The 276,533-nt window shown below is 57.9% G+C and overlaps 7 protein-coding genes across 18 annotated transcripts; 4 read left to right on the forward strand and 3 right to left on the reverse strand.

Moving 5' to 3' along the window:
• The first annotated feature begins 8,144 nt into the window (after positions 1 to 8,144).
• SEMA4G (semaphorin 4G) lies at positions 8,145 to 111,559 on the forward strand. 11 transcript variants are annotated; one of them, XM_074959451.1, is made up of 17 exons: positions 8,145 to 8,258; positions 54,495 to 54,738; positions 83,995 to 84,143; positions 91,069 to 91,131; positions 91,231 to 91,329; positions 92,723 to 92,816; positions 93,347 to 93,460; positions 94,758 to 94,921; positions 97,040 to 97,209; positions 101,248 to 101,392; positions 102,511 to 102,733; positions 103,052 to 103,167; positions 105,352 to 105,506; positions 106,267 to 106,328; positions 106,820 to 107,990; positions 109,506 to 109,575; positions 111,233 to 111,559. In XM_074959451.1, exons 2-15 carry the CDS (start codon positions 54,618 to 54,620, stop codon positions 107,659 to 107,661), a joined length of 2,517 nt encoding a protein of 838 aa, XP_074815552.1. In that variant the 5' UTR covers positions 8,145 to 8,258; positions 54,495 to 54,617; the 3' UTR covers positions 107,662 to 107,990; positions 109,506 to 109,575; positions 111,233 to 111,559. The 11 variants fall into 11 exon arrangements, with proteins under 11 accessions (XP_074815552.1, XP_074815556.1, XP_074815559.1 ...); XM_074959455.1 differs by lacking the exon at positions 8,145 to 8,258 and adding an exon at positions 10,493 to 10,678 and having other exon boundaries at positions 109,316 to 109,575; XM_074959458.1 differs by lacking the exon at positions 8,145 to 8,258 and adding an exon at positions 10,493 to 10,678 and having other exon boundaries at positions 109,316 to 109,575; positions 111,236 to 111,559.
• Positions 111,560 to 122,099: 10,540 nt separating this feature from the next.
• On the reverse strand, positions 122,100 to 128,058 carry MRPL43 (mitochondrial ribosomal protein L43). The gene is made up of 3 exons (XM_074959464.1): positions 127,877 to 128,058; positions 126,894 to 127,000; positions 122,100 to 122,337 (listed from the first exon to the last, which is right to left on the reverse strand). Exons 1-3 carry the CDS (start codon positions 128,005 to 128,007, stop codon positions 122,108 to 122,110), a joined length of 468 nt encoding a protein of 155 aa, XP_074815565.1. The 5' UTR covers positions 128,008 to 128,058; the 3' UTR covers positions 122,100 to 122,107.
• A 537-nt stretch (positions 128,059 to 128,595) lies between these two features.
• TWNK (twinkle mtDNA helicase) lies at positions 128,596 to 140,606 on the forward strand. The gene is made up of 5 exons (XM_074960071.1): positions 128,596 to 129,910; positions 130,845 to 131,085; positions 131,869 to 131,976; positions 136,763 to 136,904; positions 139,381 to 140,606. The coding sequence occupies exons 1-5, from the start codon at positions 128,662 to 128,664 to the stop codon at positions 139,636 to 139,638; spliced, it is 1,998 nt and encodes a 665-aa protein (XP_074816172.1). The 5' UTR covers positions 128,596 to 128,661; the 3' UTR covers positions 139,639 to 140,606.
• A 54,085-nt stretch (positions 140,607 to 194,691) lies between these two features.
• Positions 194,692 to 211,687, forward strand: LZTS2 (leucine zipper tumor suppressor 2). The gene is made up of 5 exons (XM_074960072.1): positions 194,692 to 194,762; positions 202,583 to 203,035; positions 206,032 to 206,622; positions 208,104 to 208,373; positions 209,564 to 211,687. Exons 2-5 carry the CDS (start codon positions 202,622 to 202,624, stop codon positions 210,227 to 210,229), a joined length of 1,941 nt encoding a protein of 646 aa, XP_074816173.1. The 5' UTR covers positions 194,692 to 194,762; positions 202,583 to 202,621; the 3' UTR covers positions 210,230 to 211,687.
• Positions 211,688 to 213,347: 1,660 nt separating this feature from the next.
• PDZD7 (PDZ domain containing 7) lies at positions 213,348 to 239,116 on the reverse strand. Its single transcript, XM_074960073.1, has 15 exons — positions 238,924 to 239,116; positions 237,502 to 237,642; positions 234,358 to 234,532; positions 232,375 to 232,551; positions 230,760 to 230,907; positions 230,253 to 230,313; positions 229,121 to 229,579; positions 227,481 to 227,669; positions 225,518 to 225,672; positions 223,569 to 223,660; positions 218,338 to 218,429; positions 217,604 to 217,675; positions 216,513 to 217,061; positions 215,661 to 215,761; positions 213,348 to 213,562 (listed from the first exon to the last, which is right to left on the reverse strand). Exons 1-15 carry the CDS (start codon positions 239,114 to 239,116, stop codon positions 213,422 to 213,424), a joined length of 2,745 nt encoding a protein of 914 aa, XP_074816174.1. The 3' UTR covers positions 213,348 to 213,421.
• A 5,855-nt stretch (positions 239,117 to 244,971) lies between these two features.
• LOC141991740 (proton channel OTOP2-like) lies at positions 244,972 to 254,203 on the reverse strand. Its single transcript, XM_074960074.1, has 7 exons — positions 254,110 to 254,203; positions 252,432 to 252,809; positions 251,828 to 251,964; positions 251,325 to 251,383; positions 251,082 to 251,209; positions 249,700 to 250,670; positions 244,972 to 246,218 (listed from the first exon to the last, which is right to left on the reverse strand). The coding sequence occupies exons 2-7, from the start codon at positions 252,805 to 252,807 to the stop codon at positions 246,045 to 246,047; spliced, it is 1,845 nt and encodes a 614-aa protein (XP_074816175.1). The 5' UTR covers positions 252,808 to 252,809; positions 254,110 to 254,203; the 3' UTR covers positions 244,972 to 246,044.
• Positions 254,204 to 255,486: 1,283 nt separating this feature from the next.
• SFXN3 (sideroflexin 3) lies at positions 255,487 to 273,737 on the forward strand. Of its 2 annotated transcripts, none has more exons than XM_074959466.1 (11): positions 255,487 to 255,559; positions 261,528 to 261,694; positions 261,976 to 262,146; positions 262,866 to 262,964; positions 263,406 to 263,481; positions 264,256 to 264,341; positions 264,957 to 265,084; positions 265,232 to 265,281; positions 266,369 to 266,418; positions 267,368 to 267,415; positions 268,771 to 273,737. In XM_074959466.1, the coding sequence occupies exons 2-11, from the start codon at positions 261,531 to 261,533 to the stop codon at positions 268,865 to 268,867; spliced, it is 969 nt and encodes a 322-aa protein (XP_074815567.1). In that variant the 5' UTR covers positions 255,487 to 255,559; positions 261,528 to 261,530; the 3' UTR covers positions 268,868 to 273,737. The 2 variants fall into 2 exon arrangements, with proteins under 2 accessions (XP_074815567.1, XP_074815566.1); XM_074959465.1 differs by lacking the exon at positions 255,487 to 255,559 and adding an exon at positions 258,934 to 258,960.
• The last annotated feature ends 2,796 nt before the right edge of the window (positions 273,738 to 276,533 follow it).

Below are 276,533 nucleotides of genomic sequence, written 5' to 3' on the forward strand. Positions count from 1 at the left end.
AGAATAGCTTGGAGGGTCAGGACCTGAAGTTGGTATTGTTTGGGGGTGGAGAAGGATGGAAATAAAGAGGGGGAGATAGATGTATCCCTGTAAATTCTGCAATATAAATAAGTAATAATGATGATTAATGAAAATGAACTGGCTACTGTGTGTACACTTCTTGTAGCTAGAATCAGTGCCACTTTGCTGTGTGTCATGGGGCCTATACTGCTAACAGCTAAAGGAGATTCCCCAGTAGCTCAAGTGGGTGGCCATGTGTTTTTGGAGTACGAGGATAGAGTTTTCTCCATGAAGCCACTGTCTAGACATGACATAATCTGGTCATTCCATCAAGGGAGGAGTGTAGGATGAGATCTCCTTTATGAAACAAGCAAAGGGATTGGCCTTTGAAATACCCAAACTTTCCTCAGCAGCCTTTGCAATCCAAACACAATTGGTTAGTCTAAGGCAGGAGAACCAGAAAGTGAAACTGACCAGAGACAGAGCCTGAAACTGACCAGTCTAGTGTCACATTACTCAATGGCTTTATCTCCATGGCCAGGGGCTGATAAATGATGCAGTGGAACAGAGAATTGCAGTTACCTCTCAACAAGATGGAAGAACAGTTTGGATGATGCGTGAGCCTGGAAAAAGAAACTGCTAAAGTGAGGGATAAATCCAGGGCTTTGACAGAGAGCAGGCTCTACATGTGGGCAGGAGTTAACCGTGCCCTCTGTTCTCCTGGGTACCCCCTTGGCACAATCACGCTGGGTTGCTGAATTAATCTGCACTGCCCAGGCCAGCCACAGCCGAATGCCGACCTTGGAATATAACCACGAGTTAGTCACCTGATTTCTTTTTTCTTTTTGCATGGTCTGACTACTGGCTGCATTGTGGGGGGAACTCTCTTATCAAAAGAATGAAGATCCTGGCAGTTGTGTGTTGACAAATAACAGGCTGTAGGATGATGAAAAGGCAGCACTGGTGCGGGGTTGATTCCTGGCTATGGGAGGTAGGGGATCTGGGCCATAATGCACTGCAAAGAGGTGAAAGCAAGGAAATTTGGGGTTAAAGCCTCACCTTGGGGGAATTAAAGGGTAAACCGCCATTCCTGGCGATCAAACCTAGGAGTCTAGTGGGCTGAGGTAGTGCAGCTGAGTTCACCCTAGATCAGCTGAGCTCTTCCTAGTACTCAGAAATGCTGTACACACAAACTGCGCATGAAAAGAGTCTCAGTGGGCTACTGCATCTGTTTTGTAATGGACATTGAGCAGGTTCACCGCTGCCCTCTACTGGCTAGATTCAGAACTGCTCATCTGTGTGTCACAAGCCCTAGACTGCTAACCCTTTGGCTTCAGGGGGCCTTTCAGAGAAGAGGAAAAGGGCTCCAAAGGCTGGGGAACTTACAAAGCTGTAGATTAAACTCATGTGAATGGTTTATTTCAGCGTAATGGCATTGTTACAGCATAGCTAGTCTCCTGCCCTGCCTTTCCTACCTGGTCAGACCTGACCTGTGCTTCCTTTGCTGCACCACTCAGTACTCGGGTTACGAGCCCAGCTACATCTTTGTCTCTTCTACAGCGTGATGGCTGGAAAAGTGATCAGGGGATCAGGGGCTGAGTGCAATTGGCCCCCATTACTGTCACTGTGTGCTCAGCGCCTGGCGGGACCTGGGGTTTGCTCACCTGTCACTGTCTGTGCGGCAGAGTGTCTTATGAGAATGCCGTTTCCTTTGGAGACTGTGTCAGAGAGAAGCCCTGGTTTCGTGGAACATGGATCAAGCATCTCGTGTAACAAGCCAGGATGCCCCGGCGCCTGTTATGCAATGCGTGCTTGGCCCATTTTCTGGTTGCAACACGCTTTCCTTGAACTCTGCTCATCCAATAAGGTGATTCAATGGGGGTGTTGAACTGCCACCTGTCTGACAGAGGAGGTTGCAATCTCTAGTGTGTTTACCTTTCCCTTGAGCTAGTCACATGGCTGGGTCACTGTGTAATCTGCGGATGAGGAGGAGAGGTCAGCCACGTGGTAATAGGGGGGAGGAATTGCACAAAACTTCTTCGTCATTAAACTGAATAACCTTGGTAGAAAAGGCATAGCAGCTCCCCCACCTTGCTGGGGATGGTGTATGCTACCAGCTGAATCGGCACAACTTGCAAAAGCAAAGGAAATCTGCACACTCCAGGGAAATGACCCGAGTCGCGTTGGACTCCCTCCCCAGCCCTGGAGCCGTCACCAGGGCTGTTCCCAATTGCCAGGCGAAGGCTCTGATGAGGCACTGTGAATCTGGGCCAAGTGCTAAGCTGCTGCAGTGCGGAGGATGCCTGGCATGGATACCCATCCGGCTGGCATGAGCCAAGCAGCATCAGCCTACGTGGCACAATGGGGTTCAAGCCATGGACTGGGAGCTGAGCTAAAGAGAACAGATGTGGATCTAGAGCCAGAAGCTTCACCACTGAAGATCAAGGAGAGTCCCTGGTGGCTCAGTGGCCGCTCCAAACTGAGATCCCCTTCCAGATCCATACTGCCTGGGGGTCCTCCTGGAGCATCTATTATCCCAAAGCGCTGTACAAATTCTCCCATTACTAAAATGCAGCCACCGCTGGGGTAGGAAATTGCACTCGGCTTTAAACAGCTGCCTAGAACAAATGACGGTTGAGGTTAAGTCCAAATTTCTGTGCTAACTTCCCCACTAGCCAGACACAGGCATTCTTAGCCCAGAAAAGTGTCTCATGTAGTCAAGATATAAAAAAAAAGAAAAGTATTTCTTATTTCACTGAAGGTGTCCTAGCATGCATCGCCTGGTGACATTGCAAATGCAGTGAAATGCAACACCGCTTCTGGTGACTGACGTCCCATTCTAGGATATTTACAGTGAGCTAGGAAATGCCAAAGGAGGATTTCACAGAGAGGGAGAGGAATTTTATAAAAGAAGGGCTACTGCACTTCTGGGTCAGCTACCTCTCCCTCACCATGGCCTGGCTAATGGGGATATTCAGCCCAGGAATCTATACACTTGCCAGCTCCTCTTTCTACCTGGCTCACTGCAATGCTATGTTTCAGGGAGTAAAGAGTATCCTAGCCATCTGAAACAATAGCATTGATAGGTCAGATATGAGGCAAGTTATACCAGCCAGACGGAAAGACGATTTTTTAGGCCAGAAGGGATCATTATGATAATCTATTCTGACCTAGTGCATAGCACAGGCCAGAGACTAACAGCCATGACTTGGTCATTCCAGTTTGACCCTGTTCATGTTTGATTCTTTAGCAGAATCTCTAAGCCCTTGCATCAGCCTGTAGTGTGTAGGTGTGTACTTCCTGGCTTCCAGTGGAGTGGGAGGGAAGGCAGGTACACTCAGTCTAGCACAACAGGAAATGCTAATCTGCCCTTGAAATGGAGGGGAATTTCGGGAGCCAGAACGCAGCCACCCAGGAGAAAAGGACTAACAAACATCCTTACTCTCCTGAAAAATACTGCGGGCTCTCCAATGATCACGTGGCTGGAGGATCTTCGATACTTTCCACAGTATGCATCCGATGAAGTGAGCTGTAGCTCACGAAAGCTTATCCTCAAATAAATTGGTTAGTCTCTAAGGTGCCACAAGTCCTCCTTTTCTTTTTGCGAATACAGACTAACACGGCTGTTACTCTGAAACCTTAGATCTATGGCACCTCCAGCAGCAGGGGGCACCCTGGCACCGAGCTCGGGGATTGGCTCAGGAATCCATCCGGGGGACGCTAACCAGTTGCAAGAACTGGTGAAAGAGCAAATCTCGTTTACGTGAGGCCAAAAGCGCCTGGCGCGAGGATCTGAGAACTTGGTGTGATGGAGACACTGCTGCTGGCTAGGCCCTGTGGAATGGACCAGCCTTGCTACGAGGTCGCTGGCAAAGAACGGTTGCTTTGCAGGGTCTGGAGGGCAGCAGGATGTGTGACGCCTTCCTGCAGTTGAACAGCCCCATAACAATTGAGCGTCGGTGGGTCTCCCTCGCTCGTGGTGATGGCTGGATTCTAGGGTCTTAAACACCACAGGTGGTTCCAGTGAAGAGCAGTCAGGACTCTGCGTCTAGAACCGAATCAGAGAAATAACCAATCTGTCTAGAGTCCAGAAGAGGGTTCCTGATTCTAATTGCAACGGCGGCAGCAGGCTGGAGAGGCAGAACTGCAATTCTCCTGCAGCCACAGCAGCTCCACCTGCAGAATTTCGAAATGTGGGCGTCGGCCAAGCGTGACATCACAAATGCCAACTCTGCCCATCCCCTGAGGACAGGGCACCGCTGCTAGCTGCCTGGCGCTTGCAGGAGGTGCAGAAAGCTCCAGCTAAGGAACAGCTGCGGTCGCATTGTTTAGAACTAGGAAGAGTCCCATGCTGAAGGGCCATCCCAGTGCTCCTGTAATGCATACGTCGTAAATACACCACAGCCGGGCTGCTCCCAGAGACCGAACTCCCATCACCTGTAAACCAATGGGGGAAGTATCCAGAAGGGTCCAGGAAGGAACCGCAGGGTTTTATAAAGAAGAGCAGCCTTTATAGCAGTTGTCAGTTGCCAGCCCAACCTGGCCATTCCCTCTGATAGGATTCACAAGACTGTTAGCTGAGGGGGAAGCAGGCGATCTGAGGCTAGTTAAGCACTGGAATAGGGAGGTTGTGGAACCCCCATTCTTGGAGAACAGGTTCAACAAATGCCTGCCAGGATGGTCTAGGTCTAGGTCTAGGATAGGCAGCAAGGGATGGATTAGATGGTCTCTTGAGGGCCCTACATTTCTATGATCCCATGGCATACTGTATCTGATCTTAGTAAAGCACTTGATACAGTATCTCAGGCTTACACATGAGATTAATTCAACTGAACTTGGCTACGAGCATGGTCATCAAACAGAGCCTTGGTTTATGATCTGTGGGTTGACTTCCAGTGCCTGGAACAAAGGGCGGGATCTAGGTGCAGCAGGGATCTGGGCTGGGTTGGATTTGATTAAATAATTGGGTTGAGGAAGTAAACCTAGGAATGAAACTAGCAACTGATACTAAACTGGGAGGAGCTGCAAATGCCACTGAGGCAAAGATAGGCTACTAAGACCTCTAGAGAGACTGGAAACATGGCCAGGTAATGAAAGAAACAAAATTCCCCCTAGAATCATAGAGAAGTAGGACTGGAAGGTACCTCTACAGGTCATCTAGTCCAACCGCTTCGGGGTAAATGCAAAAGAATCTGACATTCAGCTATTTAGAAGGCAGGTAAAGTGGGAAGCAGAGATCTGAAAGAGACCTAGGGGTGGTAGCAGACAGCAAATTGGACACACATTTTCAACGTGATATGGCAGCAAGAAGGGACCAGTACAACTGGGTCTGGGGGGGAGTCTACGGAGAGGCATTGCAGGATGGGGAATTAATAGATCCATCTCTATGGATACGGCTACAAGCCCGCGGCATCCAGGCTATGTCGACACCAGCATGGAGCGGCTACGTGAGAGAGCTTCCAGCTGCAGAGACACAGCTGAGCCGCTGCAAGCTGTCTAGTGTAGACATGGCCCGAGTCTCAGAGCCCAGGTCAACTGACTCGGGCTTGCAGGGCTAAGAATAGCAGTGCAGATGCACGTCTCCCCTGCTATTTTAGAGCCCCGCAAGCCCGCGTCAGGTGACCCGAGCTAGTCGTGGCCATGCTGCAGGTCTTGTAGTGCAGTGTAGTGCATAACTTGTATGGCTCTGGTACAACTGCACCTGGACTAGGCTGGTCAGTGCAGGCCCTCGGTTACCGGAAGTGCACGGACAAACTGGAGGGAATTCAGAGCAGATGAACAAAAATGGCCAAGAGGGCTGTGGGACTGGTCTACCAGGGATGATTGAGAGGGAACAGGAGGCGAATCAATTCAACACCTGGCTTTCTAGCTGGAAACTTAGACTCATAGACTATCAGAGTTGGAAGGGACCTCAGGAGATCATCTAGTCCAACCCCCTGCTCAAAGCAGGCACAATCCCCAATTTTTTTTGCCCCAGATCCCTAAATGGCCCCCTCAGGGATTGAACTCACAACCCTGGGTTTAGTAGGCCAATGCTCGAACCACTGAGTTATCCCTCCCCCCTAAACTTCCTCTCTCTCTTTATAGTTGCAAGTGAGGATGGCCACTAAACCCACAAAAACAAGCACAAATGTACCCTTGTTCGCCAAGACCTGGATGGGCCATACAGTCTGAACCCCCCTTTCACCCCTCTACCTGGCCTGTGCAGGCACATGCTGGCTGGGGCTTGCACTGCTGGCATTGGGGGACATTCTCTGGCCTGTGTTATGCAGGAGGCCAGACTAAATGATCATGACGGTTCCTTCTGGCCATAGATCTCCGGACTGCACCTGTTCCAGGGATAACTGGGGGGTAGGACTCTGTAGCGGGCTCCTTCTCCCCAAACATTAGAGCGGGGTGAAATGTTTTGCCCAAAACTCCTTTCAGTGAAAAACGCAGATTCGATAACACCAAAACATTCACCACGTCGGTCACTGGGAAGGGAAAATCAAAGTTTTGCTTTGCCAGCTTGACGTGACATTTTATCTTGAAATTTCCTTTACTTTTATTTTTTTAAAAATCCCCAAGTGGTCATAAAACAATGCTTTCTGTTTTGGCTGAAAGTGTGACAGGGGAATTCCTGTCACCACAATAAACCCATTTGCCCAGTCTGCAGGGGAAGGGGGACCTTGGTGTGGATGCATTGCACGCCCATGGCCTGATGGTCCTGCCCCATCATCAGCCTCCAGGCAGGGGCACAACCCCCATTCCCATCCCCCCAGCTACCCCAGTGCTCCAGCATCTGTGGGAATCCCAGCCCCCCCCGCAGTGAGAGCTCTGACTCCCCTCCTTGCTCACTCCAACCCCATCAGGGAGCCCCATAGCCAGAAGAACCTCAGCCTCCCAGCGTCAGGGGTCCCCCTCCTTAGTTCCCCAGGGCCAGATCCACCTGTGGGCATCCCCCTGATCCCACAGCCAGGGGCCATGGGGCCCAAGGACCCCCAATCTCAATAGCCAGGAACCCTTGGGCCCCCAACCCCCCATAGGTCCCCTACTCCTCCACTGCCAGGACCACCGGGGCCCCCACATCATCAGCCCCCCCAAACCCCATAACCAGCCCCACCACGGGGCCTCTACCCCCCACTTCCAGGAGCCCATCATCCCCCCCCAACCCCACAGCCAACCCCCCACGGAGCCTCCACTCCCACACTGCCAGGAGCCCATCAGCCCCCCCGAACCCCTCATCCAGCCTCCCATGGGGCCCCCACCCCCACACTGCCAGGAGCCCAGCAGCCCCCCCCGAACCCCTCATCCAGCCCCCCATGGGGCCTCCACCCCCACGCTGCCAGGAGCCCAGCAGCCCCCCCGAACCCCTCATCCAGCCCCCCATGGGGCCTCCACCCCCACACTGCCAGGAGCCCATCAGCCCCCCCGAACCCCTCATCCAGCCCCCCACGGGGCCTCCACCCCCACACTGCCAGGAGCCCAGCAGCCCCCCCGAACCCCTCATCCAGCCCCCCACGGGGCCTCCACCCCCACACTGCCAGGAGCCCAGCAGCCCCCCCGAACCCCTCATCCAGCCTCCCATGGGCCCCCACCCCCACACTGCCAGGAGCCCAGCAGCCCCCCCCCGAACCCCTCATCCAGCCTCCCATGGGGCCCCCACCCCCACACTGCCAGGAGCCCAGCAGCCCCCCCCCCCCGAACCCCTCATCCAGCCCCCCACGGGGCCTCCACCCCCACACTGCCAGGAGCCCATCAGCCCCCCCCCCGAACCCCTCATCCAGCCCCCCACGGGGCCTCCACCCCCACACTGCCAGGAGCCCAGCAGCCCCCCCGAACCCCTCATCCAGCCTCCCACGGGGCCTCCGCCCCCACACTGCCAGGAGCCCATCAGCCCCCCCGAACCCCTCATCCAGCCCCCCATGGGGCCTCCACCCCCACACTGCCAGGAGCCCATCAGCCCCCCCGAACCCCTCATCCAGCCTCCCATGGGCCCCCACCCCCACACTGCCAGGAACCCATCAACCCCCCCCCCCGAACCCCTCATCCAGCCCCCCATGCCCGGAGGCCCCCGGGGCTCCCCGCCCGCAGCCCGTGCCCGGCAGCGGCCGCTAGGTGGCGGCGCGGTGCCCGCCGGTACCCGGCTCCGCGGCGCTCGGCAGCGGCTGCCGCTCACTCGGCTCGGGCAGAGGGAACCTGCGCCGGCCCCGCCGCCCGGCCCCGGTGCGCAGCGAGCCCCCGCCAGCCCCGAGCCGGGACCGCGGGCAGAGCCCCAGGCAAGTGCGGCAGAGACGGGGCGGAGAGGGGGGCAGCATCGGGGGCGGGGGAGGCGCTGGCGGGTTGGGGGGCAGGATTGCGGGGGGTGGGGCATGGGGGAGGATTTGGGGGCCATGGGGGTTGGGGGGCAGGATCGAGGGGTGGGGTATGGCCCAGGATCTGGGGAGCTATGGGGGCTGTGGGGCAGGATTAGGCGGTGGGATATAGGGGGAGGATTTGGAGGGCTGCGGGGCTGGGGGCAGGATTGGGGGCTGGGGGTATGGGCAAGGATCTGGGAGGCAGGAGTGGGGGGCAGGGTATAGGGAAGATCTGTGGGGCTTCGGGCCATGTGGCCTGGGGGGCAGGCTCAGTGGCCAGGGGAAGGATCTGGGGAGCTATGGAGGCCTGGGGGGGGGGTAGGATTAGGGGATGGGGTATTGGGGGAGGATCTGGAGGGCTATGGGGCCATGCAGGTTTGGGGGGGCTATAGGGGACGATGTGGGGAACAGAATTGGAGAGTGGGGGTGTGGGCGAGGATCTGGGAGGCTACAGGACCCTGGAGGCTGGGGGGCAGGATTGGGGGGTGTGGTATAGGGAGAATCTGGGGGACTACAGGGGTTGGGGGGCAGGATCAGTGGCCAGAGAATAGGGGAAGGATCTGGGGAGTTGTGGGAGTCTGGAGGGCAGGATTGGAGTGTGAGGGTATTCAGGGCGGATCTGTGGGGTTATGGGACAGAGGTAACATCCATGGGGGGCAGGATCTGGGCGCAGGGATATAGGGGAGGATGGGGGTATGAGGCAGGAGTAACATCCATGGGGAGCTGGGAGACAGGAGCGGGGGGGTATAGTGGGAGGATCCAGGGCTGTACAGGGCAGAGGTAATATCCTTGGGGTGAGAGGTATAAAGGGGTGTCTGGGGGGACTTTGGTGGGCAGGGGTCTGGAAGAGTGACATACTGGGGGCTGTGAGTGGGGCTGGATTTAGGGGAACAGGGGTAACGTGCTGGAGGCTAGGATCTTGGGGGGGGTGATGTGGGGGTGGATTTAGAGGAGCAGATTCTGGGGTGCATGGGTGTGGGAGACATACTGTAAAGTGTGAGATGCCAGTGTGTGGTCCTGGGGGCATGGTGGGGTGGGGAGTGACTTGGGCTGCGATGTGTCTATGTTGGGAGCTATGGGTCAGGGAGTGTGGTGGATGGGTGGGCTGGGAGGCAGGGGTTATGTATGGGGGTGGCCAGGTTTTGGTAGTGGCCAGGTTTTGGTCGGTAGTGCAGGGAACATTCACTGCGTGGGCGATATAGCACAGAAATCCAATGGGATATTGATGCCTTCTTCGCCCCCCCCCTCCCCACGAGTGCCCTCATGGATGGGGGGCGGGGAGGGCGGCGGGTGGTATGGGGAGTTACCTGGATTGAAGATTGGGGCCCCTTGAGGGGGCTGGCTGTGAGGCTTGGGGATTTCAGATTCATACCAAATTGCAGGCCAGTGACACTTGGGCTGGGGGCTGGAGGGGGATGCAGCAGACTGGGATTGTGGTGCTGGAATGCAGTTGTTTTTCTCAGCCAGCTGGGCACTTTCCCTTCTCCCCCTTCCCTGAGTGCGGTGCTGTGTGTGATGCAGGGATCTTTCACACACTCCGGACAAGCTTCCTTCGCTGGCCCCCTTCTCGTCCCCAGTGAGCCCTGCGCCTCGGGGTGGCCTTTCAGAACGCCGGCTTGAAAGCAGGGTAACCAGGAGATGCTTCTTCTGCTGCTGACAAAAATAGTCTTGCAAGACAAAGAAACTGTCCAACATGGATGAGGAGCGCAGGTCCCCCCAGAGGCAGGGAAATTATTATGAACAACGATGCCATTTTCCTGTGCTCATTGGAAAGTGGCAACCCTCCCAGACAGGCTCCTTTATGTCCCCCCCTTCCCCCTCCCTTTAACAGGAGCTTAAGCGTTGCCCGGAATAAAGGCCCAACTCTTAGTGACTTCGGTAGGACTTAAACTTGAGCCTGGACTTAAGTGCTTTGCTGAATTGGGGCTGGGGGGGGGGCAGGGGTGTCTATTGTGGCCACATTTCCCTCTGGTTTGTTATGGAGCCATGCTCAACACAGCGGATCTCTGCTCATCTTGGCATGGTTGCTCTGGGGAGGGCAGAAAACCAGTGTTTGTGGTGGTCCTGAATTTCGGTTTGGGCTCTGGAAAACGTGTTGATAGCCCACTGAGGGGTTTTTAAAGTCCGTTCGAATCTTTCCCTTCCCTTCCCTTTAGGGATGTAGTGTGTTCTCGTAGCTGTGAGATTTATTCAGCGATTGTGGCAGATTGAATGGAAGAAAAAACAACCAGGAGCACTTGGAATAATTGATGTCTAGTCTGTGCTCTGGAGCGGAGTAGCTGCTTTTAGGTGCATTACCTTACTTCATCACTATGCATGGAGCGTCTGTATTAGCAGCTCAGGTAAGGATCCGAGCAGGGAGCTGGTATTAAGGTAATTTCAGAGGTGAATGGGATGGGATGTGTGAGGGGTGGGGAGGGAGAAGCTCTCCCCTGGGTTTCTGTTGTTTACCTGGGAGGCTGAAATTGACAGTTGGATGCAACTTAAGGTACAGGGAAGACCAGTTTATCACTAAAGCTTTGTGAAGCTGTTTGAGCTGATGGAGTGAAAGCTGCTGTAGAATTCAAAAAGGAGAGGTCTGGTGAGAGTCCCCCAAAGACTTGGTATCTGCTTAAGCAATCAGAGAGTGTGTGTTTGTATCCACCTGCCCTGGATAAAATAGTGCAGGGAGAAAGCTGAGTTTGGCTTCCAATCTGCTTTGCTGCCCTTCCTCTGGTGTTGAAAACCCTGTGTACAATATTAGGGGTGGGTGTGTATTTGGCTTGAAGGTAGGGTGAAGCTCGCTGGCTCCTCTCTGCCCTGTTACTTGCTTTGGAAATCGGTGTGATTAGAATTTCTATTTTTGTTGCTCTTGCTGCTTTGCGACCCCTTGTCATATTTTGTCAGTGCTAGGGCTCTGCTTTCATAAGGTCATGGCGAAACCATCTCCATGTGAATTTTCTGAATAAACTCTCTCTCCTCTCTTTCCCCCACCCCGTGGACCTCCCAGTCCCAACCCTGCAGCTAACCTGAAAATAAAACCTTCAAGCTGAGCGTTCCGGCAGCCTTGTAATAAGATGATGCCCTGAACAGACATCAGCTATTAGACTTAGGCTTTGCTCTAGTTTGTGACTTAAAAGAGAGAGAGAGAGAGGACTTCAGCAGAATTAAAATACCCGATGTTCTGCCTAGTGGGACTTCTGGGGGGCAAGCAGGACTTTGCTTTTAATGGAGATCCTACACAAAGCTGTGTACGTGCAAATAACCTCGGCTGGGACAAAGTGCTGTGCAGCTATAGTAAGCTTTTGTCCAAGGTAGAAGTAATTTTCTTCTAATATTCATCTTGAAAGCTGAGTTAAAGGGGACATCAACTTACAGTTAAGCTACGGGGAAAAAACAAACAAGGTTTTATTCAACTTGAAGCCAATAAAAATGCTTCTATTCAATGTTTTCATGGGATTTTTGAAAGAAAATGTATCTTTGAATAAATAAAGGGGAGGTGATTCAGTCTTGGGGTTAAAGCACTGGACTGAGGCAGTTTGGTTCAATTCCCGGCCCTGCCACAAGCTTTCTGTGGGACCTTTAGCGAGTCACTTAGCCTTTTTGAGCCTCAGTTTCCCATCTGTAAAATGGAGCAAGTACATCCTACCTCACAGTGCTGTTGCGAGGATCAGTCCACTCCGGTTTGTGAGGTGCTCTGGTACTGTAGTGATGGTGGGGTAGGCAGGTTGCCAGTAAGGGGTTTTGAAACCCAAACCTTGTGGCACAAAGAAACTAGAAGTAAAACTGGCACTAAGCGCACATGAAACTGACTTAAATGGTCTTTCATTGTTCGAGCCCAGTGAAATGCAAACTGTCACAAAGAGCACGGCCAGGGACAAGCAGATTGGATCTATAAATAGTGGGAAACTCTTGAAGCCGGAGGTATTGCTAACAACAGCAGGGAAACTTGTCAACGTAAATAACGTGTCAAGAGTCTTTTTACATTTGGGGCCCCATTTTCTTCTCAGCGTAACTCTAAAATTACGCTTCCGCTTCTAACCTGAAAATAAAGCCCTGGCACCATGAAGCCTGTGAAGGGTTAACTGGAGGTCGCATCCAGCATGTTATGATGAATGGCACAGCTTTGTCTGAAAGAAAAGACAAATGCGTGCTGCTGGGAACCTTTGCCGTAGCACTGTCAGCCTGGAGTTAGCTCCTGCGCAGCTCGGATGCGGCGCTGCTGGGGAAGTGATCATTTCCCAGCCCTGTGCATCATCTTTCCAAACGTACTTACCATTTGAGGGTTTGGTTGTTTTCTTTCCTTCTGGATTTTATCTCCAATCGCCTTGTGCTGGCTTTAAAGAGAGAGCATGCCCCTCTGAGCAGGAGGTGGATGGGCTGCCTTGGTGTGCTGGAGTCTGACTCAGTCTGGGGGGGATTGTTGGTATATTTATGCCCTGTTCCTAGTCTCTAAGGTAATGGAGCCACGGAAGAACTTGGTGCGAGTGGGAGCAAATCCGGCTAAGCTCAGTGGGAATTGTGCTCACTAAGGTCACAGCTGGACTGGTCTATTGTGCTGAACTCTAGTTTGAGTTTGTTACTGGGATTCCCTCTTGCTTGGACAGATAGTCCAAGGTAGCAGAGACGTAGGGTTGCTTGGGGAAATTGACCTATGCTATGGGTCTGTCTGGGGGGAGGGATAGCTCAGTGTTTTGAGCATTGGCCTGCTAAACCCAGGGTCGTGAGTTCAATCCTTGAGGAGGCCATTTAGGGATCTGGGGCAAAAATTGGGGATTGGTCCTGCTTTGAGCAGGGGGTTGGACTAGATAACCTCCCAAGGTCTCTTCCAACCCTGATATCCTATGATTCGCTGCCAAGTTCACTCGGGCTTTTTGGTTGTTGCCCCTCAGCCCTCTCCAGTCCATATGCAAAACTTGCACCCGAGATTGGTGATTTAAACCCCGGCTAACTGGAGGAGCGGGGTTAGAGCCCGGGTTCCACTTTCAGTGGGGCTGGTTATCTGCCCACTTTGCAGCGAACACACAGGCTAAACCATTCCCATGCTGCTAGTCCTCCAGCGCCTGCCCACAATTCCCGCCATGTGCCCGGGAGGTCAGACAAGTTCTCCCACGATTTGGTGGGAAGGAATCAGAGCGGCTCAGCTCACCGCAGCTCAGAGCACCCTGGGATGTGCCCCCAGAAGTCCTAGCGATACACACCGGGGAGCGCAGCGCAAGTGAGGACACGGTCACATGTGCTGGCTTTGCCACGTGGCTTCTTGCAGGCTCAACTTGGCTGGTTGGCACCTGTGCCTAACTCTTGCAGCGAAGACATCCCCTGTGTGTACATTGCAACATAAGGAAAATAACCAGCCGTAGCATTTGGGGGGAAAACTGGGGAGCAGTATGGGCAGAATATCCCTCCTGTGAAGGAAAGCTCTCACGATAAAAATTGCATTTCTCTGGGTTACCCAGAACCTTGGATTATGAAAACTGAGCTCTGAATCGCCTCTCACATAAGCTCTTGAAGCTGGATGATATCCCCAGGCGTGAGGTCTGAATCAAGCCCTCTGCTTCGCCAGTTTCACTTTCAGGTTCTCATATGCCCTAGCACTGCTCTCCTTTTGTCCTTTCTGGTAAAAGGTCCTTCCCCCACCCCCAGCCGTCTGGCGTGTCACTGTGCAGACCCAAGCTAGGAAGGCACCGCAGATCGCTGGTGGTCCTCAGACCACAGAACTAACACAGGGCTGCTTTGTTTGGGTTTCTGATTAGTAAATAAAAGAGACGATTCGTGGAAATTGCTTGCACATGCCCTTTCATGGGAGCGTCTTGCAAAGCTAAACGGCTTCCAGCAAACCCTCCGCTGTGCGGATAAATGACGCAAATTGTCCTGGTAAGGGATAGGGGTTTTTTACCCTGGAGTTGAGGGACAGGAGCCAGGTAAACTTGGCTTCTGGCTTCCCCTGCTGAATGAATGAGATCCTGCCTGTCTCTCCCCACAAGTTCTGAAAGACGGACCACTCCCCACCCACCTCCCTGAGTCCTTCAGGATGGCGCTGCTTTCCGGTTGTAGCGCAGGAAATCCCACGTGCTCACCGCCTCTGTTCTGAGCTAGCTCCCTGCTGCGACCTCCCAGGGAGAGGCGGGGGCCAGTTACCCCGCACAGGCTGGTGGAGAGACTCCTGGACAGAGGCCTGGTGTATCAATACTGGCTTCTTCCACAGCACCCGGCCCTCCTGCCTCTCCTTGTGCCCCCTTCTGTCAAGCCCAGAGCCCCCTTGAGGTTTGCCCTGAAGGAGTCAAAATTAAATCCCTAACACCAGAGGAGTGAGGGGGCAGAAGTTTGGGGAGGGGGAGGGGGGTTCGTGTCCTGTACCGGTGTTCTGGGAACACCAACCCCAGGCTTGCTGTCACTCGTTGTGCATCTGCATTCAAGCCCTGGGCTGGACATGTTCCTCTTTCTAGCGTGTCCCATCAGCTGTTGCTCTGTAGTGCTCTGAGGTGGGGCTGGCTCTGGAGTGGGGATCCGTTTGCTGGCAGGAAGGAGTCTGTGGGCCCCGTTGTCTGGGGGCGGGTGCGGTGTTTCAGGTTGGTTGCTAGTTATTGGAGTGATGGAGCGAGAGCTGCTGGAAACTGAAGACAGCTGAACAAACAGAACCAGCGGACCCATGCGGCTCTTCTTCCGCTCCGTAGCAGTCGGAGAGGAGCTCCAGCCAGAGGGTCTGAGCGTGTCAAATCCTGAAGTGTGGGGCGGAAACAGGGATACACTAAAAGCCAGTTCATAGCCTGGAGTGCACATAATGCTGTCCCCAGCTCCCATTAACGTCCCTGGACAATTCTCAGCCATGGGCCTAGGAATACTCTTGGAGCTGCTGAAGGCAGATAACGAGAAGCTCCGGAGACTGGCCTCTGAGTATGACTCTGTACATTTCACTTTCTGAGCCTGATGCGTTGCCATGAGATCTTCTTCCTGATCCTAGCAATTCACTAATTTATTCCCTCTCCGGATTAGGGAGGTAACGAGCTAGATCAGCTTTTGGCTCTAAACCTAGCAGATACTTCAGCCCCATTCGCCAGACAAATAGCATCTGTTTGACTAATCCCCAGTGCTGAAGAGTACCAGTGTTCCAGAGAGGAGTGGAGATGCCGATCTTTGGGTCTGTGGCACAGTGAACCTGGTTGCCCATTAGGAGGTGGCTGACCATTTGAAAAGGAGTGTGTGTGTGTAGGGGAAATCGAATGTCTGGGAGGGCTGAAAATCAGCTGGTGTGAACTACCAAGAATACGGAGGGAGCTGATCTAATGTGATCCCTTCTGACCTTAAATGCTGTGAAACTGTGACCAGTGTGCAAGGCACAGATGTAATCAATTATGATAACCTAATGCAGAGTAACCCTCCCCTTTTAACTTCTGCGACACATACCTAAAACTCAGGAAATTCACTTGAGAACCAAGCTGTCTCCACTACTGACTGATGGCCGGTGGCTAATGTAGTTACCAGCCATAAGCCAGAGACCAGTGCTCTGGGGAGAAAGTCCCAGCGGACCAAGTGTCTCTAAATGGATGAAGAGTGCTCGTCTGAAGTTCACCGCTAGTCAGCATCTCTCTCTGGAGAAGCCTTGAGACACTAAGGCATTGCCATTACACAGCCAATGGAGAATATGTCCAGGGTGGATTTCTACTCGCCAAGAGCTTGCTATTAAAACTGTCTAAAAGTGGAATGGAATCTGATCTAGTTCTACTGTCCAAACTGAGAAAAAAGAAAAGGAGGACTTGTGGCACCTTAGAGACTAACAAATTTATTTGAGCATAAGCTTTCGTGGGCTACAGCTCACTTCATCAGATGCATTCGGGGGGGGGGGGGAGACACACCTTTTGTAGTGATAATCAAGGTGGGCCATTTCCAGCAGTTGACAAGAACGTCTGAGGAACAGCGGGTGGGCCGGGGGGGGGCACACTCTCACAGATCTTGGGAGACAGGCCAGTCCTTGCTTACAGACAATTCCCCAACCTGAAGCAAACACTCACCAGCAACCACACAACAGAACCACTAACCCAGGAACCTATCCTTGGAACAAAGCCCGTTGCCAACTGTGCCCACATATCTATTCAGGGGACACCATCATAGGGCCTAATCACATCAGCCACACTATCAGAGGCTCGTTCACCTGCACATCTACCAATGTGATATATGCCATCATGTGCCAGCAATGCCCCTCTGCCAGGTACATTGGTCAAATTGGACAGTCTCTACGTAAAAGAATAAATGGACACAAATCAGACGTCAAGAATTATAACATTCATAAACCAGTCGGAGAACACTTCAATCTCTTTGGTCACTCGATTACAGACCTAAAAGTGGCAATTCTTCAGCAAAAAAACTTCAAAAACAGACTCCAACGAGAGACTGCTGAATTGGAATTAATTTGCAAACTGGATACAATTAACTTAGGCTTGAATAGAGACTGGGAGCGGATCGGTCATTACACAAAGTAAAACTATTTCCCCATGTTTATTCCCCTCCCTGCCCGCTGCCCCCCCTCCCCCCGCTGTTCATCAGATGTTCTTGTCAACTGCTGGAAATGGCCCACCTTGATTATCGCTACAAAAGGTCACACATTCTTGCTTTCCTCTGCAACCATGAGGGCTAGAAAAAACATATGTTTTTAAAATGAAAGCAGCGATTCTCATGGAATAATGTGACTCCAGCAGCTGGGGATTCAAAAAACATATTGTGAGATTGCTAATCAAACCACAAGAGTTGACAGTGCTGAGTAACAAAGGCAAGGAAGAGTTTTATTGGTCGACAGTGTCCCTTTGTTGTTACCATTTCTGAGTGTGATCCTTCAGCTAGAAATCATACGGATTTACTTCTCCTTTTTTGGACCCAGTACATCGTAATCCATCTCTCGGTTCTTGTTGGCTTTTGTGAAGAGGGAATGCTGAGAGCTCTGTTTCGAAGTACTGAGTGCGTGTGCTGTCATCCATCACTTTGTTTTTCTGCTTCCCAGTAAGTTCACCTCCCTCCCCCTTCTTCTCTCCTGACATGTGCAGGATCAGAACATGAGATGCTGTTTGCACTCCAGCCCTGCTTCTGAGGGGGCAGGTTAAAGGGGCACTGTGCAAATATACAACACGGATTAGATTTTGAATTTCTTCCCCATTCTTAGCAATCAAAGAGGGTGTTATGTGGGCAACTCCTGGTTTTAAAGCTTTCAAGCTCCTGGCAGCAGCCAGGTCTCGGCTTGGGTGCTGATTTTGCTCCGTTGGATGCAGTAGACTGCTCTGGCCTGTTCCTGCTGTACCGTCTCCCTGGTTAACTGCAGGGCTGATGTGTTCCTGTCTCTCTCGGGTCACTTCTTCCAGGTTTTGTGCTGGGAAGTGGGGCTCTGATTTATTGGAAGACATTCCGCATGTCTCTTTATCTTCTCCTATTTGGTCATCCCTTCCTGAGGTTTTTTTGCATGGCACATTCCAAGCCATTGTCCAGTTAAGAATGGGGGGGGAAAGTGTTTTCCCCTCAACCCCAGATGGCTCCCATTGGTGCTTTAATACGTGTGCTGCCCGCTCCTCCCAGTCACCCACAGACCAGCAACGGTCGGTTGTGGGAGGGTGTGCGTTCGCGAGGCTCTGATTGCTTCCAGAGGAAACCAGCACAGCAAAACTCCCACTGGCTCTGCACAAGGGAGGTGTCCTGGGCTCATTCACTCGACATACTCCCTAGGCGCCATTGAGGTCCTGGCGTTCGAACTGGGCAGAAAACCATTTTTTCGTCCTGGCAAATTTTTCAGTATTTTGAACACTTTTTTTGGCCTGAATTAGTCAAAATCTTGCACCTTTTCACAAACTGCAACCCCCCCCCCCCCCCAGTATTTTGCGTTGGGTCAATGAAAACGTTTTGATTTCAACCTTGTTTTAACTTCTTTTGGGGGGGTTTTTTCTATACATTATCTGAAATTTCCAAAGGGAAAGTCGTATTGAACCGAAAAGAACATTTCTTTTGGAAAAATGCCCAAACAGGATGCGCTGGCAATTTTGAAGCTCCCCTCCCCGGCTCCCAAAACAGGGACGTCACCAGACCGGGCCCTTTCCCATAAAACAACCCCTTTGTTTTTGACAAATCAGCACTTTCCAGTGAAAAAACTTTTCATTGATGAATTCCCAGTGAGCTCACCTGACAGCGCCAGCTTCGTCTGTGCCCATCCGCCAGAGGCTGAGGAAGATCACGGTACGCTCACTGCCCTAGGATGTGCCATACCCCATAGTAAGCAGCAGGCCTCCTTCTCCCTCCTCCACCCGTCTTCCTTAATATAGTTCCCCCATCTCTTCTCTTAGGCTGGGATGTGCCATTGGATCCTCAAGCCACCACGTTCCCCCTCTTTTCTTCCTGCTGCTCTCTCCCAAAAACCAGGCTTTGTGTACCTGCTACACGTTCGCCTTGAGATGAATGAATTGTAGGCCACACACTGTAGGGCAGGGGTTCTCAAACTGGGGGTCGGAACCCCTCAGGGGGTCACGAGGTTATTACATGGGAGGTCGTGAGCTGTCAACCTCCACCCCGAACCCCACTTTGCCTCCAGCATTTATAATGGTGTTAAATATATAAAAAAGTTTTCTTAATTTATAAGGGGGGTCACACTCAGAGGCTTGGTATGTGAAAGGGGTCACCAGTACAAAAGTTTGAGAGCCACTGCTGTATAGGAAGGCTGCAGTTATACAGGGTTAATCATATGGTCCGTGACTGGGGCTTCTAGGTGCTGAGATAATACAGATGACGATATAAGCAGACTTTAGTTTCTCTTACAGAGGTTTATAAGCCACCTGGAGCAGGTGATTAATAGAAGGCCTATAAATGGGTTAACTTTGTATAAACTATTCAGAAGAACGTTCAGGCTGCAAAGTCAGGAGGTGGCAGGTTTAAGATGGCCCCATGCAACCCTAATTCAGCCCCCTCGGGGACATATGCATTATGGCATTAAAGACGGTTGAATACTATTCCCGCTGCCCCTTTCGTGCAGATCTGCTCTAGGGATGAACCAGGGTTGGGCAGTGAAGGAGGCTACCTATGCAGGACCTGTGCCTCATTTGCATAAGGCCCCATGGGTCGAGAACCTAGGCCTGAATCGGTGCTAGCTTCATGCTGCCACCCAGCACCAGCTGTAACCTGCTTACGCTCCACACAGACCATGGGATGTTCCGCCTCAAGAGTTTGACAGACAGCAGCTTCGTGGCTCCTGTTTGGCTCCATGCCCTATGTAAACCCACGGGGCGTTCCATGAAGTGTCCTGCCACTGGTGTGGATCTCCTGTTGGTGCCATGATTAGTCCTGCTCCCGAACTCCTGGCTTTGACCTTGGCTTGATATGGACTTTGCCTCCTGACCTGGACCCTGAAATGTAACTCAGAGTCTGACCCTTGGTATCTACCCTGGCCTGGAACCTGACTATGAACTCCTCTGCTACTTGCAGACCCAGGTTTGCCCCTGCTCTGACCCTTGGTCCTGACCGCCCGTGGCAGGATCCTGGCAGTTTGTTGCAGAAGTTGGAAGGTGTATAATGAATGAAGATGGTCTCTTGGGTAAGGCAGCGAAATGCTGCCCTGGACAATTGGATTGTTTTCCTGCCTCTGCCACCGAGTTCTTATGTGACCCTGGGCAAGTCACACAAACCCAGCTTTTCCCAGGTGGCCACTAGCTGTGTGTTCCTCATTTTCTGGGTGCTCAGCACGAAACACCTGGGGCTGGATTTGCAGAAGTGCTGAGCGCTCACAGCCGCAGTGGAAGTAGAGGGAGCTGTCCTTTGAACACATGTGCTATGACGATGCTAAGGACTCTGGAAAACAATGGCCTTGTTGTCCCAGATGAAGCACCGAAAATTAGTGGATGCTTGGCCTTAATCTCTGTGCTTCAGTTCCCCATCTTTAACAGAGGGTAAGAATCCCATCTACTCTCGGGTGTGCGATGAAAATGAATTCCTGTTTGTAAAGCACTCGGATGCCATGGTGAGAGAGCATCATAGAAATGCCCCAGCAGGAAGTTAATAACTTTGTGCTCATTGCAGGCTTTAGAAGAGCTGTGCTTAAAACAGGCCTCGGGCCACACACTGAACAAGGAAGAGAGAGAAAAAATAGTGAATAACTCTTCAGTTACTGAATGAGGCAGGGTCCTGTTGGGGGGGTAATTGTCTGTGGTTGTGTAATTAAAGACTGTGTCGTAACGCATATGCCCAAGGGGGCCGAATCAACCTTAGTACCGGCATTTCTTAACTTTGGAATGCTGGAACGTTAAGACAGCGTAACTCTGTTAATTCAGGTTTCTTTGTGATTTTCCTAAGTTTTATTTTTAAAAGCCCCAGATTCATCTGGAACCATATTGACCCCAGCTTGGTCAAGAGCAGGCTGTGGACCTTCTGATCCACAGCACAGACGTCTGCCACTTGAGCTAACGGAATAATAAGAGCAGTAATAGGCTGTCATCCTCTATGCGGAGTTGCCAGTAGAGGGGAATGAGGCACGCACTTTGCCAGTGGGCTTCACAGATGTTTGCTGACAGCAGAGGAATGGAGAGATTCAGGACTCTGGGTACAGTTCTAGATTTTGGAGGGGGAATGTGCTCTTGTGGTTACGCTTCCACCCCAAACTCTGTGTCTGTCCCCCAGCTCTCTCTCCTCCTCCCCACTCCCACCCATCCTGGCTCCTGCTCTCCGTCTTCTAGCTCCTGCAAACCCTTCCTCCCACTTCTTCATCCTCTGCGTTTGAATCAGGTGCTTCCTCTGTTTCCTCCTGGTTGCCTGGATGCCAGAAGGGGAAGCAGGAGAGTAGACAGTCTCCCTGATCTCAGTTCTGGTGCCCAGTGCCACAGTGGCCACCGACAGCGAGAGGAGCAATTGCAGGGAAAGTCCTGCTCAGCCCCTGCGGCCCTGGGATGAAGCATGCTCAGTTGCTCTGTGGGGATGGCGTATGTGCAGTCCAGTTGCATGTCGAAGCTGTGAGGGGCTAGAGCATGCTCAGTGCAGATGGCCTCTCGGGAGAATTTAGCTGCCAAACTTTAACAAGCCTGTCCTAGTGTGTGTGAACTGAGAGTGCACCTGTGGCTCCTCCCCCCCCCACCCGGCTTATAATTTGGCCAGATGTGGGTGAATTTTCACAGGAATGGCAAAAGACATGTCCCTGGCGCCAGGGTGACACCTCCCCTCCCCTGCCACGTTTCAAGGCCCTGCTCCAAAGCAGAAGCACCAGAGCTTCTCAAGAAAACACGGGGAAGAATTTTTTTTAGCATGGGCAAAATGTATTTAGCTGCAGCTTTCACAGAATAATTCCGCCTGAGGAGCGGACGTAGGACGCAGCCTGGAAGCGACCCCTGGGGTCATCAAGACCTCTGCCGTCGCAGGGGCCCGGGACATAGCAGCCCGAAGGATTTAAGTTTAGCAAAGTTGTAAACAGTGGAAAACTGGGTCTTATTGTGCAAAGTGTTGGACAGCTTTGACTATAGGTGGCACTACCAGCTGTGCATATGACACCCTTCGTATGAAGTGTGACCAGATTTATGAGAGTGATGCAGTGAAAGAAGACGGGACTTGGTTGGCGTACATTTAGTTTTAGCCATATTAGCATGCAAGTGTTTTTGAGCACTTGTGTGTTGCCGTCTTTGAATGTACTATCTTGTAGTCTCCTGCTATTCCGATTTGTATTTTGTTAGCGCTTTCACAACTCTTACTACAGAAGAGATGAGCGCATAATTCCAATTTATTTGCTTGCATGTACTGAAGGATAAAGAGCATTCATCTGTTGACACAGGGAGAGCCGCGCGAGATAAGGCAGAAGGCGCGGCCGTGTTTCAAGGGAGTATAATTGCATTTGATTAGTGCAGAGAGCATGGCAGAGCGGATCTTCTGAGACTTCACCCTGGCGCTGATCTTTCAGAGTCAGAGATCAGGGACACGAGGGAACATCAGAGGCCCTACTCTGCAAATCTTTGTACAGTTCTCCAATGCAAGTATCGTTCCCTGAAATGCTGGGACAACTCATTAACTTGCCGCTCTCACTACAGCTGCTGTGTCTAGCATTCGTTGGGTTTGTTGAGGAGGAGCGGAAGGCGCAGAGAGGCACCTCGCTGTCCTTCCACGTCTTGTGTACTTAAAAAAAGCATTTAGCCTGTTTTACTTAACTTAGAAGATGCTGCTCATAGAAGGTCCCTGAAGAATGGATTGAGCTGCTATGTAACACAGAGAATAGAAGATGGGACCTGACGTTTCCCTCTGGACTATCCTCTTTTTTTTTTTTTTTAAATTAATGCTAAAAAAGGGGAGCTGGCTCTGGTTTCAAATAAGCCTCCAAGCTGGTTTTGAGAAGCCCTTAAGCTAATTCTCGGGTGCATGTTGGCTGACTTGATATCAGGGCTCCTGGCCTCTGAACGTGGGCAGGTTTGGGTGTTGCAGTTCCATAATCCAGTGCCGCCCTCCAAATAAAAAACCGCTTTTACTGGAAAAACGAAGTGAGCTGTGCAAGATGGGTCCCAGTGACATCACAGGTAGATGCGAGGTGATTGGCATCCCTGAACTAGAGCCACGTGTGGTGATGAGTCATTTCTGTGCTAGGCTCCGGAGCCAACCCGCAAGCCAGGAGTGGGTCTGGTGACTCTCAGGGCAGGTATATAAGCCTTGCAGGAGCCATAGCAGCTCAGTCTGCCGAGTGTCACTTCCTGGCTTGGACCTGTCCCCTGCCTGATAGTGGTGACAGACTCTGCATGCCTTTGCCTGCTCCAGCCCTACATGTGCCTTGTTCCGACCCCACTCTTGACTCCTGGCTCCAGCTCTGACCTCTGGTTCCTGGCCTGGCTGCTACCACACTGACCACTGGGCCGGACTGCCGCTGCTCCAACCGCTCGGCCTGACCCTCCGTGTCTCAGTTTCTGGCAGTAGGGTCGTCTCTAGTTAAGCAATACTACACACAGAATTACCCATGGTTCCAAGTAACTAGGGGTGTGGGGAAGGCCAATGAGGAGCGCTAAATCTACTAGGAATCACTGCAGGTCCAAGGGTAGCCTGGTGATTAAGGCACTGGAGTGGGATTTAGGAGATTGGGATTCACTTCCATAGGTCACCTAATCCTACACCTCCATTTCCCATCTGTAAATGAGATTGTATTCCCTCTGGCCGTCTGGACTGCAAGCAAGGACTGTCTCCCACTCTGTATCTACACAGTGCCTAGCCCAATGTCTGAGGCATTTGGGTGCAACTAGAATATTAATTCTGGTCCCAGCGATAAGATGTAGGTCCTCAAGTGTGAATCTAACCTAAACAGCAACTCCAAGGGAAGGCAGTAACTCACTGGCTTGCTAACGTAGAGGAATGTCCTACCGCCCGCTGATCACTGCGTTACAGATCTGCCATTTTAAAGTGATCTGTGACCGTTAGCATTTTCGGGAGTTCTGGGGGATGGAAAAGCTGCTTGGGGCAAGTCTTGGGGCAATTTAGAGTTAATGGGAAACTAAGCTGGGTAGCCTTTGGAATGTAATTCACAGCTCCTTATAGGGCACCTGTCTGCAGGTAGGTCTTTTTGCACTGACTGTGGGAGAGAACAATACAAAGAGATCCCATTGTGGGCGGAGGCTGTGCATGGGCGGATTGTGTTTGAGTCAATGTCGCATATGCTAATAACACTGGTGTGGGAGGCTGTTTTCCAATGGGGAGCATTCGCTCTGACTGTACGAGCTTGTATATATACTTATGAATAAAGCTGCGTAGTTGGCTGGCCTTGCGAGGCTTTACACTCGGCTTGATGGCATTTCTCTGCTTGTTTTTCTAAAAGATCTGCTCTAGGGATTATTTTGGGGGCAGTTCTCTGGCCTTTGCCATAAAGGGAGTCAGACTAGATAATCACACTGGTCTCTTCTGGCCTTGGCATGTATGAGAATAAGAATAGTGGTGGGAAGGGGGCTCACAGATCCCCTGGCATGAGGCAGAGAGTCCCTAAAATAGACGGGGATGGGAGGATGGCAATAGGGAACCTGTGGGGGCAGGGGGAATGGAGAGATGGAAGGAGCCCAGATGGGCTTCTAATGGAACAGGTGACAAATCTGGGTTCTCTTAAAAGCTTCTTCCATTCCATCGCTCTTAGTGTTCTGAATAAGAAAGCTGGGTCTAGCGGTTTCTGGGGTATCCTTGCCTGTCCTGAGGCAATACTCTTGTGATAGTGCCTAGAATCCTCAACCGGACTGGTCTCTGTTCAAGCCAAGGTACAAGCATGGCAAATGGCCTTCCCTGTCCTAAAGCGCTTACAATCCTAGAGTAACACAGAAAGCTAAGGTCGGTTAAAAACATTCCTATCCAGTTGGTTGTTCCAGCTAAAGTTGTGGTGTGGTGGGAACCATTCCCAAAACTGAATGCAGGTTTGCTGGGTGAGGGGTAACAAAATACATGAGAAAAATGGAGGGCCCCCTGCCCTTTTGTTTTACAATCACGGAGCAATTTTTAGTTTGATTTCTGACCTCTAAGAACAAAGGAATAGGGCTTGATTTCAATTTGGACTCTTTAAAAAGCTGCGACATTTACGATGTATTTTGTCTCTGGCTTGATACCTTTACCTGCTGGTATGGTGGCCTATAATATGGGGAGAGAAATCTGTTGACTATGATTTGATTGTGCTTTTCTTAACGACGGCTTGCAGGTTAAGGTAGAATATTTTCAGTAGAAGGCAGAATATGTATCCCTAAGTATCTGAGAGTTTATGAATGAGAGAGCAGGATTGTTCACAGTGAATTTTAGCCTATTGGATTTAATAAATGTATATCCCCAAAACGGTGGCGTGGGGGATTTCTGTTGTCCTCCGTGACAGGAAGAGATTTCAGCTTTTGACACAAGTGCTTTGTTTGACATGCTCAGTCGAAAACTCTTGGGAGCACTGAGTATATTGCTGGCACAAAAGCTTGTTTGGGAAAGCTTTTGATCTGTGTAAATGCCTTGGAACTCTTTCAAGCCACACAATTTAATAGCCAACAGCAAGCACAAGGGTAAAAACTAGGAGTGGGAGGTGGGGCAGCCTAGGTGATAACTACAATGCAGTGGTGACAGGGGCTGTTTCTACTCCAAGCTGGAGTCTAGCTTTCAGAGCGCTAGGTAGCAGTTTCATTTAAGATGTTCCTACACCAGTCCAAGAACAGCTTTTTGCCGGCAGGCCCACTCGACGGGATCACAGGCTTTTTCCCCATGCAGTCTGGTGATCATTAGGCCGGAAGGAACTCAAATGAGGCTTCCTTGCCCATTAAAATCGATTCTTTTAAGTGTAATAAGGCTTTGGACAGTTGGCAGGTGGGACTGTGGCTTCTTGAACAGAGTACTGCGCTTTAAATGTAACAGCTGGGCATTGGGCACTGACTTTCCGGTTTGATGCCCCCGGATTTGAACGGACACTAAAAACAACACAACTTACTCTGATCTGGAGTGGCGCAGGAGTGTCTTGACTGGCGGAATAGCATGCAGCCCATGTGGGCTTGTGCTATGTCTGAGCCACCCTCTCCATTCCCTTTGTGTGCAAAGTTCATCACTTTATGAGAAGTATTTAGATGAGCTCAGTGTTACGAAACTGTGGTCTCATGGGGTAAAATCCGTTCATGAAAATCGGACACAGCAATGGCCAAAGTGCAGACCTATGACTGTTAATTTTTAAATGAAGTGAACTGAGATGAATATGAACCGTGTCCTCAAGCTGCAGCTAATCTTCCTGATTCACCCTTGTAACTGAATTCGCACCACTCAGCTTCATGTTTTGCGTGGCCCATGGGGACTGTTTTCCCCCCTAGGAACAGAGACACTGTCATGGCTGGAACAGATCAATGGCCAACTCTAGCCTTGTGTCTTTTCTATTCCTGTGATCCCCCCAAAAGTATAGCCAGGCTGGAAAGGAGAAGGTGGTGTGAACAATGGTGGCAGGAGAACACAGTCGGACACGTCTCATGGTTGGGGGCTGGGTGCACAGCCCTGTATCGCACTGTATGGCAAACCTGAGCTGCTATCACTCATTAATATCAATATTAACTGCTTGGATGATAGGGATCAGGGAACAGGTTTTAAAAGTAACAGATGCTTCGTTTTCCAGCAGAACAATTAAGCGAGGGTTACATCAGGGTAAGAATCAAGTAACAGCTCCACCGAAGTGAACAGACGCTTGCGTAAGCAAGATCAGAATCAGGCCCCAAGGAGAAGGTAAAGGTGCACTTCCTGCCTGCTACCCCAGGGGCTCTTTCACGCTGTGATAAGGAAATACCTCACATGTGGGAAAACACCTCAAGTGAGCACTGAAGGGACAGCAGTGAAAAGTGGGGGCCCACAAGGAGCCAACAGGTCCGCACTGACTATGGATTTGTTTCTTTGCTCAACACTGGCTCCCTTGCCTTTGAGCGGGACCTTTCTGTTTTGACAAACGGACGGGGCAGGCTAGAATCACTGCAACTTTTGTAAGACCCTCTTGCAGTGCTATGTGGTATCTTCTTTGGGTCTGTCTACACTGCAGTTAAAAACCCGCAGCAGGCCCGTGCCAGCTGATGTGGGCTTGCAAGGCTTGGGCTGCATGGCTGTTTAATTGCAGTGTAGACTTCCAGGCTCGGGCTGGAGCCCGGGCTCTAGTACCTTGCGAGGTGGGAGGGTCCCAGACCTCAGGCTGCAGCCCCAGCCTCAACGTCTACACCACAATTAAACAGCCCCGCAGCTGGAGCCCCTCGAGCCTTGGGCCAGCCATGGGTCTCTACTGTAAGGATATGTCTACACTGCAGTTAAAGTACTCAGTAACAGCTGGTGGATACCGCATGCATGCCACAACTGGGTTCTTGGGAACACTCCTTTTCCTTCTCAACTCCCAGAAGTCTGACACAGGTTTCAGAGCCCTCTGTGAAGACATCAAGAGGCCCCACTGTGTAAGTGCAGGATCAGAAGACAGATAGGATTCAGCTCCTGAGTATTGTAAGTCATTCCATTTTCTTAAAAGGAAGCTTTTAAATTAGAAGCAGAAAAATGTAATTAGGATCAGAAACTAAGGAAGGAGCTTGCCCCAGGAAAAACAGGCTGGCAAGAGACATAAGCTGTGCTTTAGCCAGGAGTCCTATGCAGCCAGCTTAAAAATATCAGCTTAAAAAAATAATAGCCAAAACACATGCTGCTGCTGAGTGTGTTTTCAGACACTGAGCTATTGGTTATTGTGTGAAGGTCCGGGTAACGGCAGCACATGGAAATGTAATCCCTCTGCACGGGCCCTGGCCGGGAGATTTTCAAAAGTCTGTTAGACGCTAACCTATTTCCCTGCACTATTTTATCTGGAGCGGCCATAATAAGTAGAAAATTGCTATATTAACGTAGCAATGCAATTACACCCGCTAGAGTAAAAGTTAAAGGGGTACCTATTGTCATGCTTCAGGGCACAACCTAGACTTGCGGAGTAGGGTCAGGAAGAAAGTCACCACATATACAGCCACATCATGGTATAGTCCAGTTCAACATTGACTTTTGAAGTGGAACTTTCCCACTTGATGATCCCGCTCTCAGTTGGCAGCGAACTTGATGTGGCTTTGGCAAAGCCCATTTCACAACAAAGCATTGCCCCGTTTCTCCAGGAATGCTGCAAAACTCCCCCTAAAAAGGGTCCTGTCAAGATAAAAAATCAAATAGGTTCATGCCACTTGTGTACGGGACTTTGTTAACACCCCTGCGTGTTGGAATGAGAGTTACAATGCCCTCGTTTATCTTGTGCTGGCTGTTGACATCTGGGCTCCATGTGGTTAGCGTGATGGTTCTGGAGACGGGTTAGTTTTGCTCTCCAGTTCTCACGTGTTAGAACAAGACTCTCTGGGTTACCAGCTTGGCAGGGGAATGCTGGAATGTAAATAAACTGTGTAGAATTTTTTTTTTTAGTTGAGTAGTTTAAATACCAGGGGCTTAGTCTCCTGAGAGCTATTATACTTTGGTCTAATCGTGAACGCTGTGGAGAAAGTGAATAAGGATGTGTCATTTACCCCTTCCCATAACACAAGAACCAGGGGTCACCAAATGAAATGAATAGGCAGCAGGTTTAAAATGAACAGAAGGAAGTATTTCTTCACACAACGTACAGTCAGCCTGTGGGACTCATTGCCAGGGGATGCTGTGAAGGCCAAAACTATAATGGGATTCAAAAAAGAACTAGATAAGTTCATGGAGGATAGGTCCATCAATGGCTATTAGCCAGGATGGGCAGTGATGTAACCCCATGCTCTGGGTGTCCCTAAATCTCTGATGGCTAGAAGCTGGGACTGGACAACAGGGCATGGGACACTTGATAATTGCCCTGTCCATTCCCTCTGAAGCATCTGGTACCGGCTGCTGTTGGAAGACAGGATACTGGGCTAGATGGCCCATTGGTCTGACCAACCCTGGCCATTCTTATGTCTTAATTCTCGTCTGTGATATGCAGGAGGGCAGATTAGATGTACTGGTGAATCTTTCTGGCCTTAAACTCTGTGGCTCTGGAGAACCTGGGCAGGCCAGCGAGTGCCAAGGTGGCTTTGGGCCTCCCTAATTTTGACCTTCTCCAGGAACCTGCGCAGCCCCTCCAAGTGAATTGGATCCAGCTGCCAGTCGGCTGCTCTCCCTCCCATCCCTACCCCTACGTCAGGTGGGCTGTGTTGGGCTGCTTATGTTGGCCTACACTGGGGAAAATCTCCAAAGGGCTGTTCCCCCCACCGGGACCTTCTTGCTGAACAGAATTGGATCGATGTTCAGGGTGGCAAGGACTGTCTTGTCTGGCTTAGACCATCTGCTTGCGGCTGCCCAGTGCACAATAGCTTGCATTGTTGTGGCAATGGATAACTGGTTTCTTTCATCCTGTAGCTTTTCCCCTCCTGAGCTGCGGCATGCGTGGATGCTGGTGTTAGAATGTAGGCTGGCATGTTCTGTGGCAGACCGGCCTGAATATACCTCTAGGCTGGCTTAGGCCTGAGTGTGACCCGCAGAGCTGAGATGCATCTGTCCGGTCAGATCTTGCAGTTCTGTTCGTTTCTCTCTCCCATCATCCCTTTCTGGGATGAAGGGGGATCAGTCAAGATAGGAACGGAGGTGGGGGCAGTCATGTACTGGCTCAGGGAGGAAGTGCTTGGGGCCTGCCTGGGTATCAAACTTCCAAAAACAAATGAGCTCTGAGGCTGGGACAGAATCTTGCCTTCCCTCCCCATCGCTGATTTCCCCCGGGGAAAGCCATGCACCTGGAGAACCTGCAGAACCAACCCAGCTTCCTGTGGGCGTGAAATGCCAGCCAGCCTGTCCGCCCGATCCGTGTGGGCACTTCCTTGTCACTGCACTGCGACGTTTGTATTGCCCCAGCTTGAACTCACTCTGCTGTGTGACTCTCTGATCCTTTGCTGAGGAACAGGGTCTGGTTTCTCTCCGCCTTCCCCATGCCAAGGGAAGGTCTCTGAGCACTCGGGTTTGCCAGTCGAACATGGCCAAGGATGAGTTAACATCCCCTGCTTGCAAAAAATAAATAAAAATAAAATTTAAACCCCAGCAGTTCCTCCTTCTATATCCACTGGGTAAAAAATTAACCAGCTTTTACAGCTAATTGGATGATTGTCCTTCAAGACAAAAAGCTACCCATTGATCGCAGACAAAGGAGCGCTGGGAAGGAGGTGTAATTTCTGCTCTGCAAAAACACCAAAAAGCTGACTTCATAACCCCTACATTGGGAAGACGCGCACACCCAAGAATCCGGGTCTGCCATTAGCATTTGCTTTGCCCTATCTGGTTACGTTTTAAACTGCTGTTTGAGCAGAGTTTGCTTTGTGATAAAGAAAGGCCCAGCAATCTTTCCTGAGGCCGGGTTTGGCCGGCGGTCTGCCAGCTTTCTAGGGGAGGAGATGGCAAGGAAACAAAGTTCAGGGCTTATTTATTTTTGGAAGACAAACTGTGCACGCCTGTCTGTAGCCAGGCAAGTGGCATGATTTTTATTGATCTGTTTTTCATCTGGTGCATGGAAGACAAGTAGCCCTAACATTTACCAGCCCAGATGTACAATTTACTTGCATGCGTTTTTTGGGGCGGGGAGCGATCCGCTGGCTTCGGACAAACGATTTCATGTTCTCGCTTCTGCTTGATGCAGCATGGTCAAAGCGGTGCGCAGGGCTGTGTGTAGGAGTCCCAGGGATCTGTTGCTTGGGTGCCCGAAGCCGGCTTGCATGAAAGCACTTTGGTGTCGCAGCCCCCCGGCGGCGTGTGGCACACCGTGCGCCCGCATATGCCAGTGCATCCAACGGTACTCAGACAAATGCCACCCTGGTGCTTGCCCTTGGTCTGTGCGGAACTGGGTGTTGTGTCTTCCCTCGCTGGCACAGCGACTGCTCAGATAGGGGCTGTGCCTGTCCAGTTGGTCCCCCCAGTGAAATTCCCCGCATCCTGCCCACCCGTCAGGGACTGCCGAGCCCCTCGCTGGCTCGCTATATGCAGGCCAGAGAACGGTCCTGCTCTGGACTTGGTTTGTCCATCGTTCAAAGCAGCGAAGAGACATCAGTACAATGAAAACTTCCAGTGCATGTGCAGAAACTCTGTGCATCCCCCTAGGGTTCCTTGCAGCATTGTTCTGGGAAGGCCTCCATTTGGATCCATCCCAGCTTTAGCCCCTCCAGGAAAACTCAAGAGAAGGAAACTGTTAGCGAAGATCCAAACCCAGGAATATCCTAGCAACATAGATTTCAAGGCCAGCAGGGGCCATTGTGATCATGTTGTCTGCCTGCCTGTACAGCACAGATCAGAGTACTGCCCCCCAATAATTCCGAGAGCAGAGCTTTCAGAGAAAGATCCCATCGTGGTTTTAAAAATGGTCAGCGATGGAGAATCCACCATGACCCTTGGTAAATTGTTCCAAGGATGAATTATTCTCACCATTAAAAATGTACGCCCAATATCCAGTCTCTGGTGATGAGCCAGGGTGTGCCAACTGCCTGCAGATCTGGTCGCCCCATCTCAAAAATGACATATTGGATTTGGAAAAGGTACAGAGAAGAGCAACCAAAATGATCAGGGGGATGGAGCAGCTTCCACAGGAGAGATTAAGAAGACAGACTGTTCAGCTTGGAAAAGAGACGACTAAGGGGCGATATGATCGAGGTCTGTGAAATCATGACAGGCGTGGAGAAAGTCAATAAGGAAGTGTTATTTACTCTTTCCCATAACACAAGAACCAGGGGTCACCCAATGACATTAACAGGCAGCAGGTTTAAAACAAACACAAGGAAGTACGTCTTCACACAACGCACAGTCAGTCTGTGGAACTCCTTGCCAGAGGATGTCGTGAAGGCCAAGACTATAACAGGGTTCAAAAAAGAACTAGATAAATTCCTGGAGGACAGGTCCATCAATGGCTATTAGCCAGGATGGGCAGGGATGGTGTCCCTAGCCTCTGTTTGCCAGAAGCTGGGAGTGAGCGACAGGGGAGGGATCACTTGATGATTCTCTGTTCTGTTCATTCCCTCTGGGGCACCTGGCATTGGCCACTGTCGGAAGACAGGATGCTGGGCTGGGTGGACCTTTGGTCTGACTCTGGATGGCCGCTCTTATGAAGTAGCCCTGCAGAGGGCGCTGACTTACGTACTGATTGATCGCCATGTACGCTGTTGGCTTTGGCTCAGTAGCAAAGTTCAGAACTGTGGGTCTCTGGATCACCTTAATCTTGCAGTGATGTGTTTCCAAATCTAGACTTTGGAGGGTCTCTAACTCCAGCCCCAGGCCCACCTTTTGGTGGTCTGTATAGAGCAAGGGAAATAAGACATAAATGGGCGTGAGCCATTCTGAGACTCAGCACTGGATTTGCGTTGCATAGGCTGCCATACAGCAGTCGGCTGGCTTGGACCACTAATCAGCTGGGCTGATTTAAAATCAGTGACTGAGGGCGGAGGCTCTGTGTGCTTTTTTATCAGTCTCCCACGCCAGCCGGTTCTCCCTTTCCTGTGCTGCACCCAGAACTTGCACCGCTCTGGTGAGCTTTTAACAGAATGCACAAACGTACTATTGTAAAAACGAAGGGCAGCGTGTCTGGGGGGGAATGGCCACTGTGTGTGTTTCAGGCAGGCTGGGAAGCGAACTGGCGTCTCTAAATAGATGTGAGAAAGTTACAAGCCATTAATAAGCGGAGCCGAGATGGGAACGGATCCCATGGGGGCATCTAAGCAAGGCCACTTTCTGTGCATGCCTCGCAAATGAAAACAAGATCATCCATTTCTCGGTGGGCCGCGGCGGTTTTAGAAGTGCTTTGTGGGAAAAGGAATCCAGAGGGGAATATTCGGGCGACTTGTTGTTGCAGGAGGGGAACAGTGACAGCTGCATTCAATATCCGCACGCAGAGCTAATGAGGAGCTTTTTAACGGCCGCTGGTGTACAAAGGAATGGGAGAAAGTGGCAGGCCCCAATGTTCTGTCGGCAGCTACTGCCAGGTGGGAATGGATTGCTACGGGGGAGGAGGGTCAGCGTGTTACAGCTCCCCCTTGATTCTTTCGAGGCCCTGAATGCCAGCATCAGACCCCAGCAGGAGGAGCAAGAACTCAGCACCTCTCGCAATCTCAGGCCAGAGGCTTTTGACCCCTGATCCAGCAAAGCACTTTTAAGCACGTGAGTACTCCCGTTGGCTGCTCATAGAGCCCTGGGACTTGAAACAAAGCACGGGCTCTGCCGGGCTGGGTCTGCAGAGCCGACGAAAATGGCTGCGCTGATGTAATCGCCATCCCGGAGCAATGGGCAGCGACACAGGACGGTGGTTTAGTTTTTCCTATATGGCCATGAAAATTAAAATGGCTCCCACTGTTAGCTCTGCAAAGGAGGACAGTGCTGGGGACGGACGTGGGGCGAGCGGCCGTCTGGCTGGTGAGGGCTTCCTCCTGGGAAGCAGATTGGCCTGTGTAATGGGGAAAAGAACATCCCGTCAGGATCCTGAGCTTGTCAGAGCTGTCACTGCTAAATTCCCTGCTCTTTTGACTAGGCTAGTGGAAAAGAGCGGAGCCCAGACCCCATGCTGGGGGGAGGGAAGGCATGCACGGCCAGTCTCTGCTCTGATTACTGTTCAATAAACACTTGAATCAACCAGTAATTTAAAAATGCCTTGCCACTCTGGAGTAAACGGAGAGCTTAGATTCTTCAGTGTCTTACCCGGCCCTGTCGGGCTGTCAGCTACAGTAGGGGCTTCTGGTTCAGTCTTTCATCTTGGTGTTGGATTGGAGAACAGGGTTGTTTCCAGTTACCGAGTCTCCTCCTAACGCAGCTGCTATAATACTGTGCCTTCCTGCTTTACGTGGGCGGTTCCCACCAGTTGCCCGATCCCGAGGGTTTGTACCCCTCACTCCTCTTGGAGGCTTCGCTTGGGTGTCTCAAGGCAGTCCAGTGTTTGCAGAATTGGACCCTTTCCGTACCCAGCCCTCCTGAAGGGCTGCGTGCATTGGGCCTGGTTCTCCATTGCCCAGGCCAAGTGGCCATGTGGATGATGAGTAGCATTTGCCGCTCGCTTTGCGTGGGTGTTTATGATGAGAAAAGGCTCACAGCGGGGGACAGTCTGGCTCAGTACATCCTGCTGAACTGGAAGCCGGAGTCCAGCTTTCTGACAGCTGGGCAGTGAGGCGTGGGATGGTGGATGGGCCGTTTCTCCTGGAGAGACGGGAGGACAAGCCAAGGTGAAGGATAGTGTTAACCTGCTCTGGAGAAGCTAACGTGGCCGTCGTAAAAGAAGTGATGAAGTTGGGGCTGAATCTGCAACAGAGCGGAGAGTAAAAGGATGTGGGGGAGACAGCTACAGGCAGATGCTATAAACTGGGAGGACCAGCAAGGAGTCTCTGGCCGTGCTGTACTCTGCCCAGCGCTGCTGAGCTGGAGGTTGGGACGATGGCAACGCACCTCTAATCTGGGTACCTACGTGGCCTCCAACACTTTGTCCTGCGGCATTCGGAGCAGGAAGCACAAATGACCATTTCCACGGTCTCCTAGGTGGGAGGGTTGTAGGTATGTTCCCTTGGGAGCTGGTTGAAACATTTTCAGTAAAGTTAGGGCTGTGTGGGTGTGGGTGTTTAAATGAAAAGTGGCTTCTTTTTCCTGACCAAAATATAAATATTTGCAGAAAAAATTAATTTTGGTCAAAACACTGTTTTTTTAAGTCTTGAAACACAACTTTTTGTCTTTGTTGGTGGAAATTCTCACTTGATCTTTTACCCCCCCCCTCGCCCCAATCCCCTCTTTTCCAGCTGGGATGGGGGAAGAGTAAAAGAGCAAGTGGGTTTTTCCCCCAACAAAATCATATTGTTGGGTTTTTTCACCAACAAAATTTATTTGACACTTTCATGGGCCGATGGAATTTCAAACAAAACAAAAACACCTTAGTTCCTTGCAAAATATTTTGCGAAATATACTCCCCCTCCTTCTCCTCCCAGCTCTGGTTTGCTTCCTCAGAAGCATATTGCATTGGTCCCAGAAAGACACCGGTCTAGAGACGCTGCTGGGCTGAAATAGCTCAGTGATCGTGAGGTAGAGCAGCGCTGCCCATGGTGGAGAGCAGAGATCTCTCTTCTTTGTGTAAGTTTAAAACAAAAAAGCCACGCAAAGATTTTGCTCCACACACTTAAAATCCAAACTGCCCCTTTTCGCTCCCAACTGCAGGGGGCAGTCGGTGGCCCAGCGACTCCAGAAGCCTGATCTCAGAGGTTCCAGTTACTGGAGTTAGAGATGAGTTACCCCTTTGTGCTCCGCGCAGAAATGCGCAAGCTCACTCTCGCCCGTCATTTCTCTCCTTGACCCGCGTCTGAGTCAGCCAGGCTCCTGCGCGCCCCTCTGTAACGTGGGAGGATGCTTGGGGGAAGACTGCGATCTCGTCTGTGCTTGGGGGGAGGGGACGGAACAGGCTTCATTAGCAAAATGATGGTGCCACCCCCAAGAGGTGGCTTAATGTGACCCTATTTTGGGGATGGGGGAGTAATAAAATTGTATAGAAATATTATACCAAGAGAGAGAATTATAGAGAGAATCCACTTAGTGCTATCAGGGATTGAAATCATAGGTATGCACAGAACAGGTCCAGCACAGGCTAGCTCCTTCCTTCCTCTCCTATCCCCCTCTGCCCCCATTCACACCTGCCTTGGTAGTGTGCTCCAGCTCGTGTCCCAATAAACTGCACCTCTTGGGATAATTGAACAGCCTCCATGGCTCTCACGGGACTGCCAAGGAAAAGAGAGATGACCGTGGCAGCTCTAATGGCAGGTGTCACCAGGTGGCGTTGTCCTAGTCATCCACGTTCTTAGCATGTGAGCAAGTTTTGACTCTTGGGGAGACATGCTGCCATGTTGAGTTTTGTGTTATGGGAGGTTTCTGCATAGAGGCAGCCTGAGGAGAGAGGTTGCTATGCAAGCAGGAGAGTTTGCTCTCTGCCTTGGTCTCCAATGCCTCAAGGAGGAACAGGGCGCTGCTATTGGGCTGAGATTCCTGGAAGAAGGGATGGCTTTGCATGCTCTTTTGACCACCTCTGTTCCAGGACTGGTGTGTGTGTAAAATCAAGGAGTTACCCTTGGAGTGTACCCGAATTCTTTGACTTTAATTTCTCCTCTGCTGGGAAGCTGACCAGCAAGACTCCAGACATCAGCGACTGCTCAGCAGAAATGTTTTAATGGGACACTGGTGTCAGAAGAAGGGGGCAACACAGCCATCCTATGGGACTGGCTTTTGATCTTGCCTGGAAAATTCACCCCTCCAGCTTTTCTCTCCAGGCCTAGAATCTCGTTTAGCCTTTTTAGAATTTGTTTGTTCTCTGTTTCAGATCTGATGAAATATTTGCTCTTGGGAAAACATCTGCAGCAAGCATGTTTGAACAGTGTTCTGGAGGGCTAGGTAGTTGGTGTGTGTGTGTGTATATATATATATATAAACAATATACATATAAAGAAAATCTTAAGCAAACCAATCCATATGAGTTGCTTTATCAAGAGGTCTTCTATTCAGAGTTCTTGGCCCATCTCTCCTGTTCTCATTAGTTCCTTTTAAAATTAGCAGTCAGCTTCTGCTGGAATGGCTATTCCTGCGATGGGATTGGAACTGAACAGCTTAGAGGAGATGAAGATTTTGTTCATTAGAGCCCAAATGAGAGGCAGAAACGCAAAAGCGGGCAATAAAGAGACATCAGCTTCAAGGTTTGGTTAATGGCCTTTAAAACCCACCTCTCCAGAGTCTGGCCTGTGCTGTTTTAAAACAGGAACTAGCAGGCCCCAGGGCAACGTCAAGGATTTTTTGGTAAATTACAAAACTCTCGATACGGATTAGCTTTTGCCACTCGATATTCTGACTTCCCCTGCTTGAGACCGGCAAGCGCTTTGAGAAGTAGCTCGAAAGCTTATCCCAGGGCTGCTACTGCTTCTGTGAACGCCTCTCTATCCTCCCCATGAAACCGAAGAGTGGAACGAAGGCCGGGGGGGGGAGAGGAGGGAGTGGGAGACGCTCCGGGAGGGTGTTTAAAGCTGCTCGCTGTAAGTGCAGAAGCAACGGAATGAAACTGTGCAAAGAATGACTGACTCGTTACCTAGGTGGGCATGGGGAGACCTTTCCGTTGTTCGCTGCTGATCAAAACATGCTGCTGGAAATAGCTTCTTTGCTCATGACTCGTAATCAGGCACCACTCTAATGTTTTGGTTTTTGTGCAGGGGGAGAGAGGGCTTGGTTTCCATTGCTGGGCTCCCCCTGGTTTGGAAATGTGCTGATGTTTGCTAGCACAGAGGTGTCTTTAAAGGTGACGGCGTGGGGTTGGAGGCAGAGTTGTAGCTGTCTGACGTTCGCCCTCTCTGATGCTTTTCCGGTTGTGCTTTACTGGAGCCTGTCTTGTCTCCCGAGTGGCAATGAGAGGCCAGTTCTGCTATTGGTTACCTGTGTGCAACGGGGTCAGGACTTGCCTGAGTCTCATTCTCACCCCCATGGCCAAAGAACCACTGCAAATCGTTAATCCTAAATCTGTGTTCCTAATGAGCCGGCCCACATAAGTGGATCTAAATCGTGATGAGTTCACTAGGGTCGGGCATTTCCTCCCTCGCTGGCTATTGCGGGAGATGCTGCATAAGGGGCACCTGACTGCTGGGACAGCCAGGGTTCCCCCTTCTCCAGTGCACGTGAGGCCTGATCCTCTGAAGTGAGCATGTATGAGACTAGATGTTATCAGTACGCGCGGCTGTGTCTCGCTGAGCGGCTGCTTCTCCAGCAGTAGCACTGCCAGCTTTGCTGCTCAGACCTGCATCCACATACTCAGTGCAAGGCCTTTCCCACCCTCCGCTTTTTGCTCTGGTATCAGCCAGCCGAGGGTGAGACAAGCTGGTGGGTCCCGGTCGGGTTTCTAATACAGCAGCTCCACTAGCCCTCTCGATAGGGGGACCAGGACTGGATGGGCACGAAGGGCGAGTCCGTGGAGGTGGTCTCGTAACAAGGTTGAGGTTGTTGGTGGGGTGGGGAGGGATAGGCCGGCCCTGGTGCTGGACCTGCCCTGAGATGGCTGGTCTCTGAACCTGGCCCCGGGTGCATAGAGTCCAGGGCCAGATGTCCAACCCCCTGGAGAATAGGAGCCCTGCATGAATCGTTCGGCACTACCAGGGGTCTTACCCTGGGTGTTTCCACAAATGCATCCTCCATTGGCTTATGATCAAGGACCCGTGTGAGCACGGAGCATTGTGCTGGCAGAGAATAGAGAAGGGCCTGGGAAACCAATTCAGTCAGTCTTGCTCCCCCTCCCCCCCCCCAAGTCTCCAAAGCCCAGCGGCAGTGGGAAGCTGAGCCAGCTGGCAACGTGCCGCTGTGAAATGCTCTTTGCTGGAAATGTCTCTGCTGCGTTCCCGAGAGCCGATGGCTGCAACCCAGTGCTGGGCTTGGCGAATGAGGCCGGGGCTGCAGGTAACTCCTCAGAGGAGACTGTCTGGGTCGCACCAGGGATGTGGTGCCAGCACAGGCTGGTGAAAGACGTTCCTGAGAAAGCAGGGGCGACCAAGGGGCTGGAGAGCGCAGGGGACTCTCCCACCCATCTCTCCCTTTCTGGCCAGGTGGGGGCGCTCTGGGTGGCAGACCCAGGGTTCCACTGTGCGACGCCTGACACCGTGCAGTGCCTGTGAACCTGAGGAGTAAAGCATAAGACAATATCCAGTCAAAGCTCCGGGGGGAAGGTCAGGATGCTCCACGGCCCCTCGTCTTGCAAAAAGTGCCCTCCAATCTTCCAGGACCACGAGTGTTTGGAGTCTGTTTCGCACCCCCGGCAGGATGGCCCAGCCCGATGCAGTGATTCGTGGCTCCCTCTAAGAGGGGAGGAAAGCCACCATCTGTCCTACCGTCCCCACTGCCTGCCGCCTTCTGGCTTCTCCTGGGAGGTCTCTCTCAAACGCTGCCCGGACCTGACCCAGCGTCATTTGGGAGAGCTGCCGAGGTCACAGCCTGCGGGGCTCGCGCCACCTCAGCTGGGCGTGGGGTTAGACTCGCTCTCATTTATCAGCAGTGTGGTGCTTGCAGGTTCTCCGAAGCCCTCGGTGTCGGGTTCTGGGGCCCTTTTGTTCTCCCTCCCCAGTGCCCTGCTGGAAGAGCTGGCCCCCAGTCCTTGCAGAAGCCGCCAGCACAGCTCCCAGTTCAGCCAGAGGGGTCAGTATAGAGCAGGATGTGGGGACACAGCTCTGAGCCCCAATTCTCATCGCCTGATGCCCTCTAGTGTTGGGGGGCCTGTCATGCTCCCAAACGTGTGTGTTAGGGGGCTTACTCCTTCACCCACTCACTTCCCTGGTCCTTCTTGCATGCACAGAGAGCAACAATACCCGAAGTCCAAAGGTGCAAACAATTTGATGTTTATTGGGGTGAACTTCCAGCAAGCATGATTCCAGTTTCCTTCCTTAGAGTCCCCCTTCCCAGCTCTGACACCACAGAGCCTTACCTGTGTCCCTGTTCCTGTTCCCCCCTTAGCAAAACATGATTCCAGTTTCCCCACCCCCATTCCCTCCTTCCCATTTTCCCCCCCCTTACTTCCCGATTGACTGCAGACTATATAGTAAAACTTGAGTACTGCTTAGCTATACCTTAAACAATCATTTTACTGAAATTTAACTAACTAATCCTAACATATTGTAACATGGTTATGTAACCAATTATATCCCACCACCTTAATTAGTTTACACCCAGCAAAATTAATTATACAGCAGACAGAAACAATCACAGAACCAGGCAGAGATTATACAGATAAACAATAGCAAAGTGGGAACTATAATGACAAAACAATACAGAAGTGAGGATTTCACATCCCAGCTATTGATAAGTGAGTTCTTGCCAGACAGGATGCTCTCAAACTAAGTTTCCTTTTACATCTTCTGGGCACTTCCCTTTCTCTGGAGGCGATAGGCACTATCAGGACAGGATTGTATCCTAACAGCCCACTAGCACCTTCTTTCAGTGTGACTCGTTTGGAATGTGAGGATCTGACCATTCGCTTCCCAGCTTACGGCTGCCTCTGCTGCTTAGCCAAAGGCCTTAGCCTAAGAACAGGGCCTCAGACTGTCACAGTGAGAGAAGGCCCTATACAGTCAGACAGTGATTTTGATTCTCTCTTTTATGCCTCTGTAACTAGCTAAGTGATAAGAATACACCTAAATTCTTAGAGTACAGGCCTTTACAGACAGGCCTGAATAGCTATAGCCTAACAGTGTGGCTTTCCTGCGGGCACATGGTGAGCCTTCAGCCGGGAGGACTCAAGCTCCAGGGTTGAGTGGAACAAACGTGTTCCCGTCACTCTGCACGTGAAGAGGCCACGTGTCTTTTCCATAGCGCTGGCAGGCGGGGCAGGGCTCATGGGCGTCCAGGCTTCCAAAGCTAACCGCAGCTACTGGGGCAGTAATGGGAGCTGATCCTCCGGGCAGTCGCCTGCCCTGGGCATGGCTGCGTTGGGCATATTAGCAAGAGTCTGATTTTCAATCTCTCTATAAACGATGGGTGCATAGCAGCAATTCTGCAAGGGAGGGAAACCCTGGGCAAAAGCAGACACCGCAGAGATGACCCGAGAACGCAGCCAGGTGACTTCCTTGGGTGCGCTTTGCTTGGAGGCATCTGAAATGTTCCAGCTCCCTGAAAGGAGCAGTGCCGAGAGAGATAGCCCTGTGGAGAACTCTCCACCTGGGAGGCCGGGCACTGCAGTGACAGCTTACCTCGCCGGCCATCTCTCTGAAAAGCTTCTTGCTCCATCTGCATTGGGAGCAAAGGAAGTCAGTCATGCCCACAGGCACAGGGAGGGAGTGCTGCTGAGTGGTTAGAGCTGGGCGCTGAGCTGGGTGGCTGGGTCCATTCCTGGTTCTGGCAGACTCTCCATATAACCTTGTTCAAGCCACTCTAAACTGGGTCGAATGGCCACCTCACCGGTGTGTGACGCTTGTGCCATGTTTGTGACGCACCTCGGGCCCCCTGGCTGCAAGAAGCTGTTAAAACGAGGGTCCGTTTAAAAGGCTGGGGGCTCCCTGCCTGTATGATGCGGGGTCAGACACAGGACAGGGCTGAGTCTCTGTTGTTTTCGCGCGGATGGTGTCTTTTCCCATCAGTCACATTGGCCAGTATTTTCCAAAGTGCCCGACTGGGCTTCCAGACGCACCCGGCCGGTAGGGTTCTGAGCTCTCGAAGCTCCAGCCCGTTATTAGATATTTCCTGGCATTCCCCTCCCCACTGGCCGTGCCCCCAGCGGATATTTAAAGGCATATTTATATAGTGGAGCCAATTTTCTGCTTAACAGGCCCCAGGGATGAAACCAGAAGCTGTTGGTTTATGATGCAGCAGGGAAAACATCGTGTAAGTTCTAGGCACAATCCTAGCCATTCAGCTGATGGAACGAGCTGAGGTTTTGGGGATCGTCTTGACCAGGGATAATCAGGGTTAGACTTTGCACCCGTCTATGATGGGAGGGTCGGGAAGGTTGGAACTGGTTGTGTCACAGCTTGTGTGCGAGGACTGATGATTCACTAGAGGCCCCTTAGAACATAACATAAGAGCGGCCAGACTGGGTCAGACCAAAGGTCTATCTAGCCCAGTATCCTGTCTTCTGACAGTGGCCAGTGCCAGGTGCCTCAGAGGGAATGAACAGAACAGGGAATCCTCAAGTGATCCGTTCCCTGTCGCTCATTCCAAGCTTCGGGCAAACAGAGGCGAGGGACACCATCCTTCACTCCACATGAGTCTCCGTTAGCACCTTGATCCCCCAGTAACTTGAGTCATCCTGTCTTGGTGAAAGAACTTAATTGTCAGACTCTGGGTCAGACCCAGACCTTGCCCTTTGCTCCTCTGCCAGGAAAGGAACTAACGGCTGGCACAATTGTCTGAGATAGCAAATAGAAGGGTGCGCAGAAGAGCCCCCTAACCTCCAGTCGTGTGGGGTTGGGGGGACCCTGTTACCTCACACTGAGCTTCCTATAACCAGAGAAGAGTTGGAGATTCAATGAGGTTTGTTGGGCACCTCAATATGGCAATCTACTTTAAGCTGGGAAGTGATCAGACGCTGTGGGTGGGCAGCTGGTGTGCTGAGACCCCTGCCTGTTCTGCTGTGTGCTGACCACTATCACCTGATTGTTTCCTTCTGCTTCCCCTCTTGGAGCAGGGACTGTCTTTGTTCTGTGTTTGTACAGCGCCTAGCGCCTTGTTGCCCTGCTCCACAACCACAATACGTATACTGACTGTGGTGATGGCAGCTATTGCACTCCCCCTAAGGCAGTGGTCCCCACATCCCCAGCCTTGCTCTGTCCCCAGCCCCGCTCCACCCCCAGCCTCGCTCCTTCCCCAGTCCTGCTCGGCGTCCAGGCCCAGGCCAGCCCCATGGGGGACAGGGAGGGAGCGCTATGCTTCCAGGCCAGCTCCACCCCTGGCCCAGCTCCGCCCTCCGGCCCAGTTCTACTCTGCCCCTGCCCCGCCTCCAGGCCAGATCCGCCCCCAGCCCCAGTTCCGCTTTGCCCCCAACCGAGCTCCGCCTCCAGGCCCAGCTCCGCCCCCAACCCCAGTTCCACTCTGCCCCGGCTGGGGGAGGTTGCAGACAGATTCTGTTAATGGTAAGGTTGGGCACAACTGGAAAAGTGTGTGCCCCACTGGCCCAAGGCTTGCAGGTGGCAGCCCCGCTAGGCTTGCTTAGCCTTGAAGCGTCCCAGACAGGGCTTTGGAGCAGAGCCCCGAGCTGGAGCGCGGCGCAGTGGAGCTGCAGGTTTTTGCCTGGAGCTGGAGCGGAGCCGGAGAACAGCTCCAAAGCCCTGGTCCCACAGGAATAATTATCTAGCTGGGAACCTCAAGGGCATGTCATATGCGTCAGGCCCTGCTTTATTACCCTGACGTTTAGTGTGAAAACAAGGGATCGTGTGGTGAAACACCAGCATCATAGACTTGGGTTGCACAATGTTACGGTGCTGCGTCCTGCCTCGACCCCTTTCCTTGCACACTGTGCTGTGTTCCCCACCCCGGCGGCCGGCTGTGTAAGGTCTTCGGGGCAAGCACTTGTGTTTGTAATGTATCTCGTGCCCTGAGCACTCTGGGCACCTAATCTCATCACCCTAGTTACCACTAAACTGGCTGGAGTTAGCTGCTGCAGAAGGCCAGCAAGTTAAATCTTGTGTGGCTGGATTGGTTTAATCCTCCCACCTTCTTTGTGGACAGCAGGAAGTGGGCTTTTCCCTACACACCGCATTAATTGGCTCCCTCCATTACAGTTTTACACCTTCCTCTGAAATGCCCGGCTGGATTAGACGGGTTTACACGACCGGATCAGGTTACTGGCATGTTGCGTGGGGTTTTGGCCGGAATTTCCTCCCTGCTGGAACGGAATCCAAGGCAGATGCTGAATTTCCAGGCAACTTTTTAAGGAGAAGCTGAAATCTAGTGGAATAATGGTGGGAAACCCGCTCACCCTAGAAACAACTCGGCTAAGGTGCCAAATTGCCCCTGTATTCTCCCACTGCTCCTTTTCGTTTTTGGTCACTGCCTGAAATGTCTTCACCTGAAGGCCCCGTCCGCTCAAGTCTCCCCGCTGTGACTTGCAACTTCAGAGACGCCTTCCCCGTCCCGTCTCAGCGCCCGTCCTTCATCTGAAGGCATAGGACACGGCTGCGTCAAAGCTGAAAAAATCTTGTTATGAGGCTCCACGTGTTAATTGCAAAGAGAATGGGCCAGTAAAGGATATCGCCTCCCCTTACCTTGTCTCTCTCAATTGCCAAAAGAGGCATGAATCCAGCTGTACAGGAAAGGGCTGCCTTTGAGAACAGATGTTGCCTCATGAAAGGAGGCTTCCAGCTCCCTCGGGCTGCAGGAGGAGGTAGGGAAATTGAAAACATCTGGATCTTTTCAATCTCTTCCCCACATGGTCAGGTTTGTTCCTGGCTAGCTTTTCTCTTCTGAAAAGGCTGGCCCAGGCTTTGGTTTTTAAATGTACAATGCAGGGAACTACACTCCTGTTGACTTAGTTGTCCACTTGCATCACATCCAATAAACTTTTCAACTGAAGGGGAAAGCGCCCTTCTGGTTTTGGGTTTCAAAGTGATAGCCGTGTTAGTCTGTATCAGCAAAAACAAGGAGGAGTCCTTGTGGCACCTTAGAGACTAACACATTTATTTGGGCATAAGCTTTCGTGGGCTAAAACCCACTTCATCAGATGGAACGCTTGCCGTGTTCTTTGTCCCTGTCTGGAGAGGCGTCTTAGCAGGGCAGGTCTTCACGACAGAATTATTTCGGTGTAACTGCATTGCCCCAGGGTGTGAAAAATCCACATGCCTGAGTGACTTAGTTACACCGACCTAAACGCCAATGTAGACAGTGCCGACATAGCTACTGCCTCTCGGTAGGATTAATTACACCGACGGGAGAGCTCTCTCCCGTCGACGGAGAGCATCTTCATTGAAGCACTGCAGCTGTGCCGATACAGTGTTTTAAGTGTAGACATGCCCTTAGAGTCTGTCAACACTGCAGTCAGGAGGTGTGATTGCTGCACATGTAGACATAACCGAGCTACCTTTGAGCCCCGTAAGCTGATGAAAGTGGAGCCCTAACTCTAAGGAAAAATTGCAGAATGAGCCGTATAGGACGAGCGGCTGCCCCCTTCTGTCTCTCTCCACCGTACCCCGCTTCCTTTGCCATAGCATGAGGGTTCTCGCTACTTCTCCCTTGTGCCATCTTCTATTCAGCAGGGACCGGCAGAGAGAGATTGGTCCTTCCTGGGTGATGGGTGTGCTGCCTCTCAGTGGAAAGGGCCGAAGCGTTGTCCTGGGGAGGAGTGGGCGCAGCGCTGGCTGTCCCTGGGGGCGTCTGAGCCGGGCAGTAAGAGAGCTTGGGTCGTGCAGCCCTGGAGCTAATTGTGCCAGCAGGAGCCCTAGGAGCTGCAGAGCTGGTGGAGGCGTCTCAGCTCCGCACCTGGCTGGCTTAGGATCCCCAGCTGTTGTCTGGTTCCTCCTGTCCCCCGCCCCCACCTCCAAAACTGCCATTAGCTGGCCAAAAGCCGTGGGTCCCCTTAGCCCTGGTGGCCTGAGCTTCCTCTGCCACCGGCGAAATGGGTCCTGCCCGTGGCTGCATTTCGTGGGGCATCACTAGAGTTATTTGGGTAAAATGAAAAGCTCCCCCCATCCCTCCGTTCTGTTACTGCGACCCTCCGCCCTGCTCTGCTGCTGACACAGAGCGTGCCACGCAGTGCAGGGGAGTGCCTGGGCTGGGGCCTAGAACTAGGGGTTGTGGAGGTGACCTGGTGCGTGTGAAGCACGCGTGCTGTGTTAAACCGGGCCTGCTTGTGTTCCTCGTGCCACTGGAAATGGATCCTCCGTGCCGTAAGGGACGTGGACTGTGGCTCTTCTCCTGTCCCAGGGCAGACAGGGAGCAGGGGAGGCCTCCTGTCTAAATGCACCTTCCGTCAGGCTGGACAACCTTAATGCGGCTCTTCCCAGGAAAACCCTCCTCTCTGATCCAGTTCAGCCACCTGCCTTCCCAGGCCCCAGCAGGATGTGAGAGCGGAGTGGAAAGTGACTAACCGAGCAGGCAGAGATGCACCCAGATTAAAGCTCACATCTCTGTCAGAGATTAGTTCCGTGTGTGTGTGTGTGTATCTGTCTGTCTGTCTGTAGCTCTCTCGCCTCTGGAAGTGCTGATCTCCGCGCCGAGCTGGTGAGCAAATCAGCAGAAATCCCTTCACGTGAGCCGACACCGTTGGCAGTTCAGACACCCTCACAGTATCTGTGTCAGCCTAGGCCAGCCAACCATGGCGGACCCGCTCTCCCACTTGCTTCTTCCTCAGGCCAACCACGGCAGGGAGTGGTCTTTGCTAAGGTTCTCCTAGAACGGCCTGTTGGGTTTTTTTTATCTTTTCATTGGTTTCATTTTCAGAGCCAGCAATTCCCTCCTTTCCCCCTCCAGCTCTGCCGTGTGACCAAGATCAATTGTTTCTCCTTCCATATTACTCTTCACGCAGGTCAGCAGTGCAAAAAATGGCCTGAAGGCGAAGGAAGGAAAAGTTTAGGCCAGACTTTAAAGAAGATAATTCTCAGCCTCAAGAGCCATCAGGCCAGAATGCCTAGGGAAGCTGGCAGAGGTACTGTTGCTGCAGATCTAAGTACGTTGGTTTGAAGTTATGGGCAATGATGTCACAAAAGGCGGATGAGCCGAGGTCTGGCAAGCCCCTTCTGCCCTTGTGCACAGCCTGTCACCCCCTCAACTCCCACGGTGCGCGTGGGGCGCCCAAGGAATGTCGGATCAGATGCTACGCTCCCTTGAGTCAGGAAGCAGAGAGAGCAGCCAAAGTTCCTCCAGCCACCCGGCCACGAAATAAGCTCTACTTTCCTGAAACATTGCCAGGTGCAACCTTGGGTCATGGGCGATAACGAATTTGGTGGCTTCTCCCCACTTCTGTGCACATGTGCCTCCTGTCTGATGCAGGGTTTCTGGGTGGCCTAGATCTGGACTAGCGGAGAGGGGCCCATGGCTCAGAGTGGAAGTGAATTGTCTTCACCATGCCTGAGCCCTGGGACGGGAATAACACAAGGAATACTCTGGACCAGGGCTGGATGGGAGGGTCATCCGGGACCTCCCTACCTGGCATGTAATTCAAGCTCCCCGTTAGGTCTGGTACAATGTACTTAACTCTGCACACGTTGAGAACAGCCCATTGAAAACGCAGCTCGCTGCTGGTTTAACTTCCGGCTGAGCCAAGTGCGTGCTGCTCCAGCTGATCTCCAGTTAGATGCCCCGACGGAGACCAGCCTCCCCGTTACCCCAGGCACGGAGGCGTTCTTGCTGTGAAAGTCAGGCCTCTGCAGCGCGGCCCGGAGCTGCTTGTTGCATAAACACGGACGTTTGTGTTGGTACAGCCTGGCTGCAATGAGCTACCGTCTGCAAATATCCTCCCTCGAACGCTGATTGCTGGGTGGTCTCCAGCATGCACTGGCAGCATGGGGGGTCTGCTAGCGAGACCAGTGCCAACTGGTGAGTGAGCGGTGGCAGCTGGTCTCCTCCAAAGGAAAGCCGCTCTGTGCATCTGGGAGAGAGCGAGCACCGAGTGGTTGCTATTCCAGACAGATATCCACGCTTTCCCCTCTCAGTGAATCCCTTCCAGCAGCCCAGGCTTGAGTGGGCCGCAGTCAGAACCATGCTCCATAGACCCGTAGGGTTAGAAGGGCCCGTGAGCGTCGGCTAGTCTAACCCCTTGCCAAGATGACTTAGTACTTTCCAGCGGTCGCTCTCGAAGCCGTGGGTCTGTAACCCAACTTTGGGAAGCAGGGAAAAGCCTACCTGCCTTCCCTGGCCTCCCGTGGTGAGTCAGCGGTGGAATGGGGAGTAAACCCAGCGGCCTCCATGAAGCCATTGGCTAGCACGCTTACAGGCTGGCAGGCAAAGCCTCAGGCTTGCTACCTGCCGTAGGGCTGAAGTCAGAATTCCCGTGTACGATGCCGCGGGTACACCTGGCCCCTTGGAACAGGGTTGTTACCGTAACCCGCCATGCAAAGGCCAGGTGCCAGCGCCCACAACCGCTGCCCATGCTGACCGGTTGTTTCCCTGTGCTTCTGCTGGCTGTCACTTGTCTCTGACTCAGGTTGTAAGCTGTTTGCGGCAGGGAAGGTCATTTCACGGTGTGTGTGTGTAGGGTGTACAGTGCCTAGCGCAGCAGAGCCTCGATCCAGGATCGGGTCCCTCGGTGCTAGCGTAATAGAGATTATCACGTCACCTTCCCACAGCACAGGGGTTCCCAAACTTTTTGCCAGCACAACCCCATTGTAATGAATTATTTCCTCTGTGGCCCCAGACAGCATGGAGGGCGCCATAGTGAAGAGCAGTGGGGCGTGCGAGGTCACGCTGAGTGGAGCAAATGGCATCTGCCCTGCACTAGGGATTGCGGCAATCCCAACTGCTGATGGGGTGATGTCATTTGGGTGCATGGCCCATGGTTTGGGAACTGCCGCTGTAGTACCAGTCATCGGAGGGTCTTGCAAAGCAGTAAGTCTCCCAGTGCACTGGGCCATGGGCATTGTCCCTGCTTTACCTAGGCTAATTGACGTGCCCAAGGGCAGTTAGTGGCAAAGCTGAGGGTAGGTCCCAGGAGTTCAACTCCAAATACCTCCCCTGCTCTGACCACTGAGCCGCCCTTCCCGGGCAGGAGTGGCACCGGGACAGTGACATCACGGCCTGCCATGAAAGGAACCTTGTTGGTTTGATTTCCAGGGAGCCTGCTTCAGGGGCAGCTTGGAGCAAGGCACTGCGCCAAGGCACAGAGTTTATGGCCGGAAGGGACCACAAACCCAAGAGGAAAGCCATACCTTGTGGGGATCAGTCATGGGGAGGGACTGGAGGGACTTGAAAGCCAAGCCTCTCCTGCTTCCCATTCTGAAGCAGATGGATTCCCAGCCAGTAATGGGAACCAACCCCTCCTGTCCCATGGGCTCCCCTCTGCTCCAGAGGCTGGTGGCAGGCTGAGAAATCTTTCTCCATAACACTTCTTGCAGGAGATGGAGGTCTCTAACCTACGCCTAAAATCTCTAGAAACTGTAGGGGCTGGCCGTGCTGCCCTGGCTTGGAAGCAAAAGCAGGGTCCGACCAAGAGAGAGCCAGCCTGCTGGCAGCGGGTGACTGTAGATGGGGACAGAAGACTGGACGACTGAACATTGAACTAGGAGCGAGGAGCACCTGCCCTGCCTCCCCCCATGGCTTTGGGAGATTGCTGAATCTCTCTGTCACAGCTTCTCTATCTGCGAAACGGGGACAGACCCTCCCAGAGGCATGGAGGATCCAGGGCTGAACTGCTCTGAAAGGGGGAAAGCCCTGTACCCGGGCCAGTGGTGCCCTGATGCCCCAGCATGCTGCCCCAGGGCGCTAGGCTGCAGGTGCCATCTGCTGGGCAAAACTTAAACCCAAGGCTCTAACCACGTGCAGCCATGATATATCCCAGTGTTTTTCAACCAGGGCTCCGGGGGCCGCAAGCAGGTGTCAAGGGGTCCACCAAGCAGGGCCAGGATTAGACTCGCTGAGACACAGGGCAGAAAGCCGAAGCCCCACCGCATGGGGCTGAAGCCCAGGTCCCTGACCCCTGTCACCTGGGGCTGAAGCGGAAGCCTGAGCTTCTTAGCTTTGTGGGGGTCCCCATGGCATGGGGCCCTGGGGAATTGCCCTGCTTAACGCCGGCCCTGGCTTTTATATGCAGAAAACCAGGCGTTGTGGCACAGGTGGGTCGTGGAGTTTTTATAGCATGTTGGGGGGGGCCTCCGAAAGAAAAAAAGTTGAGACCCCCTGCTGTATCCCCCGGGGCCACTCAGGGGTCAGGAGTGGTCTGTCCTTGTGTCCTGCCAACATTTCACTGCCTGTCCTCCCTGCAGCTGACACAGCTGCTGCATTGTCAGTGGTAGGTGTGAATCACACACACACACACACACACACACACACACACACACACACACACACACACACACACACACACACACACACACACACACACACACACACACACACACACACACGTTTGGATTTTGAAAGGTGCTCGTGAGAGATTAACCTGTATAACAGTGCTGTCGAACCACATAAGCGGAGAGTAAAATTGCCTGGCTCCGAGCCAGCCTACCAGGCCTGTGATGGTACGGGGTACCGCTAACGTGCGCTTCCCTCGCTTTGAATCATTAAAGTGACCGAGTTCCTGCTGTGACCGGTGGCTCGCAGAGACGCTAAATGATAGCTCCGGCTCTTTGTGATCCTTTGGGACGAGTCGGCGTTGCTCAGAACGCCTGCAGAAAAGCTGCCACGATAGAAGCTTGGAGAGTCTCGCTGACTTACGCGCAGTGCTGGAGAGCACTGAAACGCTGGCAGGGATCAGAGGTGACGGCTTTTATTGGAGTCTGAACAGCTCGGAAGCTGTGAAATGAAGAGAACAGAGTCTGGCTGCCTGACTCGGCTACTGTTCCTCTCTGTGCCCACCCCCCTGGTTGGGAAAGAACCTGAAATGTATGCAATCGCTCGCTGCCTCCTGCAGTATCTCGGCCTCCCTCCGAGCTCTGCGGCTTCCCGTAAGCGGGTTCAGGGCTGGTCAGAGAGACCTGTAGGGGTAGACGGGGGAGAGCTGCAGGAGGTGCCAGTCAACAGGCCGCAGCCTTCCCTCTGGGCTGGTAGTGGGCGTATTCCTGCAGCGTGGCAGTAAGGGGCGCTGTCTTTCAGGTGAGACTTAACCCACAGCCCTGGTATCATGGGATTGTCTTCCATGGGGGGCTCACAGCTGCCACGTTCCCCCGCTGCCCTCTGCTCCCGATTTAGCTAAAGCTTAAAGCTGGAGCAAACGGTCGGCCCTGCCAAGTCTCTCCTCCCTCCTGCACGTGTAAGTGGCTTTGCTGTCCCTTGGGACGGCCGGGTAAGTTTCTGGATGATAAGGAAACCACAGTGCTATATCCTTCCTTTCACGCGGCCGGAGCAGAGTGACTGTTCAAGCCAGAGGCATTGGGCAGAGCTGCTCCCTTTGGTGTCGCTGGCTGTCTGCCGGCCCTTGCTCCCCACACTCCTTCAGCCTGGGCAGGTGCGCCGGAGGGCCCTGTTTCTTGCCACAATATTCTGAATTGGAAGAAGACCAGCTGCAGCAAAACTCAAAGGGATCAGGAAGCTGGCGCGCCATGCTCACTCTCTGCTTTGGTGTGAGGAGGAATTCACACCTCTCCCTAGACTTGCTAGAAAACGACTCGGCACTTGGGGGGGGGGGGGGGGCGGGAAGATTTTTGCTGATGGTTTCCACCTCTGGCTTACGGTTTAGCAAGTTGCTGCAACTGGTTTGGCTTAACGATTGCAGAGTGTTCAGTTAACGACGGCTGCGTTGCATGTCATGAATCAGGGGCATTGCGCCTTCAACGCAATGGTGTGGCTGTGATCACAACTTGCTGTCTTGGAAATGAGCTAAAATTGTCCAAGGGGCTTTCCCTGGTGACCCTGCCTCACCGTGCACAGACGCAGCTGGGGGCTGGTGCAGGAGTCTGGGACCACCTGGGTTCTCTTGCAGTGACCTCCCCAGAACCTTAGGCAAGTAGCTCTGCCTCTAATGATACATATATATACTGTAGATAGATAATAAGACAGAAAATAGCATATTGCCTCCATAAAAATCCCTGGTGTGCCCAGATCTTGGATACTGCATGCAGATCTGGTCGCCACATCTCGAAAAAGGTATTTTAGAATTTGAAAAGTTACAGAGAAAGGCAACAAATATGGTTAGGGGAATGGAAGAGCTTCCACTGGGACTGTTCAGCAGGGCCGGCTCCAGGCACCAGCAAAGGAAGCAGGTGTCTGAGACGGCCAATAGAAAGGGGCGCACTCCTTGCGTTATTGGGGTGGCACATCCGGGTCTTCCATTCCCTCTCTTCCTCTTCAGTGGCAATTCGGCATCAGCTCAATCGGGTTTTTCTTTTTTCTTTTTTTCTTCGCCACTTGGGGCGGCAAAAAAGCTGGAGCCGGCCCTGCTGTTCAGCTTGGAAAAGAGACGACTTATGGGGGATATGACAGAGGTCTATAAAATCATGACTGGCGTGGAGAAAGTGAATTGGGAAGTGTTATTTACTCTTTCCCATAATATACAAACCAATAAAACTAACAGGCAACAGGTTTAAAACAAACACAAGGAAGTATTTCTTCACACAAGGCACAGTCAACCTGTGGAACTCTTTGCCGGAGGATGTTGTGAAGGCCAAAAATATAACAGGGTTCAAAAAAGAACTAGATAAGTTCACGGAGGATAGGTCCATCAATGGCTATTAGCCAGGATGGGCAGGGATGGTGTCCCTAGCCTCTGTTTGCCAGAAGCTGGGAGTGGGCGACAGGGGATGGATCACTTGAAGTTGCCCTGTCCTGTTCATTCCCTCTGGGGCCCCTGGCATTGGCCACTGTTGGAAGACAGGATACTGGGCTAGATGGATCTTTGGTCTGACCCAGTCTGGCCGTTCTTATGTTCTTACGTAATTCTTTCTTGCCCCCATTTGTAATCGGTTATTAGTGTGATCCGTTACCCATCTCCATAGTGTCTGAGTGCCTCCTGAGCAGTTAAAAAGAGACAGCACCCAAACTCTGTCTCTTCCTTCCCTGCCTGTAGAAGCAGTTTGGTCGGTTCCCAGGGTCTCCTGTCTGGGGTGAGCGGGTGGGTGGCATATGGAAAACACTTTCAGGGACAGTTAACTCTGAGAAGCGGGCGAGGTTTTTAGTCCGGGAGGTCTCTTGCAAGGGCGGATGAAAGCACTGAAATTGTCCAGTCCCGGGGACCGTTCTCCCTGCTGCCCTTCCCCCCCCCGCCCCCCGCTGGCGTTGTCTTTGTTCCTGTAGCTCAGAGCTGACCTGGGAGATTGTAGTGGCAGAGGGTGTGCCGATCTCCCTGGGAACCGGGGCCAGCTGCATGGAGGGATAGATAGACCGTGAACTGGAATCTATTGGGGGCGCAAATTGGTAATTGCAGTACACTGGAGGGGTGACTCCACCTAGGTTGCTGTCTGAAGCATGAATTCTCTAATGCTCCTCAGCTTAGATAGGTCCAAGGGTTGGTAATAAATGCATTGCATCTTCTAAAAACCCAGACCCGGGATCAGGCTTCATGACATCATGCAGCAGGGAGTTCCGCAGGCTGCCCGCTCCCTCAAGTGTTTCCTCTTGGATTTTTTTGGCTTTAATTTGGTCCTAGATTAGCTTGTTCTTTCAGGTGGGGCAGGTTAGTACAGTAGGAAAACAAAAAACTAGCCGAAACGAGACTGAAATATTGGCCCTAAATGCCCAATGCATTCCATAGGACTCTGTGCTGGACGCAGAGTGCAAATAGGGACTCTGGTACCACAAGGATGGCTGGAAGTCCCACTTCTTCTTTTTAATTATATTTATTACCTTGATTATTTCAAATGAAGTGCTCGGATTGCAAGGTGTAATAAAACACGAAGGATCCTCTCCTTCTCAAATTCATTGCAGTGTTAAATGTGACGTGTTTGTGCATCTTAGCATCTTGCATACAAAAATCTGGGGGAGCAGGGATAAATCAGTTTATTCCCACGCCACCTCTTCCGGAAATGGCTGCACCCAAGCCTTTCAGACGCTGTAGTTATGATGCAGATAGAATGAGTAACTGAGCCGTTACCCAGCTGCACGGCATCTTCCGATTTCTGTAATACGTGGGCCACCGTTTGCCTGTGGGAGAATGTAGCGATGTAGATCTTTTTGCGTTTGGATTTAATGAGGATAGCAGGCTTCTGGGGTTTGGTAAGGTGCCATTTCTATTTGAATGTCTTTCCCACAGGCTGTGCATGTTTATTAAATGTAGCAAATTAATACCGTTGAAAGAGGAGAACCTATCAGAACAGAATCCCTAGCCAGAGGGAGTGATGTGTAGTGGCTAGTGCAGGCGACGCTCAGAACTCCTGGGTTTCTATACTTACCTCTGCCACTGACTCATTCTGTGTCTTGGAGTAAATTGCGTCCCCTCTCTTTGCCTCAGTTTCCCCATCTATCAGCAGGGGATAATACTTCTCATAAACAAACTAGGGAAATGCAACCTAGATGGAGCTACTATAAGGTGGGTGCAGAACTGGTTGGAAAACTGTTCCCAGAGAGTAGTTATCAGTGGTTCACCGTCATACTGGAAGGGCATAACGAGTGGGGTCCCACACGGATCAGTTCTGTGTCCGGCTCAGTTCAATAGCTTCATCAGTGACTTAGATAATGGCGTAGAGAGTACACTTATAAAGTTTGCAGATGATACCAAGCTGGAGGGGGTTGCAAGTGCTTTGGAGGACAGGATTAAAATTCAAAATGATCTGGACAAACTGGAGAAATGGTCTGAAGTAAATAGGATGAAAATTCAATAAGGACAAATGCAAAGTACTGCACTTAGGAAGGAACAATCAGTTGCACACATACAAAATGGGAAATGACTGCCTAGGAAGGAGTGCTGCGGAAAGGGATCTGGAGGGTCATAGTGGATCACAAGCTAAATATGAGTCAACAGTGTAGCACTGTTGCAAAAAAAGTGAACATCATTCTGGGCTGTATTACCAGGAGCACTGTAAGCAAGACATGAGAAGTAATTCTTCTGCTCTACTCCGTGCTGATTAGGCCTCATCTGGAGTATTGTGTCCAGCTCTGGGCGCCACATGGCAGGAAAGATGTGGACAAATTGGAGAAAGCCCAGAGAAGAGCAACACAAATGATTAAAAGTCTAGAAAACATGACCTATGAGGGAAGATTGAAAAAGCTGGGTTAGTTTAGTCTGGAGAAGAGATGACTGAGAGGGGACACGAGAACAGTTTTCAAGCACATAAAAGGTTGTTACAAGGAGGAGGGAGAAAAATTGTTCTCATTAACCTCTGAGGCTAGGACAAGAAGCAATGGGCTTAAATTGCAGTGAAGGTGGTTTAGGTTGGTCATTAGGAAAAACTTCCTAACTGTCAGGGGGGTGAAGGACTGGAATAAATTGCCCAGGGAGTTTGTGGAATCTTCATCATTGGAGATTTTTAAGAGCAGGTTGGACAAACATCTGCCAAGGATGGTCTAGATAATAGCCTACCGAGTCCTGCCATGAGTGCAGGGGCTGGACTAGGTGACCTCTCAAGGTCCCTTCCGGTTCTATGATTTCCTGTCTCATGGGGCTGTTGTGAAGCGTAATGTTTGGGGAAGTGCTTTGAGATCCTCAGGTGAAAGGACCGGCGTCTTCCACTCCTCAGCTTCTCCTCTGTATTTCAGGAGCACGATCGTGGTTTGCCGTGAGACACGCAGGAGCTGGCGGGGCGATCTCTGTGAGCTTGGCCCCCATCCACTGGCAAAGAGTTTGTGTCGGCAGAGCAGCAACCTCGGTCACCTGGGAAGATGAGAAGCCGTATGGCCTGTTACCTCTTGGTCCTGTTGGCGGCCGCGACAACGGGCTACCCCTCTCGACGATCCGCCGTGGATTTGGACGCCACCCCAAGGATGACGATCGCCGATAACGGTAAAGAAGCTCGGTTTGACTCCTGCCCCGGGAGTGGTAGGCCTTGTTGGGGCTTGCGGTGGGGGGAGCCTGCTTGGAGAGCCATCAGCCTGCCCTGCATGCTGTCTGGGGGCTGCTGCCGATTGCTACATGCCAGATCGGAGCTGTCAGCACGGCAGCATCTGCCTGGCCAATGACATCAGCATCTCCGATTTCCCAGGCTGCCGTGGCACAAGGACATATGGCCGCAGCCCCTCGAGCATGGAGGCTCTTTGGCGAGGCCGCCTGTTCCTGGCTGCCTCTGCTCAGCCCCTGGCTGCTAGAGCTTCCCCGAGCAATTGCGTTAGACTGACCTTCCCTATGACATCCCCACCTGCTTCCTTCCCGGGGGCTTGAAGGGAGGATTTTGTCTCCTCTGCAGAAGGGCTGGCCTGGGGTCCACCCACCATCCCACGTAAACCCCAGCTCAGCTCATAAGGTGGAGCGTGAACCTTGTCCTGGCCCCTCTGCCTAGGGGTGAATTCCGCCTGTGGTGAGCTGGAGGGTGGTCAGATAGGTTGTCGCAGGCGCACCATGGCATGGCTTTCTTGGCAGGACTGGTGTATCCAGCCTCCTGCATCATCTGCCCCCAGCCCATGGACTGACTCCTGGTTGCACGGTCGGAAAGGAGTGGGAGTCTTGCAGTTGTCTTGGATAGACAGACGAAGGCTTGGCCTTTGCCCTGCGGGCTGGCTTGGTGACATCTCATCTGAGATGCTGCTAAATACTTCACGACAGTTTGGAAGTGAAGCTGAGGCAAGAGTCTCTACCTTACAGGGATGATGTGAGGGCTGATTAATTAGCTAACATTTGCACAGCGTTAATTTAAAGGCTAATGGAGCAAGGAGAATTCAATTCTCATGGAAAAATAAAACCTTCAATTAACTGCAGCAATTTCTTTGCAACGCAAAAGGGTTGACTGAAATATCCCTGCAGAATGCTCAGGAGAAGCTGAGAACTTGGTTAAAAGTTCATGCTTGAGATGAGTAGGAGGTGTCCCATGAGTGCCGTGTGGGCTAGCGGGTTTAGCTCAGGGCTCGGAGCCAAGAGGTTGGTCCCAGCTTTTTCACACAACTACCGCTGAGGGTGTAACTGCTTTGAAAACCAGAGAGATGTTTATAAACCCTTAGCCACGAAACAGTTCGGTGTCATTGTTCCATTTTACATAAGAACGGCACCACTGGGTCAGGCCAATGGTCCGTCTAGCCCAGTACATGAGAACAACCAGACTGGGTCAGACCAAAGGTCCATCCAGCCCAGCACCCTGTCCTCCGACCGTGGCCAGTGCCAGGTGCCCCAGAGGGAACTAACAGAGTCGGCAATCATCATGGGATCTATCCCCCTTTGCCCATTCCCAGCTTCTGGCAAACAGAGGCTAGGGACACCATCCCCGCCCATTCTGGCTAATAGCCATTGATGGACCTATCCTCCATGAACTTAGCTCGGTATTTTTTGAACCCAGTTATGGTTTTGGCCTTACAACATCCCCTGGCAAGGAGTTCCACAGGTTGACTGGACATTGTGTGAAGAAATACTTCCTTTGTTTGTTTTAAACTTGCCTATTAGTTTTATTGGGTGACCCCTGGTTCTTGTGTTATGTGAAGGGGTAAATAACACTTCCCCATATGCTTTCTCCACACCCGGCATGATTTTACAGACCTCTCTCATATCCCCCCTCAGTGGTCTCTTTTCCAAGCTGAAAAGTTGCAGTCTTATTAATCTCTCCTAATATAGAAGCTGTTCCATCCCCCTAATCATTTTTGTTGCCCTTCTCTGTACTTTTTCCAATTCTCACATACCTTTCTTGAGAGGGGGTGACCAGATCTGCACACAGTATTCAAGATGTGGGTGTACCATGGATTTATATAGTGGCAATTTGATATTTTTCTTTTTTATTCTCTATCCCTTTTCTAATGGTTCCCAACATTCTGGTCGCTTTTTTGACTGCCGCTGCACATTGAGTGGATGTTTTCAGAGGACTCTCCACAATGACTCCAAGGTCTCTTTCTTGAGTGGTAACAGCTATTTTAGATCCCATCATTTTATATGTGTAGTTGGGATTATGTTTTCCAACGTGCATTACTTTGCATTTATCAACATTGAATTTCATCTGCCATTTTGTTGCCCAGTTTTGTGAGTTCCTTTTGTAACTCTTCCCAGTCAACTTCGGACTTAACTATTTTGAGTAATTTTGTATTGTCTGCAAACTTTGCCACTTCACGGTTTACCGCTTGTTCCAGATCATTTATGAACGTGGTGAACAGTGCTGGTCCCAGTAAAGGTCCCTGGCGGGCCTTGCTATTTACCTCTCTCCATTCTGAAAAGTGACCATTTATTCTTACCCTGTGTCTCCTGTCTTTTAACTAGTTACTGATCCATGAGAGGACCTTCCTTTTTATCCCATGACTGCTTACTTTGCTTAAAAGCCTTTGGTGAGGGACCTTGCCAAAAGCTTTCTGAAAGTCCAGGTACACTATATCCATTGGATCCCCCTTGTCCACATGCTTGTCGACCCCCTCAAAGAATTCTAGTGGATTGGTGAGGCGTAAGTTCCCTTTACAAAAGCCATGTTGGCTCTTCCCCAGCATATTGTGTTCATCTGTGTGTGTGAGAATTCTGTTCTTTATTATAGTTTCAACCAACTTGCCTGATACTGAAGTTAGGCTCACTGGCCTGTAATTGCCAGGATCGCCTCTGGAGCCTTTTTAAAAAATCAGTGTTACATTAAAAAGAACAGAGGACTTGTGACATCTTAGAGACTAACAAATTTATTAGAGCATAAGCTTTCGTGGGCTACAGCTTACTTCATCGGATGCATAGAATGGAACATATAGTAAGAAGATATATATATATATACACATACAGGTTTCAGAGTAGCAGCCGTGTTAGTCTGTATTCGCAAAAAGAAAAGGAGGACTTGTGGCACCTTAGAGACTAACCAATTTCTTTGAGCATAAGCTTTCGTGAGCTACAGCTCACTTCATCGGATGCATTCAGTGGAAAATACAGTGAGGAGATTTATATACACACAGAACATGAAACAATGGGTGTTACCAGACACACTGTAAGGAGAGTGATCACTTAAGATGAGCTATTACCAGCAGGAGAGCGGGGGCGGGGGGGAAAACCTTTTGTAGTGATAATCAAGGTGGGCCATTTCCAGCAGTTAACTGGAACGTCATCCCCCCCCCCCCCCCCGTCCGTCCCCCCCGCGCGCACACACACACACTGCTCCTCCAACGTTCCTGTTAACTGCTGGAAATGGCCCACCTTGATTATCACTACAAAAGGTTTTCTCCCCCCTCCCCCCGGCTCTCCTGCTGGTATTAGCTCATCTTAAGTGATCACTCTCCTTACAGTGTGTAGGGTAACACCCATTTTTTCATGTTCTGTGTGTATATAAATCTCTCCACTGTATTTTCCACAGTATGCATCCGATGAAGTGAGCTGTAGCTCACGAAAGCTTATGCTCAAATAAATTGGTTAGTCTCTAAGGTGCCACTAGTCCTCCTTTTCTATATACATACAGAGAACATGAAAAGGTGGATAAGAGGCAAATTAATTAAGATGAGCTATTATCAGGAGGAGAAAAAAACTTTTGTAGTGCTAATCAAGATGGCCCATTTAGACAGTTGACAAGAAGGTGTGAGGATACTTAACACGAAGAAATAGATTCAATATGTGTAATGACCCAGCCACTCAAAGTCTCTATTCAAACCCAGGTTAATGGTATCTAGTTTGCATATTAATTCAAGCTCAGCAGTTTCTTGTTGGAGTCTGTTTTTGAAGCTTTTCTGTTGCAAAATTGTCACCCTTAAGTCTTTTACTGAGTGGCCAGAGAGGTTGAAGTGTTCTCCTACCGGTTTTTGAATGTTATGATTCCTGATGTCAGATTTGTGTCCATTTATTCTTTTACGCAGAGACTGTCCGGTTTGGTCAACGTACATGGCAGAGGGGCATTGCTGGCACATGATGGCAGATATCACATTGGTAGATGTGCAGGTGAATGAGCCCCTGATGGCGTGGCTAATGTGATTAGGTCCTATGATTGTGTCACTTGAATAAATATGTGGACAGAGTTGGCATCGGGCTTTGTTGCAAGGATAGGTTTGTAGGTTAGTGTTTTTGTTGTGTGGTGTGTGGTTGCTGGTGAGTATTTGCTTCAGGTTGGGGGGCTGTCTGTAAGCGAGGACTGGTCTGTCTCCCAAGATCTGTGAGAGTGAGGGATCATTTTTCAGGATAGGTTGTAGATCTCTGATGATGCGCTGGAGAGGTTTTAGTTGGGGGCTGAAGGTGACGGCTAGTGGCGTTCTGTTATTTTCTTTGTTGGGCCTGTCCTGTAGTAGGCGACTTCTGGGTACTCTTCTGGCTCTGTCAATCTGTTTTTTCACTTCAGCAGGTGGGTACTGTAGTTTTAAGAATGCTTGATAGAGATCTTTTAGGTGTTTGTCTGAGGGATTGGAGCAAATGCGGTTGTATCTTAGAGCTTGGCTGTAGACGATGGATCCTGTGTCCTGGATGGAAGCTGGAGGCATGTAGGTAAGTATAGCAGTCAGCAGGTTTCTGGTATAGGGTGGTGTTTATGTGACCATCGCTTATTAGCACAGTAGTGTCCAGGAAATGGACCGCTTGTGTGGATTGGTCTAGGCTGAGGTTGATGGTGGGATAGAAATTGTTGAAATCATGGTGGAATTCCTCAAGGGCTTCTTTTCCATGGGTCCAGACGATGAAGATGTCATCAATATAGCGCAAGTAGAGTAGGGGCGTTAGGGGACGAGAGCTGAGGAAGCGTTGTTCTAAGTCAGCCATAAAAATGTTGGCATACTGTGGGGCCATGCGGGTACCCATAGCAGTGCGGTTGACTTGAAGGTATAAGTTGTCTCCAAATGTGAAATAGTTGTGGGTGAGGACAAAGTCACAAAGTTCAGCCACCAGGTTAGCCGTGACATTATCGGGGATAGTGTTCTTGACGGCTCGTAGTCCATCTTCGTGTGGAATGTTGGTATAGAGGGCTTCTACATCCATAGTGGCCAGGATGGTGTTATCAGGAAGATCACCGATGGATTGTAGTTTCCTCAGGAAGTCAGCGGTGTCTCGAAGACAGCTAGGAGTGCTTGTAGCCTAGGGCCTGAGGAGGGAGTCTACATTGCCAGACAATCCTGCCAATTCCTGAGATGATGGGGCGTCCAGGATTTCCAGGTTTATGGGTCTTGGGTAGCAAATAGAATACCCCTGCTCGGGGTTCTAGGCATGTGTCTACACAGATCTGTTCCTGTGCTTTTTCAGGGAGTTTCTTGAGCAGATGGTGTAGTTTCTTTTGGTAACCCTCAGTGAGATCAGAGGATAATGGCCTGTAGAATGTGAATTTCGAGAGCTGCCTAGCAGCCTCTTGTTCATATTCCGACCTATTCATGATGACGACAGCACCTCCTTTGTCAGCCTTTGTGATTATGATGTCAGAATTGTTTCTGAGGCTGTGGATGGCGTTGTGTTCAGCACGGCTGAGGTTATGGGGCAAGTGATTCTGCTTTTCCACAATTTCAGCCCATGCATGTCGACGGAAGCACTCTATGCAGAAGTCCAGTCTGTTGTTTCAACCTTCAGGAGGAGTCTAAATGGGCCATCTTGATTATCACTACAAAAGTTTTTTTTTCTCCTGCTGATAATAGCTCATCTTAATTAATTAGCCTCTTACTCCACCTTTTCATGTTCTCTGTCTGTATATATATATCTTCTTACTATATGTTCCATTCTATGCATCTCATGAAGTGGGCTGTAGCTCACGAAAGCTTATGCTCAAATAAATTTGTTCGTCTCTACGGTGCCACAAGTCCTCCTGTTCTTTTTGCAGATACAGACTAACACGGCGGCTACTCTGAAACCAGTGTTACATTAGCTACCCTCCAGTTATCTGATATAGAGGCTGATTTAAGCAATAGGTTACATACCCCTGTTAGTAGTTCTGCAATTTCATATTAGAGTTCCTTCCAACCTTGGCGGTGAATCCCATCTGGTCGGGGTGTCTTAAATTACACGGTAATTCCAGTTTGTTCCAAAATCTCCTCTGTTGACACCTCAATCTGGGACAGTTGTTCCGATTTGTCACCAAAAAAGGACTCAGGTACGGGAATCTCCCTCCTCTCCTCAGCCGTCAAGAACGATGCAGAGAATTCATTTAGCTTCTCTGCGACGGCCTTGTCTTCCCCGAGTGCTTTTTGGCACCCCAGCTGTGCAGTGGGCCTAATGACTGTTTGGCAGGCTTCTTGCTTCAGATGTACTTTAAAAAATCTGCTCTTAGTTGTGTTCGTTGCTCTTCTATTCTTTTTGGGCCTGCCGAATTATACTTTTACACTTGACTTGCCAGAGTTTAGGGTCCTTTCTGTTTTCCTCAGTAGGATTTTGACTTCCCGTTTTGAAAGGATGTCTTTTTGCCTCTTTTACTCTGTTTTGCTAGGGGGGGCGGTTTTTTGGCCCTCTCACCGTTTTTTGTTTTTCTTCGGGGGAGCCTCTGTTATCGTGGTGTTTTAAAAGTTTCCAAAAATGTATTGATGGGGCACAGAGAGGGGAAAGGAGTAGCCCAAGATCACCCCCAAGAGCCTGAGCCACTACACACTAAAATCCTTCACCTCTTCCTGCAGGAGGGGAAGTTGCGGGTCGGGGGAGGGCTCCCTTCTTGTGCTGCTTTTTTGAAAAGAAAATCCGAATGCGTTATTTCTTAACAAGGCTTCAGCCAAAGTGGGCTGGGCCCTGCCCTCCAGGAGCACATGGTTTGCTAGATGATGGCGGGGCGCGAGAACGTGCAGGGGTGAAGAATAATTTCTGTGCATGCTCAGTGGGTATCAGTGGAGCTTTTGAGCAGAGCCTGGACGAGCTCCCTCCCCCTTCGATCATCTGTGCGCTTTGCCTGCCTGGGTTGAGCTGCTGCTGGGACACCTGGCGCGATTCGGGGCGATAACTCTTACTGCTCCACGCAGAAGAGTCCTTCCTGGCCAGAGCCCAGGACATCCAGGAGAGCTGACGAAAAGCCCATGCACCCCAAAGAGCAAGAAATCCTGGGGTTACCTGCAGTCCTACCTTTGAAAAGAAATCCTAGGAAATGAAATGCCAAAAACTTTGCTAAGGTGGCCCTGGTAGGGTTGCCGGGTGACCGATTTTCGACTGGAAAGCCTGGTCGAAAAGGGGACCTGACAATGTCCGGTCAGATCTGCTGACCGGGCACCCAAAGTCTGCTTACTTTGGCCCCGTTGCGCACGCTAGCAGTGTAATGTTTTTCCTCCACCAGCCGAGGGCACGTCTACGCTGTGGTTCCCAGCCCGGGCAGACAGACTTGCGCCAGCTCCGCTCTGCTCAAAATAGCCGGGGCACCGTTGCAGCCGGGGGGCCGGCTCAGGCTAGCTACCCAAGCTCGGGCTGATTGGAACTTGGGTGGCCATCCCAAGCCGCAGCCCGTGCTGCAACATCCACGCTGCTGGTTTTGAGCGCGCTGGCTCGGGCCGAGCGCGTGCGAGGAATTGCGGCCCCCATAGAGGCCCTGAGCTGACAGGCCTGTGTCCCTTGCACCTGGCAGTCGAGGCTCATGCTTTGACGCGTGGAATCAGCTGGCGACATCGTTAAAAGTGGTGGCCCAGGGTCGCCTGTGTGTTGTTTCTTTCCAGCTAGCTGGGCTTTAGCATGTTCCTCACTCATCTAGCCTGCTGATTTGATTGCAACCTCCCCCCCGCCCCCCTCCGAGGTTCAGGGAGCTGGGCTGATGTAGGAACCATAATGCTTTTGCAGGCTGCCGCTTAGCTCTGCAGCCGTGGTGTCGCGTGCCCTGGATCACCCAGCGTGGGTTTGCAAAGGAAGATGCAGCTACAGACCTAGCGGAGCAGGGAGGCCTGGGGCAGGAGGAGAGAAACGAGCCGGTTTGCGTTTTCACTTGATGATGACTGTCAGCTTGTGTGGGATCCGCCTGGCGGGTCCCAGATGAGGAAGTTAAGTGGCTGTGGCTGGTGTCTGAATGACGGGCTCTAGCAGCTGGGCGAGCGTCCCGCCATGGCACGGAGACAGCGTGGGCACGTCACACGCATTAAGAGAGATTGGCAATTAATAGTGTTTGAATGGTGCTCTGGAGGCTTTTCAAATAAGCCCAACACACCAGGTGATTAAAATCCACTTAGCGCGGGCCTGTCCGCCCAGCAGAGCCCGTATTGTGCTTTCATGATCTGGGTGCAAGCTTGCAGCCATGGGCGGTGCTTGGGATTCGCCGTGGCTCTTTGGAGCTTTGGCGGGTGTTCCTGCCTGTGTGTGTTGTGTTCACAGGTATCGTTGGGCAGTATAGCCTAGTGGGAAGGGCACTGGGACTCAGGAGACCTGAGTACTATTCCTGGCTCTGCCATTGGCCTGTTGGGTAATCGCGGGCAAGTCACTGTACCTCTCTGTGCCTCAGTTTCCCCATCTGTGAAATGGGGATAATGCCCCCAACCTCCTTTGTAAAGCGCTTTGAGATCTGACGAGAGACAGCTCTATAAGAGCTAGGAATTCTTCTTATTAGACAGTCACCTCCATCGCCTAGGCTTGGAGCAGACAGGCGGGTGTGGGCATGAATTAGCGAGCGGATTCTGGGGTGCTCGCCTCACGTCTGAAAGATTGTTCCAAGCGTCCCCACTCTGTTTGGATTGTTCGTGTCTGTACGTGGCTCTCAATCCACCCCACCCTCCCAGTGAGGTTTGGGAAACCGGAACGCACTTGTTTTTCTTCGCTGAGTCAGATTGTCTTAGGGTGACCAGATGTCCCGATTTTATAGGGATGGCCCAGATATTCTGGGCTTTTTCTTATATAGGTGCCTATTACCCCACCCCATCCCGATTTTTCTCACTTTCTATCCGGTCACCCTAAGCTGTCTAGAGATCTCTGTACCTGCCACAACCCCGAGCAATTGACAAAATAAGGACGTTTCCTTCCCAGGGAAGTGCGTGGGGGGGCGTGTGTTTTGGGGTCACTTTTTATTGGAGTAGCATCTAGAGGCCCCACTGGAGTGTACAGACCAGAACCCGGATATTCCTGCAGCCCCTTTGCCAGTTGGCTGTAAGACAAGGGGAGGGGATGTGACTTGTCCACTCAGGATCACCCAGCAGGTCAGTAGCAAAGCTGGGACTGGAATTCAGGTCTGGGTCCAGTGACCTAGCCACTAGGCTACGCTGCCTCTCGCTGCACAGCGCGGCCCTTCAGTTTTCGGCTGTATTTGGCACTCCATGAAATGCAGAACCGGTGGGAGTGGCTGGAGCTAATCCTAGCGCAAGCTGCCCTCTTGTCGCTCTGGCCAAGCACCGCCGGCGTGATCAGCAGCCCGCCCTGCGATTCCAGGCCTGTTGAACACGGCCCGTGCTGCCCACTGCCGTTCGCCCGTTTCGTTTGAAAAGGCTTTGCCCTGGGCCAGCGTGTCACGGCGCAGGTGACTGCTCTCCCCCCGCAAGGGATGGGAGCAGATAGCTGCGTGGAATCTCTTTCCTCCGAGGTCACTGTGTCCCCAGAATGTCACGTCTTAGTGTGAAGCATTTAGCACGTCTCTGGGTTTCCCCAGACTGCTGTGAGCCAGGGGACAAAGGGCTCTGGCTGCACACAGGAGCCACGCGGGGTGGGGGAGGAAGGTGGTGGCTTGTTCCCGCACCATGAGATGGTGCGCCTAGATCTTCCTGGCCCGGCCATTCGCGGCCTCCCCTGCACGCTCTAAGCAGCGGTGAAACCGAGCCGGGGAACAACCTCCAGTAACTCTGGCATGGGGGGGCTGTGCGCCGACACCCCGTCTCGCTGCACCAGCCGGTGCTGCACACTCCAGCAGGGGTCCCTGCGTCCCTTCCCCTTTTGAAGGCTTTTTTGCGCGTGTGACCTGCGGGCTGGAGACAAGACATTAACTTCTAAAATAAAGGCCTGGCTTGGTGAACCACTGAGGACGGAGCCAGTCCAGCCCCTAGACATATGCATGCACACAACACATGTGTGTGTGTGTGTGTGACTCCTCCCATACACCCCCAGTGTGCGCCTGGCATGCACGCTCTGGGGGGAGAGACCACGGGAGGTGCTAAGATATTCTTCACACTTCGACAGAACAGCGTCTTAAGATGCAAATCTGCAAACCACGGGTGTGTGTCCCTGTGTCAATCTGAGGCCTGTGAATAGCGGTGCTTGTACAGAACACTTACGTGCAGAGTATAAACAGTTGGAGATCACACGTTCCCGGGAACCTGCTTGTGTTGGGGTGTTTTGAGCTCCCTGGCTCTGCCCTCTCCTGACAGCTGCAGGGGCCACACCGAGAGGGGAACAGTGCAGGGCAGGGCTGAAGCCACCTCATCTTACCTGATTTGGTTCCATCCCTGGTGATCGTTGGAATCCTAGAACCACTCCCCGAATCGGAGCACAAAAGTGAAATGGCTCCACACTGGCTTGGTGGCGTTTCATGGCGGGCAGCTTTGTACCAGGGTGGCTCCTTACGCCCATACTGGGGCCTGGCTAGAAGTTGGAATAGCCCATAACTGTGGATTTGTGAGTTCATGGCCTCTTGGCCACCCAGACATGTTCAGACCCTGTGGAATCCACAGAATCTCTCTTGAAACAGAAGTTCTGGGGATCAGGGACGTGGTCACTGGGGAGGAGAGAAATCCAGACCCGTATTGGTCCCTGTCTGGGGTTTTTCTCCGTAGTGCGTGTGGAGTGAGTGCTTCTTTCCCTGCCCTCTGGGTGCGGGGAGCCCGAGATCTGGGCAGAGGGGATGGCTCCTGAAGGAGCTGGGTGGTGAGGACAGAAGGGTAGTGTGGACATCAGCCACCAAAATAATTACTGCAGTGGCTGTTAATCGACCTAACAAAGCTTGAATTAAGCTTGTAGTGTAGATGTGCTCTGTGAAGCATAAGGAGTTGCACGGGTTGCAAGAGACTATTCAGAGTGAAGTGGGCGGTTAACCCTCCTGCTGCCCTGGGACAAAGGAGAGTTAGTGTGATTCAGATTGTTGTGATGAGCTGGTAAACCAGCGTCGCAACTGAGTCCATGGCTTTTGGGGCCTGGCAGTTATGAATTTACGGGCTGGTCTACCCTAGAAAATTCCATCGACCCAGCCATGGTGCTCAGGGGTGTGAAAATCCATACCCCTGAGCGAAGCAGATAAGCAGACCTAATTCCCAGCGCGGACAGCACTAGGTCGACACAAGAATTCTTCCGTCATCCTGGCTCCCTCCTCTCGGGGAGGTGGATTGCCCAGGCTGCTGGGCGACCTTCCCCGAAACCCCCTTGGCGTAGGGAGCATCTACACTAAGCACCGCAGCTGGGCCGCTGTCGCGTTTGAAGTGTGGATGAGGCCTGAGCCCCCGGGCTGGTCTTTTGAAGGTGCTGCCCAGGTTTCCTTTGAGGAGGAGGATGGAGAGGTTGGGGAGAGAGTGTGAAAAGTTACAGTCGCCCTTGTTCAGGTAAAAAACAGTCTATGTGTTTCTTGACGGTCAGGGGCCGCTGCACCCCACCCCCCTTCCTGCCTCCCTGAAGGTCTTGCCCCACTTCCTCCCTCTGAGGACAGCTCCATCTTGTAGCCACCAGCTTTCGACCCAGCTCTTCAGAGCTGCCCCTCAATGCTCACCAGCATCATCTGAAGCCCCCGTGCTGAGGGCCGAACGTGACAGTCTCTAAAAACAGCCCCTTGCAGCACCACAGCTCCTCACCTGGGTTGGCCCCCGTCACCTCTGCTCGCTAGAGCTGCTGAAAGGGCTCGTTTCAGGCGGGAAGCCCAAGGGGAGGTTTGCAGCTGCAGCCGGAGGGGAAGAGGCTTTCCAGCCCTGTGTTCGGCCAGGAGTCCTCCTGTGACGCATCTAAATGTGTTAACAAGCCATGACCCCATCAGGCAGCCTCCCCTGGGGATCAGGAAATACTGGTCTAGACTGAACATCTGGACGCTGTGGCTTATGCTGCAGATGTGACCCTCTTTACGGAATGTATCCCGTGTTAAATGCAGAGGGGGTCGATTCATAAATTCTGGTCCGGGAGACTCTGGGATAAATTCAGAGTAAATTCATTGAAGTCCAAATTGAGCGATGCTGTGGGAAATTTGTAACAGATCAGAATCTGGGTTGTGGGGGGCCCTGCGTGTGCCTCAGGCACTGGAAATATAGCTGCCCTAACATGGATTCAGGGAAGAGGGAGCGAGAGAAGAGAATGCACCATTTGAGGAATAATAATCCTGGACTTCCCTGTAGGGTCAGTCTATACGTGCTTCCCTGCCGTGGGCCCCACAGCTGTTTCTGACTTTTGCCATGGAGTTCAGCTGTGCTGGGCAGAAGGATGGGTGGAAAGCAGGGCCCTTTCTATGAACGAGGGACCAGCGCAATCTGAGGTTCTGTAAACAAGAGGCATTGGACCTGCAAGGGATAGCTAGATGGCCAGCAAGGTAGAGGTGGGACAAAGTTGAGTCTTATTGACTAGTGATGGTGAAGTGGTTGAGATGAACTTCTATGCCCCAGAAAGTACCAGGTGGGCCGGTGCGGAATGGGTACCAAGTACCAGCTGGGCCAGTGTGGAATGGGTACCAAGTACCAGCTGGGCTGGTGCGGAATGGGTACCGGTCCAAGTACCAGGTGGGCCGGTGCGGAATGGCTGACCTACCCAGCAGGGTAAGGTGGAGTATGTGACCCTCAACTTCCTTTCTCATTGATTCTTGAATCCGTGTGCTGAAGCGTTAGCTTCCTGCCGTGCCGACTTGGGATGCAGTTGACTGCAGGTGCAAACAGAGGCCCATTTTGGAACAGATGGAGGCTTCAGGCGTGGAGCACAATTCTGGATTTTTTCCCAGCTGGTTTCTCGCTGTCTTAGCTCCCAGTTCAATCTGACACACTGCTGTGTTTGGAGGGGGCCTTTCCTGACCTCTGCAGGGAAATACATTTTAAAACTCCCTGATGGAAGACCATTTTCCAATTATTCTACAATCTTCCTGCGGCCAGGTGGAAGCTGTGAGACAGCAAGAGGGGCGCAGGGCGGGTTTGCTTTTAGGCCCACAATGTTTTGGAGTGGTTCCATCTAACTTTCCCAGGCCTGTGAAATTGCCTCTCGCACTGTAGGCTGCATCCCTGTAAGGTGAGCAGAGGGAAGGAAGGGTAAAGCTAATCTCTGACGCTTGGGGCTCCAATATACATGTGCCACAATTGTGGCAAACAGGAAAGCTTTCAGCTCTTCTTGCAGTGAGCTTAGCTGCCTGAAATACGGCAGCTCAGCAGTGCCCTGGGTTATCAAAGTTAGAGGGGGCTTAATGGGCTGCCTAGGCTTTCGGAGATTTCCTTTGGACTCAGACAGCTGCCAGAACTAGCTACTCTCTGAAGCAGCTGAGTGCAGTTCTGGTCGTCCCGTCTTGACAAAGATATATTACAATAGGAAAAGATGCAGAGAAGGGCAACAAAAATGATCTGGGGGATGGAACAGCTTCTGTATGAGGAAAGTTTTGAAAGACTGGGACTGTTCACCTTGGAAAAGAGACGACGAAGGGGGGATATGATAGAGGTCTATACAATCATGACAGGTGTGGAGGAAGTGAATAGGGAAGTGTTATTTACCCCTTCACATACCACAAGAACCAGGGGTCACCCAGTGAATAGGCAACAGGGTTTAAAACAAACAGTACTTTTTCACACAACGCACAGTCAACCTGTGGAACTCATTGCCAGGGGATGTTATGAAGGCCTAAAATGTAACTGGGTTCAAAAAAGAATTAGAAAGTTCATGGAGGCTAGATCGGTCAATGGCTATTAGCCACGATGGTCAGGGATGTAACCCTGTGCTTTGGGTGTTCCTAAACCTCTGACTTCCAGATGCTGGGACAGAATGACAGGGAATGGATCACTTGATAATTGCCCCGGTTCTGGTCATTCCTTCTGAAGCGTCTGGCATTGGCCACCATTGGAAGGCAGGATACTGGGCTAGACAGATGATTGATCTGACCCAGGATGGCTGTTCTTATGAAGATCATAGGGACCGTGGGCCCGATCCCGCTGGTGAACCTCATCCCAGATCCATTGCAGCTGGGCCCTCTTCACCAGCTGTGGTGTCTGAGCCCCTTGGGCAACAACTTGAGGATGTAGGTGACCACATCCCAAGTCACAAAGAGCCTGAATTTTTCCCCCAGAGGTTCTGAGCACCCTCCAGGGGAAAATCTGGTTTCAGAGGCCAGTGTTGAACTCAGATCTCAGGTAGCCTGGGGAATAGTCTCTCCCAAGGGAGTAGGGGATGTGCCATCTACGGGGATACTTATCCGGAGAGTGGAGGAGAATGCTGCTGGTCTCTGTACCACACCCTGGGACCTCCCAGATGTAGCTCCTCCTTCCTTTGGATGCAGTATGGGAGCCCTGTAGGAGCTGGGCCCACTGCTGTGTGCTCTGGGCAGGGGGATAATTGCTGTGGACCTGTCTCCTCCTGCCAGTGCTCCTGGAGCACGGGTGGGAGTGCTGGGGGCAGGCGCACGGGCGCACTGTGTCGCTGTAGTCCGCACCGCTGCATCGGCGCCACTCTCCCGGCCGGGTAAGGCGGGAGTGCTGGGAAGGTGGTCGGGGGCCCGAATAGAGCCCTCTCTGTCAAAGAGCTGCAGAAGGAAGCTGGGGTGTGTCCTGTCTGTGCCGGGGATGCTGAATCAGGAGTGGGGACTGCTGGAGGAAAAGCAGGCACCGAGCACTGCAAAGTCCGGGTGACGGGGAGCCCGGATCTGGGCAGCGGCCCGGTGAATGAAGGTGGCAAAGCAAGCTGGGCTGGAATCGGCGTGCCCACTGGGCTCTGATGTGGGGTGATCGGAAGGAGCGTGAAGTCCAGCAAGGGGCTCAGAATAGACTGACCGTTCAGGGCACTGACTCTGCATGTCCCCGCGCCACGGCTGTTCTCTGCCTTCTGCAGGGCGGGCACAGCGGGAAAGGGAACTTAGCACTTTGATAAAAGCCTGGCTCCGCTTCAACCCTTGCGTTGCCCTGAAATCCCACCCCCTGGCTGCTGCCTCTGTGCCAGGGACGCCGCAGGTGGGTCCTCTGCCGCTGGGCCTGGCTGGGAAGGGCGTGGAGGACGCCGGTCCCTGGAGTTCTACACGCACAGCCCAGGTGACCGACTCTCTCGCGCCTCGGGGAAGAAGCTGATGGGGGCAGGGAGAAACTGCTTTCCACTCGCGTCCGCCTCCCCTCCATGAGCTCCAGGTGCACTCTGGGGCCTTCTGGCTCACTCCTGTCACTGCCAGAGCCCGGCTGGGTGTGCCGTAGCCGACCACTGCTCGCCTGGGCCCCTGCTGAGATGTGAACCGGCCACTGTCAGGCCTCGGCCCCGTTCCTCCACAGAAGAATTCAGGGTTCCGGGGAGTAAACCAGCTTCTCCCTCTCCCTGGCTGGAGCACGCCGAAGCAGGGCTTGGCGCAGGGTCACCACGCAGCCCCGCTGTGGCGGTCCGTCCTGCATCCGTGGCTTGCGGGACCAGCGAAGCCGCCTGCGATGTATGTTTTGGGCCCCCTGCGCCATCGTGGAAGTGTGTCACCCAACGCTGCAGCCCATCTGCCACGTCACCCCCAAGTGCATTGCAGCCATCATCTGGCCAGGCCAGCTCTGCCCCTCCTCGAGCTCCGCGCTGCCCCTCCTCCCCCAAAGCATTGCTTCGCCCGATGCTTTTCCCCTCTCTAAGGACCGGCGTCTTCCCGACACGTCGCCCGTCGCTAAGGCCTGACTCTGGCAGAGCCCCTTAGTGTAGATGAACCGTAAGGCAGCTGCTGGCAGAGCTGCCCCACCTCCCCAAACCCGATGTCAGGCCGCTGCTAGAAGTGCTCTTCTGCTGGCATAGTTCCGTCTCCACTGGGGATTTAGCCAGCAGTTATGGCGGTTCGGGGTGTCATTTTTTCACACCCCTGGCCAGCAGAGCTCTGCCAGCCTAACTCTGTAGCACACACCCGGCCCCAGGTGTGTGACCAGCTACCAGCTGTCCTGTGCAGGGAGGGGCGCTGCTCGGCTGTTTTCCAGGACAATAACACTCGAAGTCCCCGTTAACCCTTTGGAGGAAGGCTCAGCAAACCTGTGGGCTGGGCTGGGCCGGGCCAGCTGTGTCTCTTGCCCTTGCAGTGATGAGCTTATTGCCCACCGAGAAGGGGAGCGAGCGTCCCTTGGGGTTGGGACATTGCTGTGTGTTTTACGCCGGGTCAGTCGCTTTTGGGGGGGATCCAAGAGCTCGCTCTAAAAACAGAAATGCTCCTCTGGCTCTGTGCGAGCGTGGTGGTGAGCCCAGGCCGGGATCCACTCACAGCAGCCTGGGCTTCCCTTCCTCTAAAGTGACTGTGAAGGGCACTATCATCCAGCCCACCTGTGTACTGGGAGTGCAACACAGCCCTCCCTTCCTCTGATCAGCCGAGCTCTCTCCTCGGCTCGGTCGCTGCAGCAGGGCAGAGAGGGGGAAGAGGTGGAACGGGGACCCAGGGAGAGCTCCTGCGTGTGGGATCTGTGCTAAGGGAGCCAGCTTCTCCGCTCTCTCGGGGCGGCACCGTCATTTGACTCCATCGGCAACTGCGTAAAAATCCTTATCAAGGCCACATGCAGAATCAGACCGTGCCTGGATCCTGCACGCAGCCGTTCCCGAGACCTCGTTTCACTGCAGAAGGCAAAACTGGGTTAGGCTGGAAGCTGCTGGGGAAAAGGGTCCTTGCAGATTCCTCCCTCTTCTCCATTGCTGGAGTGAAAACCTGCTCCTCTGCCCTCCCCTGGGACAGGTACAGCACAGACCCCGCCCCCCACAAGCTTTCCTCCCTCCCCCATGTCCTGGCACTGTGCTTTACCCCGTCCCAGGGCCCAGTCTGCTGCTGGTAAGGGGGGACGGTGGGCTCCAGGCCTTCGTAGCCAGGGCCTCTCTGGGGATCAGTCATGATGGAGCCTTTTGTGCTATGGTCACCCAACCCCCTGGACCCATCATCAACCGGTTTTATCCCCGGGCCACGGAGCATGGCCAACCTGGGGCGGACCCCAGCATCCAAGCCAAAGGCTCCATTGTCCAGCTCTGGTCTCTGGACCCACTGGGTGTGTTATCAGCAGGCAGACAGGTCCCAGGGATGACAGCTCCTTCCTGGGGCAACTGCCTTGGTACCAGGCCAATGGGGCTGTTAAAAGGCTCACTCAGATCCGCCAGCAGAGACCGTCATCCACATTGGTGGAGCTGACTGGGGCTCTGTAGCTCCGGGCCTCGTTAGATCCTGATTAAGCAAGGCACCGTGTGGAATCTCTGGATCTTTCAGCCTCCTGCTTGTTTGCCTTCTGCTAGTTTTATTTCTCTTGCGCCCTAGACGCCGATCAGACCAAGATTGCTTCTCCGCCTTTAGGAAACACCCAGATCTGCCAGTCAGTGTCGGCTGCTGCTCTGAGCAAAGGATTGGGGAGGAAGCAGAATTTGAATCCTGGCTGTGCCATTGCCTGTCCATGGAGACTCCGGCCCAGCCCTCTGCATAGGTGTTGAGTGAATGCGCCAGCCTGTCACCTGGCCTGCATTCCCATCCCTCTACCATGGGCCAACCCCCATTGGGCCAAATGTTGCTCCTGGTTACACTGGTGCAAACCCGCAGTCTTCCCTAGAGGTTGGATTTGGCCCTGTCTGGCCAGCCGCAGCACATAGGAGTAGCTCATTTCTCCCACCGTTCCTACGTTGTCGTCCCCCCCGCCCCCCAGGGCTGCCCCTTCTTCCAGGTGCTGAGGGGGAGATCAGCTGCCAGCTGGTTTAGGGGAGGCTTGGGTCCGGAACATGCTTGTGACCCCCTTAAGACTTCTGTAAGGCATTTGACTTGGTACCACCTGACACGGTGATTAAAAAAACAGAAAGCTATCAAATTAACATGGCCCACGTTAAGTGGATTAACGGCTGGCTAGCTGAGAGGTCTCAAAAGGGAATGGTCAATGGGGCAGCGGCACCCAACGGGGGTGTTTCCAGGAGGGTCCTGTTCTTGGCCCTCCATTATTTAACATTTGTATTAACGACCTGGAAGGAAACATGAAATCATCACTGGTAACGTTTGCAGATGACACAAGAATTGGGGGGGTCTGTGTAGAATGAAGCGCAGAGGTCACTGATTGAGTGATCTGGATCCCTTGGTAAACTGGGCACAAGCAACCAATGTGTTTTCATATGGCTAAATGTAAATGTATCCGTCTGGGAAGGAAGAATGCCACCGTGCTTACAGGACGGGTGAGGCTAGCTTGGGAAGCAGCAACTTGTAGATTTGGAGGTTGAGGTAGAGAATCAGGGGACCCTGAGGTCTCAGCGCAGTGCTGTGGCCAGACATACGTAAACAGGGGACTGTCCAGTAGGAGCAGAGAGATTATGTTCCCTCTGGATTTGGCGCTGGTGCGACCGCTGCTGGGATCCTGTGTCCAGGTCTGGTGCCCACCATTCAAGAAGGATGTCGATGAATTGGAGAGGGGTCAGAGAAAAGCCACAAGACTGATTAAAGGGTTAGAAAACTTGCCTTGTAGCAAGGTGATCCATCTATTTTAGTTTAACAAAGAAAAGCTTAAGGGGTGACTTGATCACAGTCTGCAAATATCTGCATGGGGAATAAATCTTGAATAACGGGCTGCTCAGCCTAGCAGACAAACGTCTAACACCATCCGATGGCTGGAAGCTGAAGCTAGACAAATTCAGACTAGAAATAAGGTGTCAGTGTTTAATAGTCAGTCATTAACCATTGGAGCAATTTACCAAGAGCTGGAGCGGATTCTCCATGGCTGGCAATTTTAAAATCAGGCCTGGCTGGTTGTAGAACATAAGAGTTTCTAAGAGATCTGCCCTAGGGATTATTCTGGGGCAGGTCTCTGGCCTGTGCTAGACAGGAGGTCAGACAAGATGATCACACTGGTCCCCTCTGGCCTTGGGAGCTGTGAGTCTCTTCCAGCAGTGCCGTGGCAGGGGGAGGAGGGGTGAGGGCTGCCGTTGGGGTGGCCCATGGCCAGATGAGCCCGTGGCTTTGGTTCTGTACGCGCTCTGGCTGCTAGGGCGATGGCAGGCTAGCTCCATTGCCTCGGTAGCCCTTACCATCTGCATGGCTCTCTTCCACCTCGCTGCCCTGCCCCTGGTCCCCATCTGGTGCTGCGGGGAGGAGAGGGGGGGGCCTCGGGTGCAAGCCACACGGCTTCCTGCAGTGCAGGAGTCTCCGTCAGCTGCCCATGCTGGCCCCCACGCAGCGACCCTGCAGTATCCAGTCGTAACCCTACAGCCTGATAACACGCGTAGCTTGTCTCGGTCCTTAGCAGGGATCTCAGCACATCCCAGGGCACCATATGAACCAGAGGGGCTGCAATGCCGCTGCGGGGCAAGCAGTGGAGCACAGAAATGGGGCATGGTCGGGTTTATGTGGCTCTGGGATATTACCCGGGCTGAGCTCCACCCCAGACCTGTACTTCCCCCCAGGCAGCACCTGCCCATCCTGCCCTGTCCGCTCCCCTCCCTCCACATCCATCTTCCCAGCTCCCAAGGCTGGGGGAGGGAGGGAGCTGGTGAGTAGGAGGTGAAAAGCTTCAAGGAAACTCGGAGGATCTCACAGAGATCGAAACCTGGGCCCCAGGCAGCTGGCGCCCCAGCAAAGGGATGGCTGCTGGGGGATTTATGATGCGAGCGATTTCTGCTCTCCACGCCCACGTGCAAACGGCATCTCTCCGCCGGTTCCCAGGCCTTTGTGCCAGCGCATGTATCCTGCTGTCCCAACCCAGAATCTTACACTGCAGGGCCCCGGGCAGGGAGGACAGAATCAGTGAGCAGAGGGGGCTCGTCCAGCTCTGATTCCTTGGAGCAGAGTGGGCTGTGGGACTGAAGTAACACAAATCAGATGGGTGTCGCGGCTTGGGCGCGGGGTGAGGCGAGGGACCCGCAGGTGGGAGTTCCGGGCTCCAGCCTTCCCATAGGCTTGGGCCCCCTTAGCTTGGGGAGGACAGTGAGCTGAAAAGTCGGCATCCTCCCCAAGGGCCTTTCCCCCTCTTCCCCCCCCGGCTCCTGTGACTAGCCAAGGGAAGATTTGCATGGTCCCAGCCTCCAGGCAAATCCAGCCAACCCAACCCAGGCCGCGAGCGCAGGAAGCGTGTGGGAAGCGCGAGCAAGGCGAGGTCTCAATCCGGAGCGGCCCTATGCTGCCAGCAGCTGGTGTCCTTCCTTCATGCTGGATGGGTGGGTCAGGCTGGCTGGGGACGCTCTGCGTTAGAAGAGAATAATCACTCCAGGTGAACGCGGTAATGTGACAGTTTCTAAGTGTAAGCGGGGGAACAGTCCTGCTATTGTGGGGAACTTTCCTGGCTTCTGCACTACCCCGGTGAAGTGGGCTAGCGAAAGGATCTGAGTCCTCGCTCCCACTTCCTTTACCCAGTGACCTCCCTGCCCTTGAGGACTCCCCTTCCACTCTCCTGTCTGGCAGAGTCCTCGTAACCCCAACAAGGCTGGGCCCAGGATTCCTGGGGGGCTCGACCCCCAACCCTGCTGTGGTCACCTAGGACAGGGGCTAGGGTGTCCCCACTCCGGGGTGCTCGCTCTGCTCTGGGCACTTCTCTGACCCACTGACCATTACATACAGGTTAAAGCAAATGCAAGTTATTTAATCAACAATTAATTTTAAAAAGAATAAGGGAAAATGGGAAAGGTTAAAGGAAACACATCACCCCGCTCGGTGGCAGGGAACATCACGAACAGTGTCTCTGGAACGTCCGAGTAGTTCACAGTCTGTTCCTTGTAAGTCCCAGGCCTCCTGCTCAGGCCGTGGCTGTGCTGCAGGGATGCTGTGGGTTGGACACTTGCTCTGGTGGTGGCCACATGCTCTCAGGTTCTAGGTGGCAGAGCCCTTCTTCCCAGTGTCGCCCCCGCCCTGTCAGGGTTACATATCCCCCTTCGAGTCTGGCCTGCAGCCTCCTGGCTGAGGCGTCTCCCTGTGCTGGGCCCGCTGCCCAGGGTCCCCCTCGCTCTCCCCAGCTGCTCACGGCACCCAGCTCCAGACTGCTCCAGCCCCAGCTCCACCACTCGGTCTCAGCACGGCTGCTTCTCTGGCCCCTCTGGCTCTGGGTGCTGCAGCTCTGCTCCCAGGACAGGGTCTGCTCTCTCTGGGCTGTGCCTTTGGCCCCTCTGGATCTGGCCCAGCTCTGCTCCCCAGCTCAGCTCAGGCCCCTGCTTTCTCCTTAGCTTGGCCCAGCTCTGTCTGACCCAGGCGGACCTCCCTGGCCTCCTGACTCCCTGATTAGTCTGCCCGCCCTGTCATTCAGGCTGACCTGGAGCATTGGCCTCTCCCCATTATTCCTAGGGACTGTCAGTCTCAGGGTCCTGATTCCCCAGTGACCCTTCTCCCTTTTAGTACTGGGAGTTAGCCAACCAAAACACCCCCACTGAATGTCAGTAAGGGGTCAACAATCCCCTTACATAAGGCATCGGCAGCAGGCCCTCCTGCCCTGTTCCTCTGGCCGTACTCTGGCAGAACTCCCGGTGCTTTACCTGGGAGGCTGCCGGAGAGGAGAGCTCCGGCTTTGGGCCGTTGTCACGACCCACTGGGTGGGAAGCTACGTAGAACGGGGTTCCCTCCCCAGTCATTCCCTCAGAGCAGAAGCACACTCCGGAGCGCCTTGGAAAGGCAATCAAAGGACGCCCCAAAAAGCAGGACAAGTGGCTGCCAGCCCTCCCCGCCACGTGGCCTTTTGGGTCTCTTCCCTGTGCCACGCAAGCCTGACGGTCTCAGATCCGGGCAGGAACGGTCAGCCACCGGCTCTCCAGGGAAGCAGCGGTTGCCGGGGTGCCATGGCTTTTGCACTGTCTAGCGCTCCAGGGACCTTTGGGGAGAGCATGCCGTTGCCTGGCGCCGCGTGAGGTCACTGACTCCGAAAACCAGCGGGGAACGCGCATGCGGCAACTGCTGGCAAGTGCCTGATTTCCCACGTCGCAGCAGATGGCAGCCGGGGTCCTGTCGGTGGGGAAGTCACCTGGTTAATTGCAGCTCTTGGCCTCAGTTGCCTTCCCTCCCCGCGGCCGGAGCCTAGAAAGTCGTGTTTGTTTCCTGGCCGCTTTGGAGAGTCGCTCTGCAAGGCAGGTGCCTGCCATCTGTTCCCACCCCCCTCAGCCAGGGTTCCAGCAGCCTGGAGGTCAAGATCAGATGGTTTGTGCTTTGCTCGGGCTGGGGGGGATCCTTTATTTACTCTGCACAGGCCTGTTTGTTTATAAAAGTTTAACGATGCAAATACCTTGCCTGTCTGAATTCCAGGTTGTTTGGGCGGGCGATCGTGCACCTCAGTTGTACGCACCGTCACAGTGATGGCGTGTGCAGTCAGAAAGGCCAGTCATTTAGTGGACTGGAAGCTCCACTTGGGGAAGGGACTGTGTCTACCTCATTGTATGTACAGCATCGTGCACAGTGGGCCCCCAATCCTGAGTGGGGCCGCTGGGCAGGACTTTACAATCAATATTACATGTGCAAAAGAATAATACCTGGTGTTTCTAGCAGTCTTCAGCAGCAGATCTCAACATGCTTTACAAAGGAGGGCGGTATTATTATCCCGATTTTACAGATGGGGAAACTGAGGCAAGGTCACCCAGCAGCCCAGTGACAGAGCTGGGAGTAGAATTTAGGTCTCCTGAATCCCACTCCAGTGCGTTATCCACTAGGCCATGCTGCATCCAATTGTGTGCCTGAACTTTGTGAAGAACTGGCCAATAGCAAAGATCTCAAACCCCCTCACAGCCATTGCTGGCTTTTCATGTAGGATGGAGATGGACGGATGGACAGACACACACTCACTCACTCTCTCTGTCTCTGTCTCGCATTATCTGCATTATGCCAGCAAAACTGACGCACAGAGAGGTTAAGTGACCTGTCTAAAGTCACACAGTGATTCCGAGGCAGCGCTGGGGACAGATCCTTGTTCCTCGCTCTGCTGTTTGTTTAATGCATTGTTATTAGGGAGCAGGACCCTGTGGTGCTAGGCGCTGTATATACACAGCCTGAAAAGACAGCCCCCGAGCTTACAAGAGATGTGACGTGCTCTAACCACTCCTCCGTGCTCGAACAACCAGCTCTTGAGTGTTCCTGCCGAGCAGGGAACGGGGAGAGAATATGCTGGCCATCTCTTTGCTCCTTCTCCCTGGCACCCGTTGAATTCAGCCCTGGTGCCACCTTCCTCCACCCGTCCCTTTCCCCTGCTGGGCGGGTTTGAGTTGGTGCAGGCCAGCTGCCAGGCTCTTGCTTTGTGAGAGCTGATGAATTGCTGCCAGGTGGCCAAACTCCCCAGCCCCACCCTCTCTCCGTCCAAGTGAAATTGGGGTGAACTGGCTGCTTCTAACCGTTGTCTAATGTCAGTGCTTTGGAGAGTGAATCCTGGGAGCCCAGCTCTCGGCCCTGGTTGGCTGGTTACATTCATGGGCGTGGGGCTGGAGCCCAGAGTGCCCCACGCTAGCCTCACCCATTCTGTTTCACGAATAACTTTAGTTTCTGCAGCGCCCTCCAGCCCAAGGATCCCAACGTGGTTTCCAAACTTCAACTGATCTGCAGGGCCCGCTTCCACCGGCCTCTGAAATGCAGCCACCTCTGGGGCGAAACCTGGCAGCTATCTAATGGCCCCGCGCAACGGTACATAACAGTTCCATCCTCTGCTAGTCCTGGACTGCTTCCTTGAGGCCAGACAAGATGATTTAATGGTCCCTTCTGGCCTGAAAAGCTGACACAGGAATTCCACCTCCCTGGCTCTTTTCCTGCACTTTCAGTTGGATGCGGAAATGTGGCAGAGAGAAATCTGCTCTATGGCCGATGACCAGCCTGTTAAGACCTCAGTTTTGTGCCTCCTCTGGAGGCCCCTTCGCGTCGCTGACTCAGTGCTGGGTCAGAGGGAAGCGTTTTTCCTCTTTGCAGTCCGCAGTGGCACTTCTGCGCCAGCCAGGTGACCCTCGGAGGTTTCCCCCTCCTGGGATCCCAGCACCGAGGGCGGAGTCCCTGGGCCAGGTTACAATCTCTCCCTCCCCATTGCTGGGGGACGGATTCCTCGCAGAGCGGAGCTGGCTGCCTCACAGCCATTTGGGGATCGCCTGTGGAGCCATGAGGGGCGTCGTGCCAGCCACGAGCTCCTCTCCCTTGAGCTTTGGCCTTCAATAACACCTGGCGTGCCTGAGAGCTGCATGGGTGGTCTGAGTGGTGTCCGTCCACTCCCGAGTCCCTGCTGTCAGCTCTGGTTCTCGATATCTCCTGTCTCGAGCGCAGCCTCCCAGAGGGGAACCTGGGGCACGGAGAGAGGCAGCGATGTGCTGACGTCCGCTCAGCGGCGGAGCCAAGAATCAAACCCCGGTGGCCTGATTCCCCCGCCGGTGCCTTAGCCGCGGGTCTGGGCCTTGGGGGCAGGCTCAGCAGAGGGGCCAAGGGCCCTGACACAGGCTGGAGTGAAGCCCAGCGCCGCGCTGAGCCGTCTCAGGGAAAAGCTCCTTCACTTCTCCTACCCAGCCGGCGACCACAGCCGGCCACTCAGCCTCCGAAGTACCCCTGGGGGAAAGATGCGGGCAGCCGATGATGCCACTTGTGGAAACGTGGGTCCAGTGGGGACTACGTGGGCCATTGTATAGGCCCTGACTTTATTTTTCCCAGTGGGTCTCCACCCACAGAGTTGGTGCCTATGGGCCAATGGATAAGGCACCGGCTTGCAAGCTTGGATTCTGCTCCCAGCTCTGCTGCAGGCCAGGGCGACCCTGTGCGCGGGGGTGAAAGCTGCATTCCCTGTTCTGTACTAAGCTTTGAGCTCTAAAGGCTGCAAAGGGCTCTGGGAGGGCTCAGGGTTGAGTGGTGCGTGTATGTGGCTGCGATGGGCCCATTGCACCTGCTCTCCAGAGAGTTATGAGCCAGCCAGCGGGGGCAGCAAGGTCCCCCATGCTTCCTGCACCTAAACGGGCTTCGATCTCCTAGCACCGGGCTGGCTCGGCCCGCCGGGCTGGGGCCTGAAAGGCTCTCTCAGCGGCGCAAAAGGGGGTGGGGGGTGAAGCCACAGACAGACTCTGCCATTGTGGGGAGCTCATCTCCTGAGCTGCTTCACCCTTCAGCACCTCCAAAGCCCAGCTGGCAGGAGCCCCCGCCTGGGGCTTTTGGTTAGTTACCTTCTTTCTGCAGGCCCCTCAGGATTGGGCCCAGACGCTGTTCCCGCGCAATGGCTCCTCGGCGGCCTGTGTGAAATTAGCGGCAGGAAGCACCCCGCCCTCCCCCTCACTGTTGGGCTCGATTGTGCCCCTGGTGAGCAGCTGCAGCAGGGGGACGATGAGCTGGGTGGGCCACAGAGGCTGAGCCCCTCTTTTCCCCTAGCAACTTACTAAACCCTTGGAAAGCTCCCTCTGGCGTGGACCTGGGCCCCCGGAGCACCTCATCCTTTGTCCCTCCAGTTTCGAATCGCAGCTCCTGTGCGCATTAGACCCAGGAACAAGACACAAACCTCAGACAGCTGCCTCTGGGCACCTGTAGGGAGATGGCACTGCTGGTGCTTTAAGGAGTGGGTGGAAAGGTTTGGCTCTTTTCCCTACAGCCGCAGTCAGGTTTCCGTGCGTCTTCCTTTTGTGCCTGGCTCTATAACTCCTAGACAACACTATTCCTTGATGAATTCCAGCCGGACTCTGTACACAGCCCTCAGCCGGGCTCTCCAGGGACGTGTTTTCTTCTCCTTCCAGCCGTGGAAAGACACCAGTGCCATAAACGGTGTGATTTGTTGTAGCAGGACCCAGACACTAATGGCTCCTGAATCTAAAGAGGGATTTTAATTAGTGAAGAAAACTTTCCAACACGAGACTGAAAGCAATTAGGGCCGTTTGCTTTCCACAAGACCTTCCTCCTCATTTATTTCTTTTGTCCTCTTCGCTCGTTAGCCAAGCTGGTTAAATAATAATACTCGATGTGCACGTTCAAAGTGCTTTACAAACGTTGGTTAATCCTCACCCCTGGGGCTGCTTTCCGTTTCTTCAGATGAAAAGGTCTTTTTTTGGATGGAAAAAAACCAACACTTTTTAAAAAGAAAGGTGCGTCCCATTTGTGTGGCAGTGTTTTGTTTCCCCACAGCCAGGGGTTTGGGCAATGGAAATGGAATGTTTGGGAGAATGTTTTCAGGAATTTGGGGGGCGCGAAGTGCATACATTTCACCCACAAAACTTAAAATGTGCTCGTTCGAACACTTCCGAATGAAGGCAGTTTTTAAGTTGTTCACTAAACAGGTTTCCAGCCGGCTCTGCCCCAGTCCCTTCCCTGGGCTGGGTAAGGACCCCACGGTTCTGCTTCTTAAACCAGGGCAAAGAGAAGGTGACTTGGTGAAGGCCTCAGAAGGAAGCAGTGGCAGATCCAAGATAAGGAGCTGGGGGTTCCTGGCAGTTAGTCCTTCGCCACTACACTAAATCCCTTCCTAGGCCACTGGCTTTTGTTTTCATTTTTCCCGCCATGCTGTGAGCCCAGTGATCGCGCGGGTGTGAAATGCCACAGGGAAACATTCTCTGCTTTGCCCAGCGGCGTGTGCGTCCTGCGTCGCGCTCCGCTGTGAAATGTGACAGATCGGCCCGTCTCGCGGCAGCAAGGCCTGGGGATTCCCGAGCCACCGTCTGGCTGGAAACGGGCCCCTCTTCGTGGCCCACCAGGCCCAGTCTCCTGGCTTAAAACCCGCACGATATGGCGGACTCCGCTCGTGAAGGGAAATCCCACTGAGGCCTCGTCGCCGGGCAGAAGAGGCACCAGTTTAACTAACGGACACAAACGCTCATATTGCTGGCCTGGGTGGAGACCGTTTCAGCCGGGTCAGAGGGGCTTCGCCGAACTCAGGGAACGTACATGCGACAGGCCCAGCACCAGCACTGCATCGGGCTGCCTGCCGTGGGACTCCCCAGCTTTAAAGTCTAGTTAAACCAGGGCCGTTTTACCGGGGAAAAGGTGCCACCCACAGGCCTAGCTTATCCCCCCTTCCTGCGTGGGCAGGGCGATAGCGCAGCCGGTAAAGCACTCCGGCTGCAGCTGCCCCGGCGGTTACAGCCGTAAGGCTCCTGTGGCTGCTTCCCCTGCTGCCGGGTGGGGCTTTCTCACTTCTGCTTACGAAGCCCCAGCCGGCCTTGGCCCCCCCAAGGGAAGCAGCAAGCCGCCAGCCAGCCCCCACTTCCCGTCTCTCCCTGCCCCTGGGCGTGAGCCAGGCTGGCAGCTCTAAGGGGAACTGAACGGGCCACGGCCACAGTCATGGGCAGCCCTGCCAGCTGCTGCCGCTTGGAAAGGTGCCTTCTCCCAGCCGAGATCCCCTCTCCCATGTGGGCCCTTGATGCAAGCCGATGTGGGGAGGTCCTATAATGCACTAAAGCCAGGGGGCAGGGGAGACACTCTGAGCAGGGACTCACTTGGGCTGGCTTTGGGCCCATCTGCTGCCTCAGTTTCCCTCTAGGCTCCAAAGTCTCCGTGTTCATTTTTCAGGGCTTCCCCTGGCTTACAGCCTGGCCTGCAGCTTGCCTTGCCTTCCCTCCAGCCACACGACTCCTTGGTGGTCCTCTGAGCGGGGGCTTTTCACCCTGCATGGCTCTCCCTCTCTCCCTGACCTCAGGCTGCCCTTCTCTTCCCCCTCAGGCCTGGTTTCTAGCCCCCTGCTGCGTCCTGTAAGCCCCACACCCATTTCGTCCACCTGGAGAGGTGGCTACCCCTGGCCTGATCCCCCAAGCCCCTCAGACAGCCAGCTCAGCTTGTGAGAAGCTCCCTTTGCCAAGTGGGAATTGAGAGGGTATAACAGTCCGGGGATGGGCTCCTGGGAGTCCCTGTTTCCTCGAATCCCTTCCCCAGCTTCCTTCTGCATTAAGCTCTGGTTGTTCACCCTCCCTGCATGTCTCTGCTCCTGTTCCCTCCTGCTCTCTCTCTCCGCTCCCCTCCGTCCTCCCTCCCACTTTCCGCTTTGCCCCTTCACGCTGCCCCCTGTGCCCATGTGCCTTCCAGCGGGATGCCCTCCCTAAACCAGTCTCCCTCCTGAAACCTCTCTCCTGCCAGGACGCCCCGGGCCCAGCATGCAGTGCTGTTGTTGCATGCTGGGACCCGCTTCTCCACGGACCCCCACCTCCGGGATAGAGGAGCAGCAGCTCTGTGTCACCACGCAATCCTTTGGGCAAAGTCGGGGGGGGGGGGGGGCTGCGTCTCCCACACCAGCACCTTCCCCACCCAACTCCACAGCTGCAGGAGTTTGCTGTTCCCGTCTGACTGTAAAGCACAGATTCATGTTTCTTATGGATGCTCTTGAGTCAACGCAAAGGTCCAGATACGAGCATGAAATAAACCCAGCTGTGCAGCAGCAGCCCGGGGGAGTGACAGCCGAGTGCCTGGTAGATGCAGCACTTAAACACAGGTTGGTGAGAGAGAGGGGTTCCCTGGAGCTGGGGGACCTGATACAGCAGCCCAACAAAGAGCAAGCTCTGAATCAAAGTGACCAGGACTCAGCATCGACAGCTGGTGTGTGGCTCGCGGGCACCTCCAGAGATGAGTCACGCTGGCTCCGGGGAAGCAGCCTTGTCCTTCAGCTCCTAATAGATGCAGCTCAGAAGCAGCGATCACATCTGCCTGCATGTGCCCTGGTGCGTCTGCAGAAGGGCATCGGTTCCTCTGCTCAGACTCATCCAGATGCTTGGTTTCCTTTTCCCACCCCGTGTAGATCAGCTGGGTGATCTCTCAGGGTCCCTTCCAGCCCCACATTTGTGTGAGTCCGGGAGATTGCTCCAAAACCCACATTGCTGCCTACGCATCCCCCGACGCTGAGTGCTGTCCACAGGTCCTGCTTCGCTTTGCCTGTCTACGGGAGTGACAATTCCGCTGCAGTTTAGTTCTGCCCGGCCGCTCGGCGCGCACACGGCCAACAGACCCCAGGTCTGTCCTCTTCTGGAGGTGCAAACGGTTTCCCCGCTGTGCACAGCCAAATCCTGAATCCTTCTCCCCCCTTTGAAATCTCACAATAGCACCCAGGAACCTCCGGCCCGGGCCTGGGAAAACGTACGTTCATATAGATCTGCAGATACCAGAGAAGTGGATTTCCCTTCTAATGCCAGTGAAGTTATCCCCACTCCTGTCTCATGCAGGTACATTAGAGGTGCAATTCACCCCTGTTTGGTGGGCTAGGACAAAGGGCTAGTCCCAGAGACCTAGATCTCTCTGGGCTGGATGGGACCTGGGCCTTCTTGTAGGGGCAAATTTCACCCTAGATGACCTGAGCCAGCTAGCCACGTGTCCTGTTCTAACACTGCCCTGTGCTTCTCCCCCCGCAGAGTTGTCCGACGTCCGGCGCTTCAGCAGCCACGCCCTGAACTACACCACCCTGCTGCTGGAGGACGAGAAGGGGATCCTCTACGTGGGAGCACGAGGGGCCATATTCGCCTTAAACTCCAGCAACATTGCCGATGGCTCCCAGAGGGAGGTGAGCAATATCCCGCCTGGTCTTGGCTCCCTTTGCAGCAGCTTTGGCTGAGGTTCCTGAATGGCCAGTGGATTTGTTTTGGGTGCGGCAACGATGCTGCCTGTAGGAGCCAGCTGAGGTCACTCAATTAGGGTGAACTGCAAACAGAACGGGGCAGACAAACCCCTGGTGGATATTCCAATATGTAGATTTACCAGAACAGCCTCTGTCTTACCTCACTGGTTACTCAGAAGTCCAAACAACGCCGTTCCCTTAAAGTGCCCAGCCTCCGGCCTTCCTCCAGACACACGTCAGATATGATGATGATTACTGAAAGTGTTATCTCATCATATAAAAGACAAGGGTCTTCCAATCCCAAAGAATCAGCCACACACCCAGGTCCAATGATAACTTAGATCTTACCCAAAATTCACGCTGACAGCCAATGCTTGTTAACGAAACTAAAATTTGTTAAAAAAGGAAAGAGAGAGAGAGTTGGTTGAAAGATCAATATACAGACAGACTTGAGTTCAATTTCTTGAGGTCCTGATACCTAGCAGAGATGGTGAGTTTGTAGTTGCCAAAAGTCCTTTTAGAAATAGTCCACAGGTTACAGTCCAATGTCCATATTCAGGGTGACTCCAGTCAGTGGCTGGGGATCTCAATCCTTATGGCTCAGGGTTTCCCCTTCTTGAAACCCAAAGCAGATCTGAGATGAAGAAGGATCGTGTCCCAGGGTTTTTATGCATTTCCAGAAGCCTTTTGACCTGAGAAGACAATTGGCTTAACTTTCCTTCTCCCAAACATCCTGGCAATTAGCACAGGGTCATTTATCCATTAAACAGGTTACCACAACCTTCAAAGAGACATCTAGACAACAGTGCTATTTCACTCAAGTGTCTTCCTGAATATTAATACTCCTTTTTTTTGATCTTTGAATCAAAGCCATAGTAATGGACAAGACTTGTTTGCTGACATCACAAGCCCTGAGCACACAGCTCCTCTTCTCTCTCTAACAATGAGGCTGCATTTCAAAGCTCTGTTCATTTCCATCTCTTCCGAACCAGTCTTTAAAGTTCGCCCCTGGGTCAGGTCAGTCTGGGAGTTCATTAACTCTTTCTGGCCCTGTGTCACCTTTCAATGAGATATTAGATTACACTCCAAACGTCACAGATGCTGAGTATCAGGCATCTGCAGCTGGGCAAAACCAAGTCACTCGTCACTTGAAATCTTCTCCTTGGCTCCTAGCTGCTTTTTTTTTTTTTTTTTTGAATGACATATAGGGGTCAGATTGGTGTGGGGGGAGGGTAAGGTGGTGGTATTTGTCTAAGCTCCACCCACAAATATAAGCCCCACCCACAAAAATATGCTCTGCCCGTGTGTCCCCAAAACGAGGCCTGGCTCCCAGGAGAATGTGTGGATCGGTGACCTTCCCTCTGCTTCCTCACACCAGCAGTGACAGAGTGAACAAGGCTGATGTCTGAATTGGCGTCCCTGGGTGTCTGAGCTAACCCCTGGCAGAGCTGAATGAGGCGGTTTTCACTTCCTCTAGCGATTGCCCCAGGCTCTCTGCCTCAGTGACACTTGTCACGTTTTCAAGATTGTCTTCCTAAGGAGGACAGCTGCAGACTTTTTATTTTGTTCTACAAGCTGAGATTCTGGAGAGCAATTAACAGCTCCGGTTGGATGCTCGTTAGGGCTGAGTGAGACACGGTTTTCTAATCCCAGGAGAATTTTCAACAGTCTGAAAAATGTTCCTGTCCCAAATTGTGGAAAAAAGTCAAAATGTCAAAAATGTTCAAGATCCAAAGATCCACCATCCAGGTCAGTCCAAACGTAACGTTTTGACCTTTTTAGCCTCCCCCCCCCTTTTTTTTAGTGTAAATTTACATACATTTCTTAACTACAAGTAATTTTGACAACAAACTGAAACGTTCCGGTTCGCCTGTCTCTGGTCTCTTTGACCAAGGGTTTCCAAGTCTGGTGTTCCGTTGATCCTGACCGAGTTTCGTGAATAGTTTGGGTTTCGATAAATTGGCTTTTTGGGGGGGGGGGGGGGAACACCTGTTCATCAGAGAGTTCCCAACCTGGTGGCGCAGGGAATGGGGCATGTGCTGGCTGTTTCTGAAGCTTGGACTTAAAGGGCAGAAATGGGCCGGGTTCCCCTAGCCGTTCCCAAAGCCCCCTGTGTTGTTGTCCAGTTGACTGGGGTGACGACCATTGTTCACCGCACCTGCCCTCTCTCTGGGGCAGGAACAAGAGCTTTGCATGCTAGTGGACGACTCTAGGCTGACAGCCCCAGAGGGGACGCCTTTTACAGGTGCAGCAGCCGCAGTGCAAGCAGCTCCACTCCCGCCCACAGGACCAGGAGGCCGAAGGAGGGTGTTCCTTGGCAGAGCAGGCAAAATTGACTCTCAAGTCCATGAGAGAGGGAGGGTGGGCATGTGGCTAACGCACAGGACTGGGACCCAGGAGATCAAGGTTCTTTTCCCAGCTTTGCCTCAGGATCCCCATGTGATCTTGGGCAAGTCACTTCTGTGCCTCAGTTTCCCATCTGCAAAACAGGGCTAGTAATCTTTCCCTTGTTTGCCTGGCTGTGTCTATGGTGAACTCTTCAGGGCAGGGACCTTCTCTCATTATGCACAGCGCCTAGCAGCAGGGGGCCCGGATCTCGGCTGGTGCTACCATGATTCCAGTCATTAGTAACAATGACCAGGCTCCGTCATCTCTCCGTTGACTTAGCTGAGCTAGTTCTTGGTACAAAGTGAGTTTGCTCCCAGCAACCCCCTCTGCCTGACCAGGGTGCAGATTGCTGCTCCTGTCCTTCCCCGGGGTCTCTGTCCCCACCTGGGGCCGGGCCATCACCCCGCGGGCGTACAGGTCCATTTCAGTGACTTGCCACCACTCCTGCATATTGGGGTTGGTCCATCTGTCCTCCCAGCTGATGCCCTCAAGTGCTTCTCCCTCAAAAGCTCAGCTGCTTTACCTCCTTCTTTTGGGGTACATGCCAAGCCCCCCGGCAATGCCGGCTGTTGTCCGCTGAGCAAGGTGGGCTGGGGAGAACAACAAATTCCTCCCTGGGCCCTGGCACCCAGCAGCTGAAACCCAACCCAACCCAACCCATGGTGCTATAAAGCACCCGGTCTGGGGTCACAGGCGTTCAGGCCAGACGGGGCCCCCCGGTAGCCTAGCCAGACCTGCTGTAGAGCACAAGCTGTTCACCCACACCCGGCAGGGAGCCTAGGAATCTGGAGCAGGCCAAAGTCCAGGCTGTTTGCCCCAGGCAGAGCGTGGCAGGGGATTGGGGTGCAGGAGGGGGCTGGAGGGAGCCGGGGGCAGCGTGTCCTCAGCAGTCAGCCCTCCCTCGTGGACTCTGCTGGTCCCCAGCACGAGCGCGGCCTCTTGGAGGAAGCGCTGCAAGCCGCACTGCTGTGGCCAGGCTCTCCGCTAGCCCCGCTGTCCAGCCTCCCCTGGCAGCTTCTTACGGCTGAGGCGGGCGGGGATTGTGGAGCCCTGGTTCCCTGTGCCGCGGAAGAGCCCTTTGCTTTCATCTAAAGCCGCGGGCGGTGCATCCAGCCAGGACGGCGACGGGCACCAGGCAGCATCCGTGCCCATCTCGCAGAGCCCCTTACCCCCAAACCCCACGTGGTCAAACACATCTGGCACCCAGCTCCTCCCCAGATGTGTCCCCAAGTGACCTTTAACCCCCGGACCCACTGGCCCCCCCACATGCCATGCTCCTGGGCTGCCATTGCAACACGGTCCACTGAAGTCCATGCAGCCTCCACGCCAGGCCTCGCAGGGCGTCTGGCCGCCCGGCAGCTGGGCCGTGCCGCGACTGAAGGAGCCGTCAGCAGCGAGTCCCCTTTGCAGGCCTGTGGGTTTACCCCTGCCCTGCAGCTGCCTGCTATGGCTTTGTCTTCGTTTCCTTTTCCATCTGCTGTGGAAATGGCCCGGAGCAGCACGGCGAGAGATGGCGAGCCACCTGCGAGCTCTGCACGGTCGAGCGGCTCGCCTGCTCTCTGGCCGGGAGCGGGGCGCGGCGGAGACTCCAGAGATGGTGCTGGGGGACGCTGGCAGACGGGCGGGCGAGGGTGAGCTGTCCTCTGGTGGAGGGGTGGTTTGGTCCGAGCTCGGGCTAGCTGCCCGGCTGCTGTGGCAGCTTTTGCTCGTCTGTGGCCGGCCGGGGGCGTGCCAACGTCTCTCTGGGAGCCTTGCGACTGTCCTCCGTGAATTGCCTGGCAGCCTGAGTGCGCCGCACTGGGCTAGGCCAGAGCCACCCAGCAGGTGCCAAAGGCAGCCGCTCACTTGCGAATCTGTCCACTCCTCCTCCCCAAACTCATGGCGTAGGCAGCACCCCCACCCCGGGCTTTCCCAGCTCTGAATCCTGTAGGCCCACACCTTTCTGCCCAGCCCAGCTCCTGGGAGCTCCGGAGGGGGCAGGCCTGGGGTGATGCGGGGGGAGAGGCATAGCCTGAAGGCAGTGGGGCAGCCCTGCGGCCAGTTCAATGTCTCCCCAAAGCTGGACACCTCGCCCCATCCTGGATCCTTCTCCGCCTGTCTGGCTCACGCCCCTCGGTCCAGTGTCCCCTTCCTTGCAGCCCCAAGCCCCAGCACCCTCCCCCAAGCCGTGACCTCTGTAACCCGCTCGCGGGTGCTCCTGCTGCTCCCCTCCCCCAACAGCCCATCCCGAATGCTGCCGCTAAAGTCCTTCCCTCCCCCCCGCCCATACTGGGACACCCCCCTCTCCGGATCCCCTGGCCACCCCCTCCTGAAGGAACTTGGCACCTGCCGAGCGCCCCTGTCTCCCTCCCCTCCAACTCTGCAGCTGCTGCTGGGTGCCTGGGACAATGGGACCCCCCCGCTCCCCCAGGGTGCTGGCTCGATGGGATGAACTGGGCTGGCACATCCTACCCCAGCACTCTCTGCCCAGGGTCTCCTGCAGTGCCAGCCCAGACGCCCCGATGAGGGACGCTGTCAGAATGGGCCTGCAGGACTGGTGGTAGCCGACAGCTAAGGATACGTGCCCACAGGTGGTTGGGAGGTCAGACCATTGCAGGATAGAGTTAAGGCTTTCCAGCCATTAAGTCCTTCCAGATCCTGTTGTCCTGGACACACACACAGTCTTTTGTGTCCCAATTTTAAGACATCCGCCCCCCGCTGACGGGAGCAGCGGATGCGATTTCGCAACCTGACAAATAGGCGGGTGATGAATGTTGTCTCTGTGCCAGCCTCAGCGGAGCTGCCCTCCCCCGCGAGGCGCCAGTCCGTCCGGAGGTCTTACCGACAGCCACGCCGTCTCTCTGCCAGCCCCGCTGCATTGGCAGGACGGTGTCGCTGGGCGGTGGAGGGGCATTTTTGCTTCCCGTCTCTGTCTCTCCGAGCCTTTCCCACGAGGGGCCCCTGGGCTTTTGTCACGACGGCAGCAGTGTCCCAGTTGCACGATCGTTTTATTATGCATATTATGTATTTATTATGTATATTATGGTGGCACCCTCTCTGGCCCGTGCCTCCTCTGGCCCAGGACGTGGTGGGTTTGGGCACTAGAGTTTCACACTGGTGGGCAGTGCCCCCTCCTGGGGTGGATTCTCCAGGGCATAAGCTGGGTGGTTTAAGCTCCTTCCGGTTCTGTTCAATATCTTCATCCTTGATTTAGATGACGGCATAGAGTGTCCACTCATTCAGTGTGCGGACGATATCAAGCTGGGAGGGGGTTTGGCTTTGGAGACAGGATTAAAATTCAAAATGATCTGGACAAACTGGAGAAATGGTCTGAAGTAAACAGGATGAAATTCAATCAGGACAAATGCAAAGTACTCCACGTAGGAAGGATCAATCAGTTGCACACATACAAAATGGGAAATGACCACCTAGGAAGGAGTGCTGCGGAAAGGGGTCTGGGGGTCAGAGTGGATCAGAAGCTAAATATGAGTCAGCAGTGTAGCGCTGTTGCAAAGGCAAACATCATGCTGGGCTGTATTAGCAGGAGCGTTGTAAGCAAGACACGAGAAGTAATTCTGCTCTGCTCTGCTCTGCTCTGCTCCGCGCTGATTAGGCCTCAACTGGAGTATTGTGTCCAGTTCTGGGCGCCATATGGCAGGAAAGATGTGGACAAATTGGAGAAAGTCCAGAGAAGAGCAACACAAATGACTAAAGGTCTAGAAAACATGACCTGTGAGGGAAGATTGAAAAAACTGGGTTTGTTTAGGCTGGAGAATAGACGACTGAGAGGGGACATGATCACAGTTTTCAAGTACATAAAAGGTTGTTACAAGGAGGAGAGAGAAAAATTGTTCTTCTTAACCGCTGAGGCTAGGACAAGATGCAATGGGCTTAAATTGCAGCAAGGGAGGGTTAGGTTGGACATTAGGAAAAACTTCCTAACTGTCAGGGGGGTGAAGCACTGGAATAAATTGCCCAGGGAGGTGGTGGAATCTCCATCATTGGATATTTTTAAGAGCAGGTTGGACAAACACCTGCCAGGGCTGGTCTAGATAATACTTAGTCCTGCCTCAGTGCAGGGGCCTGGACTAGATGACCTCTCAAGGTCCCTTCCAGTCGTATGATTCCATAAGTGGGACAAAGTGAACTCGTCAGTCCGGACAGTCTGCCCCTTTGCTTTGCGCGGGGAAGGCAGGGGAACTCAAAGCACTAAAACCCCAGTCTGTGAAAGGCATTTTCCAGGTGAGTTGGGTGCTTCTGCTGCTCAGCGGGCCCCCGGCCTGGGATTAATAGCAACCAGGTCTTTATATTAGTCAAGAAGCGCAGAAAATAAATGGACCCAGGCATGGGGCTGTTCCTGGCACTGGTCAACCTGCCATTAGCGTTTACCAGCCTCGTCGGCTCTTTAGGGGCTTCGGTGACATCACTCCAGGGCGTTGCGGGGCAGCTATCGTCTCCACAGCCAGGAGGCGCCGGTGAGTAACGACCCCTTTTCCCTTCACAGATCCGGTGGGAGGCGTCTCCGGAGAAGCAAACCGACTGCCTCCAGAAGGGCAAGAACAACAAGGTATTTGCGGCGGGGTCTCTGCACGTGTGGGGGGGGCGCGGGCGGCCTGCAGGCACGGGAGTCGGGCCCCCGCGTGATACTCTTTCTTCCTCTCTGCAGACCGAGTGCTTCAACCACATCCGGCTCGTGCAGAGGCTGAACGACACTCACCTGTACGCCTGCGGGACCTACGCCTTCCACCCGCTGTGCGCGGCCATCGTGAGTGCAAGCACGGCGGGGGGGGGGAGGGAATTCACGAGGAGGGAAACCCTGGCTGGGTGTGGGGTGCTCCCTCCATCTTTGTTCATCGCTCCGTGCTTCCGGCCCCGTCACAGGCTTCTGTCGCTCTTCGGTGCTGTCCCTCCCGGCCGGCAATATCTTCCTGGCAACAAGTTGCCGCCAGCCCTCGTGGTTGATCCATGGACCCGTTCAACGCAGGGAGCGGGGCATTGTTAGCCAGCAGGGGGCGCTCCAGCCAGCCCTTCTTTGGAAGGGTTATGGGCCTGTCACTTTATGGGAAGGAGAAAAACCCCTAGGGTTGAGTTTTTCTTCTCGGGGGAGCTGGTTGGATTGGTTCAAGGCCCCGGCTTGTGGCTGTTTTAGAAACGTGAAGATGGGCAGAACCGTTTTCAGGAAACGTAAAGGGGAAAAACGAAATCCAGGGACATCAGTGTCTTTATTTGAGCATTCCCCTCGCAGCGTCTGCAACCCGAAACCCCCTGCCCAGGCCCTCCCGCGTGACAGTCACAAATTAAATGTGGCTCACAAGGAACATGGCTGGATCTTGGCCTCCACCTCACGCTGCCTCACCCAGCGCAGGGAGTAAAAGAGTCCATTCTGGGCTTTCTGTTCTTCACCTCCGGTCTTTGATAAACAGGAGAGGGCACATTTTAAACCAGTGTTTGCGCTTTCATCTGAAGGTCCCTTCGCTGATGTCAGACGTTGTGGACACGGGCATGGATAGGGGTATCAAATTTATAAAAATAGTCAGGGCTGGTGGAAGGTTGCATGACACTTCCCATTATAAGACCCTGTTTTCAGTTGCTTATGACCGTGTCTGTCTGGTAGCCGCTTGCTCCGTTAGTTAGTCTAGGCATCTGGTTGGAAGAGCCAAGCCCTGGTAGCCGCCAGATTCCACCGTGCTCCCCAGCCCACCGGTAACGATGGCGCGTCCCGGTGGACTGGCTTCCAGGGGTGACAGCATGGCACGCCCTGAGACTGGCAGGGTGGGTGGGGATGGTGGCTCTAGTGCGTGGCCTGGGGGGAGGCTAATGAGCGCTGGAGCTCTGCATCCCCAGGCTGCCAGCTCCCGCCCGGCCCGAGTTGGGCGGTGGCTGACGGTCGTAGCCATTTGGGGGCTCTGTGATTTGCATTGGTGGGGGGCAGTCTCTGCCCACTTGCCTGGTCGGGAAGTGCCCACATCGCAGGACGTTGCTGTGGTTGTCTGCCCCTGGAGGGGGGTCCTGCCAGCTCACGGCCTGGGGAACATGGGGGAACCTCACCTGTCCCTGATCCGTGGCTGCATGAAGGCCCCTGGAACTGTGGGTGCTGCTTTCATGCCGTCCTGCCCAGCCCAGCGGCTCCTCACCCCCTCGCTTCCCTCTCTCTGCAGGATGCTGACAGGTTCACGCTGCCATCCCACTTGGAGGAGGGCAAGGAGAAGTGCCCGTACGACCCCGCCCGCGGCTACACCGGCCTCATCGTAGGTAGGTGGGGCCGCTCGCCTGGGGTTCCCCGGGGAGGTCGCAGCTTGATCTGGCTCTGGGCTGTCGCTGAGCGAGTTGGAGCAGCCAGGAAGGTTTTCCCCCTGCCCCCGCCCAAATCTCTGTGCACCCCTCAGGGGCTGGAGCCAGCCTCTCCTCGCCTCTCCTTTCACAGCCAGCCACCTCCCCACAACGCCCACCTGCCCCATGGCATGCCAGTTCCCTTCTGGCCCGAACCCTGCCCGAGCCCTAACGAAGGAGAAATTCTCCTCCCCTCTCTCCCCCCCGACAGGGTCTCTGCGAGGGTCTAGCCAGGACCCGATGCGATCAGGGCTGGGGAGCAGTGTCCATGGGCACCACCAGCTCCATGTTACGTAGGAGTCCCCGAAGTGGGTCCAGCCTGGCCATGCGGCTTCCCCTTCCTCCACCCTCCTCCCCCAGCCCCGGGGCTAAGTGACTGGGATGCGGGTTGGGCCACACGTGGCTAAACAGCTGGGGGACCCTGACTCATCCTTCCCCACCCCCAATCTCAGATGGCGGGTTGTACACGGCCACGCGGTACGAGTTCCGTAGCCTGCCGGACATCAGGCGCAACCTGCACCAGCGGCCCCTGAAGACGGAAGAGTCCCCCGTGCACTGGCTAAACGGTAAGATCCAGCCCCCAGGAGAGACCTGACCCTCCCCCTCCGTTGCCGGCTCTGAGCCCCCCTTCACCACCAATGGCACTGCTGCCCCCTCCGGGCCAAACCCTGCCGTCCTCGGGCAGAGTGACGCCCAGGGGACATTTAAACAGGCAGAATAGACTCGTCTGAGTCAGCCCCGCGTCACCCGGGGCCTGAAGGGCGTCCTGGGGTCTGAATCTCGGCTGTGCGTTTGATCCGCAGCCCAGCACCTCCTCGCTGCCCATCTGGCGTGTGGCACAATGCGGTGCGCTCGGGGGGGGGGGGGGAGGGTTACACTGCCCTCCGACGCACCCAGGCTGGGCCGAGGGCGTCAGCCGGACTCACGAGGGCGGGTCGTTCCTGTGTGCTTCCGCAACGCCTCGCCCACCTCCAGATCGGCAGACGGGCGGCTCTCGGCGGGCCCGGCAGTGGGGCAAAGATGCACGTGGCTCGGTGGGGCTGCACATAGTCACACAAATGTGGGGGCGTCTCTGCTCCTTATGCCTGCCTTCCCCAGAGCGCCAAACGGGCCTGAGCCATGGAGAGGGCAGAAGCCGGGGCCTTCTCCGTTAGCGGAGAGCAGGGCAGAGGGGGCATCTATCGCATGATGTGCCAGGGTCGCTGGAGCCTAGGGCCGTCCTCGGAGCCTTGGCACTGATCCTACCAAGCCGCCTCTGTGCTCACTCCCCGGGAGGGCGCGGCGCTGGCCGCGGAGTGGGCGGCTCTGCTTTGTCCATACGGCTGAGTTCCTTCCTCCTTCTCTTGTTTGTCCCTTCAGTCTTTGCCCTCCGCCTCTTTTTGGGGGGTGTCTTGGCGGTGATCACTCTCCAAACCTTTTCACACCCTTGCCCCATGTTGAGTGGCAGCCCGTCCCGCTGCCAACCCTGGCAAGAACCTACCCCTGGGAATCTGGGTCACTCCGGTGACAGGGCACCCTGAACCTCTTGCCATGTCTGGGCGGGCGGGGTGCCCGAGATCACTAAGAGTTGGGGGGTTCGCTAAGCAGACCAGCATGGGCACAGAGGCCAGCTGGAGTGCTCAGAGCTGGGTAGGGAGGGGATGAGACACAGAGTTGACTAAAGTGCGGATCTCAAAGCTCTTGTCAGGCCCTGCAATAACCCTGCAGGCAGAGGGGTGGGCGGTATTATCCGTCCTTATTTAGAGTGAAGGAAGCTGAGACATCCAGAGGGAAAGGGACTCAGGCAGTGGCAGAGCTAGGTACCAATCAGATCCACCACCCGCCCGGTGGCGGGGCGCGTCTGACGCTGGGTGCTGTTTGCAGATGCAGAGTTCGTGGCCTCTGTGCTGGTCCAGGAGAGCGTGCGCAGCCCAGTGGGGGACGATGACAAGATCTACTACTTCTTCATGGAGCGGGCGGCCGAGGAGAGTGCCTCCTTCGACAAGAGCCAGGTGGCCAGGGTGGCCAGAGTGGCCCGGGTGTGCAAGGTGAAGAGACGCTGCCGGAGCTGGGGCACGCAGCGAGGGCTGAGAGCTGGGCAAAGCTTCCCAGGGAAACCTGGAGGCTGGTGGAATGATGGGCCCTGGGCATGGCCGTTAGGCCAGGAGGGATTTCATCCTCGCAAGGGGAAGCACCCTGAGTGCTGGTGAATTCACAGCCACCCTTGGCACCTTTGCCAGACCAGCATTGGACCCTGGCACCTCCTCCCCAGGTGCATACAGTTGGGGCTGCCCCTCGCTGCTGTTATCACTGATGACGGCTTTTGTGGCCCTCCCTCCTGCCCTGTCCACCAACCCCCCTCTGCGTCTATTTCACGCCATGCCCCTTGCAAGCATTCGCCCAGGGGTCCCGGTGCCGCTCCGGAGGGTCTCTGCAGGGCCCACATCTCTGGAGAGGAGTCCTCCAGCGACAGCTACGAACGGGCCGCCCGAGATCAGTTAGTTAAGCACGGGTGTTGGCGCAAGAACAAATGGCTATAAACTGGCCATCAGTAAGTTTAGGCTTGACATTAGGCGAAGGTTTGTAACCATCAGAGGAGTGAAGTTCTGGAACAGCCTCCCAAGGGGAGCAGTGGGGGCAAAAACCTCACTGGCTTCCAGACTGACCTCGATACGTTTATGCAGGGGATGTTCTGATGAGATTGTCTACAGTGGCACGTGGCCCATCTGCGACTGTTAGCAGCAGGGATCTCCGATGGCCAGTGATGGGACACCAGATGGGGAGGGCTCTGAGTTGCGACAGAGAATTCTTTCCCATGTGTCTGGCTGGTGGGTCTTGTCCACATGTTCAGGGTCTATCTGATTGCCATATTTGGGATTGGGAAGGAATTTTCCCTCTGGTCAGATTGGCAGAGACCCTAGGGGTTATTCTCCTTCCTCTGTAGCATGGGACGGGTCAATTGCAGGTTTAAACTAGAGTAAATGGTGGATTCTCTGTAACTTGAAGTCTTTAAATCGTGATTTGAGGATGTCAGTAACTCAGCCAGAGCTCAGGGGTCTATGACAGGAGTGGGTGGGTGAGGTTCTGTGGCCTGCGACATGCAGGAGGTCAGACAAGCTGATCACAATGGTCCCTTCTGGCCTTGAAGTCTATGAGGCCCCAGCCCTTGGCATCGGCACCCCGCTCCCACCACCAGACTGGCATGAACCGGGCCTTGGGCATGACTGCCTCTGGGGGACGTGAGGAGTTTTAGCCTCCCGCAGCTGCACCCGGCACAAAGGCCGATGAGACGCGAGGATGGGAGCTGGCCGAGTTCTCTCTGGTCAGGGCAGGCAGGAGCGGGCATGATGCGGCGGCTTGAAGCAGGAGACAGAAGAGGCTGGCGTGATGGGCACTTCAGACAGGAGCTAAATACACCAGGGTGAGGCAGGTTGTGGGGACGACACAGCCTGTCCTCAGTCCCGACATCCATCGGGGCAGGAAGGCGAGCGGCTGGGTGTCCGATGACTGCTCCTCAGAAATCTCGATACTCGGTCCGCTCCCTCCGCATGAGAGCTCACACCAGCGCCCGACGCTCTCACTGCGCCTGCCCGCGGGCAGGCTCTGCAACGGGGTAATGCCCCCGCGGAGCTAGCAGTCGCCTGCAGGGTGTGTGGGGGCTTGGATTGTCCGATTGCTGGGGCAGGCGCAGAAGGGGCTCCTCAGAGAGCTGCCCGGGTCTGTGCCAGGAGTGACGGCTGCTGCACGGTGGTGCGAACGCGAGCCGGATTCAACTCACAGCCAGCCCAGAGCCAAGTCAGGTGGCTGGCCAGCCGGCAATGCAGAGTCGCCCCGCCCGTGTACATGCAGATGAGGATTGGTCTTGTGGCTATCCTGGGATCCTGAGGCACGAGCCAGGACCCCGTGGTGCTAGGAGCTGTACAGACACAGAACAGAAGGACAAGCCCTGCCTCAACAGCTTGCAATTGAAATGCCGGCTGCACCAGGGTTCCTCCCGCTTTCCATCTGGGGAGCCCCTTTCCCTGGCCTGTCTGGGGCCCTGAGCAGCTGCAGGGAGAGGGGGGGTTGGGAGCACCCCAGTCCCGCGGGGCTCAGAGGCTGTGATGGGGTCAGCCCAGGTGACAGCCTCGCCCTCTCCCAGCGCTTCCCTTCCCTTCCCTTCGCAGAGCGACCTGGGTGGGAAGAAGATCCTGCAGCGGAAATGGACGTCCTTCATGAAGGCCCGGCTGGTCTGCTATATCCCCTACTACGAAGTGCTCAAGGCCGTGCACACCGTGGACGGGGGCAGCTGGCCCAGCACCGTCTTCTACGCCACGTTCACCTTGTCGGCTCAGTGGTGAGTAGGGTCCTGCTTTCCCCGCGGGGCCCACAGGCTCGTCCCCAGAGCAGGGTGATGGAGCCACTGGGGGGACGCGGGCTGGAGCAGTTCAGCAGGGTCGCCTTGTCCCTTGCGGGCGACCCCGAGATCTGATGGAACGGCTGATCCCCTGCCCCGGGCCGCACGGGCGCCTGCCCCGGTCGGAATAGCTGGTTCTGGCCATTCCCCTCATGGACACGTCATAGCTCCTCCCCCTTTGCAGTCCCCAAACAGGTCCTCTTCCACTGCGGGTTCTTCCAGAAACTGGCCCTCAGCAGTGGGCTCTGTGCTTTGTCCACTGCCAGCATCTGACCCGTTCCCCCATCACAACCCTGCTTGGCCAGCCAGGCTGCCGGGCCGGGTCCATGTGCTTTCAGCTCCCTGATCTGTGCCGAGCCAGGCCCTGCCTCTGGCTCTCTCGGCGCACTCTGGGCGGGCAGATCCTCCTCCTAGCGCCCGCTTCTGAGAGCTGTGCACAGGCCGTGCAAACAGTGTTCCCAAACCAGTCCCTCTTTCCTATAGACAGCCTGGGATATACGCAGCTCCAGACAGCCTACTAAACCACCCGTACGCCATCCCCTGCCTCAGTTTCCTCCCCACTCTGCAGGATTTGCAGCGTCCTTGCAAGGGTCCTGGACCGCCCTTCCCCTCTCCGTCACTCTGTGTGGGTTTAAAGATTCGTATTGACTCCGGGCCTGTGTTTCCCCTTCGTGGGGAAATTCCACTGCTCCAAATCCTCCTCCTGGCCAACCACCTGGATAGCTCTGGTTCCCCCAGCTCAGGCAGGCTCTTCAGCATAACCCTTGTCCTGCCAGAGCGCAGACGGTAAGGTTAACAACTTCCTTTGTTCAGTCTGCCACTTCTTCCAGACCAAGGGGTGGTGATAGAGACAGGGGGCCCCATGGCTGACTCACGCCTAGGGTAACCAGATAGCAACTGTGAAAAAACGAGACGGGGGATGGGGGTAATAGGCGCCTGTATAAGAAAAAGTCCCAAAAACAGGGACTGTCCGTATAAAAACGGGACATCTGGTCACCCTACTCGTGCCCCATTGAGGCATTCACTGATACAGGATTCACCCAATGAACCAGACTACCTGAGCTGTACATAGCCAAATCCCGCAAAGCGTGTCCCCCCGCCACCCCAAAGTGATGATCCACCTTAGTGTGCGCAGATCTGGCCACACTCCGCAGCATGGGAACGTACGTGTAGGGACCGTGAGAAAAGCCGAGCCCGTCGTGTGGCTTCGAACAAGCTCTTCGTCGCAGAGCGACGCGCGTCCGCACCGTCGCATGGGGCGGCTCGGGGCTGGTGATGGCACTGGCGTCACAGCTGACGTGTTCCTGCGAATGGTGCAAACAAGACGCAGTGTATAAACGTGTCACTGGGAAAGAGCAAGGCCTGGGAAAACCCAGTGCCCGGAGCTCAGGAGGACACTGGGACGGCAGAGAGAGAGGTGGTGTTTTCCCGAATTTGCTGGATTATTTCCCAAGCGCGGCACTCCTGCTCCACCGGGGGCTTTCTGCTCTCACCGTCCATTCCAAACACATCAGGCGTTGCAAACGTTTGGGCCCCAGTTTGCAAAGCTTCATTTGTGTGCAGAGGGCAAACATGGGGAGCAGGGGATCGACGGGGCACAGAGAACCCATCCGGAGCCCGAAGGGTTGCCGCAGCGCGGTTAATCGCTGCTGTGTGCGTTACATCGCGGGTGGCAGGGGAGGGAGTTGAACCATTCTGGCAGGCTTCCTATCTCCGCCTTATCTGGTGGAAACGCAGCCCAGTTAAACAGGAGGTTTAGCAGGAACGGGAGCTATTGAGGAGCCGGGGTGGATTTCACTTGGGCATATCCGCGCTCCAACGGCCGTTTTAATGGAAAAGGGCATTTCCTGTTGGTTATTGACGTCGACATGAATTCTGATGAATCGCTGCCTGGCTAATTAGTTGGGCCTGCCTCTAGAAGCCTGACACTGACCGTGGCTATTTATAGCACAATGGGACAGGGAGAGCAACTGGGCGGTGGGGAGGGAATGGTTTCTATAGAGAAATTCATTAATGATCACTCAGGCGGCTCGTTAACCCCCCAGGAGTGGGTCTGCCGGGGGAGTGTGCAGGTAGCCAGGAAGAATCCAGGTGGGAGAGGGTTAAATTAAAAGGAAAGCAGCCGTGGCACCTAGCCTAGTAGGGGTCCTGCTCCACTCTCCAGGGAGGCAGCAGGGTGAAGATCAGCGGGTCCTTTGCGGGGAGGGGAGGAAGCATCTCGAGGCAGCAGCAAGCAGTAATCCATCCCACTCCTGCTGACCAGGGACCTGGAAACCACCTCCTGAGCTGGGTCTCCCCCAGGTCCCCCCCCCGTCCCCAGTGCCAGCTTCTCGCACTGAGCACACTGGGCGAGGAAGGGGAGCGGCCCAGGGCAAGCGTCTCTGGGGATCACAGGGCCACCCTGCTACCAAGCCTGGAGCTGGGCGGTCACTGTCCCAGCTGTACCGTAAGCTGGGCAGAGGGCGCTGGGCCGGGGCTCAGACCTCCTCTGCGACCTTGGTGAGATCAGCAACTGGGAGGTGGGAATGGGGCCAGGCCAGCAGTGAGGAAGAAGCCCCCTCTCACTCCACCCAACTGTGGGGGTGGATGCCAGGCTGTCTGGGGTTGGGAAGGAATTTCCTCTGGAGGCACAGGGGCTGTAGGAGCCAGCGGGGCCGTGAGAGCCAGCAGGGGTCCCCCAAGCCATGTGCAGAGGACTGACCGCTCTCGGCTCTATGTGACGGCCGCTAAACAGAGGATCTCCAAGGGTAGGTTTAACAGAGTGGGGAAACTGAGGCACACATTGTGGCTGGGGCTCGTCCTGACTCCTGGAGTCCTTGAATGGCTGCTTCTCTCCACCTCCCGTCCTGCTGACGTGCCAGCTTGCCAGGCCCGGCTGGGCAGCATTCCTCTCTGGTGAGGGCATGCCCTGCGGGCTGCGGGCCTGCCGCGCTCAGCACCTCCAGCAGGCCGGGTCTGGGGCACCCTTGGGATCTCCCTGGAGAGCCCTGCACTTGGGAAATCGCCAGCCCTAAAGCTCCCAAACTTGGGGGCTCTTCCCCGACCTGCAGGGGCTCTGCCTGGCACTCCCCCACCCCCCGCTGAGGCAGGAGACGTACGGCAGGTGACCCTGCTATTGCCGTGTACCTGTTAGCATCTCCGTTCCCTCCGAGCCCATCTCCGGTGCCTTTGGGGCTGATCTGCCCAGGCTGCTGCGGGCAGGGGGTGGCAAACAGTGCGGGGATGCGGCGACCTCACTGCCGGAGCGAGGCAGCTGCTGGGAGCAGAACCGGAACCACCTGGGCTTTTGCTGGTTCCTTTTGCGGAGCAGCCCACCTGGGAGACCAGGACCAGAACAGCACGGGGGCTGCAGGTCAGGATTGAGGGGCGTTGGCAGAGCTGTGTGCTGCCCGGATTGGTGAGGTCGCCCATCTGCTCCCTATGCTGGGGTTGGACAGCGGCTCTGTGTCGTTTGTGGACGCACTGTCCATTCCCCCGTCCCTCCTAGGGCCTGCTGCGCCCATGTCCCATCCTGCCACAGCTCTGCCAATGCCAGCAGCCGCTCTGGCGTTTGTCAGCCAGTGCCTGATGGAGCAATGGGGGGGCTCTCCGTTTTCCATTCCCTTTCCCTGGAGAGACAGTTCTGGGCCTCAGGAAACTGGGGTTCTCTGCCACTGCCTTGCCGTGTGACTCTGGGCAAGCCCCTTCCCCCTCTGGGCCTTGGGTTCCCATCTGTAAAATGGGCATTATGCAACAGATCCACTTTGAGGTCTCCAGCTGCAGGTCCGTGGGGTCCTGTTGTCATTTCAGAGAGGGCAGCAGCTCCTTGTCCCCCTCCAGGAAAGCCTGGGTGTTTGTAGCCGTTTCTGTAGGCCCCAGCTCTCAGTGAGGGAGCGGGCGGCGTGGTCAGTGGCTGGGGCGTCTGGCAGACGGAGCAGGGAGGTGTGTGTAGCCCGTGGGGCGGCCATGGGTTGCTGATCCTGTCACTGTCTCTCCTAGGAGGAGCATGGAGGCATCCGCCGTCTGCCAGTACAACATCTCTGAGCTGCAGAGGGCTTTCGAGGGCCCCTATATGCAATACCAGGACACCACCCGCAAATGGACCCGCTACGACGGGGAGGTGCCAGACCCACGGCCGGGCTCTGTGAGTGACCTGGAGACGCCAGTGCCCCCTGTTGGGCTGCAAACATGCCCTCGGGCTTCATCCCCAGGAGGGATTGGTGAGGGGCCACAAAGGCCTCGATGCTGGTCCCAGCTCAGCTGCTGACTCCCGGCCAGGCCCACCGGTTCCAGCATGCATGGCTCCCTCCTTGGGGCGTGGGGGGCAGGGGTTGGTGCTCGCGCCCCAGCAACTTCCTGAGTTTTGGGAGGCTGGGGGGGAAGGGCGGGAATCAGCTGAACATGAGCTCCCAGAGCGATGCTGGGGCCAAAAGGGCTAATGCAATCTGGGGCTGTATAAACGGGAATCTCGAGGAGAAGAGAGGTTATTTTAGCTCTGTATTTGGCCTTGGTGCGACCGCTCCCGGGGTCCTGTGTCCTGGTCTGGTGCCCGCAGTTCAGGAAGGATGTTGATCAACTGGAGGGGCTCAGAGAAGAGCCGTAGAATGGTTAAAGGGTTAGAAAACCTGCCTTGTAGTGATAGACTCAAGGAGCTCCGTCTGGCTCGCTGTACACAGAGCAGGTGAAGGGGGGACTGATCACAATCTGTCAGCACCTAGGTGGGGAATAAATATTGGTTAATGGGCTCCGCAGTCTGGCAGAGGAAGGTTTAACACCATCTGAAGCTAGAGAAGTTCCGACCGGAAACAAGGGGTAAATGTGAACAGTGAGAGTAACTAACCACTGGAGCAATGTACCAAGCGCCTGGTGGATTCCCCGTCACTGGCGGTTTGGAAATCCAGCCTGAGCGCTTGTCTGAACGCTGTTCGAGGAGGGATTTGGGGGCAGGTCTCTGGCATGTGCTCTGCAGGGGGTCAGGCTTCTGGCCCTGGTGTCGAGGAAAGCCCTGGAGTCTGAGGCCGGAAGGAATCATTAGATCATTTAGTTTGACCTCCCGCAAAGCACAAACCAGGTGTTTCACCCCGTGCTGAGGCCAGGTACAGTCGGACTGAAAAGAACAGCAGCGCCCAAGGTGCCACCGAGACCCGTGCAATGGCCGGGCACTGATTAGGTGAGACATGCCCAGGTGATCCCAGAGGTGGCCGCCTTGCCCCAGCGGGCAGGCTGCTACCCGTCCCTAGCCACCTCTCCTCCCCGCTGCAGTGCATCACCGACCACTCCCATGAGGGCAGCTACCGCTCCTCCCAGGACCTGCCCAACCGCGTGCTGGACTTCATCAAGCTACACCCGCTCATGTTCGAGGAGGTGAAGCCGGCGCGGGGGGAGCCCCTGCTGGTGAAGAAGAATGTGCTCTACACGGCCCTGGCGGTGGACAGGGCGCCGGCCCTGGACGGCCAGCAGTACGACGTGCTCTTCATGGGGACGGGTGCGTCGGCGCCACCCCTCCCCCATGCCAGGGGCTGGGGGGGCAGTGTCATCTGGGGGCCCTGTGTCACTCGCCCAGGCTGAGCGGGACGGGGGACCCCAGTGTGGCTGGGGTGCCCGGGCGAAAGCTGCCACCGGAGACGGGACCCACAGAAGAAGGGGGGTAGCAGAGAGCCCCATCCCCCCATCGGGGCAGCAGCCAGGGGCCCAGGCCAGGGGGGAAATTAGCAGTGCGGTTGCCCGGCCCCAGCCCTGGCCTATGGGCACAGCACTCTCCCACCCAGTGCCGCCCTGACCATGCCCCTCTGCCTTTGCCCAGGTGACGGCTGGCTGCACAAGGGGGTGGTGATCGGCTCCGCTGTACATATCGTGGAGGAGCTGCAGGTCTTCGGGACCCCCCAGCCCGTGGAAAGCCTGGTGATCTCCAAAGGCCAGGTGAGATGCTGCTCCGGGCTGCACCCCGACTCTGCTGTGGGGGACAGAGTAGAACTGGCTCCCCGAGGGGGAGGCACCGTGGACACGCTGCCCCTCCAGGGGCCCTCTCGCTTGTAGAGGGCAGAACAAAATGGGCGTGTTGAAATCCGCGGCTGCCGCACCCCGCAGCCAGGCCCGTTGAAATCTAGTGGCGCATTGGGGCACCCCCTGAGGGGGGATCGGAGCGGGCGAGACGGGCAAGGAAGGAGGGGCAGGGAGTTCTGCCGGCTGGAGCACGGGGCCGGGCGCCAGGACACCTGAGTTCTATTCCAGAGTCTGCCACTGACTCCCACCCAGCCGCTGCCCCTCTGTACAGTTGCCCAGGCGGGGGCAGGAGAAACAGCTGCCTTTGCATGGTTAGCTGGGCTGCCAGGCCCTGGCGCTGCAGGGCGGCAGTGAATGGGGCCCCCGCGGCCTTTCCTGGAGCCCGTCTCCCACCCAGCCACGCTTTAAACTCCTTCTGGGGCAGTTGGCCAAGCAGAGAGGCCTGGCGGTGGGTGCCCGGCGCTCCCTGGGGCCCGTCTCGCCCAGAGAGCTGCCAGCACCGCAGGGTAGCTCTGATTAGCTAGCCTGGCCCCCTGCCCACAGCGGAGGCGCGGCCTCACTTCTGCCTGGCACTGGCTGACCCCAGCTTGGAATGCCAGAGCTTATCGGAGCCTGGGTGCCCTCGGCTGCCTGCCAGCCTGCCCGCCCCAGGGAAAGGGCTCAGAGCTGTGCTGTGGGGCAGGGCACCTCCCCACACCTCAACGTTAACCCCTCCTCGGTGAGGCATTGGCTGACCCACGTGGGGCAGGGGGCTCTGCTGAATGAGAGGGGCGTCCCTGGGGCCCCTCCCTGCCCTCGGGGTCTCAGCCCCCCTCTCTCCATCCCTGCTGTCCTTATCCGAGGCCCTGGGGAGGCCCCCCCGTGCCCCCGCTGGCTTTCCAAGCGCAGGCCTCAGCAAGCCAGAGGAGGCAGCAACGGCAGAGCCAGGCCCTGCCACCAGCCCAGTGGGGCAGGGCCTGGGGCTGTTCCCCCAGGGCCATTGTTACTGGGGTCTCTGCATGGGGGAAGAGAAACCCCCCTCTTCGTAGCACCTCCATCCCATCCCCTCAGTCCTGGGGTGCAGCCCGGATCCTAGGAACCAGGCATCCAGGAACCGTACTGATCCCTTTGGTGCCACCCAACCCCAGGCCCCCATCGCTTCCCCAACACCACGGGAGCGCGTCGTTTGGGGGGTGAGCCCCGTCCCAAGGACACACATAGGTCAGTGACACAGCTGGGAGGAGAACCCAGGATTCCGGGCCCCCAGCCTCCAGCAGGGTAGTTTGTGTAGCGAGGCTGGGCGGCTGCATGGGGGGATAGGGAGGGGTGGGGGCTCTGTGGCTTCGCTCAGGCCAGGGCTGGCTCCGTGCTCTGCTCCGGGTTTCCAGGTGGCTTTAATGGGGCCGTGGGAGTCTGTCCTTCTGTCTGAGCTCCCACCCAGGCCTTGCCATGGCGTGGCCTGGGGCGGGACCCAGGGGGCGAGAGCAGCGCCCTGTCTCCCTTCGGCCCCTAGAGGTCGCCGACCAGGGGCGATTGTGGTGCTGGCTTTGTCCTGAGACCCCAGCTCACCTCGGCCCCCTCCCAGCCATGCTGCCACCCAGCCTGCCTGATGGGGCACCGGGGCACGCCAAGCCGGCGTGGCCCCTTCTCAGCCCGAGCGGCTGGTCAAAGCGCAGGCTCTGGGGACATCCCAGCTGGCGGCATCGTTTGCTGCACTCCTGTATATTTACAAGGAGGGTCACGCGTCCTGCCGTGCCGCACGCGGGCGGAACCGGGAATGAAGGGGCATTTCCCAGCTTCCAGCCTCTGTAGCCAACAGACCCCAAAACTCTCCGGAGCTTTCCCAGGGTCCCGCTGTGCCCAAAGGCAGCCACTGGGCTTCCTCACGGCTTGTCTCTGCCTCTCTCTGTGCCGCCTGTTCCCGGCCTGGATGTCTTCTCGCACCCTACACAGTGCCCAGTGGAGCCGCTGCCCGGCTGGGGCTCGTTTCTGGGCAGATCCTCTTAGGCCTCGGTTCAGGTGTGTGTCTTACGATGCCCTGAGGGACGGCGCGTTCCCACCTTAGTGTGATCGAGTTTCCGCCGGTGCGTAACACCGGGGTCTCCGCTCTTTGCCTGGCAGAGAAGCGTGTACGTCGGGGCTGGCAGCGGAGTCCTGCAGCTCCCCCTGTCCAGCTGCGCCAGGTACGGCTCCTGCTACGACTGCATCCTGGCCCGGGACCCCTACTGCACCTGGGACGGCGAGGGCTGCCGGGAGCTGGCCGGCGCTGCGGACAGGTACGGATCCGCTGAGCTGCCCCAGGCCTCCCAGTGGGGAGGTCCTGGCCCCTGCGCGGCCTGCCCCACCGAGCTCCTGCTGCCCGGGTGAGACACGGCCATGGGGTCAGAGAGGCTGCTGGCCCAGCCATCGTCCCTGCTCCAGCCCGGGCTGGAGTGATGCTGGGTCCCCTCCCAGCCGGACTCGGAACTGGATCGCTGCCATGTGCAAACGCTGCCCAGAGCCGAGTGCGGATGGGGCACCGCAGCCTCGCCCGACGCCGCCCGGCAGGATGGCTCACCCTGTCAGGGTGAACCCCCATCCTGGTGTCTCTTGCTAGGGGCGCGTGCCGAAACATTGGGACTTCCCTATGCCCCGGCCCACCAAGCAAACCACCCCCCTGCCAGCTCCATCTCCCGGAGGTTCTGCGGTGCCATCTTAGCCCCTCGTTGGCACTGGTGGCCCCTTCCCAGAGCTGGCCCTGGTGCTCAGGAAGCCCCGACTTCTCACCCCGGCTCTCTTGCTGCCCCCGGGCGCTTCCTTCACCCAGAATGGCACCGTTAACCGGGCTCTGATCAGAGCTGGGCTGCTGGGGACCAGCTAGTCTGTGTTCATGTGTGTGTGTGTGTGTGTGTGTACCTGTCTGTGGGCGGGGCTGCGGGCAGGGCTGATGTGCGTGTGCGTGTCTGCAGGCGGGGCTGCGTGTACACGCGTGTGCGTGTCTCTTGGGGCCTTTGGCCACCGACCCCCTGCTGACACAGCCCGTCTTGCTCCTCACAGGACCCAGCTGACCCAGGACGTGCAGCACGGCAGGGAGGGCTGCAGGAACGGCTCTGCTCAGGGTGAGGCTCCGCCCCGCGCCTGTGTGCTCATGCTGGGACCATCCAGCCTCCCCCCCTAGGAGGCACAGGGGCCATCTGGGCCCTGGCGCCTTGGGGCTGTGGGCAGCACCAGCTGCTCTGGCACTGCCCAGGAGAGAAGGGGAAGCGTCCCGCTGGCCCCCTCACCACCCCCACCTTCACCCCCATTTCCCCGGGAGGGAGGTGTCCTCTGCCTTGCCCAGTCACTGCGCTGGGGGGGGCTGCAGTCCAATGGCATTCTGGGAACTCTCACGGCTCAGCCATTGCCTTACCATGGCAGTCACTGGGGGAAGGGGGGGCAGTCCCAAGGCATTCTGGGGGTGCTCTCTGGGCTCAGCCATTGCCTTACCATGGCAGTCACTGGGGTGGGGAGGGGCAGTCCCAAGGCATTCTGGGAGCGCTCTCCGGGCTCAGCCCGCGGCGCAGGCCGTACGGCGCAGGCTGAGCTCCGCCCCTCCCGTCTCTCCCCCCAGCGCCCCCCGTGCAGAAGAACCGGACGGTGCTGCGGGGCGACGACGTGCTGCTGCCGTGCGAGCAGCGCTCCAACCTGGCGCAGGCCACGTGGCTGGTGAACGGCACGGCGGGGCTGGCGGCCGGGCGGGGCCACTTCCGGCTGGGGGCGGACGGGCTGCTGGTGACGGACGCCCTGCCGGAGCACAGCGGGGAGTACAGCTGCTACGGGGAGGAGAATGGCCTGCTCTCCCCGCTGGCCGCCTACGCCCTGACAGTGCTGCCAGAGCCGCCCCAGGAGCCGGCGGCGCCCACGGCCCCCCCGCCCCCCCGCACCGCCCGCCAGGCCTCCCCCGACATGAAGTTCGTCTACATCGCGGTCATCACGGTGCTGGGCGGGCTGTGCCTGGTGCTGAGCACGGTGCTGCTCCACGTCTCCTGCCTGCAGCGCCGCAAGGGCAGGTACGTGCTGGGCGCCCCCCGCGCCCCCTCCGTGGAGCTGCAGACGGTCTCGGCCAGCTGCCTGGGCAGGGCCCGGGAGGCCGCGGAGGAGGAGCTGGGCCAGGAGGCCGGCTGCCTGCAGATCGTCCCGGGCGAGGCCCCCCCGGCGGCCTCCCCGGCCAGGGAGACGCCCCCGGCGCCCCCCCCGCCGCCCCCGCCCCTCCCGGCCGAGTTCACCAACGGCATCGCCGCCCTGCCCAACGTGCTGCGCAAGATGAACGGCAACAGCTACATGCTGCTGCAGCAGGAGGAGCCCAGCCCCTCGCCCCTGTACACCACCTCCTTCGCCGAGGAGCTGAGCAAGATCCTGGAGAAGCGGAAACACACGCAGCTGGTGGACAAGCTGGACGAGAGCTCCGTGTAGGGGCCCCCGGACGCCGGTCGGATTCAGTCCCCTGTCCCCGTCCCCCCCCCACCAACCAGTGTTACACAAACCCACGGGAAACTACCTCTGGAACCGAAGCGCGGGGCCGGGCCTCGGGGCGCCGGGATCCCCCTTGCTGGGACCGCTTGGGTTCGGACACTGCTGTAAAGAGACGTGGATTGAAATGGGAATTCTATTTATGGATAAAAGATGACGATCCGGAAACGCGGCTGTGTCAGGGTGGGGCGGGAGGAGACGCCTGCCCAGACGCTGGCCTCGGACCGCTCCTGCGGGAGAGGTGGGAGCTGGCCCCTGTGTGCTGAGAAGAGGTAGGTGACAATTAATAAAGCCCTGCCTGAGAGCTGCTTCTCTCCCGCGGGATGGAAGAACTCAGCTGATTCCCTGCTAGGGGGCTCCATGCCCTTGCCTGGGGGCACGGCGCCGGGGGAAACTGGCTGCCCCACTCTCGTGTAGCGTCCCAGCGCCAGGTCCGGGCTGAATGCTTTGGCCGTTGCTTGCCAGGGGCTCGCCCAGCACTGCGGCTTCGGCACTTCATCGGCTGCTGGTGGGGGGTTGGTTCTGGTAGAGCAGCGTCTAGCTGCCCCAGCCGAGATCGGGGCCCCGTCGTGCTGGGGCTGGACGGAGACAGTCAGACGGTCCCTACCCACTAGGGCACCTGGTCTAAGCCGAGGAGACAGACCAGTGCGGGGAGAGAGAGGGAGCGCCATCCCCACCGTTCAGAGGGGAGCTGAGTGACTCATCCAGGGAGTTTGTGGCAGAGCAGGGATTGAACCCCCCAGCTCCCGGGTCCCAGCCTAGTGCTTGAACCAGTAGGCCAGCCTGCCTGACGAAGGCTGTGTGGTTTGTTTGCTGAAGGACCTTGGAGCTTCAATATGCAGAATACGTGTGTGTGTGTGTACCAGGATGGGGGGTGCACAAGGACGGGGGGGGTTGTGCACAGAGGATGGGAGGGGGGAACTGCACAATGATAGGGGAGGTGCAGGGGTGCAGAGCCCTGTGACACACGTGGAGGGGCGGGGGGTGTCTATGGATACCTGGCTGGCAGGGCAGTCCAATGGTTTGACCAGCAGGCACAGGGTGGCTACATGGCTCGCACAGGGTGACCCAGCCCTTCTCCCATGAGGGCGGCCCCCCTCCTCCCCCGCCCGTCCTGTGGGTAGCACTTTAGGGACAGTTCTCAAAGTCTGAACAAATTACATTGGGATTATTTTCTGTCTCCCTCCATCTGTCCCACCAGGGGCCATAGTTCCCTGGCTCCCGGTGCTCAGTGGGGAGGAAGTTCCCTCCCACACACCCAGCGTGGGGCAGAGCTCCCCATCCCAGCGGGCGGTGGGCCCGTGGTGAGGGGTTGGCCTGCAGAGCCTTGGCGTCTGTACTGGGAGACAAGCACTTTGTGGCCTTGGGCAGCGTGACGCCCATCCTGGCCCTTGGGGTGATTTGGGGGGTGGATTCCCCATGGCAGGAGGGGGTTTCCCATCTGCCGGCTCTTTGAGCTGCTCCGACGTGGGGTGCTGGGCTCAGCCCTGGGGGTGACAGGTGAGGGGGCAGCAATGCACTCCAATGTGACTCTTGCACGGCTCTCCCCTCCCTCCACATGTGTCATGGGGCCCTGCAATTCATCATGCGTGTGCAGATGGGGGGAGGCACAGAAAACCACCCCCCCGGCTCTGTGGCCAGCGGCTGGTGGCCAGCAGCTGCATCCAGCCTGGGCTGAGTCTGTTTGACGTCCCTGGGGCCCTGGGCAGAGCGTGTGGTCCTAGCCAGCCCCAAAGCGGTCCTGGCCTGGAAGGAAGATGCAGTGCCCCCCATTTCCTGTGCCACAGACATGGCCCCTGGGACCCGCTGGGCCGAGAGACAGAGACGGGGAACCCGGCGCGGAGGAGAGCTGAAAAGGTAGGATCCATGCGAGCGCTGCAGAGGGGCTCGGCAGGTCGGTCCCTGCCTGGAGAGCTGAGCACATGGCAAGGGGAGCCCGTCTGCAGGGACTCGGGGGTAGGCACCTTGGGGTGGCATTGGTGGAGGGCGGGCAAGGGAGCAGGGCACCTGCTGCAGGCAGCTGGAGCTGGCAGAGTCCAGGCACCAGACAGGAGTGGGTCAGGAGCCGTTGAGCAGTGGGGACAAGGCGAGGGCTGGAGGAGGAGACAGGAGCAATGGGGCCCATCAGTGCCAGGCTAGGCTGTCGCCCAGTTCCTGCCGATGGGGTTGAGCCCATGTCCCACCTGGCTGCACTGAGCCCTTCCAGCACAGCACCCCCCTGCCTCGGGCCGGGCAGCTGGGCTGGTTCCAGCTCCCTCCTGCAGCTGGATCTGTCCAGGTCGGGTTTGCAGACCCCCAGCCTCTCCCAGGGGCCTGTGCTGAACAAGGCCCTTTTCCTTCAGCCCATTAACAAATTGCTTTGTCCCATTGCTGACCCGGGGCGGCTGGGCTCCCCCTTCTCCAGGCCAGAACGGCTGGGCCAGACCGAGCAGATCTGGGGACAGGAGCCAGACCCACGGCCCCGTCCTCAGCTGCTCCCCATAGCAACCTGCCTCCGCATGCCCCCCTCTCCAGGAGGCATGCCCCCCTCTCCAGGAACCACCCCCACAGCTCTCTGCAAGGCCCTGGGCCCTGGCCTCCTTTAGCAGCAGGGCTGCACCGCTCGGCATTCGGGACAGGCCAGGCCGCCCAATTGCAGATTCCAGTTACGAGACCCCGGGGTGGGGGATGTAATCACCCCTGCTGGAATTCGGCCGGGACGCCAGGGCCAGCACCCCCTGCCTGCCAGGGGAGCTGTCGTGCCCGCAAGCTGAGGGGCTGTTTTACGTCTCTCCGGCCACCTCTGAGCAGCGCGGAGCCGTGGCTGGCACTGAGCTGCCTGGGTGATGGGCATCTGATGACAACTCTCTGCCATCTGCATCGGAGGGCAGAGTGCCACCTGCCAAGCAGCCATGGCCACTGCTCTCAGCAAGGCAGCATGCCAGGGGGGTCTCCCCTCCACTTCCCGACACCCTGCCCCGGCCCTGCTTAGGCTGCCCCCGCGGGCATGGCTATCGACTTCTCTCCCACCTGCCCCTGCCGGCTTCCCACTGCCCGCCTCCTGGCGCCGGTGCCCATCCCACGGGCAGGGGGAGGGACAGGTTTGGCAGGCCGTGTCTGGCATGGCAGGGGGGTACAGAAATAACGGAGAGGGAAAGGCGATGGGGCACAGAGGCCAGGGTGGTATCAGTGCAGCACTGGCAGGACGTGCCCAGCCAGCCAGGAACCGGCAGCTGACGGCGAGGGCCCGGTGCCACAGCCCGAACCCAGCTCCTGAGGAGAAGGGCTGGGGCCAGACCGGGCCCTGGAGCTGGAACTGGTGAACCCAGCTGGTTTTACGGGCGGAACTGAACAGCATTTCCCAGTGCAGGGGGTGTCCCGCTCCGCTTAGGGGGTGCAAGGGGGCATCCCTGTTCTGCTTGGGGGATGCAGGGGATGTCTCAGCTCAGGGGGTGCAGGGGGGTGTAGCTGGGGCTGGGGACCCTGCTGCACATTCTGTGCAAACGCCTTACACAAGCCCTTGTCTGTCTCTCAGCAGGAGCCCGTTAGTCTGTGCAGAACGCCGACATGGTCGTGAAGGGGCTGGCTCCAACGCGGGGCCCTGAGCTGCACCGCCACAGGCCAGAGCGCAGGGCTGGGGGACGCCGGCTTTCAACACAGCCTGACGTGGTGGGGAGAGAGCTGTGCCTGGCCCGTCCATCGCCAGCAAAAGTGGCCCTGAGCTATCCTAGCGATGCCAGGCTGCAGCCAGGTCGTGGGGCAGAGAGTGGGCAGACAGGCCCTGCAGAGTGAGTGCGTAGGGGTACGTGTGTGGGGTCACTGCATCATGGCCGTGGAGTGGTACGTGTGGGGGGTCACGGCGGCGTGGCCGTGGAGTGGTACGTGTGGGGGGTCACGGCGGCGTGGCCGTGGAGTGGTGCGTGTGGGGGTCACGGCGGCGTGGCCGTGGAGTGGTACGTATGGGGGGGTCACGGCGGCGTGGCCGTGGAGTGGTACGTATGGGGGGGTCACGGCGGCGTGGCCGTGGAGTGGTGCGTATGGGGGGGTCACGGCAGCGTGGCCGTGGAGTGGTGCGTGTGGGGGGGTCACGGCAGCGTGGCCGTGGAGTGGTGCGTGTGGGGGGGTCACGGCAGCGTGGCCGTGGAGTGGTACGTGTGGGGGGTCACGGCGGCGTGGCCGTGGAGTGGTGCGTGTGGGGGTCACGGCGGCGTGGCCGTGGAGTGGTACGTATGGGGGGGTCACGGCGGCGTGGCCGTGGAGTGGTGCGTGTGGGGGGTCACGGCAGCGTGGCCGTGGAGTGGTGCGTGTGGGGGGTCACGGCAGCGTGGCCGTGGAGTGGTGCGTGTGGGGGGTCACGGCAGCGTGGCCGTGGAGTGGTGCGTGTGGGGGGGTCACGGCAGCGTGGCCGTGGAGTGGTGCGTGTGGGGGGTCACGGCAGCGTGGCCGTGGAGTGGTGCGTGTGGGGGGGTCACGGCAGCGTGGCCGTGGAGTGGTGCGTGTGGGGGGGTCACGGCAGCGTGGCCGTGGAGTGGTGCGTGTGGGGGTCACGGCGGCATGGCCGTGGAGTGGTGCGTGTGGGGGTCACCCCTTGCCTGTGGCAGTGCCCTCCCATTGCCAGGCCCTGCTGGCCGTTGGGGACCAAGACCCCAGGAGCCAGGCTCAGCACAGAGGATGGGGCAGGTGAGGGGGCAGGGTGATGTGGCACTTAACCAAACAGCCTCCTTCGTCCTCACAGCCAGGGGAGGGCCCCATCCTGTGCCCTGTCCCAGTGCAGGCGCTCGGGTTACGCTGGTGTAACTGGGAGCAGGCGCTGGTCCCGGATTCCAGCTCCCCTTGGCTTCCGTTGTCTGCCTCCTGGGTCTTTCCTGCCCCGGCGCCACCTTCCTGCCCATCCGGCCCCAACGCCCCCTGCCTATGGAAGGCCAGAACGGAGCTGGGCAGGGGAGGGCTTCGTGACAGGCCCTGCTGTGTGTGTGCGTCGGCGTGCGTGCGTGTGTGTGTGTGTGTGTGCGCACGCTCAGCTCCGCGCGCTGGAATGGCAGACACCCCACGCGACCGTGCCTGCTCACGAGCACGCCTGCCGCCACGGGGATCCCCTTGCAGGGAGGGTGTTTTGGGAGCACAAGCTCCGGAGTTCTGGCCCCCGCCGGTGCCGAAGACCTGTGCGCACCGCCTGGGTTTATTCCAGCCCCGGACCCCGGAGCGTGCGGGTGTGCGCCGCACGCCAGAGACCGGCCCCCTGCTCCGCTGCTTGTTACGGCGCCCGGGACTGCGCTCGGCTGTCCCGAGAGCGGCCGGCTCCCAGCTGAGCTCCACCGCCTCCTCCGTCCGTCCCCGCCCGGCCGCGGCTTCACCCCCGCAGAGCCGCCGTGCGGTGCGAAGTGACTGGTTCGCTAACGAGCACTCGGCGCCCGGGCCTCCAGCGCGGCGTGGGAACGGCCGGCCACGACGTCGCTTCAAACGCAGGGACAGTCGGCCCCGGAGCGGCCGCCGGCAGATGGCCCCGAGCGTCCTGGCGAGAGAGAGAGAGAGACTGCGTGGCTAAGGCAACGCGCACACCCCCGGCCAGCCCGCTAGGCAGCGCGAGTTACCGCGTCGTCTCCTAAACATCACGGCCACTGAGAGACCAGACCGGCCGCGCCGCACCCCCTGCCAGCCAGCGTGGTGGGAAGGGGCCCAAGCGACGGGGCTGGCTCTGAGTCCCTCGGGGCACCATTCCCACAGGCTGGCAGAGCCCCGGCCCGCTCTCCTCCTCGGGAGGCTTCGCAGGCTCTCTCGCCGTGGGAGTTCGGCACCAGCTCTCCCCGGCTAATTGACTTTGGCCTTCGCTCCGTTACCAGGCTGCCCTGGTGTTCGGCGGGGGGGAGAGACTACCCTTGAAGCCGCTTCGAAACCCTGCTGTGGCTGGAAGCAGACAGCTCCCGAACAAGCATTCCCCCCCTGCACCCATCACCTTGTAACCAGAGCAGCGGAGGTGTATGCAGACAGGTCTGCTGGGCAAACACCCCCACGGCTCCACCGCTCCCAGCTGTGGGCGAGGTCTCAGGGTGGGTGGATCTTCCTCTCCCCACAACTCGGGCCTGGTGCCACCAGGGCAGCTGGCACCTGAGCCTGAGACCCCTCTGGCAGAGCAAACAAGCTGGCTCTTAGCCCGTGGGCCAGCCCCTAGAGGCAGATGGGAGCTGTGGATGTCCCGTGCATCCTCCCCCAATCCTCCTTTGCAGCATCAGGGGCAGCATCCAGCAGCGTCTGCCTCCCTGCCCCCCACCTCTCCCTCTGCGTGGAACGGGCACCCCGAGCACGCAGACCGCAGCCCTGGGGTTGGAGAGCTGGAGCTGGGGTCAGGCCGTTGTTCCTCATGGAAGTGAGCAACAGAGGTGGTTCTTCTGCCTGGCCAGGGCACAACAGCCCCCCCGCCAAGCACCTGCGCCAGGCTTGCGAGGGGCTGCCAGGCTGCCCAATCCTGTGGTCTCTGAGCACCCGCCTGCTCTAGCTTTAAATGGCCCAGGCGATGGGGCTCCCCACAGCCGCCTCGCCCTCCTGCCTGCCTCGCCATACAATCGCAGGGGAAGGCTGCGCTCTCCGAGGGTTCCCTCACTGGCACCCCCAGGCCCTGCCCAGCTGATGTGGATCTCTGTGAGCTGCAGCTGGCGCTGGCTTGCCCCAGGGGATGCGCTGCCCCAGATGAGTGGAGGAAGGGCTGGGTGGTGCTTTGCCTGGGGCAATAATGTCACTGAGTCTGCGTGGCTCAGGCTGTCCCCCGCTGGCCTGCCATGCTGCCGGCCATCCTAGACCTGGCTATGCCAGGCTCAGTGCATGGGAATGGGGGGCGGAAGGGGGGGAGGAGAGGCGTGTACAGAACATCCCTCGTGTGGAAAATATTTCAAGTGGGAGGGTGTCTGGGTCAGTGATAGCAGCAGCAGATTGTGAGTCAGGATGTCTGGGTCCTATTCCCAGCTCGGGGAGGGGACTGGAAGTCAGGATGCCTGGGGCCTATTCCCAGCTCTGCCACTGACTCACTGGCTGACCTTGGGCAAGTCACCTTCCCTCTCTGAGCCTCAGTTTCCCCTCCATAAAGCAAGGGTAATTTCTCCCTCCCTGCTGTTGGGAGGTGCGGGGAGGGAGGTTTCCGGCATTGGGACAGTGTGGTAGAAATGTAGAGCGAGCCGGCTGGTGATCCGACAGCAGTGGCCCCAGGTGCTGCTGTAGCCGTCCCAGGCTGTTGCTGCAAGGTTGGTAAGGCTGGTGCTGTACCCCGCACCCCAGCATTGCTGGGCCTTGCCCATTCCCCAGCCATACCCGGGAAAGGCCCCGGTCAGCATGGCTCGGGGAGCACAGCACAGACCCAGGGCTGTGTTTGCGTGCCAAGGGGTTGTCTGGGGGGACTTGTGTTCTTGAGCCCTGCTCCAGCGCAGATCATCAGCCAGCCTTGGCGCCTGGTTCCTGGAATGGGAAAGGGAGGGAGGAATCAGCGCGGCCGGGGCTGAATCCGTGGCTGATCCCCTGGGAAGGAGCAGGGCTGGAGCCTTGCATAATGGAAGCACCTCGTCTCCAGGATGGCTTGATCTAAACCCTATGTACCAACCCGGCTCCCAACGGCCTGCCTCGTCCTCAGTGACATTCCACCATGGACAGTCAAAGCAGCAGCGTACAGCACCTTGCATCTGGTTGCCTCTGCCCCTAGCCGCTCAATAAACCTGGATCTGTCTGAATGAGCCAGTGTGGTGTGAATCTGGTGTCAGGGGTCCATTTTCTGCTAGCATGTGGCACCGCTGGGGTGGGGGCAGAGCTGCGAGGGTAAAGAAGCACCGTTCATTAGGGCACTGCAGACCCTCCAGATTCAAACCAGGGAACCCATTTGGCGTCAGAGAGCTCTCTCTGGCCATTGTACTGGGACGGCCCCGGGGTCACCCCATGTGGGTCCATTGGACTGTCTCTGCTACAGTATAAGAGGGCAGTATGTGTCTCTTAGCTACTGGTACGAGCCCTCGGCACTATAATGTCTAAGTGCCCTCGGTAGGTTCAAGGGTTAACAATGACAGTGAACTCTGCTGGTGGAGACTGGCTCAGCTGCGTTGTCCTCACTGGAATTGTGCTGATTAGCACCAGCTGAGGATCTGGCCACCAGCTGGCACTTCCCTCCTATTCAGATTCTGAGACTCTGCCCATCACCGTGGTATCTGGCCTCTTTGACCTCATAGGCTGAACCCAGCCCAAGGTGTACGGTTCTGCTCTGATGCTGAGGGGTGTTCTAGGTGTGAGGCTTGGGGTCAGGAGAGGGGGGCAGGATCTAATATTCAGATCCCAGCCCAACTGCCCCTCAGCCGCTGGGAGCTCCATGCACAGGATTGGGTTGGGCGTTGTCTCTGGAATGGCTGGGAGCTGTTACCACCTGGCTGGCGGCCCTCATGCCATGGGTAGTGGCCTCCGCTCAGCTCCTAGTGCACAAAGGTTCACCAGAACAGTGTTGCCAATGCTCATATTTGGTGCTTCTCCTAAAGCCCCGGCTCCAGGAGTCCTGTGATTAGGAGAGACTCTCACCGAAAACGGGACCCAAGTGTGACTGAAAGAACTGAAGCGAAAAGGCAAAGAAAACACCCCTTGAATGTATTAGGGGTACCCCTTTTATCCCACCTGGGGGGTCAAAATCCAGGGGTTCACTGGGTTGCTTCCGTTAGGCTGAGACAGCGACCATATGAATCAGGGGTGTTCTTGGTGTAAACTTGTATAGTGACCCCGGCCTGCTTCTCTGGACAAGTGAACAGCAGCTGGCCAGTCCCTGGCTAAGAAACCCCCATGCCTGCCCTCCCACCAGCTCTGTGCCCAAAAAGCCATGGACTGCTTCCCATCGGGGACACACTGACAGCTGCCACATCCACACCCACAGTCTCCAACTGGCCTCCAGGGACCGGCCTCAGCCCGCAGGGCTCAGTGTGGACGCACCCGCAGTCTGTTACCGCGGGTGGCCCCGCTAGCGCCTGCAGCTGGTCTATCCCCGTGAAGGGGCGTGAGGGGCTGTCTGCTGAGCAGGGTGCCTGGCCGCCCTGAGGCTTTCCCGACGGCTGGGATGGGCTTTGGGCCCAAGACTTCCGCGGCCGGCAGCCATCGGCCCCTTCTGGCACAAGGGGAGTTTTCAGAGGCTGACGTTTTTAAGCCAGCCTCGTGATCTTTGAACCCTAAGGGTTGGCCAGGCCGAGAAATGCCCCTCTCCTGGCCCACCACCCTTTGGCCCAACGCCGGCACGGGCAAGCCCCCACCTTTGGACGGGGGGAGCTTCCCAGCCAGCCGGTGAGCCCTCCCACTCACTGGCCCTGGCAACCTACCTCATTCAGCCCTGACAGCAGCTGGCCCTAGACATGCCACCTCCTGAGCAGTGCCCCACAGCTGGGTGTGACAGACCAGCGAGGAGCTGAAGTTTCTGGAGCAGCTAATGGCGGGGCGGGGGGAGGGGGGTGTTAGCTCAAGCTGTTACAACGGCAGCCCATAGCAATGTGGGTTCAATCACGGTGCTGCGGGAGCTGGGGCACCCCCCCAGCAGCTTTGTTAAGGTCTGCGCTTGTGAGGCCTTCAGCTGGGCATTGGCATTAGACTGCGCCCTGCTCTAGAGAGGAGCGCCTTCAGAGCCGGGGTTAGCAGCCACCAAAAAAATGACAGAGCTTCGTTCTTCGGGGTGTAGGACGAGGAGGCAGGACGCCTGGGTTCTCTTCCTGACTCTGCTGCTGAATCGCTGCGTGAGCAGGATCAAGTCCCTCCCCCGCACACCCAGTGCCTCAGTTTCCCCATCTGTAATATGGAGCAAATGATCCTGCCCCTCCTTTTGAAAGCGTGTTCAAACCTACTGATCAGTGCTGCAATCCCCAGGGGGTTCTGGCACTATGGGCCAGCCCAGGATTACTGTCAGTAGCAGGACTTTGTGGTGGCATCTTGATATTACGGCCCCATTGTGCCAGGTGCTGTACAAGCATAGAGCAAGGCAGTCCTTGCCCCCAAGAGCTCACATGCTAAACAGATGAGAGGTTTGAGGGAAACTGAGGCACAGAGGGGGCAGGGACTTGCTCAGGGTCACCCAGCAAGTCAGTGGCAGAGATTCCCAGGCAGCTGGTTGCTTTGTGTCTCAACACCAGATAGCACTGGGGTGGCGGGATGCCCAAGCAGCTGGGGGGTCAGCAGCCATGCTGGTTTACGCCTGGTGTCTCCGTTGTTTGCCCATCCCCTCAGATTGCCCGGGACCATCTCTGCCTTACCTGAAGCTGAGGGGGGATGGGTGTCCCCCCCCCAATCATCCCCCAGTTGCAAAGCCCTTTGCTGAGCCATCAGCTCCACCAGGGGATCAGCTGCTGGGAAGGAGCCCAGTCCCTTCCAGTTAGCTAAGCCCTTTGGGGCAATGAAGGCGACTGGCCCTTGGCGCCATGGCCAGACTCAGTGGAGAAGCCCAGGTCTTGGGGGGGGGGGGGGCTAACCCTGAGGCCTGGCTGCTCCCTCCTGGCCAGGAGGACAGCTGGGGGAGCTGGCTAGCAGGAAACGCTTCACCCTTGCCATGGGAGTCCCCATCCCGGAGCAGAGTGTGGCCCAGAGAAAGGGGTGAGAACCCTGCAGAAACGGGGCGAAGCCCCCTGCGAAGGTCTGATCCTGGCCCTGCCAGAAAGCAGCCACACCGGGTCAACCCAGGGCTCCTCATTGGCATGGAGGAATTTAACCCTGGCTGCTTGTGGTAGCCCAAGACCCCCACCCCCACCCACACGGCCACAGGGCTGGGACGGTTCATGGCTATTAGGATCTATGGGGTCCGGTGCCGTAGGCCCTCGAGGGGCCAACCCGACTGGGCCCCAGCGTGCCAGGCGCTGCCCAAACACTGCAGAAAGGCATGGTCACAAAGAGCCCAGCTGAGTTTTAGGCGGGCGCGACGGCTCTCACCGGCACAAGCTAGCGGCCCAGGGAGGGGGTGCTGTGGGGGGGTGCGTGGCAGAGACTCGCTGCTGGGACTTCCCAGGCCTGTGCTTGGCCCTTGCCGCCGGACGCACATGAGGAGCGAGGCGGGTACCATGCATGCAGGCCCTGGTGTCCCCGGCTGGGCCACATCCCGATAGCAGATTCCAAGGCACGTCCGATGCCACGGATCAGCCAGGCTGGGGGGTCTGCGGCTCCAGGGGGAACCAGGCACTCTGGCTCCCCTCTCAATTTCTCTGCTGCTCTCCCCGGGCCGTTGTCAGGCAGGAACAGCTGGGTTTAATCAGCCAAGCCAGGAGCCCCGGGGGGTGATCGGTGCAGGAAATTCCACTTTGCAGAAACACTGATCCCTTAGTAAAAGCTCAACCCCTCAGCAATGGGGCTGCGCCGAGGGTGGCAGGGTGCAAGGATGGTGCACGCTTGGACAGAGGGGTGGGGAACGAGATCTCAGCCCCATATGCCCCCCCCACCGCCACCCATGGCTGCCCTTTTAACACCACCGAACAGGGACTAGCCGGCGGGTCCCATCCCAGCAAGGGCTGCGAGCTGCGGCCGGGAGCGTCCATCCAGAGCCAGTGCTGGGGATGCTGCCGACTAAGCCCTTGAGGGCCCTGCGTGTGTGGGGTGGGGAAACCCCTCGGCCCGGCCCCGGTGGGGACAAGGAGCCCCAGAGCCGGAGTCTGGGCGCAAGGGAGTTGGTGGCTTCCTCCGCCCACCCACCCATGTGAGGGGCAGAGATGTCAACGCTGGGAGATCGGTGTCCCCACATGAGCTGGGTGCTGTGCTCCCCTCCTGCCCCATGCCGGGGCATCCTGCCCAGCTGAGCTCCGAATCCGCCCTGCCCCAGGCTGATCTGCACAGGCCCAGCCAGGGAAGGGTTAAGGGGCTGGCTCTCTTAAGCCCTGTGAATGGGCCAGCTGACTATAAACCCCAGGGATTGGGGGCAGGGGAGCAGTGTGTGCTGGGAGGAAGCAGCTCAGAGCATGGGGCCCTGCACTGGTAAGTCTGGTTTTACGCACCTGGGGCTGAGCCTGCTCTGCACCATGCAGGTGGTGGGAGGAAGGATTAGCTAGTGCATAAGTTCTCCTTCCCCCCCCCCCCCAAGCTGGCCTGAGGCGCCAGGAGACCTGGCGGGAGGAAGGCAGAGCTGGATCGCTACCTGCAGGTGCCAGGCCCAAGACCCCCAAGACCGCTCCTACTCACTGGCACAGGGGGTGAGCCCCGGTGTCCGGGCCATGCTCTGACTCGGGCCATTGCACCCCGCCTCACTAGTGAAGGAGCACGGCATGGCTTCCTGGCCTAAACTGCATAGCAGTGTTAAAAGCGGCAGCCACGGCCTGCCCCAGAAGTGGTCGCATTTCAGCAGTGGGTGGAGTGTTTGTGCTCTGGGGCCCTTGGGGATCCTGCAGGGTGAAAGACGCTGTCAACATCTGTTAGTGGGGCAGGGTACTTCAGAGCTCACTGCCCCCCCCCCAATCTCCCTGTGTACCCCCTCTATAGCTGGAGCTCTCAGCAACTCCCCACATTTCCCCCCCCCTTCCATGAGGGGTTCTGTTCCCCCCCATGTTAGGGTCCCCTATTCCCCACCCCCATGGCAGGGGCTCTGTGTGCACCCCAAGCCTATGGAATGGGGGAAGGGATGGACTGCAGGGACCCGGAGTCAGACACAGCCAGGTGGTAGATGGCCAGCTGTTCACCAGGGCTCCCCCAATCCTCGCTGACTGGAAGCGGGGGGTGGATGAGGGGACTCCGTCCCAGGGTGAGCCGTGCTGGCTGCTGGGCAGCCCCCCGCGATTAGCCTAAGGGAGTGGGGTGGTAAGGCCCCATTCTCCCGTGAGAGGATCAGCCGCGGGGGTGTGAATTGGGGCCATGCCCCGGCTGTTTGAGCTACAGCCCCTTGCAGAGGTGCTGGAGGCCGTGGCTGTACTAAGGAACTGGCAGGGGCTTCCTGCCCGCCCCACTCCGGAGCCTGGAAACCTGGCAGGGCTGCCAACACCCTCACCCCGCGGGCTGCCCTGTCTAGCCATGTCGGATGCCGCCAGCTTCCTCCCAGGGCAATGTGGTTTGGGGCCCCCAGGGAGCGGAGGAGCCAGGCGCCCCCTCAGCCAGGGAGACCAGAGCAGGCCTGGGTGGGCCGGCGCTGCAGGGTGGGGTGGCAGGCGACAGAAGGTGCGGCCAGGGAAGGGCTGGATGTGCCAGCATTGGCCAGACGGGCGGCTTAGTCCAGACGCCTGCCCTTCAAGTAGGGGACTGGGCTGGTGCTGCCAGGACCCCCAACCGAGCTGGGGGGTGGGGGTTGGTGTGGGTCTGCCCAGAGCCATGCTCAGGCCCTGCGGGTCCCTCCTGCTGGTGACGGGGGGACGACCCAGCACAGCACGGCATGACCGCCCCGCTGGGCCAAGGGATGGCTGTGGGGGCAGGGGGTGGATGGGCTGGTGGGTGGCACATCCCTGTGCCAACTGGGGGGGGGGGGATCATGTGGGGGGGGAGGGAGCCCTGGTGAACAGCTGGCCATCTACCACCTGGCTGTGTCTGACTCCCGGTCCCTGCAGTCCACCCCTTCCCCCATTCCATGGGCTGAAGATCAGGGTTCCCCCCCCCCCCCGGGGTTTTCTCCAGAGCCGCACCAGCCTTGCAGCAGGACCTGAATTTCTGCTCCTCATCTGGCCGTGTTTCGGGGGGGAGGGCAGCCGTTGCTCTGAAGGCCTGCCAGATCTCCTCATCACAGCGAGAAACGCTGCTCATTGCTTCCTGCTGCAGGAAATCGGCAGCGGACCCACCGAAGCAGCGTGGAGAATCAGGCGGAACGGCCTGGCGGTGGAATGCCCCCAGGGCAAGTGGGGGGACAACCACATCTGTTGGGAACTTGAAACCCCCCTCGACAAGAAATGCTTCATTTATTCCCCCCGTGAACAGCCCACCAGGGGCCCAGGCCTGGGAGGTAACGCTGCAAGGCCTTAAAGCTGGGATGGGAGAAAAGTTCGGGACTTTGTGAAGGTGAGTGTGGGGGCTGGGACTGAAAGAACAGCTGCCTCCCATAGCTCCTTGATCCCCTGGGGCGTTACAGACTCTCGGGGTAGAGATCTCTCCCCCTGAAATGCAGCTGTCTCTGGGGTGGAACAGGGCAGCTGACTACTAGACACAACAGGAATTAGGACTCCTGGTTCTATTTGCTGCTGAGTGACCAGGGGCAAGACTCCTCCCTTCTCTGTGCCTCTACTTCCCCATGTGCAAGGTGGGATAAGGGGTCTGTGCATCCCAGGGGGTTTAAGTACTTGGAGGTGTTCAGTTGCAAGGCCCCTGTAGCGCCAAGAGTTACTATTAACGATGGGCTGGGTCAATGGCTGACACTTCTCAGAAGTATTTAACCCATGGATCCCTGGATCTGAACCAGAGAGGTGTGTCGTTTCCCCCCCCCACCCCACACACACACACAATGCTCAGTCACACTCTTTCCAGCAGGTCACACTTTATTAGGCTGCTGCTCCAGTCTGCGCAGGCTCTGCCCGGGGAGGGTGCTTGGCTTGTTGGTGAATGGGTGCCACTGGCCCTGGATGCTGGGGTTGTCTGTGTGGAAGGGCTTGCGGATGCGAATGATCTCCAGCCCCGACTGGTTGGCCAGCTTCTGGACCAGCTGCGTTATCTCAGCCACTGTCTTGTCAGCGATGATCTCTTCCCTCACTGCTCCGTTCACTGGAAGGAGAGAGAAGAGCCCAGGGAGTTAGCCCAGACCTGCTCTTACCACCGGACACGCAGGCTACGCTCGGCACGGAGGTCTCTGAAGGCCTGGGGTGCAAAAGAAATGCAGTGGCAAGGCTAGTAATAAAGCACACGTCTGCAGTGCCTCATTTAAAGGGACCCCAATGTGAGCTACATGGACTCTGACCCCCTCCCCCACTGAAATGCAGCCACCTCTGGGGTGGAACATGGCAGCTGTTTGCAACAGTACACAACACTTGAGGATGGGATGCAAAGGAGAAACAATTTAAACTACAGGGGGCTTGGGGTGGTAGGTCACCCTCCCCATTTGGAATGTGGCAGTCGAAATATTGCCCTGATCCACGCCTGCTTAGCTGTAGGTCTGGGCGCATGGCTGCAAGCCAGACTCCTCTGTCCTTCCCACCCAGCTACCCCTCAGAGGGGGATGCAGGAGAGACTCCTACACTTCTCATAGAATCATAGAATATCAGGGTTGGAAGGGACCTCGGGAGGTATCTAGTCCAACCCCCTGCTCAAAGCAGGACCAATCCCCATTTAAATCATCCCAGCCAGGGCTTTGTCAAGCCTGACCTTAAAAACTTCTAAGACAGGAGATTCCACCACCTCCCTAGGTAACGCATTCCAGTGCTTCACAACCCTCCTAGTGAAAAAGTTTTTCCTAATATCCAACCTAAACCTCCCCCACTGCAACTTGAGACCATTAGTCCTTGTTCTGTCATCTGCTACCACTGAGAACAGCCTAGAGCCATCCTCTTTGGAACCCCCCTTCAGGTAGTTGAAAGCTAGCTTCAGGCTGAGGGGGCGTCTGGCTTCTGCCCCCAGTGGGAGGCACAAGGATCTGCATCTTGTCAGCTGCATGCGTCATCGAGCCCTCGCAGGAATAACAGGGCCCGTGCTCCGGGCAGCTCAGCAGGAAGGCCCCTCTCTCGACACTGTCAGTGTGTCTCCGTGCTGGCACAGCACAGCGAGGGGGCCGTCTTCATTTCTCTCGCCTCCCACCAGTTGTGTGCCTAGCCCTCCCAGGGAATCAATGCAGCCCATGCCCAGGCAAGCCCCCTTCCTGCCAGACCCTGGGGCGATTCTTGTGCAAGCTGGGAAGAGGGGCAGCCGCTATTCTTAGCCCAGCGTGATGCGATCTGCAGTGGCAGGTCCCGTTCCGCGAGCGTGCGCTAGAGCCTCCTGCGGTTCCTCATGGCCTGATTTTTAAAATCCCTCCGCAGCCCCCTCTGCTCAGCTCTCTGGCTGTGCTGCTGAAAGGGGCTGCGCCGGCCGTGGGGGGAACTGAACAGGAGAGCTCCAGCTAGCGGCAGGGCAGGTTCTCCCCGCACCAAGGCGCCTTGCCTCTGCTGAGCGTCGGAGAGCGGTTCTGAATGGACCAGTTCCCGGCTAAAGGGCTCCGGTGTGGGTTCACCCGTCTTAGGGAGCGCTGCGACGGCGCTGGGGGTGGTGCAGGCAGCTGGCCCCCAAGCTGAGACCCTGCCAGCTCGCTGCACACAGGCTGCAGGACTGCTGGCCTCAATACACCTGCCAGCGGCATTCAGAGGTGTCAGTCAGGATGGGCTGACAGGTAGCCGCGGCCCTTGCACTGGGCACAATTTTTGATCGGTGCTCTGGCACCTCACGAAGAGCCAGACAGGAAACACCACTGGCCTTTCAGCTGAAGGGCCAGCAAAGGACTCCTGCTTCCCTGTAACAACACCCGCGTCCCTGCAGTGAACCCAACAGCCCCACTCCAGCCTGACCAAGGGGAGAATGTGCCGCAAGGCCCATGCGGGAGATCCAGGGCCAGGGGTCTCTCCCGAGACCCTCCCACCAGTTATGGAGAGTCAATGGCACTTGTGGCCATTAACCCCTTTGCTGCTGGGAGAAGAGGCCTTGGCTTTCTCCAGGATGGGAGTGATCTTAACGAGTGCTCAGTGAATGGAACACAGCCGGGTAACGTGCTCCCACCAGGAGCCTGCCAGAGACCTGAGGATGGGGCAGGCTGGAGGACAAGAAGGGGCGAGTTCTCCTGTAGCTCGGCACTGGCAGGTTTCAGCTCCACTCAGAGAAGCATGTGCAGGGACTCAGTTGGTGTCAGACTGTCCTGGCGAGGACAGCCCAGTTCTCTTCCAATCGCTCCCGGTGTTCAGAGCCCGCTCTGTGGGCAGGGGGACACAGGGTTGGGGAAGGGAGTTCCCTGGCGGGCATGGGGAGGGTTAAAGCACCAGCAGGAAACTGCACTTTAAGACAATTGCTGATCCTTACAGAGCTGCTTGGGTTTGCCAGCTGGGATAGCCATGCTCTGCATGATGCCCGGGTGGCAGCCTGGCTAAGGGGAGTATGCTATGGCACTCCTGAATAAGAACACGGCTGCACGCAGGCTGCAGACAGCCATCGCCTTCAGCCAAACCACTGAGCTCTTGAACGCTTCCTCAGTCAGAGACCAGGAGACAACTGGCCATGGGGCTGCAGGCCCAGCAGGGTGGGAGAAGGGGAGCCTGATCGGGGTGGGGCTCAGCAGCAAAGGGGATTTGCCCAGTGACCAACCCCCTCCTCTACCCCTCTCCCAATTACATCTACCTCCTCCCCTCGCCCTGCTCCAGCCCTTCCTAAATGCTGCCCCTGAACATCACTTACTCCTGCACCCTCACCCGTTGCGAACCACTTCTCTGGCTCCCCAAACTGCTCCCCCTTTGCCTTCAGGGCCTTGTTACACCTCTGCTGGCATCCCCTCCCCCCTTTCTGCTCTCCCAGTGACCCCAGCCTCCATAGCTGCTCTACCATGTGCCTCTGTCCCCATGGCTTGGGATACCCTTCCCTTCAGAAACCTCCTGGGCAAATGGCTGCCCTCCCCTGGTCCACATCACTCCTCAAAACTTGCTTCTGCTGCATCACCTACAAGGAAATACTTACTTCCTCCCCCGCCCCCCCCAGGTGTGACCGACTGTGCCATCTGATCAAGTGCTAACGGGGCTCTCCTCGCCAGATCATCCTAGCAACTAAACTGAGTGATCTTCTTTCAGCAGCCTGGGTCCCTTCTTATCATGTGTTATATCCTCCCTTGTCCGTCTAGTCCATCATTCAGCCTGTAAGCACTTTGGGACAGGGTCCTCTCTTCTGCCAGCAACCTAGCTGCTTGGGGGCACTGTGCAATGATCTCACCATTTCCAGTGAGCAAAACTCAGAGGCAGAAGTGACTTTCTGTACAGCTACTCCAACCTCTGAATTGCCAAACAATAACCTACTGCCAGCAAGAGCTGATTCTAAGAGGACATGTCTCAGATCAATGCATTTCCACATGTGATCACATGTCAATGCCTCTCTAGCCTTTCTGTCCACAGCAAAATACCGAGTGCTTTGCATTTTCTTCTCCAGATACAGTTCTTTACTCTGCTTTTTGTCTTATTTGTGCATCTGAGAAATCTATTCAGGGAGACAGCACCACCTACCCTTCAGAAGCCGTACTGCGATGCTAAGGTAGTACTTCCCTGGCAAGATGTTAAAAGCCCATTGACACTGCCTAGATTTCAAATTAGCAGTGTTGCTATATCCACACACCTGCCAGGAAATGAGACAGACAAGGTGGGTGAGATAACTACTTTTATTGGACCAACTTTTGTTGGTGGAAGAGACAAACCTTTGTGCTACGCAGAGCTGTTCTTCAGGGCTAATCCCTGTGTAGGTTGAAAGCTTGTCTTTGTCTCCTCCACCTGCAGAAATTAGGCCAGTAAAAGACTCTCTCACACGCCTTGTCTCTAGTGGATTTCAAGCTGATTTAAATATAATTTCAGGTCCTACATCTGGTCCTGACCAACTGCTGTGGTCTTACAATCACATTTTTAAATTGTTTTTTCTCTTCTTTCCTGCTGCAAGAGACCCCAAACAGGGGAACTGGAGTACATGAGGCATATGTGCTGTCAAAAGCAAGCTTAGACAAACTTCCTTTTAGTTTCTTGTTAGTTCTCTTTGTTGCTTTAACAGATGCATGATTTTCAGACTATGACTAAACTGGGTGTCCATTTAACAAAAGCTATCATTTTCTTGGGCACTTTGACAGCACAATATGAACTGCATTATACTTCCAAGAGCTTATTCCCCCAATCCAGCCATCTGTCTGGTCTGGGTATAGCTTTACTTCGTGGAGTTTGATTCTCTCCATCCACAAAAGACTCGCAGCTCTACCGCCAGAGAAGTCCGTTGTCATAAGTCTAGAAGCTGGGGCTTGTCAGTGCTTGAAAATTAATTCAGATTAAGATAGCATGTACATTTAAAGCACTCTAGCTAGTCCTGAATAATTCCATGTGTGGACACTCTTATTATAAAGTAAGAATGCTTAGTTCTGGCTTAACTCCACTTTCAAAGAGGATTAAGTTATCTTTTACCTTCATACAGCTCTTCCCTTTAATGCAAGTCTCTTTGATCTGGGAGGAAGCACCCTCCAATGTGATGCTTTAAAACCCGTTTTCCGGGATGACTGTTAAATACCAGGGGAATTCTCAACAAGTCTCCCCTTCATTTAAGTTGGAAGCAGCATGTTTCATACTCACAATATTCTGCGACCACTGTGGGACTTCTGCATTTCTGTGGGGACACATACACCACCACACCAGGGTTCTGCTTGGCAAAGTCCAACACCTTCTCTTCTATGTAGCCTCTACAACAAAAAAGCAGGGAGAAATCAGAGGTGAGGGGTCAGTACTATACCACCTATATGTGAGCTCTATGACCCACCTTACAGAAGGAGTCAGGGTACAGGTGTGCTCCCCCAACGTAGGGACCACCCACCTGGCATCTAGCAGCCCGCTGAGTGAGACACGGGAGCCAGGATGAAAGGTCTGAGTGCAGGGAGTAGGAGCTTAGTGCACAGATTTTAATCTGTCCTCCGTGAGTGCTCAGAGTGCCTGGGGGTCAAGGGTTGCCTGTACATACCTCCCCCTCCCCCTCCCCCGCAGGGTAGAGGTCAGAGTGCAGGGATCACGGCACCTGCCTGCCCTGGCTAGAGGTCAGAGTGCAGGGGTCACGGGTCCTACCCGCCTGGGATAGAGGTCAGGGGTCGGGGGAGTCACGGCTCCTGCCCGCCCCGGCTAGAGGTCAGGGGTCGGGGGGTCACGGCTCCTGCCCGCCCCGGCTAGAGGTCGGGGGTCAGAGGTCGGGGGGTCAGGGCTCGTGCCCGCCCCACCTAGAGGTCAGAGATCAGGGGTTGGCGGGGTCATGGCTCCTGCCCGCCCCGGCTAGAGGTCAGGGGTCGGGGGAGTCACGGCTCCTGCCCGCCCCGGCTAGAGGTCAGGGGTCGGGGGGGTCACGGCTCCTGCCCGCCCCGGCTAGAGGTCAGAGGTCGGGGGGTCAGGGCTCGTGCCCGCCCCACCTAGAGGTCAGGGGTCGGGGGGGTCACGGCTCCTGCCCGCCCCGGCTAGAGGTCAGAGGTCGGGGGGTCAGGGCTCGTGCCCGCCCCACCTAGAGGTCAGGGGTCGGGGGGGGGTCACGGCTCCTGCCCGCCCCGGCCAGGGGTCAGAGGTCGGGGGGGACGCACCTGGCCCCGCGCGAGGTCTGCCCGCCGGGGCTGAAGACCAGGCTGAGGCGCTGCAGCTGACACACGTAGCGGCCCAGCCCGTTGCGCAGGACGCTGCCCAGGTAGCGGCTCGCAGTCCCGCGCGCGGTCATGGCGCCGGGCGGCTCTTCCGGCTCCGGTCCCGCCCCGGAAGTGACGTGGGCTGTTGTGGTTCCGGGGTCGCGGGAGAATGGCGCCTTCCGCGCGGCACGTGCGGGGCCCGAGAGCGGGCGGGGGCGCGCGGGGGGCGCCGGCCTGAGGGGCGGGACCGGGCTCAGCGCTGCTGGGGGGAGGGGCGCCGGGTCAGAAGGGGGCTGCCGGCGGGGCAGGAGGGGTTGAGGTGGGAGGGGGGGCAGGGGGATTCTGCGGGGAGGCTGCCGGGGGGGAAGGAGGGGGTTGAGGTGGCAGGGAGACTCCGAGGGGGGGCTGCCGGGGGGGCAGGGGGACTCCGGGGGGGCAGGAGAGGTTGAGGTGGGAGGGGGGGCAGGGGGACTCTGCGGGGAGGCTGCCGGGGGGGCAGGAGAGGTTGAGGTGAGAGGGGGGGCAGGGAGACTCCGAGGGGGGGCTGCCGGGGGGGCAGGGGGACTCCGGGGGGGCAGGAGAGGTTGAGGTGGGAGGGGGGGCAGGGGGACTCCGTGGGGGGGCTGCCGGGGGGGAAGGAGGGGGTTGAGGTGAGAGGGGGTGCAGGGAGACTCCGAGGGGGGGCTGCCGGGGGGAGCCAGGTGAACTTGGGGCGCCCTGTGCTGGAAGCTGGCCCCGGTGGGATAATGGGGGTGCCCCCCTCCAGAGCCCCCCTGCGCCTGCTTTCTGCGCTCGCCGGCTGGGCGAGGGGCCGGGGAGCCCCGCGGAGCCTGGGGGCCCTGGCTGGCCCCCCCCAGCGGCACTACAAGAAGGAGACGCTCCCTGCCTCCGAGGGCCCCATCCCGCCCGTGACCATCACCGAGATCCGTCAGTACCTGCGAGCCCAGGGCATCTCCTTCCACGACGGCTACAGCTGCCTGCATGCGCCCAGCCTCTTCGTGGAGGGGCCGGGGGAGCAGCAGCAGCAGCCCCCCACCGGCAGCGCCCGCTACAGCCTCTTCATCGACAAGACCACGGGCAGCTTCGTGTGCACGGCCACCCTGGCCGAGGGCACTTGGCAGGACTTCCAGGCTAGCGTGGAGCTGAAGCACAAAGGAGTCCCTCATGCTGGCCTGGAGCAGCTTGACTGGGTGGACCAGACTGGGGAGGATGCCCGCCATATCTGGGACCGGGCCCTGCCGCTCTGGGAGCTGCTGGATGAGGAGGAGACTCGGACGGCCAAGGCCATGTTCGGCATCTCCAAGGTGTCGGACGCCACCCTAAAACGCTTCGGGGTGCGCTACCTGAGAGCTGCCCGCACCCTAGTCTTCCCCTGGTTCAGCCCCCGTGGCACCGGCCTGAAGGGCCTGAAGCTGCTGGGGGCCGAGTGCCAGGGGGACACGGTACGTTACGTGGAGAACACTCTGCCGCGGCCGAGCGCCTATCACAACCTCTTCGGGCTGCCCCTGATCGGCCGCAGAGACACAGAGGTGGTGCTGACAGGCCGGGAGCTGGACACCCTGGCACTGTACCAGGCTACTGGCTTGCCCAGCTTGTCCTTACCCCGGGGGGCTACCTGCCTGCCTCCAGCCCTGCTTCCCTACCTAGAGCAGTTCAAGCGCATCACCCTGTGGCTGGGCGAAGACCTCCGCTCCTGGGAGGCTGCCAAGCTCTTCGCCCGCAAACTGAACCCCAAGCGCTGCTCCCTGGTGCGACCCGGTGACCAGCAGCCCCGGCCCTTGGAGGCTTTCACCCGCGGCATGAACCTCTCCAAGATCCTCCGCTCCGCCCTGCCTGCCGGGCACAAGTCAATCATCTCCTTCCGCCAGCTGCGGGACGAGGTCTTTGGGGAGCTGTCCAACGTGGAGCAGGTGGCCGGGGTCAAGTGGGCCCGCTTCCCTGAGCTGAACAAACTCCTCAAGGGCCACCGCAAAGGGGAGCTCACCATCTTCACAGGTGACTGGCTAGTGGCGTGAGGGAGGGGGCTGGGAGAGTGGGACTCCTCTGACACCTTCGGCCTCTGTGTTTGAGCACTTCATCCCTCTGTCTTTCTTTGACCTAGTCGGGGTGTGGGGTCTCTCCATTCCTGCAGAGGTGCTCTTGTCACTCCCCTTGTCATTGATAGTACTCCTATAGCCAGGACTCAGTCGAGGTGGCTCCTACAGACTTGTGGGTTCCTGTTTAATCCTCTCTTCCCCACCTGGAATTGCTGGTAATGTCATATCCTGCACTGTAACAGCTGACTGTGATGTTACCAGGAGCCAGTTTGATTTCCAGTGAGGAATGAGCAGCAGGAGCTGCCAGACATTGAAGCGATAAAGAGCCTCTTTTCATACCATTGGACTTAGAAATTATATTCCCTCTTGTTCCTGCCCCTACTGGAAAATGTAAGATACCTGCAGAAGTTTCTGAAGGACTCTTGGGCACAGTTGATCCTGTTGAAGTCCATCCAGGTAAACGTGGCTCAGTTTCTTTTTTCCAGGCTGCTTTAAGTGAGGTGTAAATTCCCTGTGCATCTAGCCCGCCTGTTACTGCAGGCATGGTCACGAGAGGTCATACGCTAGTCCCGCATCACTGGTTTCATCTGGAGAACCCTCTTGTGAGGGTGTACGTAACTCAGCGCAGAATCTGGCCCTTCAGCATTAGAGACAGAAAAGACCTGTTGGGTCTCATTGAGTCCTTGACCAGTGGAGGGCTGGGCCCTGCAGTATATTCCCCAGTGACTTCTCCACCCCAGATAAGTGGCTCCCAACTAGGGAGGTTCTTCCCTTGTCCTAGTCTCTATTAGGAAGAGTTTCCTGATGTTCAACCCCCCGCAGCATTCTCTGGCTGGCAAGGCAGGAGAGCCCGTCGGTTCTAGCTCTCATTGAACCTATTTCCGTTGAAACAGGCCCGACGGGCAGTGGGAAAACTACCTTTATCAGCGAGTATGCCCTGGACCTCTGCATGCAGGGGGTGAACACCCTGTGGGGAAGTTTTGAGATTAACAACGTGCGCCTGGCCAAGATCATGCTGACCCAGTTTGCGGTCAGGCGGCTGGAGGAGCAACTGGACCAGTTCGACGAGTGGGCAGACAAGTTTGAGGACCTGCCGCTCTACTTCATGACCTTCCACGGGCACCAAAGCATCAAGTAACGTATCTGCCAGCAGCCCCGCTCTTGCACATCCACCCTTGTGAGACCTTTGCATCACGTTCACCATGGCGGCAGTGATCTGCCCCCAGAATATTTCTTATTAATATAACGTGCTGTGGGGCAGACGGGGGCACAGGGAGGTGAAGGGAGTTCCCCAGGATCGCACAAGAGCTGCCAGTAGAGTCGGGGTTAGAACTAGGCTGTTCTTGACTCCAAGTCTTGTGCCCAGTTCACTGGACCACACCTCCAAGAGGGACCTGGAGGGTCCTGTGTTGCTATGCAGACTGTGATCTGGGGCGCTTAGATGGGCTGGATGGAATCACCAGAGCCATTTGGTACCTAATGCCGCAAATGCCTGCCGTCTGCTGCGGGTCACTTGAGGGAACACACCTTTGCCTCTGGGGGAAGAGAACAGCAGCAGCATTACAGACAAGGAAGGATCAGGCCTTTCGTTTGGCATCTTACAGCCAAAAGTGTGTCTGTGATGCCTTCTGTCCAAAGCACCTTGTGAGTGTCGATTTAATTAACCACGTGGCCCAGCCCTTTAGATCGGGGTGCAAACCCCTTGTGTAGCCAGTAGGCTGAGGTGGTGACTTGCCCAAGGTCTTGCAGTGAGTTAGTGGCACAGCTAGGAATGGCTCTTCAGAGTCCCTGTCCCATGCTCCAACCACAATCCCCTCATTCCTCCTCTCACCTTCACAGGAACCAGCTTCTCTGGTGCCTCATTTGCCTGGGCTGAATGTGTGTGACTGAGGCACCTTCTTCTCCTTTCCCCCTCAGGACGGTGATAGAGACCATGCTGCACGCAGTGTACATGTATGATATCAGCCACGTGGTCATTGACAATCTCCAGTTCATGATGGGGCAGGAGCAGCTCACTGTGGACAGGTGACCCTCTTCCCTCTTACTTGGTGCGTTCCACTCATGCTGCTTCTCCCTGGCCTCAAACCTCCTCATGCAGTCCTCTCCAGTGTAACCGTGGAACCTGGTTCCTTAGGGCCCCATCTCACTCCTCCTCCTTCTTCTTACCTTGACCCATGTGTGCCAGGGAGCCTTTCCTCATCTAGAGGCGCTGCATGTATAATGTCTTTAGGGAATTTGGTTTTATTACTGTCTGCATTGTGGCAGCACCTAGGGGCCCAGTCATAGACCAGGTCTCATTGTGCTAGGCGCTCTATCGATAAAATACCTTTGAAGAGAATGTCCCGTTAGTCAGTGCCTGCAAGGTGAGCCCTGGCATTTACACCGTTTTCTGGGTTTAGATTTTTTGGTGCAAAGTGTTTTCTTGGCTGGGAATCTTATGTGACAAGAAGATCAGGGCAAAAGGGGGAAAAGCATTCCTTGAGGTGGGTTCGTATTAGGAGATAAATTAAAAGCTGTTTTATCCGGCATGTTAGGGGAATGGGGGATGCTGGTAAGTGAAAAATGATGCTTAAGTAAGAGGGAGGGAGTTTGGGTGCATGGTTGGGGCGCGGGAGGGTGTGTGCATGGCACAGACCCTGAGAGGGAGTTTGGGTGCAGGAGAAGGCAGGGAGTTGGGGCAGGGAGTTGGGGGATGGGAGGGGCCACGGGGTACCAGATATGGGGAGCACTCACCTCAGGCGGCTCCCTGCAAGCGGTGACCTGTCCCAGCTGCTCCTAGGTGGAGGCATGGCAAGCAGCTCTGCGCGCTGCCCCAGCCCCGCCCCAAGTGCTGCCTGGCCAATGGGAGCTGCAGGGGCAGCGCTAGAGGGCAGAGGCAGCGTGCAGAGCCGCCTGTCGCGCCTCCACCTAGGAGCAGACAGGACAGGTCGTTGCTTGTGAGGAGCCGCCCGAGGTGAGCGGCCCCCAGATCCCGCACCCTCTCCTGCGCCCCAACCCCCTGCCGGCCCCACGCCAACTGGACTATAAACTGGACTTTCAACGAAGATCAGAAATGCTGGTTTAGAGAGCTTTCTGGTTGGTGGAGTGCCAGATAAAACAGCTTTTACTGTACCAAGGTGAGTCCCTTTCTGATGTGACTTTGTGTGTGGTGCTGCAGTGTTTGAGTTATTGTATAAAAACCTAATGGATTAAAAATGGTTCATTGGTGGGGGGATATTTAAATTATTTTATTTACTAGAATGATTTTGTGCTTCTCCAGCCCCTGCAGGATCTCAAGGAGCTTTGCAAATGTAGCAACCTGATACACAGACAGTGCACAGGGGTCACTTCAGCCACTGCTGAAATGCGGTCTCTTCTGGGGAATGAGGGGGAGCTGTCTGACAGTGCTCAGCAACACCAGGTAGCATTTTAGTGCTGGAAGGGCGCTTACTGGACAGAAGCTGCAGAGGGTTATAGGGAGGCAGAATGCACCTGAGTTGGCGTTTGGCCCCGGATTATGCGGTCTTTGTGACGCACAAGAGATGAGCACTTTGCTTTCTATGTAGCAGCCTTTCCTTTTAAAGAGGCGCTGTTTGCTGCAGGACCCCGTTGTGCCAGGCACCGTAAAAACACAGCAAGAGACAGTCCCTGCCCCGAAGAGCTTAGTCCAAAACTAGATTGACATTGAGATTTCTCGAGCGCTCGGGTCCCCAGAAACCAATCTCGATGGGGATGACACAGGACTGGGCCCTTCATCTTAGCGCCTCAAAGTGCTTCCCAAACATCAGTGGCCAGAGCCTCTGCTGATACGATTGGGTGCAACTCCACTGAAGTCAACCCACCGGCACCTGTCCCATCCTCTGTCAATCCTCATGTGGGGCAGGGAAGCCTTAGTAGAGGGGTACATTGAAATGCAAAGAGATTAAGCAACTTGACTAGGGTCATGCTGGAGTGTGTGCCAGAACCGGGAATAGAGCCCAGGAGTCCTGACTCCATCTTCTGCGCTCATCACCGCATGGCGCTCTAGCTGCTAGCAGGAAGGATGGCTTAGTGGATAGGGGACCGCCTGGGACTTGGGTGCTGTGGGTTCAGTTCCCCGCTCTGCCATAGACTTCCTGGGTGACCTTGGGCAAGTCACGCAATCTCTATGCCTCAGTTTCCCATCTGAGCAATGGGGACAGTAGCTCTGCCTTGCCTCCCAGGAGCATCGGCTCCATCAGTGAGCCTGAGGTGCTGAGGCAATGGGAGTCAGACAGTCCCTAGAGAGATGGATAATCACCAGGAAATGAGATGTAGAGAAACAGTCTGTATCAGGCAGGGCTCATTTCACTTCCTAATGGTAGTGTAAGTTCCCCTCTTTCCTCAAAACTGCATCTTGCCCTCACTTCATGCCCCACTGCTGTTGCAAACCAGAGCTGAGGAACACCCCTCTCTGGCTGTCTGTTTACCATCCCCAAGCCCCACGTGAAATGACTCCCTCTGCTTGCTAGCTGGGCAGAGAGCGGCATGTTCGATGCCACGCTTCTGGCTCTTAAGCAGGGCCTGGTACCCTGCAGGAGCGGGACTTGTGACTCTCCAATGTTATGCTATCCCTTTGGGTGCCGTCACTGCCTATAAACTGGAATCGCCTGATTGCCTCTGTGAGAAGGGATGAAGACAGGCTCCGGGGCTCTCTGGATGGCAGGGAGGCTGGTCTCCTTATTCTGCTCTCAGATTTCAGCCCATCCAAAACCCCAGTTTATTGCTGAGATGGAATAGTGGGGGCTTTATCTGGTAAAGAGCTCTGCTTTTTAAAACTGGAGACTGCATGACCATGCCTGTAAGAGTCATTTTTTTGTTCAAAGTTGGTAACAAGTGTTATAGGCTAATTAGGGTGCGCTGAATCCAGATACGGTTGATCCCAAGCTGTACGTTGTGTACAAAGGCCTCTGCAGAGAGAACAAGGTAGCACATGGAAATCACTGACGGTTCAATCTTTATTACCTTTGTGTTTAGGATTAACAAACTTCAGTTGGATTTTACTGAGCTACAGGATGTAATAAAAGTGAGCAAACAGTATGCACAATCTTTATCAAGACATTGAATTTCAGCTTTTATTTGGCAACGGGTACTAGGAATATTTGAATGTAATACCACCAGGAAAGAGCGTGTTTATGCAGCTCTTATATATTGAGCATTACCACCTTGAAACAAAAAAGCTGATTTAACTATGAGAAACACAACGCCTAATCTGGAAACACCTGCTTTGAAAACAAGTGAAGTACTTTCTTGACTGAACGTTAAGAGAACATTTGAATGCACGCGTGGTAATGTTGTACTAGATCACGAAACTTTGGGTCTTGACAGCGGCAGATTGAATCAACTTCGGATTAGGTCTCTTGTTGTGACACGCCTACTTATTTAGTGCAGCCATCCTAAGTGTCAGAGACATTGACACAACCTTGTTCCAGTTTTCTACGTTTGCATGCTCCTGCACAAACAAGCCGTGCTGTCCTGTGCCCGCATCACTGACTTTTGCACCCTCTTGTGCAGCCACAGAATATGGTGGTATTGGTGGCAGTGACCACCGACTCTGTCCTCCTGTTTCCAACCCATTGTATCGCATCTTCTCTTTACTGGCTACTGCCTCCCTTGTTCTGTGCATCCTTGTTCACCTGCTTCACGCACATCTTCTCTACTTGGTTCCTGGCAAATAATTCAGAGACTAGGAACTCAGGTGGCTCTATTGAGACTTACATGCAGTTCCATGTTTTACTTACAACTGTGACCAACTGGAGCGTCGTAAACCACTGCCCCATCTAACTGCTGTTGCTTTATTTGTAAAATATATCATCACCACCACGTCTGTGTTAATTTTTCCCTCACTACAAAGCATGATGGGCTATGAAACCAAGGCCAAGCATCTGAGAAAATGATTTCACATATTACAGGAAAAATAACTTCCAAGCTATGATTAACTTATTGCTAATATTAAGGTCTATGGATGACTGGATATTATAAAGAGTTGAATGCTAGGGTGCAAAAGGTATTAAAACCATGATGTGTGTCATTTCAATTCTGTTCTTAAGAGACTGAAAGGGAATTATGCCAGACAATGTGACAAGTTCAAGCACACCCAGTTGGTGTTTCAAACCTTTCTGGGGAATTTTAGTGGCTATGTTTGTTTGAGGGTCTAAACGTCAGAATTCAGCTTGGTGACAATCATTTTCAAAATCAGCAGGTTCCAGTTATGGTAGAAGAAGTTGATACCAGCTTTTAACAAAGAGTGCAACTAGACCCCTTCTAGAGGATGGACTGAGATTTCTGTCTAGTCTAATGGTTTGTTTGTTGGAGCAGGAATCTGGCAATCAGGACTCCTGGGTACTAGTCCCGCCTCTACCTGGTTGTGTGAACGTTGGGGAGTCACTCCCCTTCTCCCTGCCTCCATTTGCTCATCTGTTAAGTGGGGATAATGGTCCTTTTAACCCACCACCTCCATGGAGCTGTCGATGTGCAGTGTGTCTGAGCACCACACAATCATTAGCATATTTATCCTCACAGCACCCCCATGAGGCAGGGCAGGGTTGTTACCCCATTTCACAGATGGGGAACTGAGGCACAGAGAGGCTAAGTGATGTGCCTGAGATCACCCACTCTGTGGCAGAGCAGGGATTCAAACCCAGCTCTTCCAAGTCCTCTGTTAGCACTCCAACTATTAGACCATCCTCCTCTTTAATTGCACTGTCACTGTTTGCAAGAGGCTCATTGCCTGCGTGTGGGAAGCACTTCCCGGAGCCATGCCATGAGCAATATCTCTTCCTCATCTCACCCCCTTGCCGTCTTGCTGTTCCAGGCTTGCGGCCCAAGACTACATCGTGGGTGCCTTCCGGAAGTTTGCAACGGACAACAGTTGTCACGTGAGCCTGGTCATCCACCCTCGGAAGGAGGACGAAGAGCGAGAGCTTCAGACGGCCTCTATATTTGGGTCTGCGAAGGTGAGTGGCTATTGGGAATAACCCAGGATTGGATCTGCTCAGGCTGTGTCAGCAGCTGGCCAGCAGTCGTGTGTCAAATGGAGCAATTTACAATTGCCTGTCTTAAAAGAGTTTATTTGAGCATAAGTTTTCGTGAGCTACAGCTCACTTCATCGGATGCTACAGCTCACTTCATCGGATGTAGCTCATGAAAGCTTATGCTCAAATAAATTGGTTAGTCTCTAAGGTGCCACAAGTACTCCTTTTCTTTTTGCGAATACAGACTAACACGGCTGCTACTCTGAAACCTGTTAAAAGAGTTGGTGGCCCATGCGGACTCCATCTCCCAGAATGCAGTGCTCTGTCGTGATGCGTCTTCCTGGCTGCCGTGGCCCTTGTATATGGCTTTGCTTGCGCTAGAAATGAGCCTGTGCCCATGCGGGGCTGTTCCCTACAGCACGGTCCTGCTGGTCACTGGTAGCAATTCCTGCACTTGAGTCACTGATAACTTCTGGTCTCAGCCCAGAGAGGAGCGGGTGTCTTGTAAATTGTGAGTAAAACTGGTTTAGGCAGTTCCGGGTCTGGCACCTTCCCCTAGTATCTAGACCCCACTTCCAGGCACCTACTTGTGGAAGTTCCGGTGGGTTTGTATTGCAGTCCTGGTGGTGGCGCTTTATCCCTTTGGGACCAGAGTGGGTTAGGAGCCCTCTTCTGGGAATAAAATCAATGAACAGCGGGACGTCAGCTATGGGCATGCTCTGGTGAAGGAGAGTGTAGACCTACTCTTAGTGTGGGAGACTGGGGGGATGTGTGCATGAACAACCCTCCCTGAGCCGTATTGGGCTCTCTAGGTGATGTGGGAGCATGCAGTCTCTTAAGGGGGGCGGTGTATACGAAGGCGAGTCCCGACACACAGCGAGGCGTCGGGGCCACACCAGGCTGTAACAGGCTCTGTGCCCTCCTGCGAGCCCCAGTCGTACATCTCTGTTCAGTGAGTTTGTCCTCATGTGGCTTTAAACGGAGAGCCCTTGAGTGCGGCTCCGAGCCAGTGGTTAGACCCGTCAGGGTCTGCCTTCATTAAACGTTTTCTGATGTGCCAGCCACCCTCGAGGAAGTGAGGCTGTAATTTCCTTCTTGAGGATCCAGGCCGGTTTTCTTTCCTCCCATGTGGTGACATGTGGAGTGCAAAGGAGGCTCTGTCTCTCAGGGACGTTTGTACCTGCCTTCCAGTGTCTTGCCGTCCCTAGTGGCCCGAGTGCTGTAGGAGTCCAAAGGGCTGGAGTGTCCCAGAACAGTAAATAGCCATGAGCCGGTGTCTCCGAACGGTCCCAGAGGTCCTGACTATCGCAACCTGGCCCGGTCCCCGTTCTGGCCCGCCCCGGTCTCTCATGACTGAACCTAGTTGCTGGGTCCCAGCCACCCGGGTGTGGGCAGAGCCTGGTCGCTGGTCTGGTGCTGGCTCTGTAGGGGTCACTCCCTATCTCTGCGCCCTTCCGTGGGACAGGCGACTCTGCTGTCCTGCTGCCCCTGGGACCAGGGCCTCTGATGATCTCCTGAGCCCCCCTAGCCCCATGGCTTATGCTTGCCCCCGCCCAGGCTGTGGCCACTCTGGGCTCCTAGTTTAACCTCTTCAGGGACAGCGTGGCAGAAAGGCCAGGAGCACAGGGGCTTTCCCAGCCACTGGAGAGCCACCGTTCATTGCAAAACAACGAAATTCCTGAGACATCCCTCCCACACGCACTCCTCTGAGTCGGGAGTCTTGTCAGCGTGTCAGGCTGGGCAGAGCCCCTCCTGCCTTTTCCCTCTCCAGCCTGGGCTGGCTTGTGGCCACGGTCTCTGCCCGGGCTGCCCCCCTCCCGCGGTCTCTGCCCCCTTTTTCCAGGTGCCCAGGGTGAGAAACTCCAGCCCTTTCCCTCAGCCAGGCTCCTGCCTCAAGAGAGTTCATTGTTCCATGGGGTCGGGCCAGCAAATCAAAGCTGACGGGCCTAGGTTGTTCTGGGACGGCTTCGCAATCCTAGTGATTCAGCCCTTTCCCAGCCCGGCACCTATCAGAAATGCAGCTCGCTGGCGGCCCTTGGCGGGGCTGGCAGCTTTCAGCACAGAACCAACTGGGAGACAGGGTACAAACAGAATCTGACACAAGCACATCCCGCTCTGTCCCACTCACAGTTCGGTCATTACCGATCCCAGTGCATTTTCCTCAAGCGCCAGGGGCTAAATTCAAATCGAGCGAGTCACGCTCTGCCTACCATCTCCTATAGTTTTAATTGGCTGTGGAATTCTTCACTTCCTATCCCCTAGTGTTGCTGGGTGCTGTTGGATGTGCGTTCCGCCCCAGAGGTGGCTGCATTTCCGAGGTGCACAAGGCATTTATGTTTGCATAAACGCACAGGCGCTGCCTGAAGTACTCTGGGACCCCTCAGTCTGACAGGTGTGTGTCCAAGTCCAGGTACCTCTCTCCCCATGGCCTTCTCCTTTCTCTCTCTCTCGCACCCAGGCCAGCCAGGAGGCTGACAACGTGCTGATCCTCCAGGACAGGAAGCTGGTGACGGGGCCAGGGAAGCGGTACCTGCAGGTGTCAAAGAACCGCTTTGATGGGGACGTGGGGGTCTTCCCCCTGGAGTTCAGCAAAGCGTCCCTCACCTTCTCCACCCCTATCAAGGGGAAGGCCCGGCTGAAGAAGGTGAAAGATGACAATGGAGCGCCGCCCAAGCAGGCTCCGGCTGGAGGCAGCGGGGCCTCTAAGAAGCAGTGACCCAGCCCATGGAATGGGCTGCTCTGGCAAAATCCCTTCCCCGGGGCACTCCTCGGCCAGTGTTCACCCCAGCCCTGAGGGGAAGGGGGCTGGGGCAGAGGAGATGTTAACCCTAACCCTAAGGGGTGTTCCCTGTGCTGCTGGCCTGGCCAGGCCTGGGTTTCCTGCAGGCTCCTCGCCCCGCTGTGGGGAACCTCGGCTGGGTTGTGTTTGGGGAGGAGGAATCACACACCTACCTCTGCGTTACGGTCAGATGATAAGCTATAAACGGGCTCTTGGCTTAGAGCCTGCCAGGGGCCCACGACACCACGGCTGACGGAAGGCGAGATGGACACAGGCTGGGGCACAGGGGGAGTCCTGTGTGTTATGCCCCCGTCTGTTCACTTAGCACAGGTCCCTGTCCGTTTGTCCCTGGGAAGCCGTATGTCCGGATGCTGGGCTGCTGAGTCGGTGTTGCCTTTGGGCTGGATGTCTGTTTGCCAGACCCTCTCTGCTTGCTCCCATCCCTGGAGTATTTCAGCCAATGTGGATAAATCTTGGCCCCACACCCTGGCATCGAGCAGGACCTGGTGTGTTTAAAAACTCCAGTGACACGGCGTGTGATTCCCTGTTCTGTGAGTGGGATAGCTTACCAGGGACGTGTAGCAGGCTGGTGCACAGATCCTTCCCCTCCGCAGAGCGGGACTCCTAGCCAGGTGTGGGTCACAAGCCAGTGTGAGTTTTCCAGGGTTTCTTGACTCAGTCCCTACTGCACGTCTGGTCTGTGTCATAAAACTGCTGCTGAATTAGCTCCTCTTGTCTCAGGAGACCTCCCTCCCTTCAGTCCAGGACTGGGATGGTTGTTCTGCAGGCCAGACTGGAGGGGCACCAGCAGAACTGGGCAGGTCCCAATGCTGGACTAGCAGGGGGCTGCGGGTCGGGATTGAGAGGCACCGGCAGAGCTCTGCAGGGCTGGGATAGCAGGGAGTTGCGGGTTGGGATTTAGGGGCACCGGCAGAGCTGTGGGGGGCTGTCTGTGATGAGTGAGGTGCATAGCCAAAGCTGTGTGGGTTGAGGGGTACCGAGCTCCAGCCCACACTGTCACATGAATCCCTCACTTCCACAAGCCCTGGGAGAAGGTAGGAGGGAATGGGAGGTGCAGGGGGGAAGCCAAGTGCCCAGTGACTTGGGGGCTCATGGCAGAGAAGCAGAAGTGACACAGCTGGTGCCCATAAAACAGATTGTGGGGTAATCGCCAGCACTGCTCTGGTAGTGTGTGAGTGGTGATTGTGAAGCCCCTGTGTGGCCGCTCAGGAGCGTCACACAGTTGTCACATCTGGAGTCTGTGGGCTGCACCTACTTTGCTTATACAATTATTTTAAAATCGCAATAGGCCCAAGCCAGCAATGTGCCGAGAGCCCTCCGTTGCCATCGACTGCTTCTGAGCTCACGTGGCTGGGACCCCTTGTTACCAGATTCTCTCTGATTTGAATTGCCCCACAATCTGGGGGAGAACAGGCCTGTGTGAATGCACCAGCAATAAAATCCCAGCTGTTCAGCTCTTCCCTTGCCCTGCAGCAGGCCACGCTGTCGTGACCTCTGCTCCGTTCAGCTGGGCTCTGGGATTCCAGCCCTCACTGCCCCAGCGGTGCTGGGTTTCTTTGAAGATCAAATAATGCTGCTTGTGTCTGAGGTGGGTCCCAGAGTGGGGCATTGTGAAGGAAATGGAGCCCCCCCCAGTGCACAGGATGGGGGGATTTCTGAGGGGGTTTTATAAACTATGGTCCCAAAAGACTTTTCAGAGGACAGTTTGGATTTAGTCCCTCCTTCCCCAGGATTTGGAACCCAAACATTGCAGCCTCGGGCTGGTGCATGGGAACCAGACCCTGAATCTGACAGTCTCAGCTGACTGAAGCTCAGAAGGCAAACGGAATCCGTTGTGCAAAGTAAATTAGGGTTTTATAAATCCCTCTGGCTAGGCCTGGCTGGTCTCTAATGTGACGGAGATTATGAAATGGTTTGCAGAGCTCTCCCTGTATGGCCGTCTGCACTCCTCTGTGTGCGTAGGAAGGCAGACTCCGGGGGAAGTGCTTTTCAATCAGTGTCGAATGCTGACTACTGTGATTTGGGGTTCCGTTGCACTGGGAGGGAAAACCTCCCCAATGACTGACTCGGCAGTAATTTTGTACACACTAGGGTGTGAAAAAGATCATGTTGATTAGATATTTTGTCTACAGCTTGTCATTTGATTAAAAACAAAGGTGGCTTTTCAGTGCTGCTTTGTCCTGGTTTTGCCCACAAGGTGTCAGTCTGCGTTAGACTTGAATCTTCTCTTTCTTTTCAAAAGGAAAACTTGATGGAACTTTCCTCAAATTCCCAGCCTCGTGTGCAGTTCCTCTGTGTAGCACTAAGCGTCTTGATTTTACGCTGAGCTCCGAAGTCTCCATACCTCAGGCTATGGCTGCTGGCTGAGCCAGCGCTTTCAGCTTTACCTTTGAATGACCCTTTGAAACTCAAGCAGGGCCAGACTGTGAGATCCCCCTGCTCCTGGTGGGTAGTGCGTGACTCCATGTCCATGGAACAGCTAATACACATAAGAGCGAAGGTGCTGGAGAGGGAGAGAAATCCAAACGCATCCCTGGAATACCACTGCTGGAAGGGTGTCAGAGAAAGGAACCCTCCTGGATGATAAACACTCCGATCTTAGTTACTTAGGAGGGCGAGGGGAGTGTATCACATGTCGTAACAGAACAGTACCGTCCGCGTGAGGATTGGAGAGGTGTGCAGCCCAGTCTGGGGTCAGCGCCGATCAGGATCAGTGATGATGCCAGGAGCAGGCGCAGGCAGGAGGAGGCCAGGTGCCTGGGCAGTTGTGGGACAGGACGGTTGCCACGGAATTTCCTAAACATCACCCTGAAGAGCCCATATGAGGATCCCACCTGGCCTCAGCCTGGCTGCGGGAGCCCCTGGAACGCAGCGGCTCTCAACAGGCTGAGGTGTAAGCTCTGTGGGTCACCTCCTGGCACCTCCAGCCCCCCTCACCGCACCCCAGTCACACGCCCCATGCGTCCTGCAGCCCCACACGGGCCTTTGCCCTAGGGAGGGGGAAGAGATGGATTCCACTGTCAGTCTGTGCTCTGGCATGTTCTTCCCTCTAGTTTGAGAGCTCTGCCCCCAAAGGGGTGGAGTCACGGGACTCCTCCCACAGGAGGTGGAGTTACGAGCGTCCTCTTCGTTTAAAGGGACATTCCTCCTGTTTCACCACCTGGACGCCCACCTCACAGGGCAGGCAGGGAGCATTGCTCAACGCCCAGTAAGGTCTGAAAGGGCTCCAAGGCTTGGCTCCGCTGGCCGGGCCAGGCTTGAGTCAGTCACAGGGCCGGGAACCTGCTGAAAGAGCTGGCACTGGGAAGGGAAGGAGGCCCAGGACAGCCCCAGGAGCCTGGCACAGAACGGGGTTGTGCCAAAGGGAGTGTTTGGCAACTAGTCCCTCTCTGTGGCCTGTTGGGACTCACCAGCCAGCTCCCAGCCTTCCCTGTCTGGAGCCGGGACTGCTCTGGACCGTGGGGCCTGGGCTGGCCTGTGTCCCTGCGCTCCAAGTGTCCCATTGCGAATGGTGGCCAGAGCTCAGACCTCCTGGCGAGGCACTTGCCCCAGGTAGTCAGCCTATGTCTTCCTTGTCTTGTGTTCCTTCACGCTACCCCCTTAGCTCCCTTGGGACAATCTCAGCCCCCACCGCCTCTCCCCGAACGTGAGTGTCCCTGAGTTCTCCCCCCCTCGCTGTGCATTTCCACCTGCCCCGCTGCACCCCATGGGCTCACTGGCACTCTCTGGTGGCAATGCAGGGGATGAGAGCCAGCTAGCGGGCAGGTTTGTCAAGGAAGCTTGGGTTTCCGATGAGACCCTCAGCTCCAGGTAGGACGCTTCCCTCTCTTTGCTCTCCAGGACAGAGGGGGTGGAAGGGCCGAGGAGCACGTTTTCTTAATTCACACAGGCACTGCCAGCTGGGAAGTGGTGCCAGCCATGGGCTGGGGGGGCCCTGTCCCCTGGCTCTGCTGGCTGGGAAACAGCTCCCAGCTGGGTTCGGGAACATCCACCCCTAGCTCTGGGGCTGATCGGGTCCGTCTCTAGGACGGGCTGAACCCAAGTGCTGGATCCAACGTCCTTGAGCTTAGGTGGGGGAGGGGCACTCCTAAACTGGACACGGGTCGGATTGTGTAACGAGCAGCACCAGAATCGAACACTCCCCTGCACCCCCAAACTTCAGGCATGTCCCAGGCCGGGAGCAGGGTCGGGGATCTGCAGCTGGGCTCCGTCTCTGGTGCGATGAGGTTTGTAACCCTGCAGAAGCAGAGGGAGTCACAGCCCGAAGCGTGCCTGAAAGTGATTTTCAAACACCCTTACGAGGCGATACTGCCCGGTTCTCCAGCATGGTTCATCTCAAAGCTCTTCTCTGATCTAGCATCGGTCGCTAAGGGAAGAAACCGCTGCCGCCCCTACTGAAATGCAGCCACCTCTGGGGTGGAGCCTGGCAGCTGTGCAGTGTTTTAGGACACATCCCATATGAGACTGAAACTGCTGGGGGAATGCAGGGAGGGAGACTGCACTACCCCAAGCTGCGATCTGACCGATACCCGCAGATACCAGCAGCTCTTTAACAGCCGCGAGTGGTCGGGGCCTGCAAGCTTAGACAACCAGCTGCTCCCTTTGCACTTCACGTCCTCTGCCGCAGAGTTCTAGGGCCTTCTCTCGAGCATCGCTCGAGCCGAGCTGCTGCTGCTCAGAGGAGACTGGGAGGGAGCGAGGGCCGAGCTGGGGCCCCGGCTGCTGGTGGGCTGGGAGAATAAACATCCCCTGGGCGAGCTCGCTGCCTGCCTGCCAGATTTCTGTTGCTCTAGTCCAAACAGCAGCCTGGCCACGTCCCCGTCTGTACACAGCTGGTGGAGCTCGCTCCAGGCAGCCTGTCTGCCCTGCCCAGCCCTCTGCCCCGGGCTGACCCCGATCAGCAGAACGGTCTCACGCTATGGGCTGGGACACGCCAGAGTGAAATGCCAGGGGGGAGGTGTATGCAGTGCTGTGGTAGCCGTGTTGGTCCCGGCTATCAGAGAGACAAGGTGGGGGAGGTAATATCTTGCATCGGGCCAACTTCTGGTGGTGAGAGAGGCGAGTTTTCACGCTACACAGAGCTCTTCTTCAGGGCCAGGAAACGTGCTCAGAGCGTAACAGCTAAACACGAGGTGGAACAGGTTGTTTAGCAGAAGTAGTTAACACACATTTCAAGGGACCATTTAAAGTGAAGTGGCCCATTAACCTCCCCCAACCCCAGTCAGAGGGGGGAAGAAAAAAAACTGGGGGCAGGGGTTAAATCTGGATTATAACTTGTTGTAATAAGACATAAATCCAGTGTCTCTGTCAAGTGCGTGGCATTGGGGGTCTGGCAGAGTTATGAATGTAAGCTCCCAGGCTCGTCTTTGGAAGGCGTCGTGCGGGTTTCCTCTGAGGATGAGGACCGAGAGCTCAGAGACAGAGTGATTGCTTTGTGAAAAGTGTTCGCCCACAGGTAATGTGGTGGTTTTGTGTTTGATTGTTTTCCTGTGTGAGTTCATTTGAGGGTGTCGAGATTGTCTGGTTCCACCCACAAAGTTGTTGTTGGGGCACTTAGTGCACTGGGTGAGGTACACCACGTGTTGTGATAAGCGTGTGTGGGACCCATGGATCCTGACAGGTGTGTTATGGGGGGCGTTGATCATCGTATCAGTGGAGTCTGCAGATCTGGTGCTGCTTTGAGTTGGTGTGTCCTGGTCTGTGTGGAGCTTGCTTCTGATTATGAGCTTGGCAAGGTTCAGGGGTTGTTTGAAGGCCAGAAGAGGGGGTCCAGGACAGATTTATTTCAGGGTGTGGTCCCCCTTGAGTATGGGTTGTAGTTGTTTGATGGGGTCCAGTGTGGGGTGGTAGGTGACAACCTGTGGAACTCCTTGCCAGAGGATGTTGTGAAGGCCAAGACACTAACAGGGTTCAAAAAAGAACTAGATAAATTCATGGAGGACAGGTCCATCAATGGCTATTAGCCAGGGTGGGCAGGGATGGTGTCCCTAACCTCTGTTTGCCAGAAGATGGGAATGGGCGACAGGATGGATCACTTGATGATTTCCTGTTCTGTTCATTCCCTCTGGGGCACCTGGCACTGGCCGCTCTCGGCAGACAGGATACTGGGCCGGATGGACCTTTGCTCTGACCCAGTATGGCCATTCTTATGTTCTTAACCAAAGGGTGCATTAACGAGGGGTGTGAAGTTGGTGGGGGTTTTATTTCTGTACTGAAGCAGACTTTCTCAGCGTATTTGAGTGGTCTGTTCCATGGTACGATCTAGTTTTCCGGTCGAGTGTCCTTGTTTGAGGAAGGCAGTTTTAGATGTGTTCTGGTGTGTATCCCCAGCCTTCTCCTCAGAGCATTTGCAGTTGTCTCTGAGTGCCTGGCTGTAGATACTGCTTTCTTGGTCTGTTTGGGGCGGTTCCTGTGTCGGTGAAGGTAGATGTGGGAATCCGTGGGCTTTTTGTCTGTAGTTGATGTAGGGTTCCATGGTTAAGAACAAAAGAACGGTCATACTGGTATCTGCAGATTTTGCCACCTCGCTGTTTACCCCTTTTTTTCCAGATCATTTATGAATATGCTGAATAGGACTGGGCCCAGGACAGACCCCTGGGGCACACCACTGTTTACCTCTCTCCGTTCTGAAAACTGACCATTTATTCCTACCCTTTGTTTCCTATCTTTTAACCAGTTACCGATCCATGAGAGAACCTTCCCTCTTATCCCATGACAGCTTGAAGCGGATTGTGGTGTCCAGGAAGTTGATGCTGGTGTAGGAGTGTTTCAGACAGAGTTTAATGAATGGGTGGTGGTGGCTGCAGTGGAAATCTGTGACACAGTTTAGGTCATCTGTCCACAGGATGAAAATACCATCAATGTTTCTCAGGTGTATCATTGGTTTCATGGTGCATCTGTCCAGAAATTCTTCCTCAAGGTGGCCCATGGAGAGGTTGGCATATTGGGGAGGTATCCTAGTACCCTTGGCTGTTCCCATGGTTTGGACAAAGGGTTGGTTGTTGTTGAATGTAAAACTGCTATGCGTGAGGATGAAACGGATGAGTTGGGGGTGGAGATCTGAGGGTTGTCCAGTGTCTTGTAAATATTGGAGGCAGGTGGCGATGCCGTCATGGTGAGGTCTGTGAGGTGGGGTGAGGTGGTGTATAGAGAGGTGACACCCGTGGTGGTGAGGATGGTGTTCTGAAGGTGGTTGTTAATGGTGCAGAGTTTCTGGAGGAAGTCAGCTGTCCTGGAGGGAGTTGTCCCTTTGTGCGGTGAGTGGTTTGAGGCTGGTTTCTGTCAGTCCCAATACTCCTTCAGTCAGAGTGCTGTGGCCAGCTAGGATGGGTCTGCTGTTTGGGTTGTTTGGTTGATGGTTTGTGTTGTTTGGTGAGCACATAGAAGGTCCCTGGGGCGGGTTCGAGGGCGGATGAGATTGCAGAGTGTCTCTTGGAGTTGCTGGTGAAGGGTTTGATGATGGCCTTAAATTCTGGGGTGACCTGCGGTGCGGGGTCGTCTTTGCGCTCCGTACAGTAGCTGGTGTCGGAGAGCTGTTGGTTGGCTTGTTAACGTAGTCATCAGGGTTGAGGACTATGCTGCTACCCCCCCCCCCCCTTTAGCCTGCTGGCGTGGTCGCTATCGGCTGGCTGGATTTCAGGGGCTGTCTAGCTGTCCTCTCGGCGGTGGAGAGATTGTGGTGGATGTGATGCAAAGGATTTCATGGGAGAGGCGGGCCGCTCTCCCAGAATGCCCTGCTCAAGGCCAGCTGTGTGTTGATGCGCCAAGAGGAGCAAGATGCCTCGGGGCCTGTCTGATGTCCCTGCAGCACTGGCCCCACCCAGCACGAACGTACCGACCGCTTCCCACCCGCCATGCTAGAGTGGCCTTGGCGTAGGTTGTGCTCTTGGTCAAGCCAGGCCATCTGCCTGGCAGCATCTTGTCTGGGGAAGAGGTTTGGAGCCCAGAGGGTCCTGGGTCCTCATGCTGGGCAGGTGAGTCCAGCAGGGGACTTGGTAAGAGCTGGCGCCCCCCGTGGCTGATCTGAAGGCAGATCTTTGCTGGGGTGTAGAGTCTGGTGACTGGGAGGAGAAGTGATCTGTGTCCTGCACCTTTCAATGTGCTGCCTGTTCTAATCCAGTTCAGAGGCTGACTGCTAGAGAGCGCCGCTGGGTGCTCTCTCACCGAGGGAGACTTTACATTGGTTCTTTCCTGGACGGAGTTTCCTTAATCTGAAATAAATCACCTGGAAATCCCTACCCGGCCTGACCCGTCTGTGCTTGGTCCCAGGTAGCTGGAGAGGAGTACAGCAAGTTGTATTTAAACGTAGCCTGGGCTCTGCTTGGTGCCCTGTCACCAGCCCAGTGGGCAGGACCCCAGCTCTGTGCTCTGCCTGGCCTGACCCGATGGTGAGTTTGATTCCGCAGCATGCTGGCTTGGGTGGGGTTTGCACCACGCGCTTCACTCTGGGAGTGTGGGTTTGCACGAGGGTTGCGTTGGCCTTGGGGTGCCAGTCTGCATGGGGTTCGTGCCCCCTGAGTTTCCCATGGGCAAGAGCCCACAAACCCGAAGCAAAAAGCAGGTGGAGCCACCAGGTCTCAGCTGGCTTCCTGCTGAAGCTAGCCCCTGTGCCCAGCGGGCCCCCTCAGAAAGCCAGGCCCTGTGTGAAGCTCTGGGTCCTCCTAACATACAGGGCCTTCTGGGGAGCTCAGCCCCCAGGCTTCCTCTGAGCCACGGCGCCCACCTCCTGCCAGGGCCGTGTCCCGACAGCAGGCTGCCAGGTGCCACCTTGCCTGCCCCACGCTGCCCGTTCCAAATGTGGGGCTCGGCTCCCGGCAACCCTGCCGTCCCCTGGCCTGGCGAAGGTGGACAGACAGCAGGCAAGAAGAGCCAGCAGGGGCTGCCACTTCAGGACCCCATGGGAATGGCGGCTGGCATCATCGATGGTCTCCCTCTGCCTCGGGACCGAGGAATGAACCCCAGCGCTGAATCGCCCACGCTCTGCTGGGGACAACTGCACTGACCCAGGACAGGCCCATCTAGGTAAGGATCTGGCTGGCGGACAGGGACCTTGCTGGCTGAAGGGTGAGAGGGATGGGGATAAGGCTGGGAGGCGCATCTCTGAGCACCCGACTACCTCCCCATCACTGCCCCCAAAGCGTGGGCTGCTCGCCGGGCCCTCTGGGCGGGAATCGGTCTGTGTCTTTGCTGCGTGTGCTCGCCCCGTAGCCTGGCAGCGCCGCTGGGAGCTGAACTTGGCAGCTGCGGGCCCCATGGTACTGTGCTCAGCGGGAGAGACCGAGATCCCCACTCCATGCCAACGTTGGCTCCCAGGGCGTGAGCCCTGTTCTACACAGGGGAAACTGAGGCATGGCACGGTGAAGAGCCTTGACCAGACCGAGAACCCACCTCTCCTGCCATGTGAGCCCCAGCACCTCTCTTGGAATCCCTCTCTCAATTCCCAGGCAGCTGGAGAATGGGGCATTGGAGCCAAAGAGGGGGGTCTGGCTGGTGTCTTGGCGCTCCCTGAGCCCAGCCTGCTCCCGTGTGTCTTTCCTGGCTAGGCCCTGGCACTGCGCATGCCCCACTGTAGGCTGCGGCTGTCGGTCTCTCTCTCTCTCCTCACTTGGGAGAGGGACCCCGGCTCTCAGCTGGACGAGCTCCCCCAGAGCCAGAGGACGGAGCAGGGAGGTGGCACTTTCTCACAGGAAGCTGGCAGCGCCCCCATGAGCGCCTCATGGAGGATCTGTCCCCGCAACTGGCTCGTAGGTGGGTGTGAGTGCTGCACTGGAGTGGGCTGGCGAGAAGGCCCCTTTCTCGCTGCCTTTCTTTGGCTCCTGGTGCCTGAATTTCTATGGGATAAAGGGGCCCAAAGAGCCAAAGCGGTAACATAACCCAGGCACCGTCCAGCATTAAACAGTGTTAACCAAAGGTCGGGAGCAGGCATCCGGAAACCTGCTTAGCACCCCTGCAAACGATCCCTTAAAAATCCTTCCAGCTGTAGCCCGCTCTATGAATCGGATACTGAGAATGGCCAGTTCTCTCTGAGCATTGCCGGGTGCTTGTCCCCAGATCAGGCCCAGCGTTAGTAAAAGCACTGTTCAGTTGGGACCCCCATGTACACCGGAGCAGCCCCCCTCCCTCCCCCATCCCCAGGACCCCTTCTGTATTTGCAACAGTTGGTATGTGACTTTGCCCAAGGTGTGAATACTCTCACCCAGCCCGGGAGAGATGTGAAGGGCTCAATCAGTTTTCAAGGGAACAGCCTCCGGTGGCCCCTTTCCCTTTAGCTGGGAAGAGTTTTTAGAAGGAGCCCCCCGAGTCCAGCCCCCATTTGACGGTAGTCCCTGTTCTGGGAGGGGGAAGAGAAGGGAGCTGAGCTGGTTGGAGCTGTCGTCCGTTCAGACAAGACCAGCCAAGGCAGAGAATGCAGCTTCTGTCTCTGGTTGACTCACTTGCAACCTCCCTGCTGGAAAAACATGGGCCCGGCCCCCCTGGTCTGATCGGCCCCCCTGGTCTGATCAGCCACCCTGAGACCGGGCAAACTTGTGCCAGCGTCGGGCCCTGGAGGACGTAGCTTCTAGCTGCTTTTCCCTTTTCGCAGGCTTGCAGCGGGGATGAGCCAGGCCCTGACTACAAGGCACAAGGAGAGAGACAGGAAAGGGGAGAAGGAAAAGGAGCCAGTGGGGGTGGGGTGACACGTCTCCCATCCCAGGTGCTGTTTGGGATCGAGCTGGAGTCCTCCGGGTCCCTCTCTCCGTCTGGGCCTGGTCAGGACATCTCTTGGGATTAGGAGAGGAAGGTGGGGTCCCAGGGGTGGCAGCTGGATGGGCGACTCGCTCCTCCTCTTGTCTTCCAGCCAGCCAGCGTCGCGGTAGCCTCCTGTCCCCACCAAAGTCTCCCCTCCTAAGGACCCCACAAGGGAGCAGGGGGGTAGACTAGCCCCTCCCTTCCTCAATTTGTCTTTAGGCCTAATTTCCGGCACACCAGCCTCCTCCCTCCTAGAAGTGGCGTGAACGTGCCAGACTTGGTGCCCGCTCCGGGAGAGAACGGCCGGTGTTCTGGGGAGGAACTGCGCCAATGCAATCAGACTGTCACTGGGGGAAAGGCCAGTGCGGCTGGAGAGTGAGAGAGACACGCTGGAGGGCTCGTACTTCTGCGTCGTGCCTCAGTTTCCCCATTGGTATAATGAGGAGCCTGGTCTGCCTTATGGGAGGGAGGAGTTTGTGTGAGATCCTCCAGCCTCTCTCTCCCTGCTGTCAGTTCCCGTGCTAGTGCAAGGGGTCCTGGGTGCTGGTGGATGGGCTGCAGGGCAGGGAGCTGGTTGGAGTATAGAAATATTGGCCTTTTTTGACATTTTTTTCCCCCCCAAGAAAATGCTTTGATTTCCCCCAAACTTTCCAGATTTTATGACCATCCCCATTGATCAGTTGTGAGTTTTAGGGTTCATCGTCCCCCCACCCCAACCCTCAATCACCAGTTTTCATTGGTTGGCTGAGTCACATGGTGGGATCTTCCCAAACCAAAAAGAGGAAATGGGAATTTTCAGGGCTGCAAGGCTCCAGAGTCGTTTGTCAGAGTGCAGGAGCCTTCAGCGCCCCATCAGCGGCAGAGCTCCCCGGCTCAGGCTCTGCCGGTGCAGACAGTCCTGAGTTCTAATCATAGAATCATAGAATATCAGGGTTGGAAGGGACCCCAGAAGGTCATCTAGTCCAACCCCGTGCTCGAAGCAGGACCAATTCCCAGTTAAATCATCCCAGCCAGGGCTTTGTCAAGCCTGACCTTAAAAACCTCTAAGGAAGGAGATTCTACCACCTCCCTAGGTAACACATTCCAGTGTTTCACCACCCTCTTAGTGAAAAAGTTTTTCCTAATATCCAATCTAAACCTCCCCCATTGCAACTTGAGACCATTACTCCTCGTTCTGTCATCTGCTACCATTGAGAACAGTCTAGAGCCATCCTCTTTGGAACCCCCTTTCAGGTAGTTGAAAGCAGCTATCAAATCCCCCCTCATTCTTCTCTTCTGCAGACTAAACAATCCCAGCTCCCTCAGCCTCTCCTCATAAGTCATGTGCTCTAGACCCCTAATCATTTTTGTTGCCCTTCGCTGGACTCTCTCCAATTTATCCACATCCTTCTTGTAGTGTGGGGCCCAAAACTGGACACAGTACTCCAGATGAGGCCTCACCAGTGTCGAATAGAGGGGAACGATCACGTCCCTCAATGCGTGTGAGAGTCCGTCTAGCCGCAAACTCCAGAGGAATTTCCTTGCTTAGGATGTTTTTATTTATTTTCCAGCCATCCCTATCTTAGGGCACGGTAAAATATTTACCAGCCCCCAGCCTCAGTTGCTCTGCAGCACCAGGGGCAGCTAAAATGCAACCTTGTTAGCCAAGGGAGAGTTTTACACTACAGACTACAGGTCCCAGCGTGCAATGCGCTCCGCTAATCAGAGCAGTGCATGCTGGGACCCGTAGTCTCTGAGTCCTGGTTGGGAGCGGACCTGGTTTCATGCTGGGAAGATGCTGTGGGTGAGCGTCCAGGGTTAGATGGTGCCTGCCGATGTCTCCCCTAGCTGGGTACATGCATGCGCCAGGCGCTGTGTAAAGCTCTGCCACGTGGGGCTGTGGGTAACGAGGGGCGAATGGTGACTTTTATCTCGCCCCCGGTTCCCATGGGGCGCCGCGGTCCCTGCTCTGAAGAGAGCGCAGGGCAAGAGGGCTAGAAGCTCATGTTGTTTTAAACGAGAGCCGAGCGTCTCCCGGGCTCCCCTGACTCCAGGAGCTGGGGCTTAGCGAGAAGCAGGGAACGTCCCGAGACGCTGGCCGAGAGCGCAGGAAGGCAGCAGGGGGGGAGATGGGGCAGGGAGCGGGAAGGGGAGCGTTGCAGGGTGGGTGGGGGGGAGCTTGCTCTTGTTCTCTCCCAGTGTAGCTTGGCCCCATGGTGCTTCCCCTCGCGTCTCTTCCTGCTCTTGGAGAGTAACAGCCCCTGGCCCGCCCTCAGCCCTGGCCCCAGCACGTGCAGCACTGGGCACATGAGAGCAGCGCAACCACGCACCCACTCCCCCAGCTGTGGCATCGTGGGCAGCTCAGTGGTGGGCACCGTGCCTCCATCCCTGAGTTCGGTGTCTCCCAGAGAGCTCCAGGCAGAGCTCGCACCCGTACACATGTGTGTGTATTTGTGTGTGTGCCAGAGGCTAGCACAGAGATGCACCCAACACCACACAGACTCCCTCCCCCTGTAACGCTGCCCGGGGCCGTGCAGCGAGGTTCAGCGCCAGGCCCAGCGGATCCTCTCTCTGGCTCACGCTCTGCCCTGGCTCGCTCTCCCCTCAGCTGGGTTTTAGGCCTATCAGACAGGCTGGAGCCAGCCGGCGCTCTAATCCAGCTTTAATCGTTTCCAGCAGGAGATTGCACTGAACCTGGCTCGGCCCTCCGAAGCGAGTCCCTGCACCACATGGTGCCCCAGCCGGCAGGACGGAGTGGCGTGGGTCAGGGGACCGCTTGGGGCTGGGGGGCCATGGTTGCTGCTTGGATTCAGGAGCAGCAGGCCCCTGAACCTGCCCCTTCCCAAGCTTCCCCGTCACGTCCCGCCCATCTGGGCCCTTCTCAAGCAGATCAGTTACTCTGGGTCCCCGCTTTATCCCACTTGGCCCTGCCCCTAAATCCAGTCGCACCCGCTGCAAGGACCCTCTGGGCAGTTTGGGGTTCAGCTCCTGCCACCCCCACCAAAGTTTAGTGATCCCCAGGGCCTGCCCCACCTCACCCTACTGCAATAGATTCGGGGGTGAGGGGTAAGAGGTCCCTCTTGCTGGTGCCGGCGATTTCAGGTCGTGCATCCCTGTCTCCCCTTGGCCACTCCTGCTCGGGCTGGCACTAGGCTTGTGGGAGCTGCCAGAGCAGGGTTTCTTCCCTGCTGCTGGAGATGGTGCCCAGATGCCATGGTGATGGGCAGCTGCATAAAACCCTAAGCTAGACAGGCCCGGCTGTGGTCTGATCCGGCAGCCTCCATCCTGAATGCCCCTTTGTGACCCCCCCCCCAATTTTCTCTTGCAAGATGCTTCTGACAGGAAGTCCTCGTGTAGATGTTCCCCACCCAGCTCTGTGGGGTTCCTGTCCTCAGACCCTTGCCGGAGCAATGCACCCCAAGTTTCACAGGGGCCCAGCCCCCATCAGGCTAGGCCATTGGGCGTCTCAGTGAGCCAGCATGCCAGCATTCAAGGGGTTAACCCGCTTGCTTTGCACAGGTGGGACTGATGGGAGACAGAGGATGCCTTTGGGAGAGGCAGCTGCACCCAGGGGTCACAGCAGGGGGGGAATCTCCCCACACGTCCCTGCCACTAGCAGTGGGCCCAGACCGAGATGCTGCTCCCTGGGGATTTCACTTCTCTCCCCGTCACACTGTCCCGAGGGGCAGACGAGTCCAGTCACACACTTGCTGACCTGAGCCGGCTGCCCAGCCCCCTGGCCTGGCCTCCGTGGAGGGCTGGAAATGGTGGGGGAACCCTTTTTTCCCCAAGGGCTCTTTTCACGGCCGAGCAGCCCAAGGCACCAAGTCTGTAGCTGCAGTCAGGCACCACCAGCGCTCAGGGAGGGTCAGGGCCTGGTGCCTGCTCACTGCTGGTTTGCTGCGTGGTGCCCTGGCTTTCTGGGCCCATTGCCCGTGGCATCAGGGCTGTGGTCCCGGCGGAAGGTTGGATGAGGGGCCAGACTATGGGGTGTTTATCTCCCCCGGCCCCACCTTCAAGCGCTGCCTGTTGCTGTCTGCGATGACCACGGTGTCACAATTCGGGGTGCGACGCCTTCACCCCCAGGGCGGGCGCTGAGGTGAGGCTCGTGGGCGTGGGACGTGCCAGGAGCACTGAATTCTAACTGCAGAGACGGGCAGTTCCTGGGGGCCTTTGCTCGGGGGATCGCACCTCTGCATGTGCTCCAAAAACAGCAGCCAGGCAGAAGACGGCGGTGGATGGGAGTGAGGAAAAATCTGCCCCAGTCAATGCCCCTCCCTTTAGTGAAGTGGGGTCTGTGTCCACTCCAATTCCTGCGTCCAGGCCCCTTGGCTGCTGGGGGTTACCAGGTGTCCCGGGGATTAGAGTCCAGTCCTTTGGGGGTGGGAGGGGTTGAAGAGAACCCAGGAGTCCTGGCTCCCTCTCCCATGCTTCCACCCATTAGGTTGCACTCCCTCATCCAGCTGAGAATAGAACCCAGGCGTCCTGCTGTCAGTCTCCTGCTTCCACCACCAGATCCCTGGTAGCAGCCTGGGGCATCTGCCTGCTGTGTCTCGGTGCCAGCCAGAGCGCCCACCCTACGGCCCTCACCCCCGCCCTGCTCCTACAGCCTGGCCCCTTCTCGTCTGACCACCTGGTGTGTCCAACTGGGTGTCTGCTTCGTGAGCCCCGCTGCCCTGCTGTGCCCTGGGGGAACTGGCGGTGCTGCTGGGTTAGCGGGTTAGTGCCCTCCCCTGCCAGCCTGCGATCGGGGTGCTGGGGGAATGCAGGGCAAATGGGCTACAGACCTAACGAGGGCCCAGCAGCGACAGCCAGTGAGCCTAGAGGCTGGGGTGATGGGCACAGAGTAGGAGCCTGGTCTGAGCTTCAGGGCTGGATCCCCCCTCCCTGGGGTGCTGGGGGTTTGCTTCACCCACTGCACTTCAGGGCTTTGCCTGCAACTCCCCATCCCAGGGGCTGTTCAGCCCTGGGCGCAATTCTAGCTCTTCTGGCCTGTAGGGATCCACGCGCTGTATGAAGGAGGTCAGGCTCATTAGCCCACATCCAGATGGGGAAACTGAGGCATGGAGACTTGCCCCAGGACACCCTGCAGCAGAGCAGGGCATGCCCCAGCCAGTGCTTTGCAGTCATACCCCCTTCTCCAGCATGTCGGCAGTGATGCACAGGACGGCCTCCTGGCCCTTGGAGGCTGTGACCTGGGGGCAGGTGTGGGGCAATGGGGAGATTTGGCCTTGGGGCCTTTGTGACAAAAGTGACCTGTTAGATTCGGCAAAACCCTCAGACCCGTTCGCTCCTGGTACTGGGGGTCTGTGGCATTGTCTTCCAGTGATGGGCGCCCCGTTACGTGGGATGCTGAAAACGGGCCTGGAGCCCGGGACTGTCCAGGGCTCTGTGGGAGAGCTCTGCTCAGGTCCCTGCAGATAGGCCGGCTGGTCTAACAGGCCGGATCAGGATCCACTGGACTGAGTCACTAGGGATCGCGTGATGCGGCTGGAATGAGTCAAAATGTGAACCCCAGTGGCCTGGTCACATTCCAAGTGGCTTCAACCTGAATTGCCCTCCTGACTCAACAGGGTGCATTGCTCCTCTCAGCCGTGGGCTGTAAGCTCTTAGGGGATGTTGCCAGGCAGCTGATGTGTCACACCCCAGAGGAAGTTGCATTTCATTGATGGATCAAGAGATTCCTTTGTATAGGGAGTTTGTAAAGACACTTGGATTCTTTCAGAATGAAAGTATCTATCTATCCATCCCCATACCCCCAACCCCATATCCACCCACCCACCCTCTATCTATCCATCCCTATCCACCCACCCACCCTCTATCTATCCATCCCCATCTCCATGTAGCCACCATCTATCTATCCATTCCCATCCCCATCCAGCCACCCACATACCCACCCACATCTATCTGTCTATCCCCATGTCCACCAACCTATCATCTATCTATCCCCATACCCACCCGCTCACCCATCATCTATCTATGCAGCCCCATCCCCACCCACCATCTATCTATCCATCCTCCATACCCACCCACCCACCCACCCATCATCTATCTATCTATCTATCTATCTATCTATCCCCATCCCCATCCCCACCCCCACCCCTTCCTATCTTATCTATCGACCCACCCACCCCTCTCTCAGGTTTCCCTGAGGTGCCCTGTTACTGCTATGTCACACACGACCATTGTTCAGATTCACTGATCTGGTACACTGATGCCAGCTGATCTCGTTCCACGTTGCCTAGGCACTGGCTTTGCCCAGAGATGTGCGGGCGGGGGACCGGGCTGTGTAGAGGGTGGGCAACTTTCGACTTGCACAAAACCGAACACCCTTGCCCCGCCCCTGCCCCCACCCTCCTCCAAGGCCCTGGCTCACTCCATCCCACCCCCCCAACCCCTGTCGCTTGCTCTCCCCACCCTCACTCTCACGCTCATTTTCACCAGGCTGAGGCAGGGGGTTGGGGTGTGGGAGGGGGTATGGGATTTGCCTGGGGTGCAGGTTATAGGGGGGCAGAAATGTGGGGTTCAGGGTGTGGGAGGGGGCTCTGGGCTAGGGCAGGGGGTTGGGGTGCGGGAGGGGGGAAGGGCTCCAGCTGGGGGTGCCAGCTGGGGGGTGGGGGCAGGGATGAGGGCTTTGGGGTGCAGGAGGGGGCTCTGGGCTGGGGGTGGAGCTGAGGGGTTTAGAGTATGGGAGGGGCCTCCAGGCTGAGGCAGGGGGTTAGTGTGTGGGAGGGGGTATGGGCTGGGGTGCAGGTTCGGGGGAGGCAGAAATTAGGGGTTCAGGGAGTGGAAGGGAGCTCTGGGCTGGGGCAGGGGGTTGGGGTGGGGATGTGAGGGCTCCGGCTGGGGGTGCGGCTCTGGGGTGGGGCTGGGGATGAGGGATTTGGGGTGCAGGAGGGTGCTGTGGTCTGGGACTGAGGGGTTTGGAGGGTGGGAGGGGGATCAGGGCTGGGGGTTGGGGTGTGGGAGGCGGTCACGGGTGCAGGATCCAGGCGGCGCTTACCTCAAGCAGCTCCTGGGAGCAGCAGCATGTCCCCTCTCTGGCCCCTATGCAGAGGCGCAGCCAGGAGGCTCTGCGCGCTGCCCTGTCCACAGGCGCTGCCCCCGCAGCTCCCATTGGCCATGATTCCCGGCCAATGGGAGAGGCGGAGCTGGTGCTTGGGGCAGGGGCAACATGTGGAACCCCCTGGCTGCCCCTACGCATAGGAGTCGGAGGGGGGACATGCTGCTGCTTCTGGGAGTCATGCAGAGCCACGGCAGGCAGGGACCCCGCCTTAGCCCCCCGGCACCGCCGACCAGACCTTTAATGGCCCAGTCAGCGGTGCTGACCGGAGCCGCCAGGGTCCCTTTTAGTCCGAGCATGCCAGTCGAAAACCAGACACCTGGAAACCCTAGGCGCACAGCCTGTGTGGTCAGGCCTGGAGGGGGTCAGGCAGTGGGGAAGTTGGTGGTTAGACTGTTCTGGGTGCACAGGATTGGGTGGGGGGAGTGTCCTTCACTCCCCCGGGGTGAGGGACACAGCAGCTGCGTGTATTATCTGGGAAGGCAGAACATGGCCAGCTGGTCCCGATCTGCCTGGGAGGGTCTCGTGGTCACTGCACCAAGGCCGGGTTGCGCGGGGCCCCGTCTCAGCCTGCACCATGCATGGGCGGTGATGGCACTGGGCCGGGGCATCAGCCCAGCGGAGCCCATCCCCAGTGGGCCCATAGAGAGGGGTGGCCACAGAGGAGATCTGGGAGGAGGCTGGCAGCTTCCCCTTGGAGCCCCCTCTCCTGCGCCCCATGCCCAGAGTATGAGCTGCGCTGAGCGGGCCCCCGGGGGGAGCAGGCTGGGCTGAGCCTGGAGCTGGGTGCCAGGCCGAGCAGACCCCACTGGGTTCTTTGTGTCTCTCCCTTGGGCTGGCTGGAGCCCTTAGGCCTCAGTGAGGGACAAACGTCCCTAGCAGAGCAGCGGGCCCTGGTTCCCCATGAAGGCATTGCCCCAGGCGCCCAATCTGCGGTGCCCTGCATTGGCGTGTCGGGTGGGTCGTCCTCAAGCCCTTGTGTGTGACGCCAGCCAAGATCTCGTCCCCCCAGGAGCCCTCCGGCACTCAGCAACCCTCCTGCCCTCAGGAAACACCTCCCTGCGCTCAGCAGGGATGCCCACTTCTTCTCGCCACCCAGCGGGTCAGCAGCCCGCCCGACACCCCTCACTGAGCTTTCTTCCCAGAACAGTTGCTGAGCCCGGAGAAGCGTTGTCACCAGCTGGACTTCCTCTGGCTGGGGCCCGGCTGTCTGAGCGCTGCCCTCCCCTGACCCTGCTGCCCGGAGTCCAGGCCCAGCCCAGGATCACCCACGTCGGCGGCGTCTCCTGCCCAGAGCAGCTGGGCTCCAGCGCGGCGCCAGGGCTCACAGATCGAGGAGGAGTGGAGCACGCTGTTCTCCCACCGCCCACCCCCGGCTGGCAGAGAAAAGTTGGCGTGCTCTGGGGAAAGAGACACAAACCCGGATTGTCAAGCAGACCCAGGAACTCAGAGGCCTGTACGTACTGAGACAGCCCCAGGGTGGCCTTGGGGGAATGCACCCCGCTCCCAGGGCTGGCACGAGACGGAGGCCCCAGCCGCGACTCCCTGATCCTGATCTGCCCAGCCCTGGCACAAAGGAGAAGTTCTAACTTATACCAGTGGCAGACAGGGTGCAGTGGAGCCCTGCCCTGCCCTGCCCTCTCCGGATGCGAAGGGTAGATGGCTGGTGCAGGAGGTGCCAGCTTTCCAGTGGTGGGGAGTTCCCCTGCCCCCAAGATGGAGTTTCCCACTGGCCATCTCCAGCTGCTTTAATGCCACTTTGTGCTGTGGGACTTGGCTGCCTGGATAATTGGGTTCGTTATCTTTGTCGAGCCCTGATCAGCTCCTTGACTGGGTGGTGGGCAAGGCTAATCAATGAGCAGGCTGAAGGCGGAGCGAGGAAGGCTGGCCTTGGGGATAAGACACTGAGCTGGGACCCAGGAGATCTGGCTCCAGTTCCTGCCTCTGACACAGACTCTCTGCCTGATCTTGGGCAAGTCACTTCAGCTTGGTGCCTCAGTTTCCCCATCTGTAATTTGGGGATAACAAGCTGAACTGTTTGCTTAAACTACCAGCCCAGCAGGGACTGTGCCTTGCTCTGTCTGTACAGACCCATGCGTCATGGAGCCCTGCTTTAATACAAATGGTAAATAACAATCCCAGGGTGCAGTAGAAGCAGGAAATTATAGTTTCTCCCAAAGAATATTTAAAGCTACACAAACCGGTTGCTGCCCCGTGTCTGCAATCAAGACAGCGATGGAGACCGTGGTGTCTTTCTAAATGCCCTGGAGGGCTGGGCATTCCTCGCCAGCGTTCTCCTTAATAACAGCCCTGTGCTGGGAGCAGCTGGGGCTTCACCCCGGCATGTGGGGTTCTTATTAACCTCTGGCTGCTTCCTCGTTTGAGGGTGAGCCCTATTTAGGGAGACAGGCCAATAACTGGGTGGACAGGGCTAATTGCTGCTTTCCGGGTGCGTTCGGTGTTCGTGCCTGCACAGCCGAGGGAAGCAGACCGTGGCGCCGGCCTGGCCTTGCCCTGAGAAGTCCTCAGATAAGGCAGAGGAGGAGGACAGAGGCTGTTGCTGAGGTGTTCTAGGGAGGGAAAGGAAGAGGAACGGGGGGCCCTGCTGGGTCAGCGCCCGCGATCAGCAGCGGAGCCTGGGGAAAGAAAGGTAATTCATGGCCCAGCCTGTTTTGCCATCGGCTGATGGATGGGGGCGGGGGGGGGGGGGGATGGGGAGCTCCCAGCTGCAGGCAGCTGGGTTGGGTCCTGAGCCCTGCTCTCTGGGTTACTTTGCTGCCTCCTGGGCCATGAGCACTGGGGTGAATCTATGGCTCTGGGGAACAAGGGCCCTCCATGGCTTGTCACGGCTGGACGTTTCCACTGTCATTCTCCTACCTCCAGCCGCTTGCAGGACCAGAGGTACCTTCGTGGGGGGGAGGCAGTGCTTAATTTGTGCCAGGGCTGAGTCCTGGCACCGCTGGGCCTGGCGGTTTGTAGCCCCGGCACCGCTGGGCCTGGCGGTTTGTAGCCCTGGCACCGCTGGGCCTGGCGGTTCAGAGCCCCGGCACCGCTGGGCCTGGCGGTTCGTAGTCCCGGCACCGCTGGGCTTCCTGCGTCAGGTATGAATGTAAAGAAAATTGCTTGAGCCCAGCATGTCTTTCATTGCAAATTAAGCATTGGCAGGAGTGGGGTGTTACTGACACGCCCTCGTTTGGGAGCTGGTTTTATTGATGGCCTATTGGGCTGGGGGGTGGCAAGTTGCTCTGAGGGTCCAGATAGGCCCGATGGCCTGTGATGGGATGTTGGATGGGGTGGGATCTGAGTTACTACAGAGAATTCTTTCCTGGGTGTCTGGCTGGTGAGTCTTGCCCACATGCTCAGGGTTTAGCTGATCGCCATATTTGGGCTCGGGAAGGAATTTTCCCCCAGGGCAGATTGGCAGAGGCCCTGGGGTTTTTTTGCCTTCCTCTGCAGCATGGGGCATGGGTCACTTGCTGGAGGATTCTCTGCACCTTGAAGTCTTTAAACCAGGATTTGAGGACTTCAATAGCTCATAGGTGAGAGGTTTATTCCAGGAGGGGGTGGGTGAGATTCGGTGGCCTGCGTTGTGCAGGAGGTCAGACTAGATGATCGTAATGGTCCCTTCTGACCTTAATATCTATGAGCCTATGAGTCTATGAGATGAAAATGCTGGCATCTGTGCGGGCAGGGCTGCAGAACCCGCCCCTGGGAGCCAGGGGCTGTGGCTTGGGGAGTCACAGAATACAATCTCACACACTTTGCTGAGCTGCTGTCCCTCTTGTGTTCCTTCCAGAAGCACCCAGGCAGGCAGGGGTTAATTCCTGACTGAGACTTGGCCCCAGGCTCAGAGAGCAGGGTGAGGGCAGGGGCGGGCTGGCAGGATGCCAAGCCTAGCTGTTTGTATTGTTGTTATTTACTGGGTGCGTTATGGTAGGTGCCCTCGTCCTGGGCCAGGACTCCACTGCGCTAGGCGCTGTACAAACACGGCATAAAGAGACCGCCCCTGCCCCTGAGCTGCTAGGCTCGGCTGTTCCAAGCAGCAGGCTCCTTCAGCTTTAGCTCTTTGTAGCTGGCTCATTATGTGAAACAATTGCGCAGCCTCTGGGCTGCAGGCGGCTTGTGGCTTCCAATAGCCAGTCGTTGATGTTTGCACTAGGTGATTGGTCATCTGAGTTACATGGTGTTATTTCTTCTCCCTGATTGGGTGACTCATGGGGGAATTTCAAGATGGCAGTGGTCAAGGGGCTGAGACTCTGGAGACCGGGTTCAGTGCCTGGCTCTGCTGCAGACACCTTGGGTGACCCGCTTCAACTGTCTGTGCCTCAGTTTCCCCATCTATAAAGCGGGGACAGTGATCCCCCCCAGCCTCCCAGGGATGTTGTGAGGGGAAGCCATGGACTCCCAGACTTGACAGCAATAGAGGCCATGTAAGGACCCAGACAGACAGATGTTCTTTCTTCTCTGGTGGTACCCAGCGCTCTCCAAACACCTGGAAGACTGAAGGGCTGTTGTGGTTTTGTTTGTTGCTGACCCAGCTGATCTGCCATTGGTGCCAGAAGTGGGATTCCATCCAATGAGCAGCATGGCGCCCGAGACCCTCCTGACGTGGCTGGTGGAGCAGCAGCAGCAGCAATTTATGTGGCAACAGCAACTCCACCTGCAGCAGTTTACACGGCAGCAGCAGGAGGCGCTCATTCTCCCTGTTTCATCTACCACAGGCCGCTAATCACAGAGATCTGCTGCAGCTGGCATTCTAGCCATGTGCACACAGACTGACTGCCCAGTTCCGCCTCCAAACGCCTCCCTCCTGCAACCCATGCTTCTCCCTCCGAGTCTCCACAGCCAGGCCAGAGTCTATGAGGAAAGCAAGGACCATGGGGCTGCCCAACTCTAGACACCGGATCAGTGGGCCCCTCTCAGGCCCTTTGATTGCCTTGGGCGGGGGGAGCTGGTAGTGCCAGGGGATGCCATTAGATGTTAGGTTTCAGAGTAGCAGCCGTGTTAGTCTGTATTCACAAACAGAAAAGGAGGACTTGTTAGTCTCTAAGGTGGCACAAGTCCTCCTTTTCTTTTTTCATTAGATGTTAGTGAAAGAAAGTGGCTAGCCTTGCCCACCCAGTGCCCCAAGGCCACCCCTACTGTGGGACAGATTGGCATAACTAGTGGGCATCCCCAAAGAAACGCCAAACCACCAAGGAGCTTATGTCTTAAGCTTGGCTTGTTTCCTTCAGCAAACTGGGGGGTTAACTTAACCCCTTCCTTGGCCCTGAGGCGGGAACAGTTACCTGGGCATGTGGAGGGGAAGGTCTGTGCGTCGCCTGGCAGTTTCCAGGGCTGGGCTAGAACCCAGACCGAGTTTTCCTGTTTGTTTGCTCGTTAATGGATGCGTTGCTGCCATGGCCTGCAAAGCCGGGTTTCTCCCACTGCTGTCGCTTAAACCGCTCCAGGAATAAAACCTCATGGGGGGGGGGGGGAACTTGCTGACTAACGGGTTGGTTCTTGGCTGCTGAGCCAGCTGCCCCGCTCCCACAGCTGGCATGGCCGTGAAAAAGCACCCCAGCTCCAAATGCCTTCCGCTCCCAGCAGGGTTCCAAACTTCCCCCCTCTCTTATTTTTACCTACCCGTTATTTACATCCTCCTGTCTCTCCTTTCCAGCCCCCTACCCACAAATCAGCTGGGAGGCTATTGCTGTTAGACCCACAGATCAACTTTCCCAGGGTGGGGCCTGCTTCCACGGGGAGCTATGGATCTGCCTCCTGGGGGCGCTCCCCCAAAGCGTGGGTCTGATGGCCCTCAGGGCTCACTTATTCTCTTAAACTTTTGTGTGTTTTCCCCCTTAATCCTGCATTGGCTGCAGTGGCTACCTTTCTCTTGGGATAGAAATTTTCTACGTTCTTTAGCAGCTGTAAATAGCATCTGGATAGGAAGGTGATCGAGGCTTTCAAAAAGACTTTCAATAAACCCTAAATTTGTATTTGTTTCTTTCTAAGTAGCTGAACTCCTGCTAGTGTATTCGTTCCTGGCTGGTGCGAAGCCAGCGCTGGGGATTTATACCAGCTGAGGATCCGTCCCTCTAATTAATTCAGACTTGAGAGGGTGCGGCTAATTTGTAGCAAATCATTTGTTCAGTTCATTTCACCTTTTGGCTCCCCTATCAGTGGACTGTCTGTGAAGAGACTGTGAAATTCTTTAATTTATTTATTGTTCAAAATGATTCACATTTCTCTGGCCGAGAATTTTGGCAGATGGGTCCCACATTGCCAATTGCGGAGGTTTGTTCATTGCATTGTGTGAGTTAATGATGGGATAACAAATCGCAGCGCTTGCCGCTCACTTTGCACTCTTCCTGCATGGATCTCAAAGTACCGGATAAAAAAGGGTAGATACCATTACCCGCATTTCCTAGATGGTGGAAACTGAGTCACAAAGAGGCAAAACAATTTGCTGAAGGCCAGGCTTTGAGTCAACAGCAGAGTCCTGTCGCGCTGTTTATGTTGGCTTATGTAATCAGCCACCCCCATGTGAAATGCAGATTTCAAATATGACAACTGCATATACGATTTGACATTCCCACTGGGCGGACTGGGTAATGCACAGCAGTAATCCCGAAGACAAACAATCCCGCGTGATTCAGGTAACTCACCACAGCAGCCGGCATGTCCAGTTACAGACTTGATTGTAAAATTCACAGATTTGTATTTCATGCTGCGTCGGTTAGTTACATAAGGTCTCCAGCCCGCAAATGCAAACAAGGACACGTGTTTTGTGAAATCCAGTGGGAATGTGACAACTGACTGTCGACTTTGAAATTCACCTTCTGAGAATAGTCAAGATTTAAAATGGCTCTTCGGAAGCAGAGCTCAAGTGTTCGCTCTTTCCGGGGAGTGAACGCAGCAGCATCGCACAGATGATTGAATCAAGCTTCACTCCTGAACTCAAATGAATATTTGGGGAATGGGACATGTTCACGGTTTATGGGACTCTGCACAGCATGGCTACTGTAGGTAACAGACAGCCAAAAGAGCAGCTCTCTACCACTTGAGCTAGTGAAGGCTCTCCATTAGCTGTGTGCAGTACAGGGCTTGTGTCACACAGATGAGCGGTTCTGATTCTATCCAGCAGAGGGCAGTAGGACTAATACATGCAGGTCAGTCCTTATCTATCTCACAGGTGTGGTGTGTGGATTGACGTTTTCCTCTGGTGTTGGTAAAGAGTGGAATAAATTCTGAATGTTATTAGTGCTCAAGGCTCAGACCAACAGCAGTAACTTCTTGTTATTTTTTATCACATTTTTATCCTACCCGTACGCATAGGCCACTTATGGGAGGGACATAAAGGGGGGGCACATGACCTCCCCACGTGACCCTTCATGTAACTCCTTCCCGCCTGGGGCCCCTGCGCTCTCCCCATCCCATGTTACCGGGTGGGGGAGGCTTTGTCCTCCCGCTGCACTGGATACTGATCTCTGAACCGCAGGGCTCTCCCGGCCGGGAACCGCAGTGGCAAAAGGAGCAGAACGTGGGGCCGCCAGCAGCTCTCCGGGGCAGCTGTACAGCCGCCAGCCCCACCCCCAGCCCTGTCCTGCGGCGGGGCTGTACGGACCCCAGACAGGAGAAGGGCTGGGGACGGGGCTGGGGGCGGTACAAGCGCACCGGGGGAGCTGCCGGCGGCCCCCCGTTCTGCTTCCTTTCGCCACTGCGGTTCCTGGGAGAGCCCCGAAAACGTGTCTTTCCGGTACGGCGTAGGGGCCATACATATCTGAATGGTACGGCGTACCTGACTGCACCGGCTCACTTGCCCCACAGCCAGCGGGAGTCACAAACAGCCGGGGTTTCATATGCCACGCTCCTGCAGCAGCCCGCCACGTGTCTCGTTGGGCCCAGCCATTGATTCTGATATCTCGTAAGCTCGTCTTGTTCTTGCCCTACTTCCCAGAGGCCGCAGGCAGAATCCGGGCCCAATCGTGCTGAACGCTGCACATGCAAAGACCTGGGGCCTGAGTCAGCAGAGTTCCAAGGCGGTAAAACTTCTGCAGCACCCGCCCTCCCTGCCCCAGAGCCACACGCAACCTTGCGTGCAGCGTGCAACGGCAGAGCCAAATGACAATTCCACTGGAAACCCGAGTTAATTAGTGACACACCCAGCCTCACCCTCCTGTTAACCTGGCCCGCTCCAGGAGCTGCAGTCAGGGAGGACACGTTGGTGCACCCCGCAGCCAGTCAAGTTAGCTTTGCTTCCTCGGCCCCCGAAAGTGGATGTGGCTCTGGCCTTGGTCTGATTGGCAGCAGTCACTGGCAAGCTCTTATTTTCCTACTGGGAAGGCTGCAGCTCTGGAGTGCCCCTGGTACTACCTTGTGCTGGGAGGCTGTCAGCTCTCACAAGCTAAGCAGGACCAGACTGGGTTACTGTATGGATGGGAGACAGACTGAGCCATGGTGGTGAGTCAAGAGTGAGGCTGCTGACCAGGAGGGTACTTGGGGGTCCTATTGTCTCTGAGTGAGCCCTGTGCGGCAGGGTGGGTGACCCAGCCCAGGGTGTTGTTTCCCTAGAGTGCTTGCCCCAGTGAGTTGCTTGGGGGTGCTTTGTCCTCCTGGTGAGTACTGACCCCCCTGCCCAGGGTAGGGCTAGGGGGTGCTGTGCTGAGGGGTGACTCAGTAGGACTCGGCCCTCCCAGTGAGTACTGACCCCCAATGTGCATGGGCCTGCTGCCTTTTGAACAAGGCAAAGATCCAGGGGCATTTTACCCGAGAGCCAGGGTGTAAATGTCCGTGGCTGACCCTGCTCCCTCCCTGATACAGCTTCCACGGGGTTTGGCATTCCCCTTCCCTTCCTTGGCTCCATGCTTTGCTCCCGGGGCCGGGTGCAGCTCAGCCCCACCCGATAGTGTTTCCAGACCAGCCCCTGGTCCCTATGTGGCAAAGAGGGTCCGACCAGATGCCGTGGGGCTGTGACGCCCGCCTTGGTGGGGAAAGGCTGCTGGGGCAGCAGGGCAGCTTTGTACAGCACCTGGCACAATGGGGTCAGCCTGGTACACGACTGGGGGGTGGGGCTAAGTGCTACCATAATATACACAATAAATGGGTACTGACAAAATCCTGGGGGCCCCCATCGGCATAGCAGGATCCTATGGTCTCCTGCCCCTAAAGGGCCCCCAGGGGAGGGCTGATCTGGGGGGTTAGGGGTCCCCATCCCCATAGCAGGATCCTATGGTCTCCCGCCCCTAAAGGGCCCCCAGGGCAGGGCTGATCTGGGGGGTTAGGGGTCCCCATCCCCATAGCAGGATCCTATGATCTCCTGCACCTAAAGGGCCCCCCGGGGGGGGCTAGTCTGGGGGTGGGGCGGGGCTGTCGCTGGGGCCGGGCTCCGTCTGTAGGGACCCCCCCGAGTCGGGCCCCTCCCCAGCTGCGGCTCCTTGTTGGTGCCCTCCCCACTGGGGGGGCTCTAGGGGGGTGGAGGCGGCCGGGCGGAGCCTGGCGCTGGGGGCTCCGGCGGGGGAGCGCGGGGCGGGCGATGGGAGCGAGAGGAGCCGCCCTGGCCCGGGACGGGAGCGGAGCGCGGAGCCGGGGGCCGCCGGTGAGTGGCCGGGAGGGTCCTGGGGCTGGTGGGTCGGGACGGCGGGGGGAGGGACTTTGGGGGAGTTGTTGGGGGCAGCGGGGGGAGGAGTTTGCGGGGAGTTGTGGGGGGATGTTGGGGGCGGTGGGCGGAGGAGTTTGGGGGGAGTTGGGGCAGCGGGGGAGGGACTTTGGGGGGAGTTGTGGGGGGATGTTGGGGGCAGCGGGTGGAGGAGTTTGGGGGAGTTGTGAGGAGAGGTTGGGGCAGGGGGGTGAGGAGTTTGGGGGAGTTGTGGCTGTGGGGGGCTGGGAAATGTTGGGCTTCTGGGGTTGGTGGGCTGGTGGAGTGAGTGGGGGATATAGAGGTCCAGTGTGTCAGGAGTGAATGGGGCAGGTTGTTGGGGGCAATAGGGTGAGGGTTTGGGGGATGCGTTGTGGGGGGATGGGGAATGTTGGGGGTGGTGGGGTTTGGGGCCATGGGGGGGTGAGGAGGTGGGAGGTGAGTTGTGGGGCAATGGGGCATGTTGGGGGGCAGTGGGGTTGGAGGCTGGGATGTTGGGGGTGACTGAGGTCTGTGGGGGGTGCGGTGAGGAGGTGGAAGGTAAGTTATGGGACATGTTGGGGGGCAGAGGGGTTGGAGGCTGAGATGTTGGGGTGAGGGGTTGGGGACTGTGGTGAGCGGGGTGTTTATGGGGGTTACTGGGCAGTGGGGAGGGACTGTTGGGAGAAGTGGAGGGTTGTTGGGTATTTGGGGGAGGAGGTAGTGGGGGGCATGGGGTGCACGGGGCAGGAGCTCAGTGTACAGTTCACCCCACACCGGGCAGGCCGCAGCTGGGGCACTGCCCTGCTGCCCTGATCGCGCTGGGTCCCCGATCCCCAGTGGTGAGGCCCTGTCCCCCGAGTGCTGGGAAAGTGTCTTGCTCCCTCCGGCCCCTCGCTGGGCTCAGGAGGGTGATTTACAGCGGAAGCAGCCCCTACCCGCTCTGGACTGACCCGGGCCAGCCAGGCCTCTCCTCCCCCAGCCCTGGCCTGCCCTTCTAGCCTGCGCAGGGGCTGGCCTGGCTGGCAGCTGCTCTGGCATATGGATCTCCATCCTGTTTGGCAAAGCGCACGTGTGCATGTTCGGGGAGAGGGCCTCTTTCTCTGCCCCCTTCCCATCGGGCTGCCTCTCCTGTCACCTTTGCTGCCCTGTGCAAACTCCTGGGGTGTAGCGTGAAAGGCAGTTCTGTGGTTAAGACTCTGGATTCGGACTGCAGAGAATCTGGGCTCAGCTCCTGGTTCTCGGGCGAGTTGTTTAGGGCCGGACTGGAGTCCTTCCGTTCGCTCGGGTAGGGGTTGGGTCCTCTCGCTCTGTACCTCGATGGAATGTAACGGCCGGGATGGAACGCGAGGCTGCAGTGCAGTCCTCCAGAGCAGAGAGTCTCACTCCAGAGAGCATCGCCCGGAAGCTTCGTCTGGGGAGTTATGGTGGGAGAATGCCAAGAGTGGGGCTGGCAGGGTGCCTGGAGAAGGCTGGGAAAAGCATCTGTAGGGGGATGCATCAAATACACCCTGATCTGGTTTTGGAGGAGCTGGCTTTCACCTCCGCTCGATGGGGAGGGCGAGCCCGCTCCTCTCCGGCTAGCTGTGGCTGCCCCGAGAACGCATGGTTATTGGTGCGCTGCCGGATTTCAAGCCGACGCCAGCTGCGCCATGAGCTGTTCATTGAGCACAGCATAATATGCCTGCTTGCGGCCGGAGCTCGAAGGTCTGAGGGGATCTGTAATGCGATTCTTGGATTGGGAAGGCCGGCGGGGAGGGGAGCTGTGACCTGCTCATGAGGATGCCAGCTGGAAGGAGGAAAATCTCACAGTCCTTCCTCTGGCTTCATGCTTTGATGCCCAGCAAGGAAACAAGCACCCTCTTCCCTGCCCAATTGCTGCATTAGGGCCTGATCCAGAGCCCTCTGAGGTCAGTGGACCGGTTGCCATTAACCTCGGGGAGGCCCATAAGGCGGACAGTATGGGAATGGGTAAAGGTGACCGGATTCCCACGTATGAACATGCACATGGGATCCAAGTCACGAGCATGAGAGAGGCATGCAGCGAGAGGCAGGCCTTCCCCACGCCCCCCTGGTGCGTTCTGATAAGCTGGGGAGGATGTTTTGGTGTGACGTTGGAGCCATAGGCATCAACTTGAAATGGCAAGTGGTTTGTTATTGCAGGGCTTGTGAGCTGATCTCATCTGACTTTCTCCTGTGCGGACAAGCTTCTCCAGCAGGTTGTCATTCCTTTCTGAAGGCTGGCTGCTTTCCCCTTTTCATTTCTCCTGTGTGTGTCTCTTTCTTTCCCCCACCACCTCCCTTCCCTCCAGCGGGGTCACGTCGCTGAGGCATGCACAACAGTACCCCGGGCTGGATGTGGGTATGCAGCTCGGCCAGCTTTCAGCTTCGTTGGCAGGAGCGTGTGACGATGCCTAGAGGAAACCTCGTCCCTGCCCTGCTCCCAGCAGCATAAATTTCACTAGGGAAAACGACACCCACTGTTTGGCGGCTGTTACATTAATTGCTTGTGTTGTAACTTGGACTCCAAGTCTGGCGGCTTGGGTGGGGAATTCCAACTCAGAGCAGCGGGAGGTGTAGTGAGGATCAGTGCTGTGTGGGAGAACTGGCATCTCATCAGCTGTCTGGAAAACCTGAAGGTAGAAAACAGTGTGTGTGTGTGTGGGGGGGGGGTCAGGGGTATGTACACGTGTGTGTGCATTGCTCCTATGCTTGGATTGTCGATTCTCGGATCAGCAGGGTTATGAACATTGACCAGGCACCTCTGAGCCTGAGGAATACACCTAGTAGCCCTAGGCAGAGAAGAAAAACCAGGGGTGAAATGCTTTCCCAAGCAGTTTCAGCATGAAATTGACATGATTCTTGTCAGTTTCCCTTCTGCTCTGGGGTTCTGAATGGCTGTTGTGATACTGACCAGAGTCTTGTCAGTTTCACACTGCTGCTGCTTCAGAAACTTCTGAGCAGCTGCAGAGGAGAGCTGTCTGTCTGCAGACTCAGGGTTCATCAGGATGCTTGGAAGGCTTTCTCCGAAGCCATAAGGCCTAGAAACTCACTTAAATGTTCCAAATTCACACAGCACACATGAAAAACTGGCTAACTGACAGGTCTCAAAACGCAACAGGGTATCCTCATTGACCGTTTCCGTTGGGGTCCTGCAGGGGTCAGTTCTTGGTCCTACACTATTTAACATCTTTATCAATGAGTTGAGAGAAAACATAAAATCATCACTGATAAAGTTTGCAGATGACACAAAACTTGGAGGAGTGGTCAATAATGAAGTGGACAGGTCACTGAATCAGAGGGCTCTAGATCATTTGGTAAACTGGGCGCAAGGAAACAGTATGCATTTTAATGCAGCTAAATGTAAATGTATACATCTTGGGACAAAGACTGCTGACCATACTTATAGGGTGAGAGATTCTATCTTGAGAACCAGTGACTCCGAAAAAGATTTCGGGCCGTGGTGAATAATCAGCTGAATGAATGCGATCCTGGGATGCACAAACAGGGGAAGCTCAGGTAGGAGCAGAGAGGTTATTTTACCTCTGTACTTGGCACTAGTGCGACCGCTGCTGGGATCCTGTGACCAGGTCTGGTGCCCGCAGTTCAAGAAGGATGTTGATCAGTTGGAGGGGGTCAGAGAAGAGTCACGGGAAGGGTTAAAGGGTGAGAAAACCTGCCTGATAATGACAGACTCAAGGAGTTCAATCTATTTAACTTAACAAAGAGAAGGCTAAGGGGTGATTTGATTACAGTCTATAAAGTACCGACATGGGGAAGAAATCTCTAATATAGCTCTGCAATATAGAAGAGAAAGGTATAAAAGTATCCAGCGGCTAAATGTTTTAGCTAGACAAATTCCGACTGGAAATAAGATGGACATTTTGAACAATGAGCGTGAGTAACCATTGGAGCAATTTACCAAGGGTTGACATGGGTTCTCTCTCACAAACCGTTTTTGAACCAAGAGTGGATGTTTTCTAAAAGATCTGCTGTAGGAGTTATTTGGGGGCAGATCTCTGGCCTCTGCTACACAGGGGGTCAGACTAGATCATCACAATGGTTGCTTCTGGCCTTGGAATCTGTACAGTTCTACAGAGATGGATGGTTTTTCCCCCCTGCGATGCCCCCCTGCAACCCCTCCCCACCCCATTCTGACGTTCAAGATGTCCTGTAACACTGGTGTACTTGTGTCACTGAGGAAAGATGGAAACTATAATCACCCTTCACCATCTCACAACCCCATTAGGCGGTTGCTTAGGAGGGAGGACATCTGTTGTGATTCCCCGAGGGGGAATTACTGTGGAGCCAGTTACAAAACAGCATTTCTGCAGAGGCCAAGGAGGCGCTGGGACAGAAGCTCCAGTGAAACTAGGTGACCTTCTAATCCCTTTACCCACATGCTGGCAGTTCCCGCTTCCAGGCAGAGGAAGTAACAATGAATGCAGAGTAATGAAAGTTAATCTGAAAAAAGAAAAGGAGTACTTGTGGCACCTTAGAGATGTGCAGCGCCTTTCTAGGGGGCGGGAGGAAGGAAGATCCCGACGGCCACGGATCTGGCGTCTTCTCCTGGGTATCTGGCCGTGTCTGCAGATTGCTGCTCTGCTGACCATCACTGCGCTACAACTGTCTGCCAGCTGGTGCTGGGCCTGTTGGGTCTCTCGTGGAATTTCAACTGTACCGGGGGATCCTTTTTCACTTCCTCATCTAAACAGGTCCCTAGTGTTGCCTTGTGACATTACACAACCCAGAGGTGGCTGCATTTTGGTGGCAGGCGCAATAATTCCTACCTACGTTGTTCTTCTATAGCGAGCTGCGAAGCTTTGGGAGGTCACATGCTCTGGTTTTGGTTAAAGATGAGGCCAGAGAGGGGCGTACTTGTGAAGGGCGTACTTGTGAATGGTTCCCCCGCATGCCCATTTCAAGCAGTGGCCCTAGCCACCTGATGGCCCCATTGGCAACTTCCCTGGAGCCAGAGGGCGACTTCTAAACTCCATAATACTGCCCCAGTCATAGTCCCCCTCCGCAAGAATGCAGCTATTGTTATTTGTCTGGTGGCAGTGCCAGGAGTGGACCCTGCTGCGCTAGGTGCTGTACAAACAGCACTAAAGACAATCTCTGCCCCCAAAAGCTCAGCTAGGCAATCCCGACTCCTGATCCCAGGGGAGACTGGTCACATCATGATGGAGAAGCACGCTCGGGGTTTTACAGCCGGGGGTGTGCCCCTAACAAAGAGGAGGGCTGCTCCGGGCCGCGTGCTGGGGGAACTCCCACAGGCTGTCCCCAGCAGCGTGAAGCAAACCTTGACTTGGGTACGTTGATTTCTAACTAAACTGTACCCAATCGGTGCCCGTGCCTAGGACGGTGGCAAAGGAAGCGATCGCTTTCCCCTAGCAGAGGAGGGCTCCCTCCAGGTCACTCTCAGAGGCTGGGGGGTGGATTGGTGAGGCCACACAAGGCAGGAATTGGAAGTGGTATCCAGGGGAACTAGCTTGAAATATTTACGCTTTCTGGTGGAAAAACCAGCTCTCCCCTTTGCTAGTCCTGGGTCCCTCAAAGGCCAGCAGGGAGTAGCCTCTTCTGTGTAAATGTATCCGCTGTCCAGCCCTGCTAGCCCCTGTGAGCATATTCATGCTTGTGATTTATTCGCAATAGGATTAAACTGTCCCTTCTGTCCAGGCCTGTATGCCCCCCACCCTCCTACGATCCCTGGAGACCCTGCGATGGGTCTCATTAACCTGGCCCAAGTGTGTTTCTCTACGAGGTTGTTGAGTGGAGCAGCCGTTCCCCAGAGTTTTATTTCTCCTCGGCTGTTAGTCATTTAGCATCTCAATTAATCCTCCCATTGTAGCAGTTCAGCTACGCCTTGGTGGGGACCTACTGGCCTTAGTTTGCCACCTGCCCCTGTGGGCAGGCATGTCTGTGTGGGCGGAGCCTCTCTGCGGAAAGGGTGGGGCTTTTCAGGGGGCGGAGCCTGGCTGCTGAAAGTGCCGCTCAGCCAAGCGGGTGATGGAAAACCCCCAGGTTGATCAGCTGAGCTGCTTTTTTGGGAGGGGGGGTGAGGGGGTGTTCCTCCTGAATTTAAATAGCTGCTCGGCAGGTGTGTCCAGAGCTCCTGGGCAGATATGGATGCCATGGGGCTGAGCTCACCACCACAAGGCCTTGATTGTGGGTGTGATCAAGGGGAAGAGGTGTTGAATAAACTACTGGCCCCTCCACTTTTGCCTTCTCCCGCTGATGTCCCTTTAAAGCTGCTCTGGACGAGGTTTGATCCACCTGGCTCATGGAGCAGCATTTAGCACCCCGGTGCTTGGCACACCGGGCATCGCCAACGCCGCAGAGCGGGTGCCCCGGTGGCCGGCGTGTAGGCCAGAGGAAATGCACGTATGGTAGATTGAGGCATAACCTCGCATTCTGCTCCTTGGGAAATGGATTGGAGCCAATTGGGTCCTGCCGGTTTGAATGAGTTTCCCAGCGGTAACGTGCCGGATAGTTAGTGCCCGGCTCACGCGTCTTAGGGTGGCCGCGCTGTTCTGTGGAGCAGCCGGCAGCCGAGCAGGGACTGGGGGGGAAGTACTGAAAACATGTCTGGTGGGAAGGGGCATGAGGCCCAGCAGGGCTAGTGGAGAAGTGGCTCCCCCTGGAGCTGTGGGTTCCAATCACACGGGAAATGAGTTTGCTGACTCTCAGCCACGGGGTGCGTGTCGTGGTGCTGGCTTGGCGGGTGAGGGGCTGTGCGGAGAGACGGAGTCTGGGAAACGGAGCTCTCTGTCCCGCGTGGGGAGGAGGGGGAGTGCGGAGGGGGTTTTCCAGCACGGCCTTGAGCTTTTGGCTGTTGGAGGGAGGAGGAACGGGCGAGCTGGTGGCTTTGTGCTCTGACCAGGAGGCAGTGTCCCTGGCCAGCGGGAATCGGCAGGACGGCGTTAATTACTCGCCTGGGCTGCCCCAGGGTGCATGTGGCCAGGTTGGAGGGGACTCAGAGAGGGGGCGGCTGCACAGGGCCTGGGGAGCCGTCTGGGGCCGGAGCAGCTGGAGGTGGGTAGCCTGCCAGGCCCAGGTGTCCTTCACCTGGAAGGAGCGGGAGGCTGTGGGGGGCGGGGAGTTTTTCTGCTGGTGTTGGGTGAATTGATGTGACCTCGGGGTGACTGGCGGCTCATCTCATTTCTGGGCGTGTTTCTGGCCCCCCAGGTGCTGGGCTTGGGGCCTGGCTCGGGCCCACCTCAGTGACTGAGGTGCTGGAGGGGAGCTCCAGGGGTTCGAAATCAAATCCCGCCTCTCCCCCCGCCCAGCAGAACTGCCCTGGCTGTGCCCCGAGGGGGCCTCCTGCTGTGGGGTGGGGGACAGGACCAGTCCCTGAGAGGGGGCTGTACTCAGGGCCCCCTGGCTCTGTGGGGGCTGCGACTGTGGATGCCGAGGCTGGCTCCCCCCAGCCCTGAACAGGGACGGCCCGCTGTGTGCAACCTGCTGCACGTCCAGAACGCCGGTGGGGGGGCTTCCCCCCATCCTCCAGCCCCACCCCGGGGCCCTGCTGTCGGGGAGGGAGCTGCTGGGAGACTGGCGCAGGGGACCCCCTAGTTCCTGGCGTCCGCGGGCGGCACAGAGGGGTCATTCTGTCACTTGGTGTGTACGAGAGCCGGCCCAGGGGCACGAGCTAAACAGACGAGAGAGGGGAGCAGCCCCCCAGCAGGCCAGTGGTACAGCTGGGCCTAGACCCCCACTCCTTTCCTGGGCCCCCAGCTCAAATTCTGGGCTGTTGATTGCACAGTGCCAGGCGATGCCCCGCTGCCTGCCCAACCCGGAGGCCTCCTGTGTCCCTGCCCCTTTAAGGAAAGTTTGTTTTTCTCCGTGCCTGGCAGTTATTTTAGTGCCAGACCAGCTGAGCAAGTGTGCCGGCTCCGGGGCTCCACCCATGGCAGGAACTGGATGGGCTGCTTGCCCAGCCTTGGCTATCAGGTACAGGATCGCCGGCAAAGCACCTTTCTCTGCCTTGGGCCTGCCTCTGCCGTCCTTACTCTGGCAGGGCCCGGGTGCCTTCGGCCGAGGGCAGGACAGCACCCCGGGGCGCTGGGGGCCCAGGCGGAGAAGCCAGCCACGTGCCAGCTGATCGTGGGAGGCTGGGCACAGCCCTGTGCCCACTCCCCTGGCAGCCTTGGCACAGGAACGGCGGGATGCTACCTCCCCCAGCAGGGAGCTGTCTGTGGTGCTGCCCCCTTGGGCAGAAGCCGTGGGCGGGTGGGGGTGGCATCTGTGCCATGTGGCTCGTGCTTTGCTGCCTGTGCTGTCCCCTGTGAAATGCCACGAGGGGCCACCCAGCAGCCCCAGGGGTTGGGGCGGGGCGGGATCCCCCGTGTGATTTGAGCAGGCCGGGATGTGGAGGAATTGTGTCCGGTCCCGAGGTGCCAGCTCTCTGCTGAGTCTCCCCAACCCATGGCAAGCCTGGCCGCTGTTGGGGGGGGGGATGTTTGGGGGGCAGAAGGGTCCCGTGGATCGGGGCACTGGCACAGGACTCTGGAGACTGGGTTCTGTTCCTGGCTGTGCTGCGTGACCTTGGGCAAGTCGCTGCACTGCACCGTGCCTCGGTTTCCCCAGCTGTAAAATGCCGATAACTGTCCTGACCTTGTCTGGAAACTGCTCTGAGATTGGCTGACAAGGGGCTGTTCGGTGAGGACGTAGGTTTATAAGAACACATCTCTGCTCTGCGGGGTCTGATACCATGCCCATCACTGGGGCGTCTGGGCTCGTGACCCCTTTGCAGCCCTCTGTCAATGTGTATCACCTTTACCCCTCTCTGGGGAAGATTATCTTGCGCCCCGTTTTACACATGGGGAAACCGAGGCACAGAGCAGGGCCCCAGCATGTTGAGGCCATGCTGCGCGTAACAGCCCAGGAATGCCAGTGCTCAGAGGACTAGGCCGCGCTGCCCTTCCCGAGGCTGCACGGGCACATTGGCACGTGCAGGGGAGTGGTGTGCACAGAAGTAGGAACGTGTCTGGCACATGCTGATCTGGGCGGTGCCAAGTGCCGGAGGCAGGAGCTCTGGGGTGGGCAGAAGAAGGATATGGAGGGCATCCGGGGGAGAGCCAGGTCAGCGCTGCAGGGGGCAGTGGGCTAGTCCCGGGCTCTAGGGCTGGTTCCCACCATGCACCTGCCCGGGGTCAAGCCCTTGGGCCAGCACTGGCCATCTGTGAAACCTCCCCCTGGTGCGGTGTCCCTGACTCCTGTGCCCTGGGATGGCCCGGTTGTGCCTGGTGCCAGCCTGTGGAGGCTCGGGGAGCCGATGGAGGGGGACACACCCCAGCCTCCCCTAGTCTGCCTCGGGTCCTGCTGCAGTGTCCCTGCCCGGCCTCAGCCGGCGGTTCCCAATGTTTTCCCTTCCGAAGGCTCCCTGCAAGGAAAAGAGCAGGAGTAACGTCCATTTCCAGCTTCCCCCGGGGGGCGCCGAAGAGCTCTGCCAGGCTCCGACGTACCCGGGGCCTCCAGCCGTGGATGGCACCAAACCCCGGTAGAAACTGGATCTGATCCCCACTCTCTGGCCCAGTGAAGACCAAGGCGACGCCTTCCTCCTTCACCCAGCTTTGCTGCAGTTTGGTCCTGTTTACGCGGGCAGGGCCAAACTGGATTAGGCCCTGGCGCCGTATCCACGGCCCGCTCCTGGGGAGGCCGAGAAGTGTGGCGGGCTGGAGCTGGTGGGGGAGCAGCCGGTGTGTGAGGCCGGGGGACGGTCAGGGCAGGGGGTGCGGCAGGTCCTTAGGGTGATGGACGAAAGCCTCCTCCAGAGGACAGAGCCCAGCCCGACGCTGGCACAGGGGAACGGGAGCCAGGATGCCTGGGTTCTTTTCCCAGATCTGCCGTGTGGCCCGAACCGCCTCCCTCTGAGCTTCGGGTCCCCCGTCGGTGGGCTGGGGAGAGGGAGCCCCCCTGAAAAAAGAGTGGAGTCCTCAGGCCACGATCCTCACTGTGGGTCTGCCAACCCTGCCTGGTGCCCTTCCCAGAGGGGAAGCTGGCACTCACCCTGCCTCTTGAGCCAGGCACCACTTCCCTGGGGGATGGCACCGCAGTGCCCCCGGCAACCCAGGAGGGACTCGCCCGATGCCAACCGGGGGAGGAGCGCCGCCAGCCGGACAGCTGGGGTCTCCCCTCCACACGCTGCCCACCCCTGGCCCTTATGGGCGGTCGCAGCCTGCGCGGGTGGGGGCGGCTGGCGTTTGCAGCCCCTCCCCCAGCCTGGGGCCTTGGTTGCTGACGGTTTCGCTTGAGGAGCTCCTGGGTGGGGTGGGGTGGAAAATCGGCAGGGCAGCGGCCAGCCTGGGAGAAACTAGCAGCCCTTTGTCCCAGGGCTTCCTCCCCAGGCGCCTGGCCTCCGCAGCAATTCAACCCGCGTAATCCTCTGGAAACAAACAGCCGCGCTGCTCCCAGTGGGGTGGGCCCTGGCTCCCCAGCCGGGGCGGAGGAGGAGGGAGCGGGGGTCTTTCCTGGCAGGGGTCCCTGCAGCCCCGGGACAAAGCGACCGGCTGAACTGGGGGAGCAACGCTCCCGTCCGGCCTGATCCCCAGCCCCACGTGGGCTCCTGCTGCTGTCAGTGGGGCAGGCCTGGGGGTCGGCGTGTCGCGGGTGGGGAGACGGGGACCTTGGTCCAGTGAGTGCGGCTGGCGACTGACTGGGCACAATTGGGTTGGGGATCCTGTGAGATGCTCTGTTTCTTCCTCCTCTTTCTTCCTCACCCGCCTGCCGCCCGGGCTCGCCCCACGGCTAATCCCCAGCTGCCAGCGAGAGGAACGTGCTTCCCACGGGTACCCCAGAATCTTGGCCTGCCCCCTGCCCCTCTAGACGGGCCCTCCAGCGGGCGCTACTCCAGAGCCAGAGTGGGCCAAACGGATCAGTCAGCTGGTGCCCAGGTGCCCCGCTGGGTGGGCATGGGGCACGGTGGCTGCGTGGGGCCACCCGAGTCGGTTTCCTTAGCACAGCACAGCCGGGAGCACTGGCCAGCAGGACATTTGCTGACCCCCTTGCGGCTGGCTGGGGAACTCTGGAGTTGTCTCGAGGACAGGGATCGAGGTGGAAAGGCACAACAGGGGGAACCCCTGCTTCAGAGCTGTCTGGGGGCCATCAGGATTCCTGGGTTCTAATCCTGGCTCTGCCATTGCCTCCCTCTGGGGCACCGCCCAGCTCCGTGCCTCAGTTTCCCCATCTGTAGCCTGGAGGGGGTTGGGAGGATGGGGAGGTTAGTGCTTGTGTGGCGACAGGGCTAGGGAAGGGTTAAGTGCTGTGGGCTGTGGCTGGACAGCACCAGACAGGACCCCCTGAGACCGTCCATTAGGAGCTCACTCGTGCCCCGGGGTCATGACGGGTGAGGGGGGCTGATCTCACCCTGCCCCATACTCTGTGGGGCAGCATGGACAGTGGGCACAAAGCTGCTGTCCCGCCCCCGCGACTGGGAGGAGGGTGGGACCAGAGGGCTGGCGCTACCCAGCGTGGGGCTGTTTGTTCCTGGATCCCAGGGCTGTGGCCCGTGCAGCGTGATCCCTGCAGGCCAAGCGCTGGCTCCTGGGGCAGTCGACAAGCCCCTGTGCCGAGGGCTGGATGAGCCATGGGGAGCTCCCCGCTCCCCAGCGTGGGTCCCAGCAGGCCGGGGCTGAGACGGGTTTGTTGCGGACCAGGGGGGCAGTTCAGGCTGGCCCCTACCAGCAGACAGGTGGGGGCTGGACCCTAGGCCCCTGCTGAGCCCTGTGTGCATGGAGCAAGGGGCGAAGTCTCAGATCCAGCCGAACCGTCCCAGAAATCGGCTGGAAATGCAGGTGCTCGGTGCCTTGTGAGCGTGATTCAGCAGGGGGCGCTCTTCCCTCCAAGGGTGTGAGCCTGGGTGGCCCCATGGCCATGGCATCTCTGAGCTCCCCCCACCCAGCACTGAATGCCCGGGGCAGGGAGTATGCGTCCTCTCCTGCGCTGTTCAGCGACATGGCGGTGGGCTGTTAACCAGCTGCTGTGCTCTGCTCCAGAGGTGGCAGCGTTCCAGTGGCGGGTGCCTGCGCGTAACTTGTGAAGGGGTCTCTGGGGTGGAAGGAGGCTGGGGAAAGGCCAGGCCAGCCGGGCTGTGACGAGACCTGTCAGAGGAGGTTTGCTCGGGCCTGAACGGCGCAGGGCCTGTAGGACACAGAGCGGGTTTGTCAGCCGGCGCCAGCCGGGTGCCAGGAACAGCTGCTGGCGAGTCATGTGGCCGCCCCGGGCTCGGGGCTGCTGGTTAAAGAAGCAAAGATCAAATAAAGGCCCGGGCCCGAGGCTGCCCAAGCACCGCTCCCTGGGTGCGTGATGTGGAGGGGAGCGAGGGGGGCCGAGGGGTTGGCACGATGGGTAGATCCCTCCCTCCCGGAGCCAGCGTGTGGCCAGGAGCCCCCGTCGCTCCCCCGGGTGGCGGGAGCCAATGTCAGTGCTCGTGAACTGGTGAAATAGGGTAGGGGCTCCCCCTCACAGCTCTGCCGGTGCCCCTCACTCCCGACCCGCAGCCCCCGGCTAGCCCCTCCCTGGGCTCCCCCACACAGCTCTGCCGGTGCCCCTCACTCCCGACCCGCAGCCCCCGGCTAGCCCCGCCCTGGGCTCCCCCTCACAGCTCTGCCGGTGCCCCTCACTCCCGACCCGCAGCCCCCGGCTAGCCCCTCCCTGGGCTCCCCCACACAGCTCTGCCGGTGCCCCTCACTCCCGACCCACAGACCCCGGCAATCCCCGCCCTGGGCTCCCCCACGCAGCTCTGCCGGTGCCCCTCACTCCTGACCCGCAGCCCCCGGCTAGCCCCGCCCTGGGCTCCCCCCCACAGCTCTGCCGGTGCCCCTCACTCCTGACCCGCAGCCCCCGGCTAGCCCCGCCCTGGGCTCCCCCACGCAGCTCTGCCGGTGCCCCTCACTCCCGACCCGCAGCCCCCGGCTAGCCCCGCCCTGGGCTCCCCCACGCAGCTCTGCCGGTGCCCCTCACTCCCGACCCGCAGCCCCCGGCTAGCCCCGCCCTGGGCTCCCCCACGCAGCTCTGCCGGTGCCCCTCACTCCTGACCCGCAGCCCCTGGGTAGCCCCGCCCTGGGCTCCCCCCCACAGCTCTGCCAGTGCCCCTCACTCCTGACCCGCAGCCCCCAGCTAGCCCAGTCCTGGGCTCCCCCACACAGCTCTGCCGGTGCCCCTCACTCCCGACCCACAGCCCCCAGCTAGCCCCACCCTGGGCTCCCCCCCACAGCTCTGCCGGTGCCCCTCCTGACCCGCAGCCCCCAGCTAGCCCCACCCTGGGCTCCCCCACACAGCTCTGCCAGTGCCCCTCACTCCTGACCCGCAGCCCCCAGCTAGCCCAGTCCTGGGCTCCCCCACACAGCTCTGCCGGTGCCCCTCACTCCCGACCCGCAGCCCCCAGCTAGCCCCACCCTGGGCTCCCCCACGCAGCTCTGCCGGTGCCCCTCACTCCCGACCCGCAGCCCCTGGGTAGCCCTGCCCTGGGCTCCCCCCCACAGCTCTGCCAGTGCCCCTCACTCCTGACCCGCAGCCCCCGGCTAGCCCAGTCCTGGGCTCCCCCACACAGCTCTGCCGGTGCCCCTCACTCCCGACCCGCAGCCCCCGGCTAGCCCCACCCTGGGCTCCCCCACACAGCTCTGCCGGTGCCCCTCACTCCTGACCCGCAGCCCCCAGCTAGCCCCGCCCTGGGCTCCCCCCTCACAGCTCTGCCGGTGCCCCTCACTCCTGACCCGCAGCCCCCGGCTAGCCCCGCCCTGGGCTCTGACACCTCATTTCCCCCAATTCTGAGCCATGCAGGTCCCTGTCCCTCGTGATCCTACCCAGGATTTGCACCCAGGTCTGTGCTGGGTAGAACAAGTTTCTGGGCTGGAAGGGTGAGTGGTCACCTCCAGGGGACCAGTCTCCCCCATCCTCAGGGCCCTTCCTGACCCCCCCCAACATTGTAGTCCACTGGAGCTTCCGGGGGGGTGCCCTAGGGCAGGGGCAAGTGTTTTGCTGAAGGAGAGGATCCCTCCAGCCAGCTTCCCGATGCCCAGAGCTCTGCAATGGGCCTACTGACGGGGTGCCGAGGTGTTGGGGGGGGTTCGTTCCTGGGGTGCCAGGGCCGTTGGGCTACAGAATCAGGGGTGTGGGGGTGTCGTGGCCCCCAAGGGTGGGAATAGCTTGTGTGCAGGGCCCTGCGTCCTCGCCCGTGGCCCTGGGGTCGGGCTGCACGAGGTGAGTGTTGTGATGCTACCTCTTGTGAGGGAGCTGTTGCAAGCAGCAGGGAGAGCGCTGGGGGCCTCCGTCTCTGTGCCCGGGGCGGTGCACACTGCCCCGGGGGCTGCTCCTGGGCGGGTGGGTGCTCAGGGCGGCAGGTAGCTTTAGTTTCCTTTCTGCTGGGCGGAGGAGGGAAAGGGCCTGTTGCCCTGCCCCAGTGCTCGTGTCATGGGATGCCCACGGGGCAGGGCCCGGGGAGGGGTCCCAGCATCAGAATGGGGTGTGGGGGCTGCAAGGCAAGGCCCCAGATGGGGGGACGCTGGGTGTGGAGCCCGGGTCTCACCTTGGACTGGAACCTCCTGTGTGCCCCCTGCCCACTGTCTGCCCCCAAACCCTTGGGTCAGGGTCCCCCCCCCGTGACACCAGTCCTCAGGGTCTGCCGGGTGGGTGAGGGAAGCAGTGCACTGGGGGAAGGCCCAGGGAGTGGGGCGTCTGGATCTGCCCTGCCCCGCCGCTGGTTGGAGTCCAGCCTGGGTTGGTGGGGACTCGTCGTTGTTCCTGCCTCTCGTCTGGTCATTGGCCAGTCTGTCTGTCTATCCAGGTCCTTGTCTGGGCCCCTGCATGGTGATATCTGAGCCTCACATGCACTGCTGGGCCTGTCCTCTGGGCATGCCCTGACGCTGATCCCTGTTCTACAGAGGGGAAACTGAGGCATGAGTAGGGCAGGGTTACAAGGAGTGTGGCAGAACTGGGGACTGAACCTAGCCTGCTGCCTTAGCTCAAGTCCATCCTTCCCGAGCGCAGCGAGTGCGACAGGTCTCGGCGCTGGTCCTCACAGGCTGGCGATCACCGGATCCAACCACAGCTGGCTCTCCCTGGCAGCTTGGTGGCAAGGCCCAGGGGGGCTGTTTAGGGAGCAGCCCCTCCAGGACCTAGTGCCCCCCGGTTTGGTGCCAGGTGTGCCGCGGGGAGCTCTTCCATGGGGGGGCAGGAGGAGGAGCAGGGTCTCTGGCCCCACCCTGTCCTGGGCATGGCAGGGTGAGTCCATCCAGCTGCCGAAGGCCATGGGGCTCTGAGCGGTTGTGGGGTGGGGTCATGGGGCAGGGGTCACGGGCGGCCCACGGAGGTGTCCTCGCCAGAAGGTTTGGCCCTCAGGTCTCCGCAGATGACGGTTGCCCCTGGGCTGGGCTGTGGCTCCGTGGGCACATTGCTGTCTCGGCTCGGGGGTGGGGAGGGGCAGGAGTTACTGGCTGCCGGGGAGCCCAGGGCTGGGGGGCAGCAGGGTGAGGGGTCTCTCATGAGCACCCAGTTCCCCCCTTGGCGAAGCTCCCTACCCTGAGCAGCGCAGAGACCGGGGTGAGCTGATCTCGTGGGCGGGCTGATGGACAAGGGGGATCCCCGCACCCCCCACCTTCGCCCCCGCCATGCGCTGGGCTGGGGCCCCTCCCCACTTTGCTGCCCCAGGGGTGGGTGCCCAAGGGGCATTGGTAGGGCCAGGGTCCCTGTGTTGCCTCCCCCCTTGCAGGAGGCCGTTGAGCTGGGCTGGGGTCTGGCTGGCCTGGATCCGAGCTGGTCGGGGCGGATGGGCAGGCGGCGCGGTTGGTGAGTTGGGGCTGCAGCCCCGGGGGACCCTTGGCTGTGGGGCTGCAGCCTGGCCCCAGGGCTGTCCCATTGCAGAGCGGCCAGTGGGGGCTGGTACGTCGGCACCAGCCCCAGTGATCCCCCAACCCGGTTCCCCTGAGGTTCCGCCCGCCGCGGGCGCCTCTGGTCCAGGCTCTTTGAGGTGAAAAGGGCCAGCAGGGAAGGGGCCTCCCCAGCCTCCTCCCGCTCCTGGCGTCTGGTTCCCATGTGGTGCCCAGGGCCAGGTTAAGCAGCCGGAGCGGCTGGGCCCGGCCCACACGGGGTTAACGCTGGCTGGAGGAATTCAGCGGGGTGGATGAGCAGCGCTGCCCCCTGCTGGATGGTGCCACAGCGCCTTGCGCAGCCCTGGGTGCCGAGCAGCTGGGGATGACTGGGAATCCCAGGGGCACAGGGACGTCCGTCTGTCTGGACAGGGGGATACCGGGGGCCTGGCAGGGGGGCACTAGGTGTGCTGGCAGGGTGGCGGGGTCTGGGACCCTGGCGGGGGGGTACTGGGGGTGCTGGCAGGGGCTTGGGGCCCTGATGGGGGGTATTGGGGGTGCTGGTGGCGGTGGGGGCTGGGGGACCTGTGGGGGGGCACCGGCAGGGTGGCAGGGGGCCTGGTGGGGGGGCACTGGGGTTCCTGGCAGGGTGGCAGGGGTTGTGGACCCTGGCGGAGGGGGCAGTGGGGGTGTTGGCTGGGTGGCGGAGGCTGGGGGCTCTGGCGGGGGGGGGTGCTGACAGGATGGCAGGGGCTGGGGGCCCGGACAGGAGGGCACTGGCGGTCGTGGTGGGGCCTGCGGGCCCTGGTGGGGGGCACTGGGGGTGCTGATGGGGGTGGGGTGTCCCTGGTGGGGGGGCACTGGGGGTGCTGGGGGCCCTGGCTGGGGGGGGCCCTGAGGGTGCTGGCAGGGGTGGGAGACCTGGCGGGGGGGCCCTGAGGGTACTGGTGGGGGCGGGGGACCTGGCGGGGGGGCACTGAGGGTGCTGGCGGGGGCGGGGCGCCTGGCGGGAGGCACTGAGGGTGCTGGTCGGGGTGGGGGGCTGGGGGCCCTGCATGCCCCACGTGGCTCTCCCTGCGCGTGGGCGGATTGATTGGAGTGGCAGTGAGGTGCTGGGCTCTGTGGTGCCAGGCCCGTCCCCGTGCCAGCTGCATCCCTGGCTCCAGGCACTTCCGCAGCCGCCGGGCAGTGTGCAAGCGGGCAGCCGAGTGTGTGTGTGTGGGCCGGGGGGCTGACCCCTCGGCTGGCGCGTGTCACACGACTGGCTCCTGGCGTGGGCTGAGGGGTGGGGGATGCGTGTGCCCAGTTAGGAATGGGTTCAGGGCCTAGGACAGGTGTCATGGGGGGGGGCTGCGAAATCCCCCCCCAGCACCAGCCTACGCCCTCCCCCTTCACTCCTGCACTGGAGCATCCATCCCCCATTGACCCAGCCCCCCGCCACTGCCCCCACTCCCTCGTTCCCCCACGGGCCGTTCCACCCCATTAACACCCCCCACTCCCCTCTTGCACCTGGGGCTCCCTGGCCCAGGCCTGGCGGCTCTCAGGGAAGGGGCTGTGGCGGGGGGGTGAGCAGGGTCCCCAGCTCTGCCTGTGAGTGGGGCCGGCCGGGTGGGAGCTGGCCATGCTGTCAGGGCCGATTCCCACCCAGCTCCTCTCCCCTCTCCCCTCTGCTGCGTGCCGGGGCAGCCGGGCCATGGGGAATCTCCAGTGGGCGTGGGGGTAGGAGGCACAAGTCACTGCCCCCCTGAGCGCCACTGGGGTGGGGGAGCTGGGGCCCACGCAGCCAGGCTGCACGCACACCTGATCAGAGCCGAGAGAGCAAGAGAGAGCTCACGCTCCTCACTCCCGACCCGTAGCCCCTGCTAGCCCAGCCCCGGGCTCCTGCAGGCCACAGCTACCTACCGGCTGAAGGGGGCCGCTCTGGCCAGGCCGTTGGTCTGGGACTGTTCTCCAGGGTCCGGGCTCTGGAGAGCTGCTGAGTCCCAGGAGGCTCCCTTGCCATGCTGGCTGTAGGGTTCTGGCAGGCAGAGGAAAGGCGACAGGAATAACATTATAATCTCCCTGTGCTGGGCATCATGGCCAGGGATAGGGCTGGCATCCTGCTGATCCATTCGAGCTAAAGGAGAATCCCCCTGAGGTGTCAGCAGTACAGGGCCTATGACACACTGGATCAGTTTCGATTCCATCCAGGAGGGGGCGGCATTGCTCAAACACCCCAGCCCGCTCCTTCCGGCCTGAAATAGTCCAAATCTGCTGATCTGCCCCGCGCGCAGCAAGGCGCCTCTGCGGAGGAGGGCGTCGGAGCAGCGAGTGGTTGGGGGTGGAATGGGGAATTTGGAGGGTGTGGGGCGGCCTGGTTTCTCGGATTCTCCCACGCTGGGAGCTGCTGTTGGCTCTGCTGATGGTTTTTCAGCGCAGGGGCAGGGAATGCCGGGGCAGGCGCCTCTCGGCTGTTATGACTCGAGGGAATAAATAGAGCGACTGGAGAAAGAACAACTTTTCTCTTTGCCTTTTGTGCCTCCCTCAGCCATTTTTGAAGCCGAGGAGGAGAGTTTGGTCTTGTCCCCAGAGCTGCCTGGGTTTGACTTTAAATCCATGTGGAAGGTAGACGAGAGACCCCAGTTGCGCTGATTTCAGTGGGGCTGGGTCTAGATCCCTCTCCTGGGCTTTAAAGAGTTCAACCCTCATCTCTGGTCAGTTTCCCAGCTAGTCAGTCAGTTTCCTCGGTCCCAGGAGATCTGCTGGGGTGGGGGAGCTCTGAGCTCTCTGGTGACCTTCCCCAGACCTGCAGACGGGCTCTGTGGAGCTCGAAAGCGTGTCCCCTCCGCCACCAGCTGTTAGTCCAATAAAAGATGTTGCCCCTGACCCAAAGACAGCTCGCCCCTTCGGCGCCAATAGGGAGCTCCTCGCCTGCGTCAAGCTTGGCACGTGGTCCAGACACAAAGGGCGAGGGCTTCCCCCCAGCCAGCGCATGGAAGCGTCTCTGTGTGCAGCATGCTCGAGCGGGTGTGACTCTGAGCCGTGCCCATCACGCCCCCTTTGCTTTCCTGGCTCTGCCCTGGCATTACCCCGGCTTTGTGCAGCGAATTGCTTTGGTGGCTAGAGAGAGCCCCGGGGAGGGGGCCGGCCGGCATGGGAGCCCTGGAGCACTCCCACCCACGAGGGAGTGCAGGCCGTCAGCGGCTGTGCGTACGTCAGTGCGCCGCTGTTGTTTGGTTTGGTTTCTTCTGCTGCCAAGCTGAGTTCATGGGGGCACCAGCAACAGATGAGGGGCGGGGGGGGGGAATCCTCGCTGTGGGACTCACATCTTTTGGAGGATTTTGCTGTTGGCACTTCAAAGAGAAATGGACCCCTCTCCGTGCCGATTGATCTAGCAGGAGCCCTTGGCTGAGGCTGTTCCCGGCTCGGGGCCTGAGCCACCTGGTGATGATGTCTCAAGGGGCAGATGCCCGCTGTGCACTCTGAAAAGGGGCTTTCTGATTGGTAAGACCCCGATCCTGCAACGAGTTTGTCAAGTGCGTGGCGTTGGGGGTCTAGCAGAGTTAGGAATTTAAGCTCTTAGGCTTATCTTTTGAAGGTGTTGTGCAGGTTTCCTTTGAGGACGAGGAGCGAGAGGTCAGCTAGGGAGTGATCCCTTTGTGAAAAGTGTTCGCCCAACGGTGATTGGGTGGTTTTGTGTTTGATCATTTTCCTGTGTGAGCTCATTCGAGGGTATTGTCATTGGTTTCACCCACATACTTGGTATTGGGGTATTTGATGCACTGGATGAGATAAACCATATGTTGTGATGGGCATGTGGGCCCCTTGGATCTTGAAAAGTGTGTTGTGGGGGGGGTGGGGGGGTAGATCATTATAGCATTGGTGATATGTCTACAGGTTTTGCATATGTTGTTCTGGCAGGGGCTGGTGCTGCTTTGAGTTGCTGGATCCTGGTCTGTGGGGAGCTTGCTTCTAATGATGAGACTGGGGGACTGTTTGAAGGCCAGAAGAGGGGGTTCAGGAAAGATTTCTTTCAGGATGGGGCCCCCATCAAATATGGGTTGTAAATGTTTAATAATACCTGTCTGGGTTCCAGTGTGGGGTGGTAGGTGACAACTAGAGGTGTGGGGTCAGTGGGTTTTGGGGATTTTTATGTATTGAAGGTTTTCCTGGGGTATTTGGGTGGCCCATTCCGTGACACAATCTACTTCTCCGGAAGAGTGTCCTTGTTTGGTGAAGGCGGTTTACATGTGTTAAGGTGTGTATCCAGGACTTTCTCCTCGGAGCATGTTCTGTGGTGTCTGAGCGCCTGGCTGTAGATAACCAGTGTCTCGGTGCATTTGGGGTGGTGACTGGACCTGTGAAGGGAGGTGTGCCGATCCGTGGGCTTCTTGTATATAGTTGTCTGTCGGGTTCCATTGCTGAAGCAGATTGTGATGGAAGTTGATGCTGGCGTGGGAGTATTCTAGAGAGTTGAATGGATGGTGGTGGTTGAAGTGGTGGTGGAAATCTACGAGGGAGTTCAGGTCTGTCCAGAGGATGAAAATATCATCGATGTTTCTCAGGTGTATCATTGGTTTTGTGGTGCATCTGTCCAGAAATTCTTCCTCAAGGTGGCCCATGGAGAGGTCAGCACATTGCGGAGCTCTCCTTGTACCCGTGGCTGTTCCCAGGGTTTGGACAACGTGTTTGTTGTTGAATGGGAAGCTACTGTGGCTGAGGATGAAATGGATGGGTTTGGCAATGTGTTTCGGGTGGATTTCTGAGCGTTGTGCATTATCTTTTAGATACTTGAGGCAGGCAGCTATGCCGTCACGGTGAGGGATGTTGGTGTATAGAGAGGTGACACCCATGGTGGCAAGGATGTGGTTCTGAGGGCAGTTGTTAATGGTGCAGAGTTTCTGGAGGAAGTCAGCTATCCTGGAGGAAGCTGGCCCTTTGTGCAGTGAGTGGTTTGAGGCTGGTTTCTGTGAGTCCCGATACATCTTCAGTCCTAGTGCTGCAACCAGATACGATGGGTCTGCTGGGTTACCTTGTTTGTGTATCTTGGGAAGCACGTAGAAGATCCCTGAACCATGGTTGGTTCGGATTTGATTCAGAGTTGACCAAGATGACTGTGGAAGGTCAAACCCAGGAACCTCCTGCGTGGCATCTGGCACAAGGTGCTTATTTTTAAAGTCTTGTTTAGCCCAATCTGCTTTGCAAGCCTCCTTCAGATCATCACCTGATTGCATGAGGCTAAACGAATGTTCCCAGAAAGGCTTGCGGGACTTAAGATGCTGGCGGAGGGGAGGGAGGGGGTCAGGGTTGTTGAGGTCTTGGTAGATAGGAAACATCTGTTTTCCTGGATTCGCTGAGCTTCGTGGAGCATCGCAGCAGTTTGGCCTGCCGGTGGGGGAGCAGTTTGACAGAACAGGTCACCATGGTGTTGGAGTTGACGGAAGGGTTCCCGGGATGTGCCGCATCCCTGTATTCAGCTGGGTGTCCACACGTCGTGTGTGGCCGCATCTGCTCCATACCGGCGCACGATATTCAGCTACCAAATATACAAGCGCCATTGCAGATGTTCGCAGCACTGATGCCGTAGTCATCGTAATTAAGGACTGCGAGAGCGCCCCCTTTGCCCGCTGGTTTGATCACTAGCTGGTGGTTGGATTTCAGGACAAGATAGCTGTCCTCTTGGCAGCAGAGCGAAACGCCGTGTCTACACTACACGCTTTTGCCAACGCAAGTTACGTCAGCATGGAGCTGCCGCAGTTAGTCTATCGCTTGTGCCTATGCATCCTTGGCTCCTTGCATCGGCGCTGGGGGTGCACCATGGGTAGGTAGCCCAGAATGCAACGTGCCATCCTCCAGCGCACTGTCTCTTGGGAAGTTTTGGCAATGCATGATGGGGCAGAAAGCAGTTGCACAGGGGTGACTGGGAGCAAGGTGACAACTTCCCAGCATGCAATTTTCTACATCCCATAATTTTTGCACCTTTAAAAAAAATCCCATGAACCCACGCGGCCCGCCTCGCTCTCCGCCATCTCTGACAGAAGCTGGAACCTGCACAGTTCTGCATTATTGTCATGGGCATTGCAAGCACAAGACACACGATCTTTTGGTATTTGCAGAGCAGCAAGAAGAACCGAATCAGCGAGGAACATGATGATTGCTTGGAGGACAGATTGCTGGCGGACAGACCGAGAACCAATTCAAGGTTGTTGATGGCATTCACAGATCAGTGGCACACGGTGGACCGTTGCTTCTGGGCCTGAGAAACGAGCACTGACTGGGATTGCATTGTAATGTAGGCTTGGAATGACGAATGGTGGCTGCAGAGCTGTTTGATGTGGAAGGCCATGTTCCTGGATCTGTGTCCCAAGTTCACTTCCGCCCTCCAGCACAGGGACACCGGAATGAGAGCTGTACTGACAGTGGAGAAGCCAGGGGCTGTGGAAACTTGCAACGTTGGATTGCCACTGGTCAGTGGGAATCATTTGGGGAGTTGGAAAATCCACTGTGGGGTGTCTTGTCATGCAAGCACATGGGGCCATTAATCACCTCCTGCTGTGCCAGCCTGAGGGTCTCAGCAATGTGTCGGACATAGTGGATGGATTTGCCGCAATGGGATTCCTGAACTGGTGTGGAGCATTAGATGGCATTCACACGCCTATTTTAGCGCCAGCCCACCTTGCACAGAGTACATCGACAGAAAGGGCTACTTTTCCATGGTTGTGCAAGTGCTGGGGGGTCACCAGGGATGCTTCACTGACATGAAAATTGGCTGGTCAGGGAAGGTGCCTGACTCTCGCGTCTTTAAGAACGCAGGACTGTTCAGAATGCTACAAGCAGGGGCCTTCTTTTCCAACTAGCGGAGTACCATTGGCAATGTTGAAATGCCAATAATGGTCCTGGGGGACCCAGACAACCCCTTTCTCCCCTGGCTCATGGAACCGCATACTGGCTACCTCAACAGCATCGAGGAAAGATTCAGCTACCAGCTCAGCAGGTGCAGAATGATGGCTGAATGTGCTTTTGGTAGATTGAAGGGACGCTGGCGTTGTATACTCACAAAATTGGATCTCCGTGAAAAAATCCCCCGAATGGTTATAGCTGTTTGCTGTGACCTGCATAATCTCTGTGAAGCAAAGGGGGAAAACTTGCCACTGGGGGGTAGGGCAGAGGTGGAGTGGCTGTGGGCTGAGTTTGAACAGCCAGACACAAGGGCTGTTAGAAGAGCTCAACACTGAGTGATACAGTTCAGGGAGGCTTTGCAAGAGCACTTTAACAGTGAGCCACAGTAATGCATTGTGATGTACTCTGCTCTACCTGGTGCTGCTGTTTTGGGCCCTGTTAAGAATTGTGTGGTGCTTGGTGTACATGTGTGAATATAGCACTGTCAATGCACTGAATAATTTTGTTGTACTTGCTGTACATTTATGATTATTACTGTCACTAATACGATGAGTTGTCACACTGCACGGTAACAAGTACTGAAGTGGGTGCTTTCTTTGCAGCATACGTTGGGAACAAATTAAGATGAATTATTTTCCAAATAATAGAATTTTGGGTAACAAAACCAGCGCAAAGAAAAATCTGTGCAATTTACATACAAATACATAGAAAAGTAATAAAGCAGTGAAATGGAAGTTAACAAGGGGAAAGAACATTCATGTCCATTTAACCTACACATACAGCAACCGTGGCTGTCACAGGTCAGTGTATGTGAAGCTGTGGCTGTCGGTGCTTTCTCCTGGTGTGGGATGCTAGGGGTAGGCGTGCGGGCCCTGAGGCTATGGAATGCTATGCGGGGGTGGGGTGGCGTAGGGACTGCAATGGGAGTCGAGCCCAGGATTGTTCAATCTGGAGGTCCCAAGAGACTGCAGCATCTGCATTTGCTGGTGGAGAAGCCCCATTGTGTCCTGGTGCATTTCCCTCTCCTTGTCTTGCTGGGACTCCTGGGCCTTTCTTCTGTTCCCTCATTCCTTCCCCAGGCTGTCTGCAATATTCACCCTCCTTCCCCTTTGCTCATGGTCTGATGCAGCACCGGCTTGTAGGATCTCACTTAACGTGTCATCTCAAGTCCTCTTTTTTTTCTCCTCCTCATCTTGCTCAGGTGTTCCATGGGTGTGGAGAGGGAACCACTCAAGGCTGCAACACAAGCAGGTATAGATAAAACACCCAGAGGTACCATTGTCACTATAGTCACAAGGGAAATCGAAAGTTAGGGTTTAGACCTGCTTTCCCTTGCTCCCCTAAAGATTTAAACAAGACCTGCTTATTGACGTTTCTGCTTCGGAGGGCTTGTGCACGGCACCACTTGCGGTACTGGCTGTGGTGAGTATGGTCCGCCAGAGGCGAGGGGAACAAGGAGGGAATTGCTCGGTTGCAAGACGTGAAGAGTGTTGGGCAATGGCCCTGGAAACCAGCCCTGTTTTCCCGGCGATGGTGATTTTAGCTGATATCTCACTCAAGGGGAACGAAGGCACAGAGAGCACCGCTGCTGCTGGTGACCTGAAGCTGCCCAGGCCCGTATGCCATTAACTTGTTTACTGCAATGGTGCCTGCTGAAGTGATCACCGGTTGGCATGGGAAAGTGTCCTACCGTGGAGGAAGGAATAAAGCTGCCATGTCTAGAAACCTTTGGGAGAGGAGTGCAGAGAACCTCCCTGAAAGTTTTATCGAGATCTCTCAGGAGGATTCAAGGGACATCTCTGTGTAGATAAACAAACTGCTCCACATCCCCCCCGCCTTAACTGTGTAGGGGAACGAAAAGCGGATATCTCTACCTCTTTTTCTTGTACCACTGCTTCTTCTAGTGCAACTAAATTAATGTGATGGGAAATACATTGACACACTTACCCAAGGTTCCTTCCCCTTATCGGGCTCGCCCCTGCTCGACTGCCAGGACTGACTGGATTGTGGTGGAGTCTCAGAGGTCCTGGCTCGTGGCATAGCTGGATCCCCTGGGCTCATGTCACCTGCCTTCGACCTTGCTGTTCATGCCAGGGTTCTGTGACTCATGCTCCTTGGAGGTATCCCTGGCGCCATGCGGGATGGGATGGGGTCTCCACCAAGTATGGCACGCAGCTCTTTGTAAAAGCAGCAGGTCTGTGGATCAAGTATTGGCTTCCCTGGCCTTCTGATCTGCCTGCCGCAGTTCCTAGGCTTTCACGTGGCTCTATCACTGGTTCCTGTGATACCTGTTCTCCAGCGTCCCCCATGCAATCTGCTCATAGGTGTCCACGTTTCGACTTCTGGTCTGTAGCTGGGCTTGCACAGCCTCTTCTCCCCTGAGGCCCAGGAGATCCCGTATCTCCTGTCTGCTCCGTGCCAGAGTGTGACAGGAGCGTGGAGCCGGCCCAGCCAGCTGGGCAGCTGCACACAGTGGAGAGCTGCTAGGTGAGCACACCACGCTGGGCAATCAGGAAAAGGCTTCAAAAATGTGTGGGGTTTTAAAGGAGGGAGGGGAGGGGAGGGGAGGGGAGAGGGCGCTTCTGGTCTCTGTGACCCCTGAGCAGTGGAGTTCCCAACTGTGATCAGAGCGGGTCAGTGTCAGGCATTGTGGGCAGCTGCTGGCGAACTTTGAGGGTTGACACTGGTAACCAGATCCAGACAAGGCAGCTGATGTCGATCTAACTTTGTAACGTAGCCCAGGCCCTAGTCGGGGCTGTGATGTTGGTTACGGATTTCACAGTGGAGGGTTTTTTTCCATTGAAGCAATCGAGGTAACGATCCAGTGTGTTGTTTTGCCCGCTGAGGGTGTCCAGTCAGCTGATGACTGCGGGCAGGGAGGTGAAAGAATGCTTGGGGGCAGAGTTGGCAGAAGAATTCTTCTGGTTCTCCGCAGGTTAGGATGGTATCGGGTTGGTTCAGCCCCTTGAAGAATGCAGGTAGTTCCAGGCAGGGGCTGTCTTGCTAGGTTGACGACATTGGGGTGTTGTGTGGTGGCCACGGGGTGGGTCCCGGTGCTGTGGTTTCTCCCGGAGGCTGGGTGGGGGGTTGTTGGAGTCAGTCACACACCTTGTTTTTGTGTTAGGTGGCTGTCATTGTTTTGAGTGTCCTGCATGATCTCCAGGTAGGTGTCTGGCTTTTTTCTCTTCCAATGTGTGGGAGCAAGGGATGATCTCTACTTTGAGATGGTCCCTTCTGGAGCACGAGGGGTGCAGTAGATGGTTCCCCAGCGTCTCTGAAGTCTGTCTGCAGAGCTGTTCGCCGTATCTGGAGTGGCGTGTAGTGATCAGAGGGTGGTAATTGGCGAGTCCTCTGGGCATGTTGTTTTGTTTCTTGCATTTGCTCAGGAAGCTGATGTCGCTGTTTAGCCTGGCTTCCTTCTTCTTCATCTTGTGACGTTTCCATTTTCAACAGCAAAACTCAGCCTCTTCCCTAGTGGTTTTTAGCGTGGTGGTAGCTGGGTGGTTCACACATCCAGCCTAGGGGGGGTTCCCAGCTGGTTTTGAGCTCCTGGGGAGAGAAGTCAGTCTTAAACCTCTCAGCCGTTGTCTAATCGTCTCTCTTGATTGTCACTGTCACGTATTGTTTGTATTATCACAGCGCGTAGGTGCTCGCATGAGGTCCCGTTGTGCTAGGGGCTGTACGGACACAGACCAAAAAGACAGTCCGTACTCTTCCTTACATCCAAGTGGTGCACAATCTCTAGTAACTCACAAACCTGTACAGGGATTTTCCTCAGACTTCCCACCCAGCAGCCCACGATCAGCCGTGGAACTATTCAGATCTCCTGAGGAATGAGGTTCTAGCAACTGCCCCGCCCGACCTCACCCTGCCATGAGGCTCCCGGCTCAGACTGCGGTCCCCACGTTGTGCTGGGCCGTTTGCCCGAGCGCACAGACAGGGACCAGAAGCACAAAGAGCCAACATTTTCAACAGTGCCTCTGATTCTGGGTGCCTGGCCGGCACCTGTAGCTCCCACTGATTCCAGCTGGCATGGGAGGTGCACAGCACCCCGGAAAATCTAGCTCGAGGTGGGTCCTGTGAAAGGCACAAATAAAACCCAGGAGTCCTGATGTCCCATCCCATAGCTCTAACTGGTAGACCACACTGCCTCTCCTCCCCGAGGAGTGCAGGCTCGGCCCATTTGTGCCATGCTCCCTGCTCAGAGTGCCTGGCAGCGCCCATCTAGCCTGGCGCTGAGTGTTCCTGGGGTTGCAGTGACCCCCCCCCCCGAACCCATGTTGTGTGCTCCAGAAGCCTGCTTTGAGGGGGGTGCTCTGTGACATGCACTGGGGTTTTCCCTCTGATGCAGGGCAGCCCTTGGTGTTGCCCCGTGGGGTGACATGAGTGTGGTCGTTCTCAGCCAAAGGGCATGGCAGTGGGCTGGGGCTGGGGAGGCTCCCAGTGGAGTTCCAAGTGTGTGGGCTGCTTCATGTGTGTCCTTGGGCAAGTCGCTTAGCCGCTCTGTGCCTCAGTTTCCCTATCTGTACCATGGGGACAACAGCCCTGCCTTGCCTCCCAGGGGGTGTTGGCAGGAGAACCCCATCCAGGGTTGTGAGGGGGAGGACAGGGAGAGCCGGGGACAGCGAGTGGGGGGTGCAGCGGAGGGTGTGGGACTGTGGGGGTGCCCTGGTGGAGTTCATGGGGCAGTGGGGGGGTTACGGCAGAATGTTGTCGGGTGCAGGGGGCGGGGCCGAGCGGGGCTGGGGGCGGGACCGGTCCGGGCAGGGGGCGGGGCAGGGGTGCAGATCGGGGCGGGGCCGAGCGGGGCAGGGGGTGGGGCCTGTGCGGGCCCGAGCGGGGCTGGGGCGGGGCCAGCCCGGGCAGGGGGCGGGACCGAGCGGGGCCGATTCCAGCCGGCGGCCGGGCTGGGCCGGGCCGAGCCGAGCCGAGCCGAGCGGGCGGGGCTGCGGGGCCGCCCGGCAGCGCGACATGGAGGCGGCCGGCGAAGGTGGGTGCGGGGGGGACCGATCCCGGCCCCGATCCCGCTGGGGCGCGGGGAGCAGCAGGTGGGGCGGCCTGAGCGCCAAGGGGCCGGGAGCCAGGCCCTGCCCCCCCCGCCCTCTCCTCCTGCCCCCAGCCCCTCCCTCCTCTGCCCCCTTCTCCTGCCCCCCGCGCGTCCTCTGCCCCACTCCTCCTCTCCCCAGCCCCCTTCCTCCTCTGCCCCCTTCTCCTGTCCCCCGCGCGTCCTCTGCCCCCCTCCTCCTCCCCCCAGTCCCCTTCCTCCTCTGCCCCCTCCTCCTGCCCCCCGCGCGTCCTCTGCCCCCTCCTCCTGCCCCCCGCGCGTCCTCTGCCCCCTTCCTCCTCTGCCCCCTTCTCCTGCCCCGCCCCCGCGTCCTCTGCTCTCTTCTCCTGCCCCCCGCCGCGTCCTTTGCCCCCCTCCTCCAGCCTCCTCCTGTCCCCAGCCCCCTTTTCCCCGTCCCCCAGGGCCGGCTGCCCCATTGCACCCGCGTGGGGCCCCTTGCGGGGCTGTGGGAATCCTGCCTTAATGCCGGGCTGGGGCTAGGGCGCCCCGTGGGACGGCGAGCGGCCCGGGCTGGCCTGTGGGGGGCGAGGCGGCTGGAGGTGCCAGGCTGGTCTGTGGGGGGCATGGGGCGAGGGGGCTGGAGGTGCCAGGCTGGTTGGTGTGTGTGGGGGATATGGGGCACAGGGGGCTGGAGGTGCGAGGCTGGTCCATGTGTGGTGGCAGGTACGGGGCACAGGGGGCTGGAGGGGCCAGGCTGGTCTGTGTGTGGTGAGGGGCACCGGATTGCCCAGGATGGCACCGTGCTGTTGGATGCTGTTTATCCGTGGAGTTGGTGCCAGGTGGCCATGGGGAGCCCGGCCCAGGGGCAGGCCTCTGTGCCTGTCTCTGTCCTGGGGGCTGCGGCCGGCCACGCTCTGCGGGGCTCCCAGTGTGGCTGGAGCATCTCCCCCTGCATCGCTGCATGGCACGTTGGCTTCCCTGGCACGGCGCAGCCCCCTGGAGCCGCCCGCCTTGTTCTCCTGACGCAGCCTGGCCTCACGCCACGTGCCAGGCCTGGGAAAGCTGCCGGCACCGAGCGGCAAGTGGGGGCTGCGTGCCAGAGGCTCCTCGGAGTCCCCCGGGGCCTGCTGGGAACGCTGGCCGGCTGCGGAGCCCCCCACGCCCACAGCGGGAGGCCGCTGGTCCCGGCACCCGGCTGGTGGGGTGGATTCGACAGGGTTGCCCACTGGCCCCGGAGGGAAGGGCCCACAGCTCCGCCAGTCTAGTCTCTCGCGGTCTGCCCCTGGCTGGCGTAGCCTGGTCCCGCTCTGGGCCCCTCGGCGTCGAGGGCTACTCGCTGGGCTGGGCAGCTCCAAGTGGAGCAGGGGGCTGGGAACTGGGGGAGACCCACATGAGGCTCCAGGTGTGGGATCGGGCTGGGCTGGGCTGGGGGCCGACCCCAGCGATGGGCAGGGCCTGAGAAAGGGGGGCTTTGCTGGGGGGGGGGCTGGAGGGACCCCCCCGGAGGGTGGGATCAGCCCTGTCAGTTGGGCCCCAGAGACACAGGCTGAACAAAGCCACGGCAAGGGGGTAACACGGGGGAGGCTGAGTTTGGGGAGTGCCCCCCCCAGCTCCTGTTACTGATGTCGGGGGTCAGCGGTGGCGGCCTGGTTGTGTGGGGTGAACTCGGCATCCGTAGGTCTGGCTTGCTGGGGGCATGGCTCCTGGGCCATCCCCCGAGAAGCTGGCTGGGTTGGCTGTCTACCTGCCCTGCAGTGCGGGGTGCCCACGGTGGGGGGGCGCAGTGACGGTAGCGCTGGTGCCAGGCCCCCTCCTCACTGATGGGCCCCATGGGGGGGCAGGGGCAGCTCTGTAGGGTTCCCTTGGTGCAGAAGGGCAATGGTTGGGGGTCAGATGTACTGGGGACCCAGGGGACTGGCCCTGCTCATTAGGGTGCCCCCCCCCCACGTGGGCTCAGCACCCTTGTAACTTTCTTCCCGGGCCTTGATCTCCCAGTAGGACAAGGGACGCTGGGGGAGAGGTTCTTGAGGAGCATGGCCTGACTAACCCCCCCTCCCTCCTCGGCATGGCTGCCCCCCACGTGGACCCCCGGGGGACTCCTCGTGCAGAGGAGCAGCAGCCGAGAACTCGCTGGGCTTTGTCCTCCCAGCCTGGGGAAATAGGCCGCGCAGGGGAGGGGCACGTGGGCTGGCGGGGGAGGGAGGGGGGGAGGAATGGGCTGCTCTGTGGCTGGATGCAGCCTCCCACCAGCCCACGTGCTCCTGCAGGGGGCTCAGGGCCTGGGGGGCCGGGGCGTCTGCACAGTTCGGAGCCTGGCTTGAGAAGTTCTGGGCCGGATCCCGGCCTTGGCTCCCGTGTCTCGGCCAGCCTAGCCCACAGGTCAGGGAATCCAGCGAGCGGCTCTGCACTCAGCCCCTCAGCAGGCCTGGCCCCGGACCCTGGCGAGCTCACTTGTGCAATGAGCTTGGTGGGTCTCTGCTAGTAACTCACCTGCCGACTGTGCCCTTCCCAGCTACCACCTGGCGGGCACCATGGGCACCTCTGCACAAGAGAGGCCCAGGGGGCTGAGGGTCCAGATTGAGGGGCACTGGAGGGGAGCCCGGGGCTGTGGGTCGGGAGTGAGGGGTACGGGCAGAGCTGGGGGTGAGAGATGATGCAGGCTCCCACGCCTGCCGGGGCAGCTGGGGGTTGTCTCTTGGCAGGCGTCTCTGGCCGTGCTCCACGGCCCGTGAAATGGGAACAGGCCCAGATGCTCCGTGGTGTCAGCGTCGCTGAGTCTGTTCCAGGCCGATGGGCTTCTACCTTGATCACTTCAGCAGACGCCTCCCCTGCTCTGGAGGGAGAGGGGATGGGCGGGGGAGGGGAGGTCTCCCCCATCCCCCTCACTTGCGGGGGGGCACCCTGGCCAGGCTGGTGGTGCAGAGGAGCTGCTGGCTCCAAGCTAATACAGGAGCCTCCAACTGCCAGACAAACAGCCGGCAACAAAGCACGCGGGGCCGGGGTGAGATGGATGGGGGCTGCGCGGGGGGGCATGGGTCTGAGCCAAGGGAGATGCAGGCCGGGTTGTGAGCCTGGGGGATTGTCTCCCGGGGGAAGAGTGCAGAGCCTAGCATGGGGACCAACCAGCCCTGGCCAAGGGGGGAGCCAGCATTCAGTCTCCCAGCCCAGCCCCCTTTACAGATGGGGAAACTGAGGCACGGAGTGTGGGAGGGTCCTAACCCATGTGCTCAGACCATCAGCCCCTCCCCGCCTGGGATGGCTGGGTCGTGCCTGTACAGTGACTCCTGTGGGCAGGGCCCCAAGGCGCAGCAACCCTGGGTCTGCTGGCAAGGCTGGGGTGCTCCCTAACTCTACCAGGCTGCATCGCGGCCCCCCTCATGGGGCATGGATGGGACCATTCTTCTATTGCAGGGCCACTCAGTGGTGGGGGTTACAGCAGAGAGCAGGTCCTGCGTGGGGGAGGGACTGCGGGTCGGGATTGAGGGGCACCAGCAGAGCTGGGGGGGAGGGGAGAGGGAACTTGGTATAGCAGTTGGCATCTGTCTCCATCCCTTGCTTCCCTACTGAACCAGCACCTGCTGCAGGGGTGGGGGAGGGCAGTGAGGGGGCATCGCTCTGGGTCTGTGGGCACGTGATCATCGCTCGTTAACTCCGTGTGTTCCTCACGTGGCCCTGGTGCTTGGTGAGGCGGGAATGGCTCTTAAAGGGTCAGGCCCTGCCCAGCTGGGCCGCTGAGTCGTCTCCAGGGAGTCCTCGAACTCATTTCTCTGGCCTTGTTGTTTCCTGTTTGGGCTTTTCATCTGTCTAGCTCCTTGTACGGCCCGGATTTACTCTCCCACCCACACAGCCCCTGTTGCGAGGGAGGGAGCGGCCATCCCCATTTTGTGGGTGGGGAAACTGAGGCACAGAATGAGTCAGTGACTCACCCGAGGTCACATGACAAGTCAGTGGCAGAGATGGGACTTGACCCAAAGTCTCCTGAGTCCCAGCCCAGGAGCCTTATCAACCCCAACCTAGCATCTCTTTTGTGGCCTTCCCCGTGGCCTTGTTGATGAGTGCAGAGTGCTAGGGGGCGTAGCCAGGGTTGTGGGGTGTGCAAGGCGGCGGGGGCGTCTGTCTGGTTGCTCTGTGCGGGGGGGAGCTGGGCTATTTGATTTGTAAATGGCTGGCTGGCATCTGGAGCGTGTCCTGCCCCACGTGGTCCCTGGATGGTGCTGGCTGCCACCCCACTGCACGGTGTCCTTCTTCTCCCTGGGGCTTTGACACACAACGGGGCGGGAGGGGCGGTGTTTATAAATGTGACTGAAGAGATTCAAGAGCAGCCACTGCCCCCTGTGTGTGTCGGGCTCCTGCGCCCGGGTTCTAGACCTTCAATCCGGATGGATCTGGAAACCTGAGGACCCGGCTGTGAAACTGACTAGGGGCACCGGAAATTGACCCGTCTGGTGTCGCAGCCCAATTGTCTGTGCCCATGTGAAGTGCGGACTCGTGCTCTGCCCACCTGAGCGCCCCGGTCACACAGGCCGGGGGGAACCGTCTTCCCTCTGATCGGACAGGGCCTTGCCACTCCCAGAGCGGTGCGTGTCCACGCACTGCCTGCCGGCTCGCCCTCCGCGGGCCAGGTCCCTGCAGCCGAGGCAGCGCTGGCCTCTTGGTGCAGAGACCTCGTCCCCTGGCTCCCCGCCGCTTCGTGGGGTTCTAGCGCCCGCGATTCCCCGGCCGTGTCGAAGCCAGCCAACCAAGCAGCCGCTGGGGCCTGCGGCCGGCGCGTGCGCTCGGCTGTGTGTGTTGGATCAAGTTTGTAGCTCGCTCGGCCCTGCTCTGATTTAAAGAAACACAAGCTCACGGGTTCCCTGGACAATCCCCTTAACTTCCCCCCTGATGAAAACCCTTCCTGCTTAGACTCTGTTCTCCCCCTGGCCCTGTCTCTGGCTGGGCCTGCCGGCGGAGGTTCTGGGCTGCTTGGGGTGCTCGGTTCGGCTCAGACGGCCCAGCCGTGAAGTTGGGATCCGGGTGCCCCCCAGTTTCTGGGCTGTTGGTTCAGGTGTGGCTCTGCCAGGGGCATTTACGGGAAAACCGTCTCTTTTGTCCCTTCCGAGTTGAGTGGCTGCTGCTGGATTATTGCTCCCTAATCCGCGCCCGGCCCAGGCCGGTTGCCGGGCGATGCTGTTTGTGCCAGGACCGAGAGGACCCTGACATCAGAGGGGGAATGCGGCAGCAGGAGCTGGGCCAGGAACGAAGATCCGGCTTCTGTGCAAACGCCCGTGGCAGTAGGGGAGGACGTGGGGCTGGGAGTGGTCCTAGCTGGGCTGGTTTAAAGAGCTGCTCCGGGCCCGGTGTCTGGGCTGGGCCAGGAGGAGTCGGGCTCTGCTCCGAATATGTCCAGGCCTCAGACCTGTCGCTGGTGCAGGGAGCCAGGCGGGGAGCGGGGGTGTCCCTGCTCAGCGACCCTGACCCATGGCTGGCTGGCTGGCAGGGTGGGGAGAGCAGACGCTGCCTCGTGGGCTGCCTGAATTTGCCAGGCAGGGAGGCTGGCTTGTGCCACTGGCATATGGGAGCCCCTGGGGGGCGGGGCAGAACCTAGACTCTCCCCTGAGCTCTGCAGAGAGCCGGTGTGAGGCTGAGGGGGAGCGGTGCAGGCAGGGGCCATGCTGGGGGGGAGACTGGGGGGGTTGGGGCAGAGTGGTGCAGACAGCACCATGCAGAGGCCGGGGGAGGAGCGGGGCTGGGGCGGAGCGGTCGCCTCAGGGATGCAGGGATGAGCACGGGGCCCCATACCAGGCTCCCCCCTACCCAGCAGGCGTGTGTGGCACGGTGGCGAGCTACCCAGAAGCTCAGGGACCTTTGGCCAGCAGGGCAGCCCCTCCCCGCATACCGGCGCCCAAAGGGGCCTGGAGGCCGCTGGTTGCATGGCCCAGTCATTGGCGCCTTGGTGGGCAGAGGGGGCAGCGAATGCCAGTGACCCGGTGGTGTCTGTACTGTGGTCCCTTGCCTGCTGTGGGCTGGATGGAGCCCCAAGCTTGGCTCACGCCGGCCCCGGATGCCCTGGGGGACCGGGCTGTGGGCTGGCTGGGGCTGAGAGGCGGGTCCCCTCCCAGGCCCCCCGACTCCTGTACCCGTGTTGGATCGGCTGGGTGGGCTCCTCACTGCAGCTGTGTGGTCCTGGGAGCGGGGTGGAGATGGGGGGAGCCCCCCAGAGAGGGGAGCAAGGCAGCTGTGAGCCCAGGCCCTGCAGATCCTCGGAGCCAGCTGCAGCCTGGGCTGCGGGCATGCGGGCGCCAGCCTCCGTAACCCCAGCGTGCTGACGGGAGGCCTGGGGCCGGTGGTGACCGGGCTGGAGGGAGAGGAAGTTGTCTCAAGCGCTGTGAGAGGGTGCGTAAGGAACAGGCCGGCCTGGTATCAGTGCTCAGCTGGGGGGTGGGCACGTCTCCCGCACCCCCTGCGTGCTCACAGCCGTCCTTGTGGGTCAAGCTGGCTGCGCGGAACCGACGGGAATTTTGGGGCGCAAAGCAGCTCTCCCCTGGGGTCTCCCTGGCTCACCACACGTGATGCCCCACGCCAGCGCTGACTCCATGATTCACAGGAGGGCGCTGTTCTCCTGTGCTGGTGGTCGGCGGGGCCGGGCCTGTCCCGGTGGGCCCCCGGGGCCAGCAGCATGTGGCTGGCCTTGCCAGGGCCCTGACCAGGTCAGAATCCTGCCCATGTTGCCAGGAGCCCGCCGGGGAGCACCTGGGAAGGGGGCCGGCCGTTGGCTTTGGAGTGCCCAGTGCAATCCAGGGGGGTCGGCCCAGCTGGCGGCCCTCGTGCTAGTCTCCCCCTCCCCCCCCAGTCATGCCTGTTCTCTCACACCCAGCGTGCTGCAATGTGGGGGGTGGGTGGGTGTGTGAATTCTTCAGGGTCTGGGGCTGCAGCGAGTGGGTCTTCCCTGGGCTATGCTGCCCCCCCCACCCTCCCTGGGCTGGCCATGGCTGTAGCAGGAGCGCGTGGCTTGATGGCACAGGAGACATGGGGCTGGAGATCCTTTTCTGTCCCATTGCCCCGCGGGCACGGCGCTGGGCCAGCCTCAGCAGCTCCTCAATGGGCAGTGAGTTGTGCCAGCCCCGCCATGGGGAGTCTGGGGCAAAGGGGGCACTGAAAGCCCCCCGAGGACCTGAGCCTCCCAGGCCAAGATTGGTCCCAGGAGCCGGCCCCCTCCACCCCCCCTGCCCCATCTAGCCCATCCCCACCTGGATCAGGGCTGCCTCCAGGGGCTCTGTCCCATCCAGGACTAGATGGCTGAGCAAAGGGCCCCCCCTTTCCCTGGGGGACCCCCCCACCCGGGAGCTTCTCCTGGAGAGTCTGTTGCGTTTCTCCTTTCTCAGTGTCACCCTGTTTCTCTCAGCTCTGCTGGTGCCCCTCACTCCCGACCCGCAGCCCCCTGCTAGCCCAGCCCTGGGCTTCCCCCCAGCTCTTCCAGTGATGGGGGAGCGGCAGGTGATGGGGCAGTGGGCAGGCAGTTTCCCTGGCAGTTGGGCAGGCGATATCGGGGGTGGGGAGCAATTGTTGGCGGTGGGGTCCCCACAGGCGGGGGGGATGGGAGCAGTGCCCCCCAGGCAGGCGGTGGGCTGGTGTCCCTGGAAGGTGGGCGATATGGGGGGTGGGGAGCGGTGGCCCAGCAGGAAGGCGGTGGGTGAAGGGGGGGACAGTGCCCCTGCAGGTAGGTGGGGAGCGGTGCCCCCGTGGGAGGGCAGTGGGCGAGGGGGGCAGCGGTGCCCGCGGGCTCCATCCCAGCGGGGCTCAGTGCTGGTTTCCCTCTCTCCCTGCAGGCTGCCTGCGTGGTCCCCGCCGTCTGAGGCCCCCACACCATGGCCATAGTGCAGACCCGGCCCGTCTCCATCGAGCCCGCTTCTGAGGCGGCCACCCAGCTCCGCGCCAGCACCCGCTCGCCCGCTTCCGCCCGCGGCACCATGGGGAGCGTCAGCAGCCTCATCTCCGGCCGCCCCTGCCACGAGAGGCCGTGCAAGGCCGCGCCCGGCCCCTTCCGCCAGCAGGACGGGCTGCTCCAGGCCGCCCCCCTCCAGGGGCTGCCCCCCCCCAAGCCCTGCTCCGGCCTGGCGCCCGGGCGCGGCGCCTACGCCAGCGAGGACTTCTGGGCCGAGGCCGTGTCCCCCGTCAGCCCCTGCAGCGACGCCGAGGAGCCGCGGGACGAGCGGGCTCGGAGCAGCCACATCCGGGGGCCGCCCCCGAGGCTGGTCCCCGTCTCCGGGCAGCTGGAGAAGGTGAAGATCGGGGGGCGTCTGTGGCTGGGCTGAGTCCATCCCCTCCCCCTGCCAGGCCAGGCCTTTGGGGCACCCGGTTTGGGCATCCCACCTCCAGCAGTGGCCAAGACCTACGGCTCCAGAGACAGTCAGCCCCCACCCCAGCAATACACCTGACCTGTTCAGTCGTCCATGGGGAGGGTGGGGATCTAGTTACTTCCTGACCCGCCCGGCCATGGGCTTCCACCCTGACTCACAACGGTGCTTTCCCCTCCTTACTGGGTATTTGTGCCATCATTAGTGGTGCCAGCAGGTAGCATCAGGTGGGCAGGAGCTGCCCAAGGAAGCCTAGTCCAGCCCCCTACCCTCCTGTAGCAGGGAGTTCCACAGGCCCTGTGCTGCGGTGATCATATCTCCCTGTACTTTTTCTTGGTGCCTGCTGTTGCCTGGTTGCTCCTTTGCAGCGTTGGGACGCTGGCAGCGTCCTGTAGCTGCAGAGGTAGTGGGCAGCTGCCTGGCATTCGTGGGGATCGACCCTCCCCCCCCGTTCCAGCTGCAGAGATGGGGTTAATTAACCTGGCAATGCCACTAAACCCGCAGGTGCCTCTGGCTTCCCCTCTGCCCTGGGGGAGGTTCACTGTCACTGGCCCTAGTTCGCCAGGTTGACCTGGGCGGTGGGCACACACTGTTGCAACCCTGTTTGCTTAGTGTAAGTGGGAGCCGCCGATCCCTAGTGCTCCTGTTCTTATAGGGGATGTGGGTTCTTCCGGCCCCCCGCTGCCCCGTCAGATCCAGGGCGCATTAACCCATTGGTGGCCATTGAGGGCGAGGACGGCCCCGGGCGCTTCCAGGCCAAGCTGTGGGAGCTCTAGTGCCCGCCTGGGAGGGTGATCGCTGGCGCTCGGGCGCTGGGCCCTGGACAGCTGGTGCCCTTGGCTGCCTTGGTTCCTGGGGCTCGGGGCTGGTTTGCTGGCTCATGCTTCAGGGAACATGGCTCTTAAATCCCTCCCACAGGCGACACCCCCTGGTGGGCAGCAGGCACCCCACTTCCTGATACATAGGTGACCCCCCACTGCCCTGAATGTGCCATGTCTTGAGGGTTGGAGGTCCCATGTATGGGATGTGGAGTGGAGTGCCAGGGAGCCAGAGTGGCTGGCAAAGGCTATGCCCCAGTCTGGCCTGGCTCGGTGGCATTGCTTCAGCCCTAGAATATGGCCCCTACCTTCCTGCAGCAAGGAGTTCCATAGGCCCTGCTCCGGGAATCCTTTAACCTGGTGAGATCCCCTGGCAGGGCCATTGCAGGGCGAGCTGCGCCCCTGGAGAACTGGGGACAGAGCTGGGAGCAGGAAGGGGATGACCTGGGGATGGGGAAGAGATTGGGGTCGATGGCGGCTGGGTCCTCACACCTCTTGGAGGGGCACGCTCCAGTGGGGCAGGCCAGAGGGATGCCAAAGCCAGCAGCTGAGCAGTGGTGTCTGAAGAGAGCAGCTGATGCCCTTGCTGTGCCAGCTGCTCCAGGCCCCCTTGGGCTACTGGGAGCTGTGGGCAACCCTGGGGTCACACTAACCTGCTGCCAGTGCCTAGCCAGTGCCAGTGCCTAATCTGCCCTGGGCCCCTCTGGTCCACCTTGGCGACCCCAGCCGACCTGCCCCTTTAGCCCGCGAGAGCTGGCCAGAGGTTCTGGGTCAGGGGCCCAGCCGGGCGAGGGGGTAGGGTTGGGGGCAGACGCGGAGAGGGGGGCTCAGTCCCTGTGGCCTGTTTGGCCTTTGACCTCTCTGCTGAGTCTGCCCAGAACTCATGCCACCCTGGCCCTGTGGGCAGCTGGGCCGATAACCCCCTCGCCCAGGGTCCTTGTGTGCTGGGGGGCCCAGGGCTGGCTGGGAGCCAGCGATGGCTTTTGGGGGCCATCGGCTCATTTTGAGCCAGATGCCCCCGATCTGCCATACTGGTCCTGACCCGCCCTTATCAGAGGAGGGCAGTTTAGTAAATGGTCTATTGGGGGGGGGGGGGGTTCCCCCCTTCATTTCAGCGGGGAAGGGGGAACCACACAGAGGATCTGTGTCCGCTTTCGTTGAGGAAACCGAAAATTTGGAATGTTTTTCCCCCGTGAATACCAAAGGCCGTGGCTTGGCTAGAAGGAACAGCCCCCCTCCTACCCCGCGTCACCCAGGCAGAGCCATGGGGCTTGGGCCAACTGGCGAAGTGAAATGAATGGCCACTGGTGGATGTTTCTCGTATTGGCATCAGACCTGGCTTGTGCGCCAGTAGGGGGTCTGGCAGGGGATGTTCTCGCTCCCCGGCCTGGGTCTTCGCTCCCCGGCCTGGGTCTCAGCCCCCCTGCCTGCCTCCTTATTCGGCTGCTACTTTACGGTTTTCAACTGAGGAAAAAATGTCCTTTTCACTGTCTGTACTTGAACAAAGGAAGGCATGGGCCGGGGGCTCAGGAAGGGGTCTGGGAGCCAGGACTCCTGGGTTCTACCCCAGACTCTGGGAGGGAGTGTAGCCTAGTAGTCCAGACTTGCGGGGGCTGGCCCTGCTGCTGATTGGCTGGGTGACCTTGCTTAAATCACTTGCCCACTCTGTGACTCCATTTCCTGGCTGGGGAGTGGATCCCGGCACCGACCCCAACCCACTCTGTTGGACAGCACGTAACAGCCAGAGATCCCAAAGCGCATTAGGAGGATGGCATCACTGTCATTTGACAGAGGGGGAAACTGAGGCACAGAGCGAGGCAGTGACTTGCCCAAGGTCACCCACGCAGCGGGCCAGGGGCCAAACCGGGACGAGAACCCAGGTGTCCTGAGTCCAAGTCCGCTAGGCCACGCTGCCTCCCCACGAGGGTTATGATGAGGTGTTGATCAGAAGGTGCCATGTTTCCTGGCAGGCTGCAGAGCCTGGGGCGCTGGGCTGGGTCTGAACACCTGGCAGGGGTGGCACTGTGTTGTGCCAGGGGTGGGTGGGGGGGCATCCTCAGCCCCCGTCCTGCCGCCCCACAGTCTCTGCTCTGTGCTTTTCAGAACGTCGAGAAGACCCTGATCCGCCCGACGGCTTTCAAGCCGGTGGTGCCCAAGGGCAGGAACTCCTCGCTGCCGGGCTACGTGGTGCCGCGGCCCGGGGTGTCGGCGGTCCCCGAGAGCCAGGCCAGCCTCGCCCACCTCTTGGGCGGCACCGCCGCGGCCAGCGCCGAGAAGCACCACTCCCTGAGCTGCCGCCACAGCGCCCACTCGGGCACCCTGTCGGACTCGGGGCGCAATTCCCTCTCCAGCCTGCCGACCTACAGCACGGGCTGCAGCCAGCCACCGGAGCCGGGCACCGTCTGCATAGGCCACCTCAGCCTGGACAGTCATGGTGGGTACCCGGAGCGGGGCTCCAGGGGCCTGGCCGGCCCCTCCAACTCGGACAGCGGGCGCTCCTCCTCCAGTAAGAGCACGGGGTCCCTGAGCGGGCGGGGGCCCCCCTCCTCCGACGGCGGCTCCTGCGCCCGCTCACCCGTCGAGGGCGACGAGGCTCTGCTCGTCCGCGAGCTGGAGGAGAAGCTGCGGGAGCGGGAGGCGGAGCTGCAGCACCTGCGCCAGAGCCTGGACGACAACGAGGTGGCCATCTGCCAGGTACCCGGCTCGGCGGGAGAGCCCAGCCCCCCGGAGTCCTGCCACTGCGGGCGGCCGGAGGCGCTGGGTGTGTCCGTGGAGGGCTGGGCATGTGGGTGGCAATTGGGCTCTGGGAATGTGCATTTGGGGGCCTGGTGCATTTGGGGGCGATTGGACACTAGGAGGTGTCTGCTGGGGGGGGCTGGTGCATGTGGGGGCCAATTGGGAAGGATGGACAGGCCAGCTGGTGAGCAGAGGGGACGTGTGGGGGGGGGCAGAGGTGGGGATGGGCTGCATGAGGGGCTGGGGGGGTTGGTGTTTGAAGGGCGGAGGTGGGGGAGGGGCAGGAGGCAGGCTGGTGCATTTGGAGCCCAATTGCTGTGAGCGCCCCCTAGGGGTGCAGGCAGTAAATGTCTTCTGCGCTCCGGAGCTCCCCCTGCTGGAGCAGCCGTGCAGCTGACCAGCCTGGAGCTGTGTAACCCCGGCAGAGCCGTACTGGGGTGCAGGGGCACCACAGGCCTGGCCTGAGAGAGCCACTGCTGAGCGTGGGCTCCCCGTGGGGGAAGGCAGGCCGGGTGCAGGTCTCAGGGTTGTCGGTGGGGCCCCATGTTCTCAGTGTGAACAGGCAGCCCATGAAGCCTACAACACCCAGCATGCAGTGCACAACCTCCTGCAGAGTAGACTTGCCACTGCAATGCATGCTGGGAGCTGTAGTCTTGGTGAGCCACACCTCCATGTGCGCTCAAGCCTGGGTGACGCAATGCATGCTGGGAACTGTAGTCTCCTGAACATCTCCAAATGTGCTCAGGCCTAGGCAACGCAATGCATGCTGGGAGCTGTAGTCTTCTGGACCACATCTCCACATGAGCTCAGGCCCTGGAAATGCAATGCATGCTGGGAGCTGTAGTCTCCTGAACCCAATATCCACATGTGCTTAGGTGTGGGCGACGCAGTGCATGCTGGGAGCTGTAGTCTTGGTGAGCCACACCTCCACGTGTGCTCAGGCCTGGGTGACGCAATGCATGCTGGGAACTGTAGTCTCCTGAACAACATCTCCACATGTGCTCAGGCCTGGGCAACGCAATGCATGCTGGGAGTTGTAATCTTCTGAACCACATCTCCACATGTGCTCAGGCCCTGGAGATGCAATGCATGCTGGGAGCTGTAGTCTCCTGACCCACATCTCCACATGTGCTGAGGTCTGGGTGACGCAATGCATGCTGGGAGCTGTAGTCTTCTGAACCGCATCTCCACATGTGTTCAGGCCCTGGAGATGCAGTGCATGCTGGGAGCTGTAGTCTCCTGAACCGCATCTCCACATGTGCTCAGGCCTGGGCGACGCAATGCATGCTGGGAGCTGTAGTGCGTGCAGGGCACCCCCAGTGTTAGCGGAGGACGGCTGCAATCGGGGGCAGCCCATGGGCTGCGCTGGGTCTGCAGGGCAGAGTCTGGGGGCCGGGGCCGCGCGGGGCCCCCCGGGTGACGCTCTCCCCCGGCCCCAGGTGTACGAGGAGAAGCAGAAGCACTGTGAGCAGGAGATGGAGGAGCTGCGGCAGGGCTACGCCTCCCAGGTCAAGCAGGCGGCACAGAAGGCCCAGCGCACGCAGCAGGTGCTGCAGCTGCAGATCTTCCAGCTGCAGCAGGAGAAGAAGCAGCTGCAGGAGGACTTTGCCCAGCTGCTGCAGGAGCGCGAGCTGCTGGAGAAGAAGTGCGCCTCCTTCGAGCGCGAGCAGACCGAGCTGGGGCCGCGGCTGGAGGAGACCAAGTGGGAGGTGAGCCGGGACCGGGTGGGACGGGACCCCTGGCTCCAATCCCAACTGGCCGGGGCCCTTGGAGCCCTGAGGGTGAGACTCGCGGGGCTGTCAGTTCAGCTCCGCCAAGAGAAGGTCGAGGGGGGTACTCGATCCCAGTCTAGAAACACCCACCTGGGGAGCAAATACTCGACGGTGGGCCCTTCGGCCTCGCAGGGCCGGGGCTGACGCCCTTCGATGCCTGGCAGGTGATGCTAGCCAGCCAAGGTGGACGTTTGCACGGGGAGGTTAGTTCATGGTCGGAGCCGTTCCCCCAGGGCTCTGCTGGATTCGCCGTCCCGGGCAGTTTTTAATGACTGCCTCTGTCTGGGAGATCTGCCCTAGGAGTGACTTCGGGGCTGTTCTCTGGCTGGGGTGGAGCAGGCACAGGAGATGGGGGGGCCCTCCAGATAGGGCAGAGGCCAGGCCAGCGTAAAGGAGTGTCCCTGGGCAAGACCTGTTGGTATGGGTCTTGCTCTGGCACCTCCCAACAACCAGGAGAACCCGCGGCCTGGGCCGTGCCATGGGGAGGTCTCTAGGCTCCAAAACGCCCCCCCTCACCACCCCCTTGCTCCTGGCATCTGGCTGGGACCCGGCCCCAGGGAGCTCAGACTCGAGGGCTCTCCGAGCAGGTCCCCAGCCGCCCATGTGTCCTGCTCCCGTTCTGCGGCTCGGGGGCTCGGCTGGGCCTTGCCCAGCGGCTGCCGGTTTGTGCCTCGAGGTGGAGTGGGGCTTGGTTCCGAAGGCTGCCTCATTCGTCTCCCTCCCCGGTGGAGAGGGAGCGACCTACTCGCCTCACCGTCTTGGAAGGCAGTCGCGGGGGGCTGGCGGAGGACGCTCATTTAGTGGGGCGGTGGGGTCTTCCTGCCCTGTCGGGTGCAGAGGGTGCTGGTGCTGGTTCCAAAAGCCAAGCCGCCCCGTTGGGAGGCAGCTCCAGTTCTGGGGGCTGGTTTAGGACGATGTGTCGTTGGCAAACGTGTCGCTTAGGGGCAGGATCCTGGTTCTCGGGGCCACCCCATGGGGGGAAGGGGCGGGGCCTGGCTCGGGCAGCCCCACTGGCGGCTGGGTGGGTGGGTGGGAGGTTCTGGAGGCTGGGGGGACCATTGCCTTTTGGGGGGGGGGGTGTCGGGGCGGGGCCAGCCCCAGGGCCTAACCCCCGCCCCGCCCCCCAGGTGTGCCAGAAGTCGGGCGAGATCTCCCTGCTGAAGCAGCAGCTGCGGGAGTCGCAGGCGGAGCTGGCGCAGCGGGGCACCGAGCTGCTGCTGCTGCGGGCCCAGCTGCGGGAGGCGCGGGCGGAGCGGCAGGCGGGCGAGGAGCGGGCGCTGGGGCTGCAGGAGGCGGCCCGCGCCCGGGCGCTGGAGCTGGAGGTGTGCGAGAACGAGCTGCAGCGCCACAAGGGCGAGGCCGAGCTGCTGCGGGAGAAGCTGGGCCGGCTGGAGCAGGAGGCGGCGGGGCTGCGGGGGGCGCGGCGCCCGCCCCGCTGCCCAGAGCCGCCCGAGCCCAGCCTGCTGTGGGCCAGCGACGAGGCCAAGGCCCAGCGGCAGGCGGCCGAGACGCTGCAGGGCCTGCGGGCCGAGCTGCTCCAGGAGCGCCGGCGCGGCCAGGAGCAGCGGGCCGCCTTCGAGGCCGAGCGGCTCACCTGGCAGGGCGAGAAGGAGCAGGTGATCGGCTACCAGAAGCAGCTACAGCACAACTATGTCCAGATGTACCGGCGCAACCGGGAGCTGGAGCACCACCTGCACCAGCTCAGCCTGGAGCTGCAGGCCCCGCGGCTGGACGAGCGCGGCCTGCCCGGGGCCGAGATCTGCTTCGAAGAGATCACCGCCACCGAGATCTGAGCCGGGGGGCCCGGTGTGCCGGCTGCCCCCTCGCTGCCTCGTGAGCTGGACCCCGCCCCTTCCGCCAGATGGGTGTTAGCCGGCTGCTTGGGGGGCAGCTAGCATAGGGGCCCTTCGCGGACGGGGGCAGGCTGTGCCCATGGCTGGTCCATGGGGGAAGGGGAGCTGGGCCTGCGGCTGCTGTAGCCCGAGCCTGGGAAGAGCCGATTAACAGCTGGTCCCCTTAGCGCTCGGGAGGGGATTAGCGGCACCCGCTCGTAGCCGGCTGGGGGGCGCCGGGATCATCCCTCTGCCGTATGGGCCCTGTCACCTCTCCTGCCGCGCCCCAGAGCCTCCATCGAGCTGTGAGGAGGTGGCAGGGCTGCTGGCCTCCCCCGAGCCAAGGCCCCTTGTGCTGGTCACGCCCCCACGCCCCCGGCTGGCTCCGGTGTGGTGGTGGGAATGGGGCTGGGCCGTGGCAGGGAGGCCCCCCTCCGCCGGGGAGAGCCGAGTCCCTCCGTGGCTGCCAGGCTCGCTGGCTGAGCAGGGGCTGGCGCGAACTCCAGGCTCGGTGGCACAGCCCCGCAGCGCGTCGCCTGCCAGCCTGCTGTGAGGTGGGGCTCCCCCAGGGGCGGTCTGTGGTGCCAGCCCTGCCCTGGCCAAGCCCCTGTTCTGCACCCCCCCCCCGGAGCGGCTTCCAGGCTGCGGGTTTGCCCAGTCAGTGCAGGGTCCAGCCCAGGGCTTGGGATCTCTATGCTCCTCTTCGAAAACCGGCTTCCCCCTTTTGTGGGCCTGCTCCCCACAGAGGCTGTGTTGGCAGGCAGGGCAAAGACCGAGTAAGGCACACGCCTTGCGGCTAGAGCTACGCCCTCCAGGTGCCCATTGAGGAGCTAGTGGGCTGTGAGCAGGGCTGCTCTGCCCAGTTCCCCCAGCTTTGCCCTCCGGGTGCAATCCCCATGCCTGGCATCCCCTGCCCACGGCCCATTGGGTTCAGCGTTCCCTGTGTCCAGCCCTCTGCTCTGAGGGATCCTGCCCAGGCTGGCTGCCCCTCTGCGTTTCAAACACCTGGCTTTGCAGGGTTTCGTTTCTGTGCCATTCAAATGTACTCTATTTTTGTAGGACCTACAGAAAAGTGTCTGGACTTCCTGGGTGCAGTAGCAATTCATTAGCCAGCGTCCGTGGTGATTCCGCTCCCCATCGCTCGGCGGGGAGGTCTGCACACACCCCTGCCCTTTGCCTTGTCTTCCCGTGTGCCGAGCTGTGCCCCTGCCCCGGCCCTCCATTGCCAGGGCCCTGCTGCCCTGTTTTGCTAGCCAGCCCCAGCTCAGGGTGGGACCCTCTGCCCCCATCCCATGCAGGACTGGCCCCAGCCTGGCTTTGCCTTTTGCTTCTGGCCCAGCGTCTGCCTCTGCCTGGCATGTGATCCCCCACCCCCGCACCCAGCCCACTGGGAGCACCTCTGTATGCCCCACCCCCGCCCGGCCCAGCACCCACCCCCGTGCCCTCCTGTGGCAAGGCAAAGGCAGCCATGCTGTGGGCGGCGGGCGGGCTGTGTGGTGCCTGGCGGACAGAGGCTGAGCTGTTGCACAGGGCCATGGATCAGCTGCCCCTTTCTCCCTGGCGTGTGCCAGGCTGCTCTGGGAATGGCCCCATGGGCACTACGCAGCCAGGCAGGGACTTTGCTGAGCCAGGCCCTGCCCATGGGGCAGCTGCCCCTTGTGCTGAGCAAGGACCTGGGCACCAGCTCCCTCCGGGGGGCAGGCTGCTCCAGCCCTTCCTCACTGGGCCCCTTTCCTTACGTTGGGCTGGGCCCCCATCCTGCCCGCGGGTGCCAGCCCTCAAGGCCAGGCTCCTCCTGGGGCCTACTCGTTCCATGGAGATACCAATCCGTAGGCACAGTCCTCACCCAGGAACACAGGGGAAGCTGGAGAGGCAGGGCCGGGGGGCACCTGCCTAGCTGGAGCGCAGCTGAGGGGCTGGGGCAGCTGCTGTGCCCGGCCTGTGCCCCCTCCCCGGGATCTGATGTGCCCAGTCTGGCAGCTGCCATCCCACTGGCACTGTCCCCTGCCTGATCTGCCCATCCCTCCAGCTACAGCCAAAGCCCCTGAAGGGATGTGTGCGCCTGGGGGTGGGTGGGGTGCTACGTACAATACAGGATTAGATCAAATTATTTAAAAACAGCACCCCCCCCCATCAGCCCTGTGGTGCCCAGCTGCCCTGGCACAAAGGGCAGGGTTGGCACTAGACCAAAGGAACATCTGCGCTGTGTCGATCCGCTTGTTACCAAGCCGCACCCCTGCCCCGGGCAGCGCCAGCCGGCGTGGTTTGTTTTGTTTTTTTACTTTATTTCTGACCTTGTCTGGTTCTCAGGCTGTGTAAATTTCTTGTACAAACCGAGAGGAAAGTGCTAATAAAACCCACCCCTCTGTTTTTAAGAGATGTGTGTGTTGGGGGGGGGGGGGAAGGAAACGGCGGATGGGGGGGCAGTGTGAGCACCACCCACGGGCCGTCGCCCTACTGTGAGATGCCAGGGGCTGGCTGAACCCGGGTACCTGTAAAGTGCATGGGGTGCCCCCCTCCCCCAGTTAACAACCTACAGTGGGAGCCAGCTCGTGGAGAGCTCCCCGGGGGGTGGGGGGCTAGGGTGTATGGGGGTCCTTACACAAGCAGCGTGCTGGAAGCAGTGCTCCCCTTCCCTCCCCCAGGCATAGGGCTTTTAGCCTCTCCCGCGGCCTCCAGCTCGGAGCCGGATTGTGGGGCTGTGGCTGGGAGCCACCCTGGGCCACAGGCGGTGGTGGCCCATAAAACACGATGACCCGTCCCCTGCAGGAGGCGACACAGGGGGGCAGGGTGGCCATTGCAGCCCCATGGCGTGGTAGCCCCCTGCTGCGCCCTCCTGCCCCCGGGGCTGAGTCTCGCCCATGCACCCAAGACCAGTGGGGGTGTCTGCATGTCAGGGATGCGCCAGGCCCTGCTGCCGGAGCCCCCCTCCCTCCCCGGGGCCAGGCCTGGCTGAGGCCACCTGGGGCTCTCTGGCAGCGCACTGAGCGGGGGGCCTCTTCTCCCACCCCTGCCAGGCTGCAGTCGGGCTCGTGGGGCTGGATGCCCATAGCCGCGGGCTCTGCCTGTCCTCCCGTGGGCCTGGAAGACGTCCGTCTGGCTGTCCGCTCAGCCCGTCGCTGCCAGCCTGGCACCGTCCCTGGCTGGGCTGCGTCATGCCTTGGGCACCTTCACCACCAGCTCCATGGGTGCCTGCCGGTTGGTCCTGTAGGCCTGGCGGATGAGGTCCACCGCCCGCTGGTGGGTGACGTTCTGCAGGCTTGCCCCGTCCACCGCCACCAGCTCGTCCCCAGCCTGGCAAGGCCAGAGAGACAGGGTTGGGAGCCTACAGTGATTGGTCGCCAGCCATGGACATGCAGCCACCTCTGGGGTAGGACACGGCAGCTGTGGCAACAGCACGTAGCAACCCTACACAATGATGGGGGCCAGGCAGTGACAAAGGGGGGAGGAGTGCAACTACCTTGCACCCTGGGGTTTTATTTGGCCTGGGGGGTTGGTTAAGGGCAGGGCTGCTCCCTGGGCTCGGGTAGAAGCAGCTGTAGCGGGGAGGATGCAGGACACTGAGGGCAGGGATGCCCCCCCCCGGCAGGCTGAGGGGTGACAGCCCTGCTGCGCCTGGCTCTGGGCTGGAGCCCCAGCTCCTCCCTCTGTTACCTGGGGCGCTGGGTGGGGCCCTGGGGACCAGGCTGGGAGCTTGGTGCTCCTGCATTGGGGGTGGGGGTGGGGTTACTGAATGTCAGGACGCCTGGGTTCTTGGGGAGGGGAGTGGGGGGCCAGGGGTTAGACTCCAAGCCCTCTCTTCCTCTAACCAATAGCCTCCCTCTGCTCCTCCTCCAGCACGCAGACTGGAACCCAGGAGTCCTGGCTCCTGCCTGCGGCCCCTCCATTAACCTGGATGACGTTATCCAGTGCTGCCCCCCACAAAACGCCCTGGGACCTGTCTGAGAAACCGGAGGGGGTGGGGAGGCATGGCCTCCTTCAGCATTGCCCACAACTCTGTCTTCCGTGGGGCGGCCGTGGGCCTGGTGCCAAGCCAGCTGCCAACTGCTGCTGTGGGGCAGGGCGTGGGGGTGGCGGCTGCTGGGTGGGCAGGGCCCCAACAAGGGCTCTTTGTCAGTGCCACAATGGAGGCTGCAGGGGCTGTCCTCCCCCTTCTCCCACCCCCGGGCACAGCCCGGCTTTGCCATGGGTGGGAGGCCGGGTGCAGTGGCACCAAGCGACGGGCTATGGGCATGCGGCGTCCTGCTGGCCAGGGCCTGACCCCGCTGCCCCCCCTCCCTGCCCCCAGCTGGAGCAGCCAAGGGCAGGGCAAGCGTGGGGCTTCCCAAGTTGCAGGCAGGCAGGGGCAGCTGGCTCTGAGGGGCACCTAGCCCCCTAGTCGGCTGCCCATGCCCAAATGCCCACCCAACTCCTCTCCTTGCTGGACCTCCCGGGCCAATCACGCTCACTAGCTCCTGGCTACTTCCCCTTGGGGGTGGGCTAGCCCTGCAGGACCAGTGGAGCTAGACCCTGGCTACTTCCCTGCCAGGCTGGGCTGGCCCCTCTGGAAGCCTCCTCCCTCCCCCAATCTTGGCTCTAGGATACATCAAGGAGGCTGGTGGCAGGGACGGGCCTAGCTGGTGGGCAGAGCGCTGGGCTGGAACGTGGGACAGCTGGGTTCTAAGGGTCTACCACAACCTGCCTGAGTGTCACTTAATCGTGCCATGCCTCAGTTTCCCCACTGATAGTGGGGGGAGCCGTGACCCTGGGTGGTAGGGAGAATGGCTGTTAGTGCTTTAAAATCTGGAGCTGCAGGGACCCATCCTGCCTGCTGCTTCCATGGCTCTGGAAGCCTCCAGGCTGGACACATCATTTCAAACACATCTTGCAGCCTTGCGCTTACAAAGAACCCTTCCAAATGTGACCCGAAGGGTAACTGATGCCAGGGCGCCTGCCTGTGTCTGTCGCTAGCCTGAACCAATGGCTCTGGGCGGCCCGAACTGCCCCTGCTCAGGCCAACTGACTGCTAACTCTGAACCCTATTGATGGCAAAAGGCCATTTTGCATTTCTCGCCCCTGAGCAAAGCACACAAAGGAGAGCGATGCTCCCGCTATGCAGAGCTGTGCCACCCACAGATGTGTGCTTTGCCATCTCATGAGGAGAGGTGGGGGGGGGCATGGGCGGAGCATGGGAAAGGTCCCTGCTCCTGTGAAAAGTCATTCAGCTTGTGTGTCCGACTCAGCCCTGGCCAGCGCCGCAGGTACGCGTCCCTCCCCGGACGCCCCCAGGACCCCGTGTCTGCCCAGTGTCTGATCACATAATGGTCTGTGCCGCAGAGAGACCAGCTAACCTCCCCGGGGGTTAGCCCCAGCCGCGGCAGGGAGCCCCTACCCTCCCCCCCACTCCCCGTACCTTCAGGGCCCCGCTCAGGAACGCCGCCCCTCCAGGAAAGATCTTCTCGATCTTCACCATCGGCTGCACCTTGGACTCGATCCCGCCCGAGATGCTGACCCCTGGAAGGCAGGGGTGGACCAGCCCCAGCCTGGCCAGTCGGCCCAGACCCCCCCCCCCGAAGCTGGTGCCACGGACCTGACACCTGTGGGCAGCCCCCAAGGCGTAGCCCGCTTTAGCCACCCCCGACCCTATAGCTGGGATGTGCGGGGTCGGGGGTGGGGGGGGTGCCGGAAGGGGATTCCCGATTCCCCAGGGCTAGTGAGCCCAGGCTGGCACCGTGGCAGGCTCTGGTACTCACACCTGCTTCCAGCACCATCCCCGGCCCGTGCCCACGCCCCACTGCACCCCCCCCCAGCTGCATCTGTGCTAGCAGACAGGGCTGGGTCCCCCTCCCTTTGGCACCTGAAACAGGACGGAGACTCTGGGGTGGGTGGGAGGATGGCTGGTATCTGTATTTAAGGGAGCGCCCACGCCCACCCCCCCAAGCAGATCAGGCTGCTGTTGTGGAAGGCCCTACACAAACACAGAGCAGGCTATGGTGGGCTCAGCTCCCCGGCACCAGGACTGGGCTGGGCCCAACTGTGACCCCTCCCGGGCCAGGCTGGTTTTCAAACTCCCACGTGACGGGCTCCCACCTCCCTTAGATTCGATGCCATGGCCGGCCCCGATGCTGGGGTCTGTGAGCACAGAAGTGGGGCTGCAGGCGGTACATAGGGGGCAGGGAGGAGCTGCAGGGAGCCCAGGGGGCCTGGAGCAGCTGCAGGGCACCCAGGGGTGGGGGGGTCAGGGGCACGGCGGGGTACCACTCACCCAAGGACTGCCTGAGCTTGGAGAGGTGGACAGTCATCAGCTTGTACTCCTCCTCGGCCGGGCCGTTGTGGGCCAGCCCCTCTTCTCCCTGGGTCCCTTGGCTGGGCGCCGAGATGCCCGTGAAGACCTGGCAGAGCCGTGGCCAGGCCCGCTGAGGCTTGCTGAGCCCCACATAGAGCGAGTCCCCCCCTGGCTCGGCCTTGCCCTGCCCGTCGGGGGAGCTGGGGGTGCGTGGCCGCTCGCTGCCCTGCCCTGGCGGCTGTGCCAACGCCTCTGCGGAGAGGTCAGGACATGGCATGAGCCCCGGGCTCTGGGCAGGCTCCGCCAGCAGCCAGCTGGGCCCACCGGCAGCTGGAGCTGCAGGGGGCATGGGGGGGGCCACGCAGGCATCCACGGGCACGTCAGGCAGGGGCGTGTAGCCGTGCGGGCGAGTCCGTCGGGAGGAGCCCTTCAGCCGCTCCGGCCCTGCCCTCGGCGCCACCCCCTCCTCCTCGGTGCCCCCCGGCTCCGGGGCCTGGAGCGGCTGCAGCAGGAAACCTCCCCAGCGGTCTGCAAAGGAGAGACGGGGCTGTTAGTAACATGCCGGGGCAGCCCCCCCGCCCCATCCCCTCCCAATGGGCCTCTGAGACCCACCCCGGCCCTAGCCCTGCCCTGTCCCCGGCCTCCAAGACCGCCCTGTCCCCCGAGAGGCCCCAGCCCTTTCCTGCCCCATGACCTCCGAGCCCCCCGGCCCCAGTCCTGCCACCCCCCCAGCCCCAGGCTCCGAGCCCCCCATCAGCGGAGAATCAGAGCATGCGGTGACTGCCTGTTGGATCCCGGCCCCAGGACCCCAGCCACCCTCCCAGCCAGCCCCTGGCAGCCCCAGAGCCCTGCTCTGACATGACCCACAATCCCGTGGGCGCTTGGGGCCAGCTGGGATGTGCGGGAACCACCTGGCTCAGCTGGTGGCCAGTGACTGTCGTCCTCTAGTGGACAGAGCCCGCAGCATTGCCAGCCCTACATGTGCAGCCAATGTGTGTGTGTGTGTGGGGGGGGGAAGCAGCAGGGGGCTGGGCAGGGGGGGGATCTGACGGAGGGGGGGCAGTACTGACCAGGCACGGGTGTGATGAGGTGTCTCCTGGGAGGCATTTCCTGCTGCGCCGGGCGGAGCGCGGGTGATTTCCCTGCAGGCGGGCAGAGAAGCGCATCAGAGACAAGCCGGGCCCTTCGCTCTGGTTCCTGGGGCCCGAGGCTCTGGCTGCTGGCACGGGGCCTCCCCCGAACCAGCCCTCCTGCCCACGCGGCGCCAGGCTGCCACCCCCTTCCAGGCTGCGCCTCGCTGGAAAGTTTGGGGCTTCTGCCACCAGCCCAGTGCTGACTGCAGCTGTAGCCCCCCCGGTCCTCCCGCTCTGCCAGCAGCGCCCTGCCCGACTGGCACGCACTGGCAGGGCACTGACTCCCTTTTCCCCTGCTAGGCTGGAGCCTGGCCCGTGGAGTGAATGGGCTGAGCATCCAGCCTTGTGCCTGGCTTCAGGGGGGGCTGCTCCGAGCCGATCGCAGGCCTGCGGCTGGGGTGAAGGGCGATGGGACACAGCAGTGGGGGTGCGTTTGCAAGGTTCCCACCCAGCCGGCGGGTTTGGCTCCTCACCCGCTGGGCCCATGGTTTCATGGTGCCCAGGGTAAAGAGGGGTTTGTGCCAGGACCCAGGGGCTTTAGGAAGGGGCAGGGCCTCGTTCATCACCAGGGGTAATGGAAGACTGGCAACCTGGGATCCCCGAAGCCAGCCCCCAGAAGGAGAGGAGTTGGGAGGCCAGCTGGGCCCAGCCCTCGCGGGGGCTCCCCCTACCTGCTCTGCTCTTCAGGGCGTCATATGCCTCCAGCTCCAGCGACACGACCATACTGTCGAAGCGGCCCATGTCGGTGGAGGTGACCAGGCTCCTGCAAGGGGCAAGCTCTTAGTGCCCACGTGACCACCACTGAAATGCAGCCACCTCTGGGGCAGAACGTGGCCGCTGCTTAACAGCACACAGCAACATGAGGTGACAGCTGAGGGCAGAAGCATCCCAGATTCAATTGCAATAGTGGGGGTGATTCTAGGGAACCCAATGTACTTACCCAGCCAGGATCTGCCCAGGACGTCACCTCTACACTCACTGTGAAAACTGCCATGAATGGAGGGACATGAGGGATCAGGGGCTTGGACCCAGCCCAGAGCAGCACAGAACCCCCTAGCACCATTGTCTCAGTACCTAGTCAGAGGCAAGAGCGCCCGCTAGGGCCCTGCCTGCATCATGTGCTCTAGCCCCCCTGGAAATGCCTGGACCTCGAGCCGACATCCCACCGGGGCCACAGGGCTCAGGGCTGAGCTAGTTAATCTAACTGCTGAGCAGGGGTAAATCCAGCCCTGGTGAAACCAGCAGCCCCGGCTGTGTGGGATGGAGACTGGCGAGGCAGGGCACAGTGTGAGGCCGGAGCGAGGATACAATCCGAGCTGGACTGGAAAGTCTAGGAGAAGGAGGAGCTGGGAGGCCAGGAGTGCAGAGCAAGCGGTGGGGGCCGTTCACCGTCCCGGCGCACAGAGGGAAGAGGCGCTAAGGGCCAGGATCATGAGCCAAATCCTGCTCCTGAGGCTGGGGGAACCTGCAGGGACCCCAGGGAGTTAAAGGAGCTGCCGGCCGCTCAGGGCCGAGTTCAGAATCTGGGCCGCGCAGCCTCCCTGTCCCGTCTCGCAACCTGCCGCAAGAGCCTTCTCCCTCACAGCATGTGTGCTGTTTGATTGCAGAATAAACGCCCCGACTGAGACAGGACCCGGATGGCGCCACGGGCAACCACTGGGCCTGTGACCCCAGCGCGCCCCATCACCAGCCTCATACTTCTTGACATATTTCTTGACACCTTAAATGACTGTTTCTTGGAGCAGCTAGTCTTGGAACCCACAACAGTAGATACAATTCTTGATTTAGTCCTAAGTGGAACACAGGATCTGGTCCAAGAGGTGAATATAGCTGGACCGCTTGGTAATAGTGACCACAATATAATTAAATTTAATATCCCTGTGGCAGGAAAAACCCCACAGTGGCCCAACATGGTAGCATTGAATTTCAGAAAGGGGAACTACACAAAAATGAGGAAGTTAGTGAATCAGAAATTAAAAGGTACAGCGCCAAAAGTGAAATCCCTGTAAGCTGCATGGAAACTTTTTAAAGACACCGTAATAGAAGCTGAACTTAAATATATCCCCCAAATTAAAAAACATCGTAAAAGAACCAAAAAAGTGCCACTGTGGCTAAACAACAAAATAAAAGAAGCAGTGAGAGGCAAAAAGGCATCTCTTAAAAAGTGGAAGTTAAATCTTAGTGAGGAAAATAGGAAGGAGCATAAACTCTGGCAAAGGAAGCGTAAAAATATAATTAGGAAGGTCAAAAAAGAATTTGAAGAACAGCTGGCCAAAGACTCAAAAAGTAATAGCAAATTTTTTTGAAGTACGTCAGAAGCAGGAAGCTGCTAACCAACCAGTGGGGCCACTGGACGATCGAGATGCTAAAGGAGCACGCAAGGACGATAAGGCCATTGCGGAGAAACTAAATGAATGCTTTGCATTGGTCTTCATGGCTGAGGATGTGAGGGAGATTCCCAAACCTGAGCCGTTCTTTTTAGGTGAGAAATCTGAGGAACTGTCCCAGATTGAAGAGTCATTAGAGGAAGTTTTGGAACAACTTGGTAAACTAAACAGTAATAAGTCACCAGGACCAGATGGGATTCACCCAAGAGTTCTGAAGGAACCGAGATGTGAAATTGCAGAACTACTAACTGTAGCCTGTAACCGATCATTTAAATCCACTTCTGTACCAGATGACTGGAGGAGAGCTAAGGTGACGCCAATTTTTATAAAGGGCTCCAGAGGTGATCCTGGCAATTACAGGCCGGTAAGCCTGACTTCAGTACTGGGCAAACTGGTTGAAACTATAGCAAAGAACAAAATTGTCAGACACACAGATGAACATAATTTGTTGGAGAAGAGTCAACATGGTTTTTGTAAAGGGAAATCATGCCTCACCAATCTACTAGAATTCTCTGAGCGGGTCAACAAGCATGTGGACAAGGGGCTGTGACGTTATTGACATAAGCTGGGACCGTATAGATCATTGTTGCAACCAAAATCCTGTAGTGGCACAAAATCTTGTATAAAGGGGGTCAAATGAGGTGTCTAAGACAAGGTTATGGTTTGCTGGTTATGATTATGCTGCCTATATGTGGGTGTCATTTTTATAGTTGAAGTTATGAATATTGGCTCTGTACTGTCTGTATTTCAAACCTGTGGTCTGCTTCTGGGGAACACTCCAGACAAGTTGGTGTCAGCTCTGCCTAGCCTGCTTGGTGGCCCATTAAGGACCATCAGTGACACAACTGACCCACTGAGAGAAGGCAGACACGCCTTGGGACTCAGCCAGGTGTGCAGGGACCTGCCTATGGACAGAACTCTGAGGTTTTCCCAGGCCGTGTGAGGGACGGCTTGTCCTTGGGACAAAGAAAGACAGACCACACGGCAAGAGACTATAAAAACCTGCTGCAGCTCCTCCATCGGGTCTTCAATCCTGCTTCTACCTCTGGAGGGACTTTGCTGCACTGAACCAAGGACTGAAAGACCCATCCCAGCTGAGGATGTTCTCCAGAGACTTGATTTGAACCTGCAGTTTATTCCATCACTGCTGCAAACCTGACCAAGAACTTGGCCATTACTTTGTGTCATTGATTCCACTTAACCAATCCTAGCTCTCATCTATAGCTTTTCCTTTTATGAATAAACCTTTAGATTTTAGATTCTAAAGGATTGGTAACAGCATGATTTGTGGGTAAGATCTGATTTGTATATTGACCTGGGTCTGGGGCTTGGTCCTTTGGGATCGAAAGAACCGTTTTTCTTTTACAGGGGTATTGGTTTTCATAACTATTTGTCCCCATAACAAGTGACACTGGTGGGGATACTGGGAAACTGGGGTGCCTAAGGGAATTGCTTGTGTGACTTGTGGTTAGCCAGTGGGGTAAAACCAAAGTCCTCTCTGTCTGGCTGGTTTGGTTTGCCTCGGTGTGCACAGAAATCCCAGCCTTGGGCTGTGACTGCCCTGCTCAAAGCAATTTGTCCTGAATTGGCACGCTCAGTGGGGTCCCGCCAGAACCAGCCTCGTTACAGGGAGATAAATTGGTTAGTCTCTAAGGTGCCACAAGTACTCCTTTTCTTAGTGGCTATAGTGTACTTAGATTTTCAGAATGCCTTTGACGAGGTCCCTCACCAAAGTCTCTTAAGCAAAGTAAGCTGTCATGGGGTAAGAGGGAAAGTCCTCTTGTGTACTGGAAACTGGTTAAAAGATAGGAAACAAAGGGTAGGAATAAATGGTCAGTTTTCAGAATGGAGAGAGGTAAATAGTGGTGTCCCCCAGGGGTCTGTCCTGGGCCCAGTCCTATTCAGCATATTCATAAATGATCTGGAGAAAGGGGTAGACAGTGAGGTGGCAAAATTTGCAGATGATACAAAACTACTCAAGGTAGTTAAGTCCCAGGCAGACTGCGAAGAGCTACAAAGGGATCTCACAAACCTGTGTGACTGGGCAACAAAATGGCAGATGAAATTCAATGTTGATAAATGCAAAGTAATGCACATTGGAAAACATCATCCCAATTATACATGTAAAATGATGGGGTCTAAATTAGCTGTTACTGCTCAGGAAAGAGACCTTGGAGTCCTTGTGGGCAGTTCTCTGAAAACATCCACTCAGTGTGCAGCGGCCGTCAAAAAGGTGAGCAAAATTTGCAGATGATACAAAACTACTCAAGGTAGTTAAGTCCCAGGCAGACTGCGAAGAGCTACAAAGGGATCTCACAAACTCAGACAAAATGGCAGATGAAATTCAATGTTGATAAATGCAAAGTAATGCACATTGGAAAACATCATCCCAATTATACATGTAAAATGATGGGGTCTAAATTAGCTGTTACTGCTCAGGAAAGAGACCTTGGAGTCCTTGTGGGCAGTTCTCTGAAAACATCCACTCAGTGTGCAGCGGCCGTCAAAAAGGCGAGCAGAATGTTGGGAATCGTTAGGAAAGGGATAGATAATAAGACAGAAAATATCATATTGCCTCTATATAAATCCATGGGACGCCCACAGCTTGGATGCTGCGTGTAGATGTGGTCGCCCCATCTCAGAAAAGATATACTGGAATTGGAAAAGGTCCAGAAAAGGGCTACAAAAATTAGTAGAAAGAACAGGAGGACTTGTGGCACCTTAGAGACTAACAAATGTATTTGAGCATAAGCTGTAGCCCACGAAAGCTTATGCTCAAATAAATTGGTTAGTCTCTAAGGTGCCACAAGACCTCCTTTTCTTTTTGCGAATACAGACTAACACGGCTGCTACTCTGACACCTGTCAAAAATGATTAGGGGTCTGGAAAGGCTGCTGTATGAGGAGTGGTTAATAAGACTGGGACTTTTCAGCTTGGAAAAGAGACCACTAAGGGGGGATATGACTGAGGTCTATAAAATCATGACTGGTGTGGAGAAAGTAAAGAAGGAAGTGTTATTTACTCCTTCTCATAATACAAGAACCAGGGGTCACCAAATGAAATTAATAGGCAGCAGGTTTAAAACAAACAAAAGGAAGTATTTCTTCACACAACACACAGTCAGTCTGTGGAACTCCTTGCCAGAGGATGTCGTGAAGGCCAAGACTATAGCAGGGTTCAAAAAAGAACTAGATAAATTCCTGGAGGATAGGTCCATCAATGGCTATTAGCCAGGATGGGCAGGGATGGTGTCCTTAGCCTCTGTTTGCCAGAAGTTGGGAATGAGCGACAGGGGATGGATCACTTGATGATTCCCTGTTCTGTTCATTCCCTCTGGGGCACCTGGCATTAGCCGCTGTCGGAAGACAGGATACTGGGCTAGATGGACCTTTGGTCTGACCCAGTCTGGCCGTTCTTATACCTCCAGGCACAGGGGCCTGTTTCTCTGTCCCTTGGGACATGCCCCACGGAAAGCAGCACAGAGGGAACCCTCCATCCCAGCATCGTTCACCCACCTGACATCCCTCAGAAGCAGGAGTTTCTCAGGCCGGTCCAGGATGGCCAGGAGTGGCCTCACCAAGTCCTCCACCCCACCTTCACGGACATACTGCAGGCAAAGGACAGGCAGCGTCAGACGGGCCCCTTCGCTGGCCAGAGCCCAGAGCACCAGGCAGTGCTTAGCCAGCGCCAAAATGCAGCCAGATCTGGGGGGTCGGGGACGCAGGCGGGGTTTCACAGCACCCAGCAACAAGCCGGAACAGCTCTGAAGAGGGAATAATGATTTCTCCCAGGGGCGGGGGTGGGGAGGCAGAACCTGATCATCCCCCTGCTGGCATTTGGCCAGGACCCTCGGGCTTTCATGTGGGGCCAGGGCCTGCTCACAGTGACGAGTTACTCCCTCCACTTTAAATCACTTCCCTGCCCTTAATGCAGATTGACAGCGTCAGTGAGAACAGGATCCGGTCCCAGGTCAAGCAGTGAGCACAAGGGGCAGGGCCCTGCTCTCCAGGCAGCGCCTGCTGGTGCTGCGGCTCGGTACTGACGCGGGGGGCCAGCGCTGCTGGCTGGCTCACTGGCAGCTGTTCCTGCTTAGCCCGGGAGAGCCAAGGGCCGGGGCGCGGGGCAAGCTGGGGGCTGGGTGGCGAGGGGCCTGGGGAGGAGACGGTAGCTCCAGTGCAATGGGCTAGTTCTACCCAGCACAGCTGGGGAGGCTGCCAGGACTCTCCCCCCCTCCCCATCACCCCATTGCCCAGGGGTCAGGATTAGACCCCCTGGCCAGCGCTCAGACCAGCCACGCCCCGTCCCAGCCAGAGGCTGGCAGCTGCCCCATGCCGGGAGTGGGAAAGTGGCACGGGTCTGGCTGTGACGCCCTGGCAGAGGGCGCGCTGTGGGCCAGGGGTTTGCCACAAGAGAGCCAGGGGGCTTTGTTATGAGAGGCCCCTGGGAAAAGGTTTCCCGGCCAGGAACCTGCTCCAAAGGGGGGCACTGGGGTGGCCAGGGGTCCCCGATGGGGTGGGGAGGGGGCACAAGTGAAGCAGCAGAACTGGTTTGGTTTATGACCCGGATTTGAATCGGGACTAAACCCTTGTTACCAGTGAGGTGCGGGAGAGTGGGATCTAGGGGCTAGAATTGGGGTGTGGGAGCCAGGAACACAGGCTCTGCTTGTGACCTGGTGCCAGTCCCTGCCCTCCGTGCCTCAGTTTTCCCCGCTATCTGATGGAGCTAATGACACCTGCTCTCCTCCCCGAGGCACTGGTGGGGCTGGGGTGAGCCAGAGGCTGGCCTCACTTTTACCCTGTCCCTGCCAGCTGGTGGGTTAACCTGCGGAAAAGGGGGGTCTCTACCTATGGAACAAGAGTCCCCCTCCTGGGTGACCTAGTGGAGATGCCCAGGAGTGGGGGTTGCGAGGGGTTAATCTGGATTCTGTCTGGGTCCAGCCCTTCTCCATGAAGGTGGGAGGGGCAATGGGGTTGGGGTGAGCAATTGGGCAGGGGTGGGGGGCTGAGCTCTCAAGGACACACAGGCAGGCTCCGAGCGGCATTTAGTGTTCACTAGAGACACCAGCACCTAGCAGGCCCCGGGGTCAGCGTGTGCCCAGGCTCCCTGGCTACAGGGATGGGTCTGTGGGGGGCTCTAGGGGGAAGGCTGCCAGGGCACAGCGGGAGGTAGTGCTGCCCTGGACATGTCCGTCTCTAGCACTTTCATCCCTGCACGCAGCCACGAGCAAAGCCAGGCACTGTCCCCGAGGAGAGATCCAGGTGGGGAAACCGAGGCACGGAGGGGGTGACCCGTGAACGCAGAGGCGGGGACGGAGCTGGGAGAACTCAGCTCTCCCGCTGCACAGCGGGGCATGGCGGGGGTGGGCACAGGGTGGTGAGCCAAGGAAACAGGCCCCGGAACCGAGTCCAGAGCCCTCGCCGGGCTCAGAGAAGCAGCAGCCCGGGCGCGTGCCCATGCTCCTTACCCGGCTGCAGTGACGCAGCACGGCCGTGACCTCGTCCTCCGTCAGCAGCTTCCCGGCCACGTCCCGGAGAAGCAGGAGGCGCCTCTCAGCGGCTGGACTGGGCTCACGGGCGGCATGCCCCGGGGAGCCCAGAATGCTGACGGGGCGGCCTTTGTCTGGGGAGCAGCAAAGCAGGGTGAGCGCAGGACCGCTGGGGCGGTGATGGGAGGGCAGGGAGCTCCAGAGAGGTGGCCCTCACCTGAGCCCAGGTCGTGGCCCCCTGGCTGCGTAGGTTCCCTCCCCTCCCAGGGGCTCAGCAGCAGGGCTGGGACCAGCCCCTCCCACCGCACAGCCGGGACAGACTCCACTAGCTGGGAGCAGTAGTAGGTTGTTCTCCCCCAGGTGCCCGCTGCCAGAGGGGGCTGTGGCAGGCTCAGCGAGTGGGTTACCCAGGTAGCTGCGCGTACAGCTCGTGGGTCGGACCCCTGGCCAGCTGTGGGCGCCCCATTTGCACTCACAGCTGTGTACACGCTTTTGCAAAGACGCGCCCCGATGGCCCTGATCGACCCCTGATCCTGATTCATCAGCCAGTCCCTCCCTGCCCCCACCCACCCCCGCAATTCTCCTTCCCACCCCACAGGCCTGGCCGGGGCCGACTCCTCACTGGAGCTCATCAGCTGGGAGCCAAACAGGGGCAGCGTTGGAAACGGAGAGACTCTGCAGACCCGGGGGCTCTGGGCACTCCCAGTGGGGCCGCAGGGGGCTGGGCTCAGTCTGCCGGGCCCCGAACCAGGCCCCCCGAGCCCAGCCCACATGGCAATGGCCCAAGATCAGCTAAAGCCAGAGCCAAAGAGCAGCGGCTGAGCGCAGCGTCCTGGCGAGGGCCCCACTGGGTAATCAGCCTCCGCACCCCATGGCCCCAGTGTCGGGGGCTACGGATCTACCAGGAGCAGCCCAGCGCGGCGTCCCCGGACTGGCCATGGTACAGCTGAGATGCCCCCTGCCTGCAAATCAGGGGTGCCTAACAGCCCCTCCCCCAAATCCCCCGGGGGCTCCAATCTCCTCCGGCCACAGGCACCAGGGAAAGGAAGGGGGCCGGGTCTCTCCGGGACAGCCAGTGGGGAGGCAAATGGCACACGCAGCAGCACACGCCTGCACACGCCAGCACATGCCTGCACACATGTACGCACACACAGCAGCACTCGCACGCACACGCGTGCCAGCACACGCCTGCACACACGTGCATTGCAGTTACCCCGCTTCGGGCTCCGGCTGACAAGTTTCTGCAGGGCGCTGGCTGCAGGCGGAAAGCAGAGGGCAAAACCAGCACACCAGGTGATTCGCCAGCAGCCCTGGGGAGCCAGGGGTTAATGCCCTGCAGGGTCTGGGCCATCTCCCCTGGGGTTCAGTGGGTGAGCTGGTGCCAGGAGCCTTGAGGCTGCGACAGCCTCCCACAGCTCGGGGGGTGGGCAGGCGGCGTACCAGGCAGGACAGTGGTTTGCAGTTAAGGACTGGGAATCAGGAGACCTGGGGTCGACCCCTGACTCTGCCACAGGCCACCGGTGACCCTGGGCAAGTCACTTCACCTTTCTGGGCCTCAACAATCCCTGCTGCAAGAGGGGGGGTTGCACAGGCTGGCAGCTCTGGGGGCAGGGCCCATCTCCCTGGGTGTGTGTGGGGGGGAGCAGGTCCCTTTCTCCCTGGGCATGGGGGAGAGGGGGCAGGGGCCATCTCTCCCTGGGCCCCGGGCAAGGCAACACCAAGCAATCAAAATTCATGTGATTTAAAATAATAAATTCCCTGGGGGAATCACCATGGGGCCAGACCCACCCCCGTCGGGGAGCAGGGAATCCTCATGCATGCCCCCCCGCCCCAGGAGCAGAGCTGGGCACGTCCCTCCCACACATCCCTGGAGCCATTCCAGCCCCCACCCCCGACACAGCCTCGCCACCCCCCCCCCCCGAGGTGTCCCAGCGCCCTTTACCTTTCCCCCCCTCCGGGCTGGCCGGGGACCTGGCCCGTCTCCTGCGCCCTGGCGGCCCAGCCCCCTCGCTGCCTGGTGCCCAGCTCTGCCTCGCCCGGCTGCCTCGGAAGAAGAGGTTGGCGAGGGTCTTGGAGCGCCGCAGTCCGGCCTTGTCCCCGGCAGGCGCTGGCGGCTCCTGCCTCTTCTCCTCTGGTGCCAGGAAGAGAGCCACCGATCAGACCCGGGGCCAGGCGGAAGCAGCGGCTCGGAGCCAAGCACATCTCACCCTGGCCCCCTCGGGCACCGCTGGGCATTGGATCCGGGCCCCGACCCCAGCCTGGGTTTGCCAGGCGACCACCACAGAGCGCAGCCATCACCACTGCGCCAACCCCCTGCCTTCCCAGCACCCGCCCTCCTCATCTTCTCCTGGCTGGGCCCAGCCCCATCTCCCACCCGTGCTCCCCACCTCGGAACTTCCTTCTCCCGCCCTGCACGTCAGACGCTGCTGCCCAGTTCTCTGCACCCCTGGGCAGGACGGCGCCCTGCTTGGGCATCCCGCACCGCTCCCCTTGCAAGGGGTGCGTGCCCCCCATCCCACCGCGAGCTGCCCAGGGAGCACGGTGCCCAGCTCACCCAGCCCCCCGGGCCAGGCTGGGTGTTACAGACAGGGACAGTCGGGGGGCAGGTTGGCTGTTGGGCCTGCAGCTCCCCCCTATCCTGGGTGGCTGCAGGAGTTGGGGGGTCGAACACTCCGATACACAGTCTCCTCCGGGCCTGGACATAGGGGAGGGAGCCGGGTCGGACCCCCGGACAGCTCGAGGCCCCCCTCGCTGCGGGGCAGGGGAAGCGGAAGCTCAGTTCAGACATCCGGGATGTCACCATCTGAAAGTGGGGAGTCAGGACCAGCTAATTCCCCGCCCGGGGGCAGGGCCACTGGAAATGAGAGGAACCTGCCTGGGATACACGGCAGGGAGGGTGCTGCTCTCCGCGCCAGGCAGGCAGAGGGCACCTGCTTTCCGGGCTGGGCTGATTCCCCCATGTCTGGCTGAGCCCGAGTCGCCCTGTGAGGCGGAGTCGCACCTCCAGACACAGGGGGCCGGCTGCTCCCCTGGGCAGAGTCGAGGCTCCAGCACGGGACGAGAAGCTAAGGGGGCTGGGGGGCAGGAGAGGAGAGCCCAGCGTGTGGGGACTTCAGGTGCTCCCTGGGGGCTGGGGGGACAGCAGGTCGGGCATCAGTAGAGCTCTGGGGGTGTGTGGGGGCATGGATCACAGGGCTGGGCTAGCAGGGGCTGCGGGTCAGGAGTGAGGGGCATTGGCAGAGCTGGGGAATGGGGGGGCCCAGGGCTGGGCTAGCAGGGGGCTGCGGGTCAGGATTGAGGGGCATTGGCAGAGCTGGGGAATGGGGGGGCCCAGGGCTGGGCTAGCAGGGGGCTGCGGGTCAGGATTGAGGGGCATTGGCAGAGCTGGGGAATGGGGGGGCCCAGGACTGGGCTAGCAGGGGGCTGCGGGTCAGGATTGAGGGGCATTGGCAGAGCTGGGGAATGGGGGGGGCCAGGACTGGGCTAGCAGGGGGCTGCGAGTTGGGATTGAGGGGCACCAGTATGTGCAGACGGGGAGCCCATTCAGCTCATGCTCTGGCCAGTCCCGGCGCCAGCACCTACCGCCCACGGTGAGGTAGCTCTGGGATCTCTTGAGGGGCTGCCGTGGGCGGCTCAGCGCCAGGAGCAGGGCCATCCAGGGCGAGCCCGAGAGCTCCTTGTTGGAGAAGGGTCTGTGCTTCTTGCTGGGGAGCGGGTCCCGGAAACTCTTGGCCCGGATGGCCGTGTCCTTCAGGATCTCCGGCGGGTGCACGGTGCTCCAGGTCTCGGTCCCCGCAGTCCCGTCACCGGAAGGGGGCAGGTCCGTCTGCATGGCTGTCTCCACTCGCTCCAGGGAGCGGCTGCATGCCGGAGGGTCCTCCATGGAGATGGAGACGTCCACCATGTGGGCTGGGGCGGGGCTGGAGAGCGGGGCCTGGGGCCGCCCGTCCAGGGAGCTGAGCGGGGTCCCCGAGGAGTAGGAGGAGACGGAGGAGCTGGTCTCCGAGGCCTGCGAGAGCTGCTGCAGTTGGCCATTGGTCACTGGGAAGAGATGAAGGGATGAGAATCCCTGGGGAGGGAAGGAGCCACCACCAGCCTCGGCCCCTGGGATCTCACAGCGTCTGTCTGGGCCCTGTGGAACTTCATAGCCCGGTGGGTGTGGAACCCAGGCCCTGAGCTGGGAGCTGCAGGAGAACCACCAGAGATGCTAGCTGTGTACATGTCAGTGTGCCCCTACTACCCAGCTATGTGTCACAGGCCCTGTACTGCTGGTAGGTAATGAAGATTCCTCATGAGCTCTCATGGCCAGGAGCGCACGTTCTTGGGAGCAGCCAGGTCTGGGCGGCTGTGGAGTGCAGCATAGTGACCTCTGGACAGTGCCAGGCAACCAAAGATTGGTGGCACCCCTAGGCACCAACACTGCACCTGTGCCCGTGAATCTCAAGGCCCGTTCCAGGAGTGACCGGGTGGTGCTGTCGTCTAAACGCAGCTGGGTCACCGAGCCCTCAGCAGGCACTTCCCGAGGTCACGTGGCGAGGAAGGGTCAGACCCCGGCACAGGACCCAGGTGTCCGGGCTCCCAGCCCTATGCTCGCTCAGCGAGACAGCACAGCACTGGAGTCTCATTATGATTCCCAGCGGCCGCGGAACTTGCCCCCAGCCGACCCGCTCTGGGCAGGGATGTCCCGGGGGGGCATCGAGGGGAGCTTTCTTACACTGACTGAGCCAGCAATACTCGGCCACCATCTCCTTGTAGGCAGGGAAGTGGCCCGTCTCCTAGACGAGGAGGGAAGGATGAGGGTTAGCATGTAACTGGCTGCCCCGGGCAGTGTCTTCGAGATGAACCCGATCTGCGCGCCGGAGCCTGCCATGAATAATGCAGCCGCCTGCCAGCGCCTAGCTGGGTTGAAACTGGATCTACCCAAGAGTGAGGCCCGCGCCCCGGCTTGGGCACCAGCCAGGAGCTCCCCAGAGCTGCCTACGTCAGGGGAACGCTGAGCAGCCACCAGCGCCAGGGCGGGGGAGAAGCAGAGTGACTGCTCCATGCCCCGGGAAGGGCCTTCGGGCTGGGAGTCACCAGAGTCCCTCTCGTGGCAACGTCCCAAGTGCCCAGACCATGAGGGGCTTCTCCAGGGTGGCACGGTCCCGCCTCCCCGTCCCGGGGCTGGTCGTGGCTTGGGGTGTGAGCCCAACGCGGCCCAGCCCAGCGCCCCAGGTCCTACCTGGATGGTCAGCATGATGTGCGTCTGCCCCTTTAGCACTTCCACTGCCTTGCTATGGCTGATGGCGTCGAACTTGACTCCGTTGGCTGCAAGGACTTGATCTCCCACTCTGATCCCGTTCTGCTCCGCCAGCCCGCCAGGGTCGACGCTGGAATGACCCACGTCAGGCAGCCGGTGGCTCTCAGCCCCCTGGATGGGGAGGCCCCCCGAGCCCAGTTCATCTCCCTAAGGGGCGCACGACCCACCGCTGGGGACACGTGAAACCGGACTGGAGCGATCAACTCAAGGGCCTGAACCCACACTGGACGGGCTGCCCAGCCTGCTAGATCCTGCCCCACCGCCAGGGCTGGGACAAACCCTGCTTCTAGCCAAGCAATATCTCCAGACAAGACCGTGTGACATCCCCTGATCCCCACATCTGAACCTTCTCAGCCGGGTGCGGGTCCAGCTGTTTCTTTTCATCAGCTGGGGGATGCTCTGGCTGAGTTGCGGGGCCCTAGCTGGGTGCCTGGCTCTGGCTGCTCCTTGCCCCATGCTCCCTGGCTTGGATGGGGCTGTGTCTGCCCTTGGATGGAGGAGGAGGGCGGTCTCTGGCCCTGGCTCTGCCTGCTGCCCCCTGGCTGAAGGGGGTCTCTGGCATAGCGGGACCAAACCTCCACGGAGGTCTCCATTCACCCCCTAGGGCTTTGCTCACCATCCTTTGGACAAGGGCGATTTTTGCCAAGCTCAGAGAGAAGCCAGGTGCGTAACCCCCCCCCTCCCCCCCCGCCAGCGTGGGACCCGTCACCTGGCATTTCAGAGGCCACTGCTGGGAATCTGGCCTCGGTCGGTGCTTTGCCGGGGAAGGGACAGAGAGACTGTAAACATTTAACATATCGCCCGGACAGAAGGAACACTGGAGATCCCACGTGTCCCTTTGGACGGCGTTTCTTCGCTTTGGAAAGGTGGAGACATTTGAGCGAGGAACCTGCTGACTTATTCTTAGGGACGGGGCAGGGCAAACCCCCCTGGAGCACTGCAGGTGAAAACGAATCCCTGTGGGGATCCACGCTAGGGATGGAAATGGCCTGTGAGCAGGACCCAGAAAATCCCGCAGGCTCCTACATAAGAACTTGCTCCTGCAAACGCACGGGATGGGGCTCGTCACATGGGTGCAGAGCGGCTCAGCTCAGAGTCCTGGGGCAGCAAAGTAGGTCCAGCCCCAGCCTTAACTCCACCCGCTTCGGGGGGATATTCACCATCCAGTGATCTGATGGGCGGAGCATTCTGAGGCCTGGATCCAGCAGTCCCAGTGGTCAGCTGGCTCCTTGCTGTCATGTAGTCTGGAGACTACAACTCCCAGCAAACCTTGGTCTTAAAGGGCCACGCACCCCACACATGCGCTGGTTGTACCTGCCCTAAGCCGCTTTGTAACGGAGTTAATTAGATTTGCAGCTGCCCCCCACTCCCAGGGCTCCGTAAGCAGTAAGGGGCTTCTCCTCCAGAAGATCTCAGACATGGGAGGCTGGAGGATCTCAGACACGGGAGGCCCCAGAGGACACTCTGCCGGGTGCTCAGGACACGGTGTGGCTAGTGGGTGCCAGGCGCCGAGCGAAGCTGCTGGGGCCCAAGGTACCTGGAGACGTAGATGCCAAGGCCGAACTCCTTCCCCCCGCGAATGTTGAAGCCCAGACAGTAGTCGTCGGAGGTGGTGTAGAGGTGGACCATGCGTCTCACGCCGCCCTCGGAGCTGCTGTCCGAAGGGGTCGACCCGCTCTTCTCCACGATCAGGCGCCTGTTCGCGACATCCACCCTGCCACGAGAGCAACCGCGGCAAGATTCAAACAGGGGCCCGAAATCCTGGGGCTGGCTCTGGCACGACTTGGGCCCCAGGGTACGTCTACACGGAGAACCCTACAGCAGTCCAGCTGCAGTGCGTCAGTCCAGACGCTACAGACGGGAGGGGTTCTCCGCTCACCAGAGCAAATCCACCTGCCCGAGAGCCGGTCGCTGGGTCGACAGAATAATTCTTCCCTTTACCTAGCGCTGTCTACACAGGGATGTATGTTGGCTTAACTACGTCGCTCGGGGGTGGGGGGTGTGTGTGGATTTTTTGCACATGGCTGGCTCGATCTCATTCTCCAGGGTAGCCCAGCCCCCAGTCTCACAGAACTGCTCTCCGACGGTGGCAATCTCATGACGTCAGACAACCTGCTGGAACGTCCACCGTGGGAATGGCAGAAATCTCATGAGACTGGCTCTTTCTCCAGCCACTTTGGGCCCCTGCTGAGATTCTGGCTGCATCCAAACCAGAAAACGGTTGTTTGGATACAGGCCCAAAGCCGGGATGGTCAAAAGTGCCCGACTCTAAACGAACGCCAGTGGGAACTGGCTGCCGGCTTTGAAAAATCTTCCCCCAGACCCAGGCTGGGAGCTGGTGGTTCAAATCAGACTCCCCCTGGGAACTGCAGGGGGCATGGATCTGTGGGTCCAGTTTCAACCTCTCTCTAGCTTTGATGCTACGTATAGAGGGAAATCTCACCTGCCCGGAACCTGAACTGCAAATATTTGGAGGTTTGGAAAAGGTGGAGGAATTTTTCATTCCCATGGTGGGACCCCGTCCCCCTTCTGGCTGGTAGATGGGACCCCACGAGAGAGGCTGTCCTGGAGGTTTGACCTCTCCCGAGGGAGCCTGCCCATGAGTTTCCACGCCAGGAGACTCTGCTAGATCAGGGAAGTTTAGGATCAGAATCCAAACTTTCAGGAGCGAATCCAACCCCCGTCTCCAAACCCACTAAGATTTTGCCCTTGCACAGCTCCTGAAGCCTGCCTTGCTCCCCAACAGCTAACAGGGCAGAGTCAGAGACCACGGTGATAGGCACAGCACAGGAATCTGGCAAGAATCCAGTGTTCCTCTTCTCAAAAGACTCCTGTGGGGATCGAACCCACGACCTCTAGATCACGAAACAGGCACCTTTACAGGACAAGCTAAGGAAGCCAGGCTCTGCCGGCTGATTTGACCCTAGAACTGTTGGGGGTGAGATTTGGAAAACCCCGATAATGAACAAACCAGTCTCTCAAACATTTAGCCCTTGCGTCTCACCGAGCTCCGCCACGGCCCCTGAAAGCCCACCTCAGTTCCAGCCCGCCATGAAGCTGTGCTAACCCAGTCTGGGCTCTCCCTGCACATCTCTGCTGGTGCCCCTCAATCCCAGCTCAGAGCCCCCCCACAATCGCCCCTGGCCCCCTGCCAACCTAGAGCCCTGCCGGTGTTCCTCAACCCTTCCCCCGCTATTCCATTCCCCGCCCTCGACCCCAGGGCGCCCAGCGTGCAGATCTGTGTGAGGCGGACAAACAAGGGCCCAGCATGTGTCCCTGGGACACCCAGTTCCCTGAGGGCCCAGTGCAGGATTCAAACCCACCCTCCGGAGGGGACCGCTGAGCGCACTAACCCCGCGGGGCACTGAGTCCCGAGTTCGCTATGTGCTCTCCCGGCTTCTCGTGAACCCGAGAGCTCCCTCTCTGCTCAGAGGAGTGCGGCTTTGGCCCACCCGCATCAGACACTGGGATGGGCCAAGGATCGCGGCAAGGTGTAGGCAGTGAGCGCGCCTCTGCTTACCACGTGGTCTTTTCTCGGGAGAATTTAATCCCTGGCACCTTTCCCATGCGCCTCACCATCATCCGCAGCCGGTTGTTCCCAGTCAAGACCTTGACGGCACTGCCCATGGTGATGCTCTCCAAGCTCACGCTGTTCACCTCCGTGATTTTGTCCCCGATGCACAGGCCGGCCAGGTCTGCAACGTTAAACGGAGACCCCTGAGAGCAGGCTGAGAGAAGGCGGCTGGGCTGCGTGGGACGGGGGAGCGAAAAGCTGGAGGGCAGCAAGTTCTCAGCTCAGCAGCAGCTAGATCTGGCCTGGTGTGCTGTAGCAAACACCTCGACCTGGAACGATCAGGTGGGGACTCGGCCTCCAACCCTGGGATTGGAAGGTCATGGCCGTGTGGCGTGGGGGAGAGCAGTTTCCTTGATGTCATGCACGCTCCTGCTTCCCTCACCAAATTTCCACCAGCAATGACCACGGCCACAGGTCTCAGGTACTTACCTAGCCCCCCTCTCTGCAGTATCACAACCTCTAATGCGTTCAGCCTCCCTACAGGCCTGCGAGGTGGAACCTGTCCATTGTCACTGTCCAGACAGAGGCTAAGTGACTTGCCCAAGGTCATGCAGGAAGCCTGTGGCAGACACCAGGAAACAGAACCCGCAGCTTCTATCCACTCGGGCTGGGGCTCTGGCCATTGGGCCAGGCTTCCTCCAGGGTCACAGGAAAAGGCTCTAGCCCTAAGTAGCTGGCCTGGCCCTGGCCTGTTGCTGAGACCAGACACGAGCTCCTCCAGGCTACTGGGGCGTCATGTTTTGACCCTGCCCAAAGGGGAAGCTAAGATTTTCAGCATCTTTCCTCAAGCTAATTCCAACAACGATTAACGAGCACTGAACCCGACGCCGCCAGGAACTGGAACCGAGCCTGGGTGTTCTTATTTCTGACGACAGCGTGTTATTCGGACAGCCTCTGCCCGCATTGGATTGCTCTGGTGCTTGCAGAGTTACAGGGGACTAGGATGACCAGACAGCAAGTGTGAAAAATCGGGACAGGGGTTGGGGAGTAATAGGAGCCTATATAAGAAAAAGACCCCAAAATCGGGACTGTCCCCATAAAATTGGGACATCTGGTCACCCTACAGGGGACAGCCAAATAAATCACTCCCCTCCCATAAAGGGTTAACAGAGGAGGCGAGGCAAAGGGCTCCCCATGCCTCACAGAGATAGCTAGGCCCCCCTCACTTCCCACCCCAGTGCAACGAACCCGACACAGGGTTCAGAGCGTCAAGACCAGAGGGGACCATGAGATCTCCTGTGTTGCGCAGACCACAGAACCTCTCCCAGCTCCGCCTGGATTGAGGCCAATCACTTGCGTTTGACTAAAGCAGAGATCCCCAAACTGTGGGGCAAGGAGGAACATTCGGGGTGGGGGCGCGGCATGCAGCTCTGCTCTTGGTCCACCCCCAGCTGTGGCCGCAGCCTCGGCCCCCTTACCCCTGTCCGCATCTCCCACTCCCACAGCCTCAGCCCCGGTCCTGGCTCGGAGGGTGGGGGGGTGCAGACAGGGGTAAGGGGGGGCACAAGGTGAAAAGTTTGGGGACCACTGGACTAAAGCATTTGCCACTGGATCCGAAGACATCAAGTGCTGGAGAACCCACTGAGTCCCTTGGCGGCTTGCTCCAGGGGTTAGTCACCCTCTCTGTGGAAAACTGGTCTGATTTCCATTTGAATTTGCCTGGTTTGAACCTCCAGCCATTGAATCCTAGAATCTCAGGGTTGGAAGGGACCTCAGGAGGTCATCTAGTCCAACCCCTGCTCCAAGCAGGGCCAACCCCAACTAAATCATTGGTCCTGGTTCTGACAGTCATTGGAGGAGCCTTTTAGTACCGGGGTTTTCTCCGCGGCTCCTCTCCAGTTTTCCCAACACCCGTTTTACAACGCGGAGCTGGCGTGGGGTTGCTGACCCCAAAAAGCAGGTGTCAGACCTCAGTGACCCATCAGATGGGTCCCCAAATTATGCAACGGACTAACTAATGTTTGCTGAGCCGCCCTTGGTGGTTTGCATTCCCCCTGTCCCCAATTCGTGTTGCCGATTTAGGCTGAGGAATACGATTCTATCCCCTACACCCTGACAGCTAATCCTTTTGGGCCCCCCAGCCCCACATCTGCTCCTCCAGCTGCTGTGGAAGTTCTTCACCCGCACACCCCTGGCCTCTGGGGGCACCTCTGGGGGTTCCGCGTCTCCCCCTGCCAGGCCGGGTGCTGCAAGGAAGGGGCGGAGGGTGTGGGCACCCTGAGCTGCTGGGTTCTTTCTGCCCCCTCCTGTGAGAAGGCTGTTGGCTGCTCCCCCCTCAACTCCTCTGGGGGGCTGGGGAGCCCTTTGCCTCCCTCCTGCTGCAGCCCGGGTTGGCGGCTCTTCCCCTGGAGGCAGGGGGTGGGGCAGGCACCCGACCGGTGCGGGGTTTCCCCATGGCAGCTCCTGTGGCATCAGGGCAAAACTGGCTCCACCGTGGGCCAGTCTCACAGTCTGCTGGGGGGCCTCTGGCGCTAGGCAGGACAGCCGCAGGTCAAGCCATGGCTCGGGCTAGGGGCAGCAGGGTGGCCTTGCGAGCAGCCAGGCAGGAAAGCCCTCCAGTAAACAAACCGGTGGGCCAGCGCCCAGCCTGGGTAGCTGAGCTGGACGCGGGGCAGCCGTAGGGCACGGGGCCACGCCACACGGGCTTCTTCTGCCTTCTCGGCTGAAACAGCGCCCTGCCCAGACCTGCATGTGCGCATGGCCCTTCCCTGGCCCCTTCCCCACCCCGCCACCATCCCCTGCCGTGCAAGGAGAGCCCACAGACCGGGACCCCGATGGAGTCAGCGCTCCCCGCACGGCCCCCTGCTCTCCACCCAGACATTGGAGCAGCCCCTGGGAGACTACAAATCCCAGCATGCCTTGTTCGGCCCCGCCCTGGGCAGCCCTGCGCTTGGATCAAGATGGGGCGCTGCCTCTTGGGAGCATTGTCCGTCCCCAGGGAAGATGCAGAACAACCTGGGCCAGGCTCCATCTTTAGCCAAGTCGAAGGCTGCCCGGATCAAGGTGGAGCATTGCATGCTGGGACTTGTGGTCTCCCCATGACGGTGGGCAGAGGCCCTGGCACGGCGCCCCGCGACGAGCTCCGCTTACCGGCGCTGCTGCCCTCCTCCACTTTGCTGACGAAGATGCCCAGCCCGTGCTCCGAGCCGCCGCGCACGCTGAACCCCAGCCTCCCGTCCGCGCTCCTCTCCACCGTGACGGTGTTGATCACGTCGCTCTCGTCGCCGGCGGCTGTGGGGACAGGGCCCAAACACGCGGGAGAGAACGGGGCGGTTTCCGCAGCTGCCAGGACCCGCACCGCCGCCCGCTTACGCAAGAGCCGGGCCAGGCCTCCCTGGGCACGTGAACGGGCCAGGCTGTGTTCCGGGCATACCGCTGCTTTCTGGTGGCCTTGGGAGCGCCGCTGGAGGGCTCCCACGGCATTTACAGGGCTACTGCCCTGTTCCCATCCGCCCACGGAGCCAAGTCCTCATCAAGCCCTTTAGAAGCGTTAACAGCCAGGGATGGCAAAGTGCTTTCCAAAGATCGACTAACTGCACCGCACCCTGCTCCCCCCAGCCCCAGGTGGGATTATCACTCCTATTTCACAACTGGGAAACTGAGGCACGGGGGGGTAGGGGAATGGCTCGCCCAGTGATAGAACCCAGGTGTCCTGGCACTCAGGCCAGTGCTTTGGCCACAAAACCATCCTTCCTTGTTAGGTAAAGAACCCAGGTGTCCTGGCTCCCCGTCTCTGGCTCTAACCCGATTCCTACCCTGTTTGGATTTGAACGCAAAGGGCCACATTCATCCCTGGCGTAACTGCCTGGGCCAGAGCGCGTGCTCGGGGTGACGTGCGTAGTGTGGGGAGTTCCCTACGCTGCAGAATTTCTGCCCATCGATAATTAACGAAAAACAAAACTGCACCCAATCCCTGTGGCCGGGAGGCTGGGACTGGCCTCCAGGCCAGGCTGCAGCTAATGGAGTTACCCTGGAGATGAATTTAGTGCTAAGATTTTTGCTCCTGCTCAGACCAATGGAGCACGTGCAAGGAACGAAGACAAGTTCACTGCAGTGGATTTCAGCCTTTTCCACACCGGTACCTCTCCCTCACCCCCGACCTCCCTCGCATCCACCATGGCCCCCCCATCATTTAGCAATAGGAGTAGGCCAGGGCGGACATGCCCCACGTCCCCCCGGGCGAGAACACCTGGCTCCAAGCTGCTTCCGTGAGCTGTTTGTAGCTGAGCTGAGGTGCAGAGGAAGCTGTGGGGGTGGGGGGAGACTCGGGGGACCAAGTCCAATAAAAAGGGGGCCTGGGTCGACTGGATGGGGAGACGCAAGCGCCAACTTCAGGGGCTCTCTCCTGCTTTCGGCAGGGCCAAAGCTGTCCCTTGGGGCCCTGCCCTGCCCGACTCACGGCTTGAGAAGGGGGCTAGTGTCGGTATCTGCGTGATGAAGGGTGACCCCAAAAGAAGCCTCCCCTGCCCCGCTCCCCGCAATGGAAGCAGAGAGGGGCCCCGGCTGCCATACCTTCGATGGGCGAGTTGATGAGAATGACCCGTCCCATGGGCGACGAGGTGCGGATGCCCCGCGGGTGCCCGTTCACCAGCCGGTTCGGCTTCCCGAGCAGGTAGCGGGTGGCCGCGCTGGCGTCGCTGCCCGAGCTGCGGGAGTGGGTGGCGCGGGCCGCATCCCTCAGCACTGAGTCGGAACCGTGTGCCATGGCGGGGCGGGGCGGCCGCTAGTCATGGAGGGACCCCGGTGTCCGGGGGACGTCTTCAGTGCGGGAGCAGGGAGGGACCCCGCACCCTGCCCCGGGGAAGCCTGATTCCGTCGGGCGGCCGGGGCGGATCGTTACATTTTGGCTGCTCGGGTTTCCTCCCGCCAATGGAAGTGGGCGCCTGACCCAGCCCAGTGGCATGGTCCTCCGGGTGGGCATGAAAGGGGCCGGGGCCGCGTTTCCCGCCAGGTCTCAGCTCCGTCCGGGGGCCTCACGCGACGGTGCCATTCCTGTGCCTATGGCGTCAAATCCAAACGGACCCACGTCAGCCTCACAACTCTCCCCACCGCCGGGCTCCAGGGCCCCACCAGTGAACAGCAAGGGTCATTCGGAACAGCCCGCCCGCGCCTGACACCCCCACGCACGGGAAAAGCTCCCAGGCCAAATCCGGAGCGGAGCTCGCCGATCCAGTCACTTACACTGGCCTCCAGTGGGGTCACTCCGGATTTCCACCAGCGCAGGAGGGAATCGGAATCAGCGCTGGCCCCTCATCGGTCAGTCAGTTAGCTCCCCGGGGGGGCATTCAGACCCAGGGGCAAGTAGGCCTGGCCCAGCAGGAGGAACAGCTCTGCCAAGCTCACCCTGCTCTGTGGCCAGAGAGTCCCCAGACTTTTAGCCCATGTGGGCCCATGTCGATCAGCCGCCCGGCCTGCTCTGCGTAACACCAGACACCAGCACTCACCCGCTAATTCCTGTATCAAGCCCCTGTCTAGGGGCGAGCCAGAGCCCATGTACTAGGCTCTTTTCCACCTGGAACAACACTGGCAGTCCGGTAATCGAGGGACAGTTAGACCAGAAGGGGCGATAGGCCAGATTTGGCCCTCGGTGCACATTGGAAACACCTCTGTTTACATCAGGGGAGTTACTCCAGATTTACACCGGCACAGAGGAGATCAGAATCTGGCCCTAGCCCCATGCACTACACCGGAGTTAATCCAGATTTACACTTGACCTTGTGAGATCAGCTTCTGGCCCCAACCTGGCTGATTTAAAGGGAATCCCTCTGGGTTTACACCGGGATCAGGGAGATCACAGCCCAGCAACAATCCCGTTGGTTTTCCGGGAGCTACTCTAGGTTCGCCCCTGCGCCGGGGGGAGATCGGGCTCCGCCTGTCTCCTGGTTTACAAGCAACCCGGCACACTTTCCGTGCCCGGGGCTCCTGGCCCCGCTCCCCGGAGGCAGGGGAGCGAGGCGGGGCCAGCTGGAAGCCGGCTCAGGGCAGGGGGGCTGGCCCCGGCCCCGCTGCGCGCCGAGCGGCCTGGCCTGATGAATGAGTGATGCGGTCCCTGCCCGGGGGGCACCGGGCGTGGGGGAAGGGACGGAGCCGGGGAAACACGCGTGGGCCGGGGCAGGACGCTCCCCCCGCACCCTCCAGGTGCGCAACTTTCCTCCACCCGGCGCCCCGCTGTGCCCGCCGTGGATCGGGGGGGGGTGCTCTGCACCTTGGACAGACCCAGCCCCCGCGATCCCGGGGGGGGGCTTGGACCCCACGCTCCCCCCCACCCAGGTGTCTGCAGGTGAGCCCCGGCTGGGTCCCTCCCCGCTCCCCTTGCGCCAGAGGGGGCAGCAGCTGCTGGGGCCCTGGTAAAGGGTCTGATGGGGGGGTCTGACCGGGGGGGGGCTGTTCGCCCCAGCCTGCCCTGCCCCGCCCCCCCTCACCTGTCTCCGTGTTGCTTTGCAGCCTGCCAGCCACCTCACCGGGCAGAGCCACCCGGCTGAGGCTGCACCGCCCCCTCCCACTCAGCCCCACCGATGGGCCGGCCCAGCCGGGACCCAGGGCCCCCATAGGCCAGCCTGGCAGTCAGTCCGTGCCAGCTCCTGCCTGGTGTCTCTGCACGGCGGCCGGCCGGCCAGGTGAGCTGGGTCCCTGCTGCTCCGGGCCCGGTGCCCCTCCCTGGTGCCGGGCAGCGCAGCGAGGGCGGCTCTGCCCAGGGGCCCGCTGACGCCCACCTGGCAGGGACACTCACACTCCACCGCTCACCCTGGGCTGGGGTGCCCCCGTGGCACAGAGCTGCCCCGATCGCCCCCCCCAGCCACCCGTCGGGAAGCCCCGTCCCGCTCCTCCCTCTGCTGTCCCCAGGATGGTAGAATTTGGCTGTATTTTGTGGCAGGGCGCCTGGCACACTTTGGCGAGCTCGGCCGTATAAATCAGATCTGGCAGTTCTTAATAATAAGGCCGGGCGCTCCTACAAGATCAACCCACTTTCCAGAGGGCACGTGGGGTTGTGAGCCCCGTTGGATAAGTGGGGACACTGAGGCAGCATGGCACGGCCCTGAAACACGTGTGGCACTTTAAGCCCATCCCGCTGACTTTGCTTGTGTGTTCAAAGGGGCCCATGTGCCCAAGTGCCTTGCTGAACTGGTCAGGTGACTCGCCCAAAATCACCCAGCACCTCAGTGGCAGAGTTGGGGACACAACCCATGGGTCCTGGTTCCCAGTTCCCCCTCTTCCAACCACTGGACGCCACTCCCCTTCCAGAGCTGGGGAAAAGAACACAGGAGTCCTGACTCCTAGCTTGCCCTGGCTCTAATCCACCAGCCCCCACTCCAGAGCCCAGGAGTCCTGGCTCCCACTCCTATTGTTCCTAATTATTATGACTGGGCTAAATCCTGAGGTCCTAGTGGAAGGAGCTCAGAACTGGACCAAGGACTCTGTCCCAGCGAGTCCCCCGCCTGCCTGCCCGAGGCCATGGTCCAGTGCAGTCGAGAGGAGACTGTTTGAACTCAGTGGTTTGGTTCTACCCCCTCTCTCAAAGAAACAGCGTAAGGGAGAAAGCTGGTGCTGGGTCCCTCCCATGCAGAGAACTGGTTGTATTCCACCCCTGCCCCCAAGGTGCCAAGGGCACCCCCCAGTGTCCTGAGCCCCCTCACCTCCCAGCCCAAGGCCTCGACACTCCTCTTGCCCGGGGAAGCGGTGTCCGCCCATCGGTTGCTGCGGTTCCCTCGCTACTGGGATGGCTGTGACTGTCACCAGGAGGCGAATTTGATACCAGGCCGGTTTCAGGTGATACGCACCTGCCAGGTATTGGATACCCTGGGGAGAGGAGCTGCTGGGTGGGGGATGAAGGGTGAAAGGTCTGCCTGGAGCAAAGCCATCTGCAACCTCCCCCCCCCCACCCCCATGGAGAGGCGCCTGGCTCGTCACGTAGCCCCACTGATTCAGGAGTAGCAGAGCACTCCCTATCCAGGCTGGCAGAATCGGCTCCTTTTGCACCAAACTCTGCCAAGGAGCAAAGGAGTCAGGTGGAAACTTAATTCACATACAAGCAAAGTGAATGCCCTTCAAGATGCGGGGCTGAGCCGGAGTCATGGCTGTCTGTTGTTATAGCCTCAAGGACATTGTCACAGGGCTTGCCGCACTCAGGTCAGTGAGTTTGGGACTCTGTCTCTGACTGGTGCTTTTCAGAAAAGCATAAAAGTAATGCACCTGTCTAAATAATATCATCCCATGGGGCAATTTCTTCCTGATCACAGCTGGTGTGTACCATGAAGCATGAGGACTGAGAACCCACTTTACTAATCTAAGTGTTTCTCACAAGTTTTTTCCTCCCCCTTATTTATAGTGATCCACTGAAAACGTGAACCTAAAATTTTATTTTCTATCAAAAATGTGTCCTATCTATATGGCCCCAGTCACCACAGTGACTGAGCACCTCATAGTCATGAATGGATTTTACCTTCACAACTCCCCTGGGAGGTAGGGAAGTAGCATTACCCCCTTTGTACAGAGGGGGAAACTGAGGCACCAAGAAGTTATGAGGCCCACCTAAAGTAATACATCAGGTCAGAAGCAGGAATTATATCCAGATCTCCAGGCCTGTGCTTTAACCATAAGACTATCTTTCCTTCCATCAAATACACATCAATAATATCAAATCATAATTTCTCTAGAACAGTGGCTCTCACCTTTTCCAGTCTACTGTACCCCTTTCAGGAGTCTGATTTGTCTTGCCTACCCCCAAGTTTCACCTCACTTAAAAATGACTTGCTTTCAAAATCAGACATAAAAATACAAAAGTGTCCCAGCGCACGATTACTGACAAATGGCTGACTTTCTCATTGTTACCATATAATTATAAAATAAATGAATTGGAATATAAATACTGTACTTACATTTCAGTGTAGAGTATATAGAGCAGTGTTAGGATATAGATATTCAGGCCTGTCTGCAAAAGCCTGTACTTTAAGAATTTAGGGGTATTCTTATCACTTGGCTAGTTCTAGAGGTATAAAAGAAAGAATCAAAATCACTGTCTGCTGGTGTAAGGGCCTTCTCTTACTGTGACTGTTTGAGGCCCTGTTCTTAGGCTAAGGCCTTTGGCTAAGCAGCAGAGGCAGCCATAAGCCAGGAAGCGAACAGTCACATCCTCACATTCCAAACTAGTCACATTGAAAGAAGGTGCTATTGGGCTGTTAGGAATACAATCCTGTCCTGAATACAATCCTGTCCTGATAATTCCTATCACCTCCAGAGAAAGGGAAGTGCCTAGAAAATGTAAAAGGAAACTTAGTTTGATAGCATCCTGTCTGGCAAGAACTCACTTATCAATAGCTGGGATGTGAAATCCTCACTTCTGTATTGTTTTGTCATTAGAGTTCCAACTTTGCTATTGTTTGTCTGTATAATCTCTGTCTGGTTCTGTGATTGTTTCTGTCTGCTGTATAATTAATTTTGCTGGGTGTAATCTAATTAAGGTGGTGGGATATAATTGGTTAGCTAATCATGTTACAATATGTTAGGATTGGTTAGTTAAATTTCAGTAGAATGATTGGTTAAGGTATAGCTAAGAATATTACTATATAAATTAGGGGCAAACAGGAAGTAAGTTGGGATTCGAAAATAAGGAAAAAGGAACTTGTATTTAAGCTTGCTGGAAGTTCACCCCAATAAACATCGAATTGTTTGCACCTTCGGACTTCGGGTATTGTTGCTCTCTGTTCATGCGAGAAGGACCAGGGAAGTGGGAGAGTGAAGGAATAAGCTCTCTAACAAGCAGTATAGACAAGTCATTGTCTGGATGAAATTTTAGTTTGTGCTGACTTTGCTGGTGCTTTTTCTGAAGCCTGTTGTAAAACTAGGTAAACGCCATGATGAATTGATCTCTGCGTACCTTGGCTGAGAGCCACTGCTCTAACACATATGCGAGTGACAACCCTAAAATCCTTCATGATCATGGACTTCTTACAGTACAATAGAGACGGGGCAGCAATTTCCTTCCAAGAGCCCAGGCATCCCTGGGCTAGTTCCCTGACACAGTACAGTGAGAAAGGCTTGAATGGAACCAGTTTGATGTTAAGGCCATGTTGCTGTCTCTGAACCGAGCAGCCTTGCATCTCGTAATTCCGCTTTCGATGCCAATGGAACGGAAGGGGGCAAGGCAGGACGCAGGGGCCAACCTTTGCGATATTTGTCCCTTTGCTGCTTCCACCGGTTTGCAAAGTTCCCAGAATTACAAGGACGCGTTTTCCTCACAATGTCGGGGCGTTGCCCTTTCCCCCCTTCTTACCTAGAAAATGGTCAGCAACCCTACAATAACAAAGCCGTCTTGCCAGCGTGGCTCTCACAAGCAGCATGGTGCCAGGGACAACGTTCCTCAGGGCTATTATAAAACAGCAAGGCAAACAAAACCGGTATTTCCAAAAGTATGAAAATGAGGCCTGGTCAAAGGGCCTGTTCCTGAGCCATCAGCTATCGAGACGGCCTGAACGTGCTTCCATTTGTTGTATTTCTGTAACAGTCACAAGTGGGTGGTTCTTTTAAAATAGACTTTAATATCATAATCAGTGGAGTTTGCTATTAAGAAAAGACAGATTTCCCCCCAGGGCTCTGGTGCCTTGGTCTAACACTTGCACTATAACAAAGTCATTCAAATAAAATCATAACATTTCCCTTAAGACCCCTCCCCGGGGATACTTTTCTGTATTTTCCTCTGAATGATGCTCACTACAAATATTGATTTAAAACGAAGTAGGGGCACCAGTCTAAATCATTAACCTCTGGGGAGTTAGATCAGGGATTAATCTGGCCTGTTCTTCATCTCCTAAAGCCTGTTGCTTGGAGCTGCCAGTAGAGAAGTGGCTGCTGTGTTCCACCCCAGAGGCAGCTGCATTTCCCGTGTGAGATTAATCAGGCCAGCTCCTTCAGGTTTCCGTCTAGTGCAACTCCTAACACGCAGGATGAAAAGAGCTGGAGAGACATAAAGTCGCTATTCTGCACCCCTTAAAAGAATCCAAAAGACTGTGTGGAACCAGGGTACAAACACAGCCTAGCACCGGGGTCTCTCATGCCATCGAAGAGCTGAGTCTTAGCTGCAGTCAATATAAAGGGGTGATTTATTGAGGCTGATGCTACTCCCCTCTCCGCCACAAGTCACATGATGTGACTCGGTTTCCCTGTCTGTTTAAGGAGGGTGATAACGTAAGGCCACCCTGCACTGGAGGTGTGAGGCTAAATTCCTGGCAGATTTTAGGGTGTGTTGAAATCTGCAGGTGGAAAGTTCTCTAGATGAGCAGTGTAATAAATCACTGTTGATATTGTGAAGCGAGTGTGTGGGAGGGATTGGTACACACTACAGTGTGTATATGAGAGAGCGTCTGGGGTACGTGTACCTGGGAATGTGATGGGTGCAGACGCAGGACTATGCAGGCGGGCCAGAGTAAGGGCGCACATATCAGACGGTGTGTTTGTGTGGACGAGTCAGAGGGGGTGTGTTGTGTGTGTGTGTGAAGCAGAGGGTGTCTGTGTGTGTGTGTGTGTGTATAGGTGCCACACCAACTCTCTGTGCAGCAGTCATCCCCGCCTGTCCCTCTCCCCGCCGCCTGTCCTGGGCAGCCTCTGCCCAACAGAGCGGGGTCCGCCCCCGGCGGCGGTCAGCAGGTTTTGCAGTACACCTCGAAGAGGCTGGCCACCGAATGCATGCGGTAGAAGATGCCCAGTGGCAGGGAGATCTTGACGATGATGACCCAGAGGGTGAAGCCATAGAAGGCCTGCTCGATCTGGCTCACCAGGTGCGGCCGCGTCCCGTAGGCATAGAGGATCCACACCTAGCAAAGCAAAGGGGTCAGGCGTCAGCCGCAAAGGGGCATGGGCTGTGCCGGACCCTCTGTCCATCACTGCCACCTACTGGATGGACTCAGATGTGCGGGGACTGACGCCTAGTGAACCCATTCGCTCCCGGTCTGCCCCTCGCCCCGTTGAACCTGTCATCAAGGCAGGGCCAGGCCTCGTGCATTCCTCCTGGGTGTGTCCATCCATTGGGAATGGGGCTGAGAACCGCCGACTCATTGCACATCAGCAGCCACCGAGCACCAGCCCAGCAGTAACGGGCACTCCATTCCGCCCAGCAATGAAAGGCCCCCGGCTGGGGCATTGACTCTCCCACCCTGAGCGCTGCATGAATGTCACCCCCCGCCGGCTGGACCAGCGCAGAGTGGATGGTGCTTAGTGCGTATCCCCACACCATGCACTGACAGCAATGTGGGGACAGGGCTTGACTGGGGCCTGCCAGAATCCATGGGGTGTGTGTGTGTGTGGGGGGGGTCCCAGCTTCATAGTGAGGGTGCTGGTGAGGGGGGCCCATGTGTGGGGAGCCTGCCAGGAACAATCCTGCATGGGGTCAGAGGACGGACTAGACCAGCATTGACAGAGCTATGCCATAGGCTGCGTTACATGACGGGGGGGCCCCCGGGCTCTGCCCAGTGATTATAATGACAGATTTGGGTTGGAGCAGTGCCCATGGGTCTGGCTGGGCACACAGGCAGGCCCCGTGGCTTTCCATACGGGGATCTCTCCGCAGCACCGTTTGCTGACAACCCGTCTCATTCGCCCTTCCTGTGCACAGCCCAGGAGTCGGATGGGTGGTGAGCGCGCTCAGGGCCCCAGCGTGTGGGAGGAGGGGTGGGGTGCTGGGTGCGCCTGCGGGGGTGAAGGGCAGTGCCAGGGCCAGGATGGGTACCATCAGGCACTGCTGACTGTACGGGAGGGGGCAGGCACAGCTGCCATCGCCCTGGACAGAGCGATCTCTGATCTGCATGGGCTGAGTCCGGACATCCTTAGAGTGAGAGCTGCCCGGAGCTCCGTCTATTCAGCTGAACACAGAGCAGGGGAAGGGGTGACTGATCACAGCCTCTAAGCACCGACATGGGGAATACAGATTTGGTACCGGGCTCTTCACCCTAGCAGACAAAGGTCTCACACCATCCCCTAAACCCTCCCCCACACAGAGGCTTGTTCGCTGGATACACTGTGGGGGGAAGGTCCTGTGAATATCTGTTCTCTGCACAGGCCTAGGGGCCCTTACAAGACACGGGCAGTGCAGGGAGAGGAAAGCTGATCTTCCAGCCCCACCGGCAACCCAAACACAACGACCTTGCCTGAGAGAAACTGACTAGGAGACCTGCAGCACCTCAAACCCCGAAATGGTGGGAAGCAGTTTTGGAGGTTAAAGTCCATTCACTTTCAATGTCCCAGGGCCAGATCCTCAGCTGGTGCAAATCAGCTCAGTGCCATAGGCGTCCATGGGTTTACACCAGCTGAGGATCTGGACCCCAGATCCCTTTCCGCAGCACTCTTTCCTAGGCAGTCATTTCCCATTTTGTATGTGTGCAACTGATTGTTCCTTCCTACGTGGAGTACTTTGCATTTGTCCTGATTGAATTTCATCCTAATTACTTCAGACCATTTCTCCAGTTTGTCCAGATCATTTTGAATTTTAATCCTCTCCTCCAAAGCACTTGCAACCGCTCTCAGCTTGGTATTGGCTGCAAACTTTATAAGTGCACTCTCTATGCCAGTATCTAAATCATTGATGAAGATATTGAACAGAACCGGACCCAGAACTGATCCCTGCGGGACCCCACTCGTTATGCCCTTCCAGTATGACTGTGAACCACTGATAACTACTCTCTGGGAACGGTTTTCCAAACAGTTCTGCACCCACCTTATAGCAGCTCCATCTAGGGTGCATTTCCCTATTTTGTTTATGAGGTCACGGGAGACAGTATCAGAAACTTTACTAAAGTCAAGATAAACCACGTCTACCGCTTCCCCTGTCGGAGTTAAAGGGGCCTCTGATGGGTGAGGAGAGTGTCTGTGTTAAAGCTGTCTCTAGATGGGAAGTCAAACCTTTCTGGAGGCTCCTTTGTGTCAAAGGAGGGCTGGTGGCCTGGGGGCCACGTGGGCCCAGGAGAACAGCTTGTACTGCGACAGCACAGCCAGGCAAACAGGTCAATTATTAAGATTCCCCCCCCCCCACCAATTCTTTTGGATTTTTTTGATGAAAACCTGAACCCGAAACTTTTTGCTCAAACTCCAGAAAATTTTGACCAAAATGAAAAGTTCGGTGCTGGACAAAAAACTCTTTTTTTTGTCCCTTACCCCGCATCCTCCAAAGTTAGACAAACAAATCCCAGCTGCCTCTAGTGAAAATCCCCGGGGCTGACTTTAGGGACGGAGTGCGAAGCTGCGGACCCCAGGAGAGACAGGTGGGGGTCTGCGGGCAGGGTGAGCATTACGCGGGCCGTTTGGCTCAGATCTATTCGTGGGTCTGGGCCCCCATGACAAGAGTGGGGCAACATTTTTAAACTGAAACTTTTTCAGCAAAAAACCCACAGATTTGGGTCGATCGAAAGCTTTTGCAAACAAGTGTCGATTTAGGCAAAGTGTTTCAGTTGGGAAAAAACCTTGAAAAGAATCCAAATGTTCCACTCTGACATTTTCGAAAAGAAACACCTCAACGTTTCGATGCCAAAGGCCTTTTTGTGGTGCCGTTCCCTGCGATTTGGCGAAACCAACTGGAAAACCCCTTTGAAAACGCTCAAAATTGAAAAGAAGGTTTTTGGTTTCGGGTCAAACAAGAAACGGGTTTCGACTTTTCGATTCACTGGAAAGTCTGAAAAAGGTCAGTTTTGGTCAACCTAAAACGATTTTTCCCCCCTTGATTTTTCAGGATCGTCAGAGAACCAAAAACCATATTTGCCCACCTCTATCTGTGATCTCCCTGTCCAGCAAAGCCGGCCCCGGGTACATTCTGCACAGAAACAACTCACCCAGACAATAACTAGACTAGGTGTCCCTGATTTCTGACCTGTATGACCGTGACACCCCCGACCCTGTGGCCAAGGGCAGCATTCCTCTCTTTGGGGACCGCCACGGAACAAATTGGTGGTTCTCAGTGTAGTTTCTAGTGGACAAATATTCACACCACCGACAACCCTTCTGTCTCCTACTGTCCCCTTGCTGGCAGCCTCAAAAGGGCTGAATGGGGTTGTGAGACTGAGTCCCCATCTCGTCCCTGGCCAGGGTCCCCCCAGTAGGGCTGTACGGACAAAGCTTGCTCTGGAGCTGACTGCACAGCACCTACTCAGAGGATAGACAGAGGACCTGAGCTCAGATCCTCAGCTGGTGATGGCTCGGTGGAGTGACGGTAATTGACACCAGCCGGGGGTCTGGCTGTCAGCCTCCAGAGCTCCCCGTGGGAAGCTAGAGCCCCAGGGCTGGACAATCAGGCGCCATGAGCCAGCTCACCGAGATATTGTAGAAGATGAGGAGGATGGAGATGTTCTGCAGGATCTTCCTCCGGATGCTGACGCGTTCCGGCTCCCCTCTGGGCCAAGACCGCTGGCCCCTGGAGGGGATTTTGGCAAGGGAGTCATTACTGCTGCTGCAGGCCAGCCAGCACCCCGGCACCTGCTCCTCCAGCTGGGCCACCATCCTGGCTGGTGTGCGGCGGCTGGCCGGGCAGATGGCACAGTTACTCTCATGGCGGGCAGCCACGTCCTGCTGGACCGGCTCTTCGGCGTGGCCTCCGGAGATGGAGAAGACCCATTCGTTGCCTGGGGGGCTGTCGGGGGCATCTGGCCGGTGGGCGGGCCTGGAGTAAAGGGCTTCGGTGATGAAGAGGTTCTGGCCCAGCACTTGGATGGTCTTGCAGAGGGAGAAGCAGAGGTCTAGGAGGTGGAGGCTCCCGTTGATGTGCAGGAAGAAGATGGCCACCAGGGAGAAGACGGAGACCATCAGGGGCCCGCAGGAGCTGCCCAGCAAGAGGGTGACGTCCAGGCTCCGCACCACACTCTTGGAGCAGTCGGTGGAGGCCGGGTCTCTCTGGAGCCGGTAGGCAGCGATGCCGACCAGTGAGGCCAGGAACATGGCAGAGAGCAGCACTGAGTTGAAGATGTAGTAGGTCCGCAGGGCCTCAGGGACCGTCTCAGGGGCCTTGGCCAGCACTCCGAAGGAGATCATCACCCCGAAGGTGGCCGAGATGGCCAGCGCGCCCAGCACCAGCCCCACGAAGGCCCCGCTGAGGTGGAAGCGGCCCCGGGGGCATGGGTGGGGCTGCCGGCGACAGGCCGCCTGCCCCGTGTTCTTCCACACCACGTAGAGCATGGTGGAAGAGAAGAGGCTGAACTCGATGTTGAAGGGGTGCAGGTAGGCGGCGCCCTCGGAAAAAATATTGCACAGGCTGGTGGCACACGAGCAGCTGTTGGTGGGCGAATTCCCTGCAGCGGGTGAAGTGGGGGGGTCACTCAGCACCAGCCTGGGAGTGGGGCAGCATGGGAGGGAGACGGACTGGATGGGGGAAGGGCTGTGCATAGGGATTGGAGGGCAAGGCTGTCCGTGGGGGGCTCTTCCTAGGGGTGGGGGGACGGGGCAGTGCATGGGGGTGGAGGATAAGGCTGTCCGTGGGGGCTGCTGAAGGGTCTGGCTCCTTAGCGGCCCCCTAGCCCCATCTCATCACTGGTCCGGGTGGGTGTATAAACCCCGTCCCAGGGCCCCTTGGCTCGGCTGGCCCCAGTGAAGCTCCGTCTGCCCGGGACCATGTGGCATACACTGTGGTGGTCTATGTGGGGGAAAGGGGCGTTGACCCCCCCCCCGCCACGGGTCCAGCCCCCCGCCCTGGGGGCCCTCACCATGCCCGGGCCAGGGGCTCTCCGTCTCGTGGGCGTCGTAGATCTCCTGCAGCTGCTTCATGGACTCGTCCAGCACCACGCTCATCCACATGAGCACATTGGTGGCCAGCGTGTGCATCAGGCCAAACCTGGGATGGGAGAGAGGGCAGGGGGAGCTCACAGCCCGGCCTGGCCCCAAGGGGCTGCCCCCAAAACAACCAGCCCTCGCCCCCATCCTGGTGCACAAGCCGGGAGCCCGGATACCTGTTGAGATGCTGCTGTTCCTGGATGCAGACCTTGGCGTGGAAGGACAGCAGGGACACCTGTGCCGAGGGCGGGGAGCGAAGGCAGAAGACAGGGTCAAAGAGCAACGGGAAAGGACTAGCTGCTGCCCAGGAGTGGCTGAAAGCCCCTTCCACAAGGCATGCTGCACCTTTAACTGCAGTGGCCATCTTGGGAGGCGGGGCTCCCTCCTGGGGACCTGATGTTGGTTCTTTCTTGCTTCATGCTTTCCCTCCTTCTCCACCCAGCCTGTCCCACACAGCCCTGGGGACACCAAGGCTGGACGAGTACACAATACAGAGGAGCCCTCGTGTGCGAACAGCCTACACTAGGGTAACAGCCTACTACAGCTACCCACTAGTGGAGTCACTCCTTGAACTCATGTGGCCTGTGCTGTGGGGCTAGTGTCACCCGGGTGGGTCGCTCCTGGCAGTCCGACTCCTCCCTCCTGGCTGCTGGCACTCTGAGCGCGCGAGGCCCCTCACCTGGACGATGGTGAACACGGCTTGCACGACAGGGAAGGCGGTGATGAGGACGGAGGTGCAGTGCTGCAGCTCGTAGTAATACCCCAAGGACAGGCAGTCCAGCACCAGCGTGGCCAGGGCAAAGAGCGAGAGCCCGCCTGCCGGGGCAAGAGAACACCATCACCGCAGCCCGGCCAGCCACAGGGCAGCCATCCCGTGAGCCTCGTGGCAAGGGCCAGGCTGGGTGCTGCAGGGCCAGTGGACGGGAGAGGCTGGGGCCTCCGTAGCCGTGGGGCTGCAGTGGTTTTGCTTTCTTATGGCCAACTGCCAGGCAGATGCGACATGTGACAGCAGAGACGCCCCCACTGCGCTCTCTCCTGGAGCCTCGCGCCTGCTCTCTCTCATTGTGTTCTTGTTCCTGGTTCGAGCCCTGGGGCTGGGCTAGCAGGGGGCTGGGTCGGGATTGAGGGGCACCAGCGGAGCTGCTGTGGGGCAATGGGCCGATCCCCGTGATTGTTTTCGCCCCGGCAGCACACGCCCCCCAACCCGGAGGCAAGCCACTGAACCCCGGTGCTGGGCGGAGGCTGCCGCGGGGCCAGCGGGGTTCCCGGGGAGCAGACGGTACCTTTCAGCCAGCTGGCCCCGGCGTGGTGGTCCTGGTGCAGCTTCCGGCGCTTGTTCTGGGAGGAGTGCCAGCCGAACCACAGCATCCACGCGCAGGACGTGAGCATGAGCGTGGCCAGGAAGCCGTGGACGTTGTGGCTCTGGGGGCTGCGCTGGTGAATCTCGGCCAGCAGGATGGCGCTGCCCAGGAAGGTCAGCAGCACGAGGTAGAGCAGGGACAGCAGCGAGCCCGCCCGGGCATTGGCCAAGTCCTGCCAGCCTGCGCCCTCTGGGTCAGCGGGGGAGTCTGGGGCTCCCTGGCCCTGCCCCTCAGGGGGGTGAGGGGAGCCCAAAGGGGGGCACCGCTGCAGCACGTTGCTCATCGCCCCAGGGATCATGGCTGTGAGGGGAAGGGACAGGGAACCGTCAGGGAGGGGGCGGGATGGGGCCCAGGGCAGAGGTGGGACAGGGGAGGGGGGAGATACCCCACGGGTTACCCCCAGAAGGGAGACTTAAGGGGGGGTTACACTGCTCCCCTCACAAGCATTCACCTCCCCTTGCACCCCCACGTGTCCCCACACACCCATCAGCCCATCTCACTCTTACTCACCCCCTCCAGCTTTCATCCTCATCCTCACAGTGCTGACCCTTTCCCTGGGCATAAACGCCGGTGCACGGTGCTGGGTGGGGCAGGATCCGGCCCCCAGGAGCCAGCAGAAGGAGGGGATTGAAGTCACTCCTGGCCGCCCACTCCTGGCTCGCGGGGGGTCTCTGGGCGGCTGGGAATGGCCATTCCACAAGTGGCATTTGCTGGGCTGAGCCGAGCTGGGAGCAGCCGAGGGCCGAGGCTGCTCAGGTGCCCCCATGGAGAAGCCTCTGCCCTGGGCATGGAGAAGGAGGCCTCCAGCCCACCGCCCTTCCCCACCCAGCCACGGGGGGCATGTGAGCACTGCCCCGCCTGCTCTTTCCACGCTCGCCCCCAGCCCAGAGATGGACACACGGACACTCCCAGGTGTGACTCAGAGCAACAGCAAGATGGGGGGCTGCTGGAGGCAGATGCCGAGCTCTGGACTCTCCACACAGCCAGTGGGACTGTCTCCTAGACTCCCTTGGGCTGTGCCTGGGTCCAGGGGATCATGCCCAGCATCCATGGGGCTGTGCCTGGGTCCAGGAGCGATGCCCAGGTCCAGGGGGTCATACCCGGCATTCACAGGGCTGTGTCCAGGTCCAGGGGGCAGTGCCTGGGTCCAGGGGCCATGCCCAGGTCCAGGGGGTCATGCCCAGCATTCACAGGGCTGTGTCCAGGTCCAGGGGCTGTGTCCAGGTCCAGGGGCCATACCCACCCTAGTCTTTCTGCCTGGACAGGTGTGGGCGTGTGGGGTGCTGGTTTGGTGAAGGTTGGGAGTCAGCGGGCTAGGACCTTTAACTGGGGCTGGGCCAGACTCCGAGAGTGACAGCTGCAGGGCCCCATCCTGCTCCCGGGGGAGGAGGGGCTGGTCGCTCCGGATAGGCTTCCCCTCCCAGCTTCACTAGGCTCTCTGGTGCCACGACAGACAGACAGACAGACGCCTCCAACCTCTCCATCCACACAAACCTGCCTGGAATGGACCATGCCGGCGTCTCACCCGAGACGTCCAGCCCTGGGGAGAAATGGCCCTAGACACCCTTGAGACGGGTCCTTGCATCTGCCCCACACTTACACGGTGCCGCCGGTCACGCTGGAGACTCAGGAGCGTGTCTCATGCTACCCTCTGTCCTCGCTGGCTGTGTGGGGCACTCTGCCCAGGGGACGCCTTAATATTCCAGGGGGTGGGTCATTCCTCTGCCAGCCTGGCACCTCCCACTAGAGTGATCGGGGCAGGGGGGAGTTGCCACAGGCAGCCCCCTCCCCGCTGCACACAGAGGGGGGAGCTGCCCCTCCCTCGCCGCTCGCCCTTTCATGGCAGATTGGAGTTTAATAACCGGCGTGTTTCTGGAGTGATTGTAGGAGCAGCTCCCTGCTGCCAAAGGCCATCGAGGAGACCCAGTGCCGAAAATCCAAGGGCAGGGGGAAGGAGAAATCAGAAATCGCTTGATTTGGGGGTGGGGAGAAGCAGGGAAATGTTATTTAAATCTCTCTAGGTACAGGAAAAAAAAAGATCAGATTGTTTCTCTGATCACTAGGGAATTGCACCCAGCCCAGCGCCTCTCACCCCAGCGGGGCAAATCCAGGGGTGACTGCAAGGAGAGAACGTGGACTCTGCTGTTCTGAAACCACAGGGTCGCATCCTTTCAGCTAAAGGGGAATCCTCAGTACCTCTGAGCAGTACAGGGCGTAGGCCACACAGCGCCAGTTTGGATTTCATCCAGCAGAGGGTGGTGGTGCCTGCATGCGCCCACATAAACACAGCCACGTGTTGCAGGGGAGCGGCACACGCTGTGCTCTCTCTCCTGGAGACTTGACTGGGTCTTTTTTGTTTTCATGGCTTTCCTCCTGGTAGTGAGCAAAGAGCTGGGATGCCAAGGGCAGGACGGGCACGGAGGGGCCTGTCGGGGGTCAGACAACCTCTGAGATCGGCAATCGCAGCCTGCCCAGCCGTGGCGCGGTGCTAGGCACCTGCAAACACCGCTGCTGCTGCAGGGTGCCCCGAGGCGGCTGGCACTAGCCCCAAGGATGGCCAGTGGGGCACAGATTTGGCACTCCCCATTCAGCCTGTCAGTGGAGCTCCTAGGCAGCGCCAGCTGCACCTGGCAGCCCCCTGGGGCGGCCCCGGCCAGGGGAATGGCGGCCGCGCTGCCAGCCCTCTCCTGGGGGGGCCGGGGCAAATGCCCCCTTGGTGCCGAACTGCCCCAGCGCGGGGGAAGGGAGCCCGGGCGATGACACCAGATCCGCTGCACGGATCACGGCGGGCCCGACCCTGGCCCCGCTGAGGGCCGTGGGAGCAGGATTGGGCCCCCCCACCGGGACATGCGGCCCCCACCCGGCTGGGCACGGCCCGGGCGCCCGGAGCCTGGAGCGCGGGGAGCCGCCGGGCTCCGCCCCGCCGGCCCTCCCAGTGCCCGGCCCCTTCCAGCGGCGCTTCCCGCCCTCCGGCCTGCGCGGTGCCTGGCCGCGGCGCCGCTGCGCACTGGGCGGGGGCCGGCGCTGTCAGCGAGCCGCGGGGCGAGCCGGTGAGTCGGAGCCGCCCCGGGAGCCAGCCCCGCGCCCCGGGGAGGGCGGGCGTGCGTGCGTGCGGCTGCCTGGGCGCGGGGAGCAGGCGCCCTCCAGCCGTGCGGGCGCCCGGGATCCATTGGTGCCCAGCGAGCGCCCACGCGTGCCCGGAGCGCCCCCCGTCCCCACCCACGGGCGCTGCTGGCGGGAGGGGGTGTCGCTTCTCCCTTCCCTGCGCCCCCCGTGGCCGCAGCCGGCCAGCCCAACCTTCTTCCGTCTCCCTGGGTTTGTGCCCCCCACTCCGTCCTGGAGGTTTAGCGCCAGGCTCTGGGGCTGGGTTTGCACCGCGGGCAGGGCAGGGCTGGGCTCCGGGACTTAGGCAGGGCCCCAGGGGCACTGGCCCCTGAAGTGGGGGGTGGGGGCTGGTTTGGGCCCCAGGGGAGGCCGCAGAGCACCAGTGGGTTCAGTGCAGAGCCCCGCTGGGCCGGGGGTTCGCTCCCCTGCCAGCCAGCCGGGGTTAGCTGGAGCAGGCCAGGGAGCTGTGACCCAGTGGGATTTCACCGCAAGCGCCTGGCACAACGCTGGGGCTGGTGGCAAGGGCATTGGCCAAGGGGCTAGCGTAAGCGCTGGCTGCCAGGGCTAGGCCAGAATCACCCGCCCGGCATCCTCCTAGGTTTGGGAAACCTGCTCGGAGGAACTGTGGTCCTTGGTGCTGAGGGCTTGGCGCATCTTAGCATGCCAACCTCTTCCCCCCCTTTCCCTCCCCCTGCTGCCTCTCCCAGAGGCCCCCCCCCCAGCAGCTCCCAGGCAGATGATGCTAAGAGCAGCGGTCAGTCCCCTGGAGATGGGCAGAGAGGAGACGCTGGGAGTCCAGCCTCAGCCCTGGCCTGCCTCTCGTCCTTGTCTCACTCCACTCCTTTCCTGGCTTCCTTGCAATCTCGCGGCCCTGGGCGCAGGAGCCTTCTCCCCTGCATCTCCTGCCATCTGCAGCAGCCTCTGTTGGTCTCTCCACCCCCTCCCCTGCGGAAATAGTCTCTGCGGAGTGGTGGAGCCCCCTTGGGTCATTTCAAACTCAGCTGGGACAAGGCCCTAGGGATATGTAGTGTAGGGAACAAGCCTGTTGGGGGGCTGTAGAAATAGGGGCTACTTGCAGAGTAGGGCGTGGAGTTCAAACCCTCCTCCTGTCTGGGGGTCAGGCCGTTGGCTCAGGCCTGTTTCTACTCTCAGGAAGTCAGGTTTTGCCAGGGGGCGGGCAGCCTGCCCTGGTGCCCTCCTGCGCCCACAGGAGGTACGGGCAATGGGCCAGCGTCTGACTTGGCTTACACAGAGGGCCAAGTGACTTTGCCGGAGCTACTCCGGCATTACGCTGATGTTAGCGAGATCAGGATCTAGCCCGAAGTCCAGGGTATCCTAGTGAATGGGGGGAGTGCCCTTTGGGATGGAGGTAGCAGATGCAGCACCTCCCTTGGTAGGTTTGCTCGCCCCTTGAAATGGGCTCTGGGTCCTGATTTCACAACTTGCAGTCCCTTTCTCCTCGGCGTTTGGGGCAGCCTCATGCCCTCTGGCCACCGGCTCGGGGTGAAACAGTCACTTCTCTGCACGGCACTCGCCTGCTTTGGGGGAAACACGAGAATGAAAAACAACAGAACAAAACAAGCCGGGGAGAAGGGCTTTAGCAGCTCAGCTGCGGGCAGGCCCTGGCGTCCAATTCGCTTCAGGACAACCGGCCATCCCCTCCTCCTGCGCAGGGATTATTCCTGCTGGACAGCATTATAAATATTGGAAATAAATCCTGGGCGAGCTGCCAGGGAGGGCTGACATTTCAGAGATGCAGGGAGCTGGAGGCCTGTAGTTTTTCTGGTTGCTAGGGGGAAATGCACAGACTTTCACTGGGAGCCAAATGGCAAAAGAGGAACGGAAAGAGCGGGCGGGTGCCAGGGCATGACTCTTGCTCACACCAGGGATACGCCCCGGCACACCACTGACTGAAGAGGAGTCACTCTGGATTGACACTGGGGTGTCTGAGGTCAGAGTTGGGCCCGGTTCTTTGGAGACGTACCTCTGCTGGGCTCTGCCCTTTCTCGCTTGGGGAGATGGGGCCTCAGCCAATGCCTGCAAGTAACTTTGGAGGAAGTTGGGGTTGGAACGTGGCAGCTGGGGGTCACTCACCAGTAGGGGGCAGGATTCCTGTTCCTCTGCTCTGGCCCCACGGCTAGTCCACACCCTGAGCTCACGCTCGCCTGCTTATGTCAGTCACCCCAACCAGGGGCTTGGCTGGGAGAAGACGCAGGGAAGAAAGGTAAGCAGCAGGATACGGGACCCTGGACTTCAGGAAAGCAGACTTCGACTCCCTCAGGGAACGGATGGGTAGGATCCCCTGGGGGACTATCATGAAGGGGAAGGGAGTCCAGGAGAGCTGGCTGTATTTCAAGGAATCCCTGTTGAGGTTACAGGGACAAACCATCCCGATGAGTCGAAAGAATAGTAAACATGGCAAGCGACCAGCTTGGCTTAATGGTGAAATCCTAGCGGATCTTAAACATAAAAAAGAAGCTTACAAGAAGTGGAAGGTTGGACATATGACCAGGGAAGAGTATAAAAATATTGCTCGGGCATGTAGGAAAGATATAAGGAGGGCCAAATCGCACCTGGAGCTGCAGCTAGCAAGAGATGTCAAGAGTAACAAGAAGGGTTTCTTCAGGTATGTTGGCAACAAGAAGAAAGCCAAGGAAAGTGTGGGCCCCTTACTGAATGAGGGAGGCAACCTAGTGACAGAGGATGTGGAAAAAGCTAATGTACTCAATGCTTTTTTTGCCTCTGTTTTCACTAACAAGGTCAGCTCCCAGACTGCTGCGCTGGGCATCACAGAATGGGGAAGAGATGGCCAGCCCTCTGTGGAGATAGAGGTGGTTAGGGACTATTTAGAAAAGCTGGACGTGCACAAGTCCATGGGGCCGGACGAGTTACATCCGAGAGTGCTGAAGGAATTGGCGGCTGTGATTGCAGAGCCCTTGGCCATTATCTTTGAAAACTCGTGGCGAACGGGGGAAGTCCCGGATGACTGGAAAAAGGCTAATGTAGTGCCAATCTTTAAAAAAGGGAAGAAGGAGGATCCTGGGAACTACAGGCCGGTCAGCCTCACCTCAGTCCCTGGAAAAATCATGGAGCAGGTCCTCAAAGAATCAATCCTGAAGCACTTACATGAGAGGAAAGTGATCAGGAACAGTCAGCATGGATTCACCAAGGGAAGGTCATGCCTGACTAATCTAATCGCCTTTTATGATGAGATTACTGGTTCTGTGGATGAAGGGAAAGCAGTGGATGTATTGTTTCTTGACTTTAGCAAAGCTTTTGACACGGTCTCCCACAGTATTCTTGTCAGCAAGTTAAAGAAGTATGGGCTGGATGAATGCACTATAAGGTGGGTAGAAAGCTGGCTAGATTGTCGGGCTCAACGGGTAGTGATAAATGGCTCCATGTCTAGTTGGCAGCCGGTGTCAAGTGGAGTGCCCCAGGGGTCGGTCCTGGGGCCGGTTTTGTTCAATATCTTCATAAATGATCTGGAGGATGGTGTGGATTGCACTCTCAGCAAATTTGCAGATGATACTAAACTGGGAGGAGTGGTAGATACGCTGGAGGGGAGGGATAGGATACAGAAGGACCTAGACAAATTGGAGGATTGGGCCAAAAGAAATCTGATGAGGTTCAATAAGGATAAGTGCAGGGTCCTGCACTTAGGATGGAAGAATCCAATGCACCGCTACAGACTAGGGACCGAATGGCTAGGCAGCAGTTCTGCGGAAAAGGACCTAGGGGTGACAGTGGACGAGAAGCTGGATATGAGTCAACAGTGTGCCCTTGTTGCCAAGAAGGCCAATGGCATTTTGGGATGTATAAGTAGGGGCATAGCCAGCAGATCGAGGGATGTGATCGTTCCCCTCTATTCGACACTGGTGAGGCCTCATCTGGAGTACTGTGTCCAGTTTTGGGCCCCACACTACAAGAAGGATGTGGATAAATTGGAGAGAGTCCAGCGAAGGGCAACAAAAATGATTAGGGGTCTAGAGCACATGACTTATGAGGAGAGGCTGAGGGAGCTGGGATTGTTTAGTCTGCAGAAGAGAAGAATGAGGGGGGATTTGATAGCTGCTTTCAACTACCTGAAAGGGGGTTCCAAAGAGGATGGCTCTAGACTGTTCTCAATGGTAGCAGATGACAGAACGAGGAGTAATGGTCTCAAGTTGCAATGGGGGAGGTTTAGATTGGATATTAGGAAAAACTTTTTCACTAAGAGGGTGGTGAAACACTGGAATGCGTTACCTAGGGAGGTGGTAGAATCTCCTTCCTTAGAGGTTTTTAAGGTCAGGCTTGACAAAGCCCTGGCTGGGATGATTTAACTGGGAATTGGTCCTGCTTCGAGCAGGGGGTTGGACTAGATGACCTTCTGGGGTCCCTTCCAACCCTGATATTCTATGATTCTATGATTCTATGATCCCTCCCCCCCGACTGGATATGCTCAGAGGAGCGAGCCAAACCTTTAAGGGTCTCTCTGCACCAGGGACCGCTCCCTCCCAGCCCCCGCACCACCCTCCTTGCCAGCACATCCTGCTGTCACCCCCGCACCCCTGGGTGGGTCAGCAGCTGCCGGGGTTGAACCTGCGCCCTCTGGCTCTTAAGGCCAAGCACGCTCTGGTATCCAAGGCTGTAGCAACCTCTGTGTGCCCCCGTGCGGTGCAGTTTGGTGATTCAGCCTCAGTTTCCCTCCTTGTATGGCCCCCTCATGGCGTAGGCTCACCCTGTAGTGCTGGCTTCCTAGGCAGCTTCTCACCAGCCAGCAGCTGAAGACTCCTGCTCTTGGTGGTTCCTTAGCATCTCCATCAGCTGCCTGGCACCCCATCACGCCAGCTGCTCTTCTCCCGCCAGCCCAGTCCCCGGGGCTAAGCTCCTTACAGCAGCTCTCCTCTGACTCATCCCTAGCGACCCTGCAGTCCTTTCTTCATAGGGCCCACTCAGCCTGGTTCTCCCCAGCTGGGTCTAATCCTTAATTACCTGCATCCCCCCCAGGTGCCACAGAACCAGTTAATTGGGCTCGCCTGCTCCCCATAGCTGCCAGTGTGGGGGTCAGACTCCCTCTTGCAGGAGCCCAGCCCGCACTAAGGGGGACCTAGCACTGCCCGGAGTGGGTGTGGGTCCTACTGGCTGCTCCCTCCTGAAAGGGGAGTGGGGGAATCAAGCATCCTGGTCTCCCTTCCCCCAGGCTCCGGACCCTGGCCGAAGAGTCTGCTCCCTTTATTAGCCTTTACTCGTCTGTTGCACCTTCAGCTTGTTGAATCCAGGCAGCATTGAATTTCGTCCCCGCGAGGTAGCGGAGTGTTACCCCCGTTTCCCAGGGGGACGAACCAAGGCACAGGGAGGTGAATGGACTTGCCCGTGGGCACATGACGACTCTGGGGCTGTGCTGGGAATAGAACCCAGGCATCCTGCGTCCCCAGCTCTGGGCGTCAGCGCCAAGGGCAGGGCAAGGGGACGGTCCGTGTGCACGTGGTTTGAGCTTTCCCTTTCACTGGGTGGATCTAGCTGCCTCCTGGAGGTTTTCGCTGTGTGAGCCTGCCGAGCAGGGGCAGGGGGGGCGGGGAGGCAAAGCTCTGTGATTGCAGAGCCCCAGGGCCTCTCCGGCTGAGGGAGGGATCCCATGACATCCTCAGCGAGAGGTCAAGCCCAGTAGGAAGGAGACAGTGCCCTATGCTGGGACAATGCAGCCGAGCTATTGAACAGTCTCTTCTGGGCCCCCCCTGCTCAGGACACAAGGGAACAAATTGCCCCTGGAGTGGAGGAAGGACCCCTCCCCTAATAGAGCTGGGAACCCACCGCCCCTCCAGCCGCGCGTGTGTGTGGGGGTGTCTGATTGAGGGAGGGCCGCCCCCGTGCTGGGTGCGCTGCATCCTTGCTCCCGAGCCCATAACCTCCCCGCTCGCCGTCTCCCCCCAGAGGATGTCGGAGGAACTGCCCTTGCACATCAACATCCGGGAGCCGCGATGGGACCAGAGCACTTTCCAGGGGCGAGCCAAGCACTTCTTCATGGTGACCGACCCCCGCAACCTCCTGCTGTCTGGGAAGATGCTGGAAGACGCCCGGAGGGTGGTTGAGAATTACAGGTTTGCTGTAAAGTCTGGTCTGAGTTTCCCCTCCAGTGGTTGGGGAGCGGTGGGGCTGGGGGGGCTTTCGCTCCATGGAGACGTCCGGCCCGGCCAGGGCTGCTAGCTGAAGCCGCCAGCTCTCTCCTGGCTGCCGAGGCTCTCGGTAAGGCACACAAGGGAGCAATGAGTTGGGGGCGATCTGCCCTGGGAGTGGGGGCAGGCGGTGCACAGGCTTGGCCGTGGGGGGGCCCTGGTGCGAATGGGGTTAGTCACGGCTCCCTCTCCCTGGCACCACCCAGGTCGGGGACGGTGTCACCGGGCCTGACGGAGGACCAGCTCTGGCGGGCGAAATACATCTACGACTCGGCCTTCCACCCCGACACCGGGGAGAAGATGTTCCTGATCGGGCGCATGTCGGCCCAGGTGCCCATGAACATGACCATCACCGGCTGCATGCTCACCTTCTACAGGCACGTTAGTCCTGCGGGGCAGGGACCCCCCCCCCGACCTCTCCAGCGCCCCCTGCTGGCCCTGGGGCAGGGACCTCTTCCCCCGACCTCTCCAGCGCCCCCTGCTGGCCCTGGGGCGGGGAGCCCTTACCCATGCCCTCCAGCGCCCCCTGCTGGCCCTGGGGCGGGACCCTCTTCCCCCGACCTCTCCAGCGCCCCCTGCTGGCTCTGGGGTGGGGAGCCCTTCCCCATGCCCTCCAGCGCCCCCTGCTGGCCTTAAGCCGGTGGCAGTAGTGCAGCCTGATCAGTGGCAGCGCATCACCACGCCCGTTGCACTTTGGCGCAAGCCCTGACGGAGGATGGGCAGTGACCTTTGGTAACGTGCCACCAGGTTAACATTGCCGGGTAGGTTCCCTGGGGCTCAGTGCCGCAGCGAAGGGCAGGGGATTCTGATAGCCACATGCTGTGATGTTCAAGCCCTGGGGTAGGGGTCTGAGGCCCCCTTCCCTGCTCTGCATTGGAGTGAGTGACGAGCAAGGGGTCAGGCGGGGGAGAATCACAGGTGGGTGGGTGCATGTAACACTGGGTGTGGGTGGGGAGGGCTGATCCGCGCTAACTCCACCAGCCACACCTCCTCGTGGGCGCGTGGCCCCTTTCCGTCCCGTCTCCCGTCTGCTGGGGCAGAGCTGCCGGGACGTTGCCTCTCCCTCCACCGACGTGCTCTCTCCCGCCCTCCCCAGGACGACCCCCGCGGTGTTATTCTGGCAGTGGGTGAACCAGTCGTTCAACGCGATCGTGAACTACACTAACCGGAGCGGAGACGCCCCCATCACGGTCGGGTAAGGGAGCTGCAGCGATGGAGCTCCAGCTGCCTTCCGGGAGAGCTGGGGGAGCCATGCAGCACGGGGCACTGGTGCCACTGGGCAGGGCTGGTGCCTTCCCCATGGCACTGCCGTGTGCTGCGCGAAGGCGGCTGCATTCAGAACAGCCTCAGCCCGTCGCTTGCAACGTGGGGGCTTGAGCTGCCTGCCCAGGGTGGTCGGACTTGAAGCCAGCGCTGCGGGCTCCCTGCTGGGCTGGTCTCACCCTGTGGTGCACAGAACCAGGGCAGGCCACCGGGGGGCGCTCTCCATGCCTGGAGGGAAAGGCTCACCGCGGGGCAGGCAGCCTGGCAGGACGAGGCCCCGCCACGCTGCCCTGAGCTGTACAGACTGCACCAGCCTGGGGAGGGCTGCCCAGCGGGTTGCTGGCCTCACTGGACTTGCCCGTTTCCTTTGCAGCCAGCTGGGGACGGCCTACGTCAGCGCCACCACCGGGGCAGTCGTGACAGCGCTGGGACTCAAGTCTCTCACCAAGGTAGGGGGCCCAGCCCCACTTCGAGTCGGAGCACGCCTGGCAGGGGGTCCAGGGAGGGGGACTGCCTGGGCTCTACACCGCAGGACCCGTGTGCTGGCAGGCAACAGGGACAAGACAATAGCTCCTGGCTGCTCTGGATCCACGCCCGTCCCCCCAGGAGCGACCTAGAGGCTATCCTAGCCCTGGGTGGGACTGCGGGGGTGGGGGATGGGGTCTTGCTTGGGGAAGCCCCAAGTACTTTGCTCCCACCCATCCCCCTGCGCCAGGTGTTCAATGCCCCATGTCGTGTCTCTGCCCCAGCTAACCCAGCGATGCAGGCAGACAATAATAGACCCGATTCGGATCTCCCACTGCGGTGAAAGTCCATGAGCCTCCCCGGAGTTGTGCCCATGGGGTTAATGAGAGCAGAGCCGACGGCTCTAAGACGAGCACTGGGATCCAACTGGAATCCGCCGGAGAATGGAGCAGCCATTTCCAGCCCCCCTCGGGGCCCCAGCCAAGATCAGGGCCCCGGGTGCTGCACTGATGGACGCGCAGTGACTGATAGCCCCTGCCCTGACACACTGGAAGTCTAACCAGACAAGGCAGATGTAGGACAAGTTGTTATTCCCGCTTTACAGACGGCGAAGTGAGGCCTAGAGAGATGAAATGACCAGCTCAGGCAGAGCCAGGAATGGAACCGAGCCTCATGCTCTAACCACTAGACTATTCTTCCCTCTATCCTGCTATAGTCTCATTCCCTGGCGTGTGATTCTCTCTTCTCTCCCTCTGCAGCATTTACCGTCAATTATTGGCCGCTACGTGCCTTTTGCTGCCGTGGCAGCTGCTAACTGCATCAACATTCCTTTAATGCGGCAGAGGTAAGGGGCCTTCGCCCTAACAGAGCAGCTCTGTGCAAGCGGGGGAAATAGATGCTGTTGAAGGACATGGATCCATCTAGCCAGGTACCTTGCTTCTGGCAGTAACCGCAATCTGATGCTGTAGGGGGAGGTGAGACCCTCCTCATACTGCCCTTGGTCAGCAGTGCAGTGCTGTGACAGGTGGAATTCCTTCCTGACCCCCGCAGCTGGTCAGCACGTGCCCTGAAGCATGAGGGTTGTTTTAGTTTATAGAACTGCAATAATGGTCATTTCCCAGAGATTAGCCATGGTATGAAAGCCTCTCATCAACCACAGACCCGGTATGGCACAGGCAGCTTCCTGGTGAGCCTCATGCCCGTTTTAACCTCCCACCTGCCGTGGTGGAATTCAGTCCTTGGCCTCTCTGCTGAGATCGCTAATGAGTGATCTGACCACTAGGAGCTGGGCTGAGAACCCCCGCACTCACTCTCACAGTTTGCAGACGCAGCCAGTGGAGGGCAATGGCTCTGTGCCCCATTACCCATCCCTCTGCCCCAGCCAGGCTCCCAAACTGTGGCCCAGCTGGGCCCTGGCACGCAGGTAGTGGTAAGGAGACTCGGTCTGTCTCTTTTGCAGGGAGCTGAAGTTTGGGATCCCCATCACAGATGAGGACGGGAACCGGCTGGGGGAGTCGAGGGCAGCGGCCCAGCAAGCCATTGCTCAGGTGGTGGTGTCCCGGATCGGCATGGCCGCCCCTGCCATGGGTGAGTCACTTTCCTGGCAGATCTGCACTGCGCGTGGGCGGGATCTGGATGCAGCTCGGGTGCCACAAACTCCCACCTTGCTTCCTGCCAGAGAAGCCCATCGCAGTTAGTGACCCCAGTTAATTTCCTTCTCCTTCGCCCCCCTAGCCATCCCTCCCGTGATCATGAATGCCCTGGAGAAGAGAGCCTTCCTGAAGGTAAGTCCCCAGCACAGGGCCGCCGTGGCTTTCCCTGCCCAGCCACACCCCAACAGCCTCTCCATGGGGCTGGGTGGCACCCCGACTACACGGGTTGGGGGGGGTGTCTCCTCTCATTACAGCTGGCGCCTGTGTCTACACTTGGCCAAGGGCATCGTTGCTACATGTGCCCTAGGATTCATGGGAGCACCCCAAGATCTGCCCACCGCCCCAGGATGGTATCAGGATTCCAGCCCGCCCCTGGGCCGGTGTAATGGGGGCAGGAGGGTTAATGTTGGTCCGGCTGATGGGGATGGTATAAAGCTCATGTAAGGATATGGCTACACTGCATTGTAAATCCAGGGCTGGGGGACCTGGCTTGTCCACTTTGTGTTTTCAAACCTGTGCTTAAGCATCCCCATTGCATTGTAACCCTGGGCTTACAATTTCTGGGCCTGGGTCTCCCAGCCAAGCTGATGCACAGAGCTGTGGTTTGAGCTGCATCCACACTGCAAACTGACAGGGCTTGGACCTGAGTGGCTTTTACCTGCACTCCCAGCAGGGTTCTAGGACCTGGGCCCTGAGCGCTTGCTGACCCAAATCAGGCTGATTTGTGTGTGGACGGAAAGGGCTTAAACCTGAGTCAGAGTCTGGGCGCGGTGTAGACAGACCCCTAAGCGCGAGATTGATCATAGATGGGAGATGGGCCTAGATGGACCATGGCTCTGGGAAGAAGTGGAGGACCCCAGTCCTACCTGACAGGTGTGTGCAGAGCCGAGCCCCATGTGTGCACAGAGATCTGGGGATTGTCACGGTCTGGACTGGCTTCTGACAGTGATCGTCTCCTGGCCCGCCCTGTTTGTGGTGCACCAACGCCTGCCAGTGCCGCTGGGGAGAAGTCACCCTAGAAAGGACTTTTAGCACCTTTCAGAGCTAGCTGGGGACCAGGAAAGGAGCAGGCAGCTCTGCATGGATCACCAGTTAGTGCCTTGTGGGCCTGACACAATGTATAGTGCTAGTCTATCCCCTTGGCCTTGATGTATAAGGGAACGCCCCCGTAAGCGGTAACCCTCTTGCTAACCCAAAGCCCCCTTGTCTTTCCATGTAGCGATACCCCTGGCTGAACGCTCCCTTGCAGGTCGGACTGGTGGGGTTCTGGTAAGCGACGGCTGCAAATAGGGGAAACTCGCCCAGCCCAGCTGATGGGAAGAAGCCACTTGGTCAACTTTCCCCTGGGTTTGCTAGCCTGGTCTCGGAGTTGGAAGCATCTTTTGCTTCAAACCGGTTGGGATCAAACCGGAATCACCGTGAGCCTTTGAAGTGAAGCCAGCCCTTTGGGAGGCTCAGAGGGGATCCCGTCATTTCCCACCCACTCCCCATCGTTATTCATTTTGCAGTTAAATTCATGGCCAGGAAATTCAGACCAAGTCAGTGGTCAGACTGCTGCTTTGCCTGGTGTGCACACACCCTGTGGAACTCCCTGCTGCAGGATGTTGTCAGGCATGAGGCTTCCTAGGTCAGGCCACAAGCAGGAGTGACAAGAGACCCTGATCGTATTTCCCACCCTCCTGGCAGCAGGAAGGAAGCGGTAAAACTCACTGGAGTATGTGTGTCTGGTGAGGTTTCTAGCTCAGCGTTGCAGAGACGAGGGGTCTGGATAGTTCAGATCAGCAGCCAACTGCCCCATTACAGTGATTTGGGGAGGGGAAGGGAAGCTGGCTGGGAGGTTCATCTGGGGAAGGCAGAGGAGGGTGAATGGAATTTCCTTGCAGGCGGTGTCTCTCCTTGTCTCATCTAGGTGCTGACCCAGCCCTAATTACGGTGTCCCTTGGCACCTCGCTTTCATTGGGACACCCCAGGCAGGAGGTGTAACAGCCCCACCTTACAGATGGACCCAGGTCTCCTGAGTCCCAGCCCGGAGCCCCGACCATTAGTCCGTCCTTCCTCCCTGCAGTGGGGCTGCAGTGACCCTCATGCCAGCGCTGCCCCAGTTCTAGCCTCTCGTTCCATGGGATGCTGCTTTGTTTCCACCGTTTTCGGCTCTGCAGCAGTTCGTGGGCCGAGGCGTTAGACATCAGCTCTGCTCTTGGTGTCTCTCTTTTTGCAGCTTGGTGTTCGCGACCCCGCTGTGCTGTGCCCTCTTCCCACAGAAAAGGTAGGGGTTGGCCGGTCTTTGCCGGGCCCTCTGTACGCCTGGGCCTTAGGAGTTGGGGGTGGGTTTGTGTGTGTACTTATGCACAAAGGTGGTTTAAGACAGTGTCTCTCAACCTTTCCAGACAACTGTCCCCTTTTGGGGTCTGATTTGTCTTGTCTACCCCAAGTTTCCCCTCACTTAAAACGACTTTCTTACAAAATCAGACATAAAAATACAAAAGTGGCCCAGCACATAATTACTGACAAATGGTTGACTTTCTCCTTTTTACCATATAATTGTAAAATAAATGAATTGGAATATAAATATCGTACTTACATTTCAGTGTGTAGCATATAGAGCAGTATAAACAAATTATCTGGATGAAATTTTAGTTCGTCCTGATTTCTCTAGTGGTTTTTCTGTAGCCTGTTGTAAAACCAGGCAAATCTCTAGATGAGTTGATGTCCCCCCTGGAAGACCTCTGTGTACCCCCAGTGGTTGAGAACCACTGGCTTAAGACATCTTTGCTCCCCAACTCCCTGGAGATGCTTTTGTACCAGTTAGAGAAGCCAGAGGCTGTGATCAATTATTCTTCACGGTCGCTGAAGGTAGGACAAGAGGGAACGGGCTTAATCTTCAGCAAGGGAGATTTAGGTTAGATATTGGGGAAAATCTCTCCAACCCTAAGGGGAGTTAAGCTCTGGACCAGGCTTCCAAGGCGGGTTGTGGAATCCCCATCACTGGAGGTTTGTAAGACCAGGGTGGACAAACCCCGGTCAGGGCTGGTCTAGGTTTACTTGGTCCTGCCTCAGCGCACAGGGCTGGACTTGACGGCCTCTCAAGGTCCCTGTGATTTGGATGCACCGCCCCATCCTGTGCGTTACCCGGTTCTTGCCAAGAGAAGCAGAAGGGCGTTCTGGGCAGCTGGTCTCTGCAGGGCCGTTAGCAATGGCTGGCACAGGAAACGTTTGTGCCACCGTCTTGGATTCTCTTTGCTCTCTGTCGCCCCCTCCGCTTTCTAAATGTCTCAGCCATCCGCTGGCAGAGCAGAAACGCTCCCGTGTGACGTAGGCGGCCACTCGCGGGCTGCAACTAGCTTGCGAGCCAGTCCGTAGGCTGAGACTTGCCGCGTAATAGTGCGTTTACCGGGAGATTCTGCGTAACCGGGAGAGCTGTTCAAATCCGAATCTGTTTGCAGACTGTCTGTGAGCAGAAAAAAGAGACTAAAGTGGGTGATGATGGATGATGGGTTGACTTTGGAGCATTCTCCCACCTATACGGAAAGGGAGGCTTCCTTAGACACCTCTCCAACCAGTAGTCACAAGTCCCATGCCCTCCCTGCCTCCTTTCTGAGTGGGTTTGTCTCCCTTCTGCAGCTCGATGCGAGTGAGTCGCCTGGAGCCTGAAGTCCAAGCTCTGATCCGGGAGAAGAACCCCCACATGGAGATTGTGTATTTCAACAAAGGGCTTTAAGCGAGGCTCCCGCCCCCCAGCTGCCGGGAGAAGAGATCAGGGAACGGATCGGAACCCAGGTGTCTGGGGAGAATGTTAAATGTTGTGCTAGAATAACCCCTGTGAGCTGCTGCTTTATTTCTGGCTGTCCTGCGTGTACGGTGTAGGTTCCTTGGACTCGGATGACCCTTAGCAACAGGTAGTGATATATGCTGCTGTGATATAGATTGTCTTTCCTGAACAAAACTGAAACAGGCAGAGCTGATTCTCTCTGGTGGCAGGTTGAGAGTGGCCAGAGCCCCTCAGTAACCCTTCCTCCACTCCACCCTCCTGCTGTGCGTGGTCCCACAGTGGCTCGCATGTCCATCTTCACTGCTCTTGAGAGTAATGTTCTTGAGACGCTTCAATGGGGAGAAGAGGCTGGAGTCGGTGATGCTCGTAGGGCGAGCAGATGTCAAGGGCCGAAAAGCGAGTTTTCCTCCAGCTTTGTTGTTCTCTGGTGGGATTTCAAAACTGACCTGAGGCCAGTGCCGTCAGAAAGCCCAGTAGAATGGACCAGAGTCACAGTGGGGCATGGCTCTGGTGCAGTGCCTAGGCATGAATTTTACAACACGTTGAAAGATCATTCTTGCTGTGTCTGCGGATGGTTTCCTGCCTTAGCAGCAAAGACAGGAGCTCATCTGACTTCCCTAAGGGAGGGAAGTAGCCAAGGAGGAAGACATCTGGTCATCTTCCAGTACGGCAGGCCCAGAGCGGCTTGGCATGTTGAGGAGTAGGCCAATCCAAGGTGGGTGAGCAGGTGTCTTCTCAGTGCGTTGGCTCACCAGAATGAGGGATGGGGCAGCTTTTCTTTCACCATATTGGAGGATCTCTCTCGGGTCAGGGCATCCTCCATGCTCTTGGTCCTTTTAGTATTGGCCTGGCTTCGTTCATCACAGACCGAAAGACTTAGCTTCTCTGTCGGGCGGTAGGTAGTCACACAGCCCGTCTCTCCTTTCCAGACTCATAGAGTGCAGCTAAGCAACCCTGGTGCAGTGTTTATAGACATTTGATGAGGTGGACTGACTGCTGGGGAAAGCTGTGTACTTATACAGCAGAGTCGCTCCGAAAAAGATCTAGAGGGGGAAAGAAACTGCTATACAAGGGAGCTTGCTGCAGAGATGGACCCCAGGGGGTTTCTCTGCTTACCAGAGGAGAATTAGCTGCAATTCCTGAATGTGGGGAAAGCCCGGACCCAGAGCTGTAACTCAGCTTTGCACTTGGGCCCATCGCTGCTCTTGGAGCCTGGTGTTCGGACCCAGCTTTCACTCGTGTCTGTGTGTGTGTATTTGCACGCTCCACGCCTGTGTGTGTGCTGACTCATTCCTAACCATTGTCTCTGCAGGGGCCAGTTCTGATACCTTGCACATGCAACCTAACGGAATTTCCATGGGGGAGAGTTAAATTGTCCATGAGGAAATTCCCCTGCCTGGCTGCACAGATCTAACCCTCTGTCCATTGCATTGCCCCTTTTAAACGCACTATGGGAGGTGTGAGGGAAAGTCAGGCCCTCCCCGCCCCGTTTTATTGGGAATATTGACTCAATACACGTATGGTGCAGGGGAAAATGCATCGCAGTGGTTTTAGGATGCGAAAGACAATTGCCGGGCGCAAGAGATCACTGATAAATAAAGCACAAAAAGAGAAGGAAACCCACCCCTCTTCTGTTATCTGAAAGAACGAAACCCTACAGGGGTATGGAGACTCTTCCAATAATCACAGCTCTGTTGCAGCCTGCACAATCTAGTTTAAAATCTGACTTGTTCAGGGCCTGATCCCGCCCTGCTGAAATCTGCCCGAGTTGTAGTGTTGGCTTCAGTGGGTGCAGGATCAGGGGTCTGCATGCATCTTTTTAAAAATAGCATAATCAAGTAAGCTAAAGTAGATCTGATGGCTTGGAAATGCTTGAGCTGCCTGTCCTCTAATGGAAAGGGCTGGGGAATGTCACAGCTAAGCACGCGGAGCCCAAGGCTACTCCAGGTCAGCAACTTAATCCGGTTTTCCGCTCCTTTCATCTCCAGAGCAAATTACACATTCTAATCTCTGAAAACCAGCCCAGGGTTTGTTTTTTTTTGTTTTTTTAATGTCGTCTTTGTTCCAGGCTCAAGTCGCATCCTGGGGCCGCTAGACGCCCTTTGAACATGTTTACTTTTACGGGGCTCTTGTCTCCTTGCTGTAAGATCACCTTGTTGTTTGCTATATCAGCCTCCCTTTTAACATGTGACGTTTAAAGGGATCCCGTCACACTGCTTTAAGGTCATGGTGCTTTGTGCTGTGGGTGGGTGTGTATATCCGTACAGATAAAAATTGGATGTTTTACAACATCTAAACCAGACAGAAATGCTTCTGTGACATTTAAGAATTTCAATGAAAAGAAGTTTAGTCCTGGCTGGGTATCAACCTTCCCCTGCTACTGCCAGAAACGGGACAGGAAACTGACCCGCCTGGCCAAGCTGAGTGAGGTGCACAGAGCAAACAACCCGGCTCTGGAGGGGAAAGGGAACTGGATATTTTAAAAGTAGAATTAGCTGGGGGTGGTGTTGCTAGTAAGAGCGGGCAGGACAAGCCTTTGACTGTGTCCTGGAGGGAGAATTAGCCCCATCCTACAAGAGAGACAGAGAGAAGAGATCTGCTGTGTTCATGTCTAGCCCCTTCCCTGCAGAAGATGGCTTGTTGCTCCTCCCAGATGCCCAGGGTGACTCTAGTTCCCAAAAGGAAAACGAGGCACTGCGCAGGGCTGGCCTGAGCCCTTCCCACCCCCCCACAGGGCTCGCCCGAGCCCTCCTTTCTGAGCGGGGCTGGCCTGAGTCGCTTGGCCGATCCCTGCCTGCCTCCTGCACGAGGCTGGGGTTGCGGCTTGTCTGAGCCCTGCCTGCCCCTTGTGCGGGGAGCTGGCATCGCCGTGCCCCCCTTTCCCCCTGCGCACATGTCCCTCTGCACCTCGTTTTTTTGACAAAAGTGGGCATTTGTCCCGTTTGCTCTTGCCAACTGATCAAGTCCTCCCCTAGATTGGCCCTGACAGAATTTGGCTCAGAGTTTGTCTGTAATTTGCCCAGACTGCACTGGCCGGGAGGGCAGTGATAAGGACCGTCGATCCTCATGCTTCAGGGCACAGAGTGATCAGCAGCTGGAGTCAGGCAGAAATTCCCCCACCCACCCGACTCATAACAGTGTATGGTGGGTGTTTTACACTTCCCTCTGAAGTGTTTGGTACAACAGTGGGCATTGCCTGGGGCTAGGTGGGACATCCGATTCTATCGGACTGAGATAGGGACGGGCTGACTTTAATCCTCAGTCCACTTTCCCTTTTCAATGGTTTTAAAATCCTTTAAGTGTTGGTTTTGAGGGAGGCTGGAGGCAGCTTGGTCGAGTGGTCTGAGCAGGGCCCTGGGAGTCAGGACTCCTGGGTCCCCTTCTTGGTTCGGCCATCGATTTGCTGTGTGCCTGTGGGAAAGCCATGTCACCTGGCCACGCCTCGGTTTTCCCGGGTGAGGGGAATGGGGGTGATGCTGCTCGCCCGTCTTTGTCAAGTGCACGGAGGGCTTTAGATAACCGGTGCTGTAGAAATGCAAAGTAGACTTATGACTCCATAGAACCAGAGGGTCAGAAGGGACCGCAAAGGTCATCTGGTCTAACCCCCTGCCGAGGTGCAGCAGTAGGCATCCAAGGCAGATGCTCTGCAGTCTCCTTTGGAAAACCTCCAGCCAAGGAGCTTCCGTGGCCCCTGATCACTTCAGTCCCGCCTCAGAGTCACTCAGCTTGAGCACTGGGGGGACAACAATGGAAACTGGGTGTAAATAAAAGAAAAATAGAGGAAACTCCAAGTTTTGACAGGGACAGGGAAACAAGGCAAATCCCGATATTCTCATCCGTAACAGTAGCTGGGTGTCGTTTCTCCTCTGCGTTGGATTCCTTTCCAGCAGGGGCCTGCACAGAAATCAAACCTTTGGAAGGGCGGGATGTTAAAAACCAAGCAATCAAAAAAAAAACAACAAAGAAAACCCCACACCCTGGATGCACCCAGCAGGAGTGTTATGCAACGCAGCGTTTATATGTAGGTCCTACAAGAAGTACGTCGTTGCTTTCTGGTGACACACAGGGGCCCTGTGCTGGCAGCATGTGGGAATAGGTGCTACAGGATGGATGGACTTCCACGGGGAGCGAGTTTGGCAAATTCCCTCCAGTTATGTGCTGTTTGTAACCTCCCTCGCCTGAGTCCTTATCCCCGTCACCCAGGTCTGTTCAGAAAGGGCATGGGCACGTCTCCGAGGGGGTTAGATAAGGGGACGCCGGCTTTGACGGGTGGTGTCACTGAAACGAACGCTGTTGCTTTTGTAACGATCTTGGCACGATCTGCAGCGCGTGGCGCGTCGGGGCCTGGGAGAGCACCGTGAGCAGGGGGAACTGGGGGGGCAGCGGGTGAGTGTTACATAAAGAGCTTTGGATCTTGCCTCCGGGGGGGGGAACGCTGCAGGATGGTGGCTTTGCCCCAACTCCGGGATGCTCTGGCGCTCTCCCATGGGGGCCCGGCTTCCTGCCAATCAAATGCACCTGCTTGAGAGCAGAAAGCTTTAACAATCCTCGTGCAATACGGCCCGGGCTCTCAGTGTCTGTTGGCGTCCCCCCTTCCCCAGGGGCAGGGGGCGAGTCGCAGCACGGGGTATGTCCAATCCCTTCCTGCCGCAGGTTCGTGGGTGGGAGGCCTGGCAGCGTGTGTGCTGCTTGCTCGGCTGGTGTCTGGGGGAATACCTGTACCTTGAACTCAGACCCCTCTCGGTGGGCCACTGAACCCATGGCTGACCTCCACTGTTGCTTTAAACAGGGCAATTGTTCCAAAATAAAGGTGATATTTTCTGTCTCTTGCATGTGGCTTTGCTGCTTTTGGGGGGCAGTAACAGGGTGTCCTTCCGGTGTGTTCTGGCTCCAATCTGGCGTTATTCTCCCCTGCCTGTCCTAAAGGGGCCTGGTGCAAGGTAAGGGTGTGAAGTCTCCCTCTAGTGGCTGGCCAAAACAGAGGCTAAGGGACCTACTATAGCTGCCAGCTAAGGGAGTGCTCCTTTAGCTCCAGGGGGAGAGTGCTGGGCTTCTGGAGGGTTGACGTCCCAGGTCCCTTTATGCTCGTGTGTTAGTGAGCTAGCCTCTCCGTTGCCCGGGGATTTGTTACCGGGGAACCGAGTTGTGGAACTTGGATGTTCGTATCCAGAACATGGTCCCCATGGCAGAACAGTGGCCGTGTTCCACCCCAGAAGTGGCTGCAGAGTGACCCAGGCTGGGAAGCACCTTGGGACGGAAAGCAGCATAGAAGCACCAGCTGCTGCTGTTTCTCTCCTTCCCGGCTGTGGGGCTAGCTCCAGTCCCAGCACACCTGCGTTCTTCAGAGGTTAATCCCTTTTCACACAGCTAAGCTGCCTCTGAGCCCGTCTCACCGCAGAGGAGCGGTGACCTTCAGTTATGCCGGCGTGCTGCGGCTGCTCCCCATGGCGTGTTGGATCCGGGCTCTGGTCAGGGGATTATAGCCCTGCTCCAGCTCTGGTCTCTGCATCTTCCAGGCCCTGATTCTGGAGTCTTGGCTCCTGCTTTCACTGGAGCAGGGACAGACCTAGCCTGCTGTCAGGCCCATCTGCTGCCTCAGTTTCCCTTCCAGTAGGTCTCTGGCTCCCAGAATGGTTAGTCACTGAGAGGACTTACCCCTCTGGGTAACACTGGAAGGCACCGTTGAAATCAAATCCAAATCAAGAAGTCAGCCCAACCCAGATCTCCCCTCCCCACCCCCCAGACTTGGCAGGCCCAGCCCCTTCTCTCCGGGCCGGCCCCCTGGCCCCTCACCGGCTTCACTCCCTCCCTTCATCCCCTCCCCCATGTTGGCACCTCACAGGATGGCAGCATGGGGGGAAGCCCCCCTTACCCTCTGAGCCCTGGTACCTTAAAAACTGGGCTAACTGCCCTGTCTCCTTCCCACAGCCTCTTCCTAGGCTGCCGGCCGAGAGCACTTGCCCCCAGGCCTGCCCTCCCTGGAATCTTCCCCCGACTGGGTCCGTGCGGCCCTTACGGCGCCCAGCCGGCCCGGTTCCTAGTCACAGGACCCTGCTCCAGGGGTGGCAGGGCTAAGCCCGGCACGGGGCAGCTGAGTGCCAGCCCCCTTCCCCAGCCATTTGGGGGCTGTATTACTGGCTGGAGAGAGTCCAGCGGAGCGCTGAGCGGGGCGCTGGGCATCTATACAAATTTTCCAGCATTGCCGCCACGGAGCCAGGTCTGCGGCAACGCCCGGGCATGTGAGCCCACGTGGCCCTGCTTTTTATGATGGGCAGAACCAAAGATCCAAATGGCCTCACAGCATGGGCTGTCTGGGCTGTGGATCCCGCTTGAAACAGCCCAATGGTCCATGGAAACCCAGTGTCCTGGTTGCAGCAGTGACCTGGGTGGGAGACCGTACCCCAGGCATACAAGACACTGTGAAGTACAGGGTCAGCCCCAGAGGCTGGGGTGTCTGGCAGATTAGGCTCAGAGACCTGAATACCTGCATTCTGATCCCAGCCTCAGCGGACATCCCAAAACCAGAGGACAGGTGGCCCGTGCAATGTTTATTGGTCAAGCTACTGCTCCCTTCTCCTGCGTGCTCAAGGGTCTCACCCTTTGCTTGAAACTCACTATGCTGCTTTCTCCTGCCCGGTCCTGCAGCAGGGAGTTCCACAGGCTCACATGCTGTCCCAGGGCAGCAAGGTTGCTGCGGGCGGCACCTTTGCGCTGCACTTGCCTTGGGACCCCATGTTGTATTGGAATCCCTGGGCACGTGGCACCTGCAGCCTGATCACCCTCTGGTGTGTTTACTGGGGGGAGGGGGGAGTTGTTTGATCTGGAAACTTGAAGGAAAATTCGGGGTGGGGAGGGGCCGGGAACTGCAAGCAAAATACAACGGAGAGAAGGAGCCGAGTGGCAACGTGCTGCATCCAAACCTGGGTCCGCCTGAGGCTCGGTGTGGGGCTGATCACCCCTATCTGATGAGCTCCCACCTGGCCGATGCTTTCCCTGGGATAATCCAGTGCTCACCCCTGGGTGTGTCACTGTGACTTGAACTCACCACTTAGCTCTGCCCCTCGGCCCCCCCATCCCCGCTCCCTTCTGCAGGGAGCTGGGCTCCCCAGCAGAGGGCGCTCTGCACCCAGAGAAATCAAGGCAGGGCTTCCCATGGCCTGGCTGACCTGCACCAGCTGCTGCCGGGGTGGGCTCCCCCATGCAGGCCAGCTGGGGGGGATGGGAGTGCCGAGGAAATCCTCGCGGGGCTGGTTCTGGTGGGTTTCGGGCTGCATGGCAGGGCCAGCCTGGCACCAAGCAGCCATGTGGGGCCCCAGCTGGCCTAGCGTGTTGCTGAAGTTGGTGCAAGGGAGGGGACAGTCCGGCTTCCTGGGGCCCACCCACCTGTTGCTGCGGGGTCTGCGCCCATCTTGGTGGCGGTCTGCTCCCCGCCTGCCCATCACCACAGCGTCTGGGCCCCACTTACCCATTGCGGCGTCTTCATCCTGCCCACTGCTGTAGGGTGGGTGCCGTACCCGTCACCGCAGGGTCTGTGCAGTGCCCAGCGCAGTGGGTCCATGTGCCCACCCAGCACCACAGGGTCCATGGCCCAGCCATCACTGTGGGGTCTACACCA

Source organism: Natator depressus, chromosome 7 (assembly GCF_965152275.1).
Source record: "Natator depressus isolate rNatDep1 chromosome 7, rNatDep2.hap1, whole genome shotgun sequence".
Lineage (NCBI taxonomy): Eukaryota > Metazoa > Chordata > Testudines > Cheloniidae > Natator > Natator depressus.

Excerpts from the sequence above, each read along its gene's own strand:
- TWNK (XM_074960071.1), top strand. The coding sequence starts at position 128,662 with ATGGGGGTGCCCCCCTCCAGAGCCCCCCTGCGCCTGCTTTCTGCGCTC. Across the intron at positions 131,086-131,868 it reads CACGGGCACCAAAGCATCAA|GACGGTGATAGAGACCATGC; the intron begins GTAACGTATCTG and ends TTTCCCCCTCAG. Across the intron at positions 136,905-139,380 it reads CTATATTTGGGTCTGCGAAG|GCCAGCCAGGAGGCTGACAA; the intron begins GTGAGTGGCTAT and ends TCTCGCACCCAG.
- PDZD7 (XM_074960073.1), bottom strand. The coding sequence starts at position 239,116 with ATGGCACACGGTTCCGACTCAGTGCTGAGGGATGCGGCCCGCGCCACC. Across the intron at positions 234,533-237,501 it reads GGAGGAGGGCAGCAGCGCCG|ACCTGGCCGGCCTGTGCATC; the intron begins GTAAGCGGAGCT and ends TTAACGTTGCAG. Across the intron at positions 213,563-215,660 it reads TCCTGAGCGGGGCCCTGAAG|GCTGGGGACGAGCTGGTGGC; the intron begins GTACGGGGAGTG and ends TGGCCTTGCCAG.
- LZTS2 (XM_074960072.1), top strand. The coding sequence starts at position 202,622 with ATGGCCATAGTGCAGACCCGGCCCGTCTCCATCGAGCCCGCTTCTGAG. Across the intron at positions 203,036-206,031 it reads TCTCCGGGCAGCTGGAGAAG|AACGTCGAGAAGACCCTGAT; the intron begins GTGAAGATCGGG and ends TGTGCTTTTCAG. Across the intron at positions 206,623-208,103 it reads ACGAGGTGGCCATCTGCCAG|GTGTACGAGGAGAAGCAGAA; the intron begins GTACCCGGCTCG and ends CCCCGGCCCCAG.
- LOC141991740 (XM_074960074.1), bottom strand. The coding sequence starts at position 252,807 with ATGATCCCTGGGGCGATGAGCAACGTGCTGCAGCGGTGCCCCCCTTTG. Across the intron at positions 251,384-251,827 it reads CCGTGTTCACCATCGTCCAG|GTGTCCCTGCTGTCCTTCCA; the intron begins GTGAGGGGCCTC and ends CCCTCGGCACAG. Across the intron at positions 251,210-251,324 it reads GAACAGCAGCATCTCAACAG|GTTTGGCCTGATGCACACGC; the intron begins GTATCCGGGCTC and ends CTCCCATCCCAG.
- SFXN3 (XM_074959465.1), top strand. Across the intron at positions 262,965-263,405 it reads GACGCCCCCATCACGGTCGG|CCAGCTGGGGACGGCCTACG; the intron begins GTAAGGGAGCTG and ends TTTCCTTTGCAG. Across the intron at positions 263,482-264,255 it reads GACTCAAGTCTCTCACCAAG|CATTTACCGTCAATTATTGG; the intron begins GTAGGGGGCCCA and ends CTCCCTCTGCAG.
- MRPL43 (XM_074959464.1), bottom strand. The coding sequence starts at position 128,007 with ATGACCGCGCGCGGGACTGCGAGCCGCTACCTGGGCAGCGTCCTGCGC. Across the intron at positions 127,001-127,876 it reads CAGACCTCGCGCGGGGCCAG|AGGCTACATAGAAGAGAAGG; the intron begins GTGCGTCCCCCC and ends TTTTTGTTGTAG. Across the intron at positions 122,338-126,893 it reads CACAGTGGTCGCAGAATATT|TGAACGGAGCAGTGAGGGAA; the intron begins GTGAGTATGAAA and ends CTCTCCTTCCAG.
- SEMA4G (XM_074959451.1), top strand. The coding sequence starts at position 54,618 with ATGAGAAGCCGTATGGCCTGTTACCTCTTGGTCCTGTTGGCGGCCGCG. Across the intron at positions 54,739-83,994 it reads GATGACGATCGCCGATAACG|AGTTGTCCGACGTCCGGCGC; the intron begins GTAAAGAAGCTC and ends CTCCCCCCGCAG. Across the intron at positions 84,144-91,068 it reads CCGATGGCTCCCAGAGGGAG|ATCCGGTGGGAGGCGTCTCC; the intron begins GTGAGCAATATC and ends TTCCCTTCACAG.